The sequence below is a fragment of the Pteronotus mesoamericanus genome, unplaced genomic scaffold, assembly GCF_021234165.1.
Source record: "Pteronotus mesoamericanus isolate MK-2021 breed Mesoamerican mustached bat unplaced genomic scaffold, CSHL_Meso_final contig_84, whole genome shotgun sequence".
NCBI classification, from domain to species: domain Eukaryota; kingdom Metazoa; phylum Chordata; class Mammalia; order Chiroptera; family Mormoopidae; genus Pteronotus; species Pteronotus mesoamericanus.
Window position 1 is genome coordinate 7,246,662 of NW_026555267.1, and position 232,794 is coordinate 7,479,455.

General features: G+C 46.0%; 7 protein-coding genes and 1 non-coding gene across 14 annotated transcripts; 1 reads left to right on the plus strand and 7 right to left on the minus strand.

The window, feature by feature from the left end:
• The first annotated feature begins 13,607 nt into the window (after positions 1–13,607).
• LPO (lactoperoxidase) lies at positions 13,608–44,516 on the plus strand. The gene is made up of 14 exons (XM_054585470.1): positions 13,608–13,673; positions 15,343–15,678; positions 22,166–22,243; positions 23,173–23,260; positions 25,535–25,695; positions 27,115–27,232; positions 27,576–27,705; positions 28,451–28,657; positions 29,884–30,208; positions 31,815–31,975; positions 41,481–41,733; positions 42,580–42,753; positions 43,425–43,662; positions 43,833–44,516. Exons 3-14 carry the CDS (start codon positions 22,168–22,170, stop codon positions 44,038–44,040), a joined length of 2,139 nt encoding a protein of 712 aa, XP_054441445.1. The 5' UTR covers positions 13,608–13,673; positions 15,343–15,678; positions 22,166–22,167; the 3' UTR covers positions 44,041–44,516.
• A 2,191-nt stretch (positions 44,517–46,707) lies between these two features.
• On the minus strand, positions 46,708–55,776 carry MPO (myeloperoxidase). Its single transcript, XM_054585542.1, has 12 exons — positions 55,683–55,776; positions 55,435–55,528; positions 54,955–55,130; positions 54,611–54,734; positions 54,366–54,495; positions 54,079–54,285; positions 52,950–53,268; positions 50,919–51,079; positions 49,249–49,504; positions 48,654–48,824; positions 47,645–47,882; positions 46,708–46,915 (listed from the first exon to the last, which is right to left on the minus strand). The coding sequence occupies exons 1-12, from the start codon at positions 55,756–55,758 to the stop codon at positions 46,708–46,710; spliced, it is 2,160 nt and encodes a 719-aa protein (XP_054441517.1). The 5' UTR covers positions 55,759–55,776.
• Positions 55,777–65,355: 9,579 nt separating this feature from the next.
• Positions 65,356–90,297, minus strand: TSPOAP1 (TSPO associated protein 1). Its single transcript, XM_054585543.1, has 31 exons — positions 89,497–90,297; positions 88,611–88,718; positions 88,196–88,324; positions 87,426–87,605; positions 86,725–86,910; positions 85,404–85,481; positions 85,234–85,317; positions 84,880–84,969; positions 84,564–84,686; positions 84,195–84,299; positions 82,701–82,751; positions 82,300–82,320; positions 81,283–81,487; positions 80,517–80,689; positions 79,222–79,337; positions 78,829–78,938; positions 75,486–76,322; positions 75,161–75,312; positions 74,430–74,813; positions 74,100–74,345; positions 73,577–73,759; positions 72,147–73,004; positions 71,434–71,533; positions 71,182–71,336; positions 70,455–70,623; positions 69,999–70,070; positions 69,555–69,587; positions 69,262–69,365; positions 69,104–69,175; positions 68,795–68,905; positions 65,356–66,361 (listed from the first exon to the last, which is right to left on the minus strand). Exons 1-31 carry the CDS (start codon positions 89,824–89,826, stop codon positions 66,179–66,181), a joined length of 5,748 nt encoding a protein of 1,915 aa, XP_054441518.1. The 5' UTR covers positions 89,827–90,297; the 3' UTR covers positions 65,356–66,178.
• Positions 90,298–105,789: 15,492 nt separating this feature from the next.
• Positions 105,790–109,593, minus strand: SUPT4H1 (SPT4 homolog, DSIF elongation factor subunit). Its single transcript, XM_054585544.1, has 5 exons — positions 109,436–109,593; positions 108,819–108,925; positions 107,612–107,667; positions 107,276–107,329; positions 105,790–106,883 (listed from the first exon to the last, which is right to left on the minus strand). Exons 1-5 carry the CDS (start codon positions 109,583–109,585, stop codon positions 106,816–106,818), a joined length of 435 nt encoding a protein of 144 aa, XP_054441519.1. The 5' UTR covers positions 109,586–109,593; the 3' UTR covers positions 105,790–106,815.
• A 2,336-nt stretch (positions 109,594–111,929) lies between these two features.
• Positions 111,930–167,806, minus strand: RNF43 (ring finger protein 43). Its single transcript, XM_054585545.1, has 10 exons — positions 167,596–167,806; positions 165,904–166,541; positions 126,403–126,525; positions 119,952–120,026; positions 119,711–119,842; positions 118,964–119,068; positions 117,394–117,555; positions 116,847–116,949; positions 114,834–116,189; positions 111,930–112,529 (listed from the first exon to the last, which is right to left on the minus strand). The coding sequence occupies exons 2-10, from the start codon at positions 166,153–166,155 to the stop codon at positions 112,486–112,488; spliced, it is 2,352 nt and encodes a 783-aa protein (XP_054441520.1). The 5' UTR covers positions 166,156–166,541; positions 167,596–167,806; the 3' UTR covers positions 111,930–112,485.
• A 4,796-nt stretch (positions 167,807–172,602) lies between these two features.
• HSF5 (heat shock transcription factor 5) lies at positions 172,603–207,926 on the minus strand. Its single transcript, XM_054585546.1, has 6 exons — positions 207,281–207,926; positions 201,778–202,152; positions 193,353–193,450; positions 189,316–189,837; positions 187,512–187,689; positions 172,603–172,673 (listed from the first exon to the last, which is right to left on the minus strand). The coding sequence occupies exons 1-6, from the start codon at positions 207,924–207,926 to the stop codon at positions 172,603–172,605; spliced, it is 1,890 nt and encodes a 629-aa protein (XP_054441521.1).
• Positions 207,927–209,173: 1,247 nt separating this feature from the next.
• Positions 209,174–232,539, minus strand: MTMR4 (myotubularin related protein 4). Of its 7 annotated transcripts, none has more exons than XM_054585473.1 (19): positions 232,417–232,539; positions 231,190–231,228; positions 227,942–228,031; positions 227,474–227,590; positions 226,871–226,953; positions 224,951–225,111; positions 224,746–224,842; positions 224,428–224,541; positions 223,409–223,605; positions 223,035–223,163; positions 222,397–222,508; positions 221,676–221,871; positions 221,256–221,441; positions 221,009–221,179; positions 220,734–220,888; positions 214,102–215,503; positions 212,899–213,009; positions 212,421–212,509; positions 209,174–211,444 (listed from the first exon to the last, which is right to left on the minus strand). In XM_054585473.1, exons 2-19 carry the CDS (start codon positions 231,190–231,192, stop codon positions 211,267–211,269), a joined length of 3,591 nt encoding a protein of 1,196 aa, XP_054441448.1. In that variant the 5' UTR covers positions 231,193–231,228; positions 232,417–232,539; the 3' UTR covers positions 209,174–211,266. The 7 variants fall into 7 exon arrangements, with proteins under 7 accessions (XP_054441448.1, XP_054441451.1, XP_054441449.1 ...); XM_054585476.1 differs by lacking the exon at positions 232,417–232,539 and adding an exon at positions 231,877–231,987; XM_054585474.1 differs by lacking the exon at positions 232,417–232,539 and adding an exon at positions 231,616–231,675.
• Positions 216,155–216,280, minus strand: LOC129080264 (small nucleolar RNA SNORA54). The gene has a single exon (XR_008530175.1). It is a non-coding gene; the product is annotated as a small nucleolar RNA SNORA54 (small nucleolar RNA).
• Positions 232,540–232,794: the final 255 nt, after the last annotated feature.

Below are 232,794 nucleotides of genomic sequence, written 5' to 3' on the forward strand. Positions count from 1 at the left end.
TAGCACCATTATTTAACATCTAATACTGCCTGAGTGTCTTGTTTACATTGTCCCTAATCTTCATAGAAATCCCTTTAGTTGCCTTGTTATTCTATTTAATTGTTAAAATTAGTGAAGGCCAGAGCTTAAAGAGCTTGCTAAATTAGAACTCCAGTAAGTGGTGACAGAGCTGTGATTCTAGTCCAGGTCTGTCTTTTGAAACCTGAACACCATGCACTCTGCCTCACAGCCTCTCTCCTACCAGTGTATTCCATAAGAGCACAAAGTTTGCAGCCTGGGAAATAATTATTTTAACAAACAAAACCATGGAGGCAGAATACTAACTCTTAAGAAACATTCTCTCACATTTTTCTTTTTAAAGTTGTGAATAGACAGCTCTGTGCCAAATGAACAACAAATGATAAATATGGAGACTGCATCAACAGTTTAGTTTTATAACCAAATCAAATTTATTGCAAAGTTAACCTGATATAATTATAAGTAAAACATACCTGTACCACATGGTATGGAAATATAAGTTATTTGTATAAGTAACCATAATTGAATTATTTCTATACAGGTAAACTAGATTTTTATGTTTTTGTTTATTGGTATCTAGAAATCAGCATTCTTAAAACTGGGGCCCGTGAGTAGCATTCAAGGAATCTATAAACTCTTTCCTAAAATTCTATGGGGAACATTTTCTGGAAGGAGTTTATAGCTTTTATCAGATTCTTGAAGGAGTTTGTACCCTGCTATCAAGAATGGCCTGATCCCCACTACACTTATATACTATCTTGTTAAAAGTCAAAAGTTTGGACTACATAGCACAAAGAGCAAAATCCATGGTACCAACACTAGCAACCCTTCTTCCCCCATCCCCAACCAGGACGGTTCAGAGCTGACATTTATTGTGTTCTCCCTAAATTAACACCACAATCTGAAGAAATTTTTTGGCTTAGAAAATACTCATACAAATCACCACGAAAGGTAAATATTATTGCCTACATTTCACATATTTATAAGTTAGCACATTAATTAAATTTCTCACACTCTTATGACTCGGAAGCATAGGGCTTTGGATGTAAGTCCAGATGTTCAGACCCAAACCCATGGGCTCTCCTTTGAACCGTGGTGCCTCCTTATATTTAATCATTCCCATCCCCTCCCCCTCCCCTGACTTTTTTTTTCTGTAACCATCCCCATCTGAGCCACATTAGAACAGCCTACCACTCTTCCTTTTCCCTCCCCAGCAGGCACTTCGCAGTTTACTTAGGTTCTCCTAACTACTAGACTTTAGAAAAGCAGAAGAAAAAGAGGAGGAACATCACAAAGTGAAACATTTATCTACCATATGATCTGGCAATCCCACTCCTAATTATTTACTCAAAAACAACAACAACATAATACCCACACAAAGACCTATATGTGAATGTTCGTAACAACTTTATTCACAATAGTAAAAATGGGAAACAGCGTAGCTGTCTTCCAACATGTAAATGTTTGAACAAATTGTATAATATCTTTAAAATGGAATACTACTCCACAATAAAAAACAAAGTAATTACTGATACATAAAACATATGGATGAATCCCCAAAATTATTATGCTAAGTGAAAGAACCTGGACACAAAAGGCTATATGCTGTGTGGTTTCATTTATATGACATTCTAGAAAAAAGAAAAACTATAGAGAGGGAACACAGATTAGTGGTTGCCTGGGGTTGATTTTGGGAAGAGGGGTTAACTATAAAGGGGCAGTGTGAGTAATTTGGGGGATAATGGAACTGTTCTATATGGAATTGTGGTGATGGTGGTACAGAACTCATTGCATTTATTAAAACCTATAAAACTGTGTGCCATGATGAGTGAATTCCACTGTATGTAAATTGTAAACTACTTACCAAGTTGTTAGAGGTACCTAAAATGGAATATGGACTATGACAAAGGAACCAAACTGTGTTTCAAATGATTTACATAACCACACTGAAGGAGTGAGAAAGAAAGGAGCCACCCTAAATAACTTTGGAAAGCAGTGCTTTGACTGGAAACTGAAGGCTGAAGATAAAAAGCATTATCCACAAATGCTGTACTCTAGTTGGTAAATTTGTTTCTCAGAGAGGTATCAATTAGCAGTTCTGAAACTACTTATGTGTATACTAAGGCTGAAAAAATAAGTAAATATATTGTAGATAACAAGAGCCGTATTTTTCACTATCTGAGAAAGAACTTACAAATAAGGAAAGGGGTAAAGGCAAGAACGGACCATAGTGGGAGTAAGGAGTAAAAACTCATGGGTGTTTAAATATAGTGGGAGTAAGGAGTAAAAACTCATGGGTGGGAGTCATAGTGGGAGTAAGGAGTAAAAATTCATGGGTGTTTAAATATACAAAGTAGGGAAGTAAGGAGTAAAAACTCATGGGTGTTTAAATATACAAAGTAGGGAATAAGTTGTATGGAAAATAATACAATAATTAATAAACAACAACACAATAATAAAAGGTGTTTCACATACTCACAACTAAACATACATTTGCCCCACTCTGTATATATAAAGACAGGATCAGAGATATATATGGTTATGTATGTATATATGCACACGCTGGTATCCACACACATAGTTCTTGGCTGTATCCACTGAGACAGTCTAGAAACAGTCACTCCCCAATAGAAATGAGTACTCCCAGTGTCCAGACTTTGGTTTCTAAATACCATTCTCCATTATGAAACAATCAAGCATTGATTGATTACCTGAAAGAAGCATAAGGAATCTGCTAGGCATTTCTAGGTTAGGGAGCTCCCAGCCAAAGGGAATCCTGAGATGGGTGCAGGTATGAGCTGTTAATGGTCACCATGCACGGCAGTTGGTCAGGAGGACCTGATCAGGGCACCAACAACACCTGCTACAGGTATGTTTTGTAAAGGTGATCCTAGGAAACATTAGTATGGAAGTGGGCTAAACCCAGACCAACTTACTCAGGGAACGATGAAAGTGAGCATACCTACCTTTTCCCAGCTCCTTCCAGGCAGGGTGCCAAACACATAGAACAGGTGGGACCACAAGGATATTACCGAACTGATATTATTAGAGTCAGTAAAAGGAAAAAAAATAGGTCAACAGTACCTAGAAACTCCACCTCTAGAGCAGTTATTTGTACATCAACATCAGATTTCAATTGCCTTTTCCCAAGAAACATATTCAGCTTCTGATAAGTGAATGCTTTTATCTTGAGAAACTCCATTTTCCCTACAGTGTGTCCCAGCAGGTTAGCCCAGGTCTTCAGCAACATGGGGCAAGAGGAGGAGTGTTCTAAATAGTAGAACTCTGATGACATTGGCTTCTATGGCCTCACCCCCTCCAAGAAGACATTCCAATTTTTAGAAGTACAAGGACTTTAAAATTCACCTTCTATGCTCCCCCCTTTCTTTTTTCTTACATTTTTATTCTTTTACAGTTGTCCCAGTTTTTCCCCTTTATTCTCCTCTGCCCAGCACCCCCCGGCCCATGTCAACCCCCACACTGTTGTCCATGTCCATTGTTCATTGACTAGTCCCTTCCCCTTCTTTCCACCATTATCCCCCACCTCCATCCCCTCCGGTTGATATTATTCTGGAAATACAGAGAAATTAATCTCCCCAATAAATCCTAGTGACAAAATTTTTTGCCAACTGTAGGATTTTTCATGTTTAGTCTCATATTAAGTTCACTGAATTTTCCTAACCAGCAATGACCTTTTGAAAGTCTATATTAATCTACACAAATTTTTGAGCCAAGTTTTTGCCTATTGTCTCAAAACAATCATTTGGCTTTAGCTATTGGGATTAAAATTAGGTGGTAATCCAAATTATTTTGAGTAAGGATTCTCAGCAATTCTGTCTGAGCCCCTAAGAGTTGATAGTTATGTGTTTGTTACACAATTTATTAAATCATTTCATTCATCCATTTAATGAATATTTATTGCTGGTCTTCTATGTATGAAGGGGTACTGTAGTAAACCCTGGGGATATATAATCTCTGACCTCATGGAATTTACATTATGGCAGGGAGAGTCAATAGAGAGTAAAAAAACAAAAAAGTACAACAACCCTGGCTGGGTAATTCGGTTGGTTAGAGTGTTGCCCCCATTCACTAAGGTTGCAGGTTCAATCCTGAGTCAGGGCACGTGTAAGGATCAACCAGTGAGTGCATAAATAAGTGGAACAACAAATCAATCTCTCTCTCTCTCTCTCTGAAAATAAATAAGTAAAATTTTTAAAAAGTAAAACAGAGTACATACATGGTGTTCAGTTCCATGAATAAAAAGAAAGCAAGGAAGGACGATAAGATTGATAGGAGAAGAGTTTGAAATTTTTAACAAGGGAAATCAGGAAAACACTCAGTGAGACTGTGATATAGTTAAGCAAATACTTGAAGATGATAGCAGAGGAAGCCAGGTAGATATCTAGAGAAAGAGCATTTCAGGAGAGAAAATAACCAATGCATATAATTATACTCATATAATGAACAATTATAATATATATTGTTTAATTAAATCTGACTTCCATTCAACAAAGCTGATGAGACATCCAGAGTCAGTCACTATTGGAAGCCCTTCTCACTCTCTAGACTCAGAGTAGAATCCCTTCTCCGTGCCCTGGAAAAGGGCTTCCATCCATCGTGGTCACTGCTGGGAATGTCATGGTTCAAGCTCGCAGCGGAGGGAGCTGCTGTCCCCTCTTTGTATCCATCTTCCTCATGGCTGATTTGGTCCCTCGAGGCCACAGTCCCAGGGAGGTCCTGCTCCAGCTAGGAATGCTGCACAGGAGCTGAAGTTCCCTGTGTCTCCGAAGTAACCAGCAATTCCTCTACCCTCTCAGGCTTCGGCAATCCGACTACTCTTCTCTCTACTTTCTGTCCTGCCTCCAGCACCTCAGTGGATCTTCCTAAACCTTAATGAGCTAGGTTTGTTTGCCAGTTGTGGCGTTGTTGACAGCAGTGGTGGTTGGTTCATTTATTGTTTATTTGCTTATTGTTTAAAACGAAAGCTTATTAATTTCCCAGGAAGCAGGGAAAATCCAGCCCTCCAGGACACAAAGCTTTAATTGCTCTCTTGAAGGAGGGATGATGGAAAAGTATTTTTATTCTTTCAATAGAAGGAAATAGAGTTAAAGTCTCATTTAGGCTATCAATTGCATCAACATCTGTGGAATCTCCTCCCAGCTCTCTATCTCTAGGACCACTGATTACTACTACCTTGTTCCAGGTTACCCTGTGTTCTTACCTGGATGATTTCGGCAGGTTCCTACCTGACCTCTGTCTCTGCAGTCTTGTCCCCATCCAATTCTTCCCCATGCTGAAACCAAAGTGACTTTTCCAAGGCAATAATCTGGTGAGGCTTAAAACCTCTTTGCCAGTTAGGGAACAGGCACGTGATCCAATTCAGGCCAGTGAGGTGTGAGAAAAGCCTTGCCAGGATTTCTGAGAAAACTATTCCTTCTCTTCTCTGAAATTCTCTGCTTTCCTATGAACGCAGTTGTGTGCCATCTTGCCTCCAAAGTAAATTTGGAGAAGGCAAAGCCAGGAGAACTGCAGGGTTTAAAAAAAAAAAAAAAAGCCAGAACCACTGTATTAAGTCAATCCTGATGTCTGCCCTATCTCTAGACTTCTTGTTAAAGTTTTCTTTTAAAAATATTTCTGGTGATCAAAAAATGTGGAACAGAGATTGGTTGCACAATAATGTGAAAATACTAAATAATACTGAATTGAGCATTTAACAATAATTAAGATGGTGAATTTTATGTTGAATGTATTTTACTACAATTAAAAATATTCCAACACCTACAAATATATAAAATAAATAGTATAATGACCATTTGTGTGTCCAGCCTCCAGCTTGAAAATTTCCTTATTTAAGTTAAGCTACTTTGAATTGGGTTTTTGGTAACTTGAACCCAACAAATATGTGCTAAGTCATGCAGAATTTAGTGCCAGTACGTAGGAATGTTGCAACGAACAGATCTCAAACTTGACGGAACTGTCTGAACTGAAGACGGAGGGCTTGATGCTGGGCTAAAAAGTTAGAAATCTTTTTTAGGTGGTTGTAAAAATAGTATTTTATTTACCTCTTGAGGTTTAATGTGCAGAAAGTCACCTGGGGACCCGATTTAAATAGATTCCAGTTCAGTGGATGTAGGGTGGGCACTGAAATTCTGCATTTCTAAAAAGCGCCCAGGTGATGCCAATGCAGGGACCACACTTCGGATAGCAAGGAGTTAAACTGATATGACCTGGAAGGAGGTTCATGTGCCTTGCAGGCTGTTGCATTAGGAGGATGGAGGGGGAAATTCAGGATGTCGCACTGTGTGAGCATCTTCTTAAAGCGGTTGGTAAGGCTCGACAAGAAAGAGATATGATTGGCCCCCACTGGCCTGAGTGAAAACAGAGAAAGAAGACAATACATTTCTGTGAACGGAGGTTCTCCCTGCCCGTGAACTGCAGTTTAAAAAAAGGGGGCTGAAATGTGGTAAAGTCATTACGTCTATCTTGGTCAACTTTTTGAGTGTGCCCTTGTTTATAGAAAATACATGTGATAGGGTAAGTGAGCTCCTATCAGAAAGAGCTACTCAATAATGAAGGCCACGCAGCAAAGAAGCAGCTTGCCATGTAAAATAATGAGTTCCCCAACAGAGGAGTTTAGGGCAGTGACTTGGTGACCATCCATTAAAGACAAGTGGAGTGATGCTTCTCCAACTTTAACATGAATAGGTATTACCTGGGGATCTTGTGAAAATACTGATTCTGATTTGGTAGGTCTGAGATGGGGCCTGGGATTGCATATTTTTAAACAGCTTTTAGAAGATTCCAGTGCTGCAATTCCTTGGGCCACACTTGAAGTAGAAAGGATGTTGTGGGGGAATCCTACAGAGGGTAGAAAGTTCAAGTAGTTTCCAAACCTGCCTCCATGTGAGACTCATCCAAGAGATATATTTAGATTCTCTAATGCCAGAGATTTGAATTCTGTAGCTGAGGAGCAGGGCCCAGACAGCTGTATTTTTAACAAGCTTTCCACTGATTCAGATGCAATTTTTGGGAACCACCGAATCAGAGGCTTGCTAAATTTATTTTAAACTCTTAGCTTCCTTTTCCCACAAATCTGGCCAATATAAATCAGAATGGAGCAAGGTCAGGTTGGCCGTATTACAGTGTTTACACTGTAAATAGCACAGGGTCAAAAAAACTCCTAGATTTAGTCCTAGACTACTTTCACTCCCTTTCCTGAGAAGTTGGCATTTTCCACCCTTTGGGAGTGCAGACTTCCATTGTGCTCTCAAACAGCTCAGTTAATGATTGATTGAACGCCATCAAAAAGAGGAAACTCCATATTAGGTTTCTTGGAGCATTTTTCAAAAGACAAAAATAACAAGAAAACCCAGGGTTGTGTGACACATTGAAAATATCCCACCAACAGGAATGGCCCAGACTGAGTTTGTTGGAGCCACAATCTCTTGCTCCAGATGCAGAATCACAGACTGATTTGAGCGATTCCTGTTTTCCTACCTGCCCAGCAGCAGCAGCCTCCCTTCTGGTACAGACACACATGGAAAGACTCACGGAGATGGGCAGCAGCCGGGTCCTGGAACGTGGGGCTGGGGGGAATGGCTGGGCTTCCACACCGTTCTGGGGTCAGGACAAGAGCTTGTTGAATTGGTAGGATATACAATCCAGTGAGGACCATGAGGGGCCACAGATGGTGGCCTGGAAAGAAGCAAGCATTAGGGAAAGCCTGGAAGATATGCCCTGACAAATGTCCTCGCAGGTGGACACAGGCCAGGGAGATGAAAATAGGGAGGTGTCTAGGTAGGCTAACTCTGGGCAGCCTGACCACACTCTCATCCCTCTGGGTCAGGTGTCCCGCCAGTGTTGTACCAACACACAGGGTGTTTGTTCTATATCAGCGTAAGTACAGCGTGTCCCTTCTGCCTGATACTCTTCCTTCCTTCCTCCACACCCCTGCTTGAGCCCCCTGTCCTTCATACTCACCTCAAACAGCCCTTGCTCAGGGCAGACTCCTCCACCCTTGACTGTCTTAGCCCTCTGCTTTATGACCTCAGGTCATATGTACCCTGCTTCCTGGCATTCTTACAGTCTGCAGTTATACAGTTAGAAGTGTGGTTTAAAAAAAATATTTGTTGCCTTGCCCGGTGTGGCTCAGTTGGCTAGGCATTATCCCACAAAGCAAAAGGTCACCAGTTCCTAGTCAGGGCTCCTGCCTGGGCTGTGGGTTTGGTCCCCAGTCAGGGTGTGTATGAGAGGCAATGGACAAATGTTTCTCTCTCACCTTGCAGTTTCTCTCCCTCTCTTTCTCCCTTCCTTCTCTTCTCTCTAAAAATAAATAAATAAGATCTTTTTAAAAATTTAAAAAATATATTGTCAACGCCAACTCCATGAAGGCAAAAATCATGTCTGTCTTGAGTCCGAAGAAATCCCCAGAGCTTCTGTGCCGGCACATGGTAAACAATTATCTTTTATATGTCTTATTTATCAATAAATAAACATTTATCTTTTTATATGTCTTTCTTTCTCCACTAACCAGTGAGCATCAAGAGGAAGAACCAGACTCAATTTATCTTTGTATCCTTGGATAACCCAAACAATGGCTCAATAGATAAGTATCTGAATTGTACTGCACTGAATTAAATGATCAGGCATACCAGTGCCCTGGGCCCTGGGCTTGGGTTCGAGAGAAAATCCCAGGGTTTGACCAGGGAAGCTAACAGTGAGGCCAGGGACTCAGAGGGCCCACGTATTTATATTAAGGTGGGCTTCCTAAAGTCTGCAGCCAGAAGGGAAAAGAGAAAACCTGGGTTACTCTCAGCAGTGCCGGCTGGTTTTGAGGTGTAAGGTTAGGAAACCCACTAGGGTTTCCGGGGAGACAGGCGTCACCACCTGAGCATCACCACAGGGCCTTCTGAGAAGTGGGGGTGGCTAGCCCGAGGTGCTCAATTCAAGAGCAGAACTGTTTGGGCAGTGGGTGTCCTCAGGCTGGAGATGGTGTTTTTTCACATCTATATCCTCCTCCCGCCCCTAAGTAGAAAAACTAGAGCAGGCTCCTTGGGTAGTCTCCTTGGTCCCCACCCCCTCTCACTTTGTCCTCATCAGGCAGCAAGCAGCCCTTGCTTGCTTGGTGGGGCGGGGGGTCAGTATCCTACAGTGACCAGGACAGACAGGAAGTCCAGCAACAGAACCCAAAATAAAGAAACTTTCCATTTCTCGCCCCACTCCCCACCCCTTCAAGTCTGTGGAATGCAATGTGGCAATGAGGACATGAGATTTAAGCAGTTTTCTTTCTTGGTTTCAGTTTCCAACCCTCCTCAGCATTTAACTAGAGCTTCAGAGGAGCCCAAAGGCAAAGTCTTAAGAACAAGCTGCTGTTGAAGGAGCTGTTCGTGGGCCCTGACAGAGGGCTCATCCCGGTCATGGCCGTCTCTCCCGTGTGAACCACGCTCTCCCCGCCTCGGGCCCTCAGAGCAGCCTGTGGTGCAAGCTGGTGCTGCAGTTCCCATCTGCCAGAGGAGGAAGCTGAGGCTCTGAGTGGCTGCCTGGGCTTGCAGCTCCTCCGGACAGGGCTGCCAGGACCCTGCGAGACCTCCGGAGCCTGCTCTGAGCTCACCTCCCCGGGAGCGGGAGGAGCCCACAGGACAGACACCCCGCCCAGGCTCAGGTGGCTCACTTTCCTCGGGCGTCCCTTTCGGCCTGCTGTGAAGTAAATTTAAAATTTTTATTAAAAACAAACACACATACGATTTGGAGTAAGACACAGAAAGAAGACTTTTTTAGTTAAAATGTGAGATCTCGAAAATTTAGTTGAAAATAACGTAACAATGTTGGTTCATTGTTTGTGACAAATGCACCATAATGACATAAGATGATAATGATAATAATAGTGGAAATTGGGTGTGGGGATATGGGAACTCTGTAGTATTTTTCCTATAATTCTGTAAATCTAAGATTTCTGAAATAAAACCTGTATTTTTTAAAATGTGAGCTATCAACGAAATTGTAGTCCCCTTCAGGGGTATCTGGCCAGAGGTACCCGGTACCCCTACTAGAGGTATGTGAGAGGCGATGCATTGTCTACTCCCGGTTGTTTGCAGAAGGACATTCTACAGCATCTTGAAAAGTCTGTATTTCTTAAGAGAAGAACACAAAAGCAGGATCGTAAGGATTTTTTCACTCCTCTGCCCAGCCCACTAGTCCCCTTCATAGCACTGTGAGAAGAGGGACAGGCAAATAACCACGTGGCCCTCCCCAGGTTCCCACCCAAGTGGAAAGGATTCTGTTACCACAGATTATACCTCACCCTGTTCCAGCCTCTACCACAATAATTCGCCATGTTATTCTCACACCCCCAAATCATCTGGGTGGAATCCTAGGGAGAAGCAGTAAGAACTGAGCCATTTACACTAAGGCCCGGGGGCACGCATCCTGGCACCCAATGGGCACCACCCATTAGCATTGGGGTATTCAGCAGGGGCATGGGGTGCCTCCTCAGGGATGTTTCTGAAGGATTCTTCAGCCATTTGGTAAGTAGGTGTTGAAGGTCCACCTTAGGTTCAAAAGGGGGCTCAAGCTGCAGTTGCTCCCAACTGTAAAAGGACCAAGACTCAGACGTTCTTTTATTTATTTATTTTAAATCTTTACCCAAGGACACAGTTATGATTTTAGAGAAAGGGGAAGGGAGGGAGGGGGTTGAGAAACATTGATGTGAGAGAGGAATATTGATTGGTTGCTCCTGGTACACACCCTGACCAGGGACCAAACCCACAAACTAGACCTGTGCCCCAACTGGTAATTGAACGCCCAACATTTTGCTTTATGGGAAGATGCTCCAACCAACTGAGCCACACTAGCCAGGGTTCAGATGTTCTTCATAATCTCTTGGCTGCCTCTGTTTCTGTGCAGCAGAGGATGGACAAGGGAGCTCGAAGTTGGGGGAAATGGAAGAGATAAGAGAATAACCCAGAAACTATACCTTCTACCTACACTTTAAACACAGTAGTTTAGTCAGGCTAGGAAATGGTTTCCAGAAACAGCTTTAGAACGGACAATTAAGAACCTGGATTTGAATGACTAAATTAAGCCAGGTGATTTTTATACCAGTGTCATCATCTTTGTTAAACTAAATATTATTTATTGCCCAATATAATTTAGAGCTCCTTGTAATTGCGATCTAATTTGGGCAACAGGAAAGGTGCGTAAGAGATAAATAGGAAAAGCAAAGGAGAGGAAAAGAGAATCAATGTACAATGTTTTTTGGGGCTTGGCAGATTTTAAAAAAGGCTTCATGGAGAAGCAATGGCTTGAGTTAAATATTGGACTTGAACAAGAAGAGAGAAAATGAGACAGGTATGGGGAATGGTACAGGGAAATGCACAGAGCACTGTGGGGGGGAAAGAGCACGTTAGATGGGCTGGAATGAAGAGCTTGGGTAGAGGAGTGACGTGTGACGGAAGATTTAGGAGGAGAGGCAGGATAAAACCTTGGCTAAAACTTGAGACTTTGTCTTGTAGATAGTGGGGAGCTTGGTGGTGAAAACTTTAGTGTAGATGAGGGATGAGGTGGAGATGGGTGGTAGCAGGGAGGCCAATGAGAAGGGTGTGGCATTGGAGCCAAACCGAGATGGTTGAAGGCAGAACAAAAATGGGGGGAAGGCAAAGAAGTGACAGATGTACACGATTTATGAAGGACAAACTAATAGGAATTGGACATTGTGATGTAAGATAGGAGGAAGGAATAAAAAGAGAGAAAAAAAAAGAGTGGAAGCACCCAGAATGACTCCCTGCTCTCTAACTAGAGTGACTGAGAGAATAATCACATTTCCAGCAGACTGTTTCTTCCCCTCTCTCAATGAGATTCCTCTTATTCTTTTATTTTGGTTGTCCTTCAGAACTAAAGACAACCCCGTCCCAGCTGGTCCTAAAAGTGAATGACTTAGGATTCTGATTTCCTTTGAGTATAAAGAGAACCTGAGGATGTGTGACTTGTATAAGACTGTACAATAGGGCAGGCACAGAGTGGTGCTTAGACCTACTAGGTCTGATGATTCACAGCATAATCCTAAACAGCAGAGCCTAAGGGAACCCTGTGATTATTTAGTGGACCTACTTATCTTCACAGATAAGAAAGCTGTGGTCTGCAAATGAAGAGTGACTTCCTCACGGTCACCGGCCAGTGAGTAGCAAGCTCAGACTAGAATCTGGCTTTCTGAACCCTAATCCAGCCCTCCTTGCATTTCCACTTATTGCTTGGTGTTTTATCTGTGTGTGCACATATGTGCTTGCTTGTGCAGGAGAGGACACTTTATTGGAGTGATATTTTCTCTGTGGATTTACCACAAAACATGTCTCATCAGGCTCCTCATGTAATAACAATAATAATTCAGGATTGGCTTTTGTTTAAAATCCTGAGTTTATTTGCGAAGGATTTATATGGTAGTTGGCTTATCTCCCATCTCGACTCTGACCACTACTGGATTTCCTTTGGGTCAGATTACCTTGGCTGAGCTCTGAGGTCTGTCACCTCTCCCAGCTCTATCTCTGACAAGACAGGGAACAGATCTGATACTTTTCTCATTTGTAGCAAATGTATCAAATTTCCTCTTTTGTAAACTAATTGGGAAGAAGGAGGATTGGGAGTAAGAAAAGGTAAAAAAAAAAGGAAGCACAGAGATAGTAAGTGTTCAGTGAATATCTAAGAGGAAGATAAAAGAAAGGAAAACAAGACAGAACACTAACGGGAGATAAGAGAATGGACATGACTGGGGGAAAAAAAGTATTTTTGATTAATGAAGAGAAGGAAGGGACAACACCCTGCTCACTCCACGGGGGAAGGCGGGGGGTTAGTTACTGGGAGCCCAGGAACAAGACCTAGACCTTCAGTTCCCAATGCTCTGTGGCTAATTGAAAAGACTCATTGATACTAGGTTTGTCTCTCAGAACCCTGATGTTTTGCCAGTCTCAGAAGCTGCCAAACAGCCGAAGACTCCTCCCGCTAGAAAATACCTAGAGAAGACAACAGAGCCTTTTCCTGACTGCTGATGGAGACACACAAACCATCCCAGACACTTTTCTCTTCCACAAATCCCTCCTCACTCTGAAGGGGGCTGCCTGTCATTGTTCCCATCCTTCCCCAGGGCCTGTGTTGCCCAGGGACACCGTTCAGAGAAACTTTGTCATCTCTACACCCCATCCAGAGGCCTGGATGGCTCATGCCAGGGGACTGGGTTCCTCCCTTCTCCAGGATAGAACAAATGGATGAGTTCCAGAGAGGGCAAACATTGGCATGTGGAGGCATGGTAGGGATAAGAAGTCTATTTGTTTGGTGCTCTTGGAAACCAACAAGAGGAAATGTACTTTAGCCAGGAAAGAAAAAAATAACCTGTCAAGCTGTGAACAAAAGCCAAGTCAGTGGGACGTGGGATGTCAAGGAGAAAGCTGAGGAAGGGACTGGCTAGGTTTCCAAGAAAGATGACACCTGAAGTGGTGGGGATGGCTGGCAGGCCATGGCTCAGTATGAGAGCTGTGATCACCTCCCACAAACAGAGCAATCCCTTTGTCACTGGCGGTGAGTGCCCCATTTATCAGCCTAAGGTTTCATGTGCAGCATTCAGAATTCTATTTCTGGAATGGGACAGAGGAGAGCCGACTATGTCCAAGGTCAGCCTCATTTATAAACTGAATTCCTGGGAATTGAATGAGTATGTGTGCATGTATTGCCATGTGCCAGGGATGGACTTTATCTTCATTGGCTACTTCCTGCTACTGCTGCTGCTGTTTTCACTAAAATTTCTTGAAATCTCTGTGCTGTTATATGAGAAGCTATTGGCTTTTTTAGCTTTTTACTGGACTTTCTGTCTTCCAGTCTCCATTTCTCAGACCAATTTACCTTTTCCTAATGGGGAGACATCTAACTGTGCTAAACATATTTAGCTAGATTGAGGTAAGTCCATGAATACATGTCATCACATGTCAGCAGAGTTCTGAAAATACAAATTAGCCATAGGACAATTACATGTCCACTGTGACTGCCTCCAGGGACATTTTATGCCAAGAACAAAGGGAGGGCCATACTGATCTGGTTCAGGGATGTTTCATACACATCCTTGCCAATTATAAAAAAGTTAAACCTAGGACATATCACATCTTATCATAACACAGTCAAGACCCAAAGACAGTCAGACCAGCACAGAGCAAAGTGCTATCCCATAGGGTCTTCCAGAATGAAGTTCCATCTTGAAATCATTCAGAACTAACTAGGTCAAGATCCATATATAGATGCAGATTCGTTAACCCAGAAAGGAGAGACTCGAGGAGCATGCTCCTAAGTTTAGGGGATGGTCAAAGAAAAACAAAGCTTGGCTGAGAGGTGGAAATATCTTTCGAAGAAAACAAGAAGAGCCTTTCTTGGCCAGCTGCCTTCTTCTGAAAGGCCCAGCTTATTTGCCTGAACTCATCAGAAGAGAAGCAGCTTTTAACTACATTCCATTAGCCAGAGAGAAGGGACATACCACTTTTCAGAAGGTAAACCCAGGAATTTGGTTTTTAGTTGATGAATTTCTAACAGCCCCCCCTGAGATTTTCAACCGAAAGTATAATTTCATAAAGAGGCTTATGTTTTAAATTGCCTGTCTATAAAATACATTTTCATGAAATTTTGTTTTCTCATGCCTTTTTTGTTTCCTCTCTGTATGGATCTAATGAACTTGAAATTTCAAAGTCATTGAGGTAGGACTATTATATAACATTATTCTTGTGCCTTAAATCAATAAGCTCCTGGATACTGGTGTTTTTTTAATGGGCCACCCTATGGAAGGCATGAAGTCATAGAACCCTAAAAATTGTCTAAACTGACCATCAATTTTGCAAGAATAGGAGGCACCAGAAGGTGAAGTGACTTGCCCGGAGCCACACAGTGACAGAGGCAGAGGCTTAATTGACCCACTGCCCTGAGGTCAAGTCCAGACCCCTTCTCTTGTGGCCAAAAAGTAGCAGTATTTTGAATGTGACAAAAAAAAAAAGGTCAATATTTTTAAATCACTTCATTACTTTTTTTAGGGTAAAATTTTCTCCTTTTTTTTTTTTTAAAAGCTGAGTAGTTTTCCATTGTGTAAATGTCTCATAATTTTTTTAATTGATGTTCAATTACAGTTGTCCCAATTTTTTAAATCACTTTAAATCCAAAAGATTAAAATCTATTGTCTTCCACAATAGATTGGGTGAAAGGTAAGGAAGGGATTGCATGGCAGTGAATAAATAAATGGGGAAAAGAGAAATTTTATTTGTTTCTAATTGAAGAGTGATTCAGATTCCATTAGGGGCTTACCAGGGACAGCCTGCTTGGAGTTTTACCTTCCATAATTGCATCATGACCACGTATTTAACCTGGAAAAGGATAAGAAGAGGATCTGCTTCATCCAGAGTCAGTGATATTATATCGACCAGTCCCTGCCATCCTGTAGTTTCCTCATGCATCTGCCCAGAGTCACGGGGTGTTTCCTGTTGAAACTGAGCCTCTCCTCCAAGCCAATCAGCTTCTCAAAGTCATTTCTTCTGGGTCTTTCTCAGAAATAAATTCTTGTAGAAGTTGTAAAAGACCAGTTCCTCCAAGTAGATCAATTCCCCTGGCTGCTGCAGGAGACCAAGGCATTTGGCAATTTGGCAGGTAAGACTCATTAACTTCAATCTCTCCTGCTTTCTGCAAAGTTGGTGATGAAATTTCCTAAAGTCCCTTCTCAGAAAGCTCAGTACTGAATTTGCACTTGGGCATTTTCTGGTGCCAGATTTGGCAGCCACTCTGGGAGGTCATCCCTGTTTGGTGTAAGGAGAATGTGACAGAATCCACTGTGGGGCAAGAAGGCTTTTCTGAGTCTGAAAACTGAGTCACAGAATCATAAACTCTTGAGGCTTTAAGGTATCATAAACCTCTCACCCACTCTGTTTAGAAAGTGAACCCTAAGAGATATCACGTGTTCCGGACACACAGAAAGTTGGGGGAAGGGGGGATAGTAACAGAATGATGCTCTATGTAGCGTTCTTGAGGCTGGTGTGATATATGAAAATTTTGCAGTGTTTTCAAGGGTTTTTCAAGCCAGAGCCATCAGATCTTCTTCATCTTGTTTCCAGCACCTTGTGTCTGCTATCTACAGCGGATCTGGACACCTAGTTAGCCTTGAATGTCTAGTCCCAGGCGTCTTCAATGCCCTACGGGCAGCTGGCTCTCAATAGAGTGTATGAATTGCAACAATATTAGATGAGTTTCATTTCAGGGAGAATCAAGTGGTTGAATTGGATTTTTTTGTTTGTTTGTTTGTTTTGTTTTGTTTTGTTTTTAATGTGATTGGGTGTCCCAAACCCTGTGGCTGAGATAAAGGATTTTTTCTGTTGTAGATGGCTACTTTCACTCCATTCTCCTCCTAATCCTAGAGCTGCTCAAAAGATCAAATAGAGCGTCTGGGAGTGTTGAGGTGTTTGTTGGTTTTCCTACTGGTTTACTCACTTCCCTCAACAGAGCTCTTGTCCTTCATAAAAAAGAATCCCACTTATCCTTTCCTTTCTTAGGCCTTTCTGCAGCTTCCTTAGTGATTTCTCAGCAAGTCTGAGAGCCAGATTCTGGAAGCCTTGGTTCTCAGAGAGTGTGGTCTATAGACCAGCAGCATTGGTATCACCTGGGAATTGTTGGCAGTACAAACTCTCGGGCCCCTTTTATGACCCCCTGAGTCAGAATCTGCTTTTAACATGGTCTGCAGGTGATTAGTAGGCATGTCAAGGTATGAAAAGCCTACTAAGGGACAAACACTACCCTCTTCCACTGTCCAGATGCTGAACTTTCCTACTCTAGGAGTTTCATTCATTCAGCATGTACCCAACACCTATTAAGTACTGACACTCGGGTTGGGTGCTGGAAAAACAAAAATAAACAAGACATATCTCTTGAGTTGATAGGGGAGACAGAAGTGCAAACAGTGACATGAGATCTGAGTAAAGCACTGTGAGAAAAATAAGTGACCTAAATTTGCCTGGAGAAGTCTGGTACACTTCACAGAGAAAGTGGCATTTGGCTTGGGTTTTTGTTTTTGTTTTTAAGTTATTCAGTTTTTTAAATTATATTCTATTGATTGTGATAATACATTTGTCCTGATTCTTCCCCCTTTGCTCCCCTCTACCCAGTACCCCCACTCCCTCAAGCAATCCCCCTACCATTATTTATGTCCATAAGTCATGCATATAAGTTCTTTGACTACTCCATTTCCTATACTGTACTTTACATCCCCATGGCTATTCTGTAATTACCTATTTGGACTTCTTAATCCCCTTACAAATTCTCCCATTCCCTCAGACTACCTGCCCATCTGGCAACCAACAAAACACTCTCCATATCCATGATTCTGTCTCTGTTCCTCTTGTTTGCTTAGTTTGTTTTTTAGATTCAATTGTTGATAGATTTGTATTTTTCCATTTTGCTGTTCATCATTTTGATCTTCTTTTTCTTAAATAAGTCCCTTTACTATTTCATATAATAATGGTTTGGTGATGATGAACTCCTTTAGTTTCTTCTTGTCTGGGAAGCTCTTTACCTGCCCTTTGATTCTAAATGATATCTTTTCTGGGAGAGCGATCTTGGCTGTAGGTCCCTGCCTTTCATGACTTTGAATATTTCTTGCTAATCTTCTCTAGTCTGCAAAGTGTCTTTTGAGAAATCAGCTGACAGTCTTATGGGAACTCTCTCGTAGATAATTAATTTCTTTAATCTTGCTGCTTTTAAGATTCTCTCTTTATCTTTAAGCTTTGGCATTTTAATTATGATGTGTCTTGGAGTGGGCATCTTTGTGCCCATCTTGTATGGGACCCTCTGTGCTTACTAGTCTATTTCCTTCACCAAATTAGGGAAGTTTTCTTTCATTATTTTTTTTCAAATAGATTTCCAGTTTCTTGCTCTTTCTCTTCTTCTGGCACCCCTATGATGCGAGTGTTGGACTTATTGAAGTTGTCCCAGAGGCTCCTTATACTATCCTCATTTCTTTTTTTATTCTTTTTTCTTCTTGTCACTCTGATTGGTTGTTTTTTGCTTCCTTATGTTCCAAACCATTGATTTGATTTTCAGCTTCATCACTCGATGTTTGTTTCCCTGTAAATTGTTATTTCAATTAGTGTATCCTTCGTTTCTGACTGGATCTTTTTTATGCTGCTGAGATCCTCACTAAGTGCCTTGAGTATCCTTATAAACAGTGTTTTGAACTCTGTCTCTGATAGATTGCTTATCTCCACTTCATTTAGCTCTTTTTCTGGAATTTTGATCTGTTCTTTCATTTGGGCCATGTTTCTTTGTCACCTCACTTTGGCAGCCTCTATGTGTTTGTACCTATGTATTAGGTAGAGCTGCTTTGACTCTGTGGCTTTGTAATGTAGCCTAATGTAGTAGGTGTCCTTTAGGGTTTGGCAGCACAGCCTCCCCTATCACCCAAGCTGGGTACTCGAGGTGTGCCCTCTGTGTGGGCTGAGTATACCCTCCTCTTGTACTTGAGCCTTAGTTGCTGTTGGCAGATCAATAGGAGGGATATACCCAGGCCAGTCAGTTGTATAGATTGGCTGTGACCACTGACCACTGACCTCCACCCTCTGTGGAGGATCAGCTGTGCAGGAGCAAGGTGGTGGTGGTCCAATATAGTCTATAGCTGTCCACTGGGTACGTGGGCCCTGGGGTTTCCTGGGTGGTGCAGGCCAAAGTCAGCTCCCACTTGTGTTTTGCCCAGGGACACCCTGCATGAGCTATAAAGCAATTGAGATGGCTGCTGCTTGTGCTGGGCTTGGAGAGAGTCCCAGGTGAAGCCAAGCTATGAGTCTAGGCTGGCTACTGCTAGTGCCAGGCCTGGGGCCCACTGAGGCCAGCAGTTGCTTGTTTGAGGGGATTTAGGAAGTTGTGAAGCATGAGCCAAGACCAGCCATTCACATGGAAGAGCAGCTTGGATGGGCCCATAAGCTGGGTGGGCTGGAGTCTCTGGGGATCTCCAATGCAGGTCAAACACCATTAGTCAGATTTATAGACTCTCAGATATGGCACCAGCTTGCCAGCTCTGTTGGGAGTGAGGATTAGAAAAGAGGCAATGGCTTCTGCTTGCCTTGATGTCAGACACTTCAGTTTCTCCCTGTGTGCCATTGGTGCCTTTCAAGCTGCTACTCTGGTATGGAGCTTAGAGGCAGTGAGTCTGAGTAGGTGAGTCCATGTGTGGGTTCTTTAAGAGGAACTGCTTGGGGCTCCAGAAGTTTCTTCCATCAACTCAATCCCTGCTGGTTTTTGCAGCCAGAAGTTGTGGGGACTTATTTTCTTGGCACTGGAACCGTGGGCAGGGGGGCCTAGTATGAGACTGGTACTCCTCATTCCCAAGATATCCCTCCCAAATTTTCATCCACCACATGAGTGTAGGACCAGCCCATTCCATGTCTACGTCCCTTCTACCAGTCTGGATGGATGTGGTTTTGTTAATTCCATAGTTATCAGACTTCTCTTCATCTAGATTTCTGATGGCTCTGAGTGATGACTGTTCTATATTTTAGTTGTAATTTTGATGTGGTTTTGTGAAGGGGCAAGTCATGTCTGCCTCTGCCACCATCTTCACTGGAAGTCTGGCTTGGGTTTTGAAGAATAAGCATCGTTATAAAGTGTTTTTTATCAGGCAGAGAGGGCACTGCATAGCAAAGAGCATGAATAGAGGCAGGGGAATATGGACCAGCCTGGCATTTGAGAGGCAGAGGTTGTGGCTTTGCGTCTAGGTAGTGCTTCATGTCCCAGGGAAGGTACCAAGCCTTGTCACCAATTAGACAGATTGGAAAAATGGTTTCTGCACTGAGCATTATGGTAAGAATGTAGGTGAACATCCAAACATCTTGTTGGATGAGTCTCTTGTTGGACTCTCACTCTGAAGCTCCATTTCTTCTACCCTCTGCCCTGCATGGTTCTGGGTGTGGGTGCTGGCCCTCGAGGATCTTTCGCTCACCCTTTTCTAGTGTCCTGACCTCATATTTGCCTGGCTCTGCTTTCTGCCTCACATCTTGTCTTCACACCCACCAGGAAAATTGACTAACAAATGGAAAATAATTCAGTTTTGGCCCTGAGGTACCCACCCCCACACCCACCCCCACACACAACTGCCCAATAAGGGAAGTATGAAACCTGTTCCAAAGACAAGAGAGAAGAAATGAGTATCTAAGGTTTTTTTCCTGTTCAGTTTTCTCAACTCCCTTGTCTTTCTTTGGCTATGATATTTTTCTTCTTTGGTCTATCTCATATGATGCCTTCTTTTCATAGACTAATGTTTTATTTTTTGTTTTTATTATGAAGTACATTAATCATTGAAGGAATAGTATAATAAATACATGTGTACCCGCCAAACCTCTTTAAAAAAACAATGATATGATGGTTGCCAGAGGCTGGGAAGAGGGGGAAGTGGGAAGTTGGTGCTTAGTCTATATAGAATATCAGGTTTGCAAGATGAAATAATTCTAGAGATCTGTTGTATGACAATGTGATGTCTACTACTCTACCACTCTACCATATCGTTAAAAATTGTTATGATAATAAATTTTATACTATGTGGTTCTACCACAATTAAGTGTGTGTATATATATGGGTGTGTGTGTATGTATATGTATATGTACGGGGGGGTGTGTACACACACACACACACACACACACACACACACACACACACATCCCCCAACAATACCTTTTACTCCAAAACCATTATCTTTGTTTGCCAGAAAAGGCAGGTTTCTGCTGGCTCAATGGTTTCCTCAAGTTACAAAGAGGACTCTGGCTGGTTCTACCTGGGTCCATGTAGGTACAAGGACAGGAGCCCAGTGAAGGGTTAAGAGAGCTCCTCTTGGCAAAAAAAAAAAAAAAAAAAAAAAAAAAAAAAGGCATCTAGGGAGAATCTTGGTCAGGGAAGTATTTATTCATACTTTGCCTTTTTTCCTAGAGTTAGCTCATAACAACATTAAACAAGATAACAATTACTAAGGGGATCACAAAATGACAGGAAAAGACTGGGGGAGTGTGAGAGAGGCTGAAATTAACTGGTCCAGGAACACAGTCCTCCTTTTCTGGCCTGGCCTAATCCAAAGGGAGATATCCAGAGTGGGTCTGGCAGGCTGCCTGGGCGATCTCTTAGGCAAAGCTCCAGAACCATGCTGTCTCCTAGGGAACTTCAATATGGATGGGGCGGCCAACCTCAGAATGTTCTCCTTGGCCTGTTTCCGGAGTCCACTGGTGAATGCCCACTGAGGGCTGACCCTGGGCTTTCCTATGAAAGCTGAGGGCCTGCCAAGAGCATAGTCTAAACATGTGATCATTCCATCTGCACAGGGACACCTGCCTATTCCACCAAACCTAATGAACATGCTGAGCCCCTAAGCCCCTCATCAGCAGACAAAGCTGTGCAGGTCTGCAAGATGGTTTTTAGTCTGATGTTCAGGTGCAGAGTCAAGCTCCTGAAGAAGGAAGCTGGAATCTCGCAGGCAGTCTTGGACAGAGCTGTGAGCCCAGGGGAGTCTGAGCTTTGCCACAACGTTCATTCCTGTGTCCCCATCAAATTGGCTTTTGGAAGGAGGGCAAAGCCCCTGCCATTTCTGAAGGCAGGAGCTGAGTGTCTGCTTCTTGGTCGCACTCCCCTGCTCCTGGGCCAGAGGAGATGGCTTGCAGGGAGCAAAATATCCTGCAGGGAACCCCACGGACGTGTCCCATGTTTGGTAGCAGCATTTCTCCTCAAGACAGGTGGCAAGACAGGTACAGGGTCACAGGCAGCATTGGAAATCTTGGATCACTTGGTCCAACCCTCCTCACTTGACAAGCCAGGGACCTAGAGATGTTAAGTAACCTGCCAAACCTCATAGAGCTAGTTAGAACAAATCAGAACTACAATGCATGACCTCCAGACCCCGAAGCCTGAGTTCTTTCCCTCCCACTGCCTCTTTCCAGTACCTAGCATAGGCCTGCACTTATGTAGATACTTAGTTATTGTCGCTTCCCCTGAGCTGTTCTAATGTTAGGGTGTCTGGTATCCCCTGGGCTTCTCTGCTTTACCATCTCCTTTCTGTGATTCAGACCCTCCCATGGGGCTCTGCAAGGCTCACACCATGATCTGGATCTTGTTTCAGCAATGTGGGTCCTTCTCTGGGTCCCGGGCCTCCTAACTTCCCTGACCTTGCTCCACACTGCAGCATCTGCCAGATGTGGTAAGTGTCTCCCTGTATTGGTTTCCTGGGGTTGCTATAGCAAACGGCCACAAACTAGCTGGCTTAAGACAACAGGCATTTTTCTCTCCTATAGTTTAGGAGGTTAGAAGTCCAAAATCAAGGTGCTGGCAGGGTCATACTCCTCTTAAGGCTCTAGAGGAGACTCTGTCCTTGCCTCCTCCACCTTCTGGGGGCTCCTGGCCATCCTTGAGACTCCTTGGCTTGCAGTGGCATCACTCCAGTCTCTGTCTCCATCTTCACACGGCCTTCTTCTCTGTGTCCTCTGCGTCCCCTCCTCTTGTAAAACCATATCATTGGATTTGGAATCCACCTTAATCTATACCTGTAAGACCTTATTTTAATTAATTATGTCTGTGAAGACATTATTTCCAAATAAGGTCACATTCTGAGGTTCTGTGAGCACCTGTATTTTAGTGGCACACTATTTAATCCACTACACTCCTCTTTTTCAGAGAATGCATCCTGCCTACCCCACACCAAGACCCCCATATGAGTAGAAATGAGGACTCCCACCTCTGTCCTACACCACCTTCTCCCTACTCCAGGGCTCTGGTGGTCAGCTAAGTCCTTGATGGACTTGCTTAAGGGTCCATCTCACTAAGAACCAGAAACCTCCCCACAGCCCAGTAGCTTGAGCCAACCGGAACAGCCACGCGCCTTAATTCCATCCCTGGGTATTCTAGCGGACTCCTGAGGACCAGCTTTGACATCTTACTGAGGACAACAGAGTGTTCTTCCCATTCTGTGCTTTTTGTCCTTGAGGATTCTTGTGAAAGTTTCCTAATCTTGATCTTTTGCCTGCTCAGATTTGGGGGCTGGGTAATGGCTGAGAAAGAGGGAGAGGGAGGCCGAGAGCATCTCAGAGGAGCGGTGTCTGATACCCTGCTGCTTGTTTCTCTCCCTCCAAGAACAGACCGCCAGCACTGCTGCCATCCCTGATGCTGTGAGTCAGATCAAGGGCCAAGTCAACAAGGCCTTTCTCGAATCCCGGACAAGGTGCGTGAGACACACACAACATACTTCCCTTCCTAAGCTTCCTGTTAATGACAAGCACATCTAGGCCAGCCCTGACAAGCCAATGAGCCAAAGCAATTATATAATATGCCGATTCCCCCCTCCCCACCTTGGAGCACTTGGCAAGGAGGAATAATAGCCCACAAATCCTGAAATCCTCATCCTGCGGGTAACCTTGAAGAGGATGTCTAATCTAATCCAGTAAAACCCTGCAAAGGTTGCAGTCAAAAAATCTGCACCATAGGTCAAATACCACACACCCTTACAAAACACATGTCATAATGAAACTGATGGCTTAAGTGTTACGGCTTACCGTTAGCCATGTACAAACACACAGCTAGTCATGACTTTGAACCTATGCATCCGATATGTACCAATATTTAAGAAAAGAGTTACTTTGTATCTCTCAGATCAGCCGTGACCTCCCTAGGGGTAAGCACTTCCTTCGGCATGGCCAGTGTTTCCTTGGGTCATGCATTCCAGAGTCTCAGAAAACATGTAGGTGGAAATTCTCCATTTATTCAACTAATATTGAGGGACCCAGGTCACTTCCTACAAGCAGAACCTGAGACCTGGGTTCACATGCGGCCGACTGATTAGGGAGGGCTCTCAGGAAAGCTGTAATGGAGTAAAGGGGCAAAGAGGTCAAAGGAAGAAGCTTAGCAGGGATATGGTTCAAGGTCTGGCCTCAGCTGACCCCAAAGGGAGATCTGGCACAGCCCCAGCCGCCACTGCTTTCCTTTAGGCTCCCTGGAAAGGTATTAATAGCCCATCATAACTCGGGACACCCAGTGGCACCTTCCTCCTAAGGCCCTTGTCACTAGAATTAAAGCAAAGAGGAAGCCTCTCACAGTGGCACGAGGTATTCCAGCAACTATTTCCAAATGCAAATTCTCTCCCTCCGCTTAATGTCAACCCTTGCACAGCCCCGAGCTGGGGTTAGAATAAAAACTACGAAGTTGGTGTTCACCACCTCTTCTGTAACTCATGCACAGGACAACCAGCCCTGCTTTGGAACTTGTCCTCACTGGTTAGTTCTTGAGCTCAGAGGCCTCATGCAGACATAAGGCATCACATGTAAACAGCTTGTTACACAAACACACAGACAAACCAGTAACTCAGGACTGGTGATGGAATGAAGGAATAAACAGAGCAGTGGTTGCTATTCCTGGTACAGGAATCAAGGAAGCATGATGGACAACAAGGAGGAGCCAGCCCTGAAGAGGGATGGTATTCCAGGGACTAGGAACAGGAAAGGCAAAGGCCCTGGGGCAGGAAAGAGCTTAGAGTGCTCAGGAAACAGAAAGAAGTCTGATGTTGGCGGAGGTAGTAGGCAAGGAGGAGCACACACAGGTGAGGACAGAGAAGTGGACCCCAAGGGCCACGGAGTCAGAAAGCAGATTAGTGGTTGCTAGGGGCTGGTGGGGGAAGACGAGAAGAGGAGAGGAATTGGGAGCTACTGCTTAATAGGCATAGGGTCTCTTCTGGGGTCAACAAAAATGTTTTGGAGCTAGATAGAGGCAATGGTTTACACAATATAATGAGCATGCATGCAGTAAGCAGATGGATTCATGCACATCCCAGGGGAAGCCAACGAAGTGCTTTCATCAGAGGGTGGCATGGTCCGAATTTCACTTGAGAAAGCTCACTCCAGCAGCCACGTAGAGAACGGATGGCAGGGACCCACTCAGGAGGCATCTGCGGCTCTCCAGGTGGGAGAGAACGGAGGCTAGGATGAGGGCGGAGGCTGTGCGGGTGGAGACAGGGCCCCCCTGCCCAAGCCCTGCCTGCTCCCACAGAGCCCGGCAGAGCCTGAGGCCCAGCAGGAGGTAAGTCCCTGGTGAGTCAGTGCAGGCAGGAGAACCGCACAGAGCCTCAGGGGCTCCCGAGTCTGAATCCGAATCTGTGTGTCCTGGGACATCGGTGTTACTAAGGCTTCCCAATCGGGCCTGTGGCGGCCAGCACAGATGCAACCCCGATTCTAACTCAGGCAGCACTCATATTCCTCTCCCGGCCTTCCCTCGCAACCAGACCTAGCAAAGCTTAAAGATTCATGGCAGCTTCCTCTTCCCAGAAGAGATTTTCCAGAGGCATCAGAAGAGAACTGAGAAAAGATCCCAAGAACTCAGGGAGTGTTTGTCTCCGGTGTGCCACCCATACCCTCCGTGGCCTTGCTACACACATACCACCTCACACCCCTTCTATAGGTCACAGCCCCAGGGGCCCGGTCACGAGCCTCCTTTGTCTTCACTGTAGGCTGAAGATGGCCCTGAGCTCCGAAACGCCCAACACCCGACGGCTCTCAGAGTACCTCAAGCATGCCAAGGGCCAAGCGCGCACGGCCATCCGCAACGGGCAGGTGTGGGAGCATTCCTTAAAGCGACTGAGGCAGAAAGCGACCTTGACCAATGCCACAGGTACAGAAAACCCCCAGCCCTCTGATGACAAGAAGGGGTCATCTTCTCACGGGAGACAGCAGGAGCCACCAACGGCTGTGTTCCCTATGAGGAGCCATTTCCTTGGAGAAGCACTCCTGTCTCTCCCTTCTTAGAACTGCAGAGCAAGCGGGGGCTGAGAGAACAACTAGGCCAATGCTCTTCCTTTTTCCTTTTTGCAGAGGCAGGAACTTAAAAGCCCAGCAAGGTCACACTGTCCGCTCCAAACGAAGGGACATTCATGCTCTTGGTAGAATACCATCTGTGTGACCTCTATCCAGAGGAAGTACTAAAGTCAATAAACATGGGCTCTCTGTTCCAAACCACAATGTCCCCACTTTCTGTCTGTGAAGGGAACAGTTAAGTCACCAGTGTCTTGGGGATTTACGAGGCTTATATCACAGGAGATAAGATTTCCAACTTCTTCTCAGTAACGTGGAGCTGAAACAATGAGCTGATGGATGGCTCATGACTTCTCCCCACCCTTTCACACCCACCGCCTATCAAATATCACAGTTCATAGAGAATCATGGAGGGAGGGGTTTGGATCAGACCGGAGCGAAAGGTTGCAGATTCTCCCTGGAAGCACATCCAGTAAGAGGAGATGTGTAGCCTGGGACTTGGGCAAATTCCAAAGTTCCAAAAGAAGCAAACTGGGACAAGGTAGGGAGAAGTAGGCAGCGCTTTGGACTCTGAGGTTCAGAGGTGAGGGGGGATGAGCCCCAGCCCCTGCCAGCTTTCACAGATGGTCCCCCTGAAGAAGCCCCCCAGGGCCAGATTCCTTGCCTGTCTTTCTCTGTGGGTGCTACGATGGGTCACAGGCTGCATCAGGAGTTTGGAGCTCTCTCCATTCTGTGCCCACATGGAAGCCTCTGATGCCTAAAGCCCCCCATTATGTTGCTCCTCCCAAGACCACAGTGACCCTTACTTAGAAATGACCTGTCACTCTCCAACATCTTTCCTATCTAGATTCCTGCTTGCTTAGTGCTTAAGATGTCAGTGATGCTTTAGAAGATGGCAATCTTATCAAACTCCCTCATGTGGACATGTGCTTAACCTCTAAGGGGTATTTTTATTCTAAAAAAAAAAAAAAAGTCTATTAATTCAAATGACCTGACAGACAAAGAATTACTAACAATTCTGGGGCCTTGCACAGTTAATCTTACCTGTGTGGCCGTGGGCAAGTCTCTTGAGCACTGTGGTCTCAGTTTAATTGGGAATTTAAATTCTTTCCTTAATGAACTGTCAGGAGGAAATGAGACACCACCTCAGAAATGCTTTCTTAGGACATAGACTATATTACCCAAAATATAAGTTCCGCCCTGTTTTCCCTTTCCTACCTCCCGCGGTGCCTCAGAATGGAGGAAGAACTCAGCCTCACCGGTGTCCGTTCTGTTTCAGACGCGAACCTGGACTTGACTGTCCTCTCTCGGGAGGTGGGCTGTGGTGCCCCTGTTCCGGTGGTGAGATGCGACTATGACAGCCCTTACCGCACCATTACAGGAGACTGTAATAACAGGTGAGTGGGCTTGGGCGGACGTGGGCGACAGGCCCACCTGCCCCACCGTGCCCACCCGCCCAGCGCCGCCCAGCCCAGCCAGGGCCTTGTTGCTTGGGCATTCCAAGCAGAGCTTCTGCTGCCTTACTCTCCTAAACTTGTCGCCCCACCGGACTCTGTCCCGTTGGAACCCTCCCCTAACGCCCCCACCTTCCAAAGAGACGACTGGATCCCACTGGAAGCAGCACCTTTCCCTCGGGCAGACGCTCCCGGTCCTTCCCCAGGGGATCCTTGTGGGATGTGCGTAGAAGCGAACCCCCGAGTAGACTGGCCGAAGCTGAGTGCGGGCCCTGTCCGGTTTCAGGAGGAACCCCACGCTAGGCGCCGCCAACAGGGCGCTGGCGCGCTGGCTGCCGGCCGAATACGAGGACGGGCTCTCCCTGCCCTTCGGGTGGACGCCGGGAAAGAAGCGGAACGGCTTCCCGATCCCACTGGTAAGGCCAAGCCAGCGCAGGGGTGGGGGTCGGGAGGCTGGTAAGGATGGAAGTCAGAGGGGACCGGATGCACTCCCGACACACCAAACAAGGACTGAGAGCTAGGTGAGAGCTGCTTCAGGAGAGAGATGGACATTTGGACTTGCTGCCTGGCAATACTCCCCAAACTGCCACGAGAGGGCAGCAGAACTCGGAGCCAGCCCGGAGCCCAGCCGAGTGGCTGTCACGTCCCGGTTGCCCACAGGCCAGATCCCCTGAGGTCCCCGAGGCAGATGGCCTCCCTACCCCATCCTGCTCGTGCTTACCCTGCCCTTCCCCTGGAGCGCATCAGCTGTTCTTCGCCTGGAGGTCCTATCTGCTGGCCTCATCCGAGTTGGCAGCCCCTCCCCCTGAGCCCCTCTCCTCTTCCCAGACACCTGGCAGCTCAGCGGCACTTCGGAGGCTGCCTGTCTTTGTTTTCCCTTTCCAGTCGAAGGGCACTGGCCTTGCAAAGCCATCAAGTCATACACGCCTGCATTTACTCCCGTCCCTGTCCTTTTGTAGCCGACCTTGGAGAACTAACCTCATGTCTCTGGGACTCAGTCTCCTCATCTACAAAATGGGGATAACGCCACACACCTCACAAGTTTGTCATAGGGATTAAATATACCTGTTAAATTGTAGGTACTCAAACGCCTGCAGTTGAACCTGAATCCTCAGAACACTTTTTCCTGTACCCTCCCTCCCCTTTTTTCTCCTTCTGGAGGCCCGTGAGGTATCCAACCAGATTGCAAGCTACGTGAATGAGGAGGGTGTTCTGGACCAAAATACGTCCCTGCTGTTCATGCAGTGGGGTCAAATTGTGGACCACGACCTGGATTTTGCCCCTGACACTGAGCTGGGGAGCAGCGAGCACTCCAAAGAGCAATGTGACAAGTACTGTATCCAAGGAGACAACTGCTTTCCCATCATGGTAGGTACTGCACTGAACGTCCCAACAAGCTCTGGCCTCCCTGATGGGGCAGACATTTCCAGTCTGTTGGCCAGGGTCTCAAAGGAGACCTTGAATGCTGATAGGACAGCTTCCCACTCCTCACATGTCCATTCATTCACTCATCCATTTATTCAGTAAATAGACATTAATCATCTGCTTTTTGCCAGAGAGTGCCCTATGTGCTGGGGATTCAAAGGCAAATCAGACAATGTTCCTTCCCTTGAGGACAAAGGGACTGCATTGGAAATAGACAAGTAACCTCTAATGGCAAAACTGGGATGCTCTGGGGAAGGTTGTCTATGTCCCCAGCCAGCAGCATTGGCACCACATGGGGACCTAGGGGGAATCTTAAGCCTCATCCCAGACATTGGGATATGAGACCTACAGTTTACTAGGAGAGTCATTTTATACACAGTAAGGTTTATGGAACCCTGATGTAATAAGTCATCCTGGGGTCCTGGAAAGCTACTCCCAGAAAGAGCTGAAACTTGATGGGTGAATCAGAAATTGGAATTTCTAGCAGGAAGGGAGAGGAACTTGCACTGGTGCCCCTTTGCTTCTTATTCGTGGCTTTTAGGGTTAGAGAGTGATTTATTAGCTCAAACAACAAGCAAATCAAGGCTACATGCTACGGTATAAAGAACCCGAGCTGTCAAGTGAGGCCAACATGGATTTGAGTCTCACATCTTTCCCTTCCAGTTTGTAAGCTTGTGGGCAAGGTACTCAACCTTTCTGAGCCTCAGTTTTCTCACCCATAAAATGGGACTGAATTAGCTACCTTTAGGGTTTTATGAAGTCCAAAGTGAGAAAATGTGCATGATGCCTAGCACATGGTAGGAGCAAAATACATACATGGTAGCTGTTGTTAGTGAGTCTTAACAAACTCTTGCCTATTTCATTCTCTGCTTCCCTGTCCAGGGATCTCAGGGCTCTCCCTGCACCAAAAATTTGAAACCCTACCTCTGAAAGATTGGCTAATTCTCCCCCGTCCTTTCACACAGCGAGATGTAATGAACTGCAGGGTGTTGTGGGCTCAGGATGTGTAACATCAGCGGGAGGGGTCTAGAGCCAGTGTCTGATATGAGGATCCCAGGAGGACACCATCAGCATCTTTGCCAGCTTCACCCACATCTGCCCTGGGGAGGGGCTGCCAGGGCCCAGCTGTACCACCTCTGCCCAGTCACCCACTCCCAATCTCTCTGCAGTTCCCGCGCAATGACCCTAAGTTGAAGACTCAAGGGAAGTGCATGACCTTCTTCCGAGCCGGCTTCGTCTGCCCCACTCCACCTTACCAGACCCTGGCCCGAGAGCAGATCAACGCTCTGAACTCCTTCCTGGATGCCAGTTTAGTGTATGGCCCTGAGCCCAGCTTGGCCAGCCGCCTCCGCAACCTCAGCAGCCCCCTGGGCCTCATGGCTGTCAACCAGGAGGTCTGGGACCACGGGCTGGCCTACTTGCCCTTTGACAAGAAGAAGCCAAGCCCCTGTGAGTTCATCAACACCACTGCCCATGTGCCCTGCTTCCTGGCAGGTGAGTCTCAGGTAGGAACAGAGGGCCCAAGGACAGGGGGAGGAGAGCAGAGAGAGGCCAGAGAAACTTCATGAGGCTACTGGGCAGCTTCTAGGGAATTCTCATCCTATTCTGGAAAAATGCACACCAAGCCACCCCTGCCTCTGGCACTGGTTCAGGACTGGCAGAAGGGCCCAGATGAACACAGAATCTAAGAACACATGTTCACTAAAAAAAAAAAAAAAAAAAAAAAAGAGTTAAGGGAGTCCATAAAAAGCGTAAAGAAGATCAACAAAATCCCACCACCCACAGAAAATCATTGCTAACATTTTAAGGCCTATCTTTCTAGGTTATTCTATTATAGTTCTATATCATTTTATATAATCAGGATCATATAGTAATGCTCTATAACCTGCTGTTTGTGTTTAATACATCATTTAAATATTCTTCTACAACATGATTTTTAATGTCTACCTGGGATTACACGACATTTATTCCATGATTTATTTTATCAACCTTACTTGGAGACATTCAAATCATTTTTAGTTTTTCTGTGATTTTTTGTTGTTGTTTTTAGGTAATAAACACCCTTGTTGATGAATTTTTGTGCTCACTTTAATAATTTTATTAAGATAACTTCCTAGAGGAGGAAGTTCTAGATTAAGAGGAGTATATTTTTAAGGCATTTTATAAGCTTTGGCATAAAGCCCACACTCCATAGCCTGTGCACAACCAAAGCCTCCCAGTTCTGCTCATTTGGGGTCTCATGCCCTCCTGGTCCTCTCTGCCTTTGGCCTCTGGGGGTCTTCCCTTTGCTAAAAATTCACTGTCCCAGGCCAAGCCCTGCCCACCCTGGCATGGCAGAGGCCAGCCCCTAGGCCCAGGTCTTTTTTGCAGATCTTTTAGATTCTGTGTCTACACATATCCATCCAGACATAAAACCGAGCCCTTCCCTGTTTTTCACAAAAATATGTACTAAGACCAAGGATTTGTGAATTCAACAGACCTTCCTGATGATTAGAGGACCCAAGGAGGAGTTCCTTGAGAAATACCTGTCTTTTACCAATTACCTGACACCCCCCATTCTGTTCCCCCCAACCCCAGATTCTTCTTCCTTTATCCTACATAGGACTTCAGCCCTACCCAGGCTCCTACCCTCAGACTTGCCTTCCCAAAACCTTCAAAGTTGCTTCACACAATACAAAGTTCCCTGTTTATTTGTACAGCCAACTCCATCTTTAAAGGTAGTTGGGACTGTAAATTAGCAAAATTTTACTTTTTAATATCATCTTTAGTCTTTACCACAGTCTTATGAGGCTGGCCTTATTATCCCCATTTTCACAGGTGTGAAGACTGAGGCTTAGAATTATTAAATAACTTGTGCAAAGTCACACAGCTAAAAAGTGTGTGTGTTCACGCGCGCGAATGTGCAGGCGCCCAGAGCTGAGATTCAACCCCATGGGTCCCCATTCTGATCTCTCTCCATCTTATTTCCCTTAAGTTAACTGCAAAGAGGGGCTTAGGAGAGGTTCCCTGGGGGGTGGCACCACCATTTAGTTTTTGGTGCAGGCTACTGGGTTCTGGGGCTACTCGGGCGGAACCTACCTCCTGCCTTCTGGGCTTTCAGGAGATTCCCGAAGCACAGAGCATACCCTTCTGGCCGTTTCCCACACCCTCCTTCTTCGAGAGCACAACCGGCTGGCCAGGGAATTAAAGAGACTTAACCCTCAGTGGGATGGAGAGAAGCTCTACCAGGAAGCTCGGAAAATCCTGGGAGCCTTCGTGCAGGTACAGAGGCCCAGCAACACCCACCCCCGCTCCCCTGCCCCACCCGGCAGCTTCCGCTCCAGGCTCTGCCCTGTGCCTGCCCCAGCCGCACCTCTGCTGCCTCCTTTACTATTCATGCCTTCGTTTCCCTCTTCTTCTTCTCTGCTGCTTCTTTCGGATTGTCTCCTTTTAAACACTCCTGTTTGTTTCTTTAGCGTTTCTTCCCCAAAGTAAGCCCCTGGATACAGAGTACTGGACAGAGTCATTCATAGGTTTGGCACTTGGTGTGCCTGCCCAGCGGCCATCCAAAGGCTAGAGGGCCCCTCACTCCTGGGGTGGTTACATAGTAGTTATTTTGGTTATTTTGTTTGGGTTATCTCTTTTTTCCAATTCCATGCACCTAAGCCACTTGTCACAAGCATTGCCAACTGCTCCTGACTGGCTGATTGACCAACTAGAAAAGCCTTAGAAAGCTTGATATATGCTGTTGTTAAACATGAATATATTTTCAAAATAAAAAATCCTGAAATAATTCTTGATTTACAAGAAGTTGTAAAAAAAAAATGTACATGCACTTGGCCTCCCCCAATGCCAAGATTTTGTGTAACTATGGTGTAATATCAAAAGCAAGAAGTTAACATTGATACAAGCCATAGCATTTATTCCGATTTTACCACTTATAAATACAATTGCGCGTGTGTGTCACTCTGTGCAATTGTATCACATGTGTAAGTTCATGTAACCACCGGCATAATAAAGATGCTTAACTCTGCCATGACCACAAGACTCCCTCGTGCTTCTCTTTTATCGCTGCATCCACCCTCTCCTTTCCGTAACCCTAACCCATGGCAACCGCTAATCTGTTCTCCATCTCTACGGTTTGTTATTTCATGAATGTTATGTAAATGAAATCATGCAGTATGTATCCTTTTAAGATTGGCTTTTTACATTCAGTATGATTTCCCTGAGGTTCATCCAAGTCCCTGCATCTATGAATAGTTTATTCCTTTTTGTTACTGAGTAGGATTTCATGGTTTGTTTAGCCATTCACCTATTGAAGGACATTTGGGTAGTTTTCCGTTTTGGGCTATTATGAATAAAGCTCCTATGAGCATTTGTGTAAGTTCTACATGAAAATATTTTTATTTCTCTGGGACGCATGCTCAGGGATGTGATTGCTAGGTCATATGGCAAGTCCATTTTAGTTTTTTTAAAACACTGCCAAGCTGCTTTCCAGAGTGACTATATCATTTGACACCCCTACCAGCAATGTGCCAATGCTTCCGTTTCTCTGCATCCTGCTCTTTATTTGGTGTTGTCACAATTGTTGCCCCTCTTTGCTGGGTGTGTAGTGATAGCTCATTGCAGTTTAAATTTGCATTTCTCTAACGGCTAATCATATTGAACACCTTTTCATGTGCTTATTTGCCATCAGTGTATCTTCTTCAGTAAAATAATTGTTCATATATTCAGCTCATTTTCAGATTGGATTGATTGTCTTTTAATGTTGAGTTTTGAGAGCTCTTTATATATTCTAGATACAAGCCCTATGTCAGATACATGATTTTAAATATTTTCTCCCAGTCTGTACTTTTGTCTTCTCATTCTTTTCACAGGGTCTTTTGCAGAGCAGGCATTTTTTATTTTGATGAGATCAAATTTGTCAAATGTTTTGCCTTTCATGAATGGTGTCCTTGGTGTCAAGTTTCAGAACTCTTCCCCTGCTCATAGGTCCCAAAGATTTTTCTCCTATTTTTGTTTGTGTGTTTGTTTAAAAGTTTTATTGTTTTAGATTTAAGTGCATTACATTTAAAGTTATTTTTGTATAAAGTGTAAGGTTTAGGAAAGGTTCTTTTTTTGGTCTATGGGTGTCTAATTGCTTTGGCACCACTTACTGAAAAGGCTATCTTTCCTCTATTGAATTGCTTTTGTTCCTTTGTCAAAATTAGTTGGCCATATTTTTAAAAAGATTTTATTTATTAATTTTTAGAGAGAGGGGAAGGAAGGGAGAGAGAGAAACATCAATGTGCAAGAGAAACATAGATCAGTTGCTTCCTGCACATCCTGACTTGGGACCCAGCCCACAACCCAGGCATGTGCCCTAGCCAGGAATTGAACCAGCAACCCTTTGGTTCACAGGCTGGTACTCAACCCACTGAGCCACACCAGCCAGGGCTACATGAGCATATTTGTGTGACTCCATTTAGTCTACTTCCTCTCTGTTTTTCAGATTGACTACATTCTATTGACCTGTCTTCAATTCTATCCTGTCATCTCCACCCTATTACTGGGTCTATCTAATATGTATTTTATTTCAGTTAATGTATTTTCAGTTCTACAATTTCAGTTTGTCTGTTTGTTTTTATAAATTCTACTTCTTTGCTGAGATGTTCTGTTTTTCATTTGTTTCAAGACAGCTTATAATTGATCACTGAAGCATTGTTGTGACAGCTGTTTTAAAATCTTTAACAGATAATTCCAACATCTGATTTGTGTCACTGTTGTCTTTTCACATTCAAATTTTGGCTTTCCTCATTCTTGATATTATGAACGATTTTTCAGTTGTATCCTAGACATTTTAGTTGTTATGTTAGGAGACTCCTGAGCTTATTTAAGTCTTCTATTTAAGCACGCACTTACCATTTAGGTTTAGCCTCTAGGTTCTGGCATACTTTTGTGGACATTTGTTCCAATGGTAGTTTAGCTCCCAAGTCTCTGCAATGCTATTCTGGTCTGCTTTATTCTTTGGGGTTTACGCATCATTATTCTGGTGCTTCTGGGGTTCCCAATCAATCCATGCTGACACTGAGACTTTCCTGGCTGTCTTCTGCTGCTGAGCAGCTTTCTAGGAGAGCAGAAGCCACCTCTCCTGTGTTTCCTTATGCCACTGGGTGAAGAACAGAGAGACCCAGGGCTTCAGTGCTGCCACTACCATAGGCAGATCAAACCATCCACCAGCTTGGGTTGTGGGTTGAGGGCTGGGATGGCTAAGGGCTTGGGTTGTGAAGCAGGTTTGGGCGCTTATTACTAGGTCTCTGCTGGACTTCCCCTGCCCAAGACCTAGAAGGCATTTTGGAGCCTCTTTTTTTTCTGTTCTTTTTAGAAGTTCCAGGTTGCCAGCCTCTCCCATACCCAGTCTGGGGCGTGTAGGAACTCTCATGTTGTCATTTCTCAAGTCCTGAGGTCTTCAGCCAGACCACCACCTTTCTAGACTTCTGCATCTATTTTCTGTTGTCCATTGAATAATTTCCAGAGTGTTTAGTTATATTTAGTGGGGAACATGAAGGAAAAGTAAATCTACTCCATCTAGCTCTGGAACCAGGTGCCCTATCCACTTATTTTTAACTGTCAAAGAGTTTCCTTTTCCTTCTTAAAATCTCCAGAATTCAATATTTATTTTAAAAATTTGGGGCCCAGAAGTCTTCCTGCTGGAGATATTTGTAGGAAATCATCCAAAGGATAAAAAATAAATTGTCTACCTAAAGATTAGTTAAGACTTATATTAGTTTACTCAGGCTACCATAATAAAATATCACAGGCCAGGTAGCTTACACAACAGAAATTTATTTTTTCACAGTCTGGAGGCTGGAAAATCAAAGTGTTAGCAGGTTTGGTTTCTCCTGAGGCCTCTTTCCTTGGCTTGCAAGGTGGCCACCTTCCCTCTGTGTCCTCACATCGTCTTTCCCCTGTGTCTCTCCCCCTTCTTATAAGGACACAAGTTCTATTGGATCAGAGCTCTACCCTTATGACCTCATTTAACCTTCGTTACCTCCTTACAGACCCAATCTCCAAATATATTAGGGGTTAGAGCTTCAACATGTGGATTTGAGGGGGACACAATTAGATCCATAACAAGGCGTTTTGGACTACAAGAAAAAGAAACCCACTCAGGCTAGTGCAGAGGTTCAGGATTGGTTCAACCTCATATATGTGTCAAATGCGGGCTGACAAGGGTTTCTCTTGGAATCTCAGGATAAGAAGGGTAGTTGGGCCTCAGCAAGACTTGGAGCCAGAGATGGGAAACCAGCTGGAATTAAAATAGCTACTCTCATTCTCACCTTCTCTTCTCTCTGCTCCCCTCCTCACTTCTTTTTTGTTCTCTACTCTCTCTCTACAGATGAGTTTTCTCTGATTTTCTGCACATGGTAGAAAATGAAAACCTATATGACCCTGACTGTCCCTTCAGATCAAGTGCCATGAAACTGGGCCAGTCCAACTGTGGCCAAAGGCAGAGTTATGTCTTCTGCTCCTTCCCGTAGCCCAAGGAGCAGACCACCTGTGCCAAAAATGACACCCACAGAGTCTGTGCTGCTGAGCAAATTAGAAGCAACCTAAGAGTAAAAGAGTGAGAGAAGGATCTGTGTGTACAATAGAATATTATACACATTTAATTATATAATTGTGAGCTAAGTAGAAATGTGACAAATATTAAGTGAAAAAGCAGAATGCAAAGGTTTGTATTCTCAAGGATTACAACTATTGAAAATGTGTATTATATAGACAAATATTAGAAGAATAGCCATCCAGTCAAGATGGAGATGTAATTAAACATACTTTGCTTCCTTGCACCACTACAAAAAAAAATTTACAACTAGATGACAAAACAGATATCACCCAGAACCATCAGAAAATCGAGCTGTATGGAAGGCTGACAACCAAGTATTTAAAGAAGCCGCATTCATCCAGATGGGTAGGAGGGGCGGAGATATGGAGAGAGGTAAAGAGGCGCCAGAGGCATGGAGATGCAGAGTGGCGTGGAGAGGTGGCAGAAACCAAAGTCCCATATTCACATATGGTGGATGAAAATTGGGAGGGATACCTCAGGAGCAAGGGGTCCCAACCCTAAACCAGACCACCCAGCAGCCCAGAGTTCCAGCACCAGGAAGATAAATCCATATAACTTCTGGCTGTAAAATGGGGCAGTGGAAGAAACTGCAAGATTCTAAGAAGACTCCTCTTATAAGGCCCACATGGACTTAGGACTTATGCAGACCCACCTGCTATGAGATTCAGCACCAGGGCAACAGCTGGAAGGCACAAGTAGCATACAGGGAATAAGTGAAGTGCCTGGAAAAGGGCGAGTGCCAGGAGTAGCTTCCTCCCAGGCAAACCTCCAAAGGACAGGCAGTGTAATTGTCCCCTCTCCCAACCCTCTCCCCACACAGAGTCACAAAGCATTGAAATGCATTGCCCTGTCCTGGTAATTACCTAAGGCTCCACCCCACACAAGTTATAGGTCCACTCTTCTACAACAGAGCACATTACTAAGACAGGGAGTCAAAGCAGCTCTACCTACTACACAGAAACAAACACAGGGAGACTGCCAATTTGAGGAGACAAAGAAATATGGCCCAAATGAAAGAACAGAAAAAAAAAAAAACCACAGAAAAAGAATTAAATGAGGAGAATCAAGATGGTGTAGGAGCGAGTGGAAGTCATACTGACCTCCTCCCTGGACCAGTCTGCAATTACAACTAAATTGTGGAGAAATCACCTGAAACAAACAACTGAACAATATCGAGAGAAAAGCCTTATAACCTGCGACAGACAGAAAAATCAGCTTTAGCGCAACCTAACTGGTAAAGAGTGAGGTAGAGACTCGAGAAGGCAAGCAGGGTGCCAACAGGTGGCAGCACCAGAAGGATATTGAAATGGACAGTTGGATCCCCCTGATATAAGCAAGGTCTAAACCATAGGCGGGACCTCCAGCCTACTGCACCAGAACCCAAACAGTACACAGATAACAGCCAGCTGCAAAAAGCGGCAGGGTTGCTCTCTGCCAGAGACAGGTGGCTGGAGGTGCAAAGAGCTGTTTAAAGGGCCAATGAATAAGTTTTTATTTGCAGCCACTTACCCTGGTCTCCGGCAAAGGTGGGGACAAAGTGCAGTGGAGATGCCTGGGAAGATACTGTGGAAAGAGGCTTTGGGGAGAGAACTGAGAAAGTAGCTGCTCGGATTTCGGTGCTGACTCATCCCCCATACAACAGCAGCCATCTTGCTCAGGCAGACCACTCCCCTGAGCGGCAACAGCGTGAGAGGACAAAGTAGCCCTGCCCCCAGGAGGACTGGCCCTGGCCTGGTAGTGCTAAAGCCTGACTGCTGAGTACAGAGCAACTAGATTAACAGCTGAAGGAGACAGCCACAGACAGTAGACTCCTGGAAGTCTCAAACAGACTGCCTAAGGTCAGACAGGGTCAACATCGGTAGACTGCTCTACCCTGCAAGGTTCTCAATTAAAGTGGAAGGCAAAATAAGGAGTTCCCCAGACAAAAGAAGGCTAAAAGAATACACCTCTGCCAAACCAGCATTGCAAGATATGCTAAAGGGACTGCTTTAAGAAGATGAAGAAAAAGAGTCTATGAATACCCAGTTCCTTTCACAGTTACCAATACTTGATAATACCAATATTATTAATACTTTTTAATCTAATTGTGACATTTATGTGTTATTTTAATTGTTACATTACTATTTGTTGAAACTAAACATGTTTTTGTATATTTCTTGCCTATTTCTATTATTTTTTAAAAAGTTTTAAATTACTTTTTGGTATTCTTTATCCATTTTTTAATTAAATGTCTGTAGAACTTTTTCCCTAAAAAAACAAACAAACAACTATTAACCCTTTTTCAGATGTGTCGCAAATACTTTCCTATTCTAGTACTTGCCCTTTTACTTTTTTATATATGTATATTACTATATAGTCTTAAATGTTTAATATAGTCATATTGTCAAATTTTACTTTATAGCTTCTGGGTTTGAATGTTTTACTTCAGGGTAAGAAAAATATTATTTTGTATTTTCTCCTAAAACTCCTTAGATTTTACATATTGGTTTTTAACTCACCTGAATATTTTTTGTATAATGTGTGAAATAGGGCTCTCTATTTGTTTTATTTCAAGTAATAGTGGTCCATGCACATTTGTTGAATAAGCCTTATTTTCCCCATTGATTTGAAATATCAATTTAATCATATATTACATTGTTAGATATATACATTTGTTTCTAGAATGCTTATTTTATTTCCTTGATCTACTTGATCATTTCTGTACTGGTGTCATGTTGTTTTAATTGCTGAGACTTTATAATGAATTTAAATTATTTAATATTTTATAATGGATTTTGACATTAAAAAAATTAAATAGAATCAATCTGCATTGAGAAAGAAAGAAAGAAAGAAAGAAAGAAAGAAAGAAAGAAAGAAAGAAAGAAAGAAAGAAAGAAAGAAAGAAAGAAAGAAAGAAAGAAAGAAAGAAAGAATTCCTATCTTTTGGAACAACATGGATGGAAATGGAGAATATTATGCTAAGTGAAATAACCCAGTTGATGAAAGACAAATACCATATGATCTCACCTATAAGTGGAATCTATTCAACAAAATAAACTAATGAACAAAATAAACCACAGGCATGGAAACATAGAACAGACTGAAAGTGACCAGAGGGGATGGGGAATGAGGACAATGGTGGAAAGGAGAAGAAGAGACTAATCAAAGAACCTGTATGAATGACCCATGGACATGAACAACAGAGCGGGAATTGACTGGGAGCAAGCGGTGGGGTGGGATGGGTGTCGGAGGGCAAAGGGGGAAACATTGAGACAGCTGTAATAGAATAAACGATTTAAAAATAAAAAAAAATTTAAAAAAGAAATAAATGAAATGAAGATAACTAACTTCTCAGATACAGAGTTCAAAACACTGGTTATCAGGATGCTCAAAGAGCTCATTGAGTATGACAACAGCATAAAAAAGACCCAGGTAGAAATGAAGGTTACATTAAGTGAAATAAAGAAAATCCTACAGGGAACCAACAATGGAGAGGATGAAGCCAACAATCAAATCAACAGTTTAGAACATAAAGAAGAAAAAAAATTCAATCAGAACAGCAAGAAGAAAAAAGCATTCAATCAGAACAGCGAGAAGAAAAAAGAATTTAAAAAAACCAAGGATAGACTAAGGGGCCTCTAAGACATCTCCAAACGTACCAATTTCTGAATCACAAGGATGCCAGAAGGAGAAGAGGAAAAACAAGAAACTGAAAACTTATTTGAAAAAAAATAATGAAAGAAAACTTCCCTAATTTGGTGAAGGAAATAGACATACGAGTCCAGGAAGCAGAGAGAGTCCCAAGCAAGTGAGACTCAAAGAGGACCACACCAAGACACATCATAATTAAAATGCCAAAGATTAAATAGAAAGAATCTTACAAGCAGCAAGAGAAAAGCAGAGAGTTGCCTACAAAGGAGTTCCCATAAGACTGTCAGCTGGTTTCTCAAAAGAAACTTTGCAGGCAAGAAGGGACTGGCAAGAAGTATTCAAAATGATGAAAAGCAAGGAACTACAACCTAGATTACTCTATCCAGCAAAGCTATCATTTAGAATTGAAGGGCAGATAAAGTGCTTCCCAGACAAAGTAAAGCTAAACGAGTCATCATCATCAAACCATTATTATATGAAATGTTAAAGAGACTTATTTAAGGAAAAGAAGATCAAGGAGGGGGGAGCAAAATCGAGACAATTGTAATAGAATAAACATGATTTAAAAATAAAAAATTTTAAAAAAGAAAAAGAAGATCAAAACTATGAACATTAAAATTGCAACAAATTCACAACTATCAACAACTGAATTTAAAAAAAAAACAAACTAAGCAAACAACTGGAACAGGAACAGAATCATAGATATGGAGATCACTTGGAGGGTTATTAGCTGGGAGGGGGAAGAGAAAGAATGGGGGAAAAGGTGTAGGGATTAAGAAGCATAAATCGGTAGCTACAAAATAGACAGGGGGATGTTGAGAACAGTATAGGAAATGGAGAAATAAAAGAACTTAATTGCATGAGCCATGGACATGAAGTAAGGGGCGATTGCTGGAGGGAATGGGGTGCTGGGTGGAGGGGGGCAAAGGGGTAAAATTGGAACAACTGTAATAGCATAATCAATAAAATATATCTTTTTAAAAGTTAAAATTAATATAATTATTGTGTTACATGGTGGCATGATTTATTATTTTTTCAAACTTTTCTTAATTTATGTTAGTTCAATGTTTCCAGTAAAACAAAACCCAGTCTCTCCAAGGTGCAGCACCTCTTTCAGAACTGGAGACTGAGTGAACTTCCCTTGGTTATCCTGTGAACCATTACTATGGTTCTTCATTCCTGGCGTGTGGGAAAAAGTTTAATAACCTGACACGATTATGTTAAAGTGATACACAACGACTGTTACTTTAGCTTCAAGGTCATAAACTTAGAGCAAAGATTACAGAGAGTACATTTCAAGTGCCAAATTCCAGTGACTGACTAGTAGAGCTTATGTTGAGACAAATCATGAGAGATCAGCAGAAAGAATGTCATGATCAATTAGTAACGTCTGTCTGGTCGTGGGAAAGGGAATTGGACCCATGTGCTATCCATTTGTCCTCCTTGATTTTTGACTGCTCATCCCTCCTGGCTGCAGCACTTCTCCAACCTCACTGTGCAGAGATTTGGGTCTTCTCACACCCTTTCCTCATACCTGGTTTCTCCTTCCAGATTATCACCTTTAGGGACTACCTACCCATTGTGCTAGGTGTCAAGATGCAGAAGTGGGTCCCTCCCTACCGAGGCTACAACGAATCTGTGGATCCCCGAGTTTCCAATGTCTTCACCTTTGCCTTCCGCTTTGGCCACTTGGACATCCCCTCCACGCTGTCCCGCCTGGATGAGAACTATCAGCCATGGGGTCCAGAACCGGACCTCCCACTGCACACCCTCTTCTTCAACAGCTGGAGGATAGTCAAAGACGGTAGGTCCGTTCAGGGAAGTGCTGCTACCTGGCTGCCTCACTCTGCGGCCTGCTTTTAGGGAAACCTGGCTTGGAAGTCAGACTCCAAGCACTTTTGCTGTGACCTTGGGCAAGGCAATAGTCCTCATTGAGCCTCAGTTTCCTCAGCTGTAAAATCTAGACAATCATAGTACCTACCTCGCCAGGGTATACAAAAACATGGAAGAGCACCCTGCAATGCTTCCTGTCACACAGGAAGCGGTCAATAAATACTAGTTATTCTTTCTTCATCTAGCCTCTAAGGGGCCATTTTTTTCCTATCTCCTTTCCCTGCATCCAGCTTCTCTGACCTCTGTAGAAAAAAAGCTCATGGGCTTGGTAAATAAGTTGCTCTTCTCTACTCTCCTCTAGAGCTTTCCACCGCCATTAAGTGCTAAAGGTTGGACCCAGCTTCCCTTTACCTTGGACTGGGCTGTGCTGAAGCTGGTCTTAATTAAGGCCTGACAAGTCAGGCCCATTTTCTATAGATTTCTGCTACCTCTTCCTATGCTGCAGTGTTCCTCAGTGGGACACACGGAAGGAGAAGGAGCCACCTCTCTGAACTAGAGCTCGGAAAACATCCTGAAGCTTCTCCTCATACCATTATCTCTTGAATGGCCCTTTTTTCTACGCCAAAGCGGGCGGTCTGTACTGCCCGTGCCCCCAGGATACCCTGCAGGTTGCGCTGTGCTCTTCTCTCCCCACTTTCAGTCGGAGACGTTCCCTTGGTCCTACTTGCACTTGAAAGGTGATGTCTGGTGGAGGGAGGGATCAGCAGTGGAAGCTGTTCCCACCCTCCCCTCATTCCCAGGATGGTCTCCCTTGCAGGTGGAATTGACCCTCTGGTGCGGGGCCTGCTGGCCAAGAAGTCCAAGTTGATGAAGCAGGATAAACTGATGACAGGAGAGCTGCGCAACAAGCTTTTCCAGCCCACTCAGAAGATCCACGGCTTTGACCTGGCTGCCATTAACATACAGCGCACCCGGGACCACGGGATGCCTGGTGAGTGGGCCTGGGTCTGGTCTGGCCTGGGGAGCTTGCAGCTATTTCTGGGGTTCCAGAGGACTCTCTTCTATTTTCCTGAGGATCTGCCAATTCTCAAACAAAAGGCAGAGGCACTAGTTTTTAAAACTCATTTTGTTCATCTGTGAAATGGAGTCTTCCATTCTCTCTAATGCAGAGGCAAGGGACCATATCTTGGTACCATCTTGGAGCTTCTCTAATGAAAAAGAGATCACCAACCAACTTGAAAAACCAGTTTAAAAGCCCAGGAAAAAAAATTAAGAAAAGGAGAATAGAGAGAAATCGATGACTATGGGGCCATATTTTTATGCCCAGGAAAGGTGATTTAATGTTTTAATTAAGAGCCAAACTACCTTGGTTCAAATTCCACTTGGGCCATTTTTAGTTATGTGACCTTAGGCAAGCTATTTAACATCTCTGTTCTTTAGCTTGCATATTCGCTGAGAATAGGGCCAGGACCCACGTCGCCTGCCAGCCCTCTTGAGACTGAAGCACCACAGGTAGAAAACAGTGGAAGCCCGTCCCAAAAGCTATGACTCCTATGGCTCTAGACATTCTGGGGCTGATGGCACAGGAGTGGGTATGACTCCAAGGGGGGACTTCGGGCAAGTCGTCCCCAGGATGAGACAGCCTCAGCCTCCCCCTCCTAGGGTATAACTCCTGGAGAGGCTTCTGTGACCTCTCGCAGCCTCGGACGCTGGAGGAGCTGGGCGCTGTGCTGAAGAACAAGATGCTGGCTAAGAAGTTCCTAGATCTCTACGGAACCCCTGACAACATTGACATCTGGATTGGGAGCGTCGCTGAGCCCCTGGTAGAACAGGGCCGGGTGGGGCCTCTCCTGGCTTGCCTCCTGGGGAAGCAGTTCCAGCAGGTTCGAGATGGAGACAGGCAAGTGAAACCTCAGTGGGAGAGAGGCAGGTCTTTCCCTGAGGTGGGCTCCCCACCCCCTGCATGAGGGCTAACCCAGCCCTCAGCATGTTCCCAATGACCTGCCCTATGGCAGGGCAGGGAGGGGTCCATAGCCGGGCTGTATGGAGACACTGCCTCTGTTTCTGCAGGTTCTGGTGGGAGAACCCTGGGGTCTTCACCAAGAAGCAGCGGGATTCTCTACAGAAAATGTCCTTCTCACGCCTTGTGTGTGACAACACCCACATCACCAAGGTCCCGCTGCACCCATTCAAGGCTAACAGCTACCCCCAAGACTTTGTGGACTGCTCCACCATTGAGAAGCTGGACCTCTCACCCTGGGGCTCAGTGGGGAATTAGGGGCCTGCCACGCTGTGCAGGAAAGCTCCCTTTGGTCCACGATGCTCTTTCAAGCATGTTCAGGGACCAGTGCCTGAGTCCTCCACACCCTGTCCCAGGCCTTCTTTTCAGCTGGGTCTCGCTTCGCTTGCCAGGCACATACCTCCCGCAAGCCCAAGGCCAGTGCCTTGGTCGTTCCAGCTCCCACTCAAAATCCACCGCCCCCATCTCCTCTGCTGGGGGAAATCCTCATTTGCCATGATGTAGACCTGCTGTGATGCCTTCCAGTCTTGCTTGCCAGGTGTCACCCACCCTGTCCCTGGAACAAGTCTTGGCTGAGGCTGTGGCCTTTGCATCCTTATCTTTCCTTATTTCCTCTCAACTAGATTATAAATTCCTTGAACCAGGGACTTGACCTACTTCCGAGGGTCTCCCGTACCACACAGCAAGGTGCTGGCACACAGTGAGCACTCAATAAACACCTGATGATTGACTAAGGATGCTGGCAGTGACACTCCCTTCCAGAGGGTGGGACTTGGAATCACTGTACACTAGATGTTTACAGTTTTACCATAAAGATGTGTGCACAGGTCTGCAGGGTGAGCGGGCATGGTTTGGTGGAATTTCAAAGAGCTCTTCAAGAAAAGGAGGAGGTGAGGGGCTCCAGGAAAAGCAGCACCGGCCATAGAAAGGAGAGAGAGGGGGCTTGGGGTAATGCCAAGGGATCAAACAGGGAGGAAATCCGTGCCTGGATTCCCCCACATCTAGAGTTAATTTACCTTCCAGAGGCTCTTCTGGGAAATACCCTCTTCTTCTAGGGTAGATCTTAGAGCCTGGGAGGACTTTATAGGGCACCTCCAGAATATTCCAGAATGTGCTGCTACTTAATATATATTCACTTTTTTTTTTTAATGGGCCTCTGGGTAAGGTCAGCACAGGCAGGGCCTCCAGGTCCCCCAGCTGGTGGGGTAGGGGGTGGCTAGGAGGTACTTAACCACCTTGTAGGAAGAGCCCAGGAGCCAGAAGACCTGAGCTATAGCCCTGGCTCCGGTACCCACTTCAAGGCCTCAGATAAGCCCCTTCATACCTCTAAGCACCCTGCTCATCATCAGTGAACTGAGGATGGGAAGTATATATCCTGCTCTGGTGAGGTCCCAAGGTGGCCTGAGGCTCCTATGGGTACATCAGCTCTAGCACCCCGCACACTTTCAGGCTCTCAGCTGCAAGTGGCCCTCCCTAAATGTGGGCAGGAGGGAAAGGGAGTTCACCTTTCAGACAGAGGGGTCACACTCCAGTCAATAGGGAAATGCCCTCCTTCCTTTGTCTCAGCTCCGGCCACAGAAAGCCATGACTGTGAGAAGGAGCTCCCTGTGTGGGGGCCCCTGAGCCACCATGCCAGGCTGCAGAGACCTGGCAGGGTCCAGAGGTGCCTTCCCATCACGCTTGTGCTCTTGACCCTTTGCAGGACAGCCTTTCGTCTCCTCTATTTCCCAGCACCTGACACAGGGTGAGCATGTAGCAAATATTTACTAAAGCAATGAATGAACATAAGGACTTGGTGGCCACAGTTCCTGTTTTCCAGGTGGTGTGGGAGGAAGATGAAGGAGGAGGGTCTGCTCAGTTTGGCCTGGCCCTGAGGCATCTAAGAACTGACTGCCCCCATGTATGGATCAGCCAAAGGAAGCCTGCTGGGTACCCTTGCCACACACACACACACCCCACCCCAGCTCAGAAAACACAGGGCTCTGAGGCACAGGCCACACCTGTTCAAGTTCAGAGCCCAGAGCAAACCTTATGCTGAGACTCTAGCCCCAGTGCAGACACAGGCAAAGATCCCCATCAGTGTTACTTTATTATCACAAACATCAGGTGCAAACAAATGGTAGAAAAGAGCCAATGTGCCTCAGTTCCTCTCCAGGCAGCTCCTGTGAATAAGCGAGAGAATGGGGTAAGGAAGCAAAAAGGGAGTCATGGACTGACTGAGCCCGGCTCGCCTGGGCCCATAACTCAACCACCACACACAGCCCAGCTGCTCATGGCCATTCCTCCAGGGCTTCCTGGTTCACCTCTGCTAACCAGGACATTGTAAAGGGTAAGGTCCACGAGGGAAGAAATGATGTCGGACTCTCTGTGTTCTCCGTGCCTAGCACAGTGCCTGCCAGATAGTAAGTGCTCAACAATCAAAGAACTAAAGGAGGCAAATGAGCCCTGTAAGGAGACGTGACAGCTGTAATATCAGCTGTTTTCTTCTTATTTACAAAGAAGAAGGAAACTCAGGCTTGGTGAAGTTGAGAAATGTGTTCAAGGTCACGGATGGTAAGAAGCTGAGCCGAGATTTGAACCCAAGCAGTCTAGCCTCTGAGCTTGTGCTCTTCCCCTGTCCACTCTGCTGCCTTCCTTATACTTAATACTCACAGAAACAACACACATACACTCACATAAATGACACACATGTACAGCACACAGCACACTATCCATGTTCACAGATAATACACACACCCATAATGCAATTTATATATATTGCACATGCGCACACACACACATATGAATGAATGTCTAGTCATTCGTTTCCTCGACCAGCATCCAGAACCGGGATGGGCGCACCTAGGGAAGGGAAATCTGTGGTTGCAGCTGCCAGCCCAGGTGTGCCCAGCCTTCACCTTACCGCTGCACCCCCTTACCCAGCCTCTAGTTCTTTTCCCTCCAGGAAGACAGGTCCAAAGCAGGAAGGGTACTGCAGTTGACAAAGTCCCGAGGGAATGTGTTGGACATGAAGATGTTGTTCTTGGACACGGTGGTGATGCCTGTGTTGTCGCAGATGATGCGAGGCAAGGAGATCCTGGCCAGGGCCTGCCTCTGTTGGTTGCTGAATATGCCCTTGTTCTGCCACCAAAACCTGCAAGAGAACACCCATGGACACTGTGCATGAGGTTCTCCCAGCTGAGAGGGCATCGCCTGGCTTGAGTCACTCCCTGGATGCAAGAGGACCCCAGCGGACACAGCTCTATAGCACTGGGGTGCTCCAGGCCCTCAGGCAGCGGGGGTTTTCAAGCCTCACTCACCGCACAGAGTAAAGCCCAGCTACCCAGATGGCTTCTCCCCAGCGGCCTCTAGGGCACCATTAATGCCGGACAGGGGCTGGGCCCACACTCGCTCACCAAGCCTGTGCCCTGGCCTGAGCTGCACCCATAGGGGTGGAGAGAGTCTTGGGGGTGTTTATAAGTTGTCCACCCAAGGAAGGACACCTTTTTTAATCTTCCCAATAGCACAATACAGGCTAGGTGAGAACTAGGTCTGACAGCTGTCAGAACCATGATGAAATGACACCAGGAGAAGCCAGGATGGGGCTGTTCAATAGTGACTGAGAGCACCACGGTTGCACCCTGACACATGGACATTTTCTCTGTCTTCCCTTCTTCCCAGCAGGGGCCCAGGCCCCTCCTCGCTGCACCCCTAAACTGATTCAGAGCACATTAGGGATGACCCTGAGGCTCCCTAGAACATACTGGGAAGTCACAGATTCCCTCCAGCCCTTCATTTCACTGCAAAAAGTTGGGGCCCCAACAGATTCGGGACAGGCCCCGGGCCACACAGTGTGCCTGGACCCCTCTGCCTGTCTCCTCACCGGTCACCATCACGGAGCTTCCTGAACTGGGTCCCGATGAGGCAGGCGAGGAGAGGGCCTACGCGGCCATTGGGATTCAGGGGTTCGGCCACGCCGCCAATCCAGATGTCGATGTTGTTGGGGGTACCGTACTGCTCCATCAGCTTCTTCGCCAGGTTCAGATTCTTCAGCACTGTGCCCAGCTCGCCCACTGTTTGGGGCTGCGGCAGCCCACAGAAGCGCCTCCAGGCATTGTACCCTGCATGGGGGGAGGGGAGAGGTGGCCGTGAGTGCGTCTTAGAAAACCCTCCTTCCCAATACACCAAGGCCATATACAGAGTCACGGGAGGGAGGGGAGGACATGGAAGGCCTTCTCCCAGGCTATATACCCTAGGGAACCCTGAACCCCTGGCTCAGGCCAAGGGCACAGCCGAGTCGCTCCAGGACCTTCTCTGTCTTCCCCTTGCCCTCCCACCCTAAGGCAAATCCTAAACTGCCATAACACCCGTCGGGTGCAAAAATAACATCTCATCACCTCCATCTGGAAATTCTCAGACCTGTGAGGGTTGAAGTGTGTCTAGAAGGCTCAGCCACACTGGCTGTCCCATGACACGGGCACAGGCTCTGAGGTTAGGCTGATCCGGGTTCGAATTCCAGCTCTGTCACTGACTTGGCTGGAGAACCTAAGCAAGTAAGCCTCTGTCTTCTCAACAGAGTAAAATGCAAGCGATAATACTCTCTTCCCCTCAGAGTTCATGTAAAATGAAGCAGAACGAAATGATGATGAAAATGGATTTTCAGTCTATGGGGATTGGGGGCTCCATGTTATCATGATGATGCTCCATGTTTAGGGGTTACAGCAATGCAGAGGAGGCCAGGAAGTGCTGAAAATGGACCAGGTGAGCGCGGAGAGAGGAAGGTGCCTGACCTCAGACGGATTCCTAAGAGCAAGGTGCTGGGCCTGGGGGAACTCTTGGGCAGCCGGGGACCCTGGAGAGGGGGTGGGGGTGGGCATCCTGCAGCCCCTCACCTGGGAGACCATGGTCCCGGCTGCGCTGCATGTTCAGAGCGGGCAGATCCAGCCCAATCCTCATGACCTGCACAAACAACCGCTCCCGGAGCTCATCCACCACGATTTGGTTCTGGCGATTCAGCTTGGCAGGGGTGGCCATGAGGCCCCGGAGGACGGGGTCAATGCCACCTGGGGGCAAGAGGAGCAAGGTTGGGGAGAGGATCTGGCTCAGTATCAGAGCTCAGACGGGAGTCAGGGGGACTGCAGAAGAGGGCTGGGCATAGGCAGCTCCTGGTGCCAAGGAGTCCCCAGTGGCAAGTCTTCACTGGGGCGTCAAGGTTTCAGGGGATTATGCTCTCCAGACTTGCAAGGTTGGGGTGCTCTCCTGGGTCACTGAGAGTCACAACACACAGGAAGGAGCCAGCTCCCTCGGAGCCATCTCTGCCCCGTAGAAGCAGAGGCAGGTGAACTGAGGCTGGCAAATCAGATCAGGTAAAACCCCAAAAAATGAAAGGAAAGAGGATTTCTCCTGCTCCAGGTCTCTGTGATCAAGCCCACCCCTACCACACCCTCAGCTGCCAGACCACTCTCTCCTGGTGTAGGTCCCCCTCACCTTCTAGTACGATCCTCCATGAGGCAAAAAAGGCCTTGCTGAGTGGAACACGGGAGTTGGGTCCCATGGGCCTGTACTGATTGTCCAGGCGGAACGTGAAGGGTTGGATGAGGGTGTGGCCATAGCGGAAGGCGTTGGTGAAGATGTTAGCAATACGAGGGTCCACCGAGTCATTGTAGGAGACATACTTGGGCAGGTACTTCTTTGTGGCTTCTGGCCCCAGCACCAGGGGCAGATAGTCCCGGTAAGTGATGATCTAAAAAAGAAGTCACTCTACTTACCCCTCTGTTCAGAGTCTTCACCAGCTCCTGGCTTGGGGGATCCTTCCTATCCCTCTATGGCCAGGGAACTACCTCCCACAGCACTAGATCTGGGTCTAACAGAGTGGCACCGAGGGGCATAAACAGAGCTCTTGCCTGCTGTGTGACTTTGGGCCAGTTATTAAGCTCCCTGAGCCCCAGTTTCTCAAATGTAAATTAAGGGTAATTATGCTGCCCTCTGCCTTACAGGATTAAATGGCAAAGGCCGTTATTGGTCATTGATAGCTCCCTTGACTTTGAGCTATCAATATCTCATTTCTCCTACTAACTTACAAGCTCCTTGAGGGCAATGCTTCTATTTCATTTCTCTCGGAATTACTCAGTGCCCAGCACAGTAAGGTCCAATATGTGACTGTGGAAGGAGGGGAGGTAAGAAAGCAAAAGGCTAACCTAGATGACATCGCCCAGTGAAGAGAAGATATGCAACCATATCACTCTAGATTCTGGACTCTGGAATTTCCTCTGAGGCTTACATGAATCTCATTTAACTTCTTAGTGCAACTCAAAAACTCACCCTCAGCACCTGCAACTTTCTTCTCATCCAGGGTTTTAAAAAGGTGTGCCTGTGTGTGTGTGTGTGTGTGTGTGTGTGTGTGTGTTGGTGTTTATGTCTTGAGGAGAGGGTGGGGGTGCTGGAGCATCAAAGGTTGGAAGGGATGAAATCAGGAACACTGCTCAGGGATAAACAAGATTAAGGAGATGGGGTGAGCTTTGATAGAGCCAAAAAGAACAGGTGAGTGGGTAAGGAGCCGAGAGTGGCAATGAGATGAAGGAAAAGAGAGGCATTTATTGAACAGCTACTATGCACCAGGCACTTACTTTTTTTAAGATTTGGTTTATTTTTAGAGAGAGGAAGGAAGGGAGAAAGAGAGGGAAAGAAACATCAATGTGAGACGGAAACATCAATCAGTTGCCTCTCCTACGCGCCCAGCTGGGGACTAAACCCACAACCCAAGCAAGTGCCCTGACCAGGAATCAGGAATCGAACTGGTGACCTTTCCCTTTGCAGGACAATGTCCAATCAACTGAGCCGCACTGGTCAGGGCTATGCACCAGGCTCTTTAGATTGAGCTATTTAACCCTCCCAGTTTCATTCCCAATGGACAGAAGAGTAGAAAGGGGAGCAAGCCTGGGAAAGAGAAGATGGAAGGCGAGCAATCCACGTCAGGCATTTGGTAACCGCCAGGCATTTTCATATATATTGTTTAATCTTTACAGTATCATGAATAAAGAAACTGAGGCTCATGGGGGCTAAGTTGCCCAACGTCAGACAGCCACGAGGTGGTGGAGGTATGTTTGGATCCCAACTCTGCTCAAACCCTGGCATCCCCAGCGCTCAGGACTGCCTACCTGGATCATGGCTCCCACGATCTTCCGGGCTTCCTGGTAGAGCCTCTCTCCAGTCCAGCAAGGGTTCAGGCGCTTGAGCTCTGTGGCCAGCCGGTTGTGCTCCCTCAGAAAGAGCGTGTGCATGGAGGTGAGCCCAGGCATCTCACTGGAACGGCTATCCCCTTAGGGAAGCAAAAGCGACCATCACTCCTAAGACCTCCACCTCAGAAAGGACTTGCTCCATTGAAACTCCCTCCCTTGAAATGCCTCCTACCCAGCCCATCTCTCCACCCATATTTCCACATGATATTCAGATTACACCTCCCCTGCCTTGAGGCCCTGGGCCACCATAATAGCTTCTTCCTCTATAAGGACACTGCTGGTCAGAGATGTTCATTCAATAGGCATCATATCTGACATACGATTTGCCACCTTCCTGTACATGAGAGTGGGAGCTACCTGGGAACAAGGCGGGCCGTCTTTTGCCTTTTTGTGTCTGACCTGCTCACCCAACACATACATACAGGCATATGGGGTTTAACACAGCGCTTGGTACAGAGTAGAAGAGCCATGAACACTGCTGGGTTGACTTATTCTCTTGATTCAGGGAAGCCCCAAAAGTAACACGCATGTTGGCACTCCCTACTTCCTGCCCGCATCAGACACAGCCAATGATCACAGCGCTCTCTCTTGCTAAAATTGGATACAACCTCAGGATCCTTCTCAACACAGGGCCCTAGAAAGCCACTGCCATCTGATCAGAGTTGCCATCCCCACCCTTACTGCATGCTCATTGTGCAGCCTGCTTAGGGAAGGGGGCTGGGGCACAGGATATATAAAGTCCACGCCTGAGACTCTTCAAAAAATACTGAGTTAGACCCTTGATCCTCCTAGTCCTCCCCCAACCCTTCTCTGAAGGGCCTGAGGTCCATTTCAGCAGGACACTGGGTTTAATCCCCACCAGCTATTGAGGCTGGTGGGAAGAAAATTTCATGAAAGCAGCTTTTGCATCCCTTTAGCTGCCAGAGGTCGTGACGACCCAGGCCTGGGCTAGGCAGCTTGCCAACAGCAGACTGGAGGCAGCCATGACTGGCTGAGGAGTTCAGCTCTTCCCTCTCTAGCCTAAGAAAGCCCATCCTGGCACTAACCTTGACTCTCCTCCCCAGGGTTCAACCGCTAGAAAGCACCAGGAGGAGAGGTTGGGATGGGCCTCAGGCCCACTACTGGGTTTACATTAAAAAACATGGGAGTAAATTATAAAATTGTCTAACCACTATGCTGTATACTTAAAACTAATATAAAATAATATTGAATGTCAACAGTATTAAAGAACAAAATATTAAAATTCAATAAAATCCAAGATAATTAAGAGACCCAATGAAAAAAATTGGAAAATTTCTGGGCATGGACTCCATCACTGCCCCCGTGGTATCCCCAGGGCTGCCAGCTGTTTAAATTTCAAATCTCACCCTCTCTTATTACAGGGAGTCAAGACAGGCAGCAGGTGATATTCTGGAGCAGCACTGTCCAACCAATGAGAATGTTCTAGAGCGTGCTGCCCCCTGGGAGCCACTAGCATATGAGGCGACTGAGCACGGGAAATGTGGCTAGTGCCATGGAGAAACTGAATTTTTAACATATGATAATTCCTATTAAATTTAAATGCAAATAGCCACATGTGGCTAGTGGCTACCTAATGGATGATGTGGTGCAAGAGGCTGAGGGCCCCACATGGCTCTGTCCCTTTAGTTCCCTGTCCCTTGGGAGCTCAACTCTCCTCTCTGCCAGAGTCCAGAGGGAAAGAGAAGGAGACAGAGAAATGGATGGACAAAAGCTCCTCAGCCATCCTTGAGTCTCCTTCTTAGGTGTGAGTTTTTGTTTTTCCCTTTCTTGCTCCATCCAACTTGTCACCAAGGCAACTGGATTAACATCATGAAGCTGGTGAGGGCTGATTCCCTCTAAATGCAAACCTACAAGCTGCTTGCAAATACACCTGCTGTGGCTCCAGCGAGGAGCAGCCTGTGCCATCCCAGGTCCCTGCCCAGGTCTGACCTGCCAGGAAGCAGGGGATGTTCGCGGAGCGGTTGGTGAGGAGGCAGGGGTCATCATGCAGGCTGTCGAAGGGAAGCAGGGCCCGGCCATTGTCAGTGAAGCGAGTGTTGACATCCATCAGCCCCAGCTCGTTGGTCAGGTTACGCAGCTTCCTGGCCAAGGGTTCCTCGCTACCGTACACCATGCTGGCGTCCAAGAAGGAGGTGAGGGCATTGATCTGGTTGCGGATGGTGATGTTGCTCTCTGTGCAGGCAGGGCAGGAGCGGAAGAACGGGATGCAGTCCTGTTGGTTCCTGATGCGAGGGTCATTGGGCGGGATCTGTGGCAGCAGGGAGGGAGGCTGAGCCAGCTCACCAAGGCAGGGGCAGGGGGTAGGAGTGGCTCTCCCCCTGTCCATCCCTCCTGAAGACCTTGACCCCACCTTGGAAGAGGCGTGTAGCCCAAGACCAAAGGAGGAGACCCAGACACCAAAACAGGGGTCCCTCGGATTGCAGGGAGGCCTGCAAGGCCCACAGGGGGTCACTGAGGTGCCACTTGCAGAGTGCCCCTGAGCTTCTGGGGTGGTGACTAGAATGCTGGAGTGGGGGATGTGGGGCTCACGGAGGTAAGTAAACCCAGCAGTCCTCTGACCTTGCCCCAACCCTCCTCTCTCTCACTCCTTCTCTCCACTATGTCTGCGCCTTTGTCCCCTCCCCCTCTTCTAGAAGTGATTTCTGCACTCGGTGGGCTCTTCCTCCTCCCCCTTTCCTGCTCCCTGCTCTCTCTTCCTTTCCTGCCTCTCACTCTGGCCCGTCTTTCTCCCCAGATTCTCCTTGCTTCTCTCCTACTCAACCAGCCAGCACCCTCTCAGCCCTGCTCCGGCCCCACAACCCAGACTCTAAGAAACGTGGGCTGCGGGAAGGTGCCTCTTTGCCGGCAGGAAAGAGGACTGAGCATTGGGTACCCACACACAGAGATTTGCAGAGACAGTGGGAAGGTCCTTAGCAGGTGCGGGCAGAGGGAGGGCAGGGCCAGGCTTGCTAGGTCGCTAAGGAAGGAAATCTGGGCACAAGGGGAGGTGGCCACTTCCAGGAATGATGCCCACTCTCTCCACCGAGCAGGCAGTGGCTGGGAGGAAACAAGTGAGCACCTTGAGCGGGAAGCAGGGTGGCTGCTGCAAGCAGCTTGTCTCGCAGTTAAGACCACTGACATAGGCGACCCGGGCGGCCGGCTCAGGGGTGAAGTCGAGGTCGTGATCAATCAGCTGGCCCCACTGCATGAACAGGAGCGAACGCTGTTGGTCCGGGGTCAGCTGCGCCGTAGGGAAGCGCACGATGGCATTGGAGACGGCGCGAGCCTGCGGGACACGGCGTGTCAGGAGCTGGCTGCCTCCGAGCCGCAGGGCCAACCTCGCCCCCCCTACCGGCCAGCGCTCACCAGAGGCACCGGGAAGCCGCTGCGTTTGACCCCAGGCGTCCAGCCATAGGGCAGCGAGAAGCCGTCCTCGTACTCAGCCGGCAGCCAGCGCACAAACGCACGGTTGGAGGCCCCCAGCGTGGGGCTGCGTCTGCGGGGCGAGGGCAGGATGCTCGCACGAGGTGGCGCCTCTGGCGGGCCGGGAACCGGGAAGCCGCCCTGAGCCGCCGGCCCAAGGCCGAGGGGCCACCCCGCGCCGCGCACACCTGTTGTTGCACTGCCCGGTGATGGTGCGGTACTTGTCATTCTCAGGGCATGTCACCCCCACGTCCTGGTAGGCGCAGCCACTCGACTTGGACAGCAGATTCAGCTGGGAGGGTGTCAGCACATCTGTGAGCAGGGGGAAAGAGGGGTGTGGGAGCTGAGTCCCCCACTTCCTCTCCTAGGCTGAGAAGCCTTGGTGAAGGGGGCAGTCTGAAGAAACGGAGGGGAGACTCGACGTCCGCAAGACTTCCCAGAAGGAGGAGTGGGGGGCATCCCAAGGAAGTGGTAGGGTCGCTTGGAGCCGTCACTAATGGGGCAGGGGTTGGGATTGCAGGGGCAACAGTACCAGTGACATTGAAGGGCCCTGAAAACAGGGGCCGCAGCTTCCCCTCCAGCAAGCTTAGAGCTACATGCAAATAGTCGGCAGCCCTCACAGCCGTCCTGGTGGCTGCCACAGGCTGCTTGAAATAGGACAGGAGTTCCATGGGGCTGGCCGAGCCACTGCGAAGCCGCTGCTTGATGCTGCTTGGAGAAGGAAAGAGTGAGGGCCAGAGAACGTGGGCAGAGACACTCAGCAGAGCCCCAGTCCAGGAGAGGGACACACAGGACAGTGTAGACAGGCTCACAGACAGGAAGTTTTCTCTTTATAAACAGGGCGTGGGTGTCCAGACAGAGGCAAGGCCATGGGAGTGGTGGTTTTGAGGATGTTCCCCCCACACAAAGACTGACAGACAGAAAAAAGGCCCCACCCCACTCCCCTTGCCTGCTCCTTTTCCCAAAGGCCTGGGCAGCCTTGCCCGGAGCTGGGCAGTGCCTGATGCCCCACCTTTCCCGCCGCTCCTTGTAGGCCTTGTCCACTAGCCTCTTGGCCTCTTCCATGCAGGTCAGAATCACTGAAGTCTCCACCTCCCCTAGGACAGCTGCCCAGAATAGGGGTTACAAGGTCAAGAATGGGCCCAAAGCACCCCTCCTTCCCATGAGACCCCCGAGCCAGCGTGGCCTGCACTGAGGAAGGAATTCCTGGAACTCAGAACCACCCAACATACCACCTTCCCCTTCCCCCTGAACTGTTACCTGGAGCAGCACCCTCGGAGGGCTGGGGCACGGCCTGGACGGCCAGGAGCCCTGCTAAGGCCAGGAGCAGCTTCATCTCTGCAACAAGACCCCAAGCCCAGTAAGTGTCCAAAGCTCACAGTGCACTCGGGAGAAGAGAGCCCCACCATCCCCTCCTCCTGGCCCTTCACTGGCAGTTTCACACCCCAGTCCCAGATCTACGGCCCCTGCCTATGGCCGGAGCCAGGGCCTACTTGAGGGTGGGGTCCACAGCGCCCCTCCTTTGCTAGCTTCAGTCACTCAACCCCCCAGAGCCTCCCTTCTGAAGTTCACCTAGCATTGGCCACACCTCTTGGCGGAATCTAGGCTTTTATGTCCTCCCAGCTGGGGGAGGGGTGGGGCAGGCGAGGCCCACCCCTAGAGGCTGAACTCTCTCTCCTCCCCCACTGGGGTTGAGGGGCATGGAAAGAGGTGTCTGATAGGAGAGAGGGGGCGGGAAAGCGGAGCCCAGAACTGTCCCCAGAGTTTCCCCATTGTGTGCTTGGACCAGTGTTGTCCCCAAGGGGTACAGACAACTAACTCCTCTCCCCAATTCTGATTAAACCTAGAATCCAGGGTTCCTTTGAAAGGGACAAAAGTCAGGAACCAATAGCCTAAACAATTACGGGAAGTAGAGAGGCCCCAGAGGAGGAGGGAAGGTAAAGGGGTGCCCTGGTGTGACGTGATCCGATCAGCCTCAGGGGGACAGCCCCCACCCCAACAGTAACCCGGCCGCCGCGGCCGACCCTGGTGGGCAGCCCCCCATTCTCGGTAAAGGCCAAAGGGACAGGATATCTGGGTGGAGACCGTTGGGTTTCACAGGAAAGAGGACCCTGGGGGCTACAGGCTCAGGACCAGAGTAACTTCCTCTATCCTTCTCTTCCTCCCCTTTCTTCTTGGCTTTTGGTAGGGGGTCTGCCTCCAACAGCCCCGCCATCTGCTCCCAGATATCAGGAACCAGGAGGGAGCGGGGCTGGTTGTGGTTAGTGGTCAGTTGGGTGATGCAGCCCACGGCCTCTCCGGGACAAGACCAGTGCAGTGGGAGGCCTCGGGTTAAACTTTAGGCTCATTCTGAAATAGAAGCGGGGGAAGGTTCTCTCCTGAAGAAGGCTTGCAACGGAGCTGTTGTTCTCAGGCAGGAAAAGTAGCCTATGACTAATAACGGTGCTTGTTCACCTCCCTGGGACCTCACCAGTCTGGGCACGCGCCAGCCACGCTCCCATGTCCTGTTGGATCCAGCCACACTCCCGCTCCACTCACCTGCCTGCCCTCACGCCTATCTGCTATGCCCAGGTCACATCGTCCTGGCCAAGGAACAAGCGACAGCAGCACCCTCAGAACACCTTCCCAGTGTGCCCAGAGATCCTGTCACCCACCGGGAAGTGGAGTCCAGGGGCCCACGAGAGAGAAGCCACTCTTCCAGGCCTGGACCGTCAGGGACTGAGTAGGTGTGAACTTAGACAAGTGGCTCTTTGTGAATCCGGGTCTACGATTTTATGGAATTTTGAAAATACTTTTTTAATCCTATAAGCAATATAGTTCCATTCACAAAAAGTTATGTAACACAAGTAAAAATAAAAATAAATCAAAATTACTTATAATGAAGTGAGGTTATAGGTAATTTTTTTCCTTTCCAAGTTTGTTACTGTTTTTCACATAAATAAGAAACAAGAAAGAAAATAATTTCACTGATTCACTGATATATGAATTTCACCATCATTCACTGATAACCTCATTTCATAATTTGATATCCTATGTGTAGATTAATAGGTATTTTTAAATAGTAATAAGAACATACTTTAAATATTGCTTTAAAAACCTCCTTTCAGGACTTAACAATTTAGCCTAGGCATCTCTTTATGTCAATAAATATAGATTCACTTCATTTTTATGCCTGCACAATATTTTTGTGTGAAATACTATGGTTTATTCAGTAATTCTCCTTGTTAGGTACTTGAGCTGTTTCCTATTTTCATTATTATAAGCAGTATTAGGGTCAACCTCCATGGAGTAGAATCTCTAGTCACATCTTCAATCGTTTCCTCGGGCAAGAAGTTCTAGAAGTAAAGTTGCTGCCTATTTGGGTATCCACATTTTTAGGGCTTTAAAAAACAATTGTCAAACGGCCTCATGGAGATTGCACCTCACCCTCCCATTAGCCAAGCCTGGGAGCACCTGTTCCCTACACCCTCCTCAACTCTGACAATTAGTGTCCTTTCACTCTTTTAGGGCACTTGCCAAGGCTCAAGAAGGAAGGGACATTTAATACAAGCCCCTCTTAGCACCAAGGAGAAACATGGAGACAGGGAAAGAAATCACTTTGCCAGGGCAGCACAGTGGCACAGTTAAGAATAATCTAGCTCTCAGGTCTCTTGACTTCCATACCAGCGTCTTTTACCCAAAGGCCTCTGCATGCTATTCCTGGCCTTTTACTCAGGCATTTATTCAACAGGTATTTACAGAGCCCTTGCACATGCCAGGCAGGTATGGAGCTGGTCACTGGGGGTGCTCCACGGAGCAAAGCGCAAGCTTTATTCTCAAGGATTGCACAGGAGGGTACAGAAGGGCAAATCAATGGCACCCAGAGCTTTGTGCAGAGTTATTTAGGAGCATCGAAGAACAGCACTTGGAACAACTGGAGGGACCTAGGAAAGCTTTCTTGAGAAGTTCATGCTTGAGACTATCTTGAAGAATGCTTAGAAGATGACTGTGCAGACACAGAAAAGAAGGGCATTCTGGCCCCAGAGAACGACACAGCAAAGGCCTTGACACAAGTGGGCTTCATGCAGACCATTCTACCAACGGGCGAGGGGGGAGCAGGAGGAGGCGGGTAAGGCAGGACGAGGCCCCACACCCAGCACTCTCTGACCTACTGAGAAGTTCTTGTCCTGAAGGCTCCAGGGAGCCATAAAGGCTACGTGGTGCATGGTCACAGTTTTATTTAAGAAAGCTCACTTGGGCAGCAGAGTGGAGGGTGCACTGGGCTGGGAGGCAGGGCAGGCCCACAGGCCAAGAGCTGGACAGGAGACATCTTAGTGATTCATGGGCCTCAAGAGGAAATGAATGTTTGAGATACTAAAGCCTTTTCAAAGAATGATGTGAAAATTGTCTTCACTCCCTACCCAAATGGAGGTGAGAGAATTCTCAAGATTTATAATCTCCAAACCATCTGCCTTTGACTCAGGCTGGGGCTGTGGGCCTGGATTTGTCTATGACTTTATAATGTGTCCAATCAAGGAATGACCCAATCGGGATCACCCTATGGCTGCCCAGTGTACCTCTGTTGGTCCCTCATCTAGGTCTTGCTTGTCTGGCCCAGGAGTATTTGAAGCTCGAAGGGCTTCCCAGCATGCAGAGTAAGCAGAGGGAGAACATGTCTGCCTGAGGAGCTATTCCAAACAAGCCTGATCCCACAGGTTACCCCCCAGCTCCCCATCCTGGGGTGGCCTCTGGAGGACACTGCTGGGACTGCTACATCGCAAGACTACAATCCTTTGAGGGTGTCCCCCACCCACCTACACATAAGCATCCTTGCCCCTAAGGTAAAGTCCAACTGCCTGTGGGATAACGGGCCCTCTCTGCTACTGCTTGTGAAACAGCTTGTTCTTTCTTAATGCTGTTCAGAGAACAATTCAGTTAGGATTACAGCCAGGTTTCCTGTGTGGATGTGGTTGGAGAGCAGAGGCTATGGAAGCTGGGGAGGAAGTGGGGGGCCAATGGCTCTCCAGACACATCAATTGCACTCAGCCCAAAGACCCTGTTTTCTCTCTATCTTTACAATTTTATAAATTAATTTTGAATTATACAAGTCATTCTTGGAGCTAGTTTGAATAAAATTAAAATATCACAGGTCAGGTTAAAGCTCTCTTTAGACTGGGGCATTGCATCATCCCTGGTTCTAGTCCCCTTTCTTCCACTCCTGAGACATAAAAACTGGTCATTCTTGTTTTTGTCCTTCCAAACTTTTTGCTTTACATTCATTTATAATATGGATCTGTGGGAAATATTCTTCTGCCTTTTATTTTTCCATAAATGCTATCCCATTATATACACCGTTTGTCAGTTGTGCTTCTTTCAGTCAACAATACACCTTGCAGATGTATCATGTACTACTTAGATGCCAATCTCGCTCTCTGTTACGTTGTATGCTTCAATGGCGTTATAACTCCATTATGCGACCATTCTACTGATGGAAGTTTTCGGGGGTTTTTTTCACTAATCAAAACAATGCAGCAAGAGGCCCCTTTGCAGACACACACAAGTGCTCTCCAGGGTGAAGATTAAGAAGTGGGCCACAGGTTTTGTATATTTTAAATTTTTAATAGATAGATATTGCCAAACTGTCCTCCAGACTTTGTAAAATTCTCAGGGGCAAAGATTAGAATGACTTTACTGGGCCAATGTTTATTTCTTTGATTAATAGTGAGATTGAGTACCTTTTTATTTGTATTACCTCTTCTGTAAATTTCCTGTATTTGGTTTTATCCATTATCCTATTGGATTGCCACTCTATTGATTTATAAAAGATATTACATATTCTGGATAAACACTAATCTGTCCGCTTATATGGGTGTTGATTTTTTCTAGTCTGTCACTTTTCATTTATACTTTTTAATAAGATTTTAATTTTGATGGGGCCAAATTTGTGAATCTTTTCCTCTATGGATTTTTTTTTCCAGACTTGGTTAAGAGGATCTCCTTTTTTGCAAGATCATGAAAAATGCATATACGCCCCAGCTGGTGTGGCTCAGGGGACTGAGTGCCGGCCTGTGAACTGAAAGGTCGCCAGTTGGATTTCCAGTCAGGGCACAAGCCTGGGTTGCAGGCGAGGTCCCCAGTGGGGGACGCTTAAGAGACAGCCACACATTGATGTTTCCCTTCTTCTCTATCTCCCTCCCATCCCCTCTCTCTAAAAATAAATAAATTAAATATTTTTAAAAATGAAAAAATATATAAACTTGGTCATTAAGTTTCTCCACTCAACTTGTAAACTTTGTAAGTATTTTTTCCCTGAAAAGCATTCGAGATAAGTATTTTAAAGATTAAAAATTTAGTATGCTTCTTTTAGTTCTCTTTAGGCCCAAAAAGCATTGGATATTTTTAACCTCCCATTTTAGAAATGTTGCACATTCTATTTAATGAATAAGATTTTTAAAATCTAAAGAGCACATATTCAAACTTTTGTTAGTTTAAATAATGGTTCAAAAATTTGTTTAGGATAATATTATAAAAGTAAAGACAAGTTACATGACATGATTATACAAATGTTTAATGGTTATTTAGTTAACCCCCTTTATACTTGTGGTTATTGCTGGGGATGCAGGGAGGTAAATTTTTATGAGACAAAGTTCTACAAAATCCACTAAAAATAAAAAGCACTAAATTAAAAGAATTCAAGAGCATCTTTACCAATAAGATTAGTTAGAGTTTAAAGAGGCTGATAAAGGCAGTGCTGATCAGTTTGTGAAAAAGTAAGTATAGATTGGCCCCATGCCACAGGATGGCAATTTGGCAATGTCAGTCAAAATAAAAAATGTACGTTTGCTCTGACTCAGCAATTCTACTTCCAGGAAGGAACTTAGCCTTCATCTGCAGTCTTAGGAAAGCATACAGACATCTGCACAAGGGTGTTCACATCAGTCTCATTTCCAACTACCAAAAGATGAGAAACAAGCCAAATATCCATCGAAAATATGCCACATTGTGATGCATTCGCATGATGGTGTTTTATCCTGCCTTTAAAATTAATGAGGGAGGCCTATATGTAACAATATAGAAAGAGATGCTGCCAAAAGAAAAGAGCTAGTAACAAAACATTATATACAGTGTGATGCAATTCACTCAAAGCACACACAGACATGCCACACACATGCACACACACATATCTGGATATGCATAGAAAATTCTGGAAACAAACACGGAAGTCCGTTAACAGCGGTTACCTTTGGAGAATGAAACTGAAAGGACTGAGGAGAAGGGGGCTTTTACTTTAAAACCTATGCTCTTCTGTTGGATAGTTTAACAACAAAAATATAATAATTTGATCACAAAAGAATAATCTCTCTGTCCACCTCAACACCCCTTCCCCACAAAGCAGCAAAATTTTATTTGTTTTACATGGCCAGTGGTTTTGGGTTACTTTTACTTTTGTTTCTTAGTGTGAAGTCAAACACCATCGAAAACGGAAATGACAAAGAGCATTCACATACATGGCACTCAGGAGAAAGAATTTCTTCTGTGGGAGGCTTTGGCAGTGTGACCGGTCATTTGGCTAAGTACAGAATTCAAGTTCTAATTTCCTTCTCCTCAGCACTCAGAGGACATTGCTCCATTATCGCTATGTATCTCAGTTGGAGTTAAGTTCTCTGTAACAAGTAGACTTCCAGTTCCTGAAGTACAGGTATTTACCCCTGTTTCAGGCAAAGCAGAACTAACAAGGACTGCAGGATCAATCATGCCACTCCTGACCGTGGACGTGTCATAAAAGTGAGGCACAGAAGTGAAATTGTTGGAGAGCAGGAAATAGTAAGAGCTGTAGGAACCCCCAGGGAGACAGAAGGAGCCTGGGACCTGGTGAGGGAAACAGAGACTAGAGGGGAGGGGCATAGGGCCAGGTGTCACCAGCAGGGGGTGTTCTCGGTAGAGCTTCCCAGCTGTGCCCTCCTCTCTGCACCACGTGGCCCTGACCACATCAGGGCCTGAAGCCCTTGGAAGGCAGGAAACACAGCCCCTCAAGGCCAGCAGGCCTTTGCACAAGGAGATGTTCCGCAGTGCTGCTGGACCCTGGCCAGGCTAAGAAACGGGAACAGCAAGGCCTGTCCTCTGCCCTGAGGACCAGAGTTTTATGACCTAAGGGGAAGTCCTTGCCTTGACAGAAGTACATGGAGATTCCCTAATGGGTAAAGTCCCATGGGAGAGGGGAAGGAGGCAACAAAAATGAGATGAGCCCAGATTGTAACCCTAGAATCTCTCTACTCTAGGAAATGGGTCCCCACCAGCCCCACCACCGCCTTATCTTTGCCCTGTGCACACTCTGCAAACTCAACAAGAGGGGCTCAGCATGCTGGGGAATAGGCTTCCATCCTCTCCCAGGTCATAACCAAGTGGCATTGATCTCAGGAAAGTATTAATAAGTTGGTTTAACACTCAAAAGTTACTCAACACAATTTACCATAAATATGAAAGAAAAGCCACATCGTCTCTCATTAGATGTGGAAAGATCATTAGACAAAATCCAACATCCATTACTGTTTTTTAAAAAAACCTCTCTGCAAATTAGAAATAGAAGAGAAATTTCTCAGAGCTGATAAATTGTATCTACAAAAAAACCCCATATTACTAACATCATACTTAGAGGTGAAAGACTGAATGATTTGTCCCCAAGATCAGGAACAAAGCGTGTCCACTCCTATTACTTCTATTTTGCATTGTACTGGGAGTCTTATCCAGTGCAGTGAGGCAAGAAAGAGACATTAAATGCCTCAAAGTTTGAAAGGAAAAAGTAAAAAAGTTTTTGTTCACATATGATATGATCACATATATATAAAATTCTAAAGAATCTATAAAAAAGACACTAGAACTAATAAGTGAGTTTGATAAAGTTACAGTATACTAAGGTCAAAATAAAAAAAATCAGTTGTGTTTCTATATACTAACAATAAAAATTTAGAAATTGAAATTTAAAATAACAATACCATTTATAACAGCATCAAAAATATTAAATAATGAGGAATGAATCTGACCAAAGATGTGTGAGCCCTGTACTGAAAACTAGAGACCATTGTTAAGAGAAATTAAAGGCCTAATAAATGGAGAGATACCCTGTGTTCATAGGTCAGAAGACTCAACATTGCTCAAACATCAATCCTTCCCAGACTGATCTAGTTGTTGAATATTAATTGTGTCCCTGCCTTAGCAGCTGAGAGTCCCTGCAAGGCCACTGGGTGGGGGCTGCTGCTGTCTTGGAAGTTTCCGTAAGAGAGGGAAAGGGGACACGGTGCGCTGCACTTTGGTGGCTCCTCACCTGGGCAGCAATGCCTGCTGTTTCTGCCAGCTGTGGCCAGCCACCTACGGTGCCACCTGGCCTCCGGTCCAAGCTGCCACTCCCACTGTTCTCACCTGAAGGCAGACATTTTGATACATGCACAGAGGTGGGCAAAAGTAGGTTTACAAGTGTCAAGAAAGTGATGACAATAAAGAACTCTGTGCCAAAGTGTGCTTGAGTATAGCTAGTAGATGACAAGAACGTGTAAACAATGAAGGCCAGCAACTGGAGCACTTACGAGGTTGTACCTAAGTGCCCTGTGCCATTGTGACATTCTTTTGAGTTAATAGAGCCATTGTAATCATCTTAACCTGCATATTTTTTTCATACAAACAACTGTAAACCAACTTCTGTATACAATGGAATACTACTCAGCTGTAAAAAAGGATAAAAGATTGCCATTTGCGACAACATGGATGGATCGTGAAAGTATTTGGCTAAGCAAAAAAAAAAAAAGTCAGATGGAAAAGGACAAGAACCGTACGATGTCACTCATATGTGAGATATAAAACAGAAAGCAACAATGAATGAACAAGACAAACAAACTCATAGTCACAGACGACAGAATGGCGGTGACTAGAGAGGAAGGGAGGTAGTGGGGGCGGCGATGAAGAGGGCAGAGGGGTCAAATATGTGGTGACAGAAGGAGACTAAACTTTGGGTGGTGAGCACACAAAGCAATATACAGGGGATGTGTTAGAGAACTGTACACTTGAAACATATATGTTACTGACCTATGTCACCCCGATAAATCTATTTTAAAATAATTAAAAATAAAGACAGACATACTCACTTTTGCCCCTTGGACCCTAGGGAGGGAGAATGGGAAACATTCCATCAGCCTGGTTATTTCCCACATGGAACCCCAGCTAATCACTCTGCCAGTAGCCGCTGGGGGTCTCTTCTGCTCTGCGTCACCTCTAGGCCAGGAGCGACGGGCGGAACTCTCCCCCAGGCTCCCTGCTTAGAGGGTTCTGAGTATAATCTCCTATCTGCTTGTCTTTTCTGGAATCCTGCCATTTCTAATTGATTAAGACTTGTTGCTTTCAAGTGGAACTATGAATGGTGAGTGTTTGCTTCTTTGATTGGTTTTTCTTACATCTATTATTTCCATGAATGTGGTGCAGGGGAATCAAGATTGTGGAATGTGCCTTCTGTTTCCTTCGTTCCCTTGCCCAGGTCTCTTTCTCCCTCCAGGACCTGCCTGAACGCTACGCACCTGCTCCTGCAACCAGGGACTCAGGAAGCTGCCAGACTTTCTTCTTCAGACAAAAATCTCAAGAGCTGTTCATTGGTGTTGCCCCAGGTGCTCTGGGGTGTAGCTTCTAGGTTCTCAAGTCCAGCACAACCCACCCCTTGAGGAGTCTGCCCCAGGTAGAGCCCAGCATAGGTTTTGTGAAAATAGACTTTATTATAATAAAATGTCTTTTTAAACAAATGTCCCCACCATTCCTCACCCATGGAGACTAAAGTAGGGGTGGGGTTGAGTCAAACAATCTTCCACCACAGCAAAGGAAACATGCAGAGACACTCACCCGGCTGGCGGGGGTGGAGGGTGGGAACGGATGGTTAGGGTGAGGGTGGAGAGCCCTACTCCGCTCTAAACTGGGAATGTATGAAAATAGCTGCATAAATCTGTCCTTTTCCCCAGCCCTGGACTCCGATGGGGGCCAGAGGAAAACGATGCAAAAGAGAAATTGAATCCGATGAGCAAAATAAGGCAAACCCAACTCCTGCTTTTTGCCCACTGGCCCCTTTGGGTCTCTGGGGTTGGGGACACACAGGGGCCAGAGGCCGGCTGGCAGGGAGGGGTGGAGCATTCTGGGGGTGGGGTTAGGCCCGCTTTGGCATGGCCTTTCTCCTCCCCGGGCCTGTGCAGTGGAAGCGAGATGGAGGAAGCTGGACTGAGGCACTGAGTATATACATATATACATGGCTCCGCCACCTGCCCCATGGGGAGGGGGCTCAGGACAATCCAGTGCAAACTTTCCTTTCTGGGGAGGGAAGACATGATCAGGACAGCCAGTGTCAGCAAAGGGAACAGGCCCCTTTCTCCCCTCAGGGTCCCCTGTCCTGGGAGTGGGGAGGGCCAGAGAAGGGATTAGCATCTCGTGGTGAGAAACTTTGAGTAGAAAGGCGGACTAAGAGTCAAGAGTCCCAGGTCCAGTCCTGGCTCTGTGACTGACCACTTTGGCGAGCAACCTCCTCTCTGGGCCTCAGCTCCCCCTCCTATAAGAGGAAGGTGCCCATTCAGAGGACTCGTTCTCAAGGACTAATCTAGCTCTGACCTGCACGGAGTCTCTGATTCCATTCCAAGTGCCACAGTGTTAGCTCAGAGGAACAGAAGTCCGGGGCCTTTCCTATGCTGCCCCTGCCAGGACAGTGATCTGAGGGCCTCAGGGGGCCACTTCTTCCGACAGGATGAGCCAGGGCATCACTCCTTCTTCCCAGAGCCCAGTTTCCTGAGAAGGAGCTGCTTCCCTTTGGCGAAGAGACCCCGCACCTTCTCCCTTGTGCCCTGTGGCTCCCCCAGTCCAATCGTGGGGAGGCTGCCAGGGCCAGGGGCATAGGGCCAGCTTGGGGGCCCTGGGGGCCCTTGTGTTGAGCTGGTCCAGTCCTGGAACGTGAGAGAAAAGGGACAAGGTCAGGACCCAACTCCCTGCCCTAGCCCGACGCCCTCAGCCTACAGCCTTAGGTGCCTATAGCTTGCCCGCCCCACGTCACAGAGCCATGATCAAGAACCAGAGCCCCAGCACACCAGCACTGACCCCCCGCCCCAACAGAGCACAGGCCGGCGAATGAGCACAATAAGGCTGAGGAGGCACTAAGGCAGGAGTCCCACGGGACAGAGGCAGGGCCGGTTCTGCTTCTGTTCCCCTGGGACCTGGGCAAGGCCCTCCCCTTCTCTGGGTCTCCCTATGGGGTGCTGGGCTGACAGACCTCCAGAGTCCTTGGACCTGATCCCTCAGGAGGGGCACCCCAACTTCCCCCATGTCACCCCCACCCCATGAAGGGAGAGCAAGGACCAGGACCACTTGGAGGCAGCCGTGGCCCCCAGGGAAGGCGGTTCTGCAGCCTCACACACAAAGGAGCGTGCCCTCCAGCCCAGAGATGTGTGTCCCCGGGGCCGTCGGGGAAGCCAGTGCCCACCCCATGGGGAAGAGATCGGGACTCTTCTCTGAACGGCCCCTGGGAGGCTGCTGGGAGCCTGGGGCCAGAGACAGTCAGGTGTCACTCAGCACCCAGCACACGTATGGCGGCTGCCTGGCCCCTCTGTTAGCATCGCTCCCTTGCTCACTCTCTTAGCTCCATCTGCAGCTGTGAGTGTTCCCTCTGCCACAGGCCCAGCCAGGCAGTGCTGCCAGTGGCCTATGGACAGGGACTGGGCAAACAGGAGAGCCACCAGGACGTCTCCCCTAACCGCCTGTATCCCCACATTCTCACCACGATCTCCTGTGCCCGGCATACCCCCGGCACAGTCGGGTCATGCCAGCCGGCACATTCCCCACTCCCTCCCTCAAACCTCCGCTTGCCGCCAGAGCCTGGCAGTCTCCTGGCCAGAGCCAGCCATGGAGCCCAGACCAGAGGCAGGCTGCTGGCTGCCCAGCCCAGGGCCCAGTCCCACCAAAGGGCCTGCCCACCAAGAGGCCCGCTAGCACCTAGAGGTTACAGCATTGCCTGCCAACCAGCCAGGGCTGATGGCCGGCCAGGAGCCCTGGGCCCTTCCCGCGCCCTCCCGGGGCTCCTTCTACAACATGGGAGGGGGCAGGGGAGGGCACTGCTGGGGAAACAGAGAGGGTCTCCGAGCCACCGAGACAAACGGTGTGGGGCTATCTATGGATTCCAACTGTTTAAGGCCCCCGTTTATTCCCCTCAACAGAGGAAATTGAGAGTTGGAAGTAAAATCAGGCATCCGATCCCCTAGCAGGTCATGATGCAGAGGACGAGAGTGGGGAGACTATTATTACTGGTGGCCTTACATTGTCATCTTCCTGTCACCAATAATAATCAAAATATTATAATACGATCATCATATAATATGGTGCACTGAAGACTCGTAATACGGATGTCATGTAATATTCTACACGCCCTATGTGTTAAAGAATCTGAGGCGTCAGCTAATAGAGACATTATATACGAAGATGGCATGTAGCCCTATGACCGCTGGCACTGGCCGAAGGGGAGGGGATGATCCCGTACCCAATCTTGGCTGAGAGCAGGAGCCCCCATTCCCTGGAGGACAATGGAAAAGCCAGGTCAGCTCCAGCATGTGAGACAAAGGGGTGCCGTCTGATCATGGTCACGGGGGGGCACACGGACACAGGGGCCAGTCCCCCACTTACATGGTGCTCTCTCTACATATATCTATCTCCGTCTAGCACTGGACTCTTCTCTTCCTCGTTCTCTGAAGAACAGCGAACAAAGAGAGGACATGGGTTACGGACAAACCCACCAGTTCTCCGCCCAGTCACCAGGTCCCCGGGTCACAGGGGCTGGTCCTGCTTGGCATCGCCTTTGCCTTTGCCTTTGGAGTAAATGCAGATGGAAACCCAGGGTTTTCTTGTTCGGGCCTGGCCTCCTTACCCTCTCCCTGCCCCATGAGGCTGGAGCTTAACTGCACTCCCCCCACCCCGAGAATAGGCAGGCTCTAAGAATGAGAGCCCAGGAAGCTGGGCCTGGCCGGGCAACGGGCCTTCAAAGGCTCCTGGGGGACAGGGAGACCCAGCAGGATGGGCGATTCCCTGAAACCAGGGCTGAGGCTGGCCTGACATGTGGGTGCACAGGGGTTCTTTCACACAGGGCGTCCTCCCCTGCAGGGTCGCAGCCATCGACCCCTGCCGAGAGGGGCACCTGCTATGAGGGAGCTGGCCCTGGCTGGGCTCCCTCTGACGGTAGCTTGGCAACTCCAGCCTGGGCGCCAGGCTCACCTGCAGCATAGCCCCCGTGCCCCTCCCGCCCCCGCCCCCGCCCCTGCCCCAGCCCTGGCCCCACCAGCACAGCAGCAGAACAGGGACCCACTGCTGGGGTGGGAGCCCAGCCCCTCACTGACCTGACTCTCGGCCTGGGGTGTCCCAGGCTCCTTGTTTAAGCCCTCCGCCTCGGGCCCAGGGCTCTCCAGGAAGTTAGATGGAACCAGGCCCCTCTGTCCATTCAGTTCCCCCTGGAGAGGAGGTAACAGTGAGACAGATTAGGAAAGAGGCCTCAGCCCCACCCCCTTTACCTGGAAGCCCCTGGAGGAACAGTCTGGGGTCAACATCTCTGTCACAGAGGGGGCCTGTCCATGCCTCCGGGCACCTCTCAGAGGCCCTCGCTCTCCCCTTTCCAGCCCTTTCTGAAAGCGCTGGCAAGGTGTTCTCACATAGTAGAAGCCGTCATCGTCCATGCCCCCAAAAACAGTAATGACATCCCCTGCTCGGAAGGGCAGCTCTGCCTGTGGAGGGACCGAGAGGCAGGTGTCAGGCCCGGGGAGGCCGTGCCACCACCGACACTGGCTGGGCTCTACGTGAGGAGCCTTACCTCCACGTCCATGTTAGGGGAGCTCTCCCGGGGGTTGTAGTCGAACGCAGCCACCATGGAGTGGGCAGCTCTCAGGCTGGCAGAGGGGGCCAGCTGGGGGGGGCCTGCAGGGGGCGGGGAGAAGGCTCAGGACTCTCTCTAGACCCCCACACCCCACCCTATGTCTGCACTGGAGGCCTGCTGGCCCCCTATTCACCACCTCCCCCCCTAGTCTTAGCCCCTGAGGAGAGACTAGAGGGACAGCCCGCCCCACCCCTTTCCCCAGTCTCCCCTACACAGGGATGGCCTCTCACCTGCACAGTGCTGGGCACGACCTTCTGACTTGGCTGCAGAGAGAACATGCGCGTGAGCCACCACCACTCCCCCCACACCCCTGCTCAGGATGGTGCAGGGCGGGCAGGATGCTCAGCCTCACATAAGGGATGCAGGAGAAGGGTGCTCCGAGAGCACGTGAGCTCAGCCCTTTGATTTGGGTGGTGGACGAAGGCCCAGAAAAGGTGACTTCCTCCAGGTTGCACAGAACTTATAGTCAGGTGTTTTTTGGAACAGAGGTCGCAGCAAGCCATTCCCCATCCCCATTAGAATGCAGTACCCTCCTGGAGAAGGGATGGGTGTGGTGAAGGTCTGCCCTGATACCCTTTACCTGCTCAAAACTCCATGTGTCCCCCCAAGAGAGCGAGACACCACACCCCTACTCACCCTCACAGGCCCCCAGAGGAGAAGGGGGTCTTACCCACCTTTCTTGGAGCGGCGGGGCTTTGGGGGAGGCCCAGCTGAGCAGGCTGTGGAGCGCAGAAAGGGACCATTCCCTGATCCAGGAAGGCAAGTAGATATAAGAGAGGAACGGAGGCAGGGAATAGGACAGAGACTCTGGAGCCTCTCTTGGGGCCATTCCAGGGTCCCTGCCCACAAGTTTCTAAAGGGTATTCCTTTCCCACCTCAACCTCCAGGATCCAAAATACAAAGCCACCCCCTCGGTAGTGGGCCCCACTCCACGGGGCAAGCTCACTGCTGCGGCCACGCTGGCCGCAGTCTCTTCAGGGCCCCAATGGCTTTGCTAGACTCTTGATGAACGAGGTGTCCTGCTCCTCCAGACACACACGGTCTCCATACCCCAGACAGACAAAGCTCGGAGGGGGTGGAATTGGAGCTGGGGTGGCGGGGCTCGGCGGAGGGACAGCAGCAGGTCCTACCTGAGCCCTCAGTGAGAGCGCCCGGGGACAAGTAACCCCGCCGTAGTAGCTGCTGTCTTCCTGCGGGGCTGTCCACAGCCACCTCGGCCACCATGTTGCAGGGGATGTAGCCCGCCCTGCCCCCGGCTTCACCCCGGTAGAAGCCGTCAGCATCCTTTTCTCCAAACACCTGGAGGCAAAGACCAGCTGTTTCGGGAGGCCGGTTCAGCTTGCTCCCTGGGCCCGAGGCCCCAGCCCCACAGCACCGCACTTGGAAGTGCAGAACACTCTGCCTTTTGTGGGCCAAGAATAAGGATCAGAGAGATGAGAGAAGATAGCCTCTTCCGTATTTTCGTCGACCACTCCCTGCCCGTCCATTCCCCTGGCCCACCCCAGACTGGAGCTCCCCAACCTCAGAGCCACAGCAAAAGCCTTCAGTGAATACTTGGAAGCATGCCAGAAGTTGTGATGTTGCTAGCAGCAGCTATACTGGGCTATGTACCAGGCGGTTCAAGTGCCCCATGGGCATTGAATCACTTAAGCCTCAAAAAACCCTGTGAGGTAGACACTAACATTATCCCCATTTTACCAATGAGGAAACGGAGGCCCGGAGGAGTTGATCTGCTCAGGGTTCCGCAGCCAGAAGTGGCAGCCCCACTTTATCTGGCTCTAAAAGTCATGCTCTGGCTCGTACATTCTATGACACCGTGCAGGAAAGGAGGGAGGGAGGACCTGGAGAGAGTGTCACCTTCAGGATCTGGCCCTCCCGGAAGGGGAGCTCCTCTTCCCCGGCATCGGGGTTGGGTGACATGGACGCAGGGTCATAGTCAAACAGAGCCACAAAGACCCTGACAGGCAGGTCCTGGTAAGCCAGCACTTCTTCTGGGGGGCTCCTCAGAGGGGCTATGGAAAGTTGGGGGGAGACAGAGGGCACTGATAATGAGCTTCTGGGTTCGGAGAGCCCCTAACCCACCTAGCCCGGCCCCCACCAGCTGCTCACCCAGCTCCACGGTGCCTGGCCTGGGGGCCTGGGCCCTTCTGCGCAGGGGGCCCCTCCGCCCAGAGCCATCCTGCTCTCTGGGCTCCCCAATCTCTGTTGCCTGCAAAGAGAGGGCAACAGAAGGCAGAGATGTCACATCATCCCCCTGGCAGGCACCTCCGCAGAGGCAGGACCCCACACGTGCTCCCCAGCTCTGCCCCATCAGCAGAAGCAGCGCAGCAGAGCAGGGACACAACATTCCTTGCCTGGAGACTTCAGACACCCCCACAGGGGCAGGAGGGTGGAAGGGCAGGTGGGGAGGCCCCAGCTCCAGCCACCCTAGTAGATGTGTGCAGTAGAGGGGACTAAGGTGAGATCTTAGAGCCGACCGAGGAGCGTGTGAGAGGAGGCCCTCTTCTCAGCGTCAGGGTTGGGTGACGCTGGACATCACAGTCAATGTCCTAAGCAGAGGAACGGACCACCCTGCCCAAAGGCAGGGGGCTTGCTGGTGACAATTGGCAATAACAGAATATTGTGCGTCCCAGTTCCGATCAGCAGAAGCAACAAAGCAGTGGAATGTGGGTGGGAGGAGGCAGGTGTGGGAGCCCGGAGGCCCAGCCCCACCTCAGCTGATGAAGGCGGCAGCGTGGAATGGGAGCAGCTGGTGGGCAGCAAGCAGAGCCACCAGGCGGCAGCAGGCAGGGGGCTGCCCAGGGCGGGGGGCGCACACGGACCCGGGAGGCTGGCTCCTTGGCTCGGCCGGTCGCACTGCGGCCTCTCCGCTCTGGCTCCCCCTTCTCCCAGGCTGGGAGGTGTGCATAGGGGTTGGGGCCTGAATTGGCCTTCAGGGCCCCCCTGGGCTTTCCTGTGGATGCTGTGCCCCAGGCCTCCCCATCTCCAAGGGAGCAGGAGCTGGTGATGCTGACACCCCCACCGCCTGCCTCCTGTTCATCCTCAGAATCATATTCGATGCTGATTTCCAAGCACTTTGGGGAGAGGCAGCTGACCAGGCCAGATTCTGGGGTCTGGCCACGCAGGCACCTCTGGGAAGGGGCCGGCCGCCCTCTCCCGCCAGCCTCGGGTCCACCCCTGGTGCCCTCGCCCACAGGCGGGCTGCCCCTCTCCCGCATGGGGCCTGGTCGTCCAGAGGCCTGGGGCCCGCCGTTGCTGAGAAGGCGGCTGCAGTGTTCACGGGGATCTGGGGATCGCTTGCGGTTTGGGGGCTTCTCGGTGGAGCCACTTCCTCTCCTCCAGCTGCTTCCACCAACTAGTCCAGGCATGTCCTCCAGGTGGTCCCTGGCACTGGAGAGCTCAGGAGACAAGGGACATGGCCCAGGCCCTTGGGGTCGACTGCTGTCACAGCCCAGCCGCAGCAACATGGGCTCAGGTGGGCTGCGGTCTCGGGGAGAAGAGCCTGCCCCTGGCCTCTCCTCCTCCTCCTCCTCCTGCTCCTCCTCCTCCTCCTCGGGGATGCTGAAGAGCTTCTTGCTGCAGAACTGCTGGCGGGGCAGCTCCAGGATCTGCTCCAGGATCTCCTCATCACTGTCAGTCTCAGAGAAGGGCTCAGGCTGGGGCTGGGGCTGGGGCTGGGGCTGGGGAGGGGGAGGGCAGCAGGGAAGAGAGGTCCGTGGGAAGAGGAAAGAGCTGTGACCTTTGCCCTCAAATGAGGGCAGGGGTTGCAGGCAACCCCATAGCCTTCCCTCAGCTTCCTCCAAGAGGAAGGACCAGAGAGGGGACCCAACCCAAAGTCACATGATGCATCCGGGGCAGTGCCAGAGAAAGAATAAGGGAACACACCTAAGAAAGAGGCTACACAGGTACTCAGGCCCCTGAGTGACAGCAGCAGGCCGTGCCTGTAGTAGCAGAGAGGCCTCCCCACCCCTTCCCCTGCAGCTCCCAACACAAAGATCTCTGGTGGCCAGGGTGCTGCATCTGGTGCACTGGAGCGAGAAGGTACGGCACAGGGCTCCTCCTCCTCCCCTTTCTTCCAGGAGGGCAGAGGCCGGTCCTGAGCCACTGCCTATTCGCTGCTTCGGATAGGGCCCAGGCCACACACCTAGAATGTTGCTGGCACTCAGTGGCGGCTGAGCAGCAGCTGACACATGGGGTAGAGGCCCCTGGATCCCGAGGTCTAGGGCCCGCCAGCCCTTCCTCGTCCCGTTACCTTGGGCCCATTCTCGCTGAGGCTGTTGTCAGCAACCTGCTTCTGGAACGAGCGAATCCTGGAACCTGGCTCCTCTTCCTCCTCCTCTTCCTCCTCTTCTTGGATGTCTGACAGGTCTGAGTTCCGGCTGTGGTCTGCCAGGGAGTTCACCAGGCGGACCCCGAGCTCTGCCATGTCCTCCTTCTGCAAGACGGGAGACAGGAGGTGGGGGGGGTGCTGTGAGGGACTCGGGGTCGGGGGCACTCTGGCAGGGTCAGCCCCGGCCAGAATGAAAGGGGTCCCTTGGCAGAGGGAGAGGGCAATGTCCCAAATGGAGGTATAGATGATGGGGTTGGGGAAGAAGGAGACGGATGGGGGCTAAGGGGAAAGGGAAACCGGGGAAGGTAAAGTGGCAAAGAGACAGACACACAGCACAGCCCAGGACAGAGAACCTGCGGAGAGGCCGACCAGAGTCTGGCTGGCAGGAGACAAGGAGGCAGGCCCTGATTCTCTGAGGTGGCACCGTGTGTCCCTGACCCCGTACCTCAGCCCTGGGCCTCAGCCCAGTGTCCGTGTCTCCTCCGAGGCTGGCCTCAGCACAGGACCCTTTCTGGGCCAGGGAGGAAGCTGCAGAGCCCTCACTGGGTGCCAGGCAGGCCTCTCCCATGGTCCACTCGGCCTCCTCCTGGGCCAGCGAGGAAGCTGCAGAGCCAGGAGCCTTCTCACCCATGGCTGGCTTGTTGGACTTCCTATCCTCTGAGGCATCCAGCACAGCTGCCCGAGCCTCCTCCTGGAATGGGAGGCACTGGGGAAGGGCCCAAGCCCCAGGCCCTTCCCCCAGCCTCCACCTGTTCCCCCTGCCCCAGTAGGGTACCTGGGAGCAAGGTACTGAGGGCTCCTCCTGGGATCCTTTTGGGGCCTCTCTGGGAGGGCTTGCTGGTGGGCCTCCAGGGGGCTTTCGAGTTCCATGGGGCTCAGGACACCGGAGGGGAGAGCTGGGGTCCCCAGGCCCTGGGGAGGCTGGAGCAAGCGCTGGCCTGGCCTCTGAGCCTGGGCGTGGTGAGGAGGAGGGGCAGGAGACCCTGGCCGGCAGGCAGGCCGCAGCCAGGACTGGGGCAACGGGAGCTGGAATGGAGTCGGCCGACTCGCCATGGGGTGACATGGTGCGCACAGCCACCTCGCTGCACACCTGCAGCAGCTGCAGCTGAGACAAATCCACCAGCACGCTGCCTGCTGTGGGCGAGGCCACCTCCATGATCTGCAGGGTGGAGGGAGCACAGGACGGGAGAGGGAAGCTGAGATGGCCAAGTGTGAGGACACAGCAGCGACAACGGTGACTGGCATTTGCTGGGTGCTGTGCTAAGCCCTTGGCTTGCCTCACCTCATTTAACCTGCCCAGCCACAGGACTTCAGTGGTAGAGCGGTATTTTTGAATCCCAATGACCAAAACCCATTCTCTTAACCAATCTGCTGCCTAGTGCCCACATGCCAGGGTCTGGGCATCGCTGTGCTAGGCTGGGGGGACTAGGCCTCTGAGCATGGCAAGGAGAGACCCACATCCTACTCCCAGGGTACAGGGGAGGGGACAGAGCCCCTAGGCAATACCTTCTGCCCATCTGCGTAAATGGCATAGCCTGTGACCCGGACGCCATTGGAGGTGCCAACCGCATCAATTGTCACTGGGAGCCAGCTGATGACCAAGATTCCAGGGGAGGGTCCTGGCTCAATCTGCACATCCAGGGGGGCATCAGGTGGGCCTGGGAGAAGGGGACACAAGACCCAGTAGTACATGACACTCACCACCAGAGGCAGAGCCCAGCCCACTTTGCCACTTCCCTGAAAACACCAACAGCAACAGTCTCCTCTTTCGCTATCACCCATGGCCTAGCCTCCTGGGTACTAGAGATAGTCAACGCCCAAGCCTGCATACCTGCTGGGAGTGTCGTGAACTGCAGGGTGGCAGTCCGCTGCGCCGGCCGCTCCCAGCCTGGTTCCCAAGACCCTCCAGGTGGGAGCTGAGCCTCCACTCGGGCCTGATAGAGTGTACCAGGCCGCAGGTGGCAGAAGGTGGCCCAGTAGGTGCTGGGGCGGGCAGGGGGGCATTCCTCCCCATTGAGGTAGATGGCATGAGCCAAGTTGCTATTGCCGGGCACCCAGGTGATCTCAGCAGACGTGGCTGTCAGTCGATGGACCCGTAGCTGGCTAGGTACAACCCTGGCCTGGGCACCCATCGCCAAGCAACAGCGCAGAGGGTCAGAGCTGCCCCGGCTGGTGAGGGCCTGCACAGAGACGTGAAGGGACCCAGCCCGCAGGTCCAGGTTCTCAAGCACAGCCTTAGGGGGGGCCCCGGGTCCCAGGGTCTGACGCAGCTCCCCATTCACGCAGATGTGGTAGCCATGTAGCTCCACTCGCTCAGGAGGCGGCTCCCAGGCCAGCACCACGCTGTGGGCCAGCTGCTTGAGGACAGCCAGATGGCGGGGGTAAGGCACGGCAGGGGGCTCGCCCAGGCCCTCAGGTGTGGGGCTCAGACTGAGCTCCTCTCCTGCAGCCTCCTCTTCCTCCTCGGATTTGGGCTGACTTCGTCCCCCGACGCTCTGGCCCCCGCTACTGCTGCCACCCCCACCTCCGCTCAGGAAACTGAGTTCAGGGCCTGAACTGTGGGACAAATCGGCGAGCTCCGAAGGGAGGGAGGTCAGGAGGTCGTCGTCCGACAGGCGCTCTACAAAATTGGAAGGGACCAGGCCCCTTCGGCCATCCATGAGCTCCCCTGGCAGAAAGAGGGCAGGGAAGGGGGAGACAGAGAGAAGGTAGAGAAAAACAGGTCCAATAAACGCATTTAAGCAACGGTCATTGGGTGATCTTAAGCATTTGATTCAAATCAACGTTTACCTGTCAGCACTTCTAAAAGACAAGAGCAGTCAAGACCTGGATTAGGGAGTTCCTGTTCATTTTTGTAAGTGTGATAACAGTATTGCGGTTATATAAAACAGTGCTTTTTATTCTCCAGTGTATGTGAATCACCTGGAGATTCGTTAAAATGTGAATCATCTGGGGATTTGTTAAAATGCAGATTCTAATTCTGTTAGGTCTGGGTGGAGCTGAGATTCTGTGTTTCTAACTGATTCACAGATGACACCGATGCCAAAGGACGTAGGCGACTGTCTGAGCTCTGAGGAGGTGCTTGCCTAGGTACGTCTAGGAAAAGTGTCATGTCTCCAACCTGCTTTTCAATTGTTTTTCTTTTTTCACCTACATGAACAAAATGTGAACAACTGTTGGATCGAGGTGGTAAGCACTATTATTCTTTAATTCTTCTGTACATGTGACAAGTTTCACATTACACAGGCCTGAGGAGGGGGGACAGGGCCCCCGTCCCCCCACAACTTCCCTTTGAGGAAAACAGATAGTTTTGAAGGAAGAGAAAAGCACCACCTGGTCAGGGTAAGGGAAGGAATCTTTACAAACAAGAGACATAAGTGCCAGAGAAAAGAGCCTCCTGTGGGTTTTGGATGGGCTTGGGAGCAGGTCCGGGTCTGGGGGCATAATTGGCAGTTGGCCTAGACAGAGAGCAAAGGTAAGTCCTGATACCTTGTGCCAGTTCCCCTGAGCACTTGACAACAGACTATTGTAACATGTGCTCTTTGAGGGATGTCAAGGCAGGAAAAAATTGGACACAGAGCGTGTCATATCAAGCTAATCTGGGAGAAAGAAAAAGATCCTCAGGGAACGGACGAGCTAGTGACTGCTGAGCCTTCATGGGAGGCAGGGGAAGCAGAGGGTTGGTGTAGCAGGTCTGAACGGCAGGAAGGAGAGTTTCCCTAACACCTCTCTTTCTCCCAGGCCAGGGGGGAAAAAAGGTAAGGAAACTTGAAGAAGAAACAACAAGGACTTTCAACAAATTAGATCTTATAAGCACTGTAGTGGATTGAATAATGACCTCCAAAAATATGTCCATGTCGTAATCCCTGGATCCTGTGAATGTGACCTGAACTGGAAAAAGCATCTTTGACAATGGAATTAAGAACCTTGACATGAGATCATCCCAGATTATCTGAGTGGGTCCTAAATCCAGTGACAATCGTCCTTATAAGAGCCTCACAAAGGGAGACACTGAGAGATGAGAAGAGGAGGAGGCAATATCACGACAGATGCAGAGACTGGAGTGACATGGCCACAAGCCAAAGAACAACTGGAACCACCAGAAGCTGAAAGGGACAAGGAACAGGTTCTCCCCTTGAGTCTCCAGAGGGTGTACAGTCCTGCCAACAGCTTGATTTCAGATTTCTGGCCTCCAGAGTGAGAATACATTTCTGTTATTTGAGGCCACCCAGTTGGTGGTAATTTGTTATGGCAGCTCTAGGTAATTAGTATAAGCCCTAGCACAAACGGCTGTGACTTTAAAGGTAGGAGCCTTCACACTTAGCAGATCCGCCGCCCTGAAAGGCTGGTGCTGGAGTTAGGCACGTGCCCCCATGCTTGTGCCTCTGAGAGCAGTCCGGGTGGGCCTAGATGCCAACGAACTAAAGTGTGATGAGGAATATAGGATCCTGCATCCAGATGTCTACATGCCTTTCATTCTAACCCAGGCTGTGTAGTTCTAATTCTAGTAATTTGTGGTTGGTTAATATTTATGTTTTTGCTGCACCCCATCCAAAAAAAACGGTGTTAGCTTTTTTATTTTTCATAACAAAAAACCCTGGTGCCCAGCAGGGCCACCCTGGGGAGTCTCCTCTGCAGGTCCTGCCCTGTCACCCAGTCTCAGCAATGGGGTGTGTGCCTCAGTTGCCTGGCCACCCCATGGGCACTGGAGAACTGTCCTGAAGCCCCCCACCCCTGCCTGGGCCTTGACAGCTGCCTAGAACTTGCTAATGCCTTTTCCTGGGCTCTGAACCCTTCCTATACCCAACTGGAGTCCAGCATCAGATCTATGCTACACGCCTGACCTTGATGTCATTAGGGGGGAACACTGCCATACCCTGTCTGCCAGCACAAAAGTGAAATCAGCCAAATTCCCCATGTCACTGGCCGTGATGTGGACTGTGGTAGGCCCTGCCCTGCCCTGCTTGGGGCAGACCTGCAGTCAGGCCAGCTGCTCCCCTCCCCAGGATGCTTCTATTTCCTTTCTCCATAGGCTTCCAGGTCTCTGTGGCCTTTTAGGTGAGTCTGAAAAGTTATGATGAGCATGCGGGGAGAGGGTATGGATGGGTGGGGGTCTGTGGGAAGAGGAGCTTAAAAGCAGCGGAATGGACAGGAGGAGCTGGCGACATTCTTACCTTCAAAAAAGCCGTCCTCATCCATGTTGCCATAGATGTAGATGTACTCGCCAGCAGTAAGCGGAAGCTCTGCCTCTGGGTTCTCGTTGGGGCCCTCGAAGGGGTTGTAGCTGTTGGAGGAGGCACGAAGGAGGAGGACAGCGACTTACATCCTACCTCCACGGCCCGTCTCCTCTCCCCACTGCCCTGGGCCTTTACGGAGACTTGGCTTTCCACCATTAGCCAAGCGGAATGCTTACTGCACCCACCTCTGCCCTACGAGGTTAGGAGGACATGTCCAACTGGGATCCTTCTACCAACCCCATCGCCTCCAGATGCCTCTCTCTTCTTCGGCCCCTTCCTCCCACACACCCCAAATGCTGGGGAGATGGGGCACAGGGGTGAGAGGCCCACCTATAACGTGCTAGGAAGACCTGGATCCGGGCCCCTCCCCGGCTGCCCTCCGGCGCTGCTGGGGGTAGGGAGACGCTGTCTGCCTCCAGCTCCTCCACCTCACTGGCTGTATCCACCTGGGGGAAAGCAGGAAGGGTCAGTCCTCTCCAGGGCCCAGGGCCAATGGTGAAGCACGCAGATTTCCTGGCTGAGTCAGCGGAGGGCCCTCTGAGGAGGGAAAGTGGGCACACGGGGGACAGGGCCCGCAGCAGCGAGCCCGCTGTTTTCTAAATCAGCTCCTGGGCTAGCAGGTCCTAGTAAAGCCCAGCTGCCCTGGATAGAAGGAGTGGAGACAACGGGATCCCTCCCAGAGCCCTGACCTATACTCTACCAGCCCAGGAAATGACTACTTTCCCCATCAGAGAGTGGGCCAACCACAGTGGTTTGGGTGGGTGTCCAAAGGCAGTTTGCCTCCTTAAGGTAAAGACACAGCAAAGCATTAAAGCTATAAAGAGGTGAAAGCAAGGAGGCAGAAGGAGGTTCTAGGGCTCACCCTCCCAGGGTGTCCAAAGCAAGCACTACCACTCTGTCCCACAAGGGGGCAGTAGAAGCCCGGGGCCAGGTTTGACCATTTCCCACACTCTCCAACGGCGGGGCTGCTCCCGTTCTGCCCCCTCCACTTTCTGGAGTTGGGAAGGTACAGAGGTAGGAGGTGATTGGAAGGGTCTTGAGTGGTGTCCAAGAACTTGGAAATAATAATAGCTGCCACATTTAAGCACTTACTGTGTGCTCTGCACTAAGGGAGGCACTTCCCTTATATTTTTTCGTGTAATCCTCACAAGGAATTTACAAGGCAGGTTTTAACAGCTTCAAAATCCAAACGAAGAAACCAAACCTCAGAAAGGGTCCTGCCTAAAACAGGGCTGGGATCTGAATCCCAGAACCTGTTTTCTTTCTCATATACCCATCACTTCTGCCACAGACACTGTCATGAACAGTCTCATTATGTGGATCCTGGCGCCAAAGTGTCTCCCTCCACCCAGCCCAGGACTCCAGGGCTTCTCTGAGCCCCGCAGGGTTGGGCCTGGGTGGCCCCAAGGTAGGGCCTGCGTGCAAGGTGGCTCCACCTGAGTTCCCTCCTCACCCGGAGGAATCCACAGGCCCTTCTCTCCCAGGGCCTGGCTCCACTTCCCAATGTGGAGGCCCGCACGGACCAGCAGCCTTCCAACTCCTGGGGACCCCGGAGAGGTCAGGGCCCCCTCCCCTACCACTCTGCCAAGGCAGAGCCCGACCCCGGGCCCCCCCCCAGCACTGACCTCAGGCGTAGGGCACGACTTCGGGCTGTTGTGGATGGACTCAGAGCGAGAGGAGTTGGACAGAGACTCTGCCTTCCTGGCTGTCCTTCGGGCGACCCCAGCCAGGGTGGCAGGGGCAGGCTCAGAAAACTTTGGGGTGCAGCGTCCTGGGGATCCTGGCAGGAGGTCAAGGTCTGAAGAGAAGAGGGCATATGGGTGTAGGGTCCCCAAGGAGGGATCAGGGACCAAGGAGCGAGCTGCTTAGATTATAGGGGTCAAGCCCTCCATAGCTAGGTTTCTTTACAAGGAAGGAAATCTCTGAGGAAAATTTACTAAGAAGAAGTGGGGGAAATTTCCATGTATTACTTCACATGATCTTCAGAGCAGCTTGACAAGGCACACTGAGTTTTTCCTTTCTTACAGCTTAGGAAACCACAGTCCCGAGGTTCAGCAGCAAGTTCAGGATTACATGGAGTATTGAGTGAGTAGAGCTGGAACCACCAGATCTGACTGACACCTGGCTCCAACTCTTTACAGGCCCACGCTGCCTGCTAGTGAGACCTCCAGCCCAGCTCCCAGCCATGGCCACAGAGGTCTCATCGGAGGGAAGAAGCAGTGGTCTGAGATACCTGGGCCAGACTCCAGGACAGCCACTCCAGACCTGGCTCTAAGTTGCTGTGTGACTTTGGGCGAGCTGCTAGCCTTCTCTGACCCTGAACTATCTTATCTATACAAAATTCCCAAGCCTGGGAATTCCAGGCTAAGGTCACTGGGAAGTCCATCTTACCTTTGGGGCCGGATCCCCGGCAGGGCTGGGAAATAGAGCAGCAGCAGGGGGGTGGCGGGCGGTCCCCGAGGCCACCGCAGCCCAGGGCCGAGGTGAGCAGATCCAAGGGCCCAGGGTGCAGGCGGAAGGCCTGGAGCTCCTGTGCCAGGAGGCTGAAGCGCTCTGTTTGGTTGCGGCACTGCTCCTCAAGCTCTCGAACCCGGACCTGGGCCAAGACCCACCCTGAGCCTCCAGGCCCAGCCAGGCTGCCCAGTCCCGGCCTGGGTCATCTCCACACCGCCCCACACAGCGCTTCGGGCCGCAGCGCCCAGCCTCTAGGCCTGGGCACCAACCCCGGGCCTGGCCGCCCCATTGCCCTTAGCAGCGTCTGAGCTGAGGGTGAAGTGCCAGAGCTGTAGGGCATCATCAACCCTGTCCCTCCCCCAGAGCAGGGCTGGGGCCTGCCTCACACTCAGCTCACCCTCACGCCTGTGGCACTTCCTGCTTCTGGCTGCTTTCTAGGCCAAAAGGGATGCCTCCCACCCCCAGCACCGCCACCCATATCACCTCAGGAGTTTTCTCGGCCCAACTGCTTGTCACCCTCCCACAGTCAGTGACTCAAATCCCTGCCCTCAGAGAGGTTCCCAGAGAGCTAGGGACATTGGTGGCAAGAATGAGCCAGTTCTCAAGATGTTTTTGTCAGGTATCCCGAGAGTCCCAACTTCAGGGTCTCTCCCCTGGCCAGTATCCAGAGGACCATGCGTTACACTGGTGAGGAACTTGCTCATGGGCCGAGTGGCTGCGTGTTAAAGGAGGGAAGGCCCCCTGTGTGCCAGGTGCGGTCGGGGATGAGGAGATGGCCCACATGTCCTGTGGGAACCCCAGCCCATCTGCGGACCCTCAGTTCTGCTCCCAGTCACTCCCCTCTCTGCTGGACATGAGAGTTGGGGCCACTTGGACCTGAGGGAGGAGAGGCAGCTCAGTGGGCCTGAAGGGGAAAGGGATTCCCCAGGGCGGTGGGGGGTCAGGAGGCTGTACCTGCATGGAATCCAGGGTAGACTGTGGCAGGAAAGGAAAGCACAGAGGACAGATTAGACCTGAGACCTGTGGGTCTTTGCCCAGAGAGGGCAGTTGAGAGAGAGGGGCCCAAGTGGAACCCTCTGGTCAGCTCCCTGGACTGACTGAGCAGTTCCTAAATCGAAGGATGTTTCAAGGAGAAGGCAGCCTCTGGGGATGGGGGGGCAATTAGAGACTTGCCGCCAGACGCAGGAGCCCCTGCCTGGCTGTGCCATAGCCTGAGGAACGGGCTGATGGTGCAGAGGATGCTCCAGGCCCTTCCTGCAGCCCCACATTCCCCCCACAGTCCATTCCAGCTCTCTCTGAACGTCCCCTGCCTCCCCTCAAGCTGGTGTTACTGGCAGCCACCTCCAGGGACCTACCTCCAGCAGCTGCACTGCCCCTTCATGTTCCCTCTTGGCTTCTGCCTGGGCCTGCAGGTGGGAAGAGGCAAAATGCTGGAGGGGAAGGATGAGGAATGGGGGTGGGATATGGGGAGATGGAAGGGAGGGTAGGAAGGTGGAAAGGAGGGCAGAAAGAGGGGAGGGCAGGGGGAGAGGAAGCAGGAAGGGGGACTAGGAAGGAACAGGCTGTGCGCCCCCCCTCCCCAAACTCCACCCCGAGTCACACCTCAGGCCCGAGGCCACGGGCTCACGGGGAGGTGGGCCTGCTGCGGCTTCTCTCCTTCTGGGACATCACCCTCCTGCTTCTCTCCTGTCTCTCTGGATGCTCCTTCTCAGCCTCTTTCTCCCGCTCCCCTTTGAATGTTGGGGTGCTGCTGGGCCCACTTTATACTCTTCACTCTCTCCCAAGAGGCCCCTCTAGTCACATGGCTAGACACACTGATGACTCCAAAACCTTATCTGCAAGACCGAACTCCCCATGACTCCATACTCATAGATCTAACTATCTATGGACATCTTCGCTTGAATGTTTAACACACAACCCAGACTTGGCCAAAACAGAACCCAGACCTCAGGATTCCCAACCTCTCAGGTCTGTTGGTCCTTCATCCCTCACCTCCTAGGAAGTGAAAAGACCCATGCTTTACCAGGGTTAACTCAGCCAATGGGGACCAGCGTGGGGGCTGTCATTTCACGACTAGGACCCATGGACTCTTGCCGATTTCTATCTCCAAAATGTACTTCAAATCCACCCACTGTCCCCGCCTTCAACGCCTGCTCCCTGGTTCGGACGGCCGTCTCCGGGCGTTGCCAGGGCCCCAACGCCCGATGGCCCTGCTTCCATGCCTACTCCCCCAGCCCACCTTCCACAGCGCTGCCAACATCACCTTCTAAAATGGTGAAATCAGGTCATGCTGCTCCCTACTTGGGACCTTTCAACAGTTTCTAACCACTCAGAGGGCAAAATATCCAAATTTCTTCCACAATCTTTACATCGAAGTGCCCGAGGCGATCTGGCTTCTGCCTGCTCCTGCTGTTCTGTCCGAGCCATAACATTCTAGCCACTCCGGTCTGGGTCCCAACCTCTTCCCTGCCACAGGGCATTTGCACTTCTAGTCCCCTACCTGGAGTGCTCTTCAGCTGGCCCCTTCTTGACCTTGAGGTATTAAAATCTTCCCTGCTGACCTCTCTAAAGTAGCCCCTCATCCCATCCCAGTGACGCTGTCACATCAGCCTGTTCACTCCCGTCATCGTGCTCGTCAGCACTGTGCTTGGCAGTGCCTGGGATCATCTCAATCCCAGATCTCACCTGCTGATTGGTCAGGGACCTGGTCTTTGCCCGCCACTCTCCCCTCTCCCCCGGCACACAGCGGGTGCTCAGTAAATGCTCATTGGATGAGTGGATGACCAAGCTGGGGCCCAGCAGCCTGCCACCCTTCCATCACTCTTGCACCCTGGACATCCCATCCCCACCTGCTGCAGCCTCCGGACCTCCTCCTGCTTCTCCTGAAGGCTGAGCCGAGCCTGCTCATGCTCCACCTCCAGCTGCTGCCGCCTCTGGGCCACCTCCCGCATGTGCTGAAATACAAGACCCTGCGTCAAGGCCAGAACCCCTTACACCATTTCTGTAGAAGATCTGAGATGAGGGGGTCTCAGATACCGCGTGTTCCAGACACCCTCTGTCAGAAAGAGAACTAAGGCTAGAGAAGGGCCTGGCGGCTTCAGGACTGGGCCTCAGACTCCAGGGCTCCACAAAGCGCATAGTCTATTGTCCCACCTTCTCCCTGTGCTAGGAACCAGTACCCTCCCTTCCCCCGGTCCCCACTGATACAGCCCTCTCACCTTCAGCACCTGCTCCAGGCTCTCCAGCTTGCTCTGCAGGCCCTGGCTCTTTCGAAGGGCCGAATCCCTCTCCTGCGTCACCCCCAGGAGCTGGCCCCTCAACTCTGCATTCTCCCACTCCACCTGGAGGGGGGCGAGTGGCAGGGAGCAGGGTGTTGTGCCTTGTCAAGCCAGCTCCTTTACGGGGTGGGGAGGGGGGCACCCCTTCATAGCCCTGCCCATTTTGGGGTGCGGGGTGTGGAGGAGACAGCCCCTCGCCAGGAACCAGGGCTCTGGCAGGGTCCCAGGCTGCGCAGCGCCCAGGCAGAGTTGCTACCTGCTCCTTCTGCGTGGCTCTCCCACTGAGCCGAGAGTTCTCATCCACGAGGCGGGCATTCTCATTCTGGGCTTCTCTCAGCTGCAGTTCCTGAGAGACCAGAGGAGCTCTGAGGGGGGCAGGCTGGCACCCACATTCCTCCTCTCCCCATACAGAGGGCCCTGTCCCCCCAGACATAACCTTCCTCCCCAACCTGGCACCTGCATCTGCCAGGAAAGGAGAGCCCCCTCAGCACAGGAGGGAAAGCGTGTTCTTGAGGGCAAGAGGGACGAAAGCAGAGTGGAGGGGGAGCCCACGCCCTGGCTGGCCTGGGGGACGGGGGAGCTGGCTTCTGGGAGGCCCTCCAGAGCTCACCAGCTCCTCACATCGTCTCTGCTTTTTTCGGGCTTCCTGCTCCAGGCTCTCACATTTCTTCCGCTTCTTGCTAAGCTCTGACTCCTGTGGGGTCAGAACCGAGGGCTCCTCATGTGGGAAGACAGGGCTGCCCACAACAGGTCTCCTCCATCCCTTGACCTGGGACTTACCAGCTGCCGCACCCTCTGCCGTTTCTCTGGCTCCCCTAGGACGGCGGGTGGGTTTTCCACATCCTCCTGGGGAGTAGCCTGGAAATGCCCAGGGCAGGGGCCTGGCACCTGAGAACAAGGCCCCAAGGCAGCCTGCTCCCAGCCCAGCCTGTCCGTGGGACATTCCCACCCCATCTCACAGTTAGCAAAGAGATCCCTGCCCACGAAGGGGCAGGGCGGGGTGGGGGGAGCCCGTCTCCCTACCCCCTCCCATCACCTCCAGCTGAGGTGGAAGTGCAGAGGCTACACCCCTGTGTCTTCCAGACAAAGTGCTTTGAGATCCTGAGACCCATGTGTGCCCTGGGAGATGGGTCCCTTATCCAGGCCAAAGCTTTCCCTTTTTAGCTTCTTCCAGAAGCAGCCCTGTTTTGCACTCAATAACTGTCCTGGTGTCCTTCAGTGACTGGCAGAGAACTAGGCAGCCACCTGGGTCCCCGGGGTGCGGTGTTCCCAGACCATCCAAATCTGGGCTTGGCCTAGAGCAATGCACACCTGGCCAGGCCCTCCTAAAGCCTCCCCCAGTGCCCCCTGTAGCACCTCCCATTTATCTGTGCAAACCCTGGGCGAGGGCAGGTCTTGATGGAAGGTGCATCTCCCTCCCTGGGCCAGGCGGAGGGGCAAAATCTGAGCAAGAAGCACCGCACACCCTGAGGCCTTGGTCTCTATGGAGTCCCTTCTCCCACCCCACTTCCCAGAAAAAGGTGGACCTAGGTGCTGCCCAAGGAGAAAGGATGGAGAGTCGGACCTCTAAGTTCTGATCCGGAGTGGGGTCCCTAGCCTTCGCGACAGGGGCTGTCTAAGCCCGGCGCCCAGTGAGGGTCGCCCATACCTGGAGTCGGGGAGGATGCACCGCCACCCGCGGTAATCGGGGGCCAGGCCGGGTGGACCAGGCAGGCGCTGAAGGGGGCGTCCCTGCGCTACGGCGGCGGCGGGAGGCGGTGGCTCAAGCTGGGCCCCGGGCGGCTGCCAGGGCAACCAGGGATTTGCTGCCGGGCCGTACCACTGGCGGCGCGGCAGGGGCGGCAGGGAGGGCACCGCGGGGCGCTCGCCTGCTGCGGGGGCGGACCCCGAACTCCCAGGGGCGGGCACGGCGCAGGGACGAGCGCCGGGAGGCTGAAGCGGGCAAGACCCTACGGCTGGGCTCCGGAAAGCTCCCCAGCCCATTGAGCTCACGCCACCTCTGGGTCCTTCGGGCTCTGAGCACGAGTTTTAGGAGGAGATCCCGGAGGCGCTGCCCCCCATCTACACACACCCACACACCTGCCCTAGTGCCGGCGCTCACCTCTCCCGGTGCCCTGGAGGTGGGCGCTCCTGCCCTGATCCGGACAGTGGGGCCCGGCGGCCGGAGCGGCGAGGACGACTCCTGCTGGTTGCGCAGGGCGATCTGCCTCTGCAGCCGCAGTACCTCCCGCTGGGACTCGCGCAGCAGCCGGTCGAAGTCCCTCATGTGGAGCCACTGGGGACCCTCCTGGGTTGGGGCATAGGGAGGGGAGTTGGGCCTAAACCCCTTCCCGCCGCATGTGGTCCCCTTGCTAGAGGGAGTCCGATGCGCGGGAAGGTAACACATCCTCCCATGCACATGCCTTGGTCGCAGGTGTGTGCGTACATGCTTTGGCTAGCCCGTGTGCAGACATACACAGTAACTCATTTACGGAACACTCACGGTGTGCCTCGCACCGCGCTAAATGCCTTATGAGCATTGCTTCATGCAAGTGTTAGGTGTGTGTGTGGATTCATACAACCAGACCCACAGTCGTTCAGCCTGAAGCTGGAGCACAGGTCTGGGACTCAAGGCTCCGCCCCCTTCAGTTCAAGCTTCTCCCCGCTCCCACCTGGGCCGTTGCCAGGGGAACCTACTCCCCAGCAGCCTCCACCTTCCCGCTTTATTTGCATCTCATTAACATCTCGGTCCAAGTCCTACAAGCCAGGCAGGTGGCCCAGTGTAGGGGTGAGCTGGATGGGGTGACCAGAGCTTCCTCGCACCTTGCCGGCCAGGATGAGTCTGGCCTGCAGCTCCCTGCACTCCCGCTGCAAAGCGGCTATCTGCTTGTCCTTGGCCAGCAGGGCGCTGGCTATCTCACTGAGGTCCCGGGTTCGCTGGCGGGCCAGGGCCTTCCGGCACAACTCCAAGCTGGCCCCTGGATGGGGCACAGGGGCACTCACCTGGCCGTAGAAGGGACAAAACCAATGGTCATCTGAGGGCTGGGGCGCTTCTCCCACTCCCAGCTCCTCCCAAAGGAGGGGTTTGGATGAAAATCTAGAAGCGGGGCCTCCTGCTTTTACCCTGAGTCTGGGGCCTCAGGAGACCAATAGCCTCATTTGACCCCCGCTCCCAGCAATCCCCAAGCAGGACTGATAGGGTTAACCCTGCATCCTAATTTAAGCCCAAAAGATGCTGCTAATTTAGGGCTGCCACTGCCATGGGTCTTCATCCCTGCCCCCACGGGCTCTGTACCCAGAGATGAGCTCAGTGGGAGGCTGTAGCCAGCACCAGCACGTGGTCATCCAGAATCCTGCCCTCTGCCTGCCCAGAAGCTCCCCGCCCAGCCCTTCCCTCCCTCCTGTAGCTCCAGAAATCCTCAGCCTCCTAACCAGGCCAGCCCGCGTTTGCCCTTCCTGCACTTTGGCCCCCGAGTTCCTGCTTTCCTGGGGACTATGAGTCCATGACTCCCAAACCCCACCTGTCAGGCCCAGCCCTGGCTTCCCTCTTTTCCTGGTCACACAGCCTTCATCCAGTGGCCTCCAGTCCTCACCACCTTCAGGTTAGTCTCCTGCAGCTTCCGGGCCCTCTCCTCCAGGCGCTTGGCGATGACCGCCAGCTCAGCGTTCTTTCGCTTCAGCCTCCGAACTTTCTCCTCTGTCTCCGGGAAGCTGCTCTTCCTCTGACAAGGGGTCAGCCAGAATAGGGGCATGTGGGAAGCACCCCGCAGCCCCGCTCCTAACTGCCCAGGCCTTGGGCAAGAGCCCTGGGCTCAGAGTGGGGTCCTTGGCAACTCTAGATAAGGGTTCGCCCTCTCTGGGTCAGGGGTCATGTCACCTCCATGTAGCCCCCACTGGAAGAGATATGCGTGGGGTGAGGAGCAGGACAATGAGGCAGAGGGGCAGAGTGTCCGAGCCTGCCTGCCCCCGGCTCCAACCAGGACCCAGGACTCGCCTTCCCAGCCTCACCAGCATCTGGTTTTCCTCCTTGAGGGTGGCACAGCGCTGCTGCAGCTCCCCTAGGGCCCTCAGCAGCTCCCGCTTGGGCCTGTCCCCGAAGCCCGTGTCCAGCTTGCCCTGGATGGGAAAGGACACGGGGCCTCAGGAACCCAGCCTCCCCAGTCAGAGCTCTCTCTCCATGGTCCAAGGAGATACGGAGATGAGAAGATTCTCCCCACATCCCAGGCTTTTGGAGTGCAGCACAGGAGGTCCAGGAAAGGGAGCTAGCCGGTCCTCCCTGCCCACACTATCACCCCCAACCCTGGGGCCCTCTCTGGGGCCCCAGTTCTTCCCATCCTTGCTCATCTCCTCCTGGAAAATGCCAGCTTGAGCTCCCATCCCCACTGCTCCAGGCTCCCCGGCCCCTGAGTCTCCTCCCCCAAAAGCCTGCTCCCTCCATCTTCTACAGGAGACCGCTCACACCCATCCCAAACCTTGTCGTCCCTCGCTCAGCCCATCACTGAGCCCCCTCCCCTGAGCCTGCTTCCTCTGCACTCTGATTCCACCACATACCCCCACACAGCCCAGTATCCTCCAGCCCCCAAGGACAGAGCCTCACAGAGGAGGAGACACAGATAGACAGACTGTCAGAGAGAGACTAACAGAGGGAAGGGGTAGGGGCAGGGCCAGATGTAGACAGACGGGCAGAGAGTCAGGACAGACAGATGGCAAAAAATGGAGCCACTGAGGTTCCTGCCCAAAGAAGGAAGGACAGGGAGTCACAGAATTGGACTCACAGGCAGAGAGACAGGCCAGGAGAGGAGAGATGGGCAGCAGGGCTGGATGTCACGCCTCAGCTGGAGGGCCTGCTGGGAGCCCCCCGCCTCCCAGACCAAGCCCTCCACCGCTCCCTTACCTTATGGAAAGCCTCCACCTCCTCGTCCTCCAGCCTCGGGCAGCTGGGTCCAGAGCTCTCTGCTTGCTGCCCCAGGCTTGGCAGCCCAGTTTCTGTTCCTTCGGGGTGAATGTCCCCTACAGCCCCGGAGCTCTGGGCTCCCTCGGGCTCGAAGCTCTCCAAAGCCCTCAGTTCTCCAACCTGCAGAGCTGCCGGAGTGATGGCAACACTTGGGGCTGCACCCCCAGGCTCGCCCCCTTGGCCTGGAGTCCAGCTCTGCCAGGTGGGGAGCGCCCATGGCTCCATGGCTCCCGGGTCCCCCTGCCGTGGGAGGGTTGTCAGTTGCTCCATGGTACTGCCAAGAGGCCCCAGGACCCGGGCCGGGGGACATCACCCAGCGAAGTGGAGGGGTTGGTGAGGGTCATGCCAGGCCAGACCCTTTCCTCTCTGAGCTTTTGGCTTCACCGGGGCTCCATCCAAGGTTGGCTGAGTTCTTCCTCTCCCACAAAGGAGGCTGTGGGAGTCGGGGCTGCCACAGCTAGAGGTGGGGCTATGCGAGCTATGTCTGTCCGTGACTGTGTGTGTGCAAGGGTGTCCCCGTGGGGGCTGGGACGATGTGCAGAGGCCACCGACAGCGGAGCCTGGGTGAGGGCGTGTGTGTGTCTCCAGGTCTATCTGTTCAGGTCAGCACTGGCTTATGCGTGTTTGGAGGATGGTGCCCCTACTTGTGTGCGTTGGAGGGTAGTGATTCTGGGTGTCACTGTCTGTGCCTGTTTCAGAGTTACCAGTTGTTTCTGTGTGCGTGTGGGTGTCTGTATTGCAGGGCTGTGGCAGCGTGTGATGCTGTCACTGGTTGTATCTGAGCATCTCAGTGTTGTGCAGCTGTGTGCATCGGTGTCATTGTGTGTCCGTCAGCGCCTGTGAGTCTGGCCATCCATCACGACCCCTCATCCTGGCCGGGGGCCGCAGGCTGCCAGGGTGATCCCCAATGGTCCGATGTGGTCCTTTATCTTCTGCTCCGCTCTCCGCTGCTGCTCGCTGGCTGGATAGCTTGCTGGGCGGCTGAGGCTGGTCCTAAGGAGGCCTGGGTCGGTGGGCTGCTTGCCTCATAGTCTCTGTCCCCGCTGGCCTCAGCTCTGGGGACTGCAGGGGTCTCCTACAGTCCCGGAACCCCGAGATTGTGGGTGCAGAGGAGGCTGAGCCTTAGAATCTGGGGGGTGAGCAGGGGAGAGTCAGCCCTCCCCTCCCCTCCCCCTCCTCTCCTGCCCACCAATAGGAAGTCAGCTGCTGGTTTCCATGGTGATGGCGCTGGACTGGTGGGCTGGACCGGCAGGCTGGGTCGGGACAGAGGGAAGAGCAGGTTCCTCACTGGATCCTGGCCCAATGCCCCTTACATGTGGCCTCCCACACCCCTCCATACCTTCTGGGGTACAGAGGCAAGGGGGCTGCAGGTGGTCCTCCTCACATCAGCCCCAGCCCAACACTGTAGAGACAGAGACAGGAGGTGGTATGACAGACGGCGAGCCAGCCACGGAGAAGGGCAGGGATAGAAAAAATGGGATTTGAGATGAAACAAAGAGAAACAGAAATTAAGAAAATGAAAACAGGAAGACAGAAGCAAAGAGAAAGAGGTAGAAATAGGCTGACAGAATCACTACAGCTTCTTCCTGGCAGAGTGCATTTTGGGGGCAACCTGGCCACCTCCGGCCAGCAGAGGAGGCCACAGGGTCTGCTGGGCTGGCTTTGCCCCACACTGTTGGGAAGTTCGCCCTCTCTCTAACCATAGACCTTCATGCTATGGGAAAATGGCTTTTTGGGACAAGGACATGGGAACTCCTCCACCCACAAGTCAGCCAGTACATGGGGACGGGAGCCTAGATGGAGGCCTCAGAGACAAGGGTGTTGGGAGAGGCCTCTGGGAGGCTGCCTCTGTCCCCTCTGAACCTGGGATTCAGTCCATTTGCACACAAGCCAGCCTCAGCCAAAGTCGGGGCCCTCGTGTGGCACCCCCGGGGAACAGCAGCAGCTGCGCTGAACCACAGAGCCTCTAACCACAGGCGGCAGCCAGGCCAGAGCTGCTGGAACTGTGGGTGGGGTGCCTGGGGGGGTCGTGCCATCCTTACTCCCTTAACGTAGTGTGTCGATTAATACGTGCGCCACTACCTGCGGTGCTGCTGATGTCTATGTCAGGATGGACGCATGTCATTATGTGCATGCATGTGTACAGTAGGCATATATAAAATAGGCATGAACTTATCTCGGTATATGTGTGTGGGGCCATGGCATTATATATGTACACAGAGGTGGGCCTGTCTATTGGTATCACTGAATATGCATGTTTCTGTGTATGCCATTGCAAATTTTTACTTGCCACTGTGTCTGTGTTTTCATTTGCATGTGGGGCTATGATTGTGTGAGCATTTAAATTATAACACATGTCATAAATGTGTATATGGATACCATTATATGGCATTACACAATATATAATGATACATTCTCATATAGTTGTATAAATATGTGTAATGACATACAATGATGTGGTTTTATTTATATCTGTATATACAAATATATATATCACCACATGTCTATTGTGTATGTATCACCATGTATAAGTGCGTCACTATATGTGTGTGCAACTGGATTCAATGTGTTTATTATGTGAATGTCACTATGTGTGTATTCATTTGCTCCTCCATTTGTGACATATATACTATGTTTATATCATTACATGTGTGCGCTATTGAATACGTATGTGCCCTGAGTGTGTCTATATCCCCATGTGTCATTGCATGACATGTCAGCCATGTCACCCGCCTACATGTCTTGTACACATGTGTTGATAGCATACACGTATGGGGCCCCTGTATGTAAATGTGTGTGTGTGCTGTAGTGTGTGCTTTGTAATTAGTATCTGATGCTTTGTGTGTGTGCGCTTGTGCCCAATTCTTATAGTACCCAGGACCCCTGGGCATTTTTAGATTAGAGATGGAGGTAAGCGGCCTTCCGCTTGGGGGTGTGGAAAGCAAGCGGAGGGCGGGGCAGTGCCAGAGGTAAGTTAAAAGCTGGGAGGGCCTCTCATAACCCTGCCCCTTCATGTCCTGCCTCCTTTACTCGGTTTGTAGGGAGGCCTCATCCCAGGCCCCTTCTTTCTCTGCCAGCTGCAGCCTGGCTGACCCTGAGCCCTTTTCTGGTCTCCTAAGCAGACCAATCCCATTGCTCCCTGAGCCTCTGTACGCCCACCCGTCCATGTGCCTGCTAAGCCCTTTCACCCCCTCCCCACCCAACCCCCAACAACACAGTCTCAGACAAAAGAGAAGAAGAGTTCATTGTTTATTAAGCCAAGTTTGAGGTCCCAGACACCACCCCTCATTTCCCGCCCTCTGCCCCACTTTCCCGCCTCTTCTTCGTCCTGGTGTCTGTCCACTGGTGTCTGGGCCCACACTCGGGGCCTCCACACGCACCAGGTCCCGATGCCTAGCCCTCCCGAACCTCGGGCAGTACAGGAGCTGATGTGGCATTTCCCCAGTTGGCCAGAACAAGGAGGACAGTCCATGGGTGACAGTGGAGGCCTTTCGGGGTTCTGGGCAGGGTGGGGAGGGTGCTGTGGGGCTCACCTGTCACACATGGTCTTGAGCGCGGAGGAAAACGGTGGCAGGCGGCAGCGGTGGCGTGGTCTCCGAAGCCCACAGTACACTCATCCATAAAGTAGGAAACACTACACCCTCCAGTGCTGTTAGTAGTGCTTTCTACTTTATGGGTGACTGCACTGTCTGTCTGTCCATCTGTGGGTACTCTTCAGGCCGCCCGCGCCTCCTCCTGACTCCTGTTTGGAGAGTCCCCGGCCTTCCCCCACCCTTCTCACGGCTTCCTAAGACCCCACCACCTAGCCCCACGGCCCCTAGAGGGCCCGCCCTGGGCCTGTGGGTGGTGACTCAGCATGGCGCCAGACCTTGCCGCTCTACCTCCCTCCCCCACTTCCTCTTTGGTTCCCTCTTCCCTTCCCCCTAGGGTTCTACCCCATCCCCCCACTTTCAGGGGCACTCAGGTAGAGACCACCACTACTTATCAGGCCTCCCCCGAGTCCCCAGTTCGAACCCCCGTCCCAGCCACGCTACCCGCCCTCCGGAGTCCAGCTTCGGCAGCCACAGCCTCCTCCTATCAGGGCCTCAGGCCCCAGCCTCCTTTTCCCAAGGCCTCGGCCCATGACCTCCTCACCAGCCCAAGGTCTCGACTCCTTCACTGTTCGGTAGCTCCCCAGACAGGAGCCCAAGACCATTGCAACAGGGAGGGTGGCCACGTTGGGTGGAGAGCAGTGCTCAGGGCCTCTCGCTGATACCAAGTCCCACTTTTCAGCCTCTGCCCACCCTCTGCCATTCCCACCCTACTCTCTTCTTTCTTTATTTGTTTTTTAATCCTCACCTGACTATATTTTTTATTACTGATTTTTAGAGAGAGAGTAAAGGAGAGAGAGAGAGAGAGAGAGAGAGAAACATTGATGTGAGAGAGAAACATCATTCTATTGCCTCCCATTTGTGCCCCGACCAGGGATCAAACCCACAACCTAGGTATATGCCCTGGCAGGGGGATCGAACCAGCAACCTTTTGGTGCATGGGACGACACTCCAACCAAATGAGCCATGAGCCACCCGGCCAGGACACTCTTGTCTCTTGAAGGCTTGGACCCCTCTTTCTTGGTCTGGAGACCAGAGGCCATTTTACCTTCCCTGTCCAGAGGCAAGTCAAGGCCCAGGATTTTAAGGATCTGTCCCACCCTGAAGGTGGTAGATCTGAATGTTATCGCACCTCTTTGCCTAAAGCTTTGCTAGTAGGCCTTGGCACCCAAGCTCCCGACACTCCTCCCGAAATCATCTCTACCCAGGGCCCATACCCCAATCCCCTCATCACCCCTTCAGTCCCAGATTCGAGGAGCCCCAGTTGGGGCTGAAGTGAAGGTTCTGACCTTACCTGATGTTGCAGGGCTGAGGGGACCAAGCCCTGTGCTCCAGGCTCCCAAGTGGGGTTCCCTTCAGGGCGGGCAGGGCTTATAACCCCAAGGCCACGTGGGCCAGATCTCAGGGCGCCCAACGGTCTTGGAGCCCGCCCCACACTGCGTCAGAGATGAGTGTGCCCCTCCCCTCCCAGGGGAGGACAGACTGACAGGAAACCAGAGACAAGGCTGGGTATTGGCAGGAGGGGGGCTGAAGGGACCATCTCACAGGCCGCCATGGGCAGGTGGCTTCCGGGACCCCAGGCCTGCCCTTCCCCCCTGGCACCAGCTCCTGAGAGTGGTTCAAGAGTCTGGGGGCTCCTGTCAGGGCCTTCGGTGAGTGCCCAACACACAAAGTTCTGAATTCCAGCAGAAGGGAAGGATTTTTTTTCTCTGAACCCCACCACAGCTGACCTCAACCAGCCCCAACACAGAAAACTCCCTTCCCTTCAGAATGGCAGCGGCATTCGGACAGAGCCGTGCCTCCTGTTTACACGTGCCCAGAGTGGGCACGGAGGAGCAGATGCAGGAGGGGGTCTGGGCCAGCACATCACAGTACCATCCAGGCAACTGGTTGACCTCAGTGCCCCATGAAGCCACTCCTCCCCCAGCCCCAGCCTGGAGGAGACAAGACCTGCACCCTCAACACAGCATGGGGGTCGCACTTGGGTCAGGTGGGCCAACAGGTGTCCACGCTCCCCTTGGGGCCACTAGGGATACAAGGGCAGGGCAGAGCAGTGGCGAAGACCCGGGTCTCAGGCAGGGCATGGATGCCATTGGGCTTAGAGGAGTGGAGGGAAAAAGGCTCCGAAGGGAGGTTCTGGCAGTCACCGGATGTGGGCACGGGGCCCTCCCACCTGCACGCCACCCCCGCTTTCCCCATGGGGAAGGCAGGAAGCTGCCCATCGCGGGGTCCCTGGCTGGGGGAGGGGATCAGGGTGTGGGCATGGGTAGGGAGAGGGTTGGGGGAGGCTGGGTCGGGGCCACACACTTCCCCCAAGGTTCTCCAAGCCTCTCAATGGGTTTCAAAAGGAATAGATTAGGGGTAGATGTGGGTAGAATTGGACAGAAAACACCCAGATTCCTCCCCAGAAGGCCATGGGCTTCTTCTCTGGGTCTCCCATTCAGAGGCAGGCCCACAGAGACTTGAGGGGACTCTCAGAGTCAAGGCCCAGAGAGGACTGGCATAGGATGGGGACAGCAGGCGGGGAGATGGCCCCCCATCCTTTCCTTCAGGAAGGGCACTCCTCAGCCTGGAGAATTGTTATCCATCCCCGGACCCTTCACCCGCTAGGGCCTGAAGAGACAGCGGCGAGGAGGGCGGGCTAGCCGAAATGGGGCAGCGCTCCTTTAACAGACCACCGCTGCTTCAGACCCTGGGTGGAGGGGAAGTGGCTGCCTCAGGCGATAAGAGGATAAGAATATCAAAGTTGTGCAGTAACCTGGGTTCCTGGACCCCCACCCTTCAGGGCCTCTCCTCCTAGAGTGTCTTGCCCCCCACCCTCTGCCTACCATGCCCCCACCGCCACCACCTCAGAGGTGTTCTGTCCCAGCAAAGGAGAGTCACAGGCTGGGAGCCAGGGGACCTGGCCTCAGGGCCCAGCTTTGCCATAGACCTCCCAGCCTGTGACCTGCAGGGAATCAGACCTGCAGCTCCTTCCAAGGGACGCGGTCATGCATCAGGGGGCTCCCACACAGCCCCGCTCCGGCCCTGAGCAGGGCAGCGGTGTCCCTGATGCCTGCTTTCCTGCGATAGCAGAGCCTGCTTTTCCTCCGCGTGTCCTCAGTGCCCAAGGCCAAACGCCACCATTGATTTTTTAAACTATTTATTTTAGTTTTTTGAGGAGACGAAGTCCCAGCCTCTCCATCCACAGAGCTTCTAGGGACAGGAAGTTTCTGGAGGGGTTGGGGGAGAAAGGGGAGGAGAATAAGGGGGCACTCAGGGTCCTGGCACCCTGGAATTCTCCCCAAGTCCAAAGATGAATCCCAGCTCTTCTGGGCCTCGAACCAGGAGAAACGGGACAGGGCCAGAGACAAATCAAGGAGGAGGAAGGGGCATGGTCAGAGATAAGGGCCCAAGGCAATAAGGACCATCCCATTTTATGGAACAGGAACCCTGGGCTGGAAGCCTTGCTCCAGGCTGGCACAGCGCCCAGGTGTGGCCCGTGTGACAGACCGACAGGAAGAGCAGCAGGTGCCTGACTGCGCGTGCACACACACAGCCCAGAGACCCCAAAAGATCCACGGTCTCCTTTCCAGAAAGGCAGAGTAGGCCCAGAGCCACACAAACGCCCTGTGGGTGGCACCGCAGCTCAGGCCTGCAGACGCGCCTGGCAGAAAGCCTGCCACACACTCCTGGACACACCTGCCTCCGCCCAGAAACACCCAGGAAGGTTCGCTTGGGAATCTGAGGCCAGCATTTGGGAGGGAGCCTGGGGAGAGTGGGGGAGGGCTTCAGAACACGGGCACTGTCCTGAGAGAGGTGTGACCTCCCACTCCCGCCTCAAAGCCGCTGGCTGCCTGCCTGCCTTACCCAGGATGAGGGAAACTACACCAGCCCTTGACAATGGCCAGTGCCTGAAAGAGGAGGTGGCGGAGAGGGGATGCCTCCCTTGGCAGAGGAGTGAGTTCAAGGCGACTTTTCAAACTCCATCCCTTAGCCGGAGGTCTGGGCTCAGCTGGGGACTCACTGGGCAGCCTCAGCTCCTGTGGACTCTGCTATAAAATATCCCCTGTGATCTTTTCCAGTTCTGACATTCTGAGACCAAGAATCACTTTTCTGCTCAGAGGTAGCAAAAGGGGAGAGGGGAGAAGAATCCAAGATAAACAGTAGGGGTGGGCCAGTACGTCAAGAACAAATTGGGAACATTCTGGTACTGGGTGCCAGGGCTGAGTAGATTGGGGTCTGTGTTGAGATCCTGGGGGGCTTCAGGCCCACAACCCCTCACTCCCAGCCTCGCCCCGCCCCGCTGACCTAGGAGTCAGCCACCTTTGTGGGCCGAGCTGAGGCTGCGGGCAGGGAAAGGTGAACCTGAGGAGAAAAGGACACAGGACTTGTCCTCAGGGATTCCCAGTCTGATTGGCAAGATGTGAACAGATATGCAGGGTGTGAGAGTTTTGTGAGTTGGTGTGAATGAGCAATTGTATCTAAAGCCGGCTCAGAGCCTCAGGTCTGACGGGGACACATGGCTTGTACTTGAGCAAGCACTGAATCTGACCGCGAGGTAGAACACAGAAATACACCTCCACACCAGCATACGCCTTACAACATTATAGCGACAGATTGCAAATTAGCCTTGGGTGGCGTTGAAGGTCCCATGGGGCTGGGCTAATAGGTGCTGCAGTGGCCGCCTCAGAGTCACAGGGGGCCTTCCCAGGAGAAGTATGTATGGACAGAAGGGGGCTTGAAAGGAGAGGAGTTAAGACAGAAATTGACCAGGCAAAGACGGGGAACAGGGAGAAAATGGTCTTTTGAAGACCTGACCCCTGTAGGGGAGAGCAGGCCGGGAGGGCGGGAGAAGTGACTGAGGGCCTTGTTCGCACAGGCAGGCAGAGGACAGAACCAGGCCTTCGCCTCCAGCTGCACAGCCGGCAGGCCGTGCTCGGCAGGCAGGCAGAGATGGCAGCGCAGATAACCTGCCTTGTGAGGAGACAACAAGAGAAAAGCCACAGGACCTAACCACTCACAAACAGGAAGTCAGAAGGCAGAGCAGGCCCGCCCTCATGGGAGCGGGGCTTGGGGACGGGCCTGGCCACAAAGGAGGGAAACAGAGCATTGCAAAATAAGGCTGAGGACAATTGGAGCCAATAGTCCTAAATGTTGGGACCTTTAACCACTTTCCCTGAAGAGGCTGCCAAGAGAAGCAGGTGCTGAAGGAGGGATGTGGCTCAAGAATCTAAGCCAAGCCCATGTACCCTTCACAGATCATCTCAGCACCTAAGACTCTTGAGTCCCCTGACTCACCTCAGAGCCTTGGGGAGCAGTAGGAAGGCTGAGAGGCCCCCAGGCAAGGAGCGGGGGGTGCTCTCCCCTGGCTCACGCCTGCACTGCCCAGAGGTGTTCCAGGTTTAACTTCCCGCCCCCGGCTGGACTCTGGGAGAGGCAGCTGCAGTGCACCCTGGGAGCCAGCACTGTTCTGGGACGGGGGTCCAGCTCAACTCTCCGGATCACAGTATCCAAAGCATTTTAAGCAGCAAGTCAGGCAGCAAACTGGCCCAAGTCAGGAAACTGGGCTGCAAGCCCGGGGAGAGGCAATAGGCAGCCTGAAAAGCAAGTTAGGACCAAGTTCCAGGTTTTGTCCACAGCATCTGGGAAGAGGCAGGATGGGCTGGGTAAGAAAGGGGGTGTGGAAGAAGGCCACCCTGACCACTGCTGTGGGAGTGGCCATAAAACAAGAGGCATCTTCCACTGTGAACTCTTAGGGACACTGGCAGGGACATGCGAGAAAGCAGCTCCCTCGTGGCTCCGGCCACACATAGATGCCTAGGCTAACTTGCAGAGCTGTGCCTGCTCCAGTTTTAACTGCTACAAAAAAACTGCGTGTGTATATGTGTGTCCAGAATGCTGGAGCCAGGCATGGCAACACATGGCAACAGCCTAACTGCCTTCCCCCAACATCAGGATCACCAAACAGAAGGCAAAATTAGGCGGCAAGAGACTAGGGGTCCATTCCCCACCCTGTGACTATTTACAGTAATTTTGGGCCAGTCACCGAATCTGCCTCCAAACCTCCAGCTTTTTTGTTTTCATCTATAATATTGAGGAGGAGTTTGACTGGAGGGAATACTCTAGGAGTCCCTGGGAGCAAGAGGGCCCAGGGACCTCAGAGGAGGAAGCAACAAGGCCTGTGTTCTGAGACCTGCCCAGCTACTGGGAAGGCCATGGATTTTCCCGGCGGGGTGAAGGGCAGACCTCGCTTGGCTCAGAGAAGGCAGGTGGCTGGGAAGGGATCTAGAGTAAAATTCTTCCCTTCTTGTGGCTGGGAATGGGGGACTAAGGGCCAAGAGGACTCCTTTGCCTGTCATCCCTCCTGCCAGCATCCTGCCCCTTCGGGGTTCCTCAGATCCCAGTGACAGAAGCAGAAGGCGAGGGGTGAAAGAACAGAGAACTCTGTGAGGACTACCCTGAGAACGACCCTGGCTGTTTCTTCCTCCTCCGGCATAGTCCGCACCCTGAGCTGGGGGTAGGGCAGCAGCAGAGACGACTGGAGAACTTTCTAAAGCACATTCTATCTGAGTCTCATTTGATCATCGTGCTGGCCCAGTGATGTAAACGGTGGTATCCCTGTCTCAGAGATGAGGAACCAGAACTCAGCAATGTTAAGTTTCACCTTCCTGAAAATCGGCCAACCGTCCACGTACTTTCTGTCCCCCTAAGGGATTCAATTCAAAGTGCCCTCCAAAGGCCCGGCTGGTAGACCTCAGAGGGGATTCTCCACAGACAGTGCACATGCAGTCTGTGTCTCCTCACGAACCCAGGCATAAGAAAGGAGTTGGAAAAAGCAGCAGCTGGAACTCAGGGCAGATTTCCCTGCCCCCAGGCTTGGGGAGGGGGCGGGGCAGAAGGGCCTAACTGGGTAACCAAGTGGTCTGCACAATCTGTCCAACAGCCAAGGGCCACCCTGTGAAGCAGTGTGATGGGGGAGGGTTGGCCACGAAGGCTGGAGCCCCAGCAGCCACAGCAGCGGCTCACGGCACTGGAGCCGTTAAAAAGTGACTCAACCAGAAAGTGCGTTTGAAGCGACGCCCGCCAGGGCCCCAGAGCCAAACCTCAAAAAGACGAAGTGAGAAAGACAAGCCTGCGGGGGCTGGGCTGGGGGTGGAGGCCTGGCCTGGAGCCGCCTGGCCAAATAAGGGTAAATGCTCCCAGGCCGGCCAATGGGGCTCAGGCAGCCCTGTCATGGGGCTGCGGCTGCAAGGGGGAGGAGGGAGGGAGGTGAGAGAACTGGGGGAACATGGGGGCTGGGGCTGGGGGCCGCAGGCCCAAGCCCTCCCGGAAGGGTCCAAGGGTGAATGAGCATGGCGCAGTATTGCGGCCCCCATGGGCCAGGGACCCTGGTGCTGAGGTTAACAGACCTGCACCTTCAAGAGCCCCACCTGCAGGCTGGGGCTCAAGAGGACAAAAGGAAGACAAGGAGGACCCCCTCACCCCTGCCCCATTTATGGGCCCTGACCCCGTGTGTCATGGCAGAGGGGAGGCCCTTATAGCTGCTGGGCTGAAACGCCACCGTAGCCTCACCTGGCCGCTGTCCTTGGACAAGTAATGCAAGTGAAACTCAGCTTTCCCATCTGTGAAAGGGGAATAACGCCTTCCGAGATGGTACTGAAGGTCAGATGCAAAGACGGCAGTGGCCAGTTTTGAGCCTGGTAATGCCACACTGATATAACAGCTTGTTATTGTAGAAACACTGGCCAAGGGCTGCTCCTCTCTCATATTCTTGCCTCCCAGTTGCTGTGAGAAATCCCTCTGCAAGGACACTATGTCGTTCTCAATTCTGGCCTCTAGTGTCTCTAACAGGAAGGGTGCGGAAAGCCAGGGGATCCTTCCAGTCTAAGCTTTGTCCCACCAGCTGCAGAAGCAGAATAGACATGCCCTTCCAAGGCCTGTCCACCAGGGACATGCCAGGCCCACCCGAACCTCCATCTCATCTCTGCTCCCCCCCACCACTGCCCTGCCCCAGCTCCAGACCCCGCCCCCACCTCCCTGCTCCCCTGGGGTGCAGGGCTGAGGAAGTGAGTCTACTCAGCTGTCCAGAGAAAGTGCCAGTGCTGCAGCTGTCTGCACAAAGGGTGGCAGCGGCTGGCGTCTCCCAGAGCCCGCGATCGCTCCCTTGCCTCAGACCTCCCTGGGCCTCCTCGGGCTCTTCTGGGACCACAAGCCCCAGAGGAAGGCTGGGCCCTCTTTCTCTCTGTGGAGTTCTTCTCTCTCCCAAGCATGGATTTGCATTTCCCCTCTGCCCTCGCTACTCAAGGCTGCTCAAGCCCCCAGGGACAGGTGACAGTTAAACCCCCTCTTCCAGCTATTGGCCTCAGAGCACTCACTTCCTTCCAGGTATTTTCCGGGATAGGGGTTGGCAGTGAAAGGGTGGCAGTTGCTGGGTTGGGAGAAGAAGGAATGAGGAATCCATTCTGGAGAGAAGCTGCACACCCGCGCCCCCCTCACCCCGCCCCGCCCCGCCCTGTCCTCACCTTCCCTCCACCTGTCTCTGTGGCACAAGAGTTGAGTTCAGAGGAAGGGGAGTGCACAGGCGGGAAACAATGCATGGGGGTTCTTGAATTGGGCCTGTTAGCCCCATTTGGGACTTCTCTCAGCCCCAGGCCTCCCTGTGCTGTGGGATGGGCCCCCAAAAGCTTTGGTGTCAAATCCCCCATCCATAACCCCATAATGCCTGCCCTTCACTCTGGAGGCAGGTTGAGAACAGGAGTGCTGAGGTCTAGGGGGAAGATGCTCTCCGTGGCGTGTCTGAGAGGTGCCAGCAGCACAGGGCAGAGTTTTCTCTGCACTCACGATCTTAAAAGCAAAGAGAATCACCAGCAGCTATAGGCAAAAGGCACCGAGGCAGGCAGTGCAGGACAGACAAAGCATCAAGGACCCCCTCTTGAGGCCAGGCTGACCACAGTCTCTGGGAATTAGTCTTCTGCCCCATACAGTGAAGGGCTGGCCTAAGTCATGGCTCCCCCAGGCCTCCCATGCTCTCTGTGATCTGCCTTCATTTGTCCTACAGCCCAGCGCTCTGGACCTCACCCTCCCTGGTGCAGGCCTTTGAGCCCCAAGGCCCAGGCAGACAGCCACGGGCTTTCTTCTTCAGTCTAAGCCTCACTGGCCCTCCCTACAGCAACTTTGGCCCAACGTGCCCGCCTGTTCTTTTAGCTCAGACAAGACTGGGAGGGGGGACAGGCATACGTGTGCACAAGACAAGACCCCTGACAGGCAACATGAATTCAAGAGGTAGACTATCATCAGTCCCCAAACAATTTTGCCACATGATACAAAAACAGAGGTTTATGACAATGACTTTGAGCCAAGTAGAGATAAAGTCAGGTCCAGAATCTCATATCCAAAGAGCAACGAAGTATATATTTAAAAAAAAAAAAAGATTTAAGTCATAAAAAACAATAAGAGAACAGAAAGAGATTAAAATAAAAAGCCATGTACTTGCAGGAAAATGTTTCAGTTTTGATATATTTATATATGATAGGTGTATTGGAACATCTATTGACCAACAATGCTAGAGGGACGACAGTCTTTCCACACTGACCTAGAACTTACGTAGAGGTGAACAATTTTGGACCATGACAATCCCTCAGCACACTTAGTCACTTACAACTCTTAAATTGCTTTTACCTAAATTAACGTATTTGAGCCTCACAACTATCCCAAGACAGGGATGGCCATCTGCACCTTTAAGGGAACTTTTGTGATACAATGTACAAACAGAAAAGTTTGTACAACACAAATCATGAGTGCATAACTCAATAAATTTTCAGAAAGTGAACACACCTATGTAACCAGCATCCAGATCAAGAAAGAAACTATAACCAGGACCTCGGGAGCCCCTTTTCCACCCCCCACTTTTTCCATCCCCACCTTTCATGGGTACCCACTCTCCTGCTTCCTGACACTAAAGTTATTGGTAACTGCATTGTCTAGAGAGGAAACTTGTTTTGGAGCAGTAAAGTGGCTTAGAAAAGTCAAGGCTGGTGGGTGGTGAGGGCAGCAGGGCTGGGAGGCAGGGGCAATGCCCCCATAGTGTATTTTTATCACACGAGTCTCAGTGTTTCACTGGGGTGTGAAGGTGCCATAATTGGGCTGCAGATGGAAGGAGGTGGTGAGCAGCACAATGTAGGCGAGTCTGAGGGGTATGGGGCGCAGGTCAGCGGCCTCCTAGGAGCTGCTGGAGTGGAACACGAGATTGGGCCATAGGAAACTGGAGACCTGACCATTTTCCCAGGGCTCAACACGGGGACTCCAGAGTAAATCCCCTTCTTGGGCCATTTCCCCACACTGCCTCCCTATCTTTAGCTAATTTTAGACTTGGGGACTTGAGCTGTAGGCGGTAGGGATAGGGTGGTTGGGGACGCTCGGCGTGCAGGGCATGTAACTTTCACTCAACAAGTGAACGCCTCACGCTGCTGCTGTGGAACACTCAAGAAGGGAGCAGGCTTGCTACATTTGGGTATAACTATTTTGGAAATAGCAGCCCTAAATTGGGTCATAACTTAGTCACTTTAACTCTTTGAGCCTCAGTCTCTTCGTCACTACATAAGGATGTTAACTATGACACAGGGGTTTTGTGAGGATCAAACAAGATAATAGACATAAAAGCTCTTTTGTCAACTGTAAAATGCTATTGAAATGAAAGGCTTTGACTGATACTAAACCTGAACCACACTCCCAGACAAAGCGGGGTGTTATTAGTCTGTTCTTAAACATCCTATCCCCACAGAGATCAGGTGTCTGGCCGGGACTGGAGGGTTACATAGCGGGTTATAGACAGCCTGGGAGTTAGAGGGCAGGGGCCATGCTCAGAGGAGCAAGGCCCCCGGCCCCAAACCGAAGAGCCCAGCCTGAGTTTAGGTTTCTATCAGTGCACCCCCATTACTCTTGGGGAAAGTGCTCCCCTCTAAGACCAGAATGGCCTAACCCTCGTTTTATCAGCTACCCATCTCTGCCTTGGGCTGGAGGCTGTGTTCAGCAGTGCACTGTTAGCCGCTCAGTTTAGAGAAGACGCCCTAACCACACAGACTCTGATGGGCTGGGGGGGCGGAGAACGAGAAATAAGCGGGCGAGGAGAAGACAGCCTGGGCACTGTTCTGTTTCTAATCTGCTTGACTGGAGCCTGTTCATGTTGAACTAGGGAGGAGCCTTGCCTTTCTGAAGGAGAGAAGCCAAACTAGGGAAAGAGACCAAAATCCTGGGCAGATGTGGGACCTCCGCCATTGGAACGGGGCCGAAGCTTTGGCAGGCGCGGTGAGCGGGGCACAGCCCTCATGCGTGCAGAAGGCAGGACGGCAGTGCTAGCACCTGAAACCTCTCCCACACAGCATTGCTCTCTCCCAGGGGGCCTGGAAGAAACAGCAGTCCCTGTTTCAGCTTCTTCGAGCTCCCTGCAAGGCGTGGGGCTCCGGAGCCTTATTACCTCTTTGGGCTGCTGAGTGGCACCACAAGCAGGTTCAAGGACCAGGGAGAGCATGGAAGCAAGTTCAGAAGCAGCCCACTTGGCCCACTGAGTCTTTAAAATCCAGTCGCTGCCACTGGCCACCCCTCCCCCACAACCATTAGTGCCTGTGTCTTTCGCTTCCTGCAAGGCTGGCAGTTAAGGCCCCAGTTCAGTGTGGGGCTGAGGCAGCCTGAGTGCGGTTATTTGTGCACAGCTCCTCTTGCCTCCCCTCCCCACCACTGTTTCCATTCTCACCAAGCAGCCACGTCCGGGTCAGACACGCAGGACAGCAATCGGGGCTTTCCAAGGGACTTTTTGAGAAAGCCAGTGAAAGTTGGGTGTTGGCTGCCCGGCCTAGGCCCTCTTGCTGAAACCCACTTCTTCCCTCTGGGGTATAGGCTCCTGCCCGGTGTGGCTGCTTCCCAAAGTGCCTTTCATACTGAAATTGAACACCAGAAACCCCCACACCTGGAGATCTTTCGGTTTGCTGGGCTGGGAAAATCCTTGAAAAATTCAGTTTGCATTGGGGTTTACAGACGATTCCCTTAGAATCTGAAGGCGTCCAAGTAACGGTACTGGTGTGAGGACCCGTGAGCGGTGACATGAGCGGCGGGGCCAACCCCAGCTTCCCTCCCACAGGCCTATGAGGACAAGGAAGGGGAGGGGGGCGGCCACTTGAGTCAGCCTCTCTCCTTCCTTCCCACACTCCCCACCACAGGGAACAAGACACTGACTCACTAGCAACACCAGCTGGCTAAGAGACACATAGCCCAGCACAGGCACCTTTGCTAATGAGTCGAAGCGCACCCTGCAGTGGCAGTTCTGGGCATTTCCACCCAGTTTTGACAGGGCACTTATTGTTTATATTGAAGAATGGCTAACAAAAGGAGAGCAAATGAATTCTTTTATAAAACTAAAGTTAGAGCCCTGGCTGGTGTGGCTCAGCGGCTTGGTTGTCGGCCTGCAAATCAAAAGGTCACTGGTTTGATTCTTGGTCAGGGCACATGCCTGGGTTGTGGGCTAGGTCACCACTCGGGGGCGTGCAAGATGCAACTGATTGATGTTTCTCTCACACATCAATGTTTCTCTCCCTCTTCCCCTCCTTTCCCCTCTAAAAATAAATAAAAACTAAAAGAAAAAAAAAACAAGTACAGAATTTCCACATTGCTTCATTTTTATAATCACAACAATCCTGGGGTAAACAGGCATTCTCATTTTACAGATAGAAAACATGAAATCTAGCAAAATAAAAATGGGGATACTAACAGGATTTTCTGGTAGAAATTTAGGAAATTGAGGATTTACGGTAAATTCTTAATTCCAAAGCAAGTAACTCACTTTGGCCAATAACATTATTCAAGGCCTCCTACTCGGCCAGAGGAGAAAGGGAGCAACCCGCCCCCTACGGAGGAACAAACTAGCCAGGCCCTGCCCAGCAGCCACTGGAGGGTCTCCAGCCAGGGAAGCGGGGCAGAATGTGGGTGCCTGGGGGAAGCAGAGGCCACGAGTGCCACTGGCTGGCCTAACGTATAGGAAGAACAGTAAAAAGAAACAGATAAGGAAGGAAAAATGGAGTATTAAATATGGTCAAGTGGTGAAGAATATTAAGTGTAGACTTGCTGTGCTAGGTCCCGAGGGCAGGAGGTGGCAACCTCCGGACACCAGGACCACCAGGTAACGGGAGGCAGTGCCTAGGCTCCGGACAGCAGACCTTCCAGTGAGACCCAGGGAAGCGCGCTGCGAAGGCTGCAACCCTGGGGGCTCCCGACGGCAGGGGCCCCTGTTGCTCTGGGAAGTGAGTTCTTAAAAGGCAAGTGAGTTCTTCCTGTGCCCGGCTAAGAGGACGCGAGACACCTGTCATGGGCTATGGGTTCATGTTTATTGGCATTCGATACAGAGTCCTGCCCACAGGCAAGGAGGCAGCCTACAGCTGTGGGGAGGAAAAACAGCCTCTTGCTCCACCTTCAGTTCACTCTCTATTAACCCACCAACCCACACCGCTCCCCCCACCCACTAGTCCAGAGAAGGTAAAAGAAGGTAAAATGGCCCAGGAACATGGGCTGCTCTCTCAACAGTCTGCTGAACCTCAGAATTCGAGAGCGAGGAATATCTGAAGTTCTGTCCATTTAGTTTCACAACAATAAATAAGCAGAGGCAAGAAGTGGCAGCAAACGCTGGCAGCCGAGCACCTTGCTAGGTCTTTATAGCTGTGTCTCTGGATTTGTAGGCAACTCCCCGGCTTTTCAGCTCCCTCACAATCCCTGTGGCAGAAAAAGAAAACAGCTCCGTGAGTGAAGAAGATAAGAAAGGTCCTTCAGCTAACACTTTGTGGGGAGAGGGGAATTTCTAGACTGCTCACTGAAAGTGCTGCCTGGCTGGCCCGTTACCACTGAAGACCCAGGCAAGTGTTTGGCAATGTCCTGGTAACAGTGAGAAGAGAAAGAGGCACATCGCAGTTGTCAAAAGCAAGGATTCTGGAGTCAGAATGCCTAGGGTCAAATTCTGCCTCCTCACTTATTAGCTGGGTAACTTTGGGCAAGTTATTTAACCTCTCTGTGCCTGGGTTTCCTCAGAGCTTGTGAGGACCGGTAATTAATTCACATAAAGTAGATAGGTGCAGTAAACAAACATTGGCAGTTGTTATGATTATTACCTTGGGGCAGGCGACCAGTGACTGACACTGCATACACACCAGGCTTAAAGTTACCTGAAAAAGAAGAAAAGAAATTGCAGTGACAGTGAGTTAAGACTAAAAATCAAATGAAGGCGTAGGCTAAACATTTTTTTTAAATGCTGCAACTCCAAAAGAAAAACAATCACTTCCAGCTATAAATATTAAGTGACAGGACACAAGACAGTGTCCTTGTCTATCCTACAGCCCTCTCTCTCTCACTCCTGAGGCCTCTCAGCCACTGATTTAAAACTCCTCCACTGGACTGAGAGACACCAACACCACCAGCTCAGGTTAAGGAAAAAGGGAGATACTTACTGACTCGCTGCCACTTGGAGACCCAGCTGTCCTCTGGACTCATCATTGCAATGATTCTAGGAAGGGAAAAGAAATATTCAGCCAGGGCTTTTGCCTCCTAAAGAGAGAGACTGAGGAACTGCCCTCTACTCTGTTCCCAGCCAGCACAGTAGTTCTAAGAGAGAAAACCTAGGATTCATTGAAACTCTGATTAGGTTGCTTACTAAGTTTTGTTTTGGTGCCACGGCTTAGCAGAAGTGACTCCATTTTGGCCTTTTTTTAATAAACAGTAGTAACAAATGAACAAAGGGACTAAAGTATCGAGTGTGCATATGTATATGTAGGAAGTAAAGGTTCTATGACAATATTTTTTTTGCCCAATCCTTTATTCTTCCTTAAAACAAATCAAAGAAGAAATGGAGTAGGCTCACCTTGAAAGAACTTTAGCAAGTACTGGGTTTAAGCCCAGATTGTGTGAAAAACCTTAATTGGCCTAAGGGCAAAAGAAAGAACAGTACCTTCTTAACCCCTAAAAAACACTGCCCTCTGGCTCCTATCTTGGGAAGAAAATTGAGGCCTGGCCACTTATGTTTATCTCGTTTCCTCTTTTCCCCACTGGACAATCTGGATAAGGATAAACTTTTCTTACCGGGCCTCTTACAGACATCTAAAAGCATCAGCTTTGGGGCAATAATTTACCATCACTGTACCTTCCTTTCTCATCATGCACTCAACAAACACTAAGTATCCATAACCTTCCAGGCCCTGGTGCACAAGATAACAGAGTCCCTATCAACATCAATGAGCTGAAAGCCCAGTGGAGATATGTCCAGTGAAAATATAATAAAAGCCTTACAAGCTATTTTAAACTTTCTAGGAGCCACACTTAAAACAGTAATGACAAAAGGAAAAATTAATTCCAATAACACATTTCATTTAACCCAATATATCCGAAGTATTATCACTCTTGCATGTAATTAATAAAAAAAACCACAAACGATATTTTACCTTCTTTTTCTTGTGCTCAGTCTTTGAGATCCAGTGTATATTTTACACTTAAAGCATATCTCAATTTGGACTAGCCACACTTCATACACTCAAAGCCACAAATGGCTAGTGGCTACTGTACTGGGCAGTGTGTCTCAAAATAACTTTCAGATCCATCAGGATTATGGTCTCAAAATCTGCCCCACATTTATTGGTGGTGTGGTGTGGGGAAGGGGCTTACCCATCAAAGGAAGAGCTGGTGCAGTCATATACCATCTCTCGGTTACCCTTCATTTGAAGGTATGCATCACAATTATCACAACCATCATATTCGAACTGGTCTATAGTCTGCGAATGAAAAATTTTAAGAAGAGAGGTGAGTATGAACAAGGCCAAAAGAAAAAGCAGTTTTCTCCCTACTTGTACGTGGTCAAGTAGAAGGCTTCCTACGTTGGCTCTGTCTCCTCAGGTCTCATCAGATCCCTGCTCACCAATCCCACAGCCCCTAGTGTCATCCTCACATTCCTTCTTCTCAACTTCCCAACTGCGCTTCCCCTAGTTTCCTCAGGGTCAGGCAACTTTTTCAACCACTCCTTCTGCTACTGATCTGCACCTCTCGCTTTTCTGACTCCCAGTGTGCCTCGGATCCAACAATAAGTTCCCTGAACGTCTGTTAAGGGTCAGGCCTGTGCTAAGAGTAGAGGATTCGAAAGCATGTAAGACCATCCGTGCCTACGGCTGCAAGATCTGTTCCCACCGAAGTAAACAATGGCCTCCTGCAGTTTTCCGCACCCCGTTCCACCCACTTTCCTCAACTTGGTCCCCCATTACCCCTACAGCCAGGTCCCTGAGGCATACCTTGACCAGCGAACACAACAAACAAGCCCGCAGATGCCGCAGGTCCTTGGGCACAGTCTCCAGGGCCATCGTCTCCGACGAAAGAACAGCTATACCGCCACTGCTGCCTATTCCGCAGAATATAAACAACGAACTACCCAGAATGCCCATCACTTCCGGTGCCTCCGATTTCCGCTTCCTGTGTGGAAGGCTGCGGGCACGGTTTCTTTCCCCCCCACCCACCACCCCCGCCTTTGGAGATGGTTTCTCCCGCCAGGAGGCGGGGCGGTGGGGAGTCACCTGGGCCGAAGAGCGCCCCCCAGTCACCTGGGCCAGCGAGGGCGAGGCCAGGGCAGCCGTTGGGCCTGTGGGCGGGGCCCGTGGGGGAAGGGCAGCGGGGCTGGCGCCTGCGCGGGAACTAGCGGCGGCGCGGGCCATTTGATCTAGGCCGCTGGCACCAGGCCGCCCGCCAGTCTTCTTAGGAGGATCCTAGATGACAACCAAGATTCTTTTCTGTCTCCCATTTTGAAAGTGCAGGGCTAGAGTCCACTGTCTCCCTCTGGATTATCTCTGCAGAGGCGAAAAGGAATCCAGGGATAGCCCCCCTCCCTCCTATCTGCGAGAGCTTATAGGTGTCCGTTTGCTGTCCGCAGGACTGCCGGCCTGTGAGCAGACGGCAAGGCAGAAAATAATGCATATTTAATTACGTAAAACTCTCTACGTACGTTTCGTCGTTGCAGCTGATGCTTTATGCTTTGTGTAACTTTTAGCATTTAGACAGTTTTTTTTATTTCAGAACATCTGTATGGGATTGTCCTTTAATTATTATTTATTTTTTTATTTTACCCTGTGGGAAGCAAACTGCCTTGCTCTGTCTGTGGTTCAAAATTGGGCACCAGACAACCACCACCCCTACCAAATCTTTCCCAGGAAACAAAGGGGGAAATGTGTTCTTTGAAGAGGAGAGCAAAGGCCTCTCGAGGCCCCCGTGGAATTTCATACCAGCAGAGCGCACAATAGTGCCCGTGTAGGCAGAGCACAGCCAGTCGTGTTTATCTGACTGGAGCTTTGGGGTGTAGATAGTTTCAGACCCTGCTGTTCTGTCTTCGCAACTAGGCCTAATTGAAACTGAGCTGCTTCAAGGCCGCCGGTGCGGTGTTCAATTGGGCTCTGTGACTAGGGTTAGGACGTGCTCTGTCACTGAATACCCTCCCCTTTGGAACATGCTTTCCCTCCGTTATCCCAGGGGAGCGCTGCAACAACAACTGTGAAGGAGACCCATTTTCCGGATGGAAAGCGAGGCACAGAGTATTAGCCCAAGATCACAGAGAGTCACTGAAGCATCATAAATGAGAGAGTGAAGTAAATGGTACGGTAATAATACAGGCTGAGCCACAGTGAGAATCCAGTCATTCTTTCTCCTTCCTTGATCTCATTTAACCATGCTTTTAGGGGCTTACACATCAGTTCTTGCTGCCAAGCCCACCATTCCACCCTATCCTGTCATAAAGCAGAGCCTACCCTCTGATATCAGTATTTATTTCTGTTGATGTAGAAGACGAAGTTGTTACCCTGAGTCACAGTCACAACAGAAAAAAACCACAAGACCAGATCGCATTTATGGATAAATATATTAGCAAATAAATACATTTCTCAACATAGTGCCTGATTCAAGCGTCTTTCTGTCTGGTTCAGATATAAATAACCATGTGGATGCCTAGGTGCCAGTTCCCCACTGACTCTGAGGGAAGAAGATTCCCAGGTGGGGTCCTGTGCCCACTTTGCTCCCACATTCACATTCCAAATGGGATAATGCCTGAGGGGCCAGCAATGGTCAAGCTGCCCTGGGGTGAATGTCACCCTAAGGAGGCCCCTCAGCCCTTGCCCACTGGGTACCAGCTACTCAGACCAGGCTTCCTGCTCTGACTCCACTCTCACATGCACACCATCCTGTGTGTCTCTGGCCTGTATGGCTTATACTGGGAAGCTGAGCCTCTGGAAAATTCTAAACCCAAGGGGTCCCACTTTGCTTTTTCTTTGGTCTTTCCTATTCCCCATCCCTGCTCTGAGAGAAACCTCCCAGAGAAGAATTCCTTGTTGTCCTTGGTCAGCTGTAATTCTGTCCTTTCTACCTTCATTCCATCTTCCCTTTTCCTAAATGAAGTCCAACAGAGATCCTCCTCTTTCTGCCCACCCACATTGGGACTTTGAGATAGGAAATCTCCAAGGCAGTTATTCCCTCCTCTCCCCCAACCCAACTTCCAGAGAAATTGAGGTTGCTGGAGTGATAAGGGAGTTTGAAGATCAGGGACTTCACCCCAGGCTCTTCAAGGTGCTATATACCACCTTGGGGAGAGAATTTCATACTCTGGCTTCCCAGAGCCTCCCCTCTGACTTAATTTAGTGTATATGAAAATTAAGGACAAGAAGGGAAAAACATCCCCTTGTGTACCAGGGTGGGCACTGCCTGGAGAACTGCAGAGCTCCCCCCTCCACACACTTTTAGGGCTCAGGGGTCACCTATGCTCTTGATTCTTTTGCAAAAAAGGAAAATTATAAGAGCCAGGATTGCTGCTGACGCAGCAGCCTTATCAAGGAGGAGCCAAAGCTGGTGTGCAGGATTCACCCAAGAAAGGAGGTGAGAAGGGGTCATGCATGCATTCAGCTGGACCCATTGGCTGGTATGAACATGAGACTTGGGATGAGGAAGACCTGCTTGGGGCTGGGGGAAGGAGCAGCACCTTTATAACACTTATCTACCCATACCTAGCTTCCTGCTCTCAACAAACAGACTTCAAGGGAGCCAGCCCACACAGGTAGTAGCTGGTTCCCTGCTGGACACGGGCTTGCTGCACTGCTGATGTGTTCTACAGACAAGCTCTGGATCTGGGAACAGGAAACAACACCTCCCACCACCCACCATCACGACTACTCTTCCAGTGGTTCCAGGAAGTATGGTGAAAAGAGGGGTGTTTTCTGAGATCCTTTCTTCTCTCAGGAGCAGGACTTGGTGCCAGAGAGGGCCCAAATAATCCAGAGCACACTCTTGGTTGGAGGTAAGCCTGAACATCTCACACAGCTTGTTCACACAGCTCCTCCAGCTCCTCCTCTGAGCCTGCATTTAGAGAGAGGGGGAGGAAAGAGGTCAGTGAGGGTCAGGTCAACCCCTTGCATATACCACCTGTAAGAGACTATGGCTGTGAGGGAACCACAAAGTGTCCAGAACGGACACAGGGGAGAGAAAAACAAATCTAGAGAAAGAGAAACAGATATAGCAACCAGTGTGTTATTAATTTATTCACCCAATAAATACTTACTAAGAACTTGTGAATCTGGCCTGCCACCATGTGCCAAATTGAAGGCCAAAAAGAATAAGCCAGGATCTGAGAACCTTGTAGGAGAGAAGGCTTATGGGCAAATGGAAATTATGCCAATGGGACAGGACTGGTGAATGGAAGGAGAGAGATCATGTCCAAGTGGAATAATCAGAAAGGGGCCCCTGAGAGTGGTGACAAATGGGCTGGTTCTTTAATAATAGGTAAGAACTGGAATTATGGGAAGAGGAAGGCAGCAGAGTATTCCAGGCTGCAGACACTGCAAGAAGTGTCAATCTAGTTCAGCTAAAAAAGGGAAGGGAAAGGGAAGAGTGGGAATAAGATTGGGAAGAAAGATGGAAGCTAGAACGTACTAGGCCTTTGAAGGTCAAACCAGGTTGAATTTTTCTTTACTGTGGACAAAGCGGAACATTTGAGGGTTTCGGGACAGCTTATTTGAGGAAGGGGACCCCAGCAGCATTGTGGAGGGTAGGTGGGCAGGGTCGCTGTGCTGCATGACTCGCCAGGATGCAACACTGAGTGTGCAGTGCTCAGCCTTCGTGGCCCTGGAAGAGGGAAGGGAAGAGCTAGGAGGTCCTGCCCTCGATCTTTGGGTTTCATGTGAGACATGGGCAGGGGCCCTAAGTACTGCAGGAGAATATGATAAAGTTTACAGAGACAGAGTTAACAGAACCTGGCATTGATTGGATTTGGGGAGCAGGGCAAAGGGAGTGACTGAAACTAGCTCTGAGTCTGAGAGAGAGGGGAGGCGGTGGTGTGCCACTGGCAGCACTGAGGGCATACCCATGACAGGGTCTAGGTGGAACCATCAAACGTATGGCCAAAGCCTGCATTACCTGGCTCTAAGAAAGCAATTACAGGGCAGGGCAAAAGTAGGCAGACAGTTGTGAGTATGTGAAACACAGTTTATTCTTGTATTATTATTTATTAATTATTGTATTATTTTCCATACAAACAATTGTAAAACTACTTTTGCCCCATCCTGTATTTTCTCTACTGTAACTGTTTGTATGCCTGTCTCCCTGTAGACCTGGATCTCCTGGTTGACATGTTGCATGTCCTTGGAGCCTAGCCTGGAATCGAGCACCTTGCAAGCATACAATACAGAAAAGGGGGGAGGGGTGGAAGAAATGAATGAATAAATGATAGCAACTCTCAGGTCCTGCCTATAGGATTCTTAGATTCTGAGGTCTTGTGTTTCAAGACCTCTGAGTCCTGTTTTGGGATGGAGGGATCCTCCTAGAGATGCCTGCAGGCAAAGAACTGTGTCATCCACACAATGGGAGAAGGTGGGGGAGATCAGGAGATAGAAGGCTCTGGAAGAGGAGAATTTGAGGAAATAAGTACCAAGTTAAAGTTGCAGATTTTCTCGATCATCATTGCTTATAATATAGTGACAGGGATGCACTGAGCCAAAGCTGGTGTGCAGGGTTCACCCAAGAACGGAGGTGAGAGGGGGTCATGCATTCATTCAGCGGGACCCATTGGCCCAAGAAAATGAGGTCCATCTTATTGACAACGGTGCTTAAAAGGGAAGCCCTAGCTGTTCTTTCACCCCAGGGGAGAGGAGAGGACCTAAGGCCCCACAGGCCTGCTGGGAAACACCTTTGACAGTTTTTTCTTTTTGTGGCATTCACATAGCTCTTCTCATATAGCCTGGTATCGTGGTTATCAGTAATTATTTGTCCTCTATGCTCTCCTCACAGGCAAGGAACACTTCTTGGCTGTCCTTATATTTAAAGCTAATATTTTGCTGTATGCTTTGGTATAGCTGTACCAATTATTCAAGTATTGAAGCATCTGAGCTGCTGCCCCAGACCACCCCAAGTGCTTTCTAATGTCTCCGCCATGCTAGGACTCCCCCTGAGACCTCCCCATGATCTGGCAACTGAGGGATAACACCTGGCAGAGCCAGGGCAGTTCACCAGCATCCTGTGCCGTGCCAGCTGTTCAGTATTTTGAATGTCACGCCTGTTATACCCTTCTCAGCTTCCATCAACCCCCTGTAGTCTGATTTCATTTGTTCAGTGATATACAGCTCTAGTCTCCTCTCCCCACCACACCCGCTTCCCCTGAAAACTCACCAGGCTGGGCTGGCAGCACCTGGCAGTGTGGGTAAGGGCATGGCCTGCCCTCTGGGGTGCCAGAGCTCCATTTGCAAGGCCCTTCCCCAGATGGGTGTGGTCCCAGGGGCTGCCGTGGAGTCAGACACAACCACACAGGCTGTGAACTTGAGTAACAGTGGCCTGGGGTTTCTGGTAGCATCCTCTGGTCCAGGCCTGGAGGTCCACAGATCAATGGGTGGCTCTCTGGGGACCAAGGGTATGCCAGGCTGGGGTCATAATGGGGAAAGATTTGGCAAGCTGGGTGTGCAGTCAAGTCCTGAGGCCGAGAGGCTGGAAGAGACTCTGAGGGACCTCCCCGCCGTTTCTTCTGCAGGTGTCGGACAGGGAAGCTGGATTTCTGCAAGTAGAAGAGGCTGCTGGGACTTGGACTGGGGCTGGAAGCATCATTTATGTCTGGGGCTGGCTCTGTGAGGGCCCGGGGCCGTTGTGGGTTGGGGAGCTGCCCTGAAGGGGCCGCTGCATTGGGTCTGGCAGCTTGCTGATCAGGAGCAGGGGGCTCTGGCTTGGGCTGTGTCCGAGGAACAGCGGTCCTCGACTGGAGGATCCCAGCTTCTGCACCGGGCTTCTTGCCGTGCCACTGGAAGCGCTTTTTGTAGTGGTGGTGCCGATGGCGGTGGTAGTGGACGTGGCTAGAAACCTGGGCTTCCCCTCTGGGCACCACTGAGTCCAAAGAACGAGGCCGTGAGGTCACACTGGGCTGAGTCTCTTCCCCCTGGGGCTCCCCTTCCAGGCTGCAGTAGACCAAGGGGTCAAAGTCACTGCTTAGAGAGCTGCGGAAAGTAGAACTGCTGCCATGGATGCCTTGCAGGCTAATGTCTGTGCAGTTGACCACTGAGTCACTTGAAGATCCATGACAGGGCCCCGAACTGGAGTCACTGGCGGGTCCGTCTGCCAGGTAGCCGCTGCGTTCTGTGCAGTAGCTTTCTGCAGACCCACTGCTGTCATGAGGCCTGGCCCGGCGTGGGGGCGCTGGGCAGGGGGTAGTGTGCTGAGAGGTGCATTGAAGGGGGCTCAGACCCCAGCCGTGCACCAAGGAGTGCTGGGCCACTGCCAAGCGCTGCTGCTCGCCTGGAGCCAGGGGATGTGCAGCCCTGGGATAGCGGTGGTGCCTGGGGCCCAAGCCTGGCTCCTGGGATGGCAGGAAGGGGCCGGGTCGTGGGGGCCGAGCCACTGCAGTCCGGGAAGGGCCCAGAAGGTAGGCAGCAGGGAGGTGGTAGTGGGCATGGCCCGGATGCTGACGAATGAGGTGGAGTCTTCGGCCTGGTTCCTGGTAAGATCGAGAGGGTCCCAGGGACTGGGAAAACGAATCTCCCTCTGAAAGAAAGAACCAAGAGCACAGATGTTTGTACAAACCTATGGAGGGTGCATTCAGAAAGGTGTGGCTGTAGCATACCTATTTGAGTCTGCATAGTGTTAGAGCTCAGTCAGAGTCTGGGGGACCAAGGACATTCCTAAGCTCCATATACCCTGGGACGCCCTCGCTCCCTCCAGTCGGGTTGTCCCGTAACAGTTCCACTCTGCATGTCAACCCCTGCCCCTCCCATCAGTCACTTGGGGCTTTTTACCCAGGGCCACTGCAAGCCCACATTGTACCTTTGGATGAATCAGAAAAGGTTCTCTTTTCTTCAAGATACTTCATTTACATCTTTTAGAAACTGTCATAATATCCTGGTTTTGTTAAAATAGGATACTTTATTGCCAGAAACTTGGAGTAATAAATACAAATTTAGATTTAGAATCAACAATGTTATCATAAAAATACAAATAATTTTTAGAATAATAAAGAAGCCTACACTGTTAATGGCCATCCTCCTCAGACAAGGCCTTTTCTGGACAGTGAACAGCTTAAAGGAGTATTGAGGTGGTGGTGCTGCTTTCTTCTCAGCTTCAAGGCAAAACCCTTTCCCACAGGGAAGCCATGTTCTAGACCCATCTGCCTGTACATACGGGAGACCATGGCCCACCTCCTACCTACGATGTTGAACATGCAGAGAGGACAAGTCCGATGCTGATGCAGCCACGGGTCCACACAGGCACGGTGGAATTCATGGAGGCAGGAGATGACTCGTAGCTCCTGGAGAGAACAAGGGGGTCCAAACCAAAGTCATCTGTAGCTACAGGAGTGGCAAGAAACCAGGACTTCCCCCTGACTCCCTCTGGCCTCTCCTTTTTCCTAACACCTACTTGCAAAAGGCCTCATAGGCTTTGGTATTAGGAAGACCTGGATTTTGCCACTTTGCTGCATGACCTTGGGCAAGTTTCTTGACAGTTTTCTGCTGTACAAAAGGATAAAATACTAATCTAACTTCACCCCTCCTCGTGAGACTAAACAGAGGTAATGCATCTAAGGCACACAGTACACACTCAACAAACAATAGTTCTCTTTCCCTGGAAGACCAGAAAAATAACCAAACCTCAGGGCTGTCCCCTATTTCTGCCCCACGCAGGATACAAAGGACACAGGTGCAGCTGGAGCACCCACACCACCCGCAGAGGTGAACGGCAAGCCCTGCCTCACCTGGCCCTCAGAGAACTCTTCCAGGCAGATGGCACACACAGGGGCTGAGCTGCAGCTGCTCCCTGAGTCTGGCCACTCAGCTCCGGACCTTCTACAGCTGGCCCGGTACCTCCTGGTGGCCAACTGGCTGATGGCCCAGGCTGTTCGCTGCTGAAGGGGATCCTGGGAAGAAGGGTGGGGCTCAGAACGGGCACAGACTCCTTTTCCCTCACCCCGGGACCCCAAGTTGTAATCAGTCACCCAGAGAGATCATGTGACCAGTTGATTATCTTTAAGAGTTTGTCCCCTTTGAGTTCCTATATGGCTCTGCCAGGCGGGCCGAGCCATCCCACCCCAATGGAGGAAGTTTTTATCCAGCTGCCTGCTGAACCTCTCAACGTGGATATCTAGCTGGCACATCAAGCTCTGCCCAGGCCCCTCCTCAAACACCCAATGTGCCACAAACTGAATTCCCTAATCCCAACTGACCACTCCTAACCACATGCCTGCCCTTCCCCTGCCCCCCTTCTCCCCCATCTCAGTAAATGGCAATTCCATTCTTTTAAGTGCTCAGACCAAAAATCTTGGTGCCGTTCTTGACTTCCCTCTCTCGCACTCCATGATCAACCTATTAGTAAACCTGTTAGCTTGACCTTCAAAATATACCGAGAATTTAATTCTCACCATTTTCACTGCTCTCTCCCTAACCCAAGCTCCCACTGCTGTCATCTGGATTCCTGTAATAGCCTCTTAGTGGGTTTCTCTGTTTCCAGCCCTGCCTCTCTGTAATCTAGTCTCCTCAAAGCAGCAAGAGGGATCGTGTTAAACTTCAGTCAGATCACGGCGCTCCTTCTGTTCAAAACCCTGCAAAGGCTCCCATTTCACCCGGAGTGAAAAACAAAGTCCTGACAATGGCCTCAACCAGTCGGTACAACCGGGCCCTCATGGACGTGGTGCTCACTTCCCGCTCCGCCCCTTCACTCGTTCAGATCCCATGGTCTTCTCACTGCTCCTGGGCCAGGCTTCTGCCTCAAGGCCTTTACACTTACTGTCTTCTCCATTCCTTCGCTTCATCCCCAGATACCTGCCCAGGTCGCCCCCTCACCCATTTAAGGTCTTCCCTGGGGTCATCTTCTCAGTGAGGTTCCTCTCCTTGGACTTACTTTTTAAAATTAGCTTTTTCCCCTTTGCATTCCTTCTCCTCCTTTCTATTTTATTATTTTCCTAACATATACTGCCATCTAAAATACTATATATGTTACTTATTAATCTTGCTCATTGTCCTTCTCTTCCCACTAGAATGAAAGCTCCCGAGGGAAGGGATCTTCTCTTTTTTGCTCCCTGCACCACCCCCAGTCCCTGGAACAATGCCTGGCACATAAGAGGGACCTCACTGTGTTTGTTGAATGAAGGAATGAGCAAACCTATGGAGAAAGGCTTCTGGAAACCAACAAATTCAAATGCGGTGCATTTAGATGTAAACTGTTTCATGGCCATAAAGCCACCTCCTTTTCTCACTTTTCTTTCCTGCTCGCCATCTTCCCGCACACAAGCACACGCCCACCTCCGCCAGGGAGCCCACCCTGCTCACCGGCCTGCTGTGGCGGGGGCGGCAGCGGATGCGCAGCACTGAAGCCAGGATGACCACAAAGATGGTGCCCACCACCGTCAGGAGGATCCACACATCATAATCTGGCTGGGAGGGCGAGCAGAGGGGGAAATGGTCATACTTGTGGAAGGAGCTGGGCAATTTGGCAGGAACACAGGAGCCCCAGTGACACGAAGATTGCTGAAGGTCCCTTTGAGTCTTCCGGATGAGAGGATGGGGTGGGAGGAACCTGCAGGCGAGGTGAGGTGGGTCCTCTCTGCCCATGGGCACTCGTGGGAAAGGGTCCTCCAGATGTCAGCTGCGAGAGGCACTATCTGAAGACCCGCGTGCTTGGGAAAAGGGGGAAAGGGACCCCTTCCTGAGAGGTGGGAGTAATCCAGCGAGCAGCTGGGTGAGAGCCAGCAGAGAAACCCCAGCCTAGGTTCAGGGGGCCTCAGGGGGCCCCAGGGCCCAGGGTTTCACTCTGGCTCTGCTACTCTGTGCCTCGAAACCACAGAACTGAAAGCAACTTTAGAGCCCAGCTGGCCCAATCTGTTTTTTCTGCAGATGAGGCCCAGAGAGGGAAGAAACTTGCCCAGAGGCACAGAGCTGGTGAATGAAGTTGTACTAGGGCATTTCTAAGGTCTCTTCAGCTCCGGGAGTCCAAGGACTTTTGGTGGGAGATGCCATGAGCCAAAGCGAGGGCGAGAGGAGGTGCTGGGGGACGGCCTGGAGGTCTGCAGGGCTTACCCAGGCCGGGGGCTCCTTCAGCTCAATCCTCACGTGGGCCTTCCGGTTCTTGTACACAAACTCCATCAGCTTCTCGGCATCATGACCCCAGATCAACACCACTGGCCAGGTCAGCCCTAGGGGCTGCTGCAGCTGCAGAGCAAAAGCACAAGAGCTACTGGGTCCTGACTTCTCTATCCCCTGCTCACTTTATCCTCCTCTGCCCAGCCCCCTCCTCAAGCACCCCCATGTCCCTGGGTACCTGCTCAGCAGCAGCCCTATCCTCAGTGATGTCAAAGAGGACGGCGCTGGCTCCTCGCTCACCTGCCATTCGGGCCTGCAGAGACACGTGGCAGAGGCCCAGCGGGGGTCAGAGCAGGACACAACCCATGCATGCCCCCGCCGTACCTCCTCACCCACCCACCCCTTCCCAGGATCTTGCACACACAGCACACACTCACATGTAAGGGGTCAGTGGGACCAAGATATCCTTTGCCCTGCCCTGGGCTCACCCAGATCCTACTGCCTCCAAGGACAACATTAGGGCCTTCCTTTTGTAATGGAGCAAACCTTTAAGTACGGTTTAATGCATGTCAGGTGGCCAACTATGCCCTAAGGGAAAGGCCAAACACGGCAGCTCCGGCCCTCAGAGTTCCACCAGTCTGCCTTCACTAAGAAGTGTGCAAACAGAGAGTAGGGAGTGACCAGCACCCCAGAGAGCGAGGGTGACCAGTCCCCAGTACAGAGAGGGAGAGGGGGACAGCAGAGAGGTGGAGAGCTGCTTCAGAATAGAGCTGGGCTTTTTAGGGTCCAGCTCTGTCTGACAAGAAGAGCCTGCAGGGTAGGCTCAGGAGAAGTTCCAAGAGCCTGGGACACGGTTCCCAGCCAAGGCCTCCATGGCAGAGCCCCAGGCTCAGCCCATCTTGTGGGCGCTCTTTCCCTGCCACACTCTAGTTTGCCAGCTCTTTCTCTGGCTCCAATTCAGGGACTTAATGGAGTCCCTGTCTAATGCTTTATCCCTTCATCCTGTCCCTGAGGGGTGGCACTAGAGACTGAGGTGGGGAGGGACCTGAGAGGCTGTTCCCACGAGGACGCAGCTGTATACATGTGCACATGCACGCTAGCCAAGGCTCCAGGAGCAGGCTTGGGGAAGCAGAATCTTAGCCAACAAGGCAGAGCAGAGAGCAGAGCCAGAAAGAACAAAGCAGGAATCTAGGGGCTCTGGGTGCGGGTTGAGAGAGGGGAGATAAGAGCTGAGGGCGGGGTGGAGGCATAAGGGCAAAGGACGGACAGGCAGACACTGCTGCTACCCTTGGTGTCAGGCCGCCCTGCCCCGCCCAGCTACTTCCAGACTTCCGCCCTACAGCAAGGGATCATCTTGTAATGGCATCGGGTTGGGCCCTCACGCCCCTGGGGGCCTGCTGAGTCTTTGGGGCCTTCCTGCAGGCACTGAAGGAGTTAATCCTGCTGCAAGTAGTGGTGGCAGGAAGAGGAGCCAGAGCTGGGGCTTACTCACACTCTCAGCGCTTTGATCTCTGCTTCCCTTCCCGGGGAGAGCCTGTTGGGGCAGGTCTCCTGCCAGGCAGGCCAGGGGAGCGGCCAGAGCTCCCGCTCCCTGCTCCCTGCTCCCTGCTCCCCAGGTGGCAGCAAGGCCAGGGGCTCCTCAGAACTGGCAGCCTGCAGGCAGGGGAGCTGGGGGATGGTGGTGGAGACAGTCAAGGGGGGCCCTGTTCTGGTCAGGAGAGTAACTTCCCTCTTTCCTCCTTCTCTCTCTGAGAAGCTGGGCTGGGCCCTCTACCAGCACCCAGGCCTCAGCTTGCTGGGCTAATTGACTAGAAACTCACAGGACTCCAGAATGGAGTTAATGATGAAATGAAGAAGTCACAGGCTTCATCTCTCTCCTGCCCACTTCCTCCCAGGTAGTCCACCCAACCTAGTGGACCCCATTTTCAGAGCCCTCCGAGCTTGGCTATGGGAGCAGCCCCAGGGGAAAGGAGAGGGACTCCTACAGCTAATCTCATAGTCCAGGATTTGGCCAGGGAGTGGGGAGGTCACCCCAGGAGTCACAGAATTGAAACTCCTGGATCCTCCATGCTGCCAGGCCTCGTGTTTCTCATCCACAGAAGGAGACCCTGGACACAGCCCAGTCTGGAAGGGCATGAGGGAAGGGCACAGACTTCCTTCTCTGGGGATTTTCTTACTTCCCCACCCCTCTCTCTTTGAAGGATTGGGGTAGGAGCAGTGGAAAGTAATTATCATGACGTTCAAACACCCCAGTCCATTATAGCCCATAATTACAAAGTTGTAAAAGTGATCAAAGAAAGAAAGTTGGCCAACAGGGGAAAGAAAAAGGACTTTCAAGCAGTGGGTGCCTGTATCCAGAGTTCTAGGAATCTAAAAAGCAAGACTGGGGGCCAGATAGCAACCCACACTGGGGCTATCCATGCTTCAGTCCACCTGCACCAGAGCAAGTGGGGGCGGGGGGCGGGAGAAAGCACTTCTTCAGGGACTGGAATCTGGAAGGCAGAGAGAAATGGAAGACCAGGCTTTAGAAAGACAACCTAGAGACCTATGGGAGCTGCAAAGAGTCAGCCAGCCCTCTAGGGACAGCAAGTAAAGCTGCCCACAGCCTCTAGCAACGGGAGCCAATACAGCCCAGGACTTGGCCTTAGGTCTTCCTCTCCAGACACAGTGATGGTGTCTGTACATCTCTTCCTCATCAAAGATTGGCTGAGCACTGTTTATGCCCAGGGCATCAAGCCAGGGAAAGCCAGGCCCCCAGAACAATTCATAATCTAGTTATAGAGACAAAGCATATACATAAAATTATAATGCTGGTAACAACACTCTAGAGCACAAAAATGAATGAAATAGACCAGCAGTTTCAAAACCTCTCTTCACTGCAGAGGGCCCTTCTCTCCACTACCTGCACCACCATAACACACACACACACACACACAATCTGACGCAAATTTTCAATATACAAAATGGATCAAAGGGTGGGGGTGGGGGTGGGAAGGACCCTTGGTTCCCCCCTTCCCCAAGAAACCTCCATGAAACTTTGTGTGGGAAGCATGGCCAGGGGCCCGAGCAGGGCGCCAGGAGGGAGGGGTTTCTGCTCCTAGTGGGCTGGCTGGGCCGAGTCCGTCAGGAAAGATTTAGTAGGAGAGGTGGGTTTCCTCTGGGCTTGAAAGCAAGGGTAGGAAGAAAGAGAAGGGATATAACCTTTATTGAGACCCGCTCTGCCCAGACTGCTCAGGTTTAAGTCCTGAATCTGCTACTAACTATTACCTGTAAGACTCTGGGCAAGTCGCTTAACTGTTCTATGCCTCAGTTTTCCTTTCTGTAAACTTGAGCTAATAATAGGACCTACTTCACAGCATTGTTTTGCAGACTAAATAAGTTAATCCATGTAAAGCCTTATCATAGTACCTGGCACATAGCATATGTTTCTTAAGCATTAGTCATTGCCACATCAGCTATTACTATGTTCTTTGCGTCTGTGATTTTGTTCACTCCTCACAACAACTCTACAAGACGGTCATCAGCCCTCTTTTGCATTGAGGACTCCCAGGACTTCGGCCTTGTGAGTGCCTGGTCACCCGGTCGTGGTCTCTGTGGTAAGAGGGGCAGGGCTTGTACCTGTCTGCCTGGCTCCCGAGCCAACTCCTTCCACCAGGCAAAGGCCACTGCTCTCGTCCAGGCACGAGGTGACAAAGGCCTGGGGAACCACAAGAGTGGCTGCGGAGTTGCTAATAAAGAAACAGCAAGTTGCTGGGTGACTGGATGGGGGCGATGAGAATGGAAGAGTGCAGAAGAGTTACCATGAGGATTTCAGAGATAGTAGTGAAAGAAAAAAACCAGCCTTGTTCCCTGTGAAAGCAAGGGATGGTGCCAACAATAGTGCTGTTGCAAACATTTATTGAGCAATTACTATGTGCTTAGCATAAGGCTAAGAGCTTCCATCTGGACTATGTCATTAAATTCTCATAACTACCTTATGGTGTAAGTTCCATTATTATTTCCATTTTATGGATGAAAAAACAGAGGTTCAGCGAGGTAAGCTACGGTGTCTAAGTAACAGAGGGCCAGTGAAGATGCCAGGTTTCAAGACCCAGGGCTGTCTGGCTCCAGAGTCCCAGCCGCCCATCAATGGCGATGGCCCCATCGAGGCTAATCAACATGTCAGAGCAGAGCCGATGGAGGTCAGCAGTTTTCAAACTTGCCTTATCAAAGACCTACCCTTTACCTATGCCTCCCTCAAGCTATTTTTTAAAAAAATATATCTTACCTAACTAGCCGCATTTATTATGTAACACATGTTCCTATAACTTGTATTAATACATTGAACTTGTTAGAATTCTAACCAAAAGCAAGAATTGAATATTTCAATTTTTCAAACATTGGAAGTAGCTCAAAGACCCACAGTTACCACCTTCACAGACTTCCTCTGGGCCAGGGGATCCCAGGTAGGAGCTACTCAGTGAGGGCAAAGGTTGAGACCTGAGGGAAACCTTGTATCTGGCCCGTGAGACCGCAGGGGGCCAGGGTAGTTCCCACAGAGGCTCCCACCCAGGATCGGGGTGGCGGAAGGAGGCGGCGGCACCAGGAGAGAAGCTGAAGGGAGAGTGCGGTCGGGGAAGGGGTGGGGGAAACACAGGCAGAGGCTGCAGAGGCTGGGAAAGACAAGGCCACAGGGCAGTGGCCAAGGTGCTTCTCTAAATCCCTGTGTCGTGTGTGTGTGTTTTAGTTTTGGCACTTGACATACATCATTTTCGTCTTCACAATAATCACTGCAGTTGGAAATAAAAGTCCCATTTTATGGTGGTGGAGACAAAGGCCCAAGAAGGCTCAGTACCTCTGTGAGCGCTGACCACATCCGTGCTTCCCAGCATCTGCGCTCGTGCTTGAGCGCACTCCTCCAGGGGGCAAGAGAGCCTCCCATGTGGGCCCACCCCGACAGGTCGCCAAGTGTCCACGCCAAGTGTCCACAGGTATGCGCAACCACATGCTGCTGCTCCAGAAGAACAGCAGAGCTGCTCTACACCCTTCCTCCCCCATCTCTCTCTCATATGTACTCTCCACTCACATTCACACTGCCTAACGCCAAGTACTTGTCTACCAAATGAATAAACGAATGACATTTGCCCACGTTTTGTAAAACAAGGGAAATGAAATAGCCAGAAGCAGGGTAGCTGCAGCCTCACAAAATTCTGCTGCCACTGAGGGCCCTCACAGCCTTGCAGAGACACCGCACTCCCCAGCCTCTCCGGGTGTGTCTTGGCCCCTATTTCCCCACCTCCCCGGGTACCCCCTTCTGCATCTGCATGGCCAGGCTGGCAGGATAGCTTCGCTGACCTGTGGACACAATAGTTAGACAACTGCCCACAGCCCTGCCCGCCATGGGGCCATGTAAGAGCCCCGGCTGTTTCCCTGAGACTCGTGGTTCAGGAGACAGCGCTCAGGGAAGATCGGAAAATCCTCAGGGGATCTAGGTCTGAGTACAGTGAGCAGGTACACAGGCAGGGACTGGCACCCTCCTGGGAGCAGGGCCTCGTCCCCCAAGTCCAGATGACTGTTCCGTGTACAATCTAACTGCAGTCTGCTTATGTCCCCATGAGAATCTCTTCACATATGTTCTGTTTTTCCAGCCAGAATGGGAGGCAACAGAGCGGAGCGAGTAAAAGCCCAGGTTTGAGAACTGCACAAGGCTCGGTCCAGATCTCAGCTCCACCCTTCCAGGCTGTGTCATCTTGGCAAGTTACTTACGTTTCCTGATCCTCACTTGCCTTATAGGTTAAACAGGGATAATAATGTCTAGCTTTCCTGATTGTTATGAAAAGTAAATGAGACAATGTATATAAAGAATCTATCCCACGTCTCACCTGACACAGGGCAAGCACACAGAAAACGGTAATGTTAAAGCAGGGATCACAGGGACCCGTGAGGTGGCAGGCCACCAGGGAGCAGGGCAACCAGACGGCCCATGTCTGGAAAGGCCACAGCGGCTGCTGGTTCCAGCCAGCAGCAGAGCCCTGTGGCAATGTGGGGTCACCAATCTGCAATCTGGGAGAAAGAGTGGGGACGTTTCAAGGGTAGAGGCAATGGCTTCTGTTCCTGCTATTCCTGAGTAGCACTCAGTAAACAGTTTCGAAAGAAGGAAAAGCCCCCCAACTGGCCCTCTATTTGCTCTGATGCTGGGCAGGGGAAGTGGTTCAGGAACTTCCAGGTGATGGGGTAGGAGATGGGGTAGGGTACATGCTGTAGGTAACAGTCTAAAGGTTTTGCTTGTATGGCCCTGGCCAATTACATCATCGTCCAGATACTCAAAAATTGTGGGTTTGATCCCCAGTGAGGGAACATACAAGAATCAACCAACAAATGCATAAATAAGTGGAATAACAAATCGATGTTTCTCTCCCTCTCTCCCTCCCCCCTCCTCCTCTCCCTGCCTTCCCTTCCTCCCTCCTTCTCTCTCTAAAAAATAAAAAACAAACAAAAAAATAAATAAAAGTTCTGCTGGTCACTGGGTGGTGGGAAAGGACAGAGGCCTGAATTTCCACCTCTCTCACATTGGTCATGGCTTAGGGAAGCCTGAGCGAACTGGGCATACATCACTCTAAGGAGACAAGGGGCCAGGGGCACAGGCGCCTCTCACAGCCTGGACCCGGGTGTGTGTGTGGGGGGCGGGAGGGGGTCGAATGTGAATCTACCTTGCTGGCCAGTGACAGGCAGGGGCGGGGGGCGCGTTGAGGACTCTCCAGCTTGACAATGCTGATGAATCCAGGCTCCAGATTGTCATCATCACTGGCGTTGCACAGGTACAGGGGGTGGGACTGCAGGGAGAGAGAGAGAGAGGTTAGTTGGGAGGCTCTGGGAACAGGGGCAAGCTCTGAGAGCCAAGCGCTTCTCCACTGTTCTAGGAAGGTACCAGGAAGGTCCTTGGCGCTAGGAAAGGGTGAGCATTCTTATCAGCCTGCCTCATCGTAAGCTAGCGAGCATCACTGTCATTGTAGAAGTTCCAGGGCCAAGGATACATGCAGGTAGGGGCAGACAGAAGTGAGAGGCATCCAAAGGGGGGACCTACCTGAGGTGCCTGCAAAGCAGCTCTAACAACGCTCAAGCCCTGGTTTTCCAAACAGGTTGGACCCAAAGGGCTCTCTTCCCAGGCCCAGCCTCTCTCATCTCCTAATTCCTCCACCTGCTTTAAAGCCCCGGCTAAGGGAAGAGCCGTGTCAGTGCTTTCAGAACCTTGCCTTCTCTCCTTGCCCGGCCCTGTCCCCCTGCCCCACTGGCAGTGGTGGGTGCTGCTGGTGACTCCTGCCCCCTCGGGATGTCCCCTGGCAGCTGCTGCCTCTTAGAGTCCCACCTCTCATGGGGCGAAAGTCCTCTCACTCAGTGCTGCCTTGCTCCCCGCAATATTCCCCTTTACCCCTGCCCTGTGACCGCCCTGGGGTTAAGCAGGTTGCCAATGGGAAAAGACTACTTAGGGGTGAGGCTTGGCTAAGAGCACAATTCTTAAGGGCTCTGAGGGGTATGGCAGCTCCCATCCAAGCCCTGGGCCTCCAGCCCTGCTGGCGCTGAGCAACAACCAAGCGGGAAGTGGACCCAAAATGTGCTAACAGAGACCAGAGGGTCCCCTCCTCACAGGGATGAGACTGCCCTTCCATATACTCTCTTCTCATTCAAGGGGATTCAAATACCTGTTTGAATCTAATTTTCCCAGAGTGCTGCAAGAACAAAGTATGATTTCATTGGCCCTGGACCATCCTATGGGCCTCATGGAAGAAACCCAATGTGTCCTGGCAAGGAAGGGGGTTTCCTACCAGGGGGTTGCCCACTCTTCCCTCTCCGTTCCTGTTGAAGGGACTTCTAGAAAGAACCCTCAGAGGATCCAGAAAACTGAATTTCTGAAGATGATAATGTCAATGGTGGATTTAAAAGCACAGTCACTTTTCGTAAGTGCTTTCAGGCCCCTTCCTGCCACTGTGCCACGGCAGTCCCTTGAACATGGTAGGTTCCCAACAAATATGCCCTACCTTGCTTTGAATTGTATCCTTGTGAATAAAAACCTTAGGGCAGGGGATGTTGAGATGGGAGGGAGTTCCATTTTTGCTTCTAGAATTTAAGGACTGTTAGTCAGGCCGTGATCAAGATTTACTGTAGGGGGGGAAACGTTATACACCCCCTCACCCCCAGAAAAAGGCTGGGGCATAACACTGTGGGCTGTTCTCATTTCAGTGAAGCTGTAGTCCCTGCCTCAACAAGTTCCATCAGTCTGTCTGCCCATCCGTCCAACCATGCCTCCATTCATTTCTTCATTCTACCAACAACGAAGGCCCTCTTCGTGCCAAAACACTGAGGAGCCGTGATGAATCAGATAGGTCCTTGCCTTAAAGAAGCTTTGAAGACAAATGTACAAACACATTGCATTGTGATGTTATAATGGAGGTGCACTCAAGGGCCTGTGGAAGGGCCCAGGGAGGGGGGACTACCAATCCCACGCGGGAGAGCAGGGTGACTTCAGCGCTTCTTGGGGACTGAACAGGCATGTGTTCACCAGGGAGGGCACCTTCCCGGGAGAGGAAGCGGCCTGTGCTGAGGCATGCAGGCACAAGCCCAGGGTTGGGAGGGACTGGGAAATTAGGTCTGGTGTGAAAGAGAAGGCAGGGAATCAGGCTGAAGAGGTTGGCAAGAACTAGACCACAGAGAAGGGACCACAGATTTACACTCGAGAAGGGTCTCCCTGGTGACTACAGAGGACAGTCTGGTGTGGTGAAGAGTCAAAAGTCAACCACTCCAGCAGAACAAAAGCTGGGAGACCTTCCTTCAGGAACAGCAAGTTGCAGCCACAAATACCTGCTGCTTTGCTTGACCCTTCCCCCTCTCCCATCCCCACCATGCTACGCATGGGCCAGCTTTCCCAAGATAACTCCAAGAGATCGCTCGCTGACCAGAGGGTCCACTGGGAGAGGGGAAAAAGTCACTCTGGAGAAGAGTAGTCATTACAGTAGAATATTTAACCTACTCTCAGCCTCCCCCCAGGCCTTCACAGTGTTATATTGCAGGATGCCTCTGAGGAGGCAGAGGGGAAAAAAACTATCGAAGAGGAAAGGGGAGAAAATGAACCGTTAGTCAACGCCTCTGGTGAGCCAGAGCCTTGATCAGGGTGTCTAACCTGTGGCCCAGGATGGCTTTGAATGAAGCCCAACACAAAATCATAAATTTACTTAAAATATTATGAGATATTTTTGTGATTACATGTCGCAGTGTATTTAATGTGTGGCCCAAGACAACTCTTCTGCTTCCAGTGTGGCCCAGAGATGCCAAAAGGTTGGACACCTCTGCTAGAGGTCATCTCACTGTGAGGCAGCCATGATTATCCCCATTAAAAAAAAAAAAAAAAAAAAAGAAGCTCGAGGCTCGAAGTTAAGGTAACACAAGATTAGAACCCAGGCCTGTCTGACTCCATACTCTGGAGTCACATAACTCCAAATGAACCTCACAGTCAGCCCTCCATTGTTGATGCTGCTGCTGCTGCTGACAGTTTACATTTAGTGAATGGACACCGTGGGCCATCGATTGTTCTGAGCACTTCTGTGTATTGACTCTTTTCATTGTCATAACCCTATGAGGCAGAAACTATTATTGTCTCCATTTTAAGGATGAGAAAATGGAGGCAGCAAGAGGTCAAGTAACATGCCTAGGATTATACAGCTAAAATCAGAAGAAATGAAGTGTTGTATAAGATAGGTTAAAAAAATAACAACCAAGAACAATTTCCATTGGACAACATGATACCTTTCCTCAACTCATGACGAAGAAAATTTGCTTTCCTAATCACACATTCCCAAAGCATAAGGGCCCAACACGAGACCCTGACATACGAGTGGTGTCTTACAGAGTTCTGTCCTAGGCTCTCTTCTCCTTTCACTCTCCATGGTGCCCCTGGGCCACCCCAGGAAATCCCACGGCTTCATTTTCCACATAGAGGTTGCTGATTACATACGTGCAGCCCAAACCTGTCTTGAGTTCTAGACTCATACGCCGACAGGTGGGACCTGCACATTTCTGCCTGCAGAAATTTACTGACACACCTCTAATGCAGTATGTTCAAAACCGAAGTAGTCCTTCTGTCCCTCAAAACTGCTCCTCCAGGGTTCCCTATTTTAGGGATTGGCACGACTATTTACCCATCCCTCAGGTCAGATGCTGGCCCGCTAGTCTCCTCTCTTTCTTGCCCCCTACTCCCACCACTAATACACAACCAATCATGAAATTCTAACAATTCTGTCTCCTCAACATTTCTCTTACTTGTCCTCTTCCCTCCATTCCCACTGTGGCCGCTCAAACACAGGTCACCATCATTGCTATTTCAATAACCTTTGAACTGGGGTCACCTCACCCTACTCAGTTCTCTACACTGAAGCCAAAGTGGTCTAAAATGCTAGCATGTCACTTTTCCACTTTAAGCTCTTAAAAGGCTCCTTGTAGCTCTTGGAATAAAGTCTGTGCTTTTAAACAGAGCTTAAAAGGCTCTTCCTGCTCGGGGCCCATGCCTCCGTGCCCTGCCCCGAGGCTTACATTCCCTTCCCAAACCTCTTCCTCCCTTGCAGCCCATGCTCCAGAAACAACATTCACGTCCCCGCTTTTGGCACCCGCTGCTCTGTCAGGGTGGGTTGGAGGCCTCTCTGCTGGGCCTGCTTAGCATCCTGCGTTTCTGCAATCACAGACTCATCTCGTAGTGTTACAGTTGTCCGTTTTTGGCGCTCTCTCCCCCAGGCGATGACCGACCTCCTCTGCCCCTTCGGTGCCTGCCACATGGTTTTCTTTTATTAAATATTGAAGGCCTACAACCGGCTACTGATATCTAACCTTGAAAAGTGACACAATGCATACCACACTCTGGATCAGAGAGGCTTTGGGAGAGGAATCAGAGGAGATGGTGACGGGAGATTTTTGGTGTTTTGCACTGAATACTTCAACCACAGGATAATATATTGAGATATTGAGTCTTATTTTTTGCTGTTGTGGAAGAATCAAAGAGAATGAGAGCTATTTATAGTTTGTTCTGTGTCTTTTCCTTCTTCCCAGTCTAAGAGAGCCTCACCTATTTCCTTGCCTCAGGTGCATTTGCCAAAAGCAAAAACCTACCTTTCTGGCTTTTGCAAAAGAATGATCTCATTGAGAAAATGTAGGTGCCCTGAAGGCAGAGAGGTTGGAGGAGGGGCAAGGGGTTAGAGTCCCTAGAACCCTGATGGGTGGGGGAGGCCCCCCCCCCACCCCCAGGACGAATGCCAAGGAAAGGGCCTGCAGGATTGGGGTGGGTGGGGCTGAGCAGGGCTCCTGGAAGCCTGGTGGACTTAAGGATTCGTTATCTTTACCTGCCTCTTCCTAAAAGGCTAGGAGATGAAAAACCCCTGTCCCAGGTGCTGCCATGAAGGGCAAATTAAGAAGACCTGCTCTCAGGGTCCAGGCCACTCTGGCTGAGAACTCAGCTTTGCACACATGCTTTGTACACTTTCATGAAGACGTGTGTACTGTCCTTTCAAGGGGTGTGCTGTGCTTCATATTCTTGAGCCTGTTGTCTATCTTCCTCCAACTTATTCTGATTTTTTCCTCCTTCCAAAAACAGGCCTAAGTTTTGACATTCTGACTCCATCACTTACCTATGTGGCCTTGGGCAGGTTACTTTGCCTTTCTGAGCCTCATATTCCTCATTTCAGAATGGGATAAAGAAATGTCTCCTGATTATCATGAAGACTGGAGCTACTGGACCTACGTGCCTAGCCCAGAGCCCCATATGACCAGTGCTCACTGAATGTAGTTGTTTTTATTATTGCATTTGTAATAATAAAATCCCTCCTTATTTCTGGAACGGACAGTCTTTCTGACTGCTTCTCCCTTGGCAATCTCAACAGTGCCTCTGAACGCCTTGTTCTACAAGGCGCAGTCTGGGATAGCTCATTATCCACGGTCACTTCCCTCCTGTACTCAGCCCTCCAAACCCCACTGAACAAGCTCTTCCAGTTCCCAGCCCGCCTCCTTCCCATGAAGGCAGCCATGTGATCTCATTACCTCCTCACAAAGGGCATTCCAGGGCTCAACTGAGCCCCGAACTTAATGCTGGCCTTACTTTATCTGTGGCATCTCCTCTTGGGGTGTGTGCTTTTGCAAGCAGTTCTTTACTGTCTCCCGTTTCCCAGCAACCCTCCTCCCCCCACCTCTGCTGTAATAATCTCTTACTTCTCTGATTCCACATACAGACCTTCACCCAGGCCTTGGACAGGTAACTTTACTGCCTGCTACAATTTTGCCTTTGTTATCGGGAACACTGGCCAGACATCAAAGGCACCCTTCTCCCCATTTCCTCTTTTCAGATTTTATAATCATGCTCTCCTGTGCAACCTCCATTACCTGAACTTAGAACTACCTGACTTTTATCTCAGGCACCAGGACACACCAGCATCATAAAGTCAAGCTCCTGTAGCTAGGGGGTTGGGCAAAACCAGATTGGCCTGGAGTTGCTGCTTCCGGTTCCCAGCACCGGAATAGCCTCTGAGGCCCAGTTTGGTCACCTTGCCTTTATTTAAAGAGTCCGATGCTAATCTACAGGTTAACTCTAATGGGATTGCTTAGACTTGGATTTGGAAACCTCTAGGTCTATTTCCCTCCCTTACCTTAGCCTGTGGCTTCCTCTTTGGGATAGCTGAGTTCCCTAAAGAATTAAGTTGGGAGGCTAGGGAATTGTCAAGAGGAGTTTCCCTTTGTCTATCTTGCTAACATGTTTTTGCAAGGAAAATGGATTCCTGTTTAACTGTGTGATTTTTCTAAGGTACACAAGGAAATAATGCTGGTGGGATGAGAGAAGCATGACCTTGGGTCCCCCGATGGGAAGTGACTAGCAGAGAGAGGATGGAAGACGGGGGGCCAGGATTTCTTACTCGATCCAGAAAACCTTCCTGGGGGGACTGGCACTGGTAAGCAAGAGGGCTGACAAGAGAACTGGAATGCGCCACTATCTAATAGGAAGCAGGGTGACGAAATCTGAGGGGACAAACTGCGTTCAGCAAAGGTCCAATCTGGGGCTCTGCATATTGTAGGCCCTTAGTATTTGGTAGCAGAGTAAGTAAAACTCAGTTTGAATCCAGTTTCTGTATGAAGCCATACAGTTTATAAAAGAGATATAAATAAGCCCTGGCCAGTGTGGCTCAGTAGGTTGGGTATCATCCCGTGGACCAAAAGGTTGCGGGTTTGATTCCTCATTGGGGCACATACCCAGGTTGCGGATTCTCTCCCCAGTCGCGGCGGGTAGGAGAAGGCAACCAATCGCTATTTCTCTCTCACATCAATGTTTCTCTTTCTCCTTTTCTCCCCCTCTAAAAGCAATGAAAAAAATGTCCTTGTGTGAGGATAAAGAGAGAGAGAGAGAGAGAGAGAGAGAGAGAGAAATGAATTGCTAAGAGTTGAGCCTGGTTCATACCTGTAAGGGACATTCACAACTTGCATTTTAAAGATGAGGAATGTCAGACACGTTGCAGGCTGCCCACAGTTACACAACTAGTTCAAAGAGGTCGAGGTTTCCTGAATTCAACCCCGTCCCCTGTCCATTCCACATGCCCCCTCCAAGGAATGCACTGGGGAAGTATTCTCTGTGGTACAGCAAACACTAGCCAAGGATTATAATGCATGAATCAAAGGCCTGAAGTCTGCATTGCTAGTTTTTTCAAACTTGAATAATTCTTAGCACCAAGACAGCAGCAAGGCCTGTCTGCTTCTTTTCCTTCCAGGCCTAGGCTCTTTCTGCCCAGCAACCTCAGCTTCCTTCCTCTCCCCTAGGGCTTATCTCCCCGTCTTTTCCTAGCCACAACAAAGGCAGCCAGACCTAGACGCTGCTCAGAGATGCCTTCCCAGTGAATAGTCCCTGTTTGTTTAGGATGAGAAAGGTGTGTCCTGAAATTAGAGGTCACAGAAGCTCAGACCCAAATAATGATTATTCAGCCAGAGTACCATTTTCCTCACTGTCTCACCCCACACTAAAGACTCATTCTTCAATTTAAAAATTCACCTGTCCTTGTCTCAGATTGTGTCCAAGCTCCAGGAGGTCACGTGACCACTTTACCCTCCAGTGGCCCCCATGTTAGGGTTTTTCTGACCCCATACTCTGGCATCTTTGTGTGGTTCACAGGATCATAAGCAGAGTTATAAGCAGGAAAAAGAAAAGGAGGCGAAAGAAGAGCTAACACATTGTATTAGAGAAGAAAGCTTAGCTGGCAGTAACCAGACAGAGGGAGAGAAGTAGAAAAAAATCTCAGCCACACAAGAGGGAGAGCGTTTGACCATTATATTCCCATATAGAAACAGGTCTTGTCCTGACTCAGCCCATTACAGGGGCACCATGAAGCTACTCATGAAGTTAGGAACAAAGGAGAGGGAACCCATCAAGTATCATCTTAGTTACGTCAGCGCTCTTTGGAAGGGAGGCTATGATACAGGATATCAAGGTTCTAAAGCCCATGAAGATCAAGACCTTAGAAGACACCCCAATTATGTGGTTTGGACTCCCTCCCTTCACCCGGTGAGGAACTCAGGGCTCCAATCGCCAAGATCTTCCTAGGAGGTCCTGAAATGTCATCTGAGTCCTGCCACTCAGTTAGAGACCACTGTCCCAGGGAGATCTTGCCACCTTCACACTGACCTTCATCCTACAGAAAACACCACTCAAAGTACCTCATTTAGCTTATTCAAAGTGGTCCTCTGCAGCCCTGGCCGGTGCGGCTCAGTTGGTTGGAAGACCAAAAGGTCGCGGTTCAATTCCTGGTCAGGGCACATACCCAGGTTGCATGTTCAGTCCCCAGTCAAGGCACAAGCGAGAGGCAACCGATCGATGTTTCTCTCTCACAGCAATGTTTTCCCCCCTTTCTCTCCCTCCTTTCCTCTCTCTAAGCATGCCCTCAGGTGAGACTAAAAAAAGAGACAGACACAGGTGACAGTATTGCTGGGGTAATACCTTTTCCTCACATTCCCAGGATAAGGGTTTAAGAAGGCTTTGGCCAGGGATCTTCCTAGTCATGGCCCAAATGCTTTCCACATGGGTTTGCAAACAGCCTGACACAGTGTGCTTTATGATTTTGCTATTCTTGTTCCAGCCAAACTCATGCCAGAGATGGTAGGAAGTTAGAAACCTGCTGGAAGCATGTCGTGTTTGTTTTTAGCTAATTAGGTTAAGATCATAATGCTGAAAAGCCAAAGACAAAACCCAGACAGTCCTTGTGAAAAAAGACCAAATAAATGAAACTTGAAGAGATCAGATTATTTCTTTAAATATGCCATAGGCATAGCCAGACTCCCAGCAGAGCTGCTCAAGCGTTGCTAAGTTTGATGATATCAATGCAAGGGTGTGAAATGGCTAAATTTATCTGGTTATTTCACACACACTCCATGTCTTTCAGGCCTAGAGTCCTGCTCAGAGGTTGTAGATATTTCAAGTTGCCCTGCAAACTCTGCTCCACACTGAATGCCGCCTTCCATGCCTGCCTTTGAGGCCCTTTGAGGGCAGGTATTGCAACCAAATGGGCAGCTGAACTAAATCTATGCTCAGGTTGTGATTGTCTGTCACATTGTGAGTGGAGGTGGGGTGAAGCTATGGAGTTTTCTGGGCTGGTCCCAGTCCCCACCTCCTGGGCAGTAACACACAGCATTTACATTGCAAAGTGGGGAAAAAATATGGAATACGGGCCTGTGCTTCGATAAAGAAACAATAGAGGGAATGGAGGGGCAGTTGCACTTAGAGTTACATCAGGAGGAGGAGGACAAAATTATTCAAGCCACCAGCCAACTCAGATGCCCAGAGTCTCTCAGAAGCCATTGGGGGTTGAGACCAGGCCAAGGAGGCTTCTGTTCAGAAGAGGCGACAGCCGGGAGAGGCTTGTGCTGGAGAGAAGCCCAAGGGCTCAGCCTCACTGCTGACAGCCCTTCGACCGCAGTTCCGAACCCCTGTCCATGGGGTGGCCCTGGGGAAGAGGCCTGCTTTAGGGGGACTGTTTAATGATTTGCCAGCAAAGAACAAGGCAAACAGACTTCTGGCAGCTGCCTGGATGCAACAGGAGAGTAGATTTTTATTCCCACCCACGGTGTAGCCTTCCAGGCAGGGGATAAAAGAAAAAGGGAGAGGTGGTGTTCTGAGAGCCTGGGAGGGACGGCTGTTTTGGACTGAGCCTTTCACTGGGGCTCTACGGATGGTGCCTGGGTATCTTGGCATTGGTGCCGTTCGGTATTCCCATTCTCTGAATATTTAGTAATTCCTAACAGCAGCATCTCTGGAACTCCTAGGAACTAAAGAGTAAGCTAGTTAAGCGGCCTCTTATGGCAGAGGTTGAGGCATCAAAGGGAATGAAATGACAGCAAAAAAACCACTGTCTTTGCTCTAAAATCTTTTACAGAAAGTGTATGAGGTGGGAAAGGAGTTGGTTCTCGGCTAAATTCCTTTTACTTTCTCTTCTCATGGGCCTTCCTTATCTCCTTGACTCTACAGAGGGAAAAGAAAAAAGAAAAAAAAAAAAGTGGCACCTGCCTTTCCCCTGTGAGCCAGCGACTCCAAGATCTCAGCCCTACAGCTCCCCACTGCTTTTGTGCCCCGGACCTCCCTACCCAGCCCGGCCCAAACTAGGCTCTTCTCTAATCCTCTGACCAGCCTTCAGCCCCCAGAATGATATATTCAGAATTACTAAGTGACACTTTTACCTTTTATGATTAGCTATTATCAGTCAGCGGTCCACTGTGACCCGCCCTCTTACCCATTTCCTCCAGCAGAATGTCCGGTTCTTAGATGGTTAACAAAATTAGAGTCCTTTCCTCCTTCCTGTAAAGTGGATCCTGAGCTCTTTCATGTCTGGCACTAGGTCTTTCCCACCTCTTAGCATAATGCCAAGCACACAGTAGATGTGGGGGAAAAAATGTATATTTAATTATCTGTTTCATTAAACAGATGTGAGATCAAGTAAATGTGGCTGCATTGTCATTTGATCGGGATATGATTATTTTCAGATTTCTGCTTTCTCTCCAGAGATCTTCTGTACACTCCCTCTTATGTTTCTGACCTTCTAGGGAAGGGAGAGTCTTCTTCCTGCCTTTTTACATGAAGCCTAAATCTCCCCTATAACCCGAATAAAACTCACTTCTTTCAGGAAACACTCTCAGCTTAATAACCTATCCCTAGTTACTCTTTTGTCCTCCCTCTTATCGATGTGCTGAGTAGAGCATACTCCCTAATGGGGAAGAAGACAGCCTTCCACCAAAAAATGGGAGTGGCTCCTGCTCTCAGGAGACTCAAATCTGATTGTAGATCTATAGACCTGCATTCACAGGCTCATGCACACGGTCTTAAGGCCATCTGTCAGATGACACTCAGGGAATGCAAATTCACAGAGCACAGCGTTGACAATTGGGAGAATGTGGAATGAATGGTAAACTTACTTACACTTGCTATATTGCCTTTGAAGTACTCTCTAGTCATTTTGGCCCTTTTAGTCTCTCTACTAGAGCTGATGGGAAGCTCCTTCAGGGCAGGAGCCATTCAGAGACTATTAAAAACAATTTCAATTATTTTTTTAAATTTCTGTAGAATTGACTCAAACTCTTGCCCACCACTGGTTCTAGGCCACAGTGTTGGCTGAAGGTCCTTGGTCAGTGATCCCCAACTTTCTTGGCACCAGGGGCTGGTTTTGTGGAAGACAATTTTCCACAGACCGGGTCGGGGTAGGGGAATGGTTTTAGGATGATTCAAGCTCATTACATTCAAGCTCACCTCCTGCTGTGTGGCCCGGTTCCTAACAGGCCTGGGCTGGCATCGGTCCGTAGCCTTGAGGTTGGGGACTCCTGTCCTGGGTGAATGAACTTCAATCCCTACCAAGATTTTATGAAGATTTGACCAGCGATCTTCATGGAAAAGGTCTAGAAGAACTCAGACTTGTTTTACTTCCAATAGTATTTCATTTTTTTTTTCTAGGTAGGTCCTTTTTCTTATCTTTAATGAGAGATAAATGCTTTCTTTTTTCTCCATCCTTTATATCCTGAAAAGTTGATGTGTCTGAGGTCCAAATTTTAAAGACTTCAGTAGAGAAGCCATTTGAGACCTTCACCTTTCCGTTGTTTCAGCTTCCCCGCAGCGTGACCAGCTCTCTAGCCCACCCTGGCCTGAGGATATGTGGTCATCTCGTGCCAAATGTGGTTCTGTGCTCAGATGTTCCAAACATCCCTTGACTTGCTCTTTGTGAACTATGAGTTCTTTGTTACTTCCTAATTGCTCCAGCTTCTTTATTTTTCTTGCTAAGTGCAGACTGTAGGAGATTCGAAAAGATAATCAACATGCTGTTAAATGGAAGAGGCATCTTCTCAGTTATCAAGTTGGCTGTGCTGAAAGAAGGTCCTGTTTGCATTTGTCAGGAGATTCAGGGAGGTGCCATCACCAGACTCAGTGGGTAAGGGAAGTACTTTGAGAGCTAGGGAGGGGAGCCAAATTCCTGGGTTGAGAGTTCACAGGGCAGTAAAGATCAATAGCAGCACTTTTGATTTGTACACTGTTATCAAGGTACAAAGCAACACTACCCTTTGTCCTTTTAATTTTTACTCTGCTAATGGAACCCTTTACCCTAAATTAAGACTATTACTCAGCTTTGACATTGTATTTTATATTAGCAAAGTGTTTTATAACCTTCATTAGCTATTTTATTCTCCCTTTATTAGTACCACCCGTTTCACAAATTAGGTGGGGGAGACAAAGCAATGCATGTTTGGCTTGCAACCAGCAATCCTGAATTCCATGTATGGATTTCATGGACTAGTTACAATGAAAGGAGACTTGACAGACACAGGAAGAGTCACAGGGTAAAAGAACAGAAGCACCAAAATTATAAGAGCTTTCTTGGGAACTAACGCTCCAATGATTTAGAGCAAGACTTGAAAATTTTACTTTATTTTTCTAGCAGTAAAACTAAGAACTTTTATTAATTTAAATTAAGCATGTGACCACCAAACGCATCTTTAGGCTCTTGATTGCCTAATTTCCTCCATAACAGAGGAAAGCAGAAAGAAAAAAGGACATACCTGAGCCTAATGGCGCCAGCTGTTTCCTAAGGGACTTGATGCTAAAGCAAGACAATATTCCTCAGTTACCTCTGATCTGTCCAGTACCCCTTCTTGACACTCTCCTCACTTTGTCCTTGTGACATAATGCTATCCTAGTTCTTCCACTTCTCTGACTGTCCCTCATCTTTCTCTTCTTTTCTTCTTCCTCTCATTTAAATATAAGGATATATTCACTGGTTTTCATGCTCTCTCTCTGGGGTTCTTATTCACTCCAGTTTTTAACGATAATTCTCAGATTTATCCAAAGCCACATTCTCCTGCACTTCAAAAGGCCTGCAGACATTATTTCTTCGTGGTCTCACTGGTACCTCAAGCTCAGATAGACCAAATCTACATATCATCTTCCCCCTGCACTCCATCCTAAACCAATAACCCCTCTTACCTATTTTTATTAATGGTGCCATCATTTTCCTAGAGACCCAGGCCGAGCACCTCTGAGCCATTATGCCTCCTCCTCTCTATATGCAATTACTTGAACTTGTCTTTGGAAATCTACCTTCTCTATGTCTCTGGAGTCTGAACCATTACAACTGACTTGTTATAGTTACAGCCTCTCACCATTCTAGAGCTCTTTATGTTTCTGCAAGAATGATCTTCCTAAACATAGCACTGATCATATCATTGTCCTATTCAAAAGCTCTCCAGCACCTTCTGAATTAAATTCAACATCCTCAGCCTATCACATCAAGGTTCTGCACTGGCTTTAGAATTAGACAACTTGGTTTCACGCTTTAATTCTGTCACTTAGATGTGTGTGATTTTGAGTGGGTGGCCTAACCTCTTGAGTCTGCGTTTCCTTGTCAAAAAAAAAAAAAAAAAAAAATGCAGATACTAACCCCCTTCAAGAAGATCATTATAGAGATTCAGTGAAATAACATACTTAAGTATCTGCAGTTCCTATACATAGTAGGCACTCAAAAAGTAATAATTCCTTCCTCATCCCCTCGGCCTTTTCAGCTTTATCCCCACCTCCCTCATGCTTGTACTATACTACGTATCCACACCAAAGTATATTTCTCACTTCTCTTGGCATGCCTATTACTTCTATGCTGTCACTTTTTAAAATCCTAAATATCCTTCAAAAGCAAGTTTATCTGCTATCTCTTTTATAAAGAAACCCTTCTTCATTAGAAATGTCCCAATCAACTTGTTTGTATTTATTGTATGGCATTTTTCACCTTCTGCTTTGTGTTTTTATCTACTAAACTGAGGGCAGGGGTTTCTTTATATCCCACAAGGCACAGTGCTCGAACATAAGGCAATCAATAAATATGTGCTGAATTAATATTGAAAGCTTGAGCTTTTGGTCTCCCGAGAGTCCATTCATTTGTGATTCATACTTCACACTGAGAACTCTTTAGAAACAATCTCTGGCGGGATATCAGAATTTCAAACGACTTTAGCAGAGAAGCTGAGTCAGTCTAGGATTAGGTTCAGTCCTAGTTCAGCCAACAGGAATTGTCTGGACCCTGATCCTGCTCGAGATATCTTAATTTGGCAACCTGTGTGAGCCATGGGAGCTCTTTTGAATAAATTTAGATGAGAACATATTTGTCTTTGGAACAGGCAAACTAAAATGCATGTGCATGATATCTATAAAAATCAATCACTGTTAGGCTGACAATGACAATGGTTTCCCTGGTAGAAAAAGGAGTCCCGAATAGCCATTTGGTTTCATAGGTTCAGAATGTGGCTCAGCTAAGAGATTTAACTATGCCTTACTCTGGCTTTCATCCAATGCATTTCCTCTTGGCCCACTTAGCAAACAAATGGGTAATTATATGACATCAGCCACCATGGTGGCTGGAACACAAGGTGGTTTCATGGTGCCATATAATGTGGCACCAAGTTGCTGAATCACCGCCCACAGGTGCATCAGCTCTTCCCCGCACCACTACCCCCTTCCATAAAAATCACCTTATCTGATATTGCTGTTGACACAGTGACTATGCTTAGGTCCTGGGCACTTTCCTTTGCTTCTTCTTAGTGTTTGTTCGGGTGGGGACTTCTATGCAGAGATACCTACAAGGAGTACTTACAGTGCGGAGTAATCACCCAGTTATCAGGCCATGCTTTTGCCTTTAGGAAGGCTCACCTCAGAATGCAACAGCATATCTAACTGCTAATCCCACACCTACCTGAAATGCTGCAGACGCTGAATTCCCTTCCCAGCCAAACACCTAGCTAGCGGAGTTGCTGTCTGTCACTAAGTTTACTCTTAGCCTGGACATTATCAGGCCTGTTTCTGGAGCCATCTTTCTGCCTAAAACCACAGCTACTGCAATTTCCCCCCAAACCCTTTGTAACTGAGAAGATCAATGGCAACCAAATGTTCCTTGTCAAGATGTAGTCACCTGATGTTACCATTGAGTAGGATGCTGGATGGGCACACATGGAGATTCCCCCATGGGCACATCAGAATGGGCCTGAAATATGGCCTCTTAGTTGGCAAGTGTTTGATGAACACCTATCTTCTTCCCAAAATTGTTTTAGGTCCTTCCCAAGAGTTGCAGTTTTACTGGGTAGTTAACATACACATACACATAAACTAAATGGTGGTACCAATGATCTATTGTCACCCTGACCAGTGTGGCTCAGTTGGTTGGGGCAGCATACCATAAAACAAAAGGTTGCGGGTTTGAGTCCTGGTCAGGACATATGCCTGGGTTGCAGGTTTGGTCACTAGTTGAGGTGCATATGGGAGGCAGCTGATCAATGTTTCTCTCCCTCTCTCCCTCCCTCCCTTCTCCTTTCTCTAATATCCATAAGCATGTCCTTAGGTGATGATTTAAAAAAGGTAAGAAACAAATAAAATGATATATTATCAAGTGTCACATTGTGTGGTACAGACAACAGGTCCTGTGGGTTTTGTGGAGGAGACAGATCTTAAGCTAGCCCTTAGGGAAGACACAATTTGAATAGGAGAAAAATAACCACATAAGTAAAACAAGCAGGATCTGGCCCATAGGCACCTACTAAATGGATTTGGGGAACTTCCCAGCTACAGTCTTGAGGAAAAAAACAAGTGCCAAGTGAGAGGAAAAGTAGGGTTCTTGACCAGTTTCCCTCAGGTTTTCAAGGTATAGGAAGATTTTTATGACTGAAAAAAAAAAGATGGGTAGAGAGAGTTTGGGTAGCTGAGGTAGAGTCAAATTCTGAAGGCCCCTGAATGTCAAGATTAACATGCTGGCATAACTGAAAAAAGGAATCTTCCTAAATTCTTAGAGGAGAGGATCTTCTCATGATCAAAACAGTATTTTAAGCAGAACAATTTGGTATCAGAGTACAAACTATAGAGGAATGAAAAGGAAGCGGTTGTAGGAAAACCAGTCAGAGAGCTGTTCCGGTAATCTAGTGCTGGCACGACAAGAGCTTGAACTCTGGCGCTAACAATGAAAAGGCAACGAGATGAATCACAGAATATGAAGAAAGTGTTGACTGTACTTGTGGGCAGTTTGAACTGTAGGGATGAAGGGAATTAAAGGTTCTCAATCTGAAGAATTGGGGGGAAATGCTGCATCAACCAAAAAAATGAATATTGGGGGAAAAAAAGTTAATTTTGAGCAAAGAAATTTAATTGTCTTGGGAATTCTGATTTAGAGATGAACTTTTAAATCCTACAGGCAATTTGAAATAAGAATTGGACTTTGAGTGAAGACACAGGGCTGCAGATACAAATGTGCAAAACATTGTTTATATCTTCAGATATAATATTATTGATGTAACATTTTAAATGTTAAGTTTAATGCATGAAAATACTTAGAAACAGTTAGAGCACCTGCATAAATGAATCCTATTAAAAGTATAGTTTTTGGTTGTTGGCTCACTTGGGCTGGCCCCACTACACTAAATCCAGAAGAAATGATGTTGTGTAGGCTGCTACACTATAGGGAAACTCAAATCACTCACCTTCTAAAATAAGCCAATGTACAACCTAAAAGGTTCTGTAGCTCAGCGAAATAAAAAGAAGAAAAATGAGAATTTCTAAAGGCAAGGCAACCTTGGGATCTTCTTTGGAGGATGACATAAAAACTGACCGAAAGCATTGGCTTTATTCTCCTTCTGTCATTTCACTTTTGTTTTGTAGCCTAGCTCATCGGTTCTTCCCAAAGCACATTCCCACCTGCTAGCTGCTGCTCGAAAGAGCCAGTAAGCCACCTGCAGATAAATGACCTACCCTTCAGGCCACTTAATCTTTGCAAGTAAGACAGTATCTCTCATAATTAAGTGTTCACTTTCAGACATTAAAGGCCACAGTCACTTCAACATAAGTTGGATGCTCTCCCATGTGAAGGTGGTCGTTGTCTGTTAAAGTCATCGCGGTTATAAAGTAGGCGGTATCCTTGAAGAGTGTTTCTCAAAATGTGGTTCCCCAAGACCCAGCAGCATGGACATCACCTGGGAATTTGTTAGGAATGCAAAACTTCAGGTCTCCCCTCAGACTTACTGAATCAGAAATTCTGGGGGTTGGGCCCCGCAAACTGTGTTTTAACAAGCCTTCTAAAACTGATTCTGATACACATTAAAATTTGTGAACCATTGATCCAGAGGTACTGAAATAATTCTAGGCGGCTTCCTTACTACATATACGAGGTAAGTAATGAGGGTGGAAAGCTAAAATTCAAGACTGATTGTTTCCCTAAAGAAAGATTATAATCAGGTAAAAGAGCAGGGGTTTCCTCCATTATTTCCCAGTCATACTAAACCTGTAAATGACCTTAGAATTAACCAGGGCATTGAAATGGGTGGATCAGATGGCATGCCGCAAAGCTTCCTTGTAAAAGTACTTTATAGATTCTGTATTCCTACAAGTCTACTGGATAAATGTGATTTAACACATCCTTTCAAATAACCACTCTCCTGTTTACCATGAACAAATAACAGTGCTGAGCAAATGGTAAAAAAAAAAAAAAAAAAAAAAAAAAAAATTCTTGATTTTGTTTGCTCTAGCGCCTGTTTTCTTCTAAAGGATTTCTGTTTTAAAGATTGAGCTGCTTTCTTCCTCTGAAGTAGGGGAAGGTCTCAGTTGCCCTCAGTAAGAGAAAGGATGTGCTGAAGTGTTCATCCTCAGCAGATGCGTAAACCAGGAGCAGAGCACATGATGGCGTGCAAGGGTGCACGTCCGCAAGGTGTGCCTTCTCTTTCCTTTCATCCGTGCTCCTCCAAAGCTACGGTCAGAATCAGCAAGAAACTCTGGATGGGAGGTCAGAGGCAAGCCCCAAACTCAAAACATGCAACAGGAACGGAGGACCCAGAAAGCTGAGCAAAATGGACAACAAAACAAAGAAATAAGAGGCATGAGATCAAAGCTCTCTAACTAGTAAGTTATGAGGACTTCAATCAAGTTGATTACACAGAAAGTCTTCAAATAACATTGTTTCATTAAACATTGTCTCCTTATAACACTGATGAGAAAAAAATAATTGATTCCTAGCCAGGACCAGTGTGTGGAGTGCGCATGTTCTCCTCATGTCTGTGTAGGTTTTCCTCCAGGTGCTCGCATTTCCTCCCACATCCCAAAGATGTGCATGGGAGGGTCACTGGTGTGTCTCAGCTGGCCCAGTCTGAGTGAGTATGGGTGTGTGAGTATTCCATCACAGGGACTCTAAAAAGTATGGGCCCTGTGATGGAATAGTGTTCTGTCCAGGGGGGGTTCCCTCCCTGCGCCCTGAACTGCTGGAACAGGCTCTGGTCACCTGCCAACATTGAACTGGAAAAAGCAGGATGGAAAAGAATTACCTTCTATGTTTTTATTCATCTTTCTTAAACGTATGCATAGTTCACATTTATTTCCTATTTAATATTAAAAGGGTTTGGGGTCTTTATTTAGAAGTTTGGTGATGTTTTTGTGACCAAAAATATACTGTAGAAACTTAACTCCTGTTTATATCAACTGGCGTGTAGTAACATTGGTTTCGTTATGTCATTTCACTTAGTTGCAGTTTCCAAGAACCTATCAATGACATTGAGGACTTCCTGTACGAGGCGGTATGCAGTACTGCCTTCCTTCCATATTTTTTGGAGAAAGAATGTCTTATAGCTCTATCATTTTCCTTCAGTTCAAGCACATGGGGCAGGTGGTAAGGTATTGTTCATAGAGGAAATGAGTCTAGATGCTTTATATCTGGGATTCTGGTGTAAGGGACAAAATGTAGGTCTTCAACACTAACCTTGAATATAATGAGTATAGGATTTTTATTCCCTTGTTTATTTAAAACTGATGGTCTAATCTAGCCCTGGCTGGTGTGGCTCAAAGGATTGAGCACCAGCCTGCAAACCAAGGGGCTGCAGGTTCAATTCCCAGTCAGGGCACATGCCTGGGTTGCAGGCCAGGTTCCCCAGTTAAGGGCATGCTAGAGGCAACCAAATCAATGTGTCTCTCACATATTGATGTTTCTCTCTCTCTCTCTCTCTCCCTCCTTTTCCCTCCCTCTAAAAAGTAAATAAATAAAAATCTTTTTAAAAATAAAAAAATAAAATAAATAAATCTATGGTCTAATCTAAATTTCACTCTTGAGCAATGTGAACAAACACTTCAGTAACAGTAGCCTTGAAACTAATCTGAACATCTTTGAAAATACTCATCATAAAAGGGTCTTCTGCAATTAAGATGTTTACGCTAAGTTCTGCTTGGTTTTCCTGCACTACCTTTTGGAACCAGAATACTCAATGGGAAGGCAGGTCTCATAATTCCACCACTGCAAAATTCCACTCAGAAAAATTCTAAAAGTGGCATCAAGGTTCCATTTTCTAAGTGCCTAGAACACTCAATATGTGCCTAGCAAAATTAGCAGTTTAATAAAAATGGCAGAAGAAAATGGATGCGAAACTTAAAGGAAAGAAGCTAATTTTTTAAAAAAAGGACTGAAAAAATCCTTTTCTCAGAACTGGGAAGGAGTTTCCCTGATCACCCCCGTCCACATTTTGTTCTTTCTCCTTATCGTGAATTCCAGCAGAAGCTCCTTGAATACTTTATTTGGCACTTATTGCAAGCGGTCATGGTGGTAGTTATCTCTGGTATATATCTAGTATTATCTTAAGGTCTCAATTAGTAAGCACTTTGAGGGCAGGAATGTTTGTTGTTTTATGCTCCCTTGGGCCCTCTCCAGGGCCCAGCATTGTGCCTGGCACTAAGGGTCTAGTAATTCTGAATAACTGTACAGCTAATTAGAGACATGGGATACACTGAGGACCAAACTTAGAATCAATTAGGAGTAAAGGGGCAAACTAAAAAAAAGTGAACAGTGAGGTTGTAAACCTTTCAGAACATGAATGTAGGGAGGAAAACTGAATTGAAGAATGAAGTTTCTGATCCAGGTGATAATTCCTTCCAACTATTTATTCCTGGTCAAGAGCTTTTTGTTTTGTTTTGTTTTTCTTTTTTTCTTCCAGCATCAGCCGGGTATGGAACAAAGGAAATTAATGATTTAGCTATTGCTCCAGTGCTGAACGTTTGGAATCAGTCAGGGTTTGGGCCTCGCTGGCTGTGCACAGAGTACCAGGGCTTCAACGCCGCAGAGGGGGCCCATGCTGGACGCCTGGCTTCTAAGCAAGAGAGATGAAAGGCTCCTAATGTAATAACTGACGGTCTCTCAGTGCCGTTTGAACTGTTTACAGACTGAGTTAACGATTACAGGCAATGTGTATCTTGGCCAGGTGCCCAAATTTCTTACCCACCCGCCAGATATTATCAAAGAGCCCTTCCATGCCTGGCTGGAGTCCTTCCAAAGCACCTCACAGAGATGCCGACACAAAAGGAGTGTTCAGAATGTGCTCGCGCGCGCACTCTCTCCTCTCTCCCTCTCTCTCTCTATCTCTCTCTCCCCCTCCCTCCCTCTCTCTGTCTCTCTCTCTCTCCCTCTCTCTCTCTCTCTCTCTGTCTCCCCTGAGGCCAAAGCAAGCCAGTCAGAGTATCAGGTCTGACTTGGGTGGTGAGAAGGTTATGTTTCCAGGGCTGCTCAGGACTGGGGAAGGGGTCAAGGTCAGCACTGGGGCCAGGGAGAACCAGATTCCTTGCTAAGCAGCTTGGGAGGTGTAGGTAAGAGTCTTCACAGCTGGCAGCTAAAGGATGATGGGGGTGAGGAAACAAGACCCTCGAGATGAGGCAGAAATCGGCACGACCACATGATACCAAAGCCCCTACGACAGCAGATATGTAAGGCAGTGGACAGAGCAGGGAGGAGTATATATTGTTTGTTCTGATAACAATGCACTAATTGACAGAGAACATCACCTCAAGACTAGGATAAAAGACTTCAAAAATGACAGTAAATGAAGTTGGGGGGGAGCTCAGAGGACACCTCTTTATTGGGGTGAGTCCCAAGAGGCTGAATGGCATTGGTTTGAGCATTATCAAAATGTTTTTCACATAAATACATATGAATATTACTCATGAGATGTAATGGGAAACCGGCTAGTTTACGACAGAAAAACGGACAGCACCAACAATGCTGGAAAAGATTTCTGGGGGCAGCAAATATTTAGAGAGCACTCCACCAGGAAGAATTGCGTCTAGTTATTATTTAATTATATGTTAACTTATGGACTACAAAAGAAGATAGAAGTGTTCGCTGTCGGCCTCTGACTACATTTAAAAGTGGAATAAAAGGCAGTTCCTACCACTAAGACCTATAAATCTGGAGTCAGTATGTAAGATAGTTGCACATTCACTCCAAAACTATTATCATTACTATAACACTCCCAAAGGGGGATACCTGTCTTCCAAATCTAAGGAGGGGTTATATGGCTTTTTAAATATCTATATACCATATTGTGCCTGATGTTGAAGGAATAAATATAAATTACAAAACGTTCTTGCAATAAAATTCGGGGGCAGTGGCTGTAATTCATCCTACTTTATCCATATATGAATATAATCATCATCATTACATTGTTTCCTTGGATTTCCTTGGCAGCATCAACTGGATATGGTTGTTTTACTCTCCTGTCCTAACTTGCTGGCTAATGTTGCTATTAGAGAGCAGCTGGTGACCCACCCTGTATAGTGGGGGCTAGGCCTTCATGTTAAAACTTTTTCAGACTACCTACCTTGAGGTGGAGATGAATGTGACATTATTCTTTTGCTGACAGTGTAGGTCAAGAAACTGATTGATTAGACTTTTGAGATATATTCTAATGTTTTATATTTTCTACAACAAACCACAACTATCGTGCATTTACTTCACTGTGCTTTGAATAGAAACACAATGGGATATTGTTAAGTTGCTTCATAGAAGCACTTTCAACATTCTCTAGACTCCCATCTACTGGGGATACTATTCTCTCCCGGGAAAAGATTAGCGTTCAGTTTGATTCTTAGAATACAAATCAAAATCTTGGTTGCACTGAAATTGTAGAAAGAATATGAGTCAGTGGTAAGCTTGAGAGGTAAAACTACAAAAGTAAATCCTATCAGGTGATGGTTAGTTTTATGAAGAAATCCCAGATAATCCCTTAGAATCTGGTCCCACATTCTTCTAGAAAATAGCCTCAAAGAGGAAAGAGAACATCTTCAGCTTCTCTATATAGGTGGTTATCAATGACTTGATATTGGATAGAACGAAGAAAAGTAATGCATTGAATATTGTACAAATGGAGAGGAATCATTTAGGAAGCTATTAGGGAAACAGAAGAAATCAAGTGAGCAAGAACTTAGAGGCGGACAGTATTTCAGAAACAAGACAGTCCAACAATCCACTGCACACAGCGTGGGTGAGAGAGTACACTGGGATTACGTACACTCTATCCACCGCTTAGAGTCCTTACTTTATACGAGATGACTACACAAGAAGTTCAAAGCAGGCCAACAAAGGGGTAGGTGGACTTGAGATGATTCACAGGGAAGGGCAAGGGCCACCTAGACGAACACTATAGAGGATAACAACAGGAAGGCTATAGCGCAGTCGTTACCTCTGCGGTGCCCGGACTAGTCCAGATGCACCGGCTCCATTGGAACGGCAGCTGTGTCTTTGAACTTCAGGTCTCTGGGGGGTGGGGAGAATGGCCTTCTTTCATCCTCTCAACTACTCTCACCTTCAGGGTTGTGAAAAATCTATGGAGGCACAATGGTTTAGCTATTTTACAGATATTCTGCCTTATCTAGGGAACCGAAACTCTACCACAGGGTTCTCCAAAGTGGGGGCATGGTGCTGTGCAGGCAAGTATATCAAGAGGAAAACAAAGCTCCTTATCAGTTTTCCACATAATCAGTTTGCTTGTACAGATTGACAATATATGGAAAATAGATAAGAAACCCTGATTTCCTTCTTCATGAGATTACTACTACAACCTCTCTGCCTTCAGTATTTAACAAAACTAGCAAATATGAAACAGGATCTGAAACTCCTTTGGGGGAAAATATAAGGTAAAGGCTTTGAGGCAGCCAAATGATCTGCCACTGCATGACCTACCTATCCAAAGATTATGGAAAGGGTATTGTCAATAAGAGGCAACATAATGTGATGGTAAATTCCCTAGATGTAAACACAGACATGATTCAATTATTTCAGAGGCCTGGATCCATGTAAGATCCATACTTACTCTCACAGCAGTAGCTATGAAGTTATTCCTTCTTTATAAGGGATAGTTTATGATTATATATACTTGAACTCCTACAAACAGTCACAGCTCTCTGATAAGTAAACCTATCATGGCAATGAAATCAGAACTATAAAACACAAAAACCTGAGAAGGATTCTTTTGGAAGGAAGATCATATAACTTAGTCCCTTGCCATAAAGATCAAGTGTTAAAGAAACAAACAAACAAACAAAGAAAAAAGATTAGACTTGTTCTGCAGCTTAAGAAAAAAAAATGTGGTATCTCTAGCTAAAAATTTTCTAGATGATGCAGGAACTGCTGCTTAGAAACTACTTTCTAAACAAACTGCAAAGGGATGACTCTAAACATTTAAAAAATGTATTACAATAAGGTCCTCTGGGGAACTGCCTTACCATTAAGGATGGAGAAAACCACAGATGCTGTGATTTCAGTTCTTTTTCATTTTTCTGTATCTTGTAATTGTCTTTAAAATCTAAGCTTTCATTTGATAGGGAGGAAAAAAAGGATCTTTTCCTGATGGGAAGACACAGCTGTCAGCATGTACCTTGGCATACATTTGCCTGTTATACAGCCTATAGAAGACCATCTCCAGATGAACAGCAGCAGCAACACACCCACTGATTCAACAAAATAATGGTTATTTTATGACATTTATTGAACACATACAGTGAACCTGGTGCAGTACCTGGCATAGAAGGGAACAGGCCCAACCTAAATTAGACCAACATAATACAGAAGATACAAAAGTGATAAATTTCCACAGTGATAAGAATCATTTACTTTGACAGTGGGCACAGATTTCTTTTAATGACCCCAAAATCTGAGAGAAAAGAAACAGAATGACCATTACGTAGCTTAAAATTCTTAAGGAGAAAGATAGCCAACATAACTGAAGAGAGATAAACGAGCAGAACTTCAAAGGAAAGAGGAGAAACTCAGCTCCCAAATGTTAATTTGAGACAAGGCTGAAACAGAGAGAAAGACATCAGTTTGTGAGGAAATTAGACTTGATTGTTTTCTGCTAAGTGAAATTTACTAAAATTATGAGTGGAAGGATAGGCTTCAGGGAAAATATAGAGAGAGGAACTGTCCTAAGGTTATCCACTTTTCATGTGGCCATTTTCTCAATAGGTGAGATTTCGAAGGCCAGATAATTAATTTGGCTTTAGGGTTTCCAAAGGCAGCTATTTTCAGAGACTGGCGCAAGGTTTGCTTAGAGGAAGCAGCTTCCCCTAAAGGTCTGAAAGTAGTGTTTAGGATATATACATATATTTTACATTCTATATTAATGATCTATATATAATATGAATAATATATCATATATAAGTATATATAATATGTGTTTTTGTATATATACATAGAAACACATATATTACCATAGTAGTCTCAGGGTGGTTGCTTTTTCATGACGTTAATTTAAATAACTTTGTATTAGGAGTTGGCATGCTATACACCATCCTTATCTTCAATTTCCTATAGAATCTGTTGAGTTCCTTTGGTTCTAATGGAAATTTTCAGATTTTGTACCCAACTTTACACTTACATGGTAAAAGCTAGGTTGAGCAATTTTTAAAAATCTCTGTGTAGAGATACATAAATTGGGCTAGGGATTGAAAAAAACAAAGTTAATTGGAAAACTACAGGGGTAAAAGTGTATGTGTATAAGCAAGTTTTATTGCAGGAAAATCATTTAAAATCTAAAACAAATAAACAATTCATCAACTAGGTTTATGAAGAATGTGCCCTTCTTTACATAACATTACAGCAACCCCACAAACTCAACAGCGTAAAGAAATACTTGTGCAATAATTCCACTCCATTCTCAAATACAGCTGCCAATCAGGGAACTGGATATTCTGATTAGCACAAGCCCTTTGGTATAGAAGTCACAAAGTAAAAGTGCAATTTATTTAGTTTTCCAAGGACCAGGAGGAAGTCATTTAAAAAATCTTTACTTTTGAAACCCTTTCTAAAATGTATTAGTGTACTTTCCTGACTAAATACGTTACCCTGAACATAGTTTAACCTTTATTTGGTGTCTTTGGTCTCTACACTGTAAGGATATCATTTTATGGTCATTTTAGTATGAAATAATTTATATTCTGAAGTATAGGAGGTAGGGCTGCACTTACAGTGTCCCTAGGAAGTCCCTAGGCAACTTTTATTTGTTTTTTAGATTCTTTATATCTGCTTCTTTCTTTCATCTCTAACTCATAAGCACAGTACAGAAAAAAATCCCAGTTAATTTGGTATTTATTCTGTTTAATAAAAAATTTTGTATATAACTCTGGTTCTAAGGTAAGGAATAGAATTGGAAATAAAAACTCAAATGATCAGATATTAAATTAACTTTGCCACCAAGAATGCCAAATATGAACAAGGTATTTAAAGACTGAACTATTTACTTTAAACACATTTTCAGACATTCTACCCATAAAAATGGAGGTTGGCAGTCATTCACTTTTAACACCCTATTGCTTAGGATCTCAAGACTTTGTCCAACAGCCTTAATAAATGTATGAAAGTATCAAGAGGTAAAGGTCAAAAAAGGAACCAGGAACATCAAACAAGGCTGCTGGAAGTGACCCAAAACATCACATGCTGGCTTTTCCTTTTAATGATAATAACAGTGATACTGAGTGTTTATCCATTCCTTTATTTCAAAGAGCTTCAAATGCTTTGCAGACATCTCTCACTAATCTTTATTAGGCCTTGGGAAGAAAACAGTTTTCCCCAAGAAGTACCATCAGAGAGAGAAGAAGCTTTCCCAAAACCCGTGGAAGGGAAGACACTTGCCTCTCCATCTTCCCCTGTACACGCTTGTTTTCTGACTCCCACTATGCAACGTCACACTGTGATTGAAATGGATTACAATACCACACAAGTGTTGAAAGGATAATAATGGTACCTGAGTTTGTTTCTAAAAGAGCTATAAGCTCTGTGTGTTTAATCATAACAGGGAATAGGTAAATAGATGAGAAAACCCGTAATTACCTTTATCCCATTACTTATCTATGGCGGGGGGGGGGGGGGGGGGACTTCAGATTGGTAAAGTTACAGTATGGAAAACAGATTTTCTATACTGCAGAACATTAGTCTCTGAAATGGCTCAAAGGATGATCCTTACCTCAAAATGATTTCTAGGCCACAAATATTTGGTAGGTGTTATGACTGAAACTGCTTAGTCTCATTTTGATGCAATACTTCTCAGATGGGGAACGGGGAGTCTCCAGGACTTGTGGGATTATTTCCAGCTAGGCTATGGAACCTTATCTGCTGAGCTTCAAAGAACTACGTGTTGGGACCAGCATAGCACGAGTATAATGAACTGGTAAATTAGTTCCCGTCACGATCCTGAACTCCCTTCCTGCAAGGCTGGACAGGGAGCTGAGGCTTCAGCATGTGCGCAGTCCTTGCAGGGTCACAGCAATGAAAAGAGTACTCCAAAATTTCAAAACAGGGAAAAAGTAAGAGCGATTGATATGCAATACAGTTCTAAGATCCCTCTGACTCTTGAGAAGTAAAAACTTAGAAAATAGCTGCTTTGTATTGTGTCAGTGATCATGGGGGAAAGCGAATGGGCTTACTAACATAGAACAACCACTTGCACAAACATCCAGGGAGGGCAAGTGATTCACCCTGGCACAAGCAAGGCGGTAACGGAACTTAAGTTCCCATCCTAGATCCTATACTGTTAGTCACTCTCTAAGACACTAAGGCTACCTGTTACCACATTATGGCAATATTTAATCAGTCCTTTGGCCCACAAAATTTTTAACTGAAGCTTTGTCTTTTTTAGCTATATTAAAAGTACAAGTAGTCTTGCCTAGTTATTTTAGGATAATGACAAACTGAATCCAAATAGGTTAACTGGGCCCAAATCAATAACCTTCAAACTTAGTATTTCTTACAGGAATTAGGTGAGTAAGAACAAGCTCAAGCCCCGACCAGTGTGACTCGGTTGGGTGTTGTACCACAAAGAGAAGGGTTGCTGGTTCAATCCCTGGTCAGGGCACGTGTCTGGGTTCCGAGCCTGATTTCTAGTCAGCGGGTGTGTGAGAGGAACCTGATAGATGTTTCTTTTCACATATAGATGTTTCTCTTTCTCTCTTTCTCCCTCCCTCCCCTTCTCTCTAAATAAATAAAATTTTTTATTTTAAAAGAAGGATCTCAAGTCTAATTATTATTGATAATAACAAAACTTTACATTTGCAATTTTCAAAGACAATTCTCATACATTATTTCATTTCACGTAGGCAGGTTATTTATTATTATCCCCATTTTACTCCTGAGGACACAGGCTCAAAGACATTAAGCAATTTTCCTTAAGGTCATAAAGCTAAGAAGGATCAGAGCGGACATTAAAACACAAGACTACTGAGAGTTCTTTTGACTGTAGGATGTCGCAACTCATTTTAGAATGCCCTTTATGCCTTATTATCATATTATATCATTATATGTGGATACTGTGCAAAGAGCACTATTTGATGGGCACATTATCTTCAATTATCTGATAGGTGATAAAAATTATGTTCTTAGGCCAGAAGGCCTCCAGTTATACATAGAGTTAGAAGATAATGAAGTAATTCTACTCGTAAGGAAACCCAAGAAACACTGATAATTCAAAAGGAAAAAAAGTCCTCATCAAGGAAGTTAGATTGCCTCTGAAACAATTGCTTAATCAGAGAACATTCAACTGGTGGCCAACAGGGTAACTTACATTCCTGAGGAAAGGAAAAAAGCAGCAGAGTCAAATGGTAGCTTCGCACGCCTGCAGATGCTGCACGGTGTTCTGACTTTGAAGATATGTTTCTGGTCTCTTTTTGGATAGATCACACTCTCCTCCATGTTTACTGGATGCATAAATGCAGAAGGCAATTTCCAAATAATAAATCACCCGATGATTCATTATCATTAAAATCCTCACAAAAATCTTGAAAACCAAGTGAATCAGTAATTTACACCTCTTCCACTTGATTTAACAATAAAATGATTGTTGAATGCAATGCAAAAACTACCTTAGCAGTCAATGGGGGAGCTAGTACTGTTGTCCTGGAATTAAGACAACCAAGTTTTGGCGTGCGTGCACCCACTGCTTAGGTGCCAAGTGCTATATAGTTTCTGAGTAGAGTCTGGCTACAGGAGAAAATCAGATCTTCTGGCAGCACTTACAAGGCAGGTGCAGTCATAAAGAACTTGACTTTTGATTCCATTGTCTCTGTCAGGACAGGTGGTTTTGGTAGAAGTATGGAATCCTGCCAGACAGGCTCCAGCTCAAACTTCCCTTTAGAAACAAAACAATAAAAATGGAAACAAAATGCCAAATCCTGTTCCATACCTTGAAGATTGATACTGCTTGAAAAACTAGGGCATTTCACATAACACTAATTTGGTTCAAGCATACATCAACTCAGGAGAAATATGATTACAAAAATGAAAGGTCAATTGCAGGTTGGGCTCTTCCCTTACAGTTCATTCCTTCCCTGTTCCCCTGTATAAAGTATAAACTAAAGGGACACATATATTTCAGTGAAATTTACACATAAATTCTTATTGTAAAATAACTCCCTAAACTGTAATCTCATACCTGCACAGGAGTAACACAGGCAAGTTAGCACTGCTGAGTGGAATAAAAACCTTTGGCAAATCCTGCCTAACCCACACATTCTGACATAACTTCCTAGTGCAAACTAGTGCATTTAAAATTTTGTGAGGCTTTGGCAGTTGATGATTGTATCAAAGAGACTGTCTTTGTCTAAAACAAGACTATAGCATGGTAGCTCAGAACAGAGCAGAAATATAAAGGATTGTTTCTGGTGGCAAAGATAGACAACTGACATTTTTACCAGGTTTGTCTTTCAGGGCAAGCTTCGGTGCTGATGATGTGGGCTCCTAACCACTGCAAGAAGGTTCTGAGGAAGAGTGCTCAAAGAATCTTTGTGGGAGCACTGTAGCTGCCACTATTGGAAATTGTGAGCATTTTTGGTGTTCTTGGAATTCTATTTCCAACCACTACTTTGTGGTTGCAATGAAGGGCTAGGGAGAGATTGGAAGTCTTCTAGAGCAAATACTTTCTTCTGTTCATAATCACAGAGCCAAGATTAAAATAACAAAAATGTACTTTGCCCAGGGCATAATTCTGCCTGCATCTGATCTATCCATCACTTTATTTTTCCTAATTCTTGTTTTTGTTGCTGTTAATCTGCACTAGGAAGGACAGTTAGATAATCTATAAATGGGTTCCAGAAAAGCTTGGAAAAATGCATGGACTCAGAGAAGGATATTTAAGAAGGAGCCATAATCTCTGAGAACAGTGCCCTATAATGTCCCAAAGTGCAACAACCAAAATATTAAATGAATCATTGTTCTTACCTAGTAAATAATTTCTTAAAGTGACAGTCTTAATTCTCCCTAAATGGCAAATGGTCTATTAAAGGCCCCGGAGATGAGGCTGTGAAGCTAGCACTTAACATGGTTGTGCCTCTTGATGCCTGACTCAATCAGTTTAAATCCAAAAGTAAGTTCCTCCTTCATTTACCTGCCAAGACCTGAGTTCAGGCCCTCAGGGTGCTGAGGTTTTCCTTTGTGGGTGAAAATGACATCATCAACACCTCAGACACAGTAGGGTATGCAGGGAATGTGGCTCCCAACATTGGTTATATCATCAACAGCCCTGGGAGAAACCTGAAATCCCTAAGAGTTGAAGCACTGAAGGTTTAAAAAGGTGTTTTTGTCATTGTTTCAAGCTTATCAATAGAATTTGCTGTTTCCCAATAGCAGGTTTAATAGCAGGTAGAGGAAGGGTACCTAAGAACCTCAAGAACCAAACATACAGAAGTCCAGATAGAGCTACTCAGCTCAGCTGCATCTTAGGGGTGTATCCAACCAAGAAAGAGTAGAGACTTAGTTATATTAGGCTCTCTCCCAGCTCTGAGATGAGTATATTCTTTGGGGGACTTGCTAATGTTGCAACTTTGCATTCAAAATAAATTCTAGGCACTCGCATAATCCCCCAGTCTCCTCCAAACTTTCTTTGATGTCCAACAACTAAGGACAAGAATCTTTGATTATAAAACAATTTCTTTGGCTGGAAGAAAATTCTTTGCAGGGCGTAAATAGCAGGAGAAAGAAAAAATTTTTCTGAAGTGCAAACTAGTTGGAAACCCCCTGGGGAAAGAATCTGATTCCCAGTCTTTGAGAGGACCGGGCCTGCCTGTACAAGCTGCCTCTGCTGCAGGCCTCTGAGAAGACGCTTTTGTGTCTACTGTATGGCCCTCAGCGACAGCAGCAGCCCTTTTTTTCCCCTCTTTTTTTTCTTTGCCAGCAGTTTTCCAACTCAGGGGACACACAATGCAGAAAGTCACGGTTTAATAACAAGGCACAGTTCCTAATCAGATGGCCCCATTTTCACTCCTCCAAGGTGCCTTCAGATGCTTACATACTGGAACTCTATCCCCCAGCCTCACACATCTACCAGCTGTTCTCAAATCTTATTTATAGTAATTATTCAACTTATCTCTAAAAATTCAACTTCACAAGGTATTTCAGGATCAGATGCATCATCCTCCTTCTACTACTAGGGTCCTTCCCAGAGATTCAGATTCACTGAGATGCAGGTTTGTGATAGAAGTGATGGAAGTCAGTGAGGTTTAGCCCCTGGGACATTCCTGAAGGATTCAGAAAAGTGGTCCTCAATCCAGTACAGATATTTTAAAAGACAAAGCTCCAGAGAAGAACTCGTTTTTCTGTGTGTTAACTGAATGTAAAGACAGTAAAGGACCAGAGGAAGAGGAATACAGTTGAGTCTGATGCTTAGTTTTGCTACCAATCTTTTGTGTAACTTTAAGTAATTTGGTCAGATTCTTTTGTACCAACTACCCAATTTTATCTCAGGGAAAAGAAATAAATAAGCAAGTTACATGTCCCTTTAGTATACCAAGTCTATTTCTAGAAAAAGAATAAATTAAATGTTTAGAGCTGTTGGCATGGGAAACACACAATAGAATGTATGTGATGTATTATAGAACTGTATACCTGAAACCCATATAATTTTATTAACCAATGTTACCTCAATAAATTCAGTAAAAAGGTAAAAAAATAAAAATAAAAATAAAACACCAAAATTTAACTAACTAAATAAATGTTTAGAGCTGGAAAGGATCTTAAAGATATTTAGTTACTCTACCAACTCTACCCCAACATATGAAAGGTTAAGTGACTTGCTTTTATTTATTTTTTTAAGATTTATTTATTTATTTACTTATTTTTTGAGAGAGAGGAAGGGAGGTAGGAAGTGAGGGAGAGAAACATCAATTGGTTGCCTATTACACATGCCCTGACCAGGGATGACCGAACCTGCAACGTAGGGGTGTGCCCTGACCAGGAATCAAACCAGCGACCTTTCATTTTGTGGGTCAATGCCCAACCAATCAAGCTACACCAGTCAGGGCTTCTTTTGTTTTTTAAATGGGCATAAAGCACCTGTGGACTTTTCATATACCCACGGGGGATAACTAAATTTCATATAACCTCTAATGATGATAAAAATATATATAATGTATACCATGCAGGTTTAAAAACTTTAGAGCAAGTAATAACCAAATGTTGTCATAGCAGATATGTATACATTCTTCTTGAGTTGGTTTCTATATCCTTCATATAGTACTGAAATCAACAAATTTCAGATAATGGGAATAATAGGTACTAATGAATAAAGTCAATAATTTTTTAAAATCTTGGTATTAAAAACAAATTTTGCTGAATCAAGATGATATTCATATACTCTTCATGTTCTACAGTCTTAGTATTTATTTCTTCCTTATGCAGTTTGTGAACAATTAAAAGCGAGTCTATGAGATTATTAATTCAAAAAGTACTCCCAATATGTTGAATTCTATTTACAGCTCAACTTTCCTTCTTAATTTTACTACAATTTAACAGGAACTTCTTGCACATTTTAGAAAATCATTTTGTGATTTGAAAAGAAAGCCATGATGTTTAGTTACTTGGACTTCTAAACAAAACACTACAGATGAGTACTGTACATACAGGAATATTTATACAGGCCATAATACAACCTATATTTAACTGATAACAGAGAAAATTAGAAGGTATAACTCTTTGGTTTAGTTGTCCTCCAGCTTTAAGTTGCCTGGGTTAAAAGTTTTTATTTTTTGTTTTTCCTTGGTCATAGGGGATATCTTGAGACAAAATCACCAAAGTCACTTAAATGACTCCTGAGAACATGAAAATCAGCATTCCAAAGTGTCTATGCCTGCACCCCTCATTTGGCATCCAGCACATGCTGCCTTCCGCTGTTTAAGTTGAGTCTCCTCAGATGGGCGAGGCTGGGGTGTTGCTCTGTGTTCCTATAGGACCTGCCACAGCAATTGGTACAGAGTAGGAGGCCCACATTTTAAGACATCGAGAGAATCCAGTGCAACCCCCAGTCAGTAAGATTCCCAGCCTACACTTCATAAAGAGCCTCTATTGCTCTGTAGTGATTCTATGGCAGAATAAATGACATATTGTGCCACATAAAGTAATGCTAAGTTGCAGCAAGGTATTTTTCGTTTGTTCACTTGTTTTAAAGTATGCCTTCTAATTGCCTAGGGACTAAAGAGGGAAGAGATTCTTTGGCAGTCTATAATGTCTTCTTAATGGAATGTTCAGGGGAACATATCTGCCAACATCTGCGTTTTAATTTCCCTGCAATGACCCAAAACAATTTAAAATAAATAAATAAGGTTTACTGAAAATACTGGCCAGTAAGATGTGGCATTAGATTAGCAGTTCTTCGACTGGCAAACTACTAATATCTCTGAGTCTGTTTCTTCCTCTGTAAAATGAAATGATTGAATTAGGAGACACTGCCAGTAAGGCAGAGGAGTAAAGGAACAGAGCATGCTGTATCACACCCAAAGCACTCAAAATAACTGACCTCATAGTCTACTTAAAATGTGGTGAGATAAATCTGTTTCGCCCTCAAGTTATTTCCCAGCAATCAGAGTTAGCACCACCATAATGTTCCTTATATTCACTCAATAAATATTTATTGAGTACCTATTATGTCTAAGGCACTATTCCCAAGAATACAGTTCTGAACTCAAGGGACAAAAATCCCTGCTTTCACCGAACTCATAATCTATGAAGGGAGACAGACAACTATAGAAGTAAAACATTATAGTATGTCACATGGCAATAAGTTTATAAAGAAAAATAAAGCAGGGAAGGAGAACACGACTTGGGGTGGGGGAGAATAGAAAGAGTCCTTTGAAATAGGATGGCCTACGCAAGCCTAACTGAGAAGGTGTATTTGACACTTGCGGGTGACATTTGAAAGACTAAGAGAAGAAAATAACTGGGATATAAGTGGGACTAGTGAGAGGAAGGCCCTGAGGTAGAAGTATGCCTGGTTTAACTGAAGGACTATAGGGAGGTCAGAGAGGACAGCTCAGCCGTTGACCGTATTTTTAGCTTTTTAGGATTTTCACTCCATAGAATTGTTATCTGAGAAATCCCCATCCTCAGATACCTTAAAAATTGGATTATTTGTCTATTTCCTACAAAGCAGATTGGGCCCATCTCTCTGGAACTTTGTTCTTGGGTAAATTACTTGCTCTCTCTTCCCCATTATGTTTTATTTTCTGTAAAATGAAGCAACTATCACCTGTTCTTATGTGGCTTGCACTTATTAGTGAACCATTTTAAGATTCTTAGAAGTAAATGTATAAATTCAATGGAACACCATCATCACATTCTTCTCTAACAATATCCTGTTACCAATTCTGGTTCCTGACAGGACATTTATAGTAGTACGTTGGTCATTTATATATCTTTTTCCTCTACTGTACTTAGCAATTTGAAAAGAATAATAGAGAAAAACAAAGTAAGTTCCAAAACACACTTTCCAGTCAATAAAATATAAAGTAAAATCTATTAAAAACAAGCCTAATCATAAGCCTTAGGGATATCCTTAATGCTCTATAAAAAGTAAACTGCAGCTAATTTTTAGAAAAAGAAAATTATGACACAGATACACATGCACACACATACTTTACTACAAAAACTAATGAAATGTCTACACCCAGAATCAGCTAATTGAACACTAAATAGACTGATAGGAACAATAACCAGGGCAGAGCTCATTCATTACCTACTGACCACAGAGATTTATGGATATGAACATAAAAAATTTTTGCTGGAATCCACATGAAGTATGAAACTATTATATATACAAATCTGTTTGATGAGTACTTATAAAAGGTATCTTCTTAACTTGAAAATTTTTCATTAAAAATATCCTGTAGCTTCCTTCTCTCCTCTGGGTGCCAAGATTCTAACAACAAAGCCAAGTCAAAAGGCTCTGAGCTGGCATTGCAGGAGGCAAGCACCTGAGATTGTGCATACAGAGGAATTATGTCTGATGGGTACTTCTGACTATGTTCCAAAGTCAATTATAAATTAATTGGATTATCTACACTTACCTCCATTTACATAAATAACTGAGAGTTGACTGTACTTTGAATATTAATACTTCTTTAAAAAGCTGGCTTCGATGCAAAAATCTTTGAAATCTCTGCTTCTAAGGAGATCTAACTTGAGTAATGACAGTTAAATGCATGTTGTTTCAAAGGTTACAGCAGGTTCCTGTGTTAGATAATTTACCATAGGCTGTTATAAGATGAAGAGAAAGACAATGAAAATTGTTACATTGAAAGGGAGATGCTGAATAAATAAACATTCTGCTTTACAAATATCTTTGCAAATGAGACACAAACGAGAGAATAGAAGAAATACAGAGGTTATTGGAAGTTAGCAGGATACTGTGTTCTCTGGGTCAATCTCAGACAATAATACTGACTATTATCATTCCTTTCTATTGTAGAAAGGGATTAATCATTTATATAAAGCCTATGCTGGTGTTCTGTTCATCTATGGCATTCTTAGATGTATAGAATTTTAGAGCTGGAAAAGCATAGGCTCTAGGGTTCAAGTTCCAACTATGCAACCTACTAGCTATGGTCATAACCTTGGAAGGTACCAGTAGTTTAAGCTCCAGTTTCCTTATCTGTAAAATGAAAGATAAAAGTACTGCACTTCTTTCATGAAGATTCAATAAGCTAATCCACAGAACATTCACAGCACAAATTTGTTACGCATTATTATATTTCAATCCCTCAATTTTACAGATACAGAATCTAAAGCCTAGAAAGGCGAACCATTTTGTCCCAGGTCACCCAGCTGCTTAGTGGCAGAGTCAGAAATGAAAGTCAGCCCCTTGAGTCACAGTTTATTCACTTTGTCAACTACACTTTTGCTATATGGCATTATCTCTATGGCTTTGTCCAAAACTTTATTATAAAGTTTTCTCTCCCTCCTCAAATAATTCATTTCAGGACCTGACAACAAATGAAGTAAAATTGCAAAGAGGAGATAACGAGGTGTTCACGAATAGGTAAATGAAGGGGCAAGCAGGGACATCATGCAAGGGGGCATTCGTCCAGGAGGTGTCCACTGCTGCTGCCCTAATGCTCATCTACCATCGCTCCCACTGCAGGCCTGAAGCCTCGGGGCAGTACATTCTAACGATGATCATCACTTTATCCTGAAGTCTGAGACAATCCAGGACAACCAGCTGAGCAGGAAGAGTCTCACAGTTGAATTGGTGACCTCTCTTCCACTACATTAAGATCCTCTACTTTGCTTTGAGAAGAAAAGATTAATTTAAGTTGTCCCTCTAATTAATACTTATGTAATATAAATATTAAGTAATATTTATGAAGGAAAAATATTAAGAAAGAAAATAAGACTAATCATGTTTCAAAGTGGTAGCAACCATATTACTAGAAATAATATAAACAAACATTCAAAAGAGGTAAAAAAAAACTACAAAATTGGATAATTAGACAAGGCATAAGCTTCAGTGCATTTCCCATCTACAATGCTATAAACCAGGAGAAGAATATATTCAAATGAAAAAGAAAGATTGTAAGAAGTTATAATTGCTATTATTTAGTCCTTTTTATCAGTCACTGGCCAAGTAATGAGGAAATCTGGAAAGTTTCCTTAAAATGGGAATTTTTTTTTTTTTGGTCTCCCACTTTCTCTCTCTGCCTCTTTTTAAAATGACGTATAATTGACATACAACATTGTATTAGTTTTAGGTGTACAACATGATTTGATATAGGTATATATTGTGAAATTATTACACAATAAGTTTAGTTAATATCTATCACTACACAGAGTTAAAAATATTTTTTGGCATGGTTTTTTGATGGCTACTTGGGAAAATAACTGATCACAATAGCAGTGGAAAGAAAGTTATGCTAAATATAAACACTAAGTGGAAACATAGACCAAGAAGTGGAAGGAAATCGGAAGAAAAGGGACAAAGACTGTGGCAAATGCAGGGCAAAGCTAAGAAGTAGACACTTCGAAGGCAACGGCAAACACGCACAGGGATGTGAAATGATCTGGTAATGCAAAGAAGCAGCTCTTGGGCAGAAAAGAAAGAAAAACAATAAAATTTGGTCAGGGCTAAGATGGGGAGTTTTGAAATGGAAGAATATAGCAACGGTTATATTTCCTCTTGTACTTTGACTTTCTTTAGTACTCTAAAAAGAATATTATAGTTTAAAACTTTAAACGTATCTTGTAAAATGGGTATTACTGTTGGTAAAAGGAAACCTAAGCACAAAGAGTGAGGTGTAAGGCTCAGGACAAAAAGTCACCAAGGCTTGGACTTTAATGTTCTTGTAAATACAGCTTTCAGGTGAAGTTGAGACAGGCACAATTATTTTAGAGACAATTCTATGGTCCATTTTATTATTAAATAAATTGGGGGCACACTGTCAAGGGATGTCTCTCTTTGTCTAACAAAAATTAAAATTGTAATACAAGTGAAAATCCAGTTAATTTGTGCCTTATGAAATTGTATATACCTTGAATTATTTGAGCAGAATGTTAGATTTTTCTGAAACCCTCTGGAAATTCCAGATACCACAACAAAGATTTTTTTTTTTTTAAATCACTGTTTTCATACCTTTACATATCCCAATCCATAGCATCCCCAGTTTTACAAAGGCCTGACTGCATCTTCAGAGACCATCAAGCAGCTAGAATAATTCATTCATAAGTAGAAGAATACGTAGAATTGCCCAAAATTCCTCAAAGCCAACAGAGAAGATCCCTTTAGATTTGTGATACCAGGGTATAGCTATACACCCAGAAAGCTAAAGTGCAGCAAAGCACAACTCCAGGAGATACAAATGGAACTCCTGTTACACAGAAGGCTTGGTTAACCACAGTTGAGTAAACCTGAGCTTCAGTATAATCTGATAAGGAATGAAGAGCATGGATTCTAGGCATGTAAAACCATGTGTCCCCAACACACTAGAGTTCTTTGAAAGAGTTAATCAAATACTGGATAAAGAAGGACTGATGCTTATCATTCAAAAGGTTGTTTTTTAAAACATAATTGTCTCATAAGAGACTATTAAGAAAATTTAGTAACTATTGTGGATTAAAAATTGATTAACAGACAATATACCAGGAACAATACTGAAAGTCTCCAGAAATTAATACTATGCTAGTTTACAAATTTATTAATGACCTAGAAGATGCTTACGTGGACTGAAAAGGTAAAGATAGACTGAAAATTGCCAACGACACAAACTTCTGTAAAGCCTGAAAGGCCTTGTTAAATAATAGATACAATGAAATTCCTTCTTCTCAAAATAAAGAAGCAATACTTAAAGTATATTAATAGGCTCAAAAAATTAGCAAATTTTACCAGTACAAAAAGGGCAGAATAAGAGAAGATTATCAAGATTGACAAAATAATAAATGGCAAAGAGAATGCCAGCTAGTGCCTCTTACATATCTTTTCCTCTGCGAATACACAGAAACTTTATGTAGAGCTTTATGACAGAAGAAAAAAATTAAAATAAAAAAGGACACTGTTCACGTAGTATATAACTTAACCCATTGAACATGCTGCTGCTACAGGGCATTAGTAAGACGCAAAGCTTAGTACACCTCCTACAGAACTCATAGTTCAAAATAGCGTTCTATAGTAAAATAGCTAAGGGTAAAAAAATGAAGCTTTTTTTCCCCCCATACTTTACGATTTAGGGTGCTGACTAGGCATGCTCAAAAGAAAGTTTCCTCTCCAACTGCTGTATTCAAAATGATTTATGTTTCAACTTTTAAATGTTCCTAATGCCATCCTTGAGTTCAAATTAAATTAGACTCTTATCCAAAAATTCTTAACACCATTTTTTGCAGATACATTCTCTTTCCCCATTTATTTTTCTAAATATCAGGACCTTCTATTTCACCCAATTCTTCTTCCACTTCCCTTATCCCAGTTTCAAAATATTGCCTAAAAAGTAATCATGAAGAACCATTAAACCATAAATGTAAAATCTGTGTTTGGAAAAGGGAGTTCTATAGTGTGTTAAAATTCTCGCCTTCTTTCTCAAAACAGACCGGAATTAAAATTCATATAATACTTTGGTTCTGTTCATATCATAAAACAGAAATCTGATCTTGGGTGCTGAGATAAATCATATTTTACAGCATTTTAACCTGTGTCCAAGAGATACAGTAAGAAGTGTCCTTTCTTAAATTAAAATTTAATCAATAAGCAACATAATTCTATGGCAGAAGGCACTGGAAGGCCACATTAAAAAGATACAGCCCTCTAGGCTCTATCTTCGTCATGGGGAATGAGCAGCTCACCTGTGAAATGCTATGGGCCTCATCAGTTCATAAATTCAACACATAAAGAGTAGGCTATGAATGAGTTATGGGCAAAATTCACAGCCTGAAAGCCTGAAAAACTGTGTGAGAAACTTTGTGAGTCAATAAAAACATGTAATTTTTAATTTTTTTAAATCATAAAATTATGTATAGACAATGCTAAAGTGATCAGGAGGCAAGTTTACACCTAGTGTCCATTTTGTAATCCAGTCCTCTCCATTTTGGGCTTAGCAATAGGGTGCCACATGTGGTATAAAGCCAGCTGTAGCATTCAAGCTTGACTGAATTTTAAAAGTGGCACAGTGATCAAATATACTCCAAGGGCATTCTAGCATTTCAGGGTGCTGCTCACCATTAAAATCACCCTCCCTACAGCTCTCTTCAAATTTAAACAGTCCTCAGTTAAATACAAGCCTGTATATTTCATCTATCAAAATATTATGTCCAGAATGTATCACTTGCAGAGAAAAGTCTTACTATGTGCATCTAAAACACCATGTAATTATCAGAGCTGTAAGTAAGCAGATGATCTTTTAAAATGTAGGATTTATATTTTTCTTCTCAAGTAAAAAAAAAAAAAAAATAAGAATTTGCTTTAGAATGCCAATGAGACAATACCCTTAAAAGATGGAACAAATAAAAAGGCAAGCAACAGAAGCCTTTGAAAATAGTATTTGGTTTGGGAGACAAAAGAAGGCATATTTCAAACAGATGGAAAGAGAAATATAAAAAAGGTATCCTTACCTGCATTAACTTTCCTTCTGCTGGAGTTATTTCAGCAACACCAGCAAATACACCTTCCAAAGTGAGATTCAGTTTTCCTGTAGGGTCCATTTTCAAGGGGATCACTCTGATAATAGCTTTCTGCTCTGCTGATCTTTCAGACTCCACCGCTGCTGCCAGTACCAGTCCTGTGCGTCCAAAGCCTGCCTGCAGGGTAGCCATCAGCAGCCAGGGCCAGAGGGCAGCCAGCTGCAGCTGGTGGCCACCACTCATGCTACCAGCTGCAGCAATGCACTTCGGCCATACATACTGCTTCCACTAGCTAATACCAAACGCAGATTCTCGGATCCAAACAAATAGAGGAAGAGAGAATTTATGCTTCAGTTTCAGAGACCCAAGTCATAGTTTTGGCCCTTCCTTTCTCTAAAGTATATTCCCAAAGGCAGGTGGCATTCCTGATCTGGCAGGGAAGAGGATGTTTTCAGCCCACTTCTGCTGCAGGTATGTCATTTTCTTCCATCTTCACTATTATTAGTGAAGATATCACCACTTCTCTTTGGAACTTCCAACTTTGCTTGAGGTTGAATGTCACATCCTGAATTTTTATTATGTCAGATCACTTGGTGCTGGTCTTCCATATGCATCAAGTTGTCGAGCCACTAAACCCAATGTTAATGAACAAAACAAGGCAAAGTAAACAACTCAGGCCATGCATTGAAGGTGAGAGTAAAAAAATTCCAGCTCAGAAAATGAGGAGATGGTCCTTTTTAAGCCACAAAATTTGTCAATGGTAAAAGGCTAAAGATCACAGGAGAATTTTTCTTTTAAATGGGGAAGGAGAGGAAACATTTCAGGTCACACCTTGAGAGATGTCCAAAGATGCTACAACACATATTTATAAAAGTTTATACATTAAACTGTATTTCAATGTGGCCAAAGGTCTAGGCCCATTGAATTTATAATACTTTTCATGAACTTAAAATATACTATAATTTTTTATGTTCTACCTAAATTTGCCTGTAAATTAGGTGGTAATTTATATGTCTTCACATATTACAGGACAATTCTGAACATCCAACCCTTTTCCAACTTTCAAATTAGAAGAATATTTGAAAAGGTTAGCTTTCCAATTATTTTTCCCAGTTAAAAACCGTATTTCTATCTTTACTTTTCCTTCTCTCTTAGGAGTTCCAGCTTTTATTCTCCTGCTTGAGAATGCCAAGCACTTTGATTTCCCATGAGATGCTTTTGGAAACTACTTTATTATCCTGACTTTATAATCTGTAATTTTCTAGGTTCATAAGTAAAACAAAGGACTATTCCTAACACGTTTTCAAATTCCTTGAGGGGGTGGGGTATAAAAGACAGGGGGAGTAGGGAGGTGATTAGTCTACAGGCTCTGAGCAGAGTACCCTGAAAAAGCAAAAAGCCTGAGTAGGGTAGATCTGTGCTATTTCTAGGCACACTTGAGAATTTGGGTCTTTGGACAACAAAATCTTATTTTAAAATTTTAAAATGTGCACCCTTAAGTAAATATAAATGCACTTCAACCACAAAGCCCACTGTGTTCAGAGGTCAAATTTTAAAAATCTTATAAAGTCTTCGGAATAAGTGCTGAAAAGCCAAGCAACTGAACATGAACCTGTTATACAGATTCTTTCTTTTGCTGAGGCAGAGGGAGAAAAAAAGGAATTTCAAAAGAAATCTGCAAACCTGTTGCGCTGTCGGGCCCACTGGAATCCACGGGGGTGAAACAAATTCAATTATGCTTTTATAGATCCTGCTCAAAAAAAGATTTCAACTGTTTAACCAAGTACAGCTCATTCTTCCACCTTCTTACTCTGCAACCAAACCAAGTGCCCCACACTGCAGGTAGGTGCCGAGAAATTCCGAAGCCTGAAAAAATAATCCATGCAGGTCAAAGGCAAAAACTTACTCCAGGGTTAGAGCTACTGTCCCCAAGAACTCTAAAAACACTTATAGAGAATCCAAAGTTATTTCTGAAATCGCCTTTCTAACAAAAGTTCTTTTTCTCCCCGAACAGCATATAAAATGACCAAATCTTGAAAGAGAAAAGAAGCAAAGCAACAATTCACTACCAGGAACACAGAAAATCCCAGAGGGAGAAGGCAATATCTCTGAATCATGGATGGACTTGGAAAGTTCGGAAGGATTCGAGTGCTTCCCTTCCAGAAAGACAATTCTGGATCACCTCCCTAGAGGAGGAAGCCTGTGGTTTGTAATTGGTGTTCTAGCTCGGCCTCTCTCCCCTGAGACTGCAATCACGCTCTCTACCTGCTGACACAAAGTGAGGGTGGAGCAGCTAGAGGCAACCACCCCCCCCGGCCTGCCCCTCCTCCTCCTGGCTGGCTAGGGCTCCGGCTTGGGCGCGCACACTCTTAACCAGACACGTTCTTTTGCTCTCTCTTCTCTCAGCTCCTCTACTCCCTCTATTGAGCCACAGCCAAATTGCATCCAGTTCAATACTCAATTCCTTTCTCTGGGTAAGCAAGCTACCACATGTAAATCAGGGCCAAACAGATATCTAAGCAGATTCTGCACCTACGAGCACAGCGGTATGAGGAAATAAAGAGAGAGAGAGAGAAAGAGGGAAAAAAAAGGAAACCCAGAAGATGAATAGACACAGGGTTTTGCAAATAGAGGTAGAGGTTCAAAGAGATTTCTGTTTATTCTGGGTTTTAGTGTCTATAAATGGCACAAAGCCAGAATACAGTGATCCTGTGCTGTAATATTTATTGATTTATTGTTCTTATGTCTACTACCTTGACAAGAACTCTATTTTATGCATAGTTTTTCTTCAGCTCTTACTGTCTTAAATTTAATAACTTTTCTAAACTGTGCCTCGATGGAGCTTTTAGAGCAGGTTGATGTCAGAGGTCTGGAATCCGCTGTTTTCTTCTTACATCTTTGGGAGGTGAAATAGTACTATGACTAGACCTATGTCCTCAATGTAAGACTGCAGGTAAGTCTTTGTCATAAATACAAGCAAAGGGGTAAAATATATGGGCCTAATGAGAAGAATATAGTCAAAATAAAACTAATTTTTGGCTGATTACTATACTCATGAACTATAACCCTTCCTGTAATCTTGTCGTTAGAAATAATGCATTTCTAATGTTTTTAAAATTTGAATTTTCAAATTTTCCAAGTTATATTTAACTGTTGCTAGACAGTTTTTGACCTGCTGCCAATAATCTTTCCAGATCGCACAAACATACAATGATGTGAATGTGGTTAAACACTACTGAACTGTACACTTAAAAATGGTTAAGATTTGTTTGTTATGTGCTTTAAAAATTGTGGTAAGAAGCACATAACATCAATCTTAATTTTTTAAATTGTGCAAATGAATTATACAAATTGATCATTTGCAAAATGTGGATAACAATAATTGTACTGTAGGTTTGTTGTAAAGATTAAATGACATAATGCCTCTAAAATAAAAAATTATGAGTAGTCTATTCACCTTGAGCAGTTTTTCCCTAAAGAAGATTTATGGAGGTTGTTTGGACATTTTAGGCCTAATAACTAACCTAGAGAGATGAATTCTAATGTAAATTCTTAACTTAGCACTTTTTCTTTATTGGCTGGACATTAAGAACGTAGTGCAAGTATAGACCTTTTATAGCTCCTTTCTAAAGAATAGAAATAGATCTAATTCTTCTGGAGAGAATTTTTAAAAATCTGTTATGGTTTTATATTTTTATTTTATGTATGCCACATAATAGCACAGCATAAATAATGTAAAATATATTATTACATGTGATATATGCAAAAATATATTTAAACTGAAGTGAGCTACTAATGGACTTTGACTCACTTATTTCTGCTTAAATCTTTCAAAGGAATCAAGAGAACCAAACCTGAGTTAATATACACATTTAGTTGAAAGAAGGAAGAAAACAGAAATATGGTTGCCCTCTCCTAAGGAAATTCTAAGATCTGGGAATAATGATAATATATATCATGAACTTCGGTACCCTGAGATACTAAGGATCAAACCAAACAGCTCTATGTAGTTTAGTTCACTGATATACTGTGTTTATTTAGGTCACTAGAACTGACAAGCAAGAAAAATTATCCTCTGGCTTGAAAGCTTTGGAGTTACCCCGCAGGCGATGGTATACCACAGCCTCCACAGAGATGTCATAAAGACACCATCGCTGTGGTAATGAAATGCCCATCTCCCTGACATCTACCACCAGCTCTTACACAGAAGACAAACCATCCCTCAGTATTTATTTTCACGTCTGGATTGACTATAGTTACTGAAGATCATTCATCCTCTACCAAAAAACTAGGTTTCTATAAATATGTCCAAGAATTGTCTTTACCCTTAATGGCACCTAAAAAATTCAATCTCTATTCAAGTGCAAATGAAAAAATAAAAAAGCCAGGACACATTTTCTTAAAAAGTCAGATTCTTTGAAAAACAGAGTACATTCTCTTTTGAACTTCCCTGTTATGATTAATAGTCATAATGACTGAGGTTTCTAATAATCATCAATTAAACAGTAAAAACAAGCAAGACAACAAGTCAAGTTGAAACGCTTACTTTATTGTTGACTGATTAAAATTTATCATGCTTAAGGTGCTGAAATACTGAAGTGCTATTCAGGAGCCTTGTTAGTATGTGTCAGACCCAACTGGCTAATTCACACAAAGATTTTATTTTCTCTTTTTCCATTTTACCCAAGTCAGTGATGATAGCTTTAGTTGATAGGCAGCAGGCATGTGAGTATAGCAGGAGATCTAGCTCCTTCATCTGTTGCATTCATATACATATTTTAAAAAAGTTTGGAAAGCTGATAAAGGCATTTAGTTAATTGAGCCTTAAAACCACTGAAACGAAATCCATGCCAAGGTTCCTACTTGACACATGTTCTTCAAAATCTATTATCTCTTTCAACATATACAAAGCTAAGAAAGGCATATTTACAGGAAGAAATATCACCACGGTATATAAGCTTTTCAACATGACAGAGAAAAAAGCCAAATTCCTTGATTTGGAAATTGGGTCTCCTCTTCATATACTCTGCCAAAAGACATAGTCTGGCCAAAAGATGTAGGAGTCTTGATAATCTGCTCATTTTTTAAATCTTACTAATAAAGATGAATAAATGCCCATCACACGGACATCAACTAGTAGAATCACATGGACCAAACAGGTCACTTTTCAGAACCTACTTTCACATCTAAACTGAGTCACTAGTACAGAGCTCATCCTTTTCCAAAAAACTATCTCTGTAACACTTCTAGGGTTTGACATCATCAGAAAGGCACAATGCAATTTAATGAATTGTTACATCCACAATGCTAACATAGTACTTATACCACTGAGTGCCTTTTCTTTTTAATTACTTTCATATTCCTAGGCTTTCCTTTTGTTTCTGCAGTGCTTATTAGGAAAACTAAAGCAGAATCCAATAAGAAAGGTCTAGCCAATTTAAAAGAGTTTAAATCAGAAAGTTTCTTCCTGTCCTTTGATGAGCAAGTAAGGGATCAACCACAGAAAGTGAACAACGAAAATACCTCTCCTAAAAACCAGTCCCACAATCCTACTACTCAAATTTAGAGTCCTACAGAGGGGATAAGATAAAAATGTTATAGTCGATCCCACTATCTAAAATTTTTCTCAGAAGCTTAAACCAGATACAGACTATTAAAAATACTGGAGGTAAAGCTTCTGTTAAATGACTACTAATCAGTTTATCCCAAAATTTGCACACAACATCTGACATAGATGAGAATTTATACTTACTGAATGTAAAAACTAAAATAATAAAGCACTGTTTTAAATCTCTTAATGTTTTTGTTTTTACATTGTATATTTCCCCCCCAAAGTAAAAATATTACACATATCCCCTTTATCCTTTCATCTTACAATAGTAATAAAAACATAAAGTTTTAAAACTCTTAAATCTACCAGCATTTATGAATATATTAAACAAATTAAATACTTTTCTTTAGAAGACATTTAAATAAGTGATATATTAACAAAACCTTATCATTTATAATAATGTGTATCCTTAAAATTAAAGAAAGATATGGAAATAGAAGAATGCTCCCATTAATATAAAATGATTAGAAGCTGTTGAGTGTGATGGATTGTCCAAGTCCGGATGCCTTGCTCTTGAAACAGAATGCTGGGTTAGAAAGTTAAGAACATTTCCTGGTTGATCACTTAGAAAATTAGCTCTTTCCCAGAGTTTCTGTCCTAGAACTCCTGAACCATTTTAGACCTGTGATCTTGGTGACCTTATATGCCTTCATTTCTCACACAATCTTCTCTAAAAAACAAATAGACTGAAGTCCCCACTGGAGTGGTGCTGACTATAATTTTAGAGTGGCAAGGTGACAAATCAGCACACACACCACAGATCTTCCAGTACCATAGATGCAGCAGTTTCTAGATGAGTCTTGACTGTAACAGAAGGCTAGGAGTTTTCATTTGAAAGGGATGTGGGCAGCAGGAAAAAAAAAAGGCTGCTAGATGTTTAGTGTTTGTCAAGGTAAACAATCAGAACTGAACAGCTGTAGTAAATACCAAAGTCCAAATTTTCAATTAACAAAATTCTCAATTAACAAAACAAAAATATATTTTTCCTTAACAGAACTGAAGAAATCCCAACAGTGTGTCATGTGCATGGCTAGTCTGCTTCCAGCTAGAGCTGGAATGTCACATATGTCCTCCATTCCTCACTCTTTTAATTCTTCCTCCTTTGGAAAGTGCTCTTGCTTACAGGCCACGTCCACGAGTAGATGAAGATCTAAAAAGAAAGGTTTGTTTACTGAATCTTGGCCTCTCAGACTGTAGAATTTGATAGACAAGTCTTCAGACAAGAAGAACAAGTTGCTTACATTTCTAAAATCATTATCTCATCAGATTCTAATTTTAGGGCATTCCTGTACTTATAAAGCACACTGATGCAGCCCATTTGTTAACCCAAAGAGACCAACAAAGTTTAAAATTTCTCTCCCTTCAGTGATGTGGCCAAGTCTTTTTTCATTTAAGATGCCTTTTATTATAAGTGAAAAATTAAGGAAAAGTGTCAAAGGGCTCAGGTGAAAAATACACATGAAAATTCATTTATTTGATGCTATAAGACTAGGTGGGGTGGGTTGTGAGAATATCAAAAAGGTAATACCTTCAGAAATACAATTTTAAAATAAGTAATTGCTACTTTTTCAAAGTTGCATGCCCCCGTAAATTTTTCACATATTGACTAACATAGCTGATATCTTATGAAAACATCTATGAACTCTTTGTAAAAAAGAAAGCATATACTTCACAGAGGTCAAGGGGGGAAGAGTGGTTCATTGAGAATAGGAATAAGTGAAAAAGAAGGTTTTGAGCTCAGGTACACGGTTCTGTAACTCAAAAAGCTAAGATCATGTACAGAAGTAGACTAAACGGCTTATCTGAGTAACACAGGCAGAAATAAAAGGATACTAATGAGGCTTCTAGATCCAATCTAATTAGTTCATAACTTCTAAAGTCATAACATGACTAGGGAGCCTTTTAGGTTGGTTCTGAAATTTACAATTTTGCCCTATGGCATTTTAGAGTTAAACTAAACTATATAGCATGAATCCTTTATTTCTTTCTAGACAATTTTGTGACTTTTGTGACTATGTTTGTAGAACACAGCCTCTGTGGGATTGATCCACAGCTTGAGTGAGAGAGCTGATTCAATAAAATAACTCTACTACCACCTTTGAGAAAATCTGGAAAGCATCTGAAAGAGTACCTAATGTTTGCCATATTTTGTAAAAGACAGACCAGTCAGTAGGGACAGGTATTCACTCATCATGTGAACTGCACTTACAATCTAACCATAAAGAACAAGCAATTTATTCAGATAAGCATCTTACAGAGGGAGAACAGACCATCAGTTTAACACTTAAAATTGGCTTCTTGCACATCCATGATCAGAGCAGCATGATTCATGATAGACAAAAGGCAGAAGCAATCCAAAGGTCCATTGACGAGTGAATGAATAAACTACATGCAATGGAATATTAGTCAGCCTTAAAAAGGAAAAGAATTCTGACATACAGGGAATTCCGACAACCTGAGGCCCATGGACTGCATGCAGCCCAGGATGGCTGTGAATGCGGCGCAACACTAAATCATAAATTTACTTAAAACATTATGAGATTTTTTTGTGATTACGTGTCTCAAGGTATTTAGTGTGTGGCCCAAAACAACTCTTCTTCCAGTGTGGCGCAGAGACGCCAAAAGGTTGGACACCCTTGTACAAACCTTGAAGACATTACATTAAGTGAAATAAGTCAGTCGTACAAATGCTGTATGATTCCACTTATATGAGGTATGAGGAGTAATCAAATTTATAGAGACAAAAAGTAGAATGGTGGTTGCCAGAGGCTGCAGGGAAGGGAACTACTGTATAACGGATCTGGAGATCAGTGGATGAAAAAAGATCTGGAGATGGTAATGACAGTAATGTGAAGGTACTTAATACCACTCAAACGTACACTTAAAAATGGTAAATTTTATATTATGTACATTTCACTACAAAAATGGCTTCTTTATAGTCTAAATATAGTCTAATACTGATAATAATGATAATGTACTACCTTATACATATCACATCTTTTTTCCAAGTAACTAAAATGCGTTATTATTATAAAGTAGCAATTTTCAACCAGTGTGCTGCGGCACACTGATGTGCCATAAGAATATTTAGAACATGCAATACCTGACCAATACCTGACCAATTACTCAGGGACACTGATCTCTTTTCCCTTAGATTCAAATACAAAAATGACAACAGCCAACACAACACAAGCCATTCAGTGTGAGTGAATCAAAATTATACCTTATTTTGGCAGATCAGAAAAAAAATATTTTTTTGTTGTACCACAGAATTTTAGTAATTAGTTTATGTATGCCATGAGATGAAAAAGGTTGAAAATTGTTGTTGTAAGGTCATCTAATGAGTCCTGAGGAGTAAATAAACACTAAGGGGAAGAACTTCTAAGCTTGGCTAACAAGTAAAGCCAGTGGTTTCTAAACCTTGCTGCACATTACAATCTTTAAAAAAAGAAAAACAAAACAAAACTGATTCCCTCGGCTCCTACCCCATACATTCTGATTTAGATAGTATAAAGTGCAACTTAGGCATTAGGATTTTAAGAAGCTGATCAAAAAGTGTAGAAGGAGTGAATTATGATCATTCTTTAAACACCTCAGCTCCATATCAGACAAGAAGTACAGGCCATATCCTAATGGAAAATACTAAAATAAAGATTTTGGATAGACCCGATTGTAACCCAACTTTGAAAGCAGAATAGGGATTCTTGATAATGACAAAGGTGACTACTAGTAAAGCAACTACAGATTTCATATGGGGTAGCAAACTGAAGGACAATAGCTACAAACCCTCTTCTTTTTTCAGTGAACAAATGTCATTTAATTGTTTATTAAGACTTTACCATGTTGACAGGTTCAAATAATGGACAAGAGCACAGCAAAGATAGGCATGTTTAAAATAACAATAGAGCCCTGGCTGCTGTGGCTCAGTGGAATGAGCACCGGCCTGCAAACTGAACGGTTGCTGGTTCGATTCCCAGTCAGGGTACATGCCTGGGTTGCAGGCCAGGTCCCCAGTAAGGGGCGTGTGAGTGGCAACCACACATTGATGTTTCTCTCCATCTCTCCCTCCCTTCCCCACTCTAAAAATAAAAATAACTTTTAAAAATCTTTAAAAAATAAAATAAAATAACAGTAGATAGATATATGGCTCTATAACAGCCTCGGAGTGAATTATGTAAAGTAGTTTGAGCAACAAATCCTCAGAACCTTAATGATTAAGCTTGAAAATAGCATTTGGCACACAGCTTCTAATAACAAGCATCTAAACATAGTTTTATTAAAGTGAACTTCTTTAATTAGCAAAGCTACCAATCAAGGAGTTAGAGTCTCTAGACCAATAAAAATACAAAAGATGTACACCAGCCTGGTGCTACTAGAGATTTATATGACTTCATTCAGAAGTGAGCCTTGCATACTCATCAGGGAAGTATGGTGTTTAGAAATTGTAGATGAGTTGGTTTGAGAGCTGAAAGGCCTTGATGGACAAGAGCACTGCACCTACTTGTTTGGGAATGTTAATTCCTACTGCAAGCACTCTCTAGGGTCTGGGGGCTATTACCTTAATGAAATCTCACCCATTATCCAATAGCTACAAAATTCCTTTCTTCAGCAATGAACTGAACTTTACTCTTAAACATTTAGTTTCCCTTAACTATAAATATCTCATCAGAATATAAGACATAACTTCCAGCCAAGATGGGGGTATAGGTAGATACGCTTTGCTTCCTCACACAGCCAAATGAAGGACGACGACAAATTTAAAAACAAAAATAACCAGAACTACCAGAAAATTGAACTGTATGGAAGTCTGACAACCAAGGAGTTAAAGAAGAAACATTCATCCAGACCAGTAGGAGGGGTGAAGATGGGCAGCCAGGACAGAGAGGATGAGTACCAAGGTGGCAGCTGGCAGCCCGGGCGGTCCTACATTTGCATGCCATAAACTGGGAGGAATAGCTGGAGGGCAAGAAAGACCATGCAATCCAGGGTTCCAGTGCAGGAAAAGAAAGCCTCAAAACCTCTGGTTGTAAAAACCGGTGGGGGATGCAGCAGAGGGAGAATCTCCCAGGCTCACGGGAGAGGTCATTGGAGAGACCCACAGGGTCCTAGAGTGCACACAAACCCAGCTACTCAGGAATCAGCACCAGCAGGGCCCAATTTGCTTACGGGTAGCTGGAGAAGTGACTGAAAGCTGGCCGAGAGCAAAGCAAGTGGGATTGTTCCCTCTTGGACCCCTCCCCCACATACAGCGAGGTGGATGGCCCCGCCCTGGTGAACACCTAAGGCTCCGCCCCTTCCAACATAACAGGGGCACTGAGACAAAGAAAAATGGCCCAAAGGAAAGAAGAGGTCAAAGCTCCAAAAATAGAACTGAACCATAAACAGATAGCCAACCTATCAGATGCAGAGTTCAAAACACTGGTTATCAGGATGCTCACAGAAATGGTTCAGTACAGTCGCAAAATGGAGGGAAAAATGAAGGCTATACAAAGTGAAGTAAAGAAAAATATACAGGGAACCAACAGTAAAGGGAAGGAAACTGGGACTCAAACCAACTATTTGGAGCAGAAGGAAGAGATAAACACTCAACCAGAACAGAATGAAGAAACGAGAATTCAAAAACAATGAGGAGAGGATTAAGAACCTCTGGGACAACTTTAAACGTTCCAACATCTGAATCATAGGGGTGCCAGAAGGAGAAGAGGAAGAGCAAGAAATTGAAAACTTATCTGAAAAAATAATGAAGGAGAACTTACCCAATCTGGCCAAGGAAATAAACTTCCAGGAGATCCAAGATTCTCAGAGAGTCCCAAAGAAGCTGGACCCAAGGAAGCACACACCAAGGCACATCATAATTACATTAACCAAGATTAAAGATAAGGAGAGAATCTTAAAAGCAGGGAGAGAAATGGAGATAGCTGTCTACAAAGGAGTGCCCATAAGACTATCATCTGATTTCTCAAAAGAAACCTTGCGGGCAAGAAGGGGCTGGCAAGAAATATTCAGTCATGAAAGGCAAGGACCTACATCCAAGATTACTCTATCCAGCAAAGGTATCATTTAGAATGGAAGGGCAGATAAAGTGCTTCCCAGATAAGGTCAAGTTAAAGGAGTTCATCATCACCAAGCCCTCGTTATGTGAAATGTTAAAGGAACTTACCTAAGAAAAAGAAGATCAAAAACTATTAACAGTAAAATGACAACAAATTCACAACTATCAACAACTGAACCTAAAAACAATAAAAACAACAACGAACTAAGCAAACAACTAGAACAGAAACAGAATCACAGAAATGGAGGTCAGATGGGAGGTGGAGGGGGGAAAACAGGGAAAAAGGTACACGGAATAAGAAGCATAAATAGTAGGTACAAAACAGGGGGAGGTTAAGAATAGTATATGAAATAGAGAAGCCAAAGAACTTGTATGTACAACCCATGGGCATGAACTAAGGGGGTGGGGGTGGAAAGCTGATAGGAGGATGGGTGCAGGGTAGAGGGGAATAAAGGGGAGAAAAAAATGGGACAACAACTGTAATAGCATAATCAATAAAATATATAAAAAAAAGAATATATGACAGTATAGTTTCCACAATAAGATCACTATTTGAGTATATTCAGTTTAGGGTAATACCGTCATAAAAATTGGAGGTGTGTGATTGAGTCTAATTTTCTTTACCTATTGGTATTTTTAATCGACAAGGTATATTACCTTAAGTCAACCTGTGCTCAAAAGGCCTACACACAGTATGGCAATGACTGATTAACAACCTCCTTTTAAGAAAATGCACACCTACTGAAATCAGTACAATGAGGATTTAAATCAAATTCAAGTCTCTTATTTGAAAACAGTCAAAGAAATTTTGAAGTGTGAGAAGACGCGCCTACTTAAACAGAGCAGACAAATTTTCAAAATAATTCAGTTACAGAAGGACACTGATAAGTTCTGGGATACAAAGGCTCCTGTTCAATGGGATATTAAGCAACATAATGACATTTCCATGTTTAATGTCAGAATCATAGTTTCAGAATTTGGAGCCAAAGAGTCTTTAGAGCTGATTGCATGAAATTGTAACGTATTATGAGAGTTGGAACCTTACTGAGGTTCGACTATTATCATTACCCTTAATGATAGTAACAGTTGAAATTTAAGTGGTACTTTAGGAATTTTACATTTGGTTCCTATTATTCATAGTTTAACCTTGGAGTTCAGTATCTATCAAAATTTAAAAAAAAAAAAAATTAAAAAAAAAAACAAACCATTTGGTCATCTACAAGGACTAAACTGAATACTAAACCATTGTGAGCCCTCCCCACAAGTGCCTCCTTACTCTCCTAAGGACTTGTCTGGTCATCAGTGATTGGGGCTATGAAAAGATCAGAAGCTAAGCACAAAGACTTTCTAATACAGGGTGCAATAGACTGAATGTTTGTGTTCCCCCCACTAATTTATATGTGGAAACATAATCCCCAATGTGATGGTATTAGAATGTTGAAGCCTTTGAGAAGTAATTAGGTCATGAGAGTGAAGCCCTTATGAATGAGATTAGTGCCCTTTTATAAGAGAAGAGAGCTCCCTTGTCCCTTCTGCCATGTGAGGACATAGTAAGAGGATAGCCATCTATGAACCAGGAAGGGGGCTATCACCAGACAATAAATCTGCTGGTGCCTTGGTCCTGACCTTCACAGCCTCCAGAACTGTGAAAAATAAACTTCTACTGTTTATAAGCCACCTATTCTATGGTATTTTTTGTTATAGCAGACCAAACAGAGTAATACACAGAGCAGGCAAATTTTTTCTGTAATGAGCCAGAGAGTAAATATTTTAGACTTTGTGGGCCACATGGCTTCTATTGCAACTGCTCAGCTCTGCTGTTGTGGTGTGAAGACAGCCACAGATAGATAATACATAAATGAATGTATGTGGCTGTGCGTTCCAATTCAACTTTATTTATGACCACTGAAATTTGAATTTCATACCATTTTTGTGTGCCATGAAATATTCTTCTTTTGATTTCCCCCTGACCATTTAAAAGCTAAAAACCATGCTTATCATACAGGCCACACAGAAAGTGGCAGCGAGCTAAATTTGGTCCGGGGCCATAGTTCACGAACTCCTGTCCTTATAGCACACACTAGGGCTATAATCAAGAGAAACTTAATGAAAACAGGAGAAGATTTCATCAAATAGAATATTGTTATAATAGTTGTCAAAAATTATCTTTTGTCCAAAAAAGACAAATAAATGGCCAATAACCACATGAAAAGATGTCCAACATCAATAGTCATTAGGAAATACAATCGAAATCACAATGAGAAATCACTTCATAAAGCTAAGAACTATATGATTTCACTTTTGTATGGGATATAAAACTGACACTCATGTACACAGACAACAGTATGGCGGTTACCAAAGAGAAGGGGTGGAGGAGTAATAAAGGGTAAAAGGGGGGCCAAATATACGGTGATGGGAGGCGATTTGATTTTGGGTGATGGGCAATATACAGATCTTGTATCACAGAAATGTATATTAGAAATCTATATGAGCCCTGGCTGGTATGGCTTGGTGGACTGAGTGCTGGCCTGTAAACCAAAAGGTCGCAGGTTTGATTTCTAGTCAAAGCACATGCCTGGGTTGTGGGCCAGGTCCTCAGTTAGGGGCATGTGAAAGGCAATCAATTGATGTTTTCCTCGCACATGTTTCTCTCCCTCTATTTCTCCCTCCCTTCCCCTTTCTCTAAAAAATAAATAAATAAAACCTTTAAAAAATAAATCTATATGATCCTATTAACCAATGTCACCCCAATAAATTTAATAAAAAATTAAAATACTTTAAAATAACTAGAAAAGAAACCAATTCACACCACCAGGATGACTACAATAATAATAAAAAGTGGAAAATAACAAGTGTTAGAGAGGATGTGGAAAAATAGGAGTCCTTGTACATTGTTGTTACAGAAAATACTCTGGTAGTTCCACAATAATTAAACATAGAATTATTGTATGACCCAGCAATTCCACTCCTAGGTATATATGCCCAAAAGATTTGAAAATAGATACTCAAACAAATACATATACAGGTATGTTCATAGCAGCACTTTTCACAATAGCAAAGAGGTTGAAACAGCCCAAATATCCATCAGCAGATGAATAGATAAACAAATTGTGGTGTATATATTATGATATTAGTTAGCCATAAGAAGGAATGAAGTTCTGATACAATGTGGTTGAACCTCGAAAACATCAAGCTAAGTAAAATAAACCAGACACAAAAGGTCACAGATTTCATTTATATAAAATATCCAAAATAGGTAAATCCATGGAAACAGAACACAGGTTGGTGGTTGCCAAGGGCTTGAGGAGGAGGGAATGGGAGTAATTGCTTAATGAATATGGGACTTTCTTTTGCAGTGGTGAAAATGTTGTGGACCTGGACAGAAGTTGTACAACACTGTAAATGTACTAAATGCCCTGAACTTTTCACTGAAAAATAGTTAATCTTATGTTATGTGGATTTCACCTAAAAATATATTTTTCCTATCAATTTGAAATGACCGGACTAAAAGAAAGGGAAAGCAGCAGATGGCTACAAAAAATAAAATTCATAACCAAATATACGTTAATATATTTTTCAATATCAGAGCATAATAACAAGGTATGGAATGGTATCTTTAGTAAGACACACAATTTTGGTTCCAGCAGAAGAGAGCTGTCGAGGACACTGCTGTGTACCCTCATTGTACCTGGCACAGTGCCAAGGCCAGGGCAGTTGTTCAATAAGTACTCATGAAAAGAAACCTGAGGGGTAGCTTCACTCACCATACATTCAAAACTTATCTTTTAGTGACTAATGAAAAGACTGCTCCGAAAGACAGAAAGTAAAATAGTGGTTTCCAGGGCTGCAGGTGGGGAGGAAGAGGGAGCCACTCTTTAATGAGTACAGAGTCTCAGTTTTGCAAAATGAAGAGTTCTAAAGACGGGCGGTGGTGACAGCAGCAGAACAATGTGAATGTACTTAATGCCACTGAACTATATATTTAAAATAGTTTCCATGGTAAACTTTATATCATGTGTATTTTACCACAATTTTTTAAAAAGACTGTTCTCTTCCATGGGTTTTTTAAAAATACATCAGTAAGATAAGTGTATCTGATGAAAGAAAGAGCCATCCCTTCATTCATTTACTCAACACTCAGTGCCACAGGTAATGTTCTAGGTGCTGGGGATACGGCAATGAACTAAATAAAGGCCTTACTATCACGGAACTAACCTTCTCAACGGGGAGAAAAACTACGTAGAAAATACCAGGAAGTGATTAACTCTATAGAAGAAAAACAAAGAAGGATAAAGAACAGAGATGGAGGGAAGGCAGGACATGAGAAATAGGGTGCTATTTCAAACAGCATGGTCGAAAAGTGTCCCATGATGAACGGGCATTTAAGTGGAGAGTTAAATAAAATGAAGAAGGAAGCCATGTGAATATCTGGGTGAAGAACATTCCGGCAGAAGGAACAGCAACGCGAAGACAGGGTATGTGTGGCGCTCAAAGGACGGCGAACAGCCTGCTGCGGCTGGAACAGACGACGGAGACAGGCAGTGTCAGAGGAAGTCAGAGCAGTCGTCAGAAGCCCGGTCATTCAGGGTCGTGCAGACCACAGTAAGGGTTTTATACTCTAAATGTGATGTAAACCATTGAAAAAGTTTAATTGGGGGAATTAATGTTTCAAACGGGTCACTCTGATTACTGCATGGAGGAAAAAAACCATAGGGGCCAACAATGGAAACAGGAAGACCAGATAAGAAGCTATTGCAGTCACCAAGGCAAGATATGGTGGTGGCTGGGACCATGGTGATAGCATGTAAGGTGAGGAGAAATGGTCAGATTCTGGATCTACACTGATACAAAGCTAATAGGATTTGCTCATGGGTGGCTGCAGGTTGTGAAGAGAGTCAAGGAAGACCCAAAGATTTTTGGTTGACTAGAAGTGATTAGAAGTACTAGTTCCTGGAATAAGTAAAATTGGGGAAAGGATAGAATATATTAAGTTTGGGATACCTATTGGACATCCAAACAAAAATGTAGCATAGGCAATAAGGTATGCAAGTTAGGAGTTCAGAAAAGATTGAGAATTGAGGTAAAAATTGAGGAGTCATCACAATAAAGATGATGATAAAAGCAATGAGACTGGTTGAGATTACCCAAGAATTAAACAGAAAGAGAAGAAAAGAAGTCTAAGAAATGAGCTCTCAGACTCATCAATATTTAGAAGTTTAGGGAAGATGAAGATTCAGTAAAACAAATTATGGAATGGCCAAGGAAACTAAAGGAAAACCAGGAAAGGGTGATGTTCCAGGAGCCAAGTGAAGAAAATACTTCAGGAAGGTTAATCTGTTCAAATGCTGCTGAGATACAATAAAATGGGGACTAAGAACTGACTGCTGGGTTTGGCAATAAGGCAGTCACTGGAAACCTTGACAATGGCAGTTTTAGTTGAGTAGCAGGAATGAAAACCTGATTGGAAAACCTGGTTGAGGTAAGGATATGCTTTCAAGGAGCTTTTCTCTAAAGGAAACAAAAGAATGGAGCAGTAGCTGGGTGGAATTATGAATGAAGAAAAGGTGAAAGGAATTTCGTCTAACACAGAACCTATGATGGTATATTTGTATGCTAATAGAATTATTTAACATAAAAGGTAAAATGTGGTTTTGAAGAAAAGTTGGGGAATACCTGTAAGTGCTAAGTCCCTACATACACAAATGAAAGTGGCCATGAAAGCAGCCAGTGGACTTTTTCCACTATAACAGGATGAAAGGTAAGGTATAGGATTATAACAGGAGGTTGATTTGTTGGTGTGAAGATACAAAAGTTCTAGTTGCTTTTCTTTTCAGGGAAATAAACACCAAAATCATAGCCGAGAATAAAAAAAAAGGTGGAAGGTGTTGGAAGTCGGAGCAGAGAGAAGATGGCAGAGTGGTTTTGGAAATTTTAAGTGAAATCAGTAATTTGAAAATTGTTTAACAGTAAATCTTACACTGACTTAGGGTAAGGTCTCTTAATGCCATAGGATCATTTTTTTATAGACCAACTGTTAGGCTCAGTTCTGTTGAGGAATAATAATTTGCAAGTTCATAAATTATATGTCTGCTTACATTTTCATTACAAAAGCTAACTTTTTAGCAAAGAGGCTCTAGCTTAAGCTTAAGTCATTTATTTGCTCCCTGACCCTAATTAAATAAAAATGTAATTAGATGCCATAAGAATACCAATATTTCACAACTCTTCTGTTTCACAGCAGGAAGCCAAGGTCAATTAAGACTCATTTATCAACACCACTAACCAAAGGATAAAGTTTTACTCAGAAAAAAAGAAAAACAGGAAAAGTTAAAGATAACTAATGTACTAATTATTTTATCAGTTACACTTTCAACCATATTATGTAGTGAAAGAAAGGAAATTATTATTTTAACAGCAGGCACCAGAGTTCCTCTTGGGAAGGTAACTGTCATCATTGAGGCATGTATCTCCACAGGTTGTTGGTGGGCGAAGATGTGGCCTCAAGGACATTAGGAAATAGAAGAGATACGTAACCTCCTCTGCCTGAGTAAGATACAGAATTCAGGACCTGGGAAAAGAATAGGAAGAAAAGAGACCAGAGAGGAGAAGGTTTGGTGCTAGTATAAGGAAAGACGACAACATGGCAGGAGGCCATATTGACTAGTGACAAGGAAAGGTGAGAAAGTGGAAAAGTGATTGAAGGTTTTTCAAAAAGAAGGACGGTCAACATTGCATTAAATTATTTGCAATGTTTTAAATACAAACCCTTTCTACCTCCCCAAATCTTCAGAGAAGTGTGCCACACATAAAAATGCCTAATGTAAATGCTTGGGGTAGGGGAAAAATCAAAGGAAGCATCTGCATCTAAACTCTGCATCTGGTACGGAGCAAAAAGGAAAAAACAGCTTTAGGAGGTGAGAAATGAATGAATCTGGAATTAAGTAGAAGCAGAAAATTCCAAAATAAAAGAGACTGTAAGCTTTAGAAATTCTCAGAAATCTTGAAAAGCATTTTTGGTGTGGGGTAAGGTTACCTTGAGTCAATAATATCTAAACCTCAAAATGAGGTTAATACTTGGGATATAAATATTTTTTCAAAACATTCTTTAAATCACTCATTCCTATTTTTAGTATTTTTGGATTTTTTCAATTAAAATCTAGGAAAACACAAACAGGGAGTGAAAATTTCCCATAATCCCACCATTGTATAGATTCTTATAAAATTGAGAAGTAAAAAAATACTTCTCTACACCACCAATTCTACCTTTCCAGAGGGAATCACTGTTCCATATATCAGTGTTATATACTTCTAGACTTTTTTCTATAATTATATAGTATATATTTTTACTTAATTTATTTTTTCATCCCCACCCAAGGACATTTTTTCATTGCTTCTAGAGAGAGAAGAAGGGAGAGAAAAACATCCGTGCAAGAGAGAAGCATGACTGGTTGCCTCCCGTACACTGGACTGGGGATCAAACCCACAACTCTTCAGTTACAAGACAACACTCCGACCAGCTGAGTCAGACTGGCCAGGGCTACTTTTCCTTTTTTTAGTCTTTCTAGAAAGAGGACTGTTCTAAGATATATTATGCTGCAACTTGTTTCACTCACTTAACATATTACAAACACTATCTTTCTAGGTAACAACATTTCAAGCTACTTCATTTTCTTAAATGGTTAAATAGTATTTTATTACATGAGTTTATCAGAATATATCTAGTTCCTTATTATTAGGCATTTATGCTTTTTCCAAATTTTTGCTATTATCAATCACTATAGTAAACTCTGTAGGAGAGATTCCTAAGAGTGTAATTCCTGAGTCAAAGCACAGGAACATTATAGTTATTTACAGATAATGCCAAACAGTCCTTCAAAAGGTCCTACAAATTTACATTCCAAAACAGTGTATATAGGAAGTTCCTTTTCCCCCACAAACTTAGATATTAGCAGTAGTTTCAGTTTTGCCAATCAGATTAGCCAAAAAAAATTTTTGGTTGATTTAATTTGGATTTCTCTGATTACTGATTTGTATGAACATCTTTTATATTCATATTGGTCGTATTTCTTCTTCTGAACTGCACTTTAATATCATTTTATTTATTTTTATTGGGCTGCCTTTTTATTGATTTATAGGAGCTTTTATGCTTATGAAAGCAAAGCTTTATATTTTGAGTTGTAAATATTTCTTCTTAGTCCATGTAACAGAGTTCTAGTTGTCTCCTAATAGATATTCTTCCTTTAAATCATGGCATAGTTTAAATAGGCAAATGGTCCCCAGCTAAAGACTGCATTTTCAAGCTTCCCTGAAGCTAGTTTGAGCTTGTGACCAAGTTCTGGAATTCTGATTAGGATAGCAATGAATTTATAGATCAATTGGGGAGAGCTGTCACTTTAACAATATTGGGTCTTCTTATCCATGGACATGGCATACCTTTCCATTTATTTATGTTTTCCTTAATTTCTTTCAGCAAAATTTATAGTTTTTAGTGTAGAAGCCTTAGACATCTCTGTTCAGTTTATTTCTAGGTAACTTATGATTTTGGTCCTACTGTAAATGTTTGGTTTTTTAAAATTTCATTTTCCAGTTGTGTGTTGCCAGTTTATAAAAATACAATTGATTTTTGTATGTTAACCTATGTTCTGCACCTCACTAAATTCATTTATTTGCTCTAGTACTTGATTTATGGATTTCTTAGATTTTTTACATAAATAATCATATCATCTGCAAATACAGTTTATCTCTTCCTTTCCAATCTTTATGCCTTGTCATATCATTGTCTATTGAATGGTTAGGCCCACCAGTATAATATTGAATACAAATAGTAAAAGTGAGCATCCTTGCCTTATTCCCAGTCTCTGGAGTAAGCAGGTTAGTCTTTCATCATTTATTATGATCTTCACTAGACATATTTTATAGGTGCTCTTTATTAATTTGAGAAATTTTCTACTATTTCTGCTTTGTTGAGAGTTTTCATTATGAATGAGTACTGAATATGTCAGGTGCTTTCCCCATATGTATTGAAATCATCATAGAGTTTTTCTTCTTTATTCTGTTAATATGGTGAATAACACTGTTTAACATTTAAAAATCAATCAACCTTGCATAAAGAACCCAAAGAGTCTGAGCAACATCTTGATCATATCACTATCAGTTTTCTTTTTGGAGAAATTCTCACAGAATTTCTCAACAGTTTTCAAATTTTTACAGGTTATAAAATGATTGACCTGATTAATCCTACTGAATTTCATGCCTCCAATGTACACATAATTTAAGAATATTAAAGCTGTCTAATGGAGACTTAGGTAACTTGTTCTTGTATCACATAAGAAAAACATTTGTTAAATGTCACTATTTTCTTTAAAAATGATTTTGCTCAATTTCCCTAGAAAGAGTAGAACCAACTGTATGTGCCTAAAATAATCACTAATTCTAGGCTCCTAAAAACCACAAGAAAAACAATCCCACCCAACAAGGCCATATATATCTTTGTAATATGTTCAGGATAATGTCTTTAATGTTCATCTAATTTTTTCCTGCCACAGTTTAGGCACATTCCCTCTTATCCTACAGCCTGTTAATGAAAGAACAAATACATCTACAATTACAAAGTCTGTGTCATCTGAAGCAGTTATTAAATCACCCTTCACCCTTGCTTTCTCCAAGTTAAATAACCCAAATTTCTTTGCTTTTACTTAATATGTTCTATCTTTTTGAAAGCTCTAATTCTTACATGAAATATTAGGGAAAAAAACTTTTACATACTTCACAAGGATAATTAAGAAAAAATAGAGTTAAAATTACAGTTAAGTAGAACAGCAATCTGATAAGTATAATACAATTAATAATTAATGAAGACTCAGAAAATTAGTCATTCATATATTAATTCTATGCTATGGTTTTACTTCTAACATTCTAGAGCACAGTAATCCTTACCAGGGGACTTTCCTTGCTGTGAGTTGCTTCTTCGCTCTCTGTATCTGGCTGGAGTGGATAAACCTGTGTCTTTTCTAGGCTTGCTAGCAGGCCCCATCTCTGAAATAAGGAATCCCATCTGTTCTGAAGGTAAAATATTCTCAGGTGGATTGGTCTGGCATTTTATACTGGCATCCACCTAAAATATTAAACCCACTCATTATTCTGAATGTTTTCCAAATATCTAAGAGATATTTTATCAGAGGAGTTCTACTATAGAAACATGATCCAACAAACATGCTTGTAAACATCCTTATGAATACTACCTTTAATTTTGTTGATTTAATCTGAATATTCAGTGTTAAGACATATATTCCCCCATAGACAAACCACTGAAATGTGGAGCTAAAACATTTACTTATACTCAGATTAACCATGAAGCTTGATTTTTTTTTGTAAAATTCACACACAAAAAATTAACAATTGGTTAAAATCACTATCTTTTTCCATTGTAGCATCCCTTCCATCAAGTTACTCCTCCTATTGATCATACTGGAAGGCCAAAGGCATAATCCTGTTGGATGATTATCAGTGGAGCTGTGGATGCTTTATTCTGCTAATTTTGTATTCTTTGCCTTCAAGAGGCCCTAAACCCTTATAAAATCTAGATCTGCCCTGCTTATGAGATATGAGTTTCTTTCTTGGAATTCCCAAGTTTTCTTTGGAATGTCAAATCCCTTAGTCAAAGTGACCAACTTCTGAAATACTCCATGTTCAAATATATTTTTTTAAAAAGAAGTAACTGAATGCAATTTTAAGGTATAAAATCTAATATTTTGGATGTGACTATGCAGGAACAAAGACAAATTTTGTGTTCTTTCCATAGGTATATTTGAAACATAATGGGCCTATATTTTGGTCTACTGAATTTACATTATTTTAACACATGATATACTAGGTCTCAACAGCTGGGCTCAAAAACAACAACAACAATGAGTTGAGAGATACCTTAAGACACTTGCATCTAAAATTAGAGCTGAAAAAGAATGCATTTAAAAAACTCCCTAAAAATTATCTTGGGAATCTCTAACAATAAAGATATTTTCAGTCCCATTAAAGAAAAAAATATAAAATATATATATCAGGCTAAGACCAAGAAATAATTACTTTTAAGTTAATTCTTAAAGAGTGATTTTATTTTGTATGTACTTTTATTTAGAATCAAAGTTTATTCATTTTCTGGTCAACAACTAGCAGCAATCATAGAATTAGCCTCTCTATATAAAGTGTGTCTATCAAACCAGAGTCAGAGTTATGCTTTAGGAATGCAGATATTAGTAAGGAAATTCAAACACAGCATATTCACAAGTCAATTAGAATTCAATAACGCTGTAAGAAAGTATAAAAAGACCTCCAACCATATGCTTATTTCCATGCAACAAATGGCTAGGAGGTCCTAATAGTACCTGTCAGATAAACCATCCCTTCTGAGCAGTGGAATTTAATCGGCCAAGCACACCTAGTCCATCCAAATGAAGAGGAAGCAAAACTTGAGGAATGCTTTTAACATGAAAATAAGTCTTATACCACGATGCTCAGATTGCCTCTCTAGAACTTGACATCAGACCATAATATAGTAGAGGATACCTAAAGATTAAGGTTATTTCTTTCTGAATTTTTTGTGCAGAACTACTGGGACATGATCCTTCTAGAAAGCATGATGAATTAATATTAAACCTGAATAAAATCTGAACAAACTCTCCAATAGAACAGCAAGAAAACTAGTTACCTTAAGCTTTATTAGTATTTTTTCTTTTCCCCTTACCTCTTGTGGGCTGAATGAGAGCCCTTCCTGCACAAATACTACTGAAGATGGAGATGGATTCTTACTTAGCTGCTCCTTCAGTTTGACATGAGTTTGTTGGATGGCTGTAGATTCCTGCATTGTAGTATTTTCAACAGGCTGAGCTGTGTGGATGGTATACATGTACTCAGGTGACTGTGGTAGAGAGCAGGTAATTGCTTGTTCTGTTCCAACCACAAAAGATGTAATATCTGAACCTACAGGAGTAAGTGGCTCCAGCTGGCTAGCCTGACTTGTGGAAGACGGATTGCTGTTGCCTGAATTAGGTAGGATATGTTGGCCTCTGCTAGACTGAGATGTTGAGCACTGATTCTCAACAGGCTCCACCTTTACCATCTCCAATTTAGGGGAGGAATGCAACTCATCTAGGATGCGAAAAACAGCCTCTAGGTTTACTTCTGTCTTTTTATTTTCATCAGTAGTACTGCAAGGCCAATTAGAAGGCAGAAATTCAACTGGATAGGAGGATTGCATTGGAGGATTCTGGGAAAAAAGAAAATAGGACTGTTTGGATAGAAAATCAAATATGAGATTAAGGAGGAAAGAAACAACATATAGACTGATGAACACTAAACATAAATAGATTAAACTTAAACTAAAGCCTACTAAAAAACTGGAACACCAATCAACTTTTCATCAGTGGTAGTTTCAGTTCTATTGTTAACATTTACTTAGCAACTATTATATATGTCAATCACTATCCTACATTTAATACTGGAATGGACCAATAATTCCCATGGTTAAAGTATACAAAACCAAAAGCCTATAGTACCCAAATGCCTAATTTGCTGATAAAATGCCTATATACCTAATGCCCTGACTGGTGTGGCTCAGTGGGATGAGCGTCGTCCCACAAACCAAAAGTTCACTGGTTCGATTCCCAGTCAGGGCATATGAGGGCCAGGTCCCTGGATGGGTGCACGCAAGGAGCAACTGATCAGTGTTTCTCTGGCACATCAATGTTTCTTTCTATCTCTCTCCCCTTCCCTTCCTCTCTAACAATAAATAAATAAAATCAAAACAAAAAAAGTGTCTATATATCAAGTTCTTCCATAAATGTTGATGGACAAAACATCACTTGTAGCTATTATATACTGTTTTAGGAATGTAGTAAGGACATTTCAAACACAGGATGCTCACAAGTCGAGCAATGTTACTATAGATTCAGGGGGAGGTACTGTTCCAAATGAATGATCTGAGAAAAATGAATGGAATATCAAATGTCCTTTGGTTTCTGAGATTTTTATATTTTTTAAATTTATTTATTTATTTATTTATTTCTGCTTCATTTGGGAGTTTATTCAGTTTAATTTAATTCACAAATAATATTCAAAGTTTGTACTATGTACCGGGCAATTTGCAGTTAAAATAAAACTCCTTCTCTTTATTGCCTCAGTTAATGGCAGCTCTACTCTCCTTAAATCTTTTAAAAGCTCTCCTTGATTCCTTCTCTTGTCACATCCAGTTCATAAACAAATCTTGTGAGTTCTGTCTTCAAAACCTAACTGCAGTCCAGCTAATCATCATCATCCCTCCCTTGGTTCTACCATTATGTCTCTTCTGGGTTGTACTGTAGTGTTCTAACCAGGCTCACTGCTTCCATTCTTTATTCTCTATTCTCCATACAGAAGTCGAAGTGATTCTTTTTTATTAAATTTACTGGGGTGACATTGGTTCACCATTGTTTATTTTTAGTAATAAAACAATAGATTAAAAATAGCTGTCACTTTTAGATTGATCTTCTATAGATTTAAGGGGAGGTACTGTTCCAAATGATCTGAGGAAAAAAAGGATAGAATATCAACTGACTGTCCTTTGGTCCTTGAGATTGTTTATTTTTAATAATATAACAATAGATTAAAATAGTTGTCACTTTTAAATTGATCTTTAAGATGTATTCTCTTACACATTGCACTTTGCATAGGGTAGGCATTCAATTACATGTTTGCTGATAAATGTTCTCAAGCTATGAACATAAAATACTAAAAAGTAATAATTAAATAAAACATGTAATGAGCCCTGGCCTGGGGGCTCAGTTGGCTGGAGTGTCATCCCCTACACCAAAAGGTTGAGGGTTTGATCCCCAGTCAGAGAACATACCTAGGCTGCCGGTTCAGTCCCCGGTTAGGGTGCGTATGGGAGGCTACCAATCGATGTTTCTCTCTTACATTGATGCCTCTCTGTCTCTCTCTCTCTCCCCCCACCAACCCTTGGCTTCCACTCTCTCTAAAAATCAATTAAACATATCCTCAGGCGAGGATTAAAAAACACACAAAAAATGCAATGAGTTGATGTTGCCAAATGCAGATGTTTGCACAGAGTAGGCATTCGATAAATGTTGATTATCTCAGATTATAAACCAAAAATTCAGAAGAGTTATGATTAAATAAAACCTGTAGTGTGTTGATATTGCCAAACACACTATAATGATTGTGTCAATGATCTGAAGATCACTAATGCCAAATAATGTAAATTTAATGGTTTAAGTATCAAGCAACTTTAATATAGCCAACAGCACCATTTATTGAGTTCTTACTATGTGCCAAGCATGTGAAAATTGCTTTACATATATTATTTAACTTAATCCTAAGAAGTCTACAAAATGTGATCATGTCCATTTCCATATGATAAAACTTAAGTTCAGAGAAACTTCATAATTTACCCAAAGTCACTGTGAAATAACTGATAGAACCAGGTTTCAAGCCTGACTCAATAGTTGTTGCTCTTAACCATTACAATAAACAATGAACTGATCATTCATGCACACTGTCACCGATACCTACAATCCAACTTATTGCATTTATTTCCAGAATGGCATCTGGACTACTTCCCCTTTCTTTCCATTTTAAAATTTCATGTCTACTTATCTTTATTTTCCTACAATAAACATGCATTGTCCTTGTAGTAACAAAAGGTCTTTAAAGATGTTTTTAATGATTTAAGACAACCATAATCAAGATACGAACACTGTCAAGAGTATCACCAGAAGGATTCAGAGGAGTGTCTGGATTCACAAACAAGAGCATCTAGTTTGTGTGACAGATAGGTTCCTCTAGTCAAGAGAAATAGACTGGACTATCATGATTGATGGTATTTGCCATTAAAAATGTCCAACTAAGCCCCCCGCATCTGATTCTATACTCTCCAAAGAACAATCTGATTATAATTTGACTTGCCATGTAGACTTTCTCAAAAAAAAAAAAAGAAAGAAAGAAAGAAAGAAAGAAAGAAAGAAACAGGAATGTTCTTTTGAGCACCGGAATGCCAACAGTAAGATATTCTCTTAAGAACAGAAGCTGTCTTGGCTACATGTAATCAAAAGCAAACACATAATTCCAATCTTTAAGCAATTATAGCATAAAATACAAAGCATAGACTTTAATTTTATCCTAGAAATATCAATTTAAAACAACTGCTTCATAATAAATAATGAGAAGATAACTGAAGTGCATTGTTTACAACATGGGTGCTGAAGGGGACCAGCACTTAAAATTCTTTCTTTTACATCCTTTTTTCTTCCCTAAAGAAAAAGTAATTATCCATGACATCTTGGAAGAATCTGTCATTTGGTGACCTATATATATACTTTTAGAGCTCATCTGGTATTCATTTTACCTTGGAAGAGCCTGGAACAGCATTGTTCCAACTAACTCTCCTATCTGTGCTGTGCAATTTTGGTAGCTACAAGTCTTATGAGACTACCGAGCACCTGAAATGTGGTTAGTGTGACTGAAGAACAAATTGTATTTAATTTTAATAAATGTTAATTAAAATAACCATATGTGGCTACTGTCTACTGTATTGGACAGTGCAGGCCTAGAAGAGTCCTCAGACATCATCTATATCAACTCTCCTTTTTAAAATTCAGAAAACTGAGGCCATAATCCACAGCTTACCTCTGGCTATTCATTAAGATAAAACTGCACTTTGAAATTCTCCAAGGTCAATACTGTTGCACCTGATACACAGAGTCTATGTCTTTTGTTTTAAGATCTTACCTGGAAGTAGTTGCAGTGTGCATAGGTAGAGGCAGTGGGAGTAACACAACTACTGAGAGCGTCCATGTGGGTAGAAGGAGAGCAACACTGTAACACAGCTGGAACAAATTCAAAATTGAAAATCCATCAACCAAAATAAACCTCTATAGCATTCAAGGTACTCTCCTTTTTCATATTTGAAAGAAAAAGCTTTCCTTTGCAGGTACAATAAAATATATTTAGTCCTGTTAGGTGTTATTGTTTGTTGAAAACATGATAATAAATTAATTTAAAAAGTCACCTAAAAGTATCATGTCTAGTTTTACAAATGATTTCTTTAGCACCTAAACACTTTGTTACTTTTCTAACCAAACAGTTATTCTTATTAAAAGTAATTTCTTTTTGTTGAAAATACCAGAACATATTTGGAATTCCCAAATAATTATTTCAATCATTTTAATAGTACCAGACATTTTGAGAAGGATGTGTTTTTAAGGATAAAATAAGTATGAAATACCCTCCCAACATTCCTATCATTATACAATGCATTCAGTGAGATCTATGCAAAATATGCCTTAACCATTTTAGACAAGTGGTTAGGGAATTGGATCCTAGTACCAGGACTGTCTGGCTTTGGAGCCCAGATCCAGAAATTTAATAGCTATAAAAATTTGAGCAGGTTAATCACTTTGGGCTTCGGTTCCTGCATCTAAATAGAATAGAGATAGTAATAGTACCTACCTCACATGTTTCTGTGAGGAATAAATGAGTTAATATGCATAAAGCACTGATAGCAGTACTGGCACACAGTAAGAAATCAATAAACAAATAGCTAACATTGCTATTATTTTAACTAAAAAAATACATTTTCCAAACTTACTCTTATAGCAAGGATACCATAAAAAGGCTGAACTGTTTATACTGGGATAGTTATACTTACAGATGCAGTCTTAATAATAGTTGAGCCTCCTCTTTTCCAAAGGGAGACTCTCTAGAATGAATGAGAATCACTTATTACATCATATTTTTGGATTAAACACAGGATGACATTCGTTGAGCACCTACTTGACTGCAGGCACAGTACTCGGTGCTTTACATATATCATCTCATTTAATCCAAACAACAACTGAATGAGGTATTAAGACTACTTTACAAAAATAAGGAAACTAAACCTCAAAGATATTAAATAATTTGCCAAAAGTCACAAAGCTGGCAGTCACAGATGCACTAATCAAACTCCAAAGCATGTGCCCTTGAATATACCACAATACTTCCCTCATTTCCTTTTTCCTAGAATGTACATTTTAATTTTACTTGAACTCTACTTGAATATTTTTAAGGTGTCTTTATGATAAGGTGCAACTTTCTCTTTTTATGTCCACATTTTTCATATTTCCAGTGTACTAATAAAATCACTAAGTAATCTAATTCCATAATCTTTGAAAGTAAATTAGCTCAAGTATTATAAAAATGCATTGAAATGCTTCCCTCTTTATTATTGACTACTGATATTTAAAATGTTGGCAGTTCATAAAGGTAGACTAGAAATAAATATTTTCTTATTATATCAATGGGCCATTTAAGGCTTTAAATTTTTCACATGAAAGGAAAAAATGGAAATAATGGACAGAATTCTAGTTCAGATATAGATATTATGAAGTCAAACTGTTGTCACTTCCAATATATGTTAGGCAAACAGGTTCTTACACTGTATCCTTAGAGGTTATTAAAATGTTTTGGATTTGAATTTGGTTTCCCAGGAGATTTGAAAGCATAAATGTCCTAAGAAATAATATAACTGAAAAAAAGCCATACACTGAGGAGGGGTCTGCAGGGTTTGCCAAAACTCTGGGGGGAAAAAAAAGCAAGGACTTTTTTTTACAGTTTTAACAGCTAAGGAAAACCGAGCCCCCTAGCGGCAGGAAAAAGACAGTCAGAAGCTATAGGTTTACACCCATCACGGCACCATCAGTGTTTAATTAAAAATAAATCAATGAAAGGTATTAGTTTTAATTATCTGATATTGCTATGTCTGACTCCAATGGTTAAAAACTACACATTTTAAATAGTTGTTAAAAGTGTACTTTAAAATTAATTTCTTGGAGAAATAAAATAGAATATACAACAGAGAAAATATTGCTAGATGATCACTGAGTTTGCTATCTAAGGAAACAGCAAAATAGTGAAATGTCCTTTAAAGAGTCCAGTGATGCCCTGGCTGGTGTGGCTTAGTGAGTTGAGCAGGTTGAGGGTTGGTGGCCTGTGAATAGAAAGGTCACTGGTTTGATTCCTGGTCAGGGCACACATCTGGGTTGCAGGCCAGGTCCCCAGCTGGGGATGTATGAGAGGCAACAGATCGATGTTTCTCTCCCTCTCTTTCTCCCTCTCTTCCCTTTCTCTAAAAAATAAATAGCACCTTTAAAAATACTTATAACATGTCTGGTAACAAATGGAAAGTAGAAAGTTACCTCATGAAAAAAAGAACTTGACTAGATAATCCAAAAAGATTTCTCAATGCCTATTTCCTTACCAGTGCAGTCTTTCTTTGTACAGTCAACAAAACAGAACAAAGCCAGCTATTATTAAGCTTATTGAATACAAAAACTTAGCTATAGAAATGCAACTGTCTCCTTGATACACGACAAATTAATCTAGTGTGTATTATGAGTTTATTACTATGTCCTAAAACACACATAAAAAACTTCCAGTGTCTTGCTGAAGGCAGGGGTAAGCCATTAAATTGCAATTAGGATGAAAAAGTGGAAAAATGAACAAGATTCTATTTCAGATATAAATATGAAGTTGATTACATTTTTAAAACAATTCTAGTATTTAAAAAAAGCCAGATTACTAAAAATTATCGAAAGGTACACTTTTTTAAATAAAAAAAGGTAAACATTTTCATTCTCACTATAAGTTAGGAAAACAAGTTCATATACTTTATCCCATGAAGGTAACTCAAATATATAATTAAAATGGTTTGAACTTGAATCCACTCCAAAACAGTACAGTGTCAACAGTGAGAATATGCCCAATATAAATTCTCAGAAGAAAAACATCCTACTGATAAATTTAATTTCAAGATAAATTACTATAGCAACTAGAACCCCAATATCTCCTTATTTGTGATGAGGTAAAGAAAAGGTCATCTGGGCATATTCCCAAAAGAAGTGAAAGCAGAACAGATATTTGTGCATCCATGCAGCAGCATTATTCAAATAGCCAAAAGGTAAAAGCAGTGCACTGTCTACTAACAGAGGAACAGATAAACAAAATGTAGTACATACATACAATGGGAAACCATTCGGCATTAAAAAGGAGGGAAATTTTGAAACATGTTACATCAGTGAACCCTAAAGATATTATACTAAGTGAAATAAGCCAATTACAACAGGAAAAATATTGTATGAGTCTTCTTATATGAGGTTCCCACAGTTGTCAAATCCTTCAAGACAGAAAGTAGAATGGTGGTTGCCAGGAGCTAGGAGAAGAGGAGAATGTGAAGTTGGTGTTTAACGGGTATGGCGTTTCAGTTGTGAAAGAAGAAAAAGTTCTGGCGGTGGATGGTAGCTATGCTAGTATAGCAATGTGGATGTATTTAATGCGACAAAACTGTACACTTAAAAATGGTTTAAATGGTAAATTCTATGTTATGTATATTTTACCTCAATAAAAAGAAAGGCAAACAATAATTGTGCCTTTCTTTAGTTTCTTCCGGCAGCTAAAGAGAACTTCCTGGTGTATCTATGGCAAAATCCCTCTTTCCATAAGAACAAAATCAGGCCTTTTCAGAGAAACTAACAAAACAGACTACCTGAGCACAGGAGTAACAGCATCAGAAGCCTAAAGATCAAATTTTAGAATTTAAATGTGCTTTAAAATAAGAAGCAACTTTTTGCCCAAGAGTCAATTCAAAATTTTTTTAAATGATGATATGTATTTTTCAATAAAAAATTTAAAAATCTTATGTACCTTGGGGGGAAATGTATATTATTACATATTATTTAGGCTCATTCGAAAGATAGCTTCTGAACTATTTTATCCTTTATATGTATTATTTTAAATTTTATAGTCTGTTCATATATATTAATTCATTTAATTCCTGACCCAAACAATTGTTGCCACTTTATAGAAAGGGAAATTGAAGCTGAGTGATATGAAATAAGCTGCTGAAGGTCATGGTGGATGATTAACTGCAAAGCCGAGACTAGAATGATTCCATTCCATTCAATAAGTTATTTACTAAGGGCCCAGTATAGCCAAGCACTATACTATGTTAGATGTAGGCAGGTACAGAAATGAATTAAAGGGAGACCCGCTCTTCAAAGGCTCCAGACAGGACCTCCCACTCTAGCAGGTGAAGTATGTGCTCTGCTTGAGCAGGGTGAGTCAATATATAACCCAGGACAATCCCACTGCCACCAGTAGCATAGAAGGGAAGGTCCCTCCACCATTCTCTGTTGTCTACCCTATTTGGGAGTAACTAACTCAGGGGAAGAGATATACCAGGAAAGAGTCCTCCAAAAGCAAAGCAAAACAAAATTTCCATCTTTGTTTGAGAGGCAGGCAGGCAGGCAGGCAGCAGGGCAGTGCCCAAAAGAATGGACTATTGAGTCAGTTTGCCCTGACTCTGCCTCGTTGTGCTTCAAATTCCTAATCTATAAAATTAAATAATTATATTTCCTATTTTATAAGGTTGCTGTGATGATTAAGTGAATTAACATTTGGAAGGTATTCAGAACAGTGTGTGTTCATAGTGATTGCTATATAAATATCTGTCAAATAAAAACATGAGATGAAGGGAATCTATAAATTGCTAATCACTGCTTTGAATTTAAAACTTAACTTTGAAAAAAGACAAAGTTGATTTTGAGTCAATGCATCATTATAACATTAGTCAAAGGAAAAGAATTCCTCAATACAGGATTCTCTCTCTATATAAGTATGAATATATTAATATTCCTATATTTGTTCAAATAATAGAGAATGAGTAAAATAAAAAGGTCTAAAATGAAGTTTTATTTTAAAAGGGAATTAAATTAGAGCAGCACACTATGAAAATAACATCAAAGGAAAAAAACTGAATTCAAAGTAGGGCAAAAGTACAAAGAGTCAGCAAATACTAGATCTACATTTTGTCTTTGAAGGAGTGATGAGTTAAAAAATAGGCAATGTTAGGCAAAGAAAGCATACATTCAAGAGAGGAATGAAAAATGTAAGAAATTATTCAGATGAGTCATTTTATAAGTCAGTCTGATGGCAATTTTTTTAGTCTCAATGTTTGGTTTTACTAGAGGAATTAATTTATGAAATATAACAAAATTCAGAATTTACTGATTATGCCAGATCCAGGTGTATTTTCAATATAATTATTAAATGAAATTGGATGTTGTTTTTTACTAAAATTTGATCAAAACTCCAAGACATATAGCTCATTCCAAAAGGATTTAAGTATGACCATTTTCCAAAATTAGTTACTTAATTAGGACTTACACAGCTGGATTTGGGAGTGTTTGTTATTGTGCCTCTGAGAATAATACTCTATTTAACTTTGGTAAAGTTATTTGTAATATTCTTCATAAATAAGTATTTATAAGTTATTGGTTAAATTGCTTACTCCTTTTTCCTTCCTTTACCTAAAGTGTGAAAGAATTAAGTACTTGTACAGTATTTTTATGGCACTTTCTTTTCCATAGTAGGTCTTCTGTATTTAACAGTACAACTTTTGTTTATGTAGTACTTCAGAATGTTCAAAACAGTTTGCCTATATTATATCAAAGAACTACTCTATGTATTAGAAGTCTTCATGAGATCATGAGATTTCTCATAACCTCAGAAACTCTATAATCATTTCAATTATCCTTATTAAGAGACAAAACAGCCCTGACTAGTGTGGCTCACTGGATTGAATGCCAGCTTGCGAACCAAACGGTTGCTGGTTCAATTCCCAGTCAGGGCACATGCCTGGGTTGCAGACCAGGTCCCCGGCACGGGGCACACGAGAGGCAACCACACTTCTATGTTTCTCTCCCTCTTTTTCTCACACCCTTCCCCTCTCTCTAAAAATAAAATCTATAAAAAAAAGGCAAAACAAAAATTCGGATAACACAAGATTCTATTTCATATGCACTGCACACTATCAAAACATCAGCAGCACTTACTTGTCCTTTTAATGTTTCTTTCCTAGTCTTTACCTTGAACTCTAGGAGATGATTTTCAAATCGTAAATTTATATCCAAGCTAACATAAAATATTTTTAAGTAACGTATCCTAAATCATATTTTAACAACTAGTATTTCTATAATGAATGAATATTATTAACTGTTTATAATGTTTTCTGATAAATAATACATACCTGATTCTCATAAAATTTAGAACTATGAGTTTCCAAGAGGATTGTGTGGAATTTGGAATATATTTTCCCATGGAAACAACATCATACAGGCTAGTTTGACTCCTGAGCCAGACTATAACAATCTTTACCTTAAGTGTAGGACTAATGGCAATATAGAACTTAACCACCATATCTAATATGTCTGTTAAAAATGCCTCTAAAATTCCAAATTGAAAGGCCAAGCACATTTGTACATCTCTCTGCTACAGTCCTTCCAAATTTCAACTCCCCAGAAATTTTTGAGTCTTTAATGTTTTAGGAGGAGAGTTTGGAGTGGGGTTAGTAAAGGAAAGAGCAACATTTATTGGTAAAAGGAGGGGAGGTAAGGTTACTCTTTAGTTTATGGGCTACAGAGTATAAAGCAAGTATTAGGAAGACTATATAAAGCAGGCTAGGAAGACAAACTGTATGTATATATTCTACAAATACAGGGAATGCAGCCAAAATTATAATGTAGAGAGCCATGCCTAATGTGTTTATTAAAACATTGGGTTAAACTCACTAATAAAAATCTGACCCTATTTGTTGCTATACATAAGATATATAACTTATAACATGAAATCAGTCATCTGTTTTTAAAGATCACATATATAGTTTTGTTCTTCCATGATATAGCTGACAATCTGGAAAAATACTCAGCCTCAACCTTTTTCTATATAAAAAGGTAAAAACACTTAATTTCTAATAGGCAAAATGATTAAAAGTGTTAAATCATCCTTATTCCATATAATCCCTTCCCCCTTTTCTTCTCAACTCCATCCACAAAAACAGTGGTAGATCAAAAAAATCTATAAAACCCAATTTAAACTCTGGTTTTATTATTTTAATATTATTAAAGTTAAATGCCTTGGGAAAATAAAGCAATCCCTTTTACTACTATATTTAGGTAGAATGTAATGAACCCACGTCAAAAGAATATAGTTGGATATTACAACTAGAAAAAGTTGGATATTACAGCTAGAAAATAGTGAGCACTGTTACAAATAGGATAGTTAACCAGATTTATAACATTTAAAAGGCAACAAGTTATTTAATTCCCTTATCTAATTCACATTCCTTCCATTTATTTTAGCTTTTGATATCATCCTACCTGAGAGAAATAGTCTAACAAGTACCTCTAGAGATTGCTTCCTCATCTACATATCGTGAGTAAATTAATATTCCTAGAGTCTTAATTCACAGGGCAAAGAAATGCTCCTTTCTTCTCTCCTTGATCTTTTCTGAAAGCCTTGACCCTTGTCTTGTTTTTATGGCCCCATTTCATCACTGTGTAAAGCACACTACATGATGAAACACACACTTCAGCTATGGTGCTTCTGCAAAATAGAATATACAGTTGAATAAAACAGTAGGGATATTGTCTTGCCAAAATGTATTTTCGCTTCCCTCCCCCACAAACAAGACCCCTAGAAACTAAACAGATGGTCACTAGCACAAGAATTCCCAATCAGGGCCTTGAGATCTACCAGTATGTCTTCAGTGCCCTTGGTTGAGATCTCAGTCAGTTGTCATTGTCAGGTTATCCTCTTTGCTATTCCCCAGTTCTTAGTTGGCTGAATTAACACTGCAGGGACCATACTGTCAAACCATACCATCGCGTTTTTACTAAAAGAATATAATTTAGTTTTAAGAGATGGAGAGCATACTCTTTTATTAAACTTCATTACTGAGATACTAAAATGATTTCATTATGAGGTAATCTCACCTATAAAACTATATTAAATGTTTAATATGTATGTAATTAAAACGAATAATTCTGCCCCAAGGATAGAGTTATAGCAAGGTTCAGTGTACTAAGTCTTAATTTCATTAGTAGGACACATTTTAAAGACACAAAAGTTTCACTAAAAACATACACCAACAGAATTTTCACAATCCTTAAGAATATGTGAAATTTTATATGTTACTTAAAAATGTTTTGATGAGAAATCTTTGATATTTCTTAGGTGTATATTCCTAGCATTTCTGTTTAAGCATGAAGAAATGCATTTAAAAATATAAATGCTGCTTATAAAGTACCTTAAGAGAAGCCATTGAACTTGAATTTCTCACCTGTTGGATAGTAGGCTTGGGAGTACTGTGCTGAGGGTGTGTAGTTACTATACTTTTGAGAGGAGCTGACCATTGTTTGAGGACCTTGCTGAACATGTACAGATGTGGTGCTGGGCTGCAGGGTATAGGTAACTTCAGTTGGAAACCTCTGCAGTACAGGAAATGGAACCCCTTTATCTGAAAAAGTGGGAGACGTTTCTACTTGTCCTGGGTGCATTCCAAGGGAGTTCTGCCATGTTCTAGGAGGAATCGGGGTCCGATCTAACCCTTTCAGAGAGAAAGTATTGTGGTTGTGGGATGAAGTTGATACGTAGGAATAAGGAGACAGACTGTCTCGCCGGAATGACCGATGAAATTGTCCTACAGCCACTGGTCCTGCATAAAAAAGGAAGAGTACATTTATTAATTTTACACTACACCCCTGGATGTAGGAAACCAAAAGACAAAAAATACATACTGCTCTTCACCTATGAAATGTTAAGTTTTCAGTCATTTTTAACACAAAAGAAATTAAGTATTGTAAAAACAAGTTCAAAATCCAGAATAAGAGATTACATCTATATTGCTGAAAAAATAATTGAACTTTTATTTGGTCTCAATATGACTGTCATAATGTGGCAAAACTGTAAAATTAAACGGAATGCTAAACCAAATATTCAATGTTAAAAGCCTTTTATAAATTATTTAGTTATCTTAACCTTTGACCTCAGTTGATAGACCCTAATTTTTCCAATCTGTAAGCCACTTCCTAGAAGCTTTAGAAATTCCATTCTGTCTTTCAAATCATTTAGGAAACTTAATAACAGGCACACAAATAAGCATATATATATATATATATATATATATAAAAATATAAATTTCTTTCTCATGTATACACAAACACACACATGCACATATAAATAAATAAATAAATATATAAAAGAAATAAGTATGGACCAGGCCCTGGCCAGGTAGCTCAGTTGGTTGGAGCATCATCTTGATACGCAAGGTTGTGGGTTCAATCCCTGGTCAGGGCACATGGAATAATCAACCAATGGATGAATGCATAAATAAGTGGAAGAACAAATTGATGTCTCTCTCTCCCTTCTTCTCTCTCTCTCTCTAAAGTCAAAAATATTTTTTATAAGTGCAGAACAGATAAAAATTATAATTTTTATAATTTTTAACATTTATTAAAATGTTAAACCAAAAAGATATTTAACATTTTTTGCTCCCTTTCAATTTTTTATTAAAAAACAATAATCTTTGCAGAAAAGTCAAGCCTGAAAACTTTGACTTAGTTCTCTTCTTCATTCCTTAAATCAATCAATAATTTTCCATAGTCTTTTTATTTTTTTCTTCAGAGTATCTCTAGTGATGCCCCTTCCTAGATATCAGTGACTCTCAAATACTGTAAAACCTCTGAGTCACCTGAAGAGTTTGTTAAAAATCCAAATACTCAGGCCCAGAAACTCTGATTATTTGCTTTCTTTGCTCTAGAAAGGTAGAAAAGAATTAAAAAGAGGGTATGAGGAAGAGAAAGGGCAATACTATGTAATAAGGAAAAGGAAAATATAAATGTTACAATCTGGACTTATTTTATAGGGTGGGTTCTTGAACATAAACAAAGCTAGTCCAATTTATTCCTAGAGAGGACTTTATGTATTAAATTATGTGGTTCACAAATGCCATTCAATTTGTTTCGTTAAACAAATCTATAAAACAGAGGGAAAGTTTAATTTATATGTTACTCATCTGTTAAAGCACATAGTGAAAAAAGACACTCAAATACTTACTTTTTCAAATAGTTAACCTGCAACCCCATTCTACATGTTACACTCGATTCGTTTTATTTCTATGGTGTTTGGTTCCTCCAAAGAATAAAGTATTAGGGAGTAGTTCCTAACTACTTCTGCTTTGGCCCTACCTGACTTGAATTGAGTTTTGCTCAAATAAACTCTTATGAAAGTAATAAAATTGAAAAAAGCATTAATGCCAAAAATAAACAAATATATACATACAAATACACAAAATAATTTCTGAAACCCTGGAAATCAAAAGCTCTAAACCTAATGGGGGAAAAAAAATCTTAGTTTCAAAGATTGTACTTAAATGATATAGCTCTTAAAAACCACTTTTCCTCTTTTCCTTTAAAGTACAAAAAATAGTTTTTATGTTACTTGACTAGCAATTCCATATGTATACACACTGTGAACTCACCATTGACAATTCTTTCTTTTAAAACTTAGAAACATTTTTTGTTCTTCACAACAGGTATTTCTGAGGTCCAAAACTACTCAATACTTGATTATGCCTCAGACGTTTCATGTGCTAAAACTACATATTGCTACAGTGTGCAATAGCTCACTAATCCTTTTTCTTCCCTCTTTAAAGTTAAGCTGTTGATGAATTTTCAGACTGTCAATAATTTAAGCAGTTTATTAAAGAATTCTCTACTTTGATTTCTCAGTTTCTGGTTTAGATCTGAATTAAAACATAAATTCTACTTCTATCAAGATAAATTCTGAATGATGGCAAAGTATTTACATATTTTAGATGCTGCTAACAGAAAATCACTGTTAGGATTAGGAGAACATTCCTTTAGCCCTGGCTGGTGTGGTTCAGTGGATTGAGCACCAGCCTGTAAACCTAAGGGTCATTGGTTCAATTCCTAGTCAGGGCACATGCCTGAATCGCAGGCCAGGCCCCCAGTAGCAGGAATGCGAGAGGCAACCAAACATTGATGCTTCTCTCCCTCTCTTTCTCCCTCCCTTCTCCTCTGTCTAAAAATAAATAAATAAAATCTTTAAGGGGGAAAAAAAAAGAACATTCCTTTAAATCTGTTTTTTGAAATAAAAATTTAAGACATGTTCAGCTCTTAATTTATTCTTCTCTTAAGGATTACCTCATAGCATTCCATTCCAACTTTACAGATCATCACCTATGTCTTCAGAATAACTTTAAGATACATTTGGCAAAGTTTAAGTCCAGAATTTGGGAAATGTAAGGCAGGATGAATTTCTGTTCTTAGAAATTGTATTCCTCCTGTGTAAATGAACTTGAACTAATCAATCCCCAAGTAAAGAACTTGCCTCCTGTCCAAAACCTGTCTCTTTAGAGCTTGGTAGCCCCAGGCAAAGATAGATTAACTACTCCTCAGACTTGTTATGTTACTTAGTTTAGAAAGTTTTAACAAATATTTTAAAAATTACCACTAAAAGTAAATAAATAATAAAGTAAAATGCAAGAATAAAAACAATTGCCACTAAAAACAAAATAATAAAAGTGAACGAACAAATAAAGAAAAAATGTGTGATCCTCACATTTCTTATCAAGACATTCACAAAAAAGTAAAAAGGACAGCTGGCTCAAGGATTTAGATAAGGGAACTAGATCCTAAAACAAAGGATTGTACCGTAAGAGAGACAGCAGTATTCAAACCCTAAACTGAAGTAGAACACTAAAAACAAATGGAAACTAAGAAGTATCAGTATAGTAAAGCATATAACGAAAACAATTAAAGCAGAATAAAAATTAAATGAGGAAAAATAGAGGAGCTAAGGACTTAGAATATGGAATTAAAGCAAAACAAAATTGGGCCAATATTCTTGAACTTAGAATTGCATTCCACCCAAGCTAGTAACACTATTCCCTAGTGAACAAAGCGTGGTATAGGCAATCCATATCTGACACACTTTATGTTCATACCAACAGGCAGAATGGTTAAAAAACAAAATTCATGAAAACTACAATCATCTAGGTATATATGGATTAATGTATTATTTATACTGGAAAGATATGAATTGCATGTTTTTCAACAAATAATCTTTAAAAGTGCTGGTCAACTGAAATAGAAGTGAAGAAAATCCGATCCTAGATAGCTCTTGTATTTCCTCAGTTCAAATGGACTCTATCGTTAGAATACAATTAGATTTAAGATACATGACGGAAAAAGAAAATCAGAGAAGAGAAAAAGGAAAGCAAGACTTGGTTTTTATGTTTATACATATGCACGTATGTTTCTTTGTTTGAAGTGGGTATCCTAATTCTCTCAGGAACCCATCTTCACGTCTTTTTTCCTTGTGCTCACTAGACACACAACCTGAATACCAAACATCCATGGCAGAGTCTGCTAAGGGTATGCCATGGTATTGTCTCCCATTGCCTTTCCCCATTCGATTCCCCACCAAAATCAATGCCCATCATATGGAAGTAGCTTAATATTCCTTCAGAATTCCTTTAGAACATTCCTATGCCACTGCTACGTTTCCAGCTTGTTACTAGAACTCTAACCTAATCCCTAATCTTCTAAACTCCACAGACACAACCTAATCCCTTCTAAATTCCAAACCAACAAAGTGCTGCCTCATTCATAACTCTGGGCTTAGGTTAAATTGAACACAGCGTTACTTTTATTTGTATATTTTTAAAGTTTTCCCTAACTGAAAAGTAACCTAGAAATCTTTATGTTAAATCTATGTTAACATGCTGAAAATGTTTCTATTACTCCCCTACTTGAAGGTAAGGCATGAATTCTCAGCATTATGTCCTGTTACTTTCTGGGAGTTCATACCATAGCCTTAAACAGAGAAGGGGAATACTGCCACTCTCACCTTCCTGGAAGAAAGGGAAGAGCATCGGAAGTCAAGTTTATAAAATAATTTTCTACCCCAGAGAATTTCTGAACTTTTAGTAAATACGTATGTATAAATACAAAGTTTTTCAAATACTGAAAGATTATAGCCAATAGTCAAAAATTCAAAGGCCATAAATGTGAGCTTCCTAAAATTCTTTGTAACTAAAACTTGACAGCTGAAAAGTCATTTTCTCTTTACATGTGTCCAACCATAACCTCTTAAAACAAGCATCATCTCTCACTAGCTACAGTGAAAGAACAGTTAAGCCAATTCATCCCGCATAGGAACAATATCTGGTTAACAATAAAATGTTCCTTTTTGCTCTTAAGATACATAAACGATTTCTTATCATTCTATGCATTACTTGGAGCCTAAAATACGATTATCGTCAGAACATTTCTTTCAAGATTTCTTAGTTTGTCACTTGGTGGAAGACGGCGTGTCTCTTCAAGGGCAAACTTCCACTCACAGTACTTTGTTCACTTTCTCTTGGTTGGTATAAATGGTCCAAGTCTTCCTTGAAGCACCAAGTGGCCCGGTGCTTCCACAAGGGGCCACTTATTCTAGATGCTCACGTCTCATGAAGGTAAGTGACGGAGATAAGGAGCTGAGGAGGGGTGCGGGAAGGGTGGACAGAGAGTGAAAAGCAGAGGTCCCTGTGGCTGCTAGTGGACACAGAAGGGACTAAATGCCTACACTTTCCAGAGCAGGCGGGTGCTGGTGCTAGGGACAACAATGCGGGTGACGCGCCCGGTGAGGATCCTGGGTGCATTCCAGATACCTCAAACATGAGGAGGGCGTGCGACAATGTCTTGGCAGTGACAGTTGCCCCCTGAGCCCATGTGCCCTGCGGTGGGCGAGGACCGAGTAGGTCCAACAGGACTCACCGTGCGGCTCGGGCCGGGGTCCTGAGGGCGGCGACGGCTCCTGGTGCTGCAGTGGGGAGGTGGAGGCGGAGGCCGAGGCCGAGGCCGAGGCCGAGGCCGCGGAGGCGGATGCCGACGTGATGAGGAGCCTCTGGAAGCGGTTGGGCGGGCGGCAGGGCACCTTCAGGCCGGCCGCCAGCTTGGCCTTGTTGGCGCTGGTGAGCCTCTTGAGGTGCACGAGCAGCTGCGGCTGGTCGCGGCGGAAGTGCGGGCTGTGGAAATGGTGGAGCGGCCCATCGCCCGCCGGCCCGCCACCCCCCGGCCCCGGCCCGGGACCCGCAGCGCCCGGCCCGCCCAGCACCACCTTGCGGAAGCCGTAGAGGTTGAGCTGGCGGATGAAGCTGGTGAAGTTGGTGGTTTTGAAGAGCTCGGGCTCAGCCCCAGCACCCCCGACGCCCCCGCTGCCCGCAGCGCCCCCGCTGCCGACTCCAGCTCCCGCCCCGGGCGGGCTGAGCAGTTCCGCCTCGAAGAGCGGCTGGTCGATGAGCAGCCCCTCGCCGCGGCCGTCCCAGCGAATCGAGCGGTACCGAGGGCTGTTCACCAACCGCCACAGTTTGGCGGGGAAGTTGTTGGGGTTGATGGGGGTGGAGAGCAGCGTCTCCTCCATCGCCCCCGCCTGGGCCCTGGGCCTCGCCCCACCGAGTCCGGCTCTCCTGCCCCCGTTCTCGATCCCCCAGGCCTTCGCTTTGCCCTGCCCCCTCCTGCCAGCTCCCGGCCTTCACGGACCTGGGGACCGTTGGCGTACGAGCCCCGATGCGCCTTCCAGCGCGGCCAATGGGGCCTCGAGTTCCCACCACGCGCCGGGAGGAGGTGCCAGCCGGCCTGCACCCTCGGCGCAGCACACCCAGCACACCCGGCCCGAAGGGTGCCGTCGCCTCGACCACGTGCGGCAGTGCGGGATGAGTGGGGTGTGACGGAAGAAAGTCACATTCCCTCGGACTGCCACCTTGGGCTGGAAATTGCTGCCCACCAGGTAGGGTTAAATCCTGCAAAGAAATGAGCCCAATTATCCATCATGGAATACTAAGATTCCTTTACTTCACTATAGCCAGCATGTGGGGAGTTAGAGTCTGGGAAGCGTGCATTTGGCAGTACATAGTCAATCGTTCTTGAGAACAAAGGGCCTAACTTGGTAGTCTTAGTACTAACAATTGAATTGTTCATCCGTCCAAATAAAAATGATGGTGGTGGTAGGGTAGTATCCTGAGTAAAAAAATTCACCTTTTAGATAGCATTTTATATATTTTTAAATTCACTTTTAAGCGAGGATTTTTCTCACAACAATCTACTCAAGGTGAGATAAAAACTGAAGAGAAGGGAGCGAGGAGAATATAGGCACAATCCTTTGTGCCTGAACAACCAGCTGGTGAAATTTTAGACCTTAATGAGAAATAAACCTCACATGATGGAATAAAGTTCTATTGTATCAATATGGACAACTCCTGCCCTGGCTGGTGTGGCTCAGTGGACTGAGTGCTGGCCTGCTGCTGGCTGGATGCTCAGTCAGGGCACAGGCCTGGGTTATGAGCAAGGACCCGTTAGGGGCGTGTGAAACAACATATCCATGTATGTCTCACACATTGGTGTTTCCCCTCCCTCTCCTTCTCCTTCCCTTCCCCGCTCTCTAAAAGTAAATAAATAAATTAAGGACAACTCCCTATCTAATCAATAAATAAGAATGTAACAGAAGCTGTGCTGATTTAAAAAATAGAAGTCCATAAAAAAATGGAAATGGTTAGGAGGAAGGAGTGTAAGGTTTTAGCCCTTTCTCATGGTCAAAGAAAAAAATGAGTACACATTAGGTTTCCTTAAAAATTAAAATGAATAAAAAGACCCAACAAAGCAGCACTAATATAGAGATTTTATTTAAACTGTATTGAGTTTTTACAGCACATTGCATTTTTGTCACAACGCAACTGCACAGTTTGGATTTTTGGCCACATCATGTCACTTACACCCACAAGAGCTCTGAAAGGAGTATTTGATGAATACATCTGAGCCCAGAGTCTCTCTCCAAGGCCATGCAGTATGTTCACTGATAGGATAGTCCCTCAAAACGGCCATACAAAATAGACAGATACAGTCCCCTCAAATGTTACCGATCTTACTCCCCCTGAAAACAGGCAGAGTGAAGAGCAATGAAAGTCAAGCTAATTAAATAGCCACTCACAACTGGCAGTAAATTTTAATGATTGAGAAAATGCTCAGAATTTTATGTGTCAGAGACAAGGGATAGCTTGTTACTTTTTCAATGATCTCAGGAATTTCCCAGACACAAAATCTCCATTATTCAACTCCATTTAAACCAAAAAGAGTTCTGCTTAGGCTGACCTAAATACGCCAAAATTTTTTAGGTTATATCCATGGCAAATATAAAAGCACAGATGCTTCTCTGTAGGATTGAAGTAAAGGTCAGGACAAATACGATTCTTGTTCTAAATGCAGATCCTAATTATTTTCAAATAAAAAAAATTTTTTTCTTCTAGGAAGCAACATGAAAGTAGCAGTTAGACAACTACCACAGTAGTTTTAAAACAGGATAAAGCTAAGTGTAATTTACCTTTTGTACACCAACAAATTAAGAAAAATGTATAAAGTAAATCCTAGTGGTTTCATTACAGGCAAAGAAGACTGTATCTGTCCCACCCACAGTACAAGGCTATATCACTGTATCTTTTGGTTAAGTGCCACGGGTACATATTAGGATGAAAACAAACAAACAAACAAACAAAAACAATGTTTGGTCCAAATGGACACATTTTCTCTCCCAATTTTGGTATCAAGGCTTAATTCTCTTCCGCTTGGGTTCCATTGTTAAGTGCACAGAAATAAACAGCAGCATTTGTACTGAAACCCTCACATACCAAACAGCATATTCTAGGAGGTAAAAACCAAACACTAAATTCTACCCTCAAGATGTCAAGTGTTCAGGATAAGAAGCAGTGTGACCCAGAGGAGGCAGCAGCCAAAGGAAAGACAACATGAGGGAAGTGGGCAACAGAATGACAACAACAACAAAAAAACATGGTTTTATTTTCATGCCAGGAGAGGATCAAGGTGTAGCTCCTGTGTTAGCACCAGGACAACTAGGAAAAGTCAGGCGCAAAGGGTAGGGCACAATCAGCAAATATTTCACAACGATAATTTCTGCTTTTCCCTTCTCATTCTTCACAGTGCATACCTCAAGAACCATCACTGAGTAACACAGATTACTGCCTTCATAGCTCAAAATAACTGATTTTTGCCAGGACTGAATATCAGCAGAGTTTTCCTCTGCTTCCAAAAATGTCTCACTCCCTAGAACTGTCCCCCTAAACGGAATATTCACTAACGCTGGCCGATGAGCCAAGTGAAAAATACAGCAAAACCTCCACTTGCTGAACCAGTCTTTAAACCAAACTCCACAGAAAGACAGAACTAATGCAACTAGAAAAAGTGCCTCTAAAGACTGAGCCTTCATGCACAGACACAGAGCACAGAGGTACAGGGTATAGTTCATTTCAAATATGATAGGAATTCCTATCTTATATACTATAATCTGCTTTTTTCAAGGTGGAGAAGAGATGGATCTGGTTATCACTTGGAGTTTGGTTATACATATGCCTTTCTATTGCTGTTTGGGGCACACATTACCAGGCAGTATCTATGAAATCATTATCTTGTGACACCCCCAGGAGAAAGAAGCTGGAGTCACCAACTCAACATTAAGCTTCCAGACTCTGAGTCTGGATCAGGACCATTATCGCAAGGTGAATGTCTCACCCGTACAGGACCTTCTGTGAAATTGGAATTCCTCTGCTCCAGTCTCATGATACCAAGGATTTCTCAAAATGGTATTTTTGAGCTCTGTGATTTCATGAGCCACACCAAGGAACCTTCAAAACTACACCTGAAGCAGATCCTCCCTTCAAACCTGCTATAATTGGACAGGTCATCTTCTCTGGCATTCAACTGGAAGCTGTAGCAATGGGTTTCTTCAGATGTTGGCTCATAAGTTCCCTGGCACGAGATACTTGGATGTGTTCATAACATGAGTTACAGACGAGAACTGGGTCATAGAGTTGTTGATCAGGAATGGGCAACTTCAGGTGGCAGCAGCCAGCACAAAATACATTCCCACAATTTCTGCCGAAGGACAAAGAGAAGAGTTCATCAGAAATGCCACTATGCTGTGCACCTGAAACTAACACAAAATAATATTGAATGTACACTGTAATTGAAGAAATTTGTTTAATAAAATAAAATAAATTCAAATATACTGAGAATGAATAATACTCTAAAAGGCCTTACATGAGTCAATAAAAAAAAAAGCTGGGAAAAACAAAAATAGCGCTTGTAAATAAAATGTCTGTCCGGAAAAAGTCCAGCCATTGTTAATATAACAAGATGCTTTGCCCAGCATCAATGTAACCTGGCAGCCAAGGGGAGTGGACTGGGATGTGCTTGCATGAACAATGATGACTTCACTGTACTAGTCAGTGCAGGAGGTAGATGCCATTGAGTGAGCATACGTACTATGTGGCTGTTGCATTCAAAATGACTGAGCAAGTAGAGCAACAAATCTGCATCAAGTTTTGCGTTAAGCTTGAACAAATTTGGATGATTCAAAAGGTCACACCTATGGGCAACTGGTGACTGGCAGCTACATCAAGACAATGCACCTGTTCATGGATCATGTCTTGTGTAGTTTTTTGGTGAAACATCAAATCACCCAGGTGACTCAGCCCCGCAACAGCCCAGATTTGGCGCCCTGCGACTTCTGGTTTTTCCCAAAACTAAAATCACCTTTGAAAGGGAAGAGCTTTCATACCTTTGATGAGATTCAGCAAAATGCAACAGGGCAGTTGATGGTAATAATAGGGAGAATGGTGTGAGGTCCCAAGGTGCCTACTTTGAAGGGGACTGAGGCATAATTGTCCTATGTAGAATGTTTCTTGTATCTTCTTCAAGAAATGTCTCTTCTTTTCCTATTACATGGCTGGATACCTTCTGTCTCAGAGACAGACCTCACATGTCTCCATTTTCAGCTTAGTTCAATTTCATTTATATAAATGCAACTCACTGTTTTCTCAGCCATACCAAATTATATAAAACATATTACCTGCAATGATGTCTTCGTTTAGCCAACCAGAATTCACAGTCACAGTTATAGCAATGGGATGCCATATGATCTGGAACCCAGCGAGTTACCTAACAGAAGGCATAAGGAAAAAAAAATTCCAGGTTCTTGTCAACAAAGCAGAAGAGCAACACTGCAACAAGGAGAGTGTCCCAGGAGAAAAAAGATAAAGCCTGTCTTTATAGTTGGGTACTATTTGCCCAAAAAGCAAACACTCTGGCCGATGCCAGGTAGCTCAGTTGGTTACAGTGTTGTCCCATTCCCCAATGATGTAGGTTTAATCCCTAGTCAGAGCACATATAAAAATCAACCAATGAATGTATAAACAACCTATCGATGTTTCTCTCTCTCTCCTCTCCGCCCCTACTTCCTCTCTCGAAATCAATAAATTAAAAACTTTTTTAAAAAGGCACTGTCCACTCAGTAACTTACTTAAGTACCCATGTTTGCCTGGACATACCTCAGTCTCTTTCTTATCAACAGGTTCCCAGCTTGCTTCTGAAAGGCAGTCTTCACTGTGATCAGAGCCAAAGTCCTCTGTATCACTGCCATCTGACTCCTTCAGACAGGTCTGAAGAAAAGGTAGAGACATCAACGTCATCTTATCATCTCTAACATTTATTATTTACCATGTGCCATGCACTAAATGCGTTACATGTATGAACTCCTCACAGCAATCTTATGACATATACTATTATCTCCTTTTAACAAATAAGGAAACTATACCACAAAGAAAGTTAAGAGCTGACTGATAGTAAACTTGAGATTTGAACCTAGTATTCTGGATTCAGACCTATGCTCTTAACCAATATGCTACACCACACTATGGAAAGAATACTTCTCTTGTTACATCTAAACCTAGGGTTTGCAAACAGTAGCCCACAAGTCAAATCTAGCCCATGGCTTGTTTTTATAAATCAAGTTTTATTAGGAGACAGCCACACTCATTTATTTACACATTGTCTATAGCTGCTTCTGCCAAGTAGCTGCAAAGGAGACAATATGTCCCACAAAGCCTAAAGCATTCACTATCTGGACATTTACCAAAAAGTTTGCTGACTCCTGTTCTAAATCATCACCCTGAGTAGTAAGAAGTTGTTGGCCCAGTCCACCCCATCCCAGCAAGTGGGCAGCAAGGGAGTGGTAATATCTTAACATGAGGAAGTGAAGTGCCTGTGTATCACCTCCCACCTCACTACCCAACTGCCTCCTTCACCATTCTAGCACACATGTACATGTACACACAAATACATACTACCTCTTTGTTCAAACCGTAACATTGGAATACCTGTTGTCTTCATGTTTCTGCAAATGGTTATTTCCTTTAACTGTCCGCCAAATAAATATGACAGATTTTTCTGCACTCAGCCCAAGCATTATCTTCTCAGGAATGCCTTCCATGACCTTTCACTCTACCCAGGCTGCCAATACCTAATGCTTCCCTATATTATAACATTTAAGAAACAATCAGCCTAATTGTTTGCTTGTTTCTTCCTATACACTATGAGGTCCTTGAGAGCAAGTTCTATGTCCTCTTTCATCCTACAGCCTAACCACATAGCACAGTGGCACACAGCAAGTAGCCAGTGAATGAATGTTGAATGGATGGGAAGCTAATGGAGAGAATAAATGAATGGATGGGCAGCAGTAGACAAACACTTACAAAATCATCCTCATAGTCCATGGGAGGCTCTGCTGGAGGGGCACAGCAGTGACGAATATCCAGTCTCATCTGCAGTTCCCGCACCTGTCGACGTAGCTGCTCAACCTCTTGCTTGTATCCTGCTTCAATTTGCCGTAGTCTATGCTGGATCACATCCGTGGGAAAGGGGAGTCCATCATCATCCAGGTAGAGAGGAGGCACTGGAGAAGGGCAGCTCAGTGGAACAGGCTTTGTGCTAGAGACCTGCTTTGGATGACTAGACAACCATATCCGGTTGTTTTTTCCTCCTGGACCAGTACAGTGTCCACTGGAATGACTAGAACAGAGAGGTGACTTTACCCCTTCTCTCTGGGCCCACTGGCCCCCAAAGCAGGGCCCCATTGCCCGCATCTGCTTACTGCTCAACCTCTTGCTACAACAGCCATAGGAAAGCAGCCGACGAGGGGTGGTCTCCCCACTCGGGAATGAAGTCATCATCCCTTGGAAACTGTCCCAATTGGACCCTAAAAAAGAGAACTCACTGATCTGGCTCTGAGAAATTGTCTTTCGGGCCAAATCCAATGGCATCTTCCCAAAACGAGGGTTTTCCAATAACTGCCCATTCCTATTATTCCCTCTTTTGCCAGTGTCTTCCTCCCCATGAATCAGATCTGGCACAGAGCTGGGCTGTTCCTGGTGGGAGATATTTGCTACAGACCCTGGGGAATCTTCACTGAGAAAGTCACTGCTTGGGTCTAGAGGAGTTTGGCAGGTAGCAGTCGGTGGGTTGCAAAGGGTACCTGGATTGTGATCTGGAGCAGATCGGGAGGGTACACATAGCACAGAATCTAGCTGGGCCTGCTGAGGGGCACCTGTAAGGGAGTCCTGGGAAGACTCAGGAAAATCACAAATTCTATCACACTTGCTGGAAATGACTTTAGAGAGTGCACTGACAGCTTCCTTTTCAGGACAACATTCAGGTGGCTCCTCTGTGCCATCTAAAGTCCTACACAGCTCATCCTGGGCAGGAGGATCTGGAGCTGGTGCTTTAGTCTCTTCCAGGACTTTGATCTCAGGATCAGACGTGTTGCTCTTCATTTCCTGAGGCACTGCAGCATTGAGCAGTTTGTAACTTGGAGAACAGTTTTTGTGACTCTTAAAAGGTTTGTTGCTCAAGTAGTCTTTCTGGCTGCTGGGCAGTAGGGGAGGGAGACTTGTTTCTCCTACAGTCTGCTGAGGACCTCCAACTCCAGATTCCACGAAGACTGTCTCTGATCCCTCAGGATTGCTATGCCAGGGCTCCAGGCCTACTCTGGCCTCCTGACAGTGGTTATTCAAGTTAGGGTCACTGGATGTGCGTGTCAGAGGGCTGCTTGTGTCACAGGCAGAGAGAAGATCATCCATGGATCTGGTTTTAGGTAATCTGGAATGACAACACAATGCCTCCAGGTCATGAAATGGGAGCCACCTCTAATATACAGAATCAGGCCATCAAAGCAATATCAAAGCCAGAGTTCACAAAAAATAGTGACATTCAAAATTAGAAATAGTCAATGTTCACCACAAAAATTCTACTCTGCAAAAAAGCATAGGACATTGAACCCTGTCCTCAAGAACACAGAATCTGTCCCAAGCTTTCATCAGTCTTTACCCTACACAATCTCCCTGGGCAATCTCAACCACTCCCATGGTTTTAACTGTCTTCTAGGCTGATGCCTTCTAAAGCTACCATTCCAGTCAGGACTACACCTAAGCCCAAACCTAATGTCCAACTGCCTCTATTACACATTGTAAGACAGAAGGAAGATGGGTTTTGGAGCAAGACAATATTGGCTGTGACACTAATTAGCTATACGACTACAAGTAAGGTATTTAACCTCTCAGAAACTTGGTTTCCTCTTCTATAAAATGATCATAAATTATTACATGAAGAGATGCTATGATTCAAAACAGAAAACCAACCACAAATTCAATAAGACTACACCTACAGCTCATTTTTACAACTTTTTAAATTTAAATTATCCCTCTATCACAGTAGTACCCAACGCATCTTTTTTTTTTTTTTTTTTTTTTCACTTGTCTCCAAGATCTGAAACTGACGGCCACCGGCCAGGCCGTCAGTCACGTGTCACTGGCACTGCTATGGCACTGGAATGGAACCCGTCAGCCACAGCAGGTTAACGGGTCACGAACAGTGCTCCCCAACGCATCTTTTTACAACTACTGAGCAACAGTGTTCTCCTGAATCACAGGTCACTATGGACACTTTCCCAGTATACAGCACTCAGAGTTCTAGAGGCATTTGCACAGGCCGGATGTGTAACATTTTCAGGAATGACCTCCCTGATTTTTAACACAGTTCAAAAGTCTTTAGAGCAACAAAAACTTCAGAAAAAAATTGCCAGGAAACAACAAAGACATCACTCGGTTCCTATTTTCAGATACCTCAGTCTAATCCCTTACAGAAAAATCTCCCGAACATAGAATTACATTATAACTGATTGTTCTAAGTGTTTGGTTTTTGAAACTTATTATCTTTTAAAGGTATGTTTGTATCTGATTTTACTTTTGAATCGAGTTTGATTTTTTGTGGCATGAAACTCCAGGAAGGCAATAGCAATGGTTATGATTACAGTCTCTGGAGTCCCATAGCTAGGACTTGAATCCCAGCTTGGCAACTTTTTAGTTTTTTGTTGTTGTTTCTTTCTTTTTTTTTTTCAAAATCAAAAATTTATTCATAAAATATATTTAAAAAGTTTGACAAAAAGTAAGGCTACAAACCCCCCACAATCTTGTACATCTCAACATCACTTACTGTAGTCAACAAACAAAAGTCTCATTAAGTCAACTCCTGTTTTTTAGGTAAAGAAGAGGTCTCTGTAGATCATAGTATTTCCCTTTGAGTTATACTGCTAAAAAACATTTACCCAAATCTAGTTTGACCATGCCACTTATATACAAAAGTATATAAAATACTTTTATAAAATAGTATTTTATAAAGTACTATTTTGTACTGAAACTTTGTGACTGTGGAATCTCTCAAAGTGTACATACGAAGGTTAATTCACAGCAGTTTCTCCAAGGCAGAGCATTTTAAACCAAATTAATTGATCCCTATCACAACTGAATAAACACTGAAATGCAACACAAGTGTGTATTAAAAAACATGGAACTTTGGGGATGCAGAACCAATTTAAATATATTTGAATACAGACAAGTATCAACTTTTCATCAGAAATGGAGGGAGAAGGGCAGAGCTGGCCCTGGAGACAGTGGTGGCCCCACGTGCAACAGCGAACTAGCGACCAGCCAGGTGGCAAGTGTTGTTTGTTTCTTAGTGGAAACGTCCAAACATGCAAAAGAAGTAAACAAAAGAATATGAACAATTCCTACATACTCCTTAACCAGATTCAACAGTATCAACAGTCTGCCATCTTCCGCAGCTGATTCCTATGTGCACCAAAGGTTTAATCAATACAATAATGCCAGTAGAGACGACAATGCCTGAGGAGTTTGAAACAATGAGCGAACTCATCCAGCTAGGGTGGTCAGGGAAGACTACACACAGAGGGAAGGATTTCAGCTAGGTACAGAAGAAGGTTTTGGATTTCAATGGAAGAAGAGGAAAGAGGCCAGGACATTTTTGATCTAGGAAAATGTAGAACCAAAGGTACATAAGGTCAGCTGTTAGGGAAACCATTTCCTTTAAGACCTTTATACTACTTACTCTTCCAGATTCAACTGTCCACCTTGAACTGCTCGCAGCACATCTCCTCTTTGCTGCCAACTAATATCTCAGTCCCAGCCTGCCTGTATCTCCTATTTCTCCCCAAACTGACTCCTCAACTTTTCAATGTCTATAGGTGGTACCGATGTTCTGGTTTCTAAGCTCAGTGACCTGGGACCTGTCTTTAGTCCTCTTTATTTTTCTCCTCTACCTTCCAACATCCAGTCAACTCCATAGCCTGCTAATGACTATGATGCCTGTGAATTTAATTCCTATCTTTCCTAAAGACTCTTCCCCCTTATATCTGAGTTATAACAGTGCTAGCTGGTCTCTGCCTCCAACTGCCAGGCTCAGTGATTAGTTCTCCCAAAATTCCATTGTCACCAGGCCACAATGACTTTCTGCAATGATTTACTATCGACAACTGAATCAAAATAAACTCCTCTGTATAATGTTCAAAACCCTCAGTGAACTATCCTTCATTTATTTATTTCTATTCCTCAAAAATAGCCCCTTCCCAAACCCAGCCAGCACCAGAGAGCAGTTTTATTGTTATAAAACTATCTCTCATGTATCCAATTCCTTTGGGCCCCTCTCCACCAACCTTGTAACCAAGCTCAAAACTCCCTTTATTCCATTCATTTGTTTGTTCCTTTATGTATTTACTAAAGCACCTATTATATGCCAGGCCCTGAGACAGATAGTAGGGCACAAAAGAGCCATGGTTCCTGCCTACTTTTTTTTTTTTTAACTGATTTTGAGAAAGAGAGAGCGAGAAAGAAACATCAATATGTTGTTCCACTTATTTATATGTTCACTGGTTGCTTCTTGTATGTGCCCTGACCGGGGATTGAACATGCAACCTTGGCGTATCAGGAAGACGCTTTAACCAACTAAGCCAGGGCCCTCCCTAGGCTTCCTTAAGAAGCTCTCTGAGTAAATAGTCACCAAATGACCCCTTTCTTACTTCTCATTTCTCTACTAATTTTGAACTACACACATGCTTATTTGCTTAGATGCTGACTTAAAGTTGTTCTCTAGTTGTCTTATGTCGTATCTTACAGCTTTGTAAAGTATCTTAAGTAGGATCTTCTAATTCTTTGGTATTGCCCATAAAACCTAGTACAGTACCAAGCAACTTGTAGGCATTAAAGAAACATTTATTGATGTGAAAACTTATATACTGATTTAAGGAAATGATTATTAAATAGGTTACAGAACTTACTGAGAATTCAATAAAAGTTATGGCCCCTCTCCATGAAAAAGTTAACTTATAAAGCAATACCCAAATTCTGCATTGTTTGGGGAAGGAGAAAAATTATAGAATTCCTGAGGCTTATTCATGGGCCATGACAATGGACTCAGTTCCAAAAACCCTAAAACCAATAATTTAGGGGGTTAGGGGTTTTTGTTTTCCTTTATAGTATTCAACCAGTTATGGAAGGTATATTTTAATTTTAAAAAGTTTCTGCCAATACACAAAGATCAAAATTTGAAATGTACATATCCTTTGAATTCAGTATTTTCATGTCCAGGAATTTATCTGGCAGAAACACTAACACAAATGCAAAGATATACATATATGGTAACACTGATGAACTGTACACTTAAAAATGGTTTAAATGGTAAATCTTATGTTATGTGTATTTACTACAATTTTTTAAAAAGAGACACATATTAAGTATGTTAACTAAAACACTCCCTGTAATGACAAAAAAATGAAAACCACCTAAATGACCAATAGAAAATTGGTTATATCAACTATATAAAGTATATACACTATACTTTAATTTTGGACTATTATGCAGCCACTAAGAACAACAAAGCAGTTTTATATTGTCATGTGGGAAAACAATGTGCAGAAGAGAATACAATATATGATTCTGTTTTTGTATTTAAAAAAATGTTTCTATATGACAGCGGGAGATGTGGGCATATCTATGTAGAGAGAAAAGTCTGGGAAGACATGCACCAAAGGTTTAGCAGTGGATGCCTCCGGCACAAGGATCAGGGAGAGAGGACTTTTATTTTCTACTTTTATATCATTTGACTTTTTATTATAAGTAAGGGATACATATTATTCTTGTAATTTAACCAACCTCCATTCTACTTCCCCCCCAAATATTCAACCAGAAGATAACTTTACTTTATATGTCTCCCTTTAAATTCTGGCCTTTTTCTGAGAAAAAGGTAAAGGCCCTCCACCTTCTGGGAGCCCATTTCCCTAAGAGTCAGATGCTCCTGGAAGCTAATGCTGGACACTGCAAAGGTTACTACTAAGGCAGCAAGCTCCTCATGCCTGCTATCAGTGAACATTAGACCATTCCCATGAACCTTCCGAGATAGTCCTTTCTGTCCTGTTCTCCTCTCCCCGGCTTGGATACATCACACAGCGTGATAGCAGTTCCAGGAAAGAAGGTAACCAGTCTTATCCTAAGAGAGGACCTTGAAAATGCACATAGTGTACTCCGGGCTAGCTACAGGTCCTGGGCCAAGTTTCTCCTTTAACCAACTCAAAAAGTTGCTTTTAAATATTTCGTTTTTAAAAAAGACTAATACAAGCCCTGGCTGGTTGGTTAGAGTGTCGTCCCAATATACCAAGGTTGCAAGTTCAATCCCCAGTCAGGGCACATGCAAGGTTCAACCAATGAATGCATGAATAAGTGGAACAACAAAAATCGACGTTTCTCTCTCTCTTTACTCCTTTCTCTCTCTCTGTCTCAAATCACGCACTCACTCATAAAGTAGATGCCCACCCTATAGGCAGGGCTTAAAATAAATACATACATAATTATACATATTAATACAAAATAATATTGAGTATAAACTGCAACTTAACAAGAGAGAGAAAGCAACATTTAGGCAAGAAACAAAGCAGTTATTGCCTTTTAGTAGAGAGGAGTGAGAGCAAGAAGGGCAATCTTACCTGTCCAGAGAACGACCAGAGAACTCTTGGCTCTGAGCCACTGGGGAAAGGTAAAGATCCATGTTCTCCTCCCCGAGTGTGCATGGAGACGATGCTGGCAAGTAAACAGCTGTCCAGAGGTGCAGGGCTCGAACATGACAAACGGGATGCAGGACCTAGGGAAGGAGGCCCATACTAGTGTTTTGTGAGACGTTCCAGGGCCCTACGTCCTCCCCACTCAGCTTGTTCTCCCTACAGGTCTCTAAGCAGCACCTACAGGATGAGTTCAGGCTTACCATGTCTGAGCCAGGTGTGTAGAGAAAGTTATGAAAGTTTTTATTGCCAGCTCGCAGGAGGGCCCACACAGAGCAGGTCCGCTTGTAGATGTTACGCTTCTCCCGTTCACAGGGGTTGTTGGCCAGGAACGTGCCGTAGAGGCAGGAGTACGTGTGCTGCACCAGTTTGACCTACAGGGCCAAGACAGCTTGCACCTGGGGCCTCGGCTGCCATCCCCTCACTCTGGTCACAGGCTTTAGAACTTACCAGGAATGCTTCGTTAAACTCAAACAGGCAAGGGAACTGCTTGAGCAGCTGATGAACTGAATCAAGCCACTGGAGGAATACAGGACACTGCTCATTTTGGTCTTCTGCATTCTCCTGGTGGCCACAGCGATCTCCAAACTTGTGTCCAAAATCCAGCCAGTCAGACTCTACTAATACTTGGAAGCCCTGCGAAGAAAACAGAGTTCAAGCACAGGGCCTCTCTGGAAAGGCTAGTGTGTTTCTCTGCAGGGAATGCCCGAAGCAAGAAGCCAGCAGCTTCACAGAACAGGAATGAACCTCGAAGAGGACTCAAAGCACCAATGGTCCCTACGAAAAATCCTCAAGACAGATCCAGAGGACTGAACACTTTTCCCACCAGCCCTTTCCCTCTGTTCTTTCCCACCCAACCCCTCTCAATACCTCCAATGTCCTGTAATACGGGTCCAGTAGTATTTTGGCCAGGGCTACGATCTGTGGTGTCCGGTCCCAGCCATCTGAGCAGTGCACCAGCACAGGCCGGCCTTCCCGGTCTACTGTATTAGCCACAAGCACAGCTGCCTTTAGCATCACCGACAAGTGCTGTAGCCATTTGGTGCTCTCCAGTGCTGACAACCAGCTACACAAGAGCAGAAATCATGTCTGTCAACTAAAAGCACTGCGGCTACAACAGTCTCTCCACCACCCACAGCCAGCTACACCTAACAAGTCCCTTGTGAGGGCTGAAGCAAGAGCCCAGCCCATGGCCTTTCTGCCAAGAGATATCTAGCCGGAAGGTAGGGAAGACAGAACCTGAGACCAACAAGAGACTCTAAGGATCAATAGAAAAACTGGGCAGCATCACATGCATATTTAGCCACTTCCTTTCCCCAGTTCTCTGTGTTCTCTGAGTAGGACAACTGATCCAGACAAAAGGAACCCAATGTCCTGTAGCCATGCCACAGTGTTGGCTGAGAAGTAGAAGTGTTCTTAAGTAAAAAAGAAAAAAAAAAGAAGTGTTCTTGGAACTGACTCACTGCACCCAGGCCCTCAGGTCTCCTGCACCTGCACACTGACCATCTCCCTATCTAATCTTCAAGAACAGCAAGTACGAGGTAAGGGATGAGACTGGAAGAAGAATGGAATTGAAGCAGCGAACACCTACTTGCTGGGGTCTGGCATCTGGCTACATACAGCACGGAGATACTGGAAGCTGTTCCGGATGGCATGGATGTTGGCCATTCCCATGAACACAACCTCACAGTTGGGGTAGTACTCTGTAGACATGAAAGAGCAAAATAGAGCCTAAGAGCATGACCTGGAAACAGGCATGCAGGACAAGGGCAGTGCCAATGAGCAAAGCTTCCCTGGCAGGGTGAACACTCCAGGATGGGAGCTCAATATATTCTAGAAATCTCAGTTACCCTTCTATTTCTGGATACTCAGGTGCCATAAATTAATAGTAGCAGTAAAAATATTAATGACAAATGATAGCCATAATACTATTAGTAATGACAATGTAAATTCTCAGTAAATAGTAGTTGCTCTGTGCCAGTAATTTTATACACGTAACCTCTCATCATCCAACAACTTTGCAAGGTATGTATCATCCCCATTGTACAGAGAATAAAACAAAACTTAGATGGATTGCTATCTAAGTATAGTTACAGGTAGTAAGTGGCAGACCCTGATTCCAAGCCAGATTTGTTTGGCTCTTTCTACTACACTGCTGCACCCTGTCCCCTTCGCACCAAGGCCACCTGGGACACAGGCTGGTTGCAGACACTGGGAGAACAGCAATACCTTCGCATTCGCAACCTCCACCCTTGGCCCGGTTAGCCACTGCTGCTGTGTAGGATCGAGCATCCAGGATGAGAAGCTTCTGGGGAGCCGCTGTGCTCTCCACTCCAGAGCATGCAGTTAAGGAGGAATCTAAAAACAGAGCAGGGAGAAGACCCTGGGTCAGCCAGCCACCCAGCCTCACCCTACGCCAGGGCACTCCCTTTCAGAAGAACATGTAACTTGAGATCCCTCACACCCCACAGCTTCCCAAAAGGCAGGGACCCAGGCACCCTGTGTTTTATCTTCTTCCTATCCTCTCACTGAGGACCCCCTGGAAGCCGATGAGGCCAAGGTGGGGGCCTGCTCCCCAGGGACCAGCACCACCCACACCTTACCGAAGTCAGTGTCACATGCCTCGCTGGCATCACTATTTCCAGTGCCGAGGGAGCCGCCAGTGGCCTTTGTCCCCGGGTCGAGGGCACAGGCTTTAGCGATGGATGTGACCAAGTACTCGTCGTCAGCATTGCGCCAGCCCCACCAGCTGATCTCGGGCTGGCTGCAGCGTGCGATGGCAGCCCCATTGCGTAGGTGTCTGACAGAACAGAAAAATACCATCACGCCCGTGGCATTCACAGCCTCCAGAGGCCTACTACACTGAGACTCCAGGGGGCCAAGATCTCCAAAGCCAACAGAGGCTACCCGTTCATCCAGGTCTTGAAAATAGCAACCAAAAACCCCTGGGGGGGTTTTATAGTTTACAAAGTGCTGCCATACATATTTCTCAAATGGGCTCTATATTCCCAAGGTGACCTTGACTCATCAAATCCACACAGCATCTGCTCCAAGTACAGACACCCAGCAGGAGTACAAACCTGAGCCCAGAGCATGAACAACTCCAAACCTCAACACCTGTCTCACTCTATTTTAGCTACAATGCTCTAGCCAGGGGTCGGCAAACTTTTTCGGCAAAAAACCAGGCCATAAATTTTCATCTTTGCAGGTCGCAGTCAGTCTCTGTCACACATCTTTCTTTCTTTTGTTGTTGTTGTGTTTTTTTTAAAATAATCCTTTAAAAACTGTAAAAACCATTCATAGCTCACAGGCTGTATATAAAACAGGTTGCAAGCTGGAGTTTGGTTCATAGGCCATTTTGCCAACCCCTGTTCTAATGCAGTATTTTATATATACACATATCCTCAAAAAAAAAAAAGAAAGAAAGAAAGAAAAAGTGAATAAACTCCCCCAAAGCCTCATCCTTAGGAGAGAAGAAACTGAGGCAGTTTTTCTTTTAAAATTATTTCATAGGCCCTTCCCTGCAGGATGTCAATTCTGTCACACTGCCGCACATCTCCACTTCTGATGCCTTCCTTATTGCATGAAAAATATCCTCCCTATTTTCATCCCATTGCCTCACCTATACACAACCACGGGGATCCGTTTCCAGGAACGGAAGGAAGCCACATTCTCCAGCTCTTTATCCGTGATCCACACAGGAACCAGCAGCTTCTGGGGGTAACTGGGGCACAATCTGAAAACAGACCAGAAGGGGTCACCGAGCTTGATCTAAGACAGGTAATAACAAGATCCCCAAGGATGGCTTTGTGCGAAGAGGGACTAGGAGTCCTCCTCCCCACAGAGCCAGGGGAGCTGTACCCCCTGTACTTTATCCATACGTGGAGGGGGTCTGGGTCTAGAATGGTGTTTTGGTCCCTCCCCCCACCCGCCTTCTCACTTGTAATTGTTGTTGATGTGAGAGACTCTCCAGACATTCTGCAGGTCAAAGCCCATCCTTGCAAGCTCAGCCTCCTGCCGACATCGTATGTGTTCTCCTGCAACACACCCCCCTCCGGTCAGCATCCAAGAGCACCACTGTCCAGGGGAGAGGGTAGGATAAGAACCAAGTAAGAAACCTCATAAAGAAAATAGCCTGGCCTCACCTGGCTGACACAAGTGGGTATGCTGGTCCTCCTCAGTTAGCCCCAGGCACCAGGCATGGTAGGCAAAGGCAAAGAGGTCCTCAGGCTTGGCAGGTCTCGCTGTGGCCCGGCTTAGCCGTGACAGCCACTCTTGGCACTGCTTGAAAGTAGAGAAGTGGCACCTGCCAGGCAAGAAGCAACAGAGTGAGGCAAGGGGCAGGTGTGCACTGAGGCCAAAAGGGTCAAAAACAGTCACAGGGAGGCTGCGGGGAGAGGAGGCTGCAAAGCAGGAAGTAACAGGGACCCTGGGGAGGATCAGAGACACTGACCAACACCCAAGAGAAATTGTGTTTGACAATTCTCTTCCCAAGAACTCTTGTCCTTGAGATGTAACTGTCTCCTCTAATGGGGCCCCACCATTGCTCATATCAAATATAAAGGCTTTCATGTGACCCTGAAAATTGCTATTCCTTGTGTTATCTCTCAAGACTCCTTAACACATATCTGCTTCAGATAGGGGGTCCTGCTCATGTTTTTTCCGGTCTTTGTTTTCTCACCTCTGCTTGATAATGTCTTCTCTTGGTCTAGCCACATTCTACTGATACGTTGAAGATAGTTTCAGTCCCACCTCTTGAAATCTTCCCAGCCTACTCAGTTCCAAGACCCCTCCTTTCTTATTCTTAACGTGCTTGCAGTATTAAACTGTTACGTTTTTCCATAGCATATTGCCACATGTTAACTTTTCATTCAGAACTAGACTTTAGCCTCCTTGAAGGGAAGGGCAATGTAGATTCTCCTTCTGAATTCCTACAGACTGAGCACATGGCAGGCTCTAAACTGGGCATCCTTTTAGTAATCTTTGGAGTCATCCCAGATTCCTCTTTCTTTCATATCCAATCTGTAAGCAAATCCTGTCATCTTTACCTTCACAAATCGGACTCCTCACTATTTTGAGAATAGTAGGGCTACTGCCCTACACAGGCCAAAATGATCTCTAACCTCCAATAGCTTAACTAGTCCTCCAACTTCTGGCCTTGCTTTTGCCCCTATTTCCTTTCATCTATTTTCAGTATAGCAGCGAGAATGATGCTGTAAAACATTAATCAGATCAAATTACTCCTTTGCTCAAAATCCTCCAGTGGTTTTTCATTTCCCTCAAAGTAAAAGCAGGTCATATGGCAGCCCGGTGCCCCCCTGACCTCGGGTCTTCTATCCCACCACCCTCACTCACGTGCACTCCACTCCAGCCACACCAGCCTCCTTACCACTGTTTTCAATATGCCAGGTCAAACCCAACTCAGCATCTTTTGCTTTCAGTTACCTCTGTCTGACACACTCTTCCCCCAAATATCCCCATGGTCACTTTCTTCAGGTCTCAACTCGACTCAACTACCTTTTCAGTGTAGCCTTTTCAAATCAACTTGTTTACAGCTACAACCTTCAACCCCATAGCATTCCACATCCCCTTTCCCTGCTATATTTTTTACCTTTACACTTAGCATCATGTAACATATTCTACTTATTCTTTACCATTGGTATCTCCCCATTGGCATATAAGCTCCATGAAGGCAGAAAATTTTGTCTACTTGTTCCCAGTTGTACCTCAGTGCCTAGAACAGTCTGACATAGAACAGGGCGCTCAATAAGTGTATGTTTAATGAGTAAATTAATGAACCAACAATAAAGATATCATCCTATGTACTTTCATACATATTATCTCATTTATTTCTTATGACAACCCCATGAGTATTAGCCCCAGTTCTTCAGGTCAAGATACTGCAGATCAGAAAATTGACCTTCCAACCCATAAAATATTTTCACCTTTTTTTTTTTCAAATTATTAAAGTGAGACACTATTTTTCCTTTCTGCTCCATAGAAACCCTGTAGCAGAGAGGCAAGACAAGGGTGAGAGGACCTGAGTGAGGCCCCATTATTCTCACCTCACCACTTTGGAGTCCTTGCAGGCAATGTGCAACTGGAACATATCACGGCTCTCCACACTGTCAATCATCCGGAGAGGGACCTTTAGAGGGAGGGCAAGCTGCAGCTCAGATCCCCACTCTCCACATCACTCCTCATCCCCACCCCAGCCCACATGCTGATGTATCAACAGAATAAGGAAAACTGACATTTACTGAGTGCCTGTTCAGTGCCTGGTGATTGTGCTGGGTCATCTACATATGTGACCCCAATTAATAATCACAAGAACCCTGAAAGGCAACGGTTTTCACCCATATTATTTAGAAGGAAACTGAGCCTCAGATGGGTGACTTGACCAAGGACACACAGTTGACAAGTGGCACTCTTCCAACAATGTCACTTATGTCCCTTAGAAAAGCCAGCAACAGAGCAAGGGAAAGCGAGAACAGGGGAAGGGAGGATAAGGGAGAGAGAAGACCTATAGCTAACAGAATGGGGCAGGAAAACAGAAAGTGAGAAAAAGGGAACCCCAACTTTTTGGAGATACAATCAAGTGGAGCAATCCCGCTTTGCATCTCATAGGGATTCTGGCTTGGTTGTGGGAGAACAAGACAGGAACTCACGTTGATGACAGAGTCCTTGAACTTGATATGCAGCCGGTAGTTGGAGATGGCAATGAGGGCATCAGCTGCCCGACCCAGGAACTCTACTCCTTCCCCCTGCAGCACTGTGAAGGGCACCTGTCGAAGGGTAGACGAACTCTCAGTCCAGAACTGAGTCACCTCTCCATTACCTTCCCCAGTCCCTGACCTGTGGGATCCCCTCTAGAAAAGCTGGGCCAAGCAGGACAGAAGAGTCCTCTCCATGGTAACAGCACAGGCAACTGCTGTGAAAGAAAGCTGCCTTTCCTTCCCTGGGGCCAAAGGCTCCATAATGCACATGCAAACAGACTCCTTTCCCTTCAGAGACTGGGAAGCAGGAAGCCAGAGGTCCAGTACTAGATCCTCTTGTAGACATTTTGTGGGGAAGGAGGGTGTTTTCTTAACCAGGCTGGGAACTCTACCCACCCACGGCCCCCAACTCCTTCTTACCTGCAGATTCTCCTCCTCTTTCACTAGTTCCTTGGGGGGGAACAGATCCTTGGCTTGGATGTACTCCAGGCTGGGGGGCCCCTCCTCACCCTGTGGGGAAGACCTCAGTCCTAAGTCACCAGGCTCTATTTGACCCATTAGGCCTCATTCTGCTTCCCTCCCTTCAGTAAACCCCCATACACCCCAAAGTCACTTACAAAGGTTCTGGTCACCAGAAGAGGGAAAGGAGACCTGGCTTGCTGGGAGGGGTAGGATGGAGCGGGTACTCAAGCCTCGTAAGCCTCAGGGAAGAGTAAGATTCAAAGAGGAACTAGCAATATGCTCCTCAAAGGGGGACTCTCCTGTAGAACCAAAATTTCCCAAGTGGAGGAAGAGAAAAACCTAAGAAGGACTAATGTAAAGGTAAGGCAGAGGTGGGAGTGGGAAATGCTGCCCTGAAGGAAAGGAGCCATGTGTGGCAGCTGGTTAGAGGGAGAATGGTAGGGAAAGCAGGCACCTACGGCCCCAGGCCACTGAGGCTTCAATCTGGTGGAGAAGGAGACAAAGAGGAGTGGGCTGGGGGATTCAGTCCTGTGCCTCTAGAGGGCCTTCATGGATGCTTTCAAAAGGATGTGTTTTGGAGCTGAGCTGATCTTCCCAGACTGCTAACCAATCCCTAACACCTGCCAAGCCGCCTGCCCTACCTGCTGCTCTGAGGGGAATTCCTGAGGATACCCACAGCAAGAAGTCACTCCTCTCCCAACCACCAGGGAGGGGGGAAGAGGGGATCCACGCACCTAGGAGGAACAGGGAGACCCAAGACAACCAGGGCAGAGAGGCCTGGCAGACACCCACAGAGGGTGAGGAGGGGAGGGTGGGAACATCTGAAAAGACAGATGGGGAAGCTAGGAACAAGCATTAAGCCAGAGGGGAGGAGGGAAGGGCTGGGAATGATGCAGAGGTACGGAGGCCTGCCGAGTCAGGGAAGATGGAGAACAGAGGCAGCCTGGGGGACAGTCAAGGAGAAAAGACTGTCGTGTTAGGTGAGGGATGGAGTGGTGGAAGGGGGAGGGGTCTGGAGCCAGGGAGACAGCTCAGACATCCTGAGCTCCCCAACCAGCCCCCTAACAACTCAGACGGCCTACTAGCCACATCCCACATCCCCTAGCAAGAATGCAGAGGGTGGGACCAAGATGGAGAGGCGGAGGTAAAGGAATGTACCCCTGCAGGGCGGAGCCTGGAGATCTGCAGTCAAGGGCAGTGGCTGCGGGACCAGCACGGGTCACGGAATTTCCTTCCCCGGGCTTCGACAATTCCCCAATACCCGGGATCAAAGCAAATCCAAGAAAGAAAGGAATACCCCCCTCTCCTGCCACAGGCCCGGGGAAGGGGGATGGGCTGAAATTCGGAATCTCGAGGGCTGGTCCTGGGAGGGGCTGAGGGTGCAGCAAGCGCTGGGGCCCCAGGGCCCACGCAGGCGGGGCCGGCACTTACAAAGCAGCTGAGCATGGAGCAGGAGACGCGGGCGGTCAGGCTCATGGTCGCGGGAGGTCTGGGCCAGCGCACATGTCCCCGGAGCCGCTGCGCTGCCCGATAGCCCCGGGCGCTCGCCGCATCCCGACTGCGGAGCCCGCCAGGTGCAGCCGCGGCGGCCAGGAGGCTAGCGCGCCGGCGGCGGGGCCTCGGCGCGACTCCGGCTTGCCTCTCCCCTCCTCTCCACAATGGAGCGAGCCCAGCTCCGCCCCTCGGCACGAGCGCGAAAGGGAGGGGAGGCAAGCGGAGGGAGCGCCCGAAACCGCGCTGGGAAGGCGGGGGCGGGTCGAGTTCTCGAGACCCGCCCACAGGCGCAGGCTCCTCCCTCCCTGCAGCCTCTCTGCCGCGTGGGAGGGCGTCCTCTGGGGACTTCTAAGGGCTTTCGGGAGCCTACGTTGCAGGACAGTCCCCAGACCGCGTGAAAGAGGAAGGCGAGACGCCTACATCTTCTCACTTCCCATCTTCCCAGGTGAGCCACCCCACATCCCTCTTCACGAATCCGGCCCTGCGCCCCGCCCCCCTCCGCCTCTGAGTTCCCCCCGTGCCGGTTCTGAATTCCCAGGTTGAGGCTCGCCTACCTACGCCTCATGCCCTTTCCAGTTTGAAGGCTTCGATGTTTCCCTCCAAAACCACCACCCATCGTACCCCTGTCCATCAGTGTCCTCCAATCCCCCGACCTCACTAAATCCCACTCCCTCTTTGCTCCTTAGAATGGATACTGGGCTGGTGCTACTTTGATCATTACACACTCCTGAAAGAGAGATTCTCTTGAGTGTTTTATTCCAAGGCCCCTGCCCAACCCTACTCCTACTCCATCTCTCCTTGTTTTGCATCCTCTAATTTCTGGGTAAGAAAGTCTTTCTTGGAAGAGAAAGAATTTCTTAGGTTGACAAAGAGCTGGAACTGTGGACTACAGAAGCTGTGCGAAAACAAAACCTGAAACCCAAGGGAAAGGGCATGGTAGGAGCTGGGTAGTGGGCCAGGGAATAAGGAGCAGTGACAAGCAACCCAAAATGTCACCAAGAGTCACAGAAGGAGCTGGCTGGAACGCCACACTTCTTGTGCCTGGTAGCTTTCAGAAACCAAAGCATTAGTTTGGATTTGGGTTTCAAACTTTATCTCACTAAAACCTTTCAACTCCCCAAGAAGTAAGCCTTATCCTGTTTTACTGGTGAGAGTTTCTGGTTTAGAATGAAAGTATGCAGTTACAGTTAATGGAAAATATAGGGGATCATTATAACCACTCCCACCACACCCAGAGATATTCTGGGCACCTTGAGGGTGCTGTCCTGCTATATGTCCAGTCACTGTTGCCTGTTAACTGACAGCAGCACCTTGGAGCTGGAGAAGCCCCACAGTTTTGATGAAGTCACTCCTGATACAGCTCCCACAATATTCAAGGACCCCACTAAGAAACCCAAGGGTCTTGAGATAAAGAAGGCATGGCTTCCAGACCATAAGAGAGAGCTTCTTCCAGGGATGCAAAAGAAGGATCATTATCAAAGGCTAAGAGAGCCAGTGGTAGTGTGAGGAAGGCATGGCGTAACACATGCAGAAAAAGACCTCTAGAGACTTCCTGTCCCAGCCCCGTATATTAGCTGAAAGCAGACGAACCTGTTTAAGATTTGAACAGAGTAGCCTGGAGCTCAAGGTCCAGGAGAGGCGGAGAAGCTTCATGGAGAAAGACACAAGAATTACAGAAAACACGAAAGTCCGAAGAAAGAGAGAGTACTCACCATTCTACCGTGGTGAGGGTTCTGGCTGCCTGCTTCTCACTGTAAGGAGACAGAGAAACATCAAAGTACAGAACACCATTAACATCACCATAGAATCAACAAATGCCGTATATACTCCTGAACTTTTTCAACAACTCTTGTTCTCCTTCCTCACAGAGAATCCAGCCTCTCCACAAGTCAGCATGCCAGACAGAGGCAATGGGAGCTACGTGGGGAGAAAGCAACAAGTGATTCTGTAGGGTATGAAATCAGCGACAAAGTCCTGGAGCAAGAATGAGTATTATCCAAGATTATGCAGCAGAAATCAAGAGTCCTGATTCCCAGGCCCAGAAGGAGAAGTAGAAAACACTCCAAACCCTATTCATTGTGGGAGAATAAAAGAACTGCCAACTCTGAAGAGACGGAGGCTCCTCAATTAGGACTCACTTCTGGCCCTTATGGGTACATGAAACCACAAGAATGCTCTGCTAGCCTCTGAGTCTGGAAGTAGCACCCATCTGACCTGTTTACTAGGGGCAGAGTCCAGACCAGAGGACAAGAGGGAGGGGACCACAACCTGTGATCAGAAGGCAGCAGGGTTGGACAGGTCCTGCTGAGTATACCTAACACTAAGTGGGGTGCAGGTTAGTGAGAAGAGGCCACAAAACAGGGATAGAATCGGACCAGCCCCGGCCTCAGAGTCAGTACCTATCAAGTGGGCACGAGCAACAAATTTCAGGATGGGCCTCCTTGGCCCACTTAGGGAGTGAGGCCCAGGTTTCACTGACACTTTCTTTCATGCCTGCTATCTGAGCTCGGGCAGTCCAGTAGTACTCCCCCGCCGTGCCTTCAAGGGTGCACGGATAAAAGCCTCCATCTGTGCTTCTGCCCACCTCCCTGAACACAGCCCACGCTTCCTCATGGGGGAGCCAGCAAGCGGCAAGGCAAAGGTGCTGCCTCACCGCCCACTGGCACGCAGCCTCAGGGAAATGGAGGGAGAAACACGGACCAAGCCTGGGAGGCCCAGGGTTCCTGGGCCTAAGGGATCTGGCCCTGGGAGGGGGGGCGGGCCAGGCTGGCAGGGGAGCCCAGGTGCCCAGGTTCTAGGGGCGGAGCCTAAAGGCCCGGAGGCGGAGCCCAAATGACAGAGGGCGGGGCTCACGAAAACTGGTGGGGTCGGGGCGGGGCCGGGCAAGACGCGGTCTTTGCGGTTCCCAGACTGGCAGTGCACAGGGCACGGTGACTCACCCAGGCGGCGTCCGCCCGACCCTCCGAGGCCGCGCTCTCACCACTTCCGTCTCCTGCAGCTGCTGAGGCCGCGCAGCTAAGACCCCACAACGGTGCCCCTCTCCGCAACCAATCACATCCCTCGTCTGCGCTCACCCTGGCCAATCGCCACACCAAGTCCCGCCCTGCCTCCATCACGTAGCCACCGCCCCCACTCTTGACGCTGCTCATTGGTCAAATTGGGCAGACGCCCTCCCAACCTTTAGCCTATCGGGGGCCGGAAGACCAGACTGTACCTGGAGGAGGAGGTGAAGCGCTGGAGAAGAGACGCGACCAATGGGAAATCACAGCGCGTCCTTGCGGCAGCCAATGGGAGAACAGCAGGAGGGGGGCAGCCGG

What these genes read in the sequence shown, in the direction of transcription:
- LPO (XM_054585470.1), top strand. Translation starts at nt 22,168, where the DNA reads ATGTGGGTCCTTCTCTGGGTCCCGGGCCTCCTAACTTCCCTGACCTTG. An exon ending in TGCAGCATCTGCCAGATGTG is followed by an intron (nt 22,244 to 23,172) that starts GTAAGTGTCTCC and finishes TCTCCCTCCAAG; the next exon opens with AACAGACCGCCAGCACTGCT. An exon ending in ACGGCTTCCCGATCCCACTG is followed by an intron (nt 27,706 to 28,450) that starts GTAAGGCCAAGC and finishes CTCCTTCTGGAG; the next exon opens with GCCCGTGAGGTATCCAACCA.
- MPO (XM_054585542.1), bottom strand. Translation starts at nt 55,758, where the DNA reads ATGAAGCTGCTCCTGGCCTTAGCAGGGCTCCTGGCCGTCCAGGCCGTG. An exon ending in CTCCGAGGGTGCTGCTCCAG is followed by an intron (nt 55,529 to 55,682) that starts GTAACAGTTCAG and finishes TATTCTGGGCAG; the next exon opens with CTGTCCTAGGGGAGGTGGAG. An exon ending in AGGGCCCTTCAATGTCACTG is followed by an intron (nt 54,735 to 54,954) that starts GTACTGTTGCCC and finishes CCCTGCTCACAG; the next exon opens with ATGTGCTGACACCCTCCCAG.
- TSPOAP1 (XM_054585543.1), bottom strand. Translation starts at nt 89,826, where the DNA reads ATGGAGCAACTGACAACCCTCCCACGGCAGGGGGACCCGGGAGCCATG. An exon ending in AGGAGACTAACCTGAAGGTG is followed by an intron (nt 87,606 to 88,195) that starts GTGAGGACTGGA and finishes TTCTACGGCCAG; the next exon opens with GTGAGTGCCCCTGTGCCCCA. An exon ending in GACTCATCCTGGCCGGCAAG is followed by an intron (nt 86,911 to 87,425) that starts GTGCGAGGAAGC and finishes GCCCCAACCCAG; the next exon opens with GAGGGTCCCCAGTGGCTCCA.
- MTMR4 (XM_054585471.1), bottom strand. Translation starts at nt 228,079, where the DNA reads ATGGGTCAAATAGAGCCTGGTGACTTAGGACTGAGGTCTTCCCCACAG. An exon ending in TCAAGGACTCTGTCATCAAC is followed by an intron (nt 226,954 to 227,473) that starts GTGAGTTCCTGT and finishes CTCCCTCTAAAG; the next exon opens with GTCCCTCTCCGGATGATTGA. An exon ending in TCTGGTCGTTCTCTGGACAG is followed by an intron (nt 215,504 to 220,733) that starts GTAAGATTGCCC and finishes TTGTCATTCCAG; the next exon opens with ATTACCTAAAACCAGATCCA.
- RNF43 (XM_054585545.1), bottom strand. Translation starts at nt 166,155, where the DNA reads ATGAGTGGTGGCCACCAGCTGCAGCTGGCTGCCCTCTGGCCCTGGCTG. An exon ending in ATAGGGCTGCTGCTGAGCAG is followed by an intron (nt 119,843 to 119,951) that starts GTACCCAGGGAC and finishes TTTGCTCTGCAG; the next exon opens with CTGCAGCAGCCCCTAGGGCT. An exon ending in TGAAGGAGCCCCCGGCCTGG is followed by an intron (nt 119,069 to 119,710) that starts GTAAGCCCTGCA and finishes TCGCCCTCCCAG; the next exon opens with CCAGATTATGATGTGTGGAT.
- SUPT4H1 (XM_054585544.1), bottom strand. Translation starts at nt 109,585, where the DNA reads ATGGGCATTCTGGGTAGTTCGTTGTTTATATTCTGCGGAATAGGCAGC. An exon ending in ACCAGCTCTTCCTTTGATGG is followed by an intron (nt 107,668 to 108,818) that starts GTAAGCCCCTTC and finishes TTCCCTTCCTAG; the next exon opens with AATCATTGCAATGATGAGTC. An exon ending in CTCCAAGTGGCAGCGAGTCA is followed by an intron (nt 107,330 to 107,611) that starts GTAAGTATCTCC and finishes CTTCTTTTTCAG; the next exon opens with GTAACTTTAAGCCTGGTGTG.
- HSF5 (XM_054585546.1), bottom strand. Translation starts at nt 207,926, where the DNA reads ATGGAGGAGACGCTGCTCTCCACCCCCATCAACCCCAACAACTTCCCC. An exon ending in ACCCCGGCCCGAGCCGCACG is followed by an intron (nt 202,153 to 207,280) that starts GTGAGTCCTGTT and finishes TTTTTTATGCAG; the next exon opens with GACCAGTGGCTGTAGGACAA. An exon ending in TCTCATTCAGCCCACAAGAG is followed by an intron (nt 187,690 to 189,315) that starts GTAAGGGGAAAA and finishes TTAATATTTTAG; the next exon opens with GTGGATGCCAGTATAAAATG.